The sequence below is a fragment of the Podarcis pityusensis genome (genome assembly GCF_964106645.2).
Source record: "Podarcis pityusensis genome assembly, chromosome: 10".
NCBI lineage: Eukaryota > Metazoa > Chordata > Lepidosauria > Squamata > Lacertidae > Podarcis > Podarcis pityusensis.
Genome location: NC_138035.1, coordinates 12,639,448 through 12,916,217, shown reverse-complemented (window position 1 = coordinate 12,916,217; position 276,770 = coordinate 12,639,448). Strand labels below are relative to the sequence as shown.

Sequence of the window (276,770 nt, the reverse complement as noted above, 5' to 3'; positions counted from 1 at the left end):
TCTTCTTTTTCTTCTTCAGCGATCACTCACAGCTGAGTAAGATTGTCTTCCATAAACACGGTTTTAACAATGAGTCCATAAGTGACTGTGGAGGCCAATTCTGGATCCACATGTCCTTCCACAGTGGGGACATTGGTTCCCCTATCAAAAATGACCTTGTGACGCACCACACATTGGATAAGGGGCATATTTTGAAGCTAGCAGGGACTGAAGGACCCTGTTCTGCCCGCTGACTTGTTCCTGCACAAGCTATCAAAGGGCTCATGGACACATGTATTCTTTTCTTTTTTAAAATTCATTTTCACTTTTAGCATTTATCATCATACACAAATCATAACCATTTTACAAATAGGATTCTCAGAATCTCCAAACTTCCCTCCATGGTTTCCCCAGATATTCTTTTCAAACTGCATCGTGTCATATTCTCCATATTTTCCTAAAACTCAATTTTTATCATCGTTCTCTCTTCATCGCAAGTGTTTTCAAAATCCTGCCAATGTTTTCAATTGTTTACAGTGTTCTTTTAAATAACTTTTTTTAAAATTCGCCATTCTTTGTCAAATTTATTGTCCTCTTAATCTCTGATTTTCCCAGTCATTTTTGCCAATTTGGCGTAGTCCATCATCTTTACCTGCCAGCCTTCTTTTGTAGGTAGATTGTCCTCATTCCATCTTTGGGCAAGTAGCATCCACGCAGCTGTTGTAGCATACATAAATAGTCTCTTCTGATCGTTAGGTATTTCTGGACCTAATATTCCTAGTAAGAAAGCTTCAGGTGTTGTTGTTTTTTACAAAAGTAATTTTAAACATTTTTTCCAATTCATTATAAATCATTTCCCAATATACCTTTGCTTTTTTACATGTCCACCACATGTGGCAAAATGTGCCTTCTTTCTCTTTACACTTCCAACATGTATCTGTAGCAGTTCTGTACATTTTAGCTAGTTTAGTAGGAGTTGGGTACCAGCGATACATCGTTTTCATATACTTCTCTTTCAGCGTACAACATGCTGTGAATTTTAAATCTTCCCTCCATAACTTTTCCGATGATGCCAATTGTATAGTATATCCAATATCCCTTGCCCACATGGACACATATAGTCTTTCCCTTCAGCATCATTAAATAGGACCTGAATGCACCTGCAGGCAGAAGGTCCCAGGATCATTTCCCAGTGTCTCCAGGTAGGGCTTGGAATGGACCCAGCCTGGAATCCCGAGAGCCACTGCCAGTCAATGTAGGTGGTGTTGAGATTTCCATTCCATCTTAAGGAGCAGACGTGTGGAACTGTTGTGTGTCACATGTCTGTTTACATTCCAGCACAGTATGCTGGGAACTTCCATTGTGTGTATGTTGTTGTTGTTTAGTCGTTTAGTCGTGTCTGACTCTTCATGACCCCCTGGACCAGAGCACGCCAGGTACTTCTGTCTTCCACTGCCTCCCACAGTTTGGTCAAACTCATGCTGGTAGCTTTGAGAACACTATCCAACCATCTCATCCTCTGTCGTCCCCTTCTCCTTGTGCCCTCCATCTTTCCCAACATCAGGGTCTTTTCCAGGGAGTCTTCTCTTCTCATCAGGTGGCCAAAGTCTTGGAGCCTCAGCTTCACGATCTGTCCTTCCAGTGAGCACTCAGGGCTGATTTCCTTCAGAATGGATAGGTTCGATCTTCTTGCAGTCCATGGGACTCTCAAGAGTCTCCTCCAGCACCAGAATTCAAAAGCATCAATTCTTCGGCGATCAGCCTTCTTTATGGTCCAGCTCTCACTTCCATACATCACTACTGGGAAAACCATAGCTTTAACATTGTGTGTATAGCTTTTGTTTTTTCTGTCTCTCTGAGAAGATGTAGAGAGAGACGATACGTTTCTTTGTCCTGATTTATGATTAATAAATCTGTAGTTGTAGTATGCTTTCGCAAGCCTCACACCTATTCTGTGTGCGCAGTTCGATCTGCTGATAGTGTGCCCTGGCTTTTACGTCGGAGCAGAGGCCGATGGGTCTTTGCAGCAGGACGGCTGGAAGGAGACAACCCAGCTGGGGCTAGCCAGCTGGCCTTGCGACCCTCTGCATGCCGACAGGTGGTCCTGAACTGAGTGGACTAATGGTCTGGCTCGGTCCAAGGCTGTGTCCTTTGTTCCTAAGGTTTGATCGCAGTTCAGAGTGTTTCTGCAAAAGAGCCTTTCTCACCTGTTTCTCGGTTCATCTTCTTGCAGACGACACCTGCCAGGACACTGTTGAGGAAGTTTTGGTCCAGAATGCACCATTAGCATTTAATTTAAAAAATCCTTTGTATCCATCTCTAGCTTTCCCCGCTCCTGCTCCCTTCCCTGGTTTCTTTGTTTGATGTCCTGCCAGAAGAATTGCCCCAGATATCTCAAAACCTTGCTCACCTTTTTGTGACGTATTCATTGGTGGCAACATTTTGCCCTATTGTGGCTTTTGGACTTCTCTCTCTCTCTCTCTCTCTCTCTCTCTCTCTCTCTCTCTCGAACCAACATGGATGATAATTATTATTATTATTATTATTATTATTATTATTATTATTTATATCCCGCCCTCCCCAGCCGAAGCTGGGCTCAGGGCGGCTAACAACAATAAAATAGTACAACATTCTAAAATCATTTCATTATAAAATTAATTCAACTCAAATTGATGGCAACCATTAGGCTAAAGTTCTGTGAAGATTGCCAAAGGAGGGGGTCAGGCTGTGCCCTGGCCAAAGGCCTGGTGGAACAGCTCTGCCTTGCAGGCCCTGTGGAAAGATGTCAAGTCCCACAGGGCCCTAGTCTCTTGTGACAGAGCGTTCAACCAGATTGGAGCCACAGCTGAAAAAGCCCTGGTTCTAATTGAGGCCAGCCTAACCTCTCTGTGGCCTGGGACCTTGGCTACTGGGATGGCTACTTATGGTTTTTTTGTGCTTTGCGATGAAATTGCTTCCACAGATCTTCTAAAAGGCCTGTTCCTATCAGAGAATTCAATAGGAAAGTCATCACCGATGGCGCTAGATGCACTTAGATGACATAAAAGGAATGCAGCTTGGGAGTGGTGGAAGGGAGAGAATTAGGCTGACATCGAAAGCGGCTTGGCATAAATCTGTAGAAGTCGTTTTTCCGCCAGCCATCCTTCTGCAGCACGTATCACAAGGCTCATAGGTCCATCTACACTGACTGGCAGAAGAAATTCTCCATGATTTTGGCCCTACCTGGAGAGGTCAGGGATTGACTCTGGAAGTTTCTGCATGCAAAGTCGCGGCCCTTTCACTGAGCTACATCTGATCCTTCCCCTATAATTCAGGACTAGAAAGGTTGCAAGACTCCAGTGGTAAGGCAATAGGTTTAAATGGGTGTGTAGTGACCTCTGCTGGTATGCCAAAGCAATGAAAACCCTTGACGTGTTTTCTTGTTTTTATCTCTCTCCCTCCCCCCCATTTTTAAATTTATTAACGTTCTTATGTCACATATGTATACATTATCATATTACATTACAGGGCATATTATAATATAATTTCCAGCATGCATACAAAGTTTATATGCCAAATTTATGTAGCTAAAGAAAGAAAAAAGAAAACAAAGACATAAAGGCATTTCAAAATAATATTTGTACCAACACTACAGTCTTCCTATCAATCTCGCTGTATATTCTTTTTTTACAAATGAATGTACTCTTATTATTGTAGATTTCTTTACATTTTATCTAATACATTCCTATATCAATATGTACCCTTAATCTTGTTTCTTGAGTTGATTTGTTGTGTTTTCTTTTCTTTTTCTTTTTTTTGAATTATTTTTTATTCATTTTACAATACAAAAATATAAAAACATATAACACAATTTTTCACAAATACATTTTTTGGAGTTCCCTCAGCTCTTCTGCAAATCCTCTGTTGATTTGATGTGTTTTCTTATGCATTTTGCACCAAGGGTACCTGTACGACCTCCTTTATAGCGAGGATAGTAATATGGCGCATTGAGCAAGGACAAAATTGCCCCCCCTAGAGTAGGTACCTAAATAAATAAATAAATAAATAAATAAATAAATAAATAAATGTTGCATTATTATTATTATTATTATTATTATTATTATTATTATTTTGTGCCCCCTCAGCCCTGTGCGGGGCGGCTGCTTGCACCACCCTAAAACTGGAGTGGGCTGTCTTGTCTAAGAGGAAGAATAACCCCAAAAAGGGAGGCTGAGGGCATAAATAATAAATAAGATTATTATGATGATGATTATTGATGTCTTCTTGGGCTTTTCCCACCAGTATAACCATCCTTGGGAGGGGGAGAGAGCAAGGTAGCTATACTATACATCTTCCCCCTGCCCCAACCAACATGGATGATAGCATCTTCATGTAGGGAATTTTCTTGATGGAAATGCTATGAGACCCTGTGTAGCCTAGTGGTTAGAGTGTTGGGCTCGGAGTTGGGAGACCAGGGTTTGAATCCCCACTCGGCCATAAAGCTCATGGGGTGGCCTTGGACCCTTCACAGTCTCTCAGCCTAACCTACCAACAGGGTTGTTGTGAGGGAATATTATTATTATTATTATTATTATTATTATTATTATTATTATACCGCCCTATACGCGGAGGTCTCAGGGTGGTTCACAGAAAAGATCAACATAAAAACCACAAAATATATAATCAAAATAAAAACAACAACCCAATAACACCCCTCCCCAAGAGCCACATTTTAAAAGGGTGTAGGATGTCAATCAGGTCAACCAAAGGCCTGGTTAAAAAGGAACGATTTTGCCTGGTGCCTAAAGCTGTATAATGAAGGCACCAGGTGAACTTCCCTGGGGAGAGCATTCCACAGACAGGGAGCCACTGCAGAGAAGGCCCTGTTCTCGTTTTGCCACCCTCTGGACCTCTCGAGGAGGAGGCACATGAAGAAGGGCCTCAGAAGATTATCTCAGGGTCTGGGTAGGTTCATATGGAAAGAGTGGTCCTTGAGGTATTGTGGTCCTGAGTCATTTAAGGCTTTATAGATCAAAACCAACACTTTGAATTGGGCCTGGAAACTAACTGCTAGCCAGTGCAGCCAGACCAGGATCAGTGTAATATGCTCAAACTGTCTTGCTCCGGTGAGCAACCTGACTGCTAAATTCTGCACTATCTGAAGTTTCCAAACTGTCTTCAGAGGAAATGGGAAGGAGGAGATCCATATTTGCTATCTTGAGCTCCTTGGGTAATAAATACATAAAAGAAAATAGAAAGAAAGGTTTAGCCCCACAGACCCAACGTCATTTACCAAATCCAATCCAATCCTCTCCCCCTCACCTCTTCATATGTTTTTATTTATTTATTATTTAGGATCAGGAGATACAGTCATTGATTTCCAGTTTGTGTCCTAAATATATGCACACTTAAAAACAAAACAAAAAACTATACTATGTTGAGAGTCAAAGAAAATATTATTTTACATCCATAGTCCGCTAGAGGGACCCCTCTTCATTTAGCTTGCTAGCCGTGGATGATCTAAGATAGGGTTGCCAAATTTCAAAAAGTGAAAATCTGGACACAAAGGTTTTTGAGCTTTTCGTGCATAATCTCAAAAAAGAGAGAAGTTTTTGAACTATTTTAAAGGAAATTCACCAAACTCGACATCTGGATTTTCCTGGACATTCTAGTGATTCCCACCCGGACACTGCTTCCGACGGCCGGATCCTGGCAATGTATGGCAACCCTAATCTAAGATGGTTTTCGCCACTCTGGTTTCCTCCAGTTGTTGTGGATGACAACTCCTATCAGTCCGAGTAGTAGTTCAAAACATATGGACGGAACCAGGCTGGTGAAGACTTGATTTCAGAGATGGTACTCTTCTACCCGGGTGGCGCTGTGGGTTAAACCACAGAGCCTAGGACTTGCCAATCAGAAGGTTGGCAGTTCGAATCCCCATGCCAGGGTGAGCTCCCGTTGCTCGGTCCCTGCTCCTGCCCACCTAGCAGTTCGAAAGCACATCAAAGTGCAAGTAGATAAATAGGTACCGCTCCAGCGGGAAGGTATACGGCGTTTCCGTGCTCTGCTCTGGTTCGCCAGAAGCGACTTAGTCATGCTGGCCACATGACCTGGAAGCTGTACGCCGGCTCCCTCGGCCAATAAAGCAAGATGAGCGCCGCAACCCCAGAGTCGGCCACAACTGGACCTAATGTTCAGGGGTCCCTTTAGCTTTACCTCTACTCTTCCATTTCAGTTTTATTCCAGCTCTCACTGTCTGCGTCAAACCTTTCTGTGTGTCCTGATCTCCAGAGAACAACGGGACTATTTCCTGTTGCAGTGGTTTCTAAGAAAACACTGTATCTATGATGTTAGCTCTTTTGCACCCTGATAAACATGCTGTAATTCAATGCACACCCTCCAACATTCCTCAGATGAAAATAGGGACATTTCTCACTCATTCCCTACTGATCCTCCTCAGTCCCCTATTTTTTCCCCATCCTTCCACCCTGCAGAGAACATTTCCTATCAGAAAAAGGGCGAGTACCACCATCACGACATCAATGAGATACAGCAAACACGCCCTCCACCGTCCTGAGAAAAATCCCTAAATCCTGATTTTATTTTATTTTATTCTTCAGTAGATTTACAAAAAGAAAAGCACACAAAATTGGCGCCCCCTAAGCACACACCAATAAATACATTTTAGAAAGGGGTAAGCTTAGATGGGGATGTACAAAGCATTAAAAAAAATTGAGACTCCTTGTGTTCCACGTTCCTCTACCTTTCTTCTCACGCAGGGAGGCCCTGTGCCCCAGGGCTGGTGTGTCGCGCGGGGCTGTTCCTCGAGGTCCGCAGCCTCTCCTCCTCACCTGTTCTCCAGTAGCCTTGTCTTTTGCTCCATGCTATGTCTACCATGGGACGCGGGTGGCGCTGTGGTCTAAACCACAGAGCCTAGGGCTTGCCAATCAGAAGGTCGGCGGTTTGAATCCCTGCGACGGGGTGAGCTCCTGTTGCTCGGTCCCAGCTCTTGGCAACCTAGCAGTTCGAAATCACACCAAAGTGCAAGTAGATAAATAGGTACCACTCTGGCGGGAAGGTAAACGGCGTTTCCATGCACTGCTCTGGTTCGCCAGAAGTTGCTTAGTCAAGCTGGCCACATGACCCAGAAGCTGTACTCCGGCTCCCTCAGCCAATAAAGCGAGATGAGCGCCACAACCCCAGAGTCATCCGCGACTGGACCTAAGGGTCAGGGGTCCCTTTACCTTTACCTATGTCTACCATAAGCAGGATAAATCATGCCAAGATGGCAAATATATTTGTATCAGCTTGATTTGCAAAACGCATGCAAATCCTGCTTCCCTCAGCTTGGGATGTAGGTTTACCTTTGATCGCTGAAGTGCAAACGAAAACAAAGAAAGTAATACAATAATTTGGAACTGTGTGTGAAAAAATAGTAGAAATAGTAGAAATGATAATACAACGAGTCTAATCGGAAGTCAAATGTGTTTATTTTGTTTTGTTTCCCCCCCTTTCTTTCTTTTTTCCTTTCCCTCCCCTTTTTCTTCTTCCTTTTCTCTTTTTTTGTGTGTGCCTCCTTTCTTGGTCTTCCTCTTTTTGATTTGTTAAGAAGGAGATAAAGAGATAAAAGTGTAATATGAAAACTTCAGTAAGTCAAAAGTGATGTTGTGTAATTTTTCTATTACTATTTATATATTGTTAAAATCGGTGAATTGTAATGAATTGATGTAACAATTGCTGTGGTTTTTCCCTTTGCTATTGTTGAATTCTAAATAAAGTATTATTCTTCTCTTAAAAAAATAAAAAATAAAAAAAATGATCGCTGAAGTGCAGAACATCCCACACCTCTGGGAAGAGTTTTGATCTGGGATTTCTCCACGTGCCTCTCTGGAAAATTGGGCAGGGCTCCAACTGGGTGGCATTAAAGCAGGCACCTCCCTCCTGCGGGATTGGCTTAAGGCAATTCACAGCCCTTTGGCTTATTCCTGAGTCTGGGGGCTTTCAGGAATGCTGAGCGATGAGTCCGGTGGCAATTCTTTACTACTGATCTGGGGCCCGTTCTTGCCCTCACCGGACAGCTTGGATTCCCCCTCCCCCTTCCAGCCAGCAATAACAGCAGCAGCAGAAGCCTCTTCGGACAAACCTGGGGGATTTTGCTGAGCCAATTTAAAGGCTGGTGGCTCAGGCCGTTTTCTAAAACTCATTAGCCGTCAAGCTCTCTGGGCAAGTTTCGCTTCTTCTTGAAACCTCTTTGGGCTTTGTTTTCAGGCGGTGCTAAACAAGGAGATCCTCCCAGCAGCAGGAGGAAAAATATCATCTTTTTTTTTAAAAGGCACAAAGGCTGTAAGGACTGAGTTGTGCCGTGTAAGCCAAGCAATAGCCCCAGCATCACCAATGCCTCTGGTACGATCGCTCTCCGTCACCTCTCTCAATGGGCTTCCTCAGTGGGAAGACGAAGATCTCCCAGTGGAGGATTTATTACTCTTCGAAGTGGCTTGGGAAGTGACTAATAAAGGTTTGTACTCCTCCTCTTCTTCTTCATCTGCCTGTGAGCTACAGGTAGTATTTTACTTCTGGTTGCCTTAGTGCTGGAATCCGGGGAGGTAGAATTGGGGTTCCAATCTTTATTTGCTTGTCTTTAAAAAGTGTTCCAGACCTCATTGTTACCTATCCAATGATGGACAATATAGTATCACGAAACCATGAAAATTAAACCCAAACTGCCAAATATAATGCATAAATCAACAAGAGCGTTTCAAACACCGTGGTTAAAAACACAGCGCAGCAGAGCAGAAACCTTTCAGATTCCAGCTTGAAGCCTTATCCTCATATGCTTTTAATTAAGGTATTGGAAAAACAAAGTTTATATATTCCGGGCTGAAGCTGCAACCCTACATGTTGGAGAAACACAGTTAAAATATTAATTAACATTTTTATTCATTAAGAACTGGAGAAACCAAAGGTTATTTTAAGAGTAGTCCATCCTTTCGTAAAGATAAGGAGTCAAGGAACAGGTGTGCATTTTTTTGCAGGAAGCGTGGCATGAGATGGGCACATGTAACTAATGGTACATGGTGCCCACTGTGAATCGCTATGTGTTGCAGTTTTTGCAAACAGGTTAGAGCTTTAACCCGCTTGAACATTCTCGCTCAATCCATGGGATTCTCAGCAGAAATATATTTCGTTCATTCCCAGAGTGTAGCTGAGCTGGTGAATTTTGAACAAATTGGAGTGCAAATTTGAAATCACCACCATTTAAAAAGAAAAGAAAAGAAAGAAACTGAGAACATTGCAAGCCCCTTCCCTGAAATTTTACCTTCTAGATGTTTGGGGGACATACCTTGAAACAATTTCCCATTTTGGTGATCTGTTTTCAAGTAGTAAGTATTGAATGCATTACTTTAGTGTTTATTCCCTTCCTTCACTTATATGAAAAGGAACCACATTGCCCATGATTGGGAAGACTAAAAAACATTCAAATCTGGTGAATATTTTACTGAGGCCCCTGCCTTCCTACATTCCCCAATTTTGTGTCAATTCTAGCACAAAGGTAACTTTCTGCTCTACTTGTGTGGGTTGCTAGAATTTGGAAACAGGTTCAGATGCTGGTGGCTTTTGATTCTGTTAAGATCTGCTATTAACATAGAAGTACCGTATTTTTCGCCCTATAAGACGCACCAGACCATAAGATGCACCTAGTTTTTGGAGGAGCAAAACAAGAAAAAAAAAATCTGAATCTCAGAAGCCAGAACAGCAAGAGGGATCGCTGCACAGTGAAAGCAGCAATCCCTCTTGCTGCTCTGGCTTCTGTGATAGCTGTGCAGCCTGCATTTGCTCCATAAGACGCACACACATTTCCCCTTACTTTTTAGGAGGGAAAAAGTGAGTCTTATAGAGCAAAAAATACAGTATATGTCTGTTAGGAGTCTGACTGCACTTATTTTGTCCTCCTAAATTTATTTGGCTAGATTTCCGCTGTTAACACGATTGCTTTCACTGTGTCGCCACATTAAGACACTTACCTATTTGCATCCATTAATCCATGTCTGCATTTCAGAGTTGGAGTGATTGTTGAATTTGAAATGGTGGGGAGAACCAGTTCAGACAACCATTTGTTATGCAGCAAGGTCCGCTTCAGGGTGACTTTTCAGTTAAAACTTTGGCACGGCAAGTAGGGATGGGGGAAGAAATCCAATTTGGGTTGCGTTTAAAGGTGAACCTCCCCGATTTGCACGTTCCAAAACACTACAAAAAAACTGAAGCCTGATGATCCTTGGACATTTGCACTTCTTATTTGTAATATGTAATGTGAACAAAAGGAGCTTGTGCAAAAAAATAATAATGTATATATTCGTGAACACAGTATATAAAAATGCATTATATTAGGGGGAATTGCTTTGCAGAAATGTGTAAATTGCATACAAAAATGTGTCTCTTAGGAGCGAAATCACACTAAAATGACAATGAATTTTCGTGAGGATTTTTTGGGGGGTGAAATGGGATGTGGGAATGTGGAGAACAGAAGAGTGGGGAAATGAGAAACTAAGAGGAACCGAAATTGACAGGTATGCCCATCAATCGTGGCAAGAGGGTCTTTGGAATTGCCATATATAGGAACTCTCTGTGACTCACCATATTTCAAAGGTTTTCAGAGAAGCAATGATCCACAATTCTGACATGTGCTAGAGAATTTGCATAGCAACCTAACCAAAAATTCAGCGTAAGCCTTTACTATGATAAGAAAAAGATGTGCAATTTGTGCCCTTCGAATAGTTGCATGGCGGATGCTAGGCTTAAAAATGATGTTCTCTTGAAGCATTTCCCTTCTTTCTGAAGGATAAAAGTGGCTTCTCCCAATCTTGCCATCATCTACAATTCTGCTTTGCCACTTAATCTCATTTTTCTTGGATGCTTAGAATTAGAAGTGAAACAAATTTATTCCCCCAATTCCCCCCCCCCCCCGATTTCTCCTGTTTCCCAAAATGTTTTGTGGCGCTAATCCTCCAAATTTCCCCTGAATATTTCACATTTTGGGGCATATCATTTGATATCTATAGTATTTGGCATTGTATTTTACTTCAAAAATTGAGAACATTGGAGAACAGTCATATAGCATCTGACAGATGACATGCAACTGTATTTAATATTTCACCACAGATGGCAAGGGAGCTGTATGCAATACAACCACAAGGATTTGAATTTATAAACTCCGAACTCAGAAGTGTTGGCGAGCTTAGAATATTCGCAAATGATAATTTCAGCACTAGTTTGAATGGGTTTAGCCTCCGGGTTGCTAATGGGTGATGAAGGGTAAGTTTGAAGGGCTTGTTTTTGTTTCAGCCTTTGAGTGAATCAAACCTGGTTTTGCATCCTAGAGAGACACCCAAATTATATCACACTCGAGACACGCAAGCTAAATTTTGCATTGACTCAGTACAATTGTGTTGCCTCTGTCTTTTTCCCTGGTGGAGACCTGTGTTCTTTTTAAAAATGTAACGGATGCTACTAGGAGCCATTCTGGTACAGTGCTCTGGGCAGAGACCCTAGTTCAAATCCGTGCTGCGACACAAAAGCGTAATAGGTAAACCCTGGGCTGTGAGAATAAATGATGGGCTCCGTGGGCATTTCCTCCAGCTCCTTAGAAAAGTTATAAAGAAATGTGCTCTTTATGATGTAGCTGCATGTTTCAAAGGCCAGGGCATTGTTTGTATTCCACAAAACATGCAGAGCCCAGCTGGGGAACGACCCCCCCCCCCAATGCCATAGTGTAAATGAGTTACAATGAGTAAATGATTGACCTCCCCTCTCATTCTCTGTGTGTGGCTAAAGGTAAAGATTTCAGCTGAGAGAGTCGTTTGTAAAAACTGAAATCTTAACCCGCAGGAGGACAAATATTAGGCTGGTCTCTGAAAACACATTGTCGAGGGTTGAAATTCTTCTCAGTAGTGCTGGAGACCGAAAAACAACATGAAAACGTATTGGGGACTTACGATGCTCTTTGTGATCATAGAATCATTGAACTGTAGAATTCATCTCATCCAACCCCCTGAAATGCAGGAATATAAGTGTTAATATATAGATAATAAGAGGCAATATATATAGGTTGAGCAGGAAACGATCAAGCACACTTGATAGTAGTGCAGTAAGGCTGAAATTTACACTCATTTAAATTGTGCTCATTCAGCTTTACGTACAGTGGTACCTCGGGTTAAGTACTTAATTCATTCTGGAGGTCTGTTCTTAACCTGAAACTGTTCTTAACCTGAAGCACCACTTTAGCTAATGGGGCCTCCTGCTGCCGCCGCACCGCCAGAGCACGATTTCTGTTCTCATCCTGAAGCAAAGTTCTTAACCTGAGGTAATATTTCTGGGTTAGTGGAGTCTGTAACCTGAAGCGTCTGTAACCTGAGGTACCACTGTACTTAGTGAAACATAAGTTTTAAAAAGTCAAAGGGGGTGGAAAGGGGCAGGCATCTGTGGGGGGAAGACATTAGCAATCTCACCTGCCATTGCACCCAATGTGTTTTGAGTATAGGCAATTTTCGCTTCAGGCGTGATCCCCGCAACGTGACCGCTGAGCAAGTTGCGGGCTTACTGTGCATACTGTATGTTGAGCAAAAGCAACAAGAATTAGCCATGTATATAAGGGAAAAAATGAGAGGTTTGACTTACCCATGTTATACGTAGGAGAAGAGGAACAGAATTTGTTTACTTGGGGCCTGCCAAAGGTGTTCAGGAATTAGTGGGTGTGCCATCACTATGAACTGCGCTATTGGCATAGACATGTTTGCCACGAATGCTTGGGATCAAGCTTCCTTGATGGTGGAATTTGGGGTTTTCCTTTTAAACTTGCCATAAATGAAAAGCCTTTAGTCTGGGTGTCTCCCATTAAATCACAGAGCTGGATGTGGCTTGTGGGTATGTTATAGAAGCTGCAATGAGGCACTATAAAATGCTGGTGAATTTTCATGAGGACTTGCTTTTTTTAAGTGATGCATAATTTAGGAGAACTGAAAGGCGGGGGAAAACAGCTCTCCTAACTTCTGCATCACTTTTTTTTTTTAAGCAAGTCCTCATGAAAATCCATCAGCATTTTATAGTGTGGAGTTCTCCTAAATCGCACATCTTTGTATTCAACTTTTACCCTAGATGCACATCTTTGTGAAGCAATTTTTCCTTACACGATGCATTTTTGCACGCTGTTTTCACCAATGTGCATTTCTTTCTGCACACTTTACCCTAGTATATCCATTTTTGTGCCTGTTACTTCCTCAGCAATTTGACTTCACCCTGGAGGCATACTCCATTGTCTCACATTTAAAGGAGAACGTACCCAATTCACTCTTTCCAGAACAATTCGCAACCGAAATACATCCTTGGAAATTCAGTTTTCTGAATTTTGCTGTGCGGTTCCTCAGCCAAGTAATGTGCACCAAAAAAAGACATAGATTGTGGTAAAGTGTGCATTAACATGTATATAACTAATGAAGATGACATCCAAAAATGTGTTGTGTTGGGGAAAGTCTGCTTTGTATTTTTATCATGGCCTTTTAGCCAAGAAGGCTTTCAGAGTGGCTTGCAAAAATCCCTTCTGCAGGCTCACCTGCAGACACAGCACATGAGGAAAAAAGCAACAGGAGGGAGGAGGACAAAGCAAGCTCACATTCATAACGTTACACTTGCTTAATGCTACGCTGATGTCCTTGGTGCTTCTGACTGCCCTAATCAACAACATCCCCCCTGTCCCAAGGCCAATACAATAATATTTACTTTAAAAGGTGCCTACCCACTGATTTCCAAATGCCGTGAACCACAAATAGAGGGGCAGAAGTGGCTTTGCAGGGATAAGTTTCAAGAAACAGGAACTATTGCTTTGGAAAGAATAAGGGCAGCTGAGGCTCGTGAGATTCCTTCCCAGTCTCATTTCTGGGCATTCCACGTGCTGGGATGACCAAGGCTGGTTTTATCATCTTAGGGATGCTGAGCTCTGGGGCTGCATTTGGATTACTATCTCCGGCTGGGCACATGGGCTATATAAGATGACAGACGCTGATCCACCAGGCACAGCGGGTGTGGAATGCGTCAGCAGAAAAATCATGGCGAGAGGAGCAAGGAGACGTAACTGTTTGCCTGACCTGCTCTGCATTGCCGCGTGCCAGGCTTTGGGAGGGCGGTGGTTTAAATCATCTTGCTTCATGATATCCGTGGATGTTAGCTGTGGTTAAGGGGCACTTGTGTTGTTTAGTCGTTTAGTCATGTCCGACTCTTCGTGACCCCATGGACCAGAGCACGCCAGGCACTCCTGTCTTCCACTGCCTCCCGCAGTTTGGTCAAACTCATGTTCATAGCGTCGAGAACACTGTCCAACCATCTCGTCCTCTGTCGTCCCCTTCTCCTTGTGCCCTCAATCTTTCCCAACATCAGGGTCTTTTCCAGGGAGTCTTCTCTTCTCATGAGGTGGCCAAAGTATTGGAGCCACAGCTTCACGATCTGTCCTTCCAATGAGTGCTCAGGGCTGATTTCCTTCAGAATGGATAGGTGTGATCTTCTTGCAGTCCATGGGACTCTCAAGAGTCTCCTCCAGCACCATAATTCAAAAGCATCAATTCTTCGGCGATCAGCCTTCTTTATGGTCCAGCTCTCACTTCCATACATCACTACTGGGAAAACCATAGCTTTAACTATACGGACCTTTGTTGGCAAGGTGATGTCTCTGCTTTTTAAGATGCTATCTAGGTTTGTCGTTGCTTCATGGAGGTAGACCACTGGAAATGAGCTGCCCTGCTCATTAGGCCTGACACTCAGCCAAGTCTGTGGAGGTTATGTTTAGCTAACTTCATCTTTGAACTGTGTGATTACTGGCTGGTGCAATAGAATGGCTGGGGCAGGTTTCACAGTTGGGAATGTATTGGGACACCCGATCTCAGTGATCACGGGCAGGAGGAGGAGTTACGCTAAGACCAGACCATGTCATTACCGTGGAGGCAGGTTTAGTCATTACTTGAGGACTATCCCTGCCTCCAGGTCTGGTCCTGACTGGAAGGATACTGGAATCAGCAAGGGAAACCCACATGACCTGAAAGTGTTGCTGTGCAATGCCAGGTCAATAATGAATAAAACCACTGCCATCCACGACCTGATTGTGGATGGAGGATTTGACCTGGCATGTGTGACAGAGACCTGGTTGGATGAAGCAGATGGGCCTGTCCTTGCCACTGCTTGCCCACCGGGTTTCTCTTACGCACAGCAACCCAGGTCATGTGGGCGGGGAGGGGGGGTTGCAGTGATTTTTAGGAAGTCATTAGTCTGCACCAGGCGTCCTATTGGGAAGACCCAGTTCTCTGAGTGCATGTTCTGGAAGTTGGGCAATAGGGGCAGTACAGGATTCCTACTGGTGTACCGACCTCCCCGCTGCACCAAGGATTCCCTGCCCGATCTGCTTCAGGTCGTGGCGGAATGCTCCTGGAGACACCTAGCTTGGTTGTCATGGGGGATTTTAACATCCATGCCGACACAACCTTACAAGGGGCCGCTCAGGACTTCGTGGAAAGCATGGCCTCCATGGGGCTGTCCCTGAATAAGTTTGGCCCAACTCATAGCCGCGGACATGCCTTAGACTTGGTGTTTACCTCTACGGATGTTGGTGATCTGATATTAACTAAAAGCGAAACAAAAGAAGTGCCATGGTCAGATCACTTCCTGGTGCAACTGGACTTCTCCGCGACCCTTCCCCTCTGCAGGGAGGTGGGATCGATTCGGATGGTCTGCCCCCGCCACTTAATGGATCCAGTTGGCTTCCAGAGAGTGGTAGGGGATGTTTTATCCCAAGTTGATGGCCTTTCAGCTGATTCCCTGGTGGCTCCCTGGAATGCGGAGTTAACCAGGGCTATTGACTGTCTGGCTCCGAAGCGCCCACTCCGATTGCATGGAGCCCGGACAGCCCCGTGGTTTTCCCCGGAGCTGAGGGCGATGAAACAATCGTTGAGACGGCTAGAGAGCCGGTGGCGGAAAACTCATTCTGAATCAGACTGGACACGGGCTAGTGCTCAACGTCGAGCCTACCAAGTTGCAATGGCGATGGCAAATAGGGCCTTCTTCGCCGCGTCCATTGCATCTGCAGAAAACAGCAGCAGGAGACTTCTTCAGGTGGTTCGCAATCTATCGGAACCACCTGCACCACTGGGGCCTGGTAGGGACCCCAAGTTCTCCTGCAATGCTTTTGCAAAGTTTTTTGCAGATAAAGTCGCTCAGATTCAGAAGGAGGTAGACTCCACCGTGGGAGCAGAGCCAGGGCGGGAGAGTGCTAGAGTTCTGTCTAGTCCTGTTGTTGTTTTAGTCGTTTAGTCGTGTCCGACTCTTCGTGACCCCATGGACTAGAGCACGCCAGGCACTCCTGTCTTCCACTGCCTCCCACAGTTTGGTCAAACTCATGCTGGTAGCTTCGAGAACACTATCCAGCCATCTCGTCCTCTGTCGTCCCCTTCTCCTTGTGCCCTCCATCTTTCCCAACATCAGGGTCTTTTCCAGGGAGTCTTCTCTTCTCATGAGGTGGCCAAAGTATTGCAGCCTCAGCTTCAGGATCTGTCCTTCTAGTGACCACTCAGGGCTGATTTCCTGAAGAATGGATACGTTTGATCTTCTTGCTGTCCATGGGACTCTCAAGAGTCTCCTCCAGCACCATAATTCAAAAGCATCAATTCTTCTGTGATCAGCCTTCCTTATGGTCCAGCTCTCACTTCCATACATCACTACTGGGAAAACCATAGCTTTTACTATACGGACCTTTGTTGGCAAGGTGACGTCTCTGCTTTTTACATGGGATCAATTCCAATCTGTTACCTCCGAGGATGTGGACAGGCTGCTTGGAGAAGTGAAACCGACCACCTGTCTCCTTGATCCTTGCCCATCCTGGCTGATAAAAGCGAGCCGGGAAGGGCTGGGTGATGGGCTCTGCGGGGTGGTGAATGCTTCCCTCTGTGAGGGAGCCTTCCCAGACCAGCTGGCGGTTATTAAACCGCTTCTTAAAAAAACATCTTTAGACCCAGCCAATTTGGCCAACTATCGCCCAGTCTCAAATTTACCATTCTTGGGCAAGGTGATTGAGCGGGTGGTTGCCAAACAACGCCAAGCACGCCTGGAGGATGCGGACCATTTGGATCCCTTCCAATCGGGATTCAGGCCTCACCATGAGACTGAAACTGCCTTGGTCGCGCTGGTTGATGATCTCTGGCGGGCTAGGGACAAAGGTGAGAGCTGTTTCCTAGTTCTGCTGGATCTCGCAGCGGCCTTTGACACCTTGACACCATCGACCATAACATCCTTCTGGACCGTCTAGAGGGGCTGGGAGCTGGGGGCACTGTTATACGGTGGTTCTGCTCCTTTCTCCTGGGCCGTGTCCAGAAAGTGGTGGTGGGGATGAGTGTTCAGACCCCTGGGCTCTCACTTGTGGGGTGCCTCAGGGTTCCGTCCTCTCCCCCATGCTTTTTAATATCTATATGAAGCCGCTGGGAGAGATCATCAGGGGGTTTGGACTGGGTGTTCATCAGTATGCAGATGACACCCAGCTCTGCCTCTCCTTTAAATCAGAACCAGTGAAGGCGGTGAAGGTCCTGTGTGAGTGCCTGGAGGTGGTTGGAGGATGGATGGCAGCTAACAGATTGAGGTTGAATCCTGACAAGACAGAAGTACTGGTTTTGGGGGACAGGGGGCAGGCGGGTGTGGGGGATTCCCTGGTCCTGAATGGGGTAACTGTGCCCCTGAAGGACCAGGTGCGCAGCCTGGGAGTCATTTTGGACTCACAGCTGTCCATGGAGGCACAGGTTAATTCTGTGTCCAGGACAGCTGTCTACCAGCTCCACCTGGTACGCAGGCTAAGACCCTACCTGCCCACAGACTGTCTTGCCAGAGTGGTGCATGCTCTGGTTATCTCCCGCTTGGACTACTGCAACACGCTCTACGTGGGGCTACCTTTGAAGGTGACCCAGAAACTGCAATTAATCCAGAATGCGGCAGCTAGACTGGTGACTGGGAGTGGCCGCCGGGACCACATAACACCGGTTCTGAGAGATCTGCATTGGCTCCCAGTACGTTTCCGAGCACAATTCAAAGTGTTGCCCACTGGTCCTGTATACCTAAAGGAGCGTCTCCACCCCCATCGTTCAGCCCGGACACTGAGATCCAGTGCCGAGGGCCTTCTGGCGGTTCCCTCATTGCGAGAAGTAAGGTTACAGGGAACCAGACAGAGGGCCTTCTCGGTAGTGGCGCCTGCCCTGTGGAACGCCCTCCCAGCAGATGTCAAGGCAATAAACAACTTTTAAAAGACAACTGAAGGCAGCCCTCTTTAGGGAAGTTTTTAATGTCTGATGCTGTACTGTTTTTAATATTCAGTTGGAAGCCGCCCAGAGTGGCTGGGGAAACCCAGCCAGATGGGCGGGGTATAAATAAATTATTATTATTATTATTATTATTATTATTATTATTATTCCTACGACAATTGCTTTGCTTGAGAACTGCATTGCCAAACTCACGAGTAGTGTGAATTTAAAGGATATCCGTCTTTTAGCTGACATATAGTTTTGGAATGTGCGAATTTGGTAGCTTCGACTTTAAATGCAAATTGAATTGAATTTCTCCCCTGTCCCTACATGCTGTGCCCAAGTTTAAACTGGAAAGTCACCCCCCTGGCAGACCTGGGCACATAATACATGGTTGTCTGGACTGGTTCTCCCAACGATGGCAAATGGAATCATCATTCCAACTCTGGAGGAAGGGATTAGTCGGTGCAAATAGGATGCGAAAGCAATAGTGTTAATAAAGGAAATCTGGCCAGATATAATTAGGACAATGTAAGTATAGTCTCACCCATAACAGGCCGCTTAGACCTGCGGGAGGTGAATGTGAGGGCTACTCCTTTCAGAACATAAAACTATAGAATTGGAGGGACCTTGAGGGTCATCTAGTCCAACCCCCTGCAATGCAGGAATCTCAGCTAAAGCATCCATGACAGATGGCCATCCAACCAATATAAGCTTTGCTTCTCCTCTCACAGTTGGTGGCATCTACACCGTGATCCAGACGAAAGCCAAAATCACGTTGGACGAATGGGGGGAAAACTACTTCCTCATCGGCCCTTATTTTGAGCACAATGTGAAGACCCAGGTGGAAGTCTGCGAACCTCCCAACGGAGCCGTGAAAAAGGCAATGGAATCCATGAGGACCAGCGGGTGCCAGGTAAACGGGATTTCTCTCCTTTTGTTTCCTGAGGCAACTAAGCTGACTCACTCGGAGATTAGCTGGTTCCACTAATGCTCTTGTCTTTCTGCCTGACATACTGGTCTCGGTCAAAGTCGATTCATTCCAGGTTATTTTTGAGAAAGGGACCCGTTTATCCAATTACACGTTTTAAGAGTGCATTTATCTGGAAGTCTGCTTAATGGGATTTCGGCCTTTGGCTTTCCAGTCCCCAAATAATGCAGTCAGATTTCTGTAGACACAATATGACCTTATCTATGCCTGGCTGGATAAGCATGTAATTCTATCTGTCTATCATCTATCTATCTATCTATCTATCATCTATCTATCTATCATCTATCTATCTATCTATCATCAGTAGCTTTTTAAATTTAAAAATCTTCATAGTGTAAAATAAATTAGAAAAGTCGAGAAGGTACATGCAATTTCATTTTAATGATCTCTTTCAATGAAATTATAAAATGTGCTTGATTGCAATTATTGCTGAAGTGTTAACGTCTTGCCTTCTAATAATATTTTAAAGAGCTTAATATATTATATGAAGTATAATGTATGTATATTTATGTGCGTGCGTGCAATTTTCTCAGTAAAAAAATTTAAAGGTACGTTTTTAACTATGCAATCTAAGAAAGATATCATTGGAAGTCGTGAGGCAGAAGGAGGTATGCAAACGTAATGGATAAATAAATTGTTAAACCGAGCAGGGAAGGTTGGGCTGGAATTACTTGCAGTTGTTCACCATCCAGTAAACTTCGTGGCTCAGCCTTAGTGTGAACAGTAAGCCATTACAGACAAAGCGAGTTTATTCAATCCACATAAATAAATGTGAGGGCCTCTCACACTGCAGGAGAGTTGCAAAAGCAGTGTGTTAACCCAGGGGAGTTGCCAGGCATTGTACGGCTGCCTTTCGTGATTGTGTAATCGTGGCAAAGGGATCGAAGTATAGACCTGAAATTTGTTCCAGTGTGGTGCTTGTTTTGCTCATATGAGCCAAATTTCTAAGGAGCATAGTTCCCAAAGGCATGTTTTTATGGCTGCGCCAATGGTGTTTTGCAATCCTTTGAGGGCTGAGTTGAGCATTCGTATTGCAGTTGCTGCATCCATGCTGTTCCTAGTATATTTGTGGGCAGCGTTCCACTGATCAGTAATGACGTATTACAAACCAGGGGCTAATTCTAACAGGACAGCATATAGCTCAGCAGTAGAGAGTACATACTTCGGGATGCATTAAAAAAACCTCCAATTCAACCCCCTTTTTCTCCAGGGAAAAGGCATCAAGGAAACAAGCCTAATACAAAGGAGAGCCAGTGTGACTTAGTGGTTAGTGTGCTAGACTGGGGCATGGGAGACCAGGGTTCGAATTCCCAATTCAGCCACGAAGCTCACTGAGCTACCACCATGTTCACTAACTTGAGCTTCTCTCTGTTATCTACACTATCCCCCTGACAACTGCACACTTTCAGTGCCAAGTTAAACCCTGCAGAGGCGCCTAGGCAGTTGAATCTCGGGGGGGGGGTGGCTTGCAAATTATCTCCTAATACATTTTGGATTTTAGGTAAAGGTAAAGGTACCCCTGACCGTCAGGTCCAGTCGTGGCCGACTCTGGGGTTGCGCGCTCATCTCACTTTTCTGGCCGAGGGAGCCGGCGTACAGCTTCCAGGTCATGTGGCCAGCATGGCTAAGCCGCTTCTGGCGAACCAGAGCGGCGCATGGAAACGCTGTTTACCTTCCCGCCAGAGCGGTACCTATTTATCTACTTGCACTTGACGTGCTTTCGAACTGCTAGGTGGGCAGGAGCAGGGACCGAGCAACGGGAGCTCACCCCGCCGCGAGGATTCAAACCGCTGACCTTCCTATCAGCAAGTCCTAGGCTCAGTGGTTTAACCCACAGCGCCACCCGCGTCCCTTAAGAGTTTGGATTTGATATCCCGCTTTATCGCTACCCGAAGAAGTCTCAAAGCGGCTAACATTCTCCTTTCCCTTCCTCCCCCACAACAAACACTCTGTGAGGTGAGTGGGGCTGAGAGAACTGCTGACCTTCCGATCGGCAAGTCCTAGGCTCAGTGGTTTAGACCACAGCGCCACCCACGTCCCTATTTTGGATTTTACCAACCAATAATTTAAATCCACCAATTTTATTGCACAAGATCAAAACAATATTATTTTGATCTGCGTTTGCGGCGCCCCTAAAAGACATGGGGCCCATAGACTTGTGCCTACTCTGCCTATTTAATGGTAATCTGGCACTGCACACTTTCTTTTTATTTTACATTTATGTGCCAACATGGTGGGTTAACCCTGACATTTATTTCTCCCTTTTATCAGGTGTATTTTGGCAGGTGGCTGATAGAAGGGAGTCCGTATGTGGTGCTGTTTGACATAGGATCAGCGGCTTGGAATTTGGACAGGTGGAAAGGGGAGTTCTGGGACGCCAGCCAAATTGGAATTCCTTACCACGACCGAGAAGCGAATGATGTGCTTATCTTTGGGTCGCTAACTGCCTGGTTCTTCAAAGAGGTACTGTACTAAGGTTCGCACATTGCACCATGTACATCATATGCCAATAATAATAATAATAATAATAATAATAATAATAATAATTTATTATTTATACCCTGACCATCTGGCTGGGTTTCCCCAGCCACTCTGGGCGGCTTCTAACAAAATATTAAAATACTGTGGTCTGTTAAACATTAAAAGCTTCCCTAAACAGGGCTGCCTTCAGATGTCTTCTAAAAGTCTGGTAGTTGTTGTTCTCTTTGACATCTGGTGGGAGGGAGTTCCACAGGGTGGGTGCCACTACCAAGAAGGCCCTTGGCTTCTTGCAGTGAGGGAACCGCCAGAAGGCCCTCAGAGCTGGACCTCAATGTCCGGGCAGAATGATGGGAGTGGAGATGCTCCTTCATTCAGATTTGTAGCTGTTGGAAACATACGTCTCCATCAAAATGTCAGGCTTCAGTGTTGCATCCAACTAAGTTATACTCAAATTAGACCCAGTGAAATTCAGGAACCTAAATTAGCCTTGCCCATTCATTTTAATGGGTCTCCTCTAAGTATGTCTAGTATTTGATACAACCCCATTACTTTGAAGTACAGTCGTACCTCGGAAGTCGAACGTCTTGCAAGATGAACATTTTAGCTCCTGAATGCTGCAAACCCGGAAGTGAGAGTTCTGGTTTGCAAACGTTCTTTGGAACCCAAATATCCATCACGGCTTCTGCAGCTTCTGATTGGCTGCAGGAGCTTCCTGCAGCCAATCAGAAGCCGCACTTTGGTTCCTGATCGTTTTGGATGTTGAACGGACTTCCAGAACGGATTCTGTTTGACTTCCAAGGTACGACTGTAATCACATAGCTCTCCTTTGTGACTTTAATAAAACAGGTGTGCTTTTGAATGTCCTTCATTCTTTAAACATGGCTCAAATACCACTTTACTTTCTATCTCTTTCCAGCTCTCCGATCAATTTGAAGACAAGCCCAACATCATTGCCCACTTCCATGAATGGCAAGCAGGGCCTGGGCTGATCCTCTGTAGATCCAGGAAGATCCCAGTCGCAACCATTTTCACAACTCATGCAACCTTGCTGGGAAGGTACCTGTGTGCAGCGAGTATAGATTTCTACAACCACCTGGACCAGGTAAGGAAGATAACATTGTCTTGCATTCCCTTCTGACCACAAGTCACTGTTGGTTTTGCCAGCTGTCTTAGGGTGGAAGTTACCTGATCATGGTACCTAGAACAACACCCTCATAAGCCAAGGTTACATTATATTATTACTATGGCAAAGCAACATCCGAAACCTTAATTAATCGTATTATAAAATCTTCTGTCACTGTACCAAATTAGCATTAGCACTTCACACTGAATATTTTCCAAAGCTATGACTCAGTTCCAGTAACCACTCTATGGAATCTACTGTCTCTGTAATTTCCTTCCCCAAACTCTTTAGATTGTCAACTTGTATGTTAAAGTTCCAATTTTTGCATTTCCATTCCTCTCAAGTTGGTAGATAATTTTTCTACTGCCTGCCTATCATTATTGAACATAGAACTGCATATATCATAGCAAGGCAATGATAGGTAACTGTCCCATATGCCACAATTTATTTGGTAGGCAAAAAAAAAGCAAGCACATTTCTGTTATTTTTGTACTGCATCAGTAAATATTTTAATAGTTCCACAAACTCTTTTGTATCTCCAACACTGGTTGACTTTCTCTGTGAAGACCAAAAAGAAAGTCTCCTTTCTATTTAAAAGAGGGACAGCTTTACCTGTGATGAGGCTGTATTTTAATATTTTAATGTTTCAATATTTTAATGTTGTATTTTAATCTTGTTTTAAAGTTGTATTCATTCAATTTGTTTTTATTATTGCTTGTTAGCTGCCCTGAGCCTGGCCTTGGCTGGGGAGGGCAGGGTATAAATAAAAATTATTATTATTATTATTATTATTATTATTATTATTACCATTATGCAAAGCGAAGCTGTTGCCCAGCCAGCAGAGGGTTTTTTTTTTGGAGGAGTAGCAGAAAGGTTTTGGAGGACAGTGTGCCAAACAGCCTGCCTGGCACCCCCTAAGCTTGCTTTTTCCCATGCCAGATGGTGGAGTCTGCTACTCTGTCACCAGTATTGCAATAAGATTCAATTTTCCTTTGGCACATGAAATTGCAGAGGATGTCATTTTGTGTTTGCCTATCTTGGATAGAAAACTTTGTTAGGATAGAAAAATCAGTTGCATCTCTGCATCAGGAGCTGTAGTGGCAGTAGCACAGCTCTGTGGAAGACAATTCCACGGCTTATTTCAAAGCAGGAGAGAATATGGGATGCCAGAGGGGTTGTCAGATCTCCCCTGCTCTGGGTAGAGCAGAGGTGTCATTCAGGTTTTCTTGCGACAGATTATTTCAGAGGAAGTGAGGGAATGAGGGAAATTAGCAAGGAGAGTCTGGGTCCTTCTTTCCTTTTCTTTGATAGGGTTCCTGCTTCAAACTAGCAGTTTAATGGTAACATTTCTTTGCAAGATTGTTTGCATTTATAATTAAAAGCCAAAGATTGCATTTCAGCTGGATGAAGATCTCTTGTTGAAGTTTTACCAGTTGCATCCATGCAGTCGGAAGAAAGCACCACTAAATTCAGTTACTTCCAGGAAACTATACATAGGATTGCAGCTATGCTTGTCCTTATACATTGCGTGTATATACTGCTGCTCTTTGGTGTGAGGGTTACAGGGTAGATCACAATGAGTTACTGCACTTCAGAAAAATCACTGCCACACCACTGATTGGGAATAACTAATGGTCCAACCACATGCAATGCAGAAACATGGCAGAATTTTGCGTACCCAGGATGCGCTGATTTGAAAGATGTCAGAGGAGTGTTACATCTTAGAGGAACAGGCGTTTCTGATTCACAGGAAGCTATAGTTATTTATGCAGGTCATTTCCCTCTAACTCGTCCTTCACCAACATTGTGCCCTCCAGATGTCTTGGGCCATAGGTGCCAACTCCCTGGGTGCCGAGTGCCCACAAAATTCCCCATGAAGGGGCTGGGCACCCACAAATTTCAGTACCAGGGCCATGCACGCTGCATGGCACCCACAGGCCCGGGCACCCACAGTCACAGGGCCATGCTGGCACTCCTGCCTTGGACTATAGTTCCCATCAGCCCTAGCCAACACAGCGCTGATGGGAGTTGTAGTCCCAAACATCTGGAAAGAATCAGATTGGAGAAGCCTGCACTGACTGTGATCTGATGCCACACAGCTTTGGAATATTCAGTCTGGAGAATTGCAAAGCCTCCAAGAATTCCAAATGTGGCCAAATATTCCAAATATCGTATTTTTCGCTCTATAAGACGCACCAGACCACAAGACGCACCTAGTTTTTGGAGGAGGAAAACAAGAAAAAAAATATTCTGAATCTCAGAAGCCAGAACAGCAAGAGGGATTGCTGCGCAGTGAAAGCAGCAATCCCTCTTGCTGTTCTGGCTTCTGGGATAGCTGCGCAGCCTGCATTCGCTCCATAAGACTCACACACATTTCCTCTTACTTTTTAGGAGGGAAAAAGTGAGTCTTATAGAGCAAAAAATATGGTATTAAATGGCATGTTAGTGATCAAGTCAAAAGTCCTTTAACTGTGGGGGGCTAATGGGATTCTACAGATTATGGATGGCATCTACATGAATGGCTGACATTTAAAGGGTATTAATACAGGAAATGTTGCCAGTTTGATTCTCACCCCCCCTCCTCATAGCTCTTCCACAGATACTTACAGCGCACTAAAGCTCTTTCCGACAAATGCTAACATTTCGTAAGAGATCAGCTGTCTTAATGAGGGCGTCTTTGGCTGTGAAAAGGTCACCGAGGCCCAAAAGCTCAAGGAGAGGGTGGGGGTGGGAGGGTGGAAGCAGAAGGCTTGATCTCCAAAACACTCGTGAAAAAAGACAGTGCAGATGGGCAAGTTCGTAGGAGATTTCCTTACCGCTGCCTCTTGGTAAAAGACCATTAAGGTCAAATGAGTGATTTGTCCATTACTAAAAGACTCCTGGTCCCCAAGGCATGCTAGTTTGCTCTGACCTTTTTGGGGGGGAACAGACATTTCTCGAAAGGCTGCTTCTCGATTTCCCGCTTCTGAACTCCAGACGCGTCGCTATGGGCCTCGCCACTTGTCTTTTTAAAGACGTACTAGAAAGCAGGGTGTTTGATTTACTTAAACAAATGCATGCGTTCCCCATCTGCTCTCAGAAGGGGTCAACGGAGGCAAGCTAGGAAGGTGGTGTAGCAATCGCCAGAGTATTTTGGTGGTGGGGAGGGAGGGAGGGTCACAGGCCAAACACACTGAAAGCCTCACACATAAGAACAGTCTGCTGGATCAGGCCAATTTCCCATCTAGTCCAGCATCCTGTTCTCACAGTTGATCAACCAGATGTCGCAAAATGAAGCTGGATTGGAGCACCAGTAGGGTTGCCATATTCCAAAAACCAGGATACCCTGAGAGGTATTGAGCTTCTTTTTAGGAAGACCCCAGAACAGTTGAGCTTTTTTTATTTTAGGAAAACCCGAAAGCTGTTGAGCTTTCTTTTATGAAAGCGCCAAAAATATATATATGCAACTTTTCAGTTTGCTTGCCTAAGATCCAGGACAAACTGGTATGCCCCGCAGAGGACCTTAAGGTCCACAAATAACAACACTTCGGAGATCCCGAGCCTCAAGGAGGTTAGATTGGTTTCAACTAGGGCCAGGGCCTTTTCAGCACTGGCCCCGACATGGTGGAACACTCTGTCACAAGAGACTAGGGCTCTGTGGGACTTGACATCTTTCCGCAGGGCCTGCAAGACAGAGCTGTTCTGCCTGGCCTTTGGTTTGGACTCGGTCTGACCCTTATGTCTTCCCACCCCTTATGGTCTTGATTTATCGGCTACTTTAAAATGAGGCTGCATTTTAAAATTGCATTTTAACCTGTATTTTAAATTGTGGTTTTTCCCCCCTCTCTTTTTCCTCTATTATCTTTTTACTGTGATTTTATTTTATTGGTGTTAGCCGCCCTGAGCCTGGCTCTGGCCAGGGAGGGCGGGGTATAAATAAAATATATTATTATTATTTATTATTAAACTGCCGCCTTCCAGGAATTCCCCCCTAGATATGACTTCTGCCTTTGAAATCCTGGTAATGTCTGGGAAAATCCAGACATACGGCAACTCTACAGCCCAGCAGCACTCTCCCCTTCCTGTGGCTGGTATTCAGAAGCATTGTTGCCTCCAGCTGTGGAGGCAAAACTGTTAAGTTGTGGGTGAACATATCAGACGACACAGCGATTCTTCAAACAGCTCTTGTTTATTCACAGGCCAGAACAGAACTGAACTGAAGGGTTCAGCCAGCCTGCTTATATAGAGCTCCAGTACAACGTAACTGTAACCATTTTCTAAAACTATCCAATCACTGAACGTCACTTTCAATCCCTTATTTGCATATGTGGACCTGAACTATCTACAGTATCCCCTGCTGGCCCAGGGTGAGAACTTCAGTACATAACAAAAACAGAGGCCCCCATGGCTAATAGCCTTCGATAGCCCTCTTCTCCACGAATTTGTCTAATCATCTTTCAAAGCCATCTAGGTTTGTGTCCATCACTGCCTCTTGTGGGAGAGTTCCATAGTTTAACTATGTGTTGCTTGAAGAAGTATTTCAATTTATCTTGACCTGGAACTCCCACCGCAATTGGCAGAAGACTCTATCAAATCTTCTCCACATGTTCAGTGAATGTGAGGATTCACACTGGAAACACACCTGACCTTTGGGCGAGGTGCATGTTTCTGGGAATGGAGTTGAGAGATGACCTAACCTGGGGAGAAAACAGCAAAGACCTGATGAAGAGAGCACAGCAGAGGTTATATTTTCTGAGAATCCTCCGGAAAAATAATCTCTCAAAGGACCTATTGATGGCATTTTATCATTGTACTGTTGAGAGTGTATTAACTTGTGGTCTGTGTGTGTGGTTTGGGAGCTGCACGGTCAGGGGAAAAAACAATGCTATCCAAGGTTGTAAAGACTGTGGAGAGAATAATTGGGTGCACTCTTCCCACCTTGGATCAAATCTATGCTTCCAGGTGCCATAAGAAAGCTGCAGAGATAGTGCAGGATAGTGCACACCCCAGAAAAGATCTCTTTCAGCTTCTGCCTTCTGGAAGAAGGTACAGGTTTATAAAGACTAGGACTAGCCGCCTGAGAAACAGTTTCTATCCAAATGCGATTTTGGTTCTAAACGCAGTGTAAGGTAGTCTCTATGTGAGTATATTGTATTCAATTATGGGGTATCAGAGTTGTTAGGGGCTAACCAGGCTGGGATAGTTGGGATAGCAAGCTTGTTGGTTTTTGAATGTCTAATGTAGATTTTTTCAATTTCATTGTTCTGTATGGGACAATGACAATAAAGATTGTCGTATCGTACTGTATCGTATAAGGTCTGAACAAGGGGACCTACCCACACATAGCTGCTGGTGCACAGGTGTCCTAAAGCCAGCGTTCTTCCAACTTGATTCCCCAGATGTTGCAGGACTACAACTCCCATCACCCATGACTCTTGGCTAAGATGGCAGAGGATGATGGGATTTGTAGCCCAGCAACATCTGGGAGCCCAAGATTGAAGGACACTGTCTAAGCAATTGGAGCCTTCTGTGCCATTGAGGATCCTGTGACCATATGGAGCAGGCGCACTCCTAGACCTGTGGCAAACATCCCTTTTCAGACATTTGGACTTGACATACGCAGGTGACAGGCAGGCAGGGCCAGTGTGGCACTCGGCATCAAGAGAAAGGAGTCAACACACAAAGTGGTAATTCCCTGTCCTGCACACATTCAATGTACCTGGAAAGGTCTAGAAGGGGCTAGATAGGCTCATGTACAGGAGCTTCTCCTGGACTTCCCCACTTCAGGTTGCAGCTGGGGGTGACAATGTCAATAGAAAAAAGACAGTCACAGAACTGAGAAATTGCACAAAACAAATGAAATACCGCAATATTCACAGTAGAGTCCTCAACCCTTTATTACTGTGCTTTGCTTTCTTCACGTTGGGCTTTGTTTAAAACTTGCCATTTAGGTTTTCAAAACTTTTTTGTAAATTCAGTATTAGAAACTGTACTTTTGAGTCCTCAATCCTTTATTACTGTGTTTTGCTTTACCTAGGTCGAGCTAGGATTATAATACTTCAGAATTTTGGGGGGTTCTACCCCTTTTTTTGAATTTTGAAGTTTATGATTTTTCTATTTCCTTCTGAGGAAACTGAATAGTTCAGTGAAACGAGGTTTGTAGCCGGCATCCCGTTAAGGCTTTGTTCAATTTTAGGTTTTCCTAATTTTTTTCCTTAAGCTTTTTGATTTTTATTATTTAGTTTATTTCCACAAGATAATATTTCTAGTTGATTACTTCTCGTTTCAGAGGTGACAATGTGGCTGAATTCAGACAGCCCCTTTGGTTGAACTTGACAAAGACCTTTCTCTTCCACAAAGCATTTTGAGGAATCTTTTATGATAAATGCATGATTTTTATAGCGTTCATGTGTGGCATTTTTTGCAACTTAGTCAATTAAGCAGCATATAAATATCTGCAATAAAAATAATTATATATATATAGTGTTGGGAGCAACTCTCTAGGCAGGCTGAGGGTCCTGCATTCATTTTATTTTTCTAAAGTGAGGGCTTTTAAAAGCCTCCTTAGAATTATTCCGCAGCGCAGCTCAGGGGGTCTAGTAATTGGATCATAAGCCTTTCACTTCTAGGTCAGCAGTTCAGAGCTGTTAAAGACCTAAAGCCCATTAGAGGTTGAGAGAGCTATTTAGTGGCATATGTTGGATTGCTCCATTTCTTTTTTGCTGCCCTGCCCCCTGCGATCAAGAGTGAAGATTTGTGGCTCTTCCAAATGACAACCGACTAAGGAGGAGCTTGTAGGAGGAATGCGGAAAGTGAGCAGTGAATGATTAGACAGTGTCTGCCCACCTGCGTTGCTGTTAGGCAGTACAGTGGTACCTCTGGTTACGAACTTAATTTATTCCAGAGGTCCATTCTTAAGCTGAAACTGTTCTTATCCTGAGGTGTGCTTTCGCTAATGGGACCTCCCAATGTGTGCACACTTCCAGCGCGCAATTTTCGTTCTCATCCTGGGGCAAAGTTCACAACCAGGAGCAGCTACTTCAGGGTTGGCAGAGCTCGTAACCTGAAGCATTCATAACCAGAAGCGTTCGTAACCAGAGGTACCACTGTACTGTGTAACAGAGCCCTGGAATAAACAATGAGGGGAACAATGTCCTGCTTATCAGCTTCCCAGAGCATTTTGCTGGCTGCTATCGCTCAGTGAATGAAATAATAATAATAATAATAATAATAATAATAATAATAATAATTTATTTATACCCCACCTATCTGGCTGGGTTTCCCCAGCCACTCTGGGTGGCTTCCAACAAAATATTAAAATACAATAGTTTAGTAAACATTAAAAGCTTCCCTAAACAGGGCGGCCTTCAGATGTCTTCTAAAAGTCTGGTACAGTGGTACCTTAATTTGTTCTGGAGGTCCGTTCTTAACCTGAAACTGTTCTTAACCTGAAGCACCACTTTAGCTAATGCGGCCTCCCACTGCTGCCATGCCGCCGCTGCACGATTTCTGTTCTCATCCTGAAGCAAAGTTCTTAACCCGAGGTATTATTTCTGGGTTAGCGGAGTCTGTAACCTGAAGCATATGTAACCCGAGGTACCACTGTAGTTGTTTTTCTCTTTGACATCTGATGGGAGGGTGTTCCACAGGGCGAGTGCCACCACCGAGAAGGCCCTCTGCCTGGCTCCCTGTAACTTGGCTTCTCGCAGCGAGGGAACCGCCAGAAGGCCCTCGGGGTCGGCAAACTTTTCCGCTGGTGTGCTGGATCTCACTGACGCATGCCACTCTTTCCCTGCTGGCTTTCGGAGCCAAAGGAAAGGCACCTGCTTGATTTCAATAGGCAGGGAGTTCCAAAGGCCAGGGTACAGTGGTACCTCGGGTTAAGAACTTAATTCGTTCTGGAGGTCCGTTCTTAACCTGAAACTGTTCTTAACCTGAGGTACCACTTTAGCTATTGGGGCCTCCCTCTGCCACCGCCGCACAATTTCTGTTCTCATCCTGAAGCAAGTTGTTAACCCAAGGTACTATTTCTGGGTTAGCGGAGTCTGTAACCTGAAGTGTCTGTAACCCGAGGTGTTGTTGTTGTTTAGTTGTTTAGTTGTTTAGTTGTTTAGTCGTGTCCGACTCTTTGTGACCCCATGGACCAGAGCACTCCAGGCACTTCTGTCTTCCACTGCCTCCCGCAGTTTGGTCAAACTCATGCTGGTAGCTTCGAGAACACTGTCCAACCATCTCGTCCTCTGTCGTCCCCTTCTCCTTGTGCCCTCCATCTTTCCCAACATCAGGGTCTTTTCCAGGGAGTCTTCTCTTCTCACGAGGTAGCCAAAGTACTGGAGCCTCAGCTTCACGATCTGTCCTTCCAGTGAGCACTCAGGGCTGATTTCCTTCAGAATGGAGAGGTTTGATCTTCTTGCAGTCTATGGGACTCTCAAGAGTCTCCTCCAGCACCATAATTCAAAAGCATCAATTCTTCGGCGATCAGCCTTCTTTATGGTCCAGCTCTCACTTCCATACATCAGAGGTACCCGAGGTACCACTGTATTATGTAGCACCTGATGTTTAAATTCATTGTAAGTTGCCTAGACACTGTCTGGTGTTGGGCGATATAACAACAACAACTCCCAAGAGCATGAAGGACAGGAGGACTCAGTATAGTCACAGGCTGGAATCAAGCGATGGAGTGAGCCATCAGAAAAGTCTACCCCAGGGGTCAGCAAGGTTTATCTTGCCTGGGCCAGATCGGTCCTGTGGAGATCCCTCCGTGGGCCAGATCACACGAGCGCATGAGCACGTGCCACCGCGATTTCCGGCACCGCGGAAGAGAGTCCCCATGCTGCACTGCGCTGGTTTAGCGCAGCGCGTGAGTGGGCAACTCAGTTTGGGGGCAGCTTGTAGGCTGGTCAAATGACCTCTGTGGGCTGTTTCTGGCCCATGGGTCTTAGGCTGGTGACCCCTGGTCTACCCTGTTGTACTGTCTCATCAGATAAATTCCAGTCAACCTGTCCTTCAACTCACCATAAGGCTATTAGAATCCAAGGCTCTTGGACCAGGCTGCCAAGAGGGAGACAATGAGATTTCTCTCACAACCTTGCAGAGCGAGTTCAAAGGCTAGACATCATGTATGGCCTTGGCAAAGGGTCATGGCTGGAATTCATAGGGGAGGCAAATAATGGGAGGAGAAGGAATTGTCTGGTCTATAAATGGAGACCTGTCTTCTACGGATAAATAGGATTATAATGGTGCGCCTTGATGCCTAAGTCTGCTCAGAAGAAGCAACTGGCCCCCAGGATTAGGGGTGATTGATAAATTCAATTTCTGTTAATTCCAGCGTGAACTGACCTGGTCTGCACCTCCTGCGCTAACAGGCAGATCGGAACCTGCCGCCTTCGCACTACTATGGATTTTGTGGTGCCATTGTTGGCTCAAAAGGCAAAGCAAAGTGCATTGGGACACATATCTTAGGATGGAACATGTTTAGAACTGTGTACAGCGGTATCTCGGGTTACATACACTTCAGGTTACATATGCTTCAGGTTACAGACTCAGCTAACCAAGAAATAGTACCTTGGGTTAAGAACTTTGCTTCAGGATGAGAACAGAAATCGTGCTCCGGCGGCGCGGTAGCAGCAGGAGGCCCCGTTAGCTAAAGCGGTGCTTCAGGTTAAGAACAGTTTCAGGTTAAGAACGGACCTCAAGAATGAATTAAGTTCTTAACCCAAGGCACCACTGTATACAGAGATAAGGCTAGAAGATGAAATGTGCATTTTCTGATAAAATACTGATCCATTCCTAACAAAACACGAGCCTTTCTGTGTGGCCTTGGGATGCTCCCCAAGCCACATACCCTCTCTGCAAGCCATGCCCCCTCACTGACCTCCCCCCTCCCCACCTTGAGTAATTTTGCCAAGCTGGAATGTGTCCTGGAATTGTGATAATGTTCTTTGTTTGCCTGGTGGAGAGAGAGAGAGAGAGAGAGAGAGAGAGAGAGAGAGAGAGAGATTTAACACCACAATGGTAAGACTCCTATCCATTGCTCCTTCCACCACCCCCTCACCAGCATGTTGCCTCTAGATGGTTGCCCATGTTGCAATGCGGGAGTCTGAAAAAGGTTCCCCACCCTGACTTTTAATTATTATTAAGATTTTTAAAAATGAGAATATTTCAACTGAACAAAATAAAATAGAAACAGAAAGGGGGGGAGAAAGGGGGAAAGGTATATTATATCACTGTACAGTGGTACCTCTGGTTGCGAACGGGATCCATTCCAGAGGCCCGTTCGCAACATGAAAAGCGCACAACCCGCAGTGGCGTGTCTGTGCATGTGCGGGTTGCGATTCGGCGCTTCTGCACATGTGCGTGACGTCATTTGTGCTTCTGCGCATGTGCGAGCAGCGAAACCTGAAAGTAACCCTTTCCGTTACTTCTGGGTCGCCGTGGGACATAACCTGAAAGAATGTAACATGAAGCAAACGTAACATGAGGTATGACTGTATATGCCAAGAACTACAATTCCACATATGCTTACCTAGTATATAGGTATATAAATTTTATTGTCACCCAAATACATATATGGTTATTTATAACCTACTTATTACTTTTAATAAATGCATTCCAAGTATCACTATGCTTGTCCATACAGCGTCTATGTCTGCAAGCAATCCATTCATAAGTTGCGAGTGTTGCCATATCTGCAATCCATTGACTAAAGGGAGCCATAGGTTTATCTTTCTAGTGCATCAATATCAGTCTTTTGACCATAGCAGGGGCGCACAAAAACCCCATTTACATTGTCCAGTTGTCAGATTCCATATAGTAGGTACGTCATTCAAAAGAATAGTTTGAAAATGTCCACTATTTCCACACAGTCATGTTTATACAAACCGATACTTTCTCCCAAAATGTAGTAAGTGAAGCACGTTATAAAAACAGGAGTTTCAAAAAAGCATTATCCTTATTACCCCACCACCCCTGATTTAATCAACTGTCTGTAATTAAAAAATTGCTTCCCTGGGGGGGCGGGGGGAAAGCTTACATAGATTTTGCATCAGATGTCATATGGCACTGGAGAAACTGAAGATCCTCTCCACTCCCAGTCTTCAAGCTGGCTATTAATGTCCTGGATAGGAGAGTTGTGGTCTGGAACATCTCCCTGACCTTGACTTTGAGGGAACCACCCATGGTTTCCCAGCCATAAAAGATCACTTAAGACTAAGAGGATTGCAATTCAACTGTAATCATTGACACCTTATTAGAGTTAAGAATTGGTTAACATTGTGGAGATTTGGCTTTTGCGGGTGGAAAACGGGTGATGACCATTTGAACTCTTAATCGAGCGCTCCGACATCTCTCTTGGGGTTCCACCACGTCTAATCTCCATGCCCTGTCGCCTTCCTTTCCCCTTTGAACTTTCTGTGTCAATGTGATAGACTTGCCCAGGCACTTGTTGACCTCATTTCTAAGATACCCTCTAGATGTTGGGTGACTTGGTGAATTAGAATTTGTCCAGAAAGCTCACATATTGGAGGTCAGGCATACCATCTCATCTAGAGGCACCGCTTCTGGTTCAGAGATTTTCCTTTAAATGTGCCCCCCCACCAAAAAAAAAAAACACACTCCACCACTCTGGCTGAATAACTTGCCTGTACACTTAGGCCGTTTGTGGAGGTACGCCCACCATCTGACAAGTAATTATTGTTCTCCCTTTTGCTGTCCAACAGTTTGACATAGATAAAGAAGCAGGCGAGAGGCAGATATATCACCGGTACTGTATGGAACGGGCCTCTGTGCATTGCGCCCACGTCTTCACCACAGTCTCTCAGATAACAGCCATAGAAGCAGAGCACATGCTCAAGAGAACAGCTGGTAAGATCAAGATGTCGGAGGGGAACTGGTGCCAAGAGTTGAGAAAGGCTCTAGTTTTGCCACACCCTCTTCCCCACTGAGTCTTAGAAGGGCAACAAAGTTGGCAGCCAGTAACAACTTCCAGAGGTTGGGGGGAAATGCCCTGTTTGCCTTGATGGACCACCTTCCTACTTAGTGGGAAACTGACGATGTTCTCTGTTTAAAGCACAGGTTGAATGAAGTCTTTGCATATGGTTAAGCCCAGGTATATGGTGGTATTTTGTGAAGACGGGGAGGTAAAAAGGTAAAAGGTAAAGGACCCTGGATGGTTAAGTCCAGTCGAAATCGACTATGGGGTGCGGCTCTCATCTCACTTTTCAGGCCAAGGGAGCCGGCGTTTGTCCATAGATAGCTTTCCGGGTCATGTGGCCAGCATGACTAAACCGCTTCTGGTGTAATGGGGCACCAGCAGTACCTATTTATCTACTTGCACTGGCGTGCTTTCAAACTGCTGGGTAATAATAATAATAATAATAATAATAATAATAATAATAATTTATTTTTTGAGGAAGTTCACAGCTCAGAGACAGGCAAACAGAAGAGTTGGGAAGTGTTAGGAGAAGGGCGAGGGGAGATAGAAGCAAGAGAGCCAGATGACACGTTGTCACTGGAGAGTATGTCCCACCCCCCTTCCCCCAGAACTTGACGCTCATTAAGAGTGCAGGAACAAAGGACTCAAAGCCAACTGAATGTGAGTGGCCACTGTAAGGGCAAATGCTGTTGCTAGGGAAGAGGGAAGAGGAGCTCAGTTGGAGCAACTCAATTACCAGGGCATACTGCATTCTTTTGTCTCTTGCTGTTATGAATGAATAAACTCATTAAAAAGGACTCTGCCTTGTTCTCTCTGCTTCTCACTGGCACCGGATAAGGAACAGAATTCCCTGACAACAGAGTTGGCTGGGATGCAGAAAGTGACTTGTTCCGTTTGTAATGCATCTTTCACTGGCCTGTGTCTATTACAATCCGGTGATATGGCTAGAGGATGTGCACTGAGGTATAGCACTGATGCCCACCAATTTTTTTTAAAAAACATAGGATGAGGCTATCAATGGCTTCTATCCGCCATGCATAAGTTCGACCTCCACTGTCAGAGGCAATATGCCTCTGAATGCTGGTTTCTGGGAATCACAAGTGGCGAGAGGCCTCTTGCACTCGTGCTTGCAGACTTCCCAGGGGCTTCTGGATGGCCACTGTGAGAAAAGGATGTTGGACTAGCCGGGCCATTGACCCTGATCCAGCAGGACTCTTCTTATGCTGGGTAAAGACAGAGGCAGAATTAATTTCCAGGCCCAATTCAAAGCGCTGGTGCTGATCTGTAAAGCTTTACATGCCTTAAAGCAGGGCTCAGCAACCTAAGGCCCATAGGCCGGAAGTGGCCCGCGGAGGTCGTTTGAGCGGCCCCCAAGCCGCCCCCAAACTGAGCTGCCCGCTCGCGCGCTGCGTTAAACTGGTGCAGCGCGACGTGGGGACTCACTTCCATAGTGCATGCGCAGACGCCGAAAATCGCATCTGCGCAGCAAAAGTGCATCTCATCCTACAAGCAGTTTTGGCTTAGGGCCCTCGTATCTATGGGACCGCCTCTCCTGGTCTGCCCCGCAGAGGACCTTAAGGTCCATGAATAACCATTGTTTAGAGGTCCCAGGCCCTAAGGAAGTCAGACTATCCTCGGCCAGGGCCAGGGCCTTTTCAGTGATGGCTCCGACCTGGTGGAATGCTCTGTCCCATGAGACTAGGGCCCTTCAGGATTTAACCTCCTTCCTTCGGGCCTGTAAGACAGAGCTATTCCGCCTGGCCTTTAATTTGAATTCAGCCTGATCTTTTATTTCCCTTCTCTTCCTTCCCCCTCCCCTTTTATGAAGATCACCCACTCTGAGACCCCACAGCTAATTCTCCCCTGGCCTCCTTGCTGGTCCAAGTAGGACCAATTCAGCCAGCTAGCCCTGGGGATTATCTAATTGATTTTAGATTTTTATTGTTATTCATGTTTTTATACTGTATTTTATGCTGCTTTTATAATTAAGTGTTTTAAAGTGTTTTACATTTGTTGTTAGCCACCCTGAGCCCGGTTTTTGAACCGGGAAGGGCAGGGTATAAATAAAATTATTATTATTATTATTATTATTATTACTATTACTAAGAATGGACCTCCAGAATGAATTAAGTTCATAACCGGACATACCCCTGTATCTCTAGGTACGATTCTCTCAACTCTGCAAATCGCAAGCTGTTTTGATCGTAATGCCCTTGTGTAGACTTCAGGCTTAATGATCTACTGCGGCAGGGATCATCGACCCCTTCTTTGAGCAACGGCCAAATTTCGCAACTTTGCAGAATGACATGCCAAGTCCGGCATCTCTGACACAGGGGTCCTCTGTAGGTCTGCAAGCTTGAGTCAGCCTCACCTGTAGTTAGATTAATCTAGGAGTGCAGTAGCACTTGGGGCAAGAGAGCACCAGCTCTCACTTGACTTCCTACAGCCCTTACCGACGCTGCTTACCAGTAGGTAGAGGGGGACAGATGGGGAGGTTGGTGTGTTGCAAACTGGTGCTACTCCTGCAGCGTTTGCACTGCGGTCTTGTGGCTCCCCCTCCTGCTAAGCAGCAGTGATGCGGGTGATGGAGGTCAGGTGAGCAGCCCTCTCTCACCAACCACTGCTGCAGAGGTGGGCAATGTCAGGCAAAAACCACCCCAGTTTACAGAATAACCTCATCTTGTTTAAGGTTAGAGGTGGTGCTATGGTCTAAACCACTGAGCCTCTTGGGCTTGCCGATTGTAAGGTCGGTGGTTCAAATCCCCACAACGGGGTGAGCTCCCGTCGCTCTGGCCCAGCTCCTGCCAACCTGCCAATTCAGAGTGTTGGTGCTGACCTTTAAAGCCCTAAGCGGCCTCGGTCCAGTATACCTGAAGGAGCGTCTCCACCCCCATCATTCTGCCTGGATACTGAGGTCCAGTGATGAGGGCCTTCTGGCGGTTCCCTCGCTGCAAGAAGCCAAGTTACAGGGAACCAGGCAGAGGGCCTTCTCGGTAGTGGCACCCGCCCTGTGGAACGCCCTCCCACCAGATGTCAAAGAGAACAACAATACCAGACTTTTAGAAGACATCTGAAGGCAGCCCTGTTTAGGGAAGCTTTTAATGTTTGATGCATTACTGTGTTTTAATATTTTGTTGGAAGCCGCCCAGAGTGGCTGGGGAAGCCCAGCCTGATGGGCACGGTATAACTAAATTATTATTATTATTATTATTATTATTATTATTATTATTATCATCATCATCATCATCATCATCATCATCAATGCTGCCTTCCTCTTCTCCTGCAGCATCAGGAGAAGGGGGTGGCCTCCATCATTCCTCCTCCATCTCTCGTTCTTGAGTCCAATCCCTGACACCTATTGAGAAAAGAGGGAGACTCTGTTCCTTCCACATCTTTCAGATCTACTCAGCTGCTGCTGCTTTCACTTTTCTTTTGCCAGATGTCGTCACTCCGAACGGGCTGAACATTAAGAAATTCTCTGCTATGCACGAGTTCCAGAATCTGCACGCCACCTGCAAAGCTAGGATCCAAGAGTTTGTTCGAGGCCATTTCTATGGGTATGTTCAAAAAAGGGACAATTGGGTTATTCCAAAATGTTAGGGTAGACCCTGCCCCAGACACCCAAAACCCCATTCACAGTTTATCTGTGGGACTGGGAAATAGCCTTGCTGGCAGACAGAGGCGCCAACTTGGAGGAGTGATTGGGGGAGCTGACATCACATGTGTGACATCAGGATGTTGAGGGGGAGCTGGGGGAGGAGCCAAACGGCTCAACGGCAGTGGCTCCTCCTTCATTTCCTCCTGGTGTTGCCGCTGGCGGGAGGCCACTTTGACCCTCCTTCCCCTCCATGGCAGGGAGGAGAAAGAGCTGGCTGCTGGGGGTATGTTTCACTTGGCTCTGTACTTTTGGGTCATCGGGGGTCCCAGCCCCTAACCCAAAAATATAGGGAGGGGGCCAAAAGGGTTTGGCCCCTAGGTACTGGCACCCCTGCTGGCAGGATTGCCAGTGTTTGACTTCAAAGATCCTGGGATCTGAGGAAGGGTGAGGGCGGAACTGTGAGGTGGGCCAAGGGGACTCCACTGGACTTCATTAGGCCTAGTGATTGTGGGGGAAGGGATTCAATCCAGTTAACATTTAAAGGCAAATGCGCCTAATTCACATTTTCCAACACAATTGTTGTCATTTAGTCGTTTAGTATTGGCCGACTCTTCGTGACCCCATGGACCAGAGCACGCCAGGCACTCCTGTCTTCCACTGCCTCCTGCAGTTTGGTAAAACTCATGTTGGTAGCTTCAAGAACACTGTCCAACCATCTCGTCCTCTGTCCTCGCCTTCTCCTTGTGCCCTCCATTTTTCCCAACATCAGGGTCTTTTCCAGGGAGTCTTCTCTTCTCATGAGGTGGCCAAAGTATTGGAGCCTCAGCTTCACGATCTGTCCTTCCAGTGAGTGCTCAGGGCTGATTTCCTTCAGAATGGAGAGGTTTGATCTTCTTGCAGTCTATGGGACTCTCAAGAGTCTCCTCCAGCACCATAATTCAAAAGCATCCACTTTTCGGCGATCAGCCTTCTTTATGGTCCTGCTCTCCCTCCCATACATCACTACTGGGAAAACCATAGCTTTAACTATATGGACCTTTGTCGGCAAGGTGATGTCTCTGGTTTTTAAGATGCTGTCTAGGTTCGTCATTGCTTTTTCCCAAGAAGCAGGTGTCTTTTAATTTCGTGACTGCTGTCACCATCTGCAATGATCATGGAGCCCAAGAAAATCTCTCACTGCCTCCATCTCTTCCCCTTCTATTTGGCAAGACGTCATGGGACCAGTGGCCATGATCTTCGTTTTTGTTATGTTGAGTTTCAGACCATATTTTGCGCTCTCCTCTTTCACCCTCATTAAAAGGTTATTTAATTCCTCCTCACTTTCTGCCATCAAGGTTGTGTCATCTGCATATCTGAGGTTGTTGATATTTCTTCCGGCAATCTTAATTCTGGCTTGGGATTCATCCAGTCCAGCCTTTTGCATGATGAATATAAGTTAAATAAGCAGGGAGACAATATACAGCCTTGCCGTACTCCTTTCCCAATTTTGAACCAATCAGTTGTTCCATATCCAGTTCTAACTGTAGCTTCTTGTCCCACAAAGAGATTTCTCAGGAGACAGATGAGGTGATAAGGCACTACCATTTCTTTAAGAACTTGCCATAGTTTGCTGTGGTCGACACAGTCAAAGGCTTTTGCATAGTCAATGAAGCAGAAGTAGATGTTTTTCTGGAACTCTCTAGCTTTCTCCATAATCCAGAACATATTTGCAATTTGGTCTCTGGTTCCTCTGCCCCTTCGAAATCCAGCTTGCACTTCTGGGAGTTCTCGGTCCACATACTGCTTAAGCCTCCCCTTGTAGAATTTTAAGCATAACCTTGCTAGCGTGTGAAATGAGTGCAATTGTGCGGTAGTTGGAACATTCTTTGGCACTGCCCTTCTTTGGGATTGGGATGTAGACTGATCTTCTCCAATCCTCTGGCCACTGCTGAGTTTTCCAAACTTGCTGGCATATTGAGTGTAGCACCTTAACAGCATCATCTTTTAAAATTTTAAATAGTTGAGCTGGAATATCATCACTTCCACTGGCCTTGTTATTTGCAGTGCTTTCTAAGGCCCATTTGACTTCACTCTCCAGGATGTCTGGCTCAAGGTCAGCAACCACACTACCTGGGGTGTACAAGACATCGACATCGATATCTTTCTGGTATAATTCCTCTGTGTATTCTTGCCACCTCTTCTTGATGTCTTCTGCTTCTGTTAGGTCCTTACCACTTTTGTCCTTTATTATGGTAATCTTTGTACGAAATGTTCCTTTCATATCTCCAATTTTCTTGAACAGATCTCTGGTTTTTCCCATTCTATCGTTTTCCTCTATAGGAACTGAAACACAGGCATCATCCAAAGTTCACACTTCTCCAAATTTTACAATGCAATTGTCCAGCCAAGTGTACAAAAAGGATTCATGAGGGCAACGTGTGCCCTAAAATCCATAGATTAGTGAAAATAACATAAATAACATACTAGGGAAAATTGCTTGCAAAGTTTTGCCAATGACTTTCTTAAGAGAAATTTTCACTAAAATGCTAAGAATTTTTTTTAAAAAATTGTAAACTGCTGTGGAAATGTAGAAAACAGAATTTAAGATGGAAAAAATGAAAAACTGAGTGGACCACAATAGACAGAATCATCTATTGCTCTCATTATTCCAAAGAGCAGAGAATATGCAGCTTTAGTTACTGGGATAGAGGATTTACCAACCTGCATTGAGGTCGCTGACAATCCAGGAGGAACCCGATTTGGCCAGATTTATAAACAGATACAGAAAACTTACTGTTTCATCAGGCTTAGATTTTGCTACATCAAGCGCTACAGAATATAGAACAATAAATAGCAGCAACAGAGTGCTGTGACGGATTGGGTATAGATGGCGTGCGATATGGAGGACCACAGTTTACTCATGAGAGCCAGTGTGGTGTAGTGGTTAAGAGCAGTGGACTCGTAATCTGGTGAGCTGGGTTCGCTTCCCTGCTCCTCCACATGCGGCTGCTGGGTGACCTTGGGCTGGTCACACTTCTCTGAAGTCTCTCAGCCCCACTCACCTCACAGAGTGTTTGTTGTGGAGGGGGGGAGGGAAAGGAGATTGTTAGCCGCTTTGAGACTCCTTAGGGTAGTGATAAAGCGGGATATCAAATCCAAACTCTTCTTCTTCTCTTCTTCATCTGGGCTTTATGTTCTTATTGTTAACAACGGCTATTATTATCTGATTAACAGTCTAGTTTCATGCTTTAATGGCTTCTAAGCAGTGCACAGTTTTAAATAAACAATGAAACAGTTCCATCCAAATGCTAAAAGCACCCATTATTTATAATACACAATGAAGTAGGGGCATTAAAAAGCATTACAATTAATAAGTAAACAAACAATTAAAAAAAAACCATCAAGTTCAGGGGGCTGCTTGCCCAGACAGGTGTGTCTTCAAGAGCTGGCAGAATGCCAATGCAGATGGGGGCGCTCATATTTCAGCCAGGAGGGCATTCCACAACGCTGGTGCCATCGCTGTGTGTGTTGGCTAGTCAAGATTCACACAGATGAGAGGTAGAACAGGAAACCTGCAGTGTTGTTGCTGTGTCAATGACCTTCGGTCGGCAGCACAGTTTACCAGGAGCCCTCTTTGATCGACCACTTGACTCATTTTACGTTTGTTTGCCCTTGCTTTCAGACACCTTGATTTCAACCTTGAAAGGACTTTGTTTTTCTTCATTGCTGGGAGATACGAGTTTTCAAACAAAGGAGCCGACATGTTTTTAGAGGCCTTATCAAGACTGAACTTCCTCTTGAGGGTAAGAAAGAATGCAAATCCACATGAGGCCGCCTTAGTCTGTTTCCCTCGCCTGCTCTGACTGGCAGCTGTCCTCCGGGTCCCAGAGACAGAGCACGATGGATCGAGTTGGCATCTGTCTGTGTCGAGAGGCAGTGGAAGAGTGCAAATACATTGCATGTGAGAAGGACCAAATACTGTTAGAGATGCTGGGGACTGCCAGTGAGATTTTATGCATGTACTTTATGGGTCCTACCTCTTCACAAAGCTCAACAAGGGTATAATACAGACTCCCATATGTATAGTGCAATGGATTTCCACAGTCTTTGCCACCTGGCTGTCTCAGATGCCCCACACACATAGTCAAATCTGATATGGATGGGCTAGGGGAAGACTCATAGTGCAATGGAAGGGCATCTGATTTTTGCATTGGGACTATCCTTAGGCCACACCTCCTATTCCTAGGCCACACCCCTCACCAGCTCTGCTTTACATCCTCCATGAGTGTTTTTGCCTGGCTGGAATGTGTCTTTGAACTCTGATAATGCTTCTTGCTTGCATGGATGAATATTCTTTGCTCCGCCCACTTTTGTCCCTTGCAACAGCAAACAGTGTCATGTGGCCCCTAGGAAGTTGACCAGAACGGAATGCGGCTCTTGGTCCGAAAAAGGTTTCCCAACCCTGGTGTCAGTGGTCTTTCGGATAACGTGGTTCCAAACCATTTAGGTCTTTAAAGGTCAAACAAGATGAACAATAAGGGGAGGTGTCAGAGTTGCTTCCAGATCCTAGCTCACAGAGGATCACGCTAGCCAGCGATCATTAAATAAAAGTCTTTATTGAGTTACAGTTTCCATTCTCAAGCTGCTGCGTGCAACCCTACGTCTAATGGTTAGATCGGCGAAGCTCCATCTGAGTCTCCGCCCCTTGTACACCAACTTAATATCCTAGCCTTGCTCCACCTTTTCCGCCTGACTGTTCTTCTCTGGGTCCCTCTGCCCCCCGGGGTCTCTTCCTTCCGGGATTCCTCTGACGCTGACGCTGACCCCCCTGACTCTTCTCCCTCCTTTCGGCGGGCTTTAGGACCTGGCTCCCTTTCCGGGCTGCCTACTGCGCCACCTTCCTGTGCATTTGAACTTGGCACGCGCGCCCAACCTTCCACCTTCCGTCTGACCGTTTCTTCGCTCCCCGATGGAGGTGTGGCCACTCCTGACTCGTGCCCTCCCCCCTGTTGTGAGCTGCCAGCGCTTGATCCCTGGCGCCCTTCCTCTTCCCTGCTCTCTGGCGGTGACGCTGGTCCTGATTTCCAACTGCTCCCCTCTGAGTCCCCTCTGGCTCTATCTTCCTGGGGTGTCCCCCTAGGCTCCCCCCTTGCCCTGGCCACTGGTGCTCCTTTCTGTGAATCTTCTGATTCACTGGAAAGACTCGGAGATCTCGGGTCGTCGTCATCACTCATCTTTTCTTCTGCCTCCTCTCCCTCGCTCTCTGTTTCCTCCCTTGCCCTTGCCTCTGCTCCTGAACCCCTGACATCCATCCCCCCCTCGAAGCCCCCTCTTCCCCCCTCCCCTCCTTCCGGTGCGGGATCTGGGTGCTGCCGTGTCAGGGGGACGAATGTCGGATACAGTTCGCTTCCCGTGGCGGGCCGCCATCCGAAGTCTTCCGGTTCTTCCTCCCTGCTCTCGTTGACGACGGTCACCTCCGCTTCCATCTCTGTGCCGCCGTGCTCGAAACCCGGGTCGTCCCCGAAAACGTCCATGTCCGTCTCTCCCTCGTTGCCTTCTGGAGACGTTGCTCGTCCTGGACCCTCCAGCCACCTTCTGCGGAACTGCTCCTCTGGTCGATCATCCCACCAATACGAGGGTTCTGAAGCAGATCCCGAGGGTGACCCCTCTGGGGAACGGGCGTCTCGTGTCGGTTCCTCGTCCGAGTCGAACCCCCGGAACGTGCTGGCTGAAAGCGTGGGCGTGAAAAGCCAGTCGTCGAAAAAGTCTGCTGGCATTGGCCTATGTGGGAAGAGGGCATGAAACTCTTCTTTGAGCAGAGGTTCGTCTAAAGCGTAGCCCGGCACCCAGCTGTTGGCACTGGCCGGGGTGCCCTCCTTGGCGAGAAGGTATTCTACCCCCTCTTCCCCCCATCTGGAGTCCAAAATCTCCGTGACTTCGTTGATGCGCTCCTCCTGTGCCACTCCCCCTTGCCCGGTTCTCTCTCGGAGCGGACCCGGTGCCGTTCCTGGTTCCTGAAACCTGTGAGGTGCCTTGTAGGGAGTGAGCACCGATCTGTGGAACACCGGATGCATTCTGGAACCCTCCGGAAGAGCCAGCCTGAAAGCCACCGGGTTGACCTGTTCGTCGACTTGGTAGGGCCCCAGTTGTTTATGCCCTAGTTTCTTCTTCGCCAACGACCTGGCCGGCACTGCGTGGGCTGCTAACCAGACCCAGTCTCCCACATGGATCTCTTCGCCAACCCTTCTGTGTTTGTCCGCTTGTACCTTGTATGCGTGTTTAGCCAGCTCCAGGTGCCGCCGCAGCTGATCGTGGACCTCCTGCAACTCCGACGCGAACGCATCTGCTGTCTGCGGCTCCCCCTCCCCCATTCTTTCCAGTCCCGGGAAGGTTCTAGGGTGCCTCCCGTTGTTGGCGAAGAACGGCGTGACCCCCGTGGACACGTGCTTCGTGTTGTTGTAGGCGAACTCGGCGAGAGGCAGGTAATCCACCCACGTCGCAGGCTGTTGATTCGCATAACATCTCAGGTACTGCTGCATGATGGCATTGACCCGCTCCGCTTGCCCGTTGGTCTGCGGGTGTCTAGCCGACGCCAGGTTGATCTTGACGTTCAGGAAGCCCATCAGCCTCTGCCAGAAGTTCGAGATGAACTGTCGCCCTCGGTCAGACAGAATAGACCGCGGCAGACCGTGAACCTTGAACACGTGGTCTATGAACAGTTTGGCGGTTTGTTCCGCCGTGGCCACCTTCGCACACGGAATGAAATGTGCCATCTTGGAGAACAAATCCACCACCACAAGCACAGCCGTCTTGCCCCTCGAGCTGGGCAGATCCGTGACAAAGTCCAGGGCCACTCTCTCCCATGGCTCGAACGGAGTTTGCAGCGGTTCCAGCAGTCCGGCCGGCGGTCTGTGCACTGGTTTGGACCTCTGGCAGGTGTCACACCTCGCCACGTAGTCCGCGACTTCCCCTCTCATTCCGGGCCACCAGAAGTCTCTGGCTACTAATTCCACCGTCTTCTCCTTGCCAAAGTGCCCGGCAGTGGGCGCGTCGTGCAGCTGCTGCAGTACCTTGGCGCGAAGTTCGTCTCCCGGCACGTAGATGGCCCCTTTACGGATGAGCAAACCATCTCGCAGCTGGAACTCGTCGGTCGCTGCCGTGCCCCTGTGCACCTCTGCCATCTTTGCTTGCGCGAAGGAGTCATCCTGCAACGCTCGTCGCACCGCATCCAGGTCAACTGTCGCCGCCGCGCACGCCCACACTGTCGGTGCGAAGATGTGCATGGCGGCCGCTGGCTTTGCCTCCTCCAGATACTGTGGCTTACGGGAGAGAGCATCCGCCATGATGTTGGTGTCCCCCGGGACATACTCTATTCGGAAGTCGAAATTCGCAAAGAACTCAGCCCAACGTATCTGCCTCTGGTTCAGGAACTGTGCCGTGCGCCAGTGCTCTAGATTCTTGTGGTCCGTGCAGACCTGCACCGTGTGCTTGGCGCCGATCAGGAAGTGCCTCCACGCTTTGAACGCTGCATGAATGGCCAGCAACTCCCTGTCCCAGATGGTGTAGTTCTGTTCGGACTTGCTGAGCTTCCTTGAGTAAAACGCTCCCGGCCTCCAAACCCCCTGCGGGTCTTTCTGCAGCAGGACTGCTCCCACGGCTCTGTCTGAAGCGTCTGTCTCCACCCTCATCGGCCTGCTGGGGTTGACATGAAGCAGCTGCTCTTCCGACGCGAAGAGACGCTTGAGTGCCTGAAAGGACTGCTCCGCCTGCTCTGTCCAGATGAACTTCTTTTTCTTGGAGCTGAGCGTGTCCGTGATGGCCGCTGTCTGCATCGCAAAGCCTTTGATAAACTTGCGATAGAAGTTCGCGAAGCCGACAAACCGTTGGACCTCCTTCCGGTTGCGTGGGCTTTTCCAATCCAACACTGCTCGGACCTTGGCGCTGTCCATGGCGAGCCCTTTATCAGACAACTTGTAGCCCAGGAAATCCACCTCCGTCACGTCGAATTGGCACTTCTCCAGCTTGGCGTAAAGCCTATGTTGCTGTAGCCTGCTCAGCACTTCCTTGACGTGTCTGTCATGCTCCTGCTGCGATTCCGAAAAGATCAGGATGTCATCCAAGAAACAGACGCACGTCTTGTAGAGGAGCCCCGCCAACACGTGATGCATGAAAGCTTGAAAAACGTGGGAGCCATTTTGCAATCCAAAAGGCATAACTCTATATTCGTAGGTGCCCAGGGGCGTGAACATGGCTGTCTTCCACTCATCTCCCTCCCGCATGCGAATGAGGTTGTATGCCCCTCGCAGGTCCAACTTGGTGAATACTCTGCCCTTCCGTACCTTTGCGAGGAGGTCGTCGATTCGGGGCATGGGGAAGTCCGATGGCTTGGTCACACTGTTCAAGATGCGAAAGTCCACTACAAGTCTTTTTTGGGGCGTGTCCCTCTTCTTAACAAAGAATACCGGACTGCCCCCCGCTGCCTTGGACTCTCGGATGAAACCGCGCTCCAAATTATGATCTATGAACTCTTTGAGTTCCTGCAGTTCGTCCTCAGACATGGAATACAGCTTCCCTTTGGGCAGCGCCGCCCCCGGCAGCAGGTCAATTTTGCAGTCATATGGTCTGTGGGGGGGTAGCCTGTCTGCCTCCTTCTCGCAGAAAACCTCCAAAAATTCTGCGTACTTGTGGGGAACCGCTTGCAGCGTGCCTAGCTGCAGCTGTGACTCCTCTTCCTCTCCTTCCTGCCTGGGCACGATGCAGTGTTCAGCGCAAAAGGAAGAGCCGAAGGTCAGCTGCCTCTGGTACCAAGCCAGCGTCGGGCTGTGCTTGTCCAGCCAACTCATGCCCAATACAATGGGCGTGTCCGATAGTTGAGTGACATTGAAGCTGATGATTTCCCTGTGATTCCCAAGTCGCATCACCATTGGTGGCGTCTGCTTCACCACTTGCCCCCCTAGCAGCTCCCTGCCATCCACCGTGACAACCTGCAGGGGCAGCGTGGCAGGCAGCAACTGTATAGCGTGCCGGTCGACAAAGTCCTGCCCTATAAAGTCCGCATTGCTTCCGGAGTCAATGGTGATTGGCACGTCCATGGTGATTCCATTGGGCAGCTGGAGCGACGCGGTGAGCCTCACTACCGGTTTGGGCGGGAGGGGGTCCATGGGCTGTAAAATCTCTGGGGACTGCTTCACTGACACGTCTGGCTGGGCCCCAGTGCCTCTTCCAACCAGACTCCGTCGTTTCCCTGCTGTGGTTGTCCTTGCTGCGTTGCTGCAGTTACCATTGCTGAGGCTGCAGTGTGCTTGTGGAGCCTCTGGGGACACTCTTTCGCCATATGCTGTGGATCATCGCAGATGTAACACTTCCTGTTCCCTCTAGGAGGCTTCGCTTTCACTGCTGCCGGTGCTAGGGCTCTGGCTGCTGACTGAGCCCTTGCACCTCCAACCTCCATAGGTTCCGCTCCTCCTCCTGGCGGAGGCGTGGATTGCGCACGCGCTGCTTCTCTGGGAAGGAAGGAGGAGCCCCTGGCTGGTTCGCGCCCTCCACGCCCTTCGCCACTGCTCCACGGACGTCCTTCCAGCCGCACCCCCACCGCCAGCGCCCTCTGAACGATCTCCTGCGTGGTCCGGGGTCTCTCCCCCCTCGCAATTTCATCTTTAACCGAGCCGTGCAATCCCTCCCAAAACAGGTCTCTTACAGGAGCCGAATCTCTGTCCCATTCCAGAGCACTGACCAAAGCGAAAAAGCGGGCATGGTACTGCCTTACGCTGGCCCTCCCTTGCTTCAGTCCATGTATCTGCTGCCGAGCAAGATCCACGTCAATGCTTGACAAAAAGCACCCATCCATCGCTTTAATAAAGGCATCCGCGTTTTGGAGCGCCGGATCCTTATCTCTCCACAAATTGCGCAGCCATGCTTTAGCATCTCCATGCAAATGGGACATGATGAATCCCACCTTCTCTTGCTCATCTCTAAAGTCTTTGTTCAGCAGTTGCAGTGCACACATTACATCTGCTCTAAAGTTGGGGTACTGTTGCAAATTCCCATCGAAGTGAGAGACCAAACCGCCTGTTCGTCTCCCCAACCCAATCCCCTCCGGTTTGGGTGTCAGTTGCCCTTGCTTCGTAAGCACTTCCAACCTGACCTGGAGATCCCTGTAGGCGGCAGCTGCGTCCTCCTCTCTCTTCCTGGATGCAAGAGCCTCGGCATTCAGGCGCGACACTGCTTCTCTGAGTTCCACTATCTGCTGTTCGGCCGTCATGTTGTCTGCCGTTCGTGAGCTCGCTAGTAGGCACCCGCTTTCTCTCCTCTCCGCGAGGCTGTAGATGCCCACAATTTAGGAGATGGAGCTTACTGTCAGAGTTGCTTCCAGATCCTAGCTCACAGAGGATCACGCTAGCCAGCGATCATTAAATAAAAGTCTTTATTGAGTTACAGTTTCCATTCTCAAGCTGCTGCGTGCAACCCTACGTCTAATGGTTAGATCGGCGAAGCTCCATCTGAGTCTCCGCCCCTTGTACACCAACTTAATATCCTAGCCTTGCTCCACCTTTTCCGCCTGACTGTTCTTCTCTGGGTCCCTCTGCCCCCCGGGGTCTCTTCCTTCCGGGATTCCTCTGACGCTGACGCTGACCCCCCTGACTCTTCTCCCTCCTTTCGGCGGGCTTTAGGACCTGGCTCCCTTTCCGGGCTGCCTACTGCGCCACCTTCCTGTGCATTTGAACTTGGCACGCGCGCCCAACCTTCCACCTTCCGTCTGACCGTTTCTTCGCTCCCCGATGGAGGTGTGGCCACTCCTGACTCGTGCCCTCCCCCCTGTTGTGAGCTGCCAGCGCTTGATCCCTGGCGCCCTTCCTCTTCCCTGCTCTCTGGCGGTGACGCTGGTCCTGATTTCCAACTGCTCCCCTCTGAGTCCCCTCTGGCTCTATCTTCCTGGGGTGTCCCCCTAGGCTCCCCCCTTGCCCTGGCCACTGGTGCTCCTTTCTGTGAATCTTCTGATTCACTGGAAAGACTCGGAGATCTCGGGTCGTCGTCATCACTCATCTTTTCTTCTGCCTCCTCTCCCTCGCTCTCTGTTTCCTCCCTTGCCCTTGCCTCTGCTCCTGAACCCCTGACAGGAGGGCATTGCAAAAAATCTCTCCCTGTTTAGACAGCCATTTTTTCTTCATTCAGGTGCACAGGAGCGATGTCACCGTCGTGGTGTTCTTCATAATGCCAGCAAATACCAACAATTTCAACGTGGAAACCCTGAAAGGCCAGGCAGTCCGGAAGCAGCTATGGTAAACCTCTTTCTTTCTCTTTTGGCGTGGCAAAGCAAAAGAGTTAATGGCAGGAGCGAGCCAGCAGTAAATCACACAGGGCAAGTTGAAGTTAACTCTTTATTAGCAAAAACAGGATCTGCACAGGAGTGTCAGGCCTAATGAGTAGAGCAACTCATCTCTGACAGGTCCTGCCCCCTTGAAGCAGGAGCAGAGACTGAAGGTCCCTGTCTCCCCTCAGTCGCCTAAGCCCCCTCCTCTCCCAGATCCCCTCCAAGCAATCTGAGACTCTGCTGGCGCACATGTTTCATACTCTCCAACATTTCTCCAATGAAAATAGGGACGTCCCATTCCATAATGATAATTTTACTATTTATACCCCAGACATCTTACTGGGTTGCTCCAACCACTCTGGGCAGCTTCCAGCATATTTAAAGACATAATAAAACATTAAACTTTTTTTAAAAACAACAACAACACTTCCCTATACAGGATTGCCTTCAGATGGCTCAGGAGTCGAATAACTCCATACCCCACAACATTTCTCCAATGAAAATGGGGACGTCCTATGGAAAAGTGGGACATTCCGGGATCAAATCAGAAACCAAGATGGCTTCTCTAAATCAGGGACATCCCTAGAAAATAGGGACACCTGGAGAGTCTGCTGTCTCTGCTCCTCCCTCTTCATGCCTCTCCTGGTTCTGGGAGACCAAGGGGGAGTGGAGCTTGTTGCAGCAGGAGGGGGAGGAGGCATCCATGACTTTTACCAGCCGCACTCATATCTGCGTCTTTGCCTCCCTCCTCTCCTGCTTCTGAGTCTGGGCTTCCCTCTGCCACTTACTCCCCCAGCTCACTAAGCCCTGTTACCTCTTCAGCTTCCGACACCTCCGCCTTCCAGTCTTCTCCCTCTTCTCCCTCTGACCGCTCCGCATTGTCCCACCACCAATCCCCTGGCTCTGAGTCTTCTTCCTTTGGGGGTTCCCTGCTAGTTCCTCCCACCATTCCTCTGTGTCCAACCAGCCCGTGACAGTCAGTGACTGACTGGTTGATTCATGACAGTCCATGACAGTCCATGACTGATTGATCGACTGATTCTGGTGTGTGAAACAGCTGGTGGGTTTCATGTTTGCCCAAAGGGTGAACCTGACCAAATTAGGTCCATTAATTTCAGGAGGTCCGCTCTAAGTAAAATATAGTTGCACACCACCCAATTTATTCTATGAAATATCTGGAAGCTGACCCAGGACTTGCTCAGGCTGTGGTTCCCAGCTTACACTTATCGAATTGTGTCAATGCCCACACACCTGGTTCAAGACCCGGATCTGATGCTCAGTTTGCAAAACGAGGGTGAACCCTGCTGTGCCTGCAATCATTAGGCAGGAAGGGGAATTTTGGCAGGAGGAGAATTGAAAGGGAGAAAAAAAGTTAAGAGAAAGAATGAAACAGGAAGGAATTTGGCAAGAGGCCGTTTTGCTTCTGCCTCACAGTAACTCTTGCTGTTTCTGGACCGTGTATCCAACTTGCACTAGGTGTTTTTGAGACTGCCGCCTTGTGGTCTGATAAAGTAACCACATCCTTCTCTTTTAAAGGTGTTCCAAATGAAACACAAAACTGTGTGTCCTATGCCCAATATCTCCTTGGGGACCTGCAGTTGTATGGTGTTTCCTCAGCGGGAGAGATACAGAGATCTCTCCGTAATAGGAAATACATTTTCTTCCCTGCCCCACAGCTAATGTCCTTGTGCAGGGTGAAACTGCAATTCTGGAAGGGCGCGGGCAGGGCCACATATGCATATACGAATTTTATATGCACAGGTACAAGCTTAGAAATAGTTATTCAAATTAAATAGAAAAGCAATACCTGTCAACACAGAGGGACGCGGGTGGCGCTGTGGGTTAAACCACAGAGCCTAGGACTTGCCGATCAGAAGATCGGCAGTTCGAATCCCCGCAACGGGGTGAGCTGCCGTTGCTCGGTCCCTGTTCCTGCCAACCTAGCAGTTCGAAAGCAAATCAAAGTGCAAGTAGATAAATAGGTACCACTCCAGCAGGAAGGTAAACGGTGTTTCCGTGCGCTGCTCTGGTTCGCCAGAAGCGGTTTAGTCATGCTGGCCACATGACCTGGAAGCTGTACGCTGGCTCCCTCAGCCAATAAAGCGAGATGAACGCCGCAACCCCAGAGTCAGCCACGACTGGACCTAATGGTCAGGGGTCCCTTTACCTTTACCTGTCAACACAGCAGGGAAAGCTGCAGCCAGGTGGATCGGTATGCCTTCTTAGTCTGCTGCCCTGGTCTCACTGTCAATGGGGAACTTCAGAGCCTCTCCTGTTTTTCCTTCTTCTGGTCTGTTATCTTTAAACTGGACTTCGAGTAGAGGACTGTCATCTGTAAAGCATGACACAGCCACCTTAGAGAGGTCCAGGGAGTGAGCTGAAGGCTGGCAGGATCTTGAGATACCTTGCAGTAGGTGATTTGGGGGACAGTGGATTTGTGACCTGCTAGGACTGCTCGTGTTTGCTTACCTCCACCTGTGATCTATTGGCATATTTGTAAATAAAGCAAGTATGACAATAGGGATGTGGAGCCTGTGTCCCTTGCTGGACTACAGTTCCTCTCATCCTTGACCACTGGCCATGTTGTCATAGATCTTTAGTGTTCTCTTCCTTGCAAAGGACGCCAAACCCGGGCACTGCTGCCCTTCGAACATTTCTGCGAACAACTTTGTTCACCCAAATGTCGTTAGATTCCTCCTCCCATCAGCCCCAGCCAGCCTGGCTAATGGTCAGGGTTGATGGGAGTTGTCGTCCAGCGTATGAAGAACACCAAGTCAGGGGATGCTGGCAGGAAAAAGAAGAAGCAGAGATCAACATGATTCACATGGGGAAAAGTGGATCGGAAGCCTTTAACGATGATCTGTTTCTTTCTCTCTCTCTTAGGGACACTGCGCATTTGCTCAAGGAAAAATTTGGCAAAAAGCTCTATGATGCACTATTAAGGTGAGCTCTCATTCACAGAATCATAGAATTGGAAGGGACCCAAAGGTCATCTAGTCCAACCCCCTACAATGCAGGAATCTCAGCTAAAGCATCCATGACAGATGGATGCAGGTGTCTCATATTTCACTGTAGAGTTATGTATTTGCGTATGAAGCTCTGGGTTAGTTAAACAATCCCAGTGTTGTTGGCCAGAGAGAGAGCTCCTGCTTCAGAAATTTTAAATGATTATTTTGGAAAATGCTTCCCTTCTTTTCACAAAAAAAGATCTTCCCTATTGCACCCACAGAGGAGAAATCCCTGATATGAGCAAGATCATAGATCGTGATGACCTCACCATCATAAAACGGGCCATCTATTCAACTCAGGTTAGAGGCTCTTTTTTCTGATTATTTAATGGAAAGCATAAAATTTGTCTTATGGTCTAGCTCTCACTAGAGTAGTAAATCTACATACCATCAATATCATTCTTTTTAAAAAGTTGCTTATTTTCTTTAAATGCTATGGGTTGTATCCTGTTCTAGGCCTACTCAGAGAAGACCCATTGATGTTAATGAGCACAACTATTAATTTCTACTCTGTATAACTAAGTATTAATTTCTACTACCCCAAGGCCCATTAAGGCCCGCTGTGTGGCTTACAATAAAGAAAAACACAGCAAAAATAAGATATAAATAGAAACTTTTTTAAAAACAACAACAACCCACCCTTGAAACCTTAAAAGAGCATGAAACGGTCAACTTCCTTCTGAATTCAGAAGGTTCCAAATAAAGTGGGGCCACTTCAAAAAGGCTATGCTGGTGTTTAGACCCCATTGGCTACAAACTTGCCTTTTTTGTCTGCTTATTTGAAACATGTCCCCAAATGCACATTTTGTTCTGTTGCAGCGACAGGGACTTCCACCAGTGACAACCCATAACATGATCGATGATTCCACCGACCCGATCCTCAGCACCATTAGACGCATCGGCCTTTTCAACAACCGGACAGATCGAGTGAAGGTGCAGCTCTCAGGGCTTTAAAAAATGTATATTTCCCTGTCTCCTCTGCCTGAAAAAACATGGAACAGCTGGTACACAGAGTTTTGTTGTTGTTGTTGTTTAGTCGTTTAGTCGTGTCCGACTCTTCATGACCCCATGGACCAGAGCATGCCAGGCACTCCTGTCTTCCACTGCCTCCCACAGTTGGGCCAAACTCATGCTGGTAGCTTCGAGAACACTGTCCAACCATCTCGTCCTCTGTCGTCCCCTTCTCCTTGTACCCTCCATCTTTCCCAACATCAGGGTCTTTTCCAGGGAGTCTTCTCTTCTCATGAGGTGGCCGAAGTATTGGAGCCTCAGCTTCACGATCTGTCCTTCCAGTGAGCACTCAGGGCTGATTTCCTTCAGAATGGCTAGGTTTGATCTTCTTGCAGTTCATGGGACTCTCAAGAGTCTCCTCCAGCACCAGAGTACAAAGATGCATTATTTTCAGAAGGCAGGAGGGAATACATGACACTGTCCTATTCCAAGCCAGGTCATTAGTCTTTCTCTCCTAGTACTATTGCATCTACGCGAGTTCCTTTTAACCAAACCAGCCATTCCCACCCTTGAACCCCCAGATGGCAACCAAGGCAGCCAGTTTTAAAATAGGGGCTATATGAGGTCTAAACTAAACCCCAGCCAGGAATCCTTAAGATGCCAGAAGAGTCTTCAGTTTTTGCTGCAACAGGCTTATTTATTTAGTGTGAGCACCTTGAATTGAGTCCAGGAACAAATGGGTTATATGAGTTCTAAATTAAATGCTAGCCAGTAATCTGAGTGCTGCATTTTGTACCAATTGAAATTTCCAAGTCGTCTTCAATGGGAAAGCCCAATGCAGAGTGCATTGCAGTAATCCAATTTGAAAGTTCCTTATAGATGTCAGCCATCCCACATAGATCAATTATGCTGTCCTCCTGGTTCCTGTGTGTGAAGAGCAGCTGTCACTCATGTTGCAGGGCCGGATTTAGGTTTAATGAGGACCTCAGCTACTAAAGGTAATGGGGCCCTTTATATGTCCAGCTGTCCTTTGTCAACAACAAATTGTCCCTGTTTTTTGTGTTGAATATATGCTATGTGGTAATTTATGGACCTAATAGGTATCTAAAGCCATTTGCACATAACAAAATATGTATTTTATCAAAGTAATAGTTGAACTGAAATACAGTTAAGAAGAAGTATATTAATAGTGAAATACAATTAAGAAGAAGTATATTACATGCAGAATGTAGGCACCCTATATATAGAAATGAGCAAACCAGTGATATTTTAGGGAGCAGGCTAGCAGGCTAGCAGGCGGGGCCCATTACTTACATCATAGGAGCCTACACAACACAAAACACTGTAGTTGTATGTAGGTTTTATTTTATTTGTTTTTTATCTTATATTTTGGAAATGTACATTCAGGTTTTTTCCCCCTTTAATTTTTTTTGGGGGCCCCCAAGAGAGTGAGGCCCTAAGCTATGGCTTGTTTAGCTCATACGTAAATCTGGCTCTGCTTATGTGGGTTTTGTCTCTGCTGGACATAGCAAGGGACTGCTAGATTTGAAAACTCCCCCTTTTTAAATTATACCTCTAAAGGCAATGTTTATGTGGGTTTTCTTCTTCTCATTCAACTCTCCAGGTGATCTTGCACCCTGAATTCCTTTCTTCAACGAGTCCCTTATTGCCGATGGACTACGAAGAGTTTGTCAGAGGCTGCCATCTTGGGGTATTCCCATCATACTATGAACCCTGGGGTTACACTCCCGGTAAGCAAATGACAGACTCACTGGCTTTTATTGTAAGTCGCTCTACGCGGGGCTGCCCTTGAAGCTGACCCAGAAACTCCAGCGGGTGCAGAATGCAGCAGCAAGGCTCCTTACAGGGTCCTTGCCATGGGATCACATTCATCCAGTGCTTTACCAACTGCACTGGCTTCCGGTGGAGTACAGAGTCAGGTTTAAGGTGCTGGTTTTGACCTTTAAAGCCCTATGAGGCCTAGGACCCACGTACCTATGGGACTGCGTCTCCTGGTATGCCCCGCGGAGGACCTTAAGGTCCACAAATGACAACACTTTGGAGGTCCCGAGCCTCAAGGAGGTTAGATTGGTTTCAACTAGGGCCAGGGCCTTTTCAGCACTGGCCCCGACATGGTGGAACGCTCTGTCACAAGAGACTAGGGCCCTGCGGGACTTGACATCTTTCCGCACGGCCTGCAAGACAGAGCTGTTCCGCCTGGCCTTTGCTTTGGACTCGGTCTGACCCTTATGTTTCCTTCCCCTTATGGTCTTGATGTATCGGCTATTTTAAAATGAGGCTGCATTTTAAATTGCATTTTAACCTGTATTTTAAATTGTGTCCCCCCCCTCTCTTTTTCCCCTATTATGTTTTTACTGTGATTTTATTGGTGTTAGCCGCCCTGAGCCCAGCTCTGGCCGGGGAGGGCGGGGTATAAATAAATTTATTATTATTATTATTACAGATGGGGGGCGCACAGTTTCAATGCAGCCTGCTTCTGGTGTGACCCTGCAAAGTTGCACATCACTGTGGGAGTTAAACCTTCTTTGTCTTTTGGCAGCTGAGTGCACCGTCATGGGGATTCCCAGCGTGACCACAAATCTCTCCGGATTTGGCTGTTTCATGCAGGAGCATGTGGCCGACCCAGCTGCCTATGGTAAGGACATTGCAGCCATGGAACAGATTATTAATGTGCTAGGGGTTTTAGCCAGCACAGTACATTTTCCACATGCATTTTCCCAACTTTGAGAGATTGGGTTGATTTGGTTGCAGGCTTTTGCGCTGCATTTTTGGTTAATATTTTGGTTATAGACTAAAAGGAGAATTCTCTGGATGCCTAGATCCAGGTTTGGGGCAATCACTCTTTGGTGAGAGAGCCCTAGCAGAGATCTAAAATCACAAAACATGTAGCAAAGTAAATCACAGAAATATAGGCAGTTAGGCCTTTAAAATATCCCCTTCTAAGTCACAATGGAACCTCAGGTTATGTACCTTCCTCCTTAAGAACGCTTTGGATAATGAGCTCCGCTAACCCAGAAGTAGGTCTCCTGGTAGCGAACTTTGCCCTAGGATGCAAGCAGAAGTCGTGCGCCGGTGGCATGGCAGCAGCGGGAGGCCCCATTAGCAAAAGCGCATCTCATGTTAAGAACGGTTTCGGGTTAAGAACGGACCTCTGGAACGAATTAAGTTTGTCACCAGAGGTACCCCTGTATTTCCTAAGTTTCCCACTTAGCATAGAAAAAGACCACACCTTTGGTGAGTTAAAAATGGTTTACTTACAAACTCTTCAAAGGCCAGATTCACGTGCTTTTCCATATTTCAGCAAGACAAGATAGGCAGGGTGACTTAGTTTCAAAAATGGTAATTTTCTAAATTATTTGCATAGAAACACAAAGATGGCTTGCTGAAGCCACACGGTCTAAGCTTGGAGCCTCTAGCTCAGATATCCTTACTGGAAGGGTTCACATGATGGCAGGATGGAGGAAAGTCAGAGAACAAAGAGTTTGGTAGTCCTTCCTCCCAAGGTTAGGGGATGTGACTTAGCTAAGCCTGGCAGAACGACTTACTCTATGGTCTTAACCCCTCCATGCATTAATTAGAGGTTGGTTCTATGAGGCTGGATATATCCCACATTTTGGACCTTCCAAAGTTCCTCTCCAGTGTAAAAAGAGAGTGGGAGAAGAGGAGAGTTCAGATTGGCTATACAAAGCACAAGCGTCTCCACTTGATGAGGAACAGGATTTTGCAAAGGTCATTATCATGCATAATGACAGATGCAACAGAAGCCTTCAAAGGCCAAAGAGCACCTGCAAACTCTTTTCTTTCCAACCTGGGTTTGTCTCCTGCAGGTATTTACATTGTGGATAGGAGATTCCGCTCCCCAGATGAGTCCTGTAACCAGCTGACGCAGTTCCTGTATGGATTCTGCCAGCAGTCACGTCGGCAAAGGATCGTCCAGAGAAACCGAACGGAGAGGCTCTCGGACTTGCTGGACTGGCGATATCTAGGCAGGGTACGCTGAACGATTGCATGTGTATCTCGCTCCCTGTTGCTTGAGATCAGGGGTTGGCGACTTCGGCCTAGAAGCTGAATGCAGCCTTCCGGGCCTTAGGATTCTCCACAGGCCACACTGCCAACCCTGGCCACACCTTTCATCAGCTCTAACCTCTCCTCAGGTGGATTTTGCCTTGCTGAAATGTATCCTTGAACTGCAATGCCTGACTGGGAGATGGAGGCATGTGTCTGTGTATTAATCTCTGACTTCTGCTTGGCTGAAATGTTTCCTAATGTGCAAGGCGAGAGCAACATCCATTGCTATGCCTGCTTTTAATAATAATAATTTATTATTTATACCCCGCCCATCTGGCTGGGTTTCCCCAGCCACTCTGGGCGACTTCCAACAAAACACCAAAATGTATACAATACAATATAAACATTAAAAGCTTCCCTAAACCGGGCTGTCTTTAGATGTCTTCTAAAAGTTTGGTAGTTATTTTTCTCTTTGACATCTGGTGGGAGGGCGTTCCTCAGGGCGGGCGCCACTATCGAGAAGGCCCTCTGCCTGGTTCCCTGTAACTTGGCTTCTCGCAGTGAGGTAACTGCCAGAAGGCCCTCAGAGCTGGACCTCAGTGTCCGGGCAGAACAATGGAGGTGGAGACGCTCCTTCAGGTATACTGGGCCAAGGCCATTTAGGGCTTTAAAGGTCAGCACCAACACTTTGAATTGTGCTCGGAAACGTACTGGGAACCAGTGTAGGTCTTTCAAGACTGGTGTTATTTTTCATCTGGTCCTGCCCACCACTAGTGCGTGCGCACACCTGCCCTCAGAAGATTGCTTATAAGGGAACACAACCCTCAGGCTGAAAAAGATTCCCAACTCCCACTTGGGATTATTTGCTAAGTAGCTTTTGGATATATCAGTACGTGATGATCAAGAGTCTGGAAACCAAGCCTTATGAGCAACGGTTGAGGGAGTTGGGTGTTTAGCCTGGAAAAGAGGAGACTGAGAGGAGATGTGACAGGCATCTTCAAATATCTAAAGGCCCACCACATGAAAGACAGAGCAAGCCCATTTGTTCCTGCTCTGGAGGGTAGGACTCGAACCAATGGCTTCAGGTTACAAGAGAGGAGATTCCAACTAAACATTAGGAAGAACTTTCTCATGACACAAGCTGTTTGACAGTGGAATGGACACCCCCCCCCGGAAGGTGGTGGACTCTCCTTCCTTGGAGGTTTCTAAGCAGAGGTTGGATGGCCATCTGTCATGGATGGTTTAGTTGAGATTCCTGCATTGCAGGGGGTTCGACTTGATGACCCTTGGGGTCCCTTCCAACTCTACAATTCCACGATTCTGTGATTGACTGCGTGAAGTCATGGTCATAGAAGTCATTGAGTTGTAACAAGGACACCATGGTAAGGCATGGACCTTCTCACACAGTTGTGATCATGAGAGGGTGAATGCCTGGGCAGCTAAGTTACCCCCCCCCCTCTCTCTCTCCTTACAGTTTTATATGCATGCTAGGCACCTGGCCCTTAGTCGGACATTTCCTGAAAAATTCGTGCTGGAACCAAATGCTCCACCAAAGGTAACTCCTCCTACATCCTATCGTAAAACCTTTATTGGCATCACATACAACATCCAAAACAAATCAGTACAGAATTACCACTTCCCCATTGGCACAAAACATTTGCTAAAGGAGGCAGAGCAGTCTATCGTCATATCTCTAGGTCTCCAGGGAGATCAGACGTCTGCAGTGTATTTCGGCGACAAAAAACCAAATAGAGATATTTAGCCACTAACTTGGTGAGCTCCTGATCATTCCCCAGTAATAGAAAATGTATGACCTCTGACTCTGGTTTCCATTTGGGAATACAGAGTTGTTCCAGAAATTACTGGCAGAGATCAGCATATAGTTTACAATTGAAAACCATATGTGTAAGGGCTTCCACCAGGTGGTCTTCACAGGGGCAAGTTCTTTCTCCTTCCACCCTGCCTGAGAACCTTCCCCCAAAGAGGTTTGATGGATTTGAATTAAACCTGGCCAGCAAGAATGCCCTTCTTTCTTGAGGGCTAAGCAGAAATTCAAGGTAATTATGGTTACCGTATTTTCCCCTCCATAAGACGCACTTTTTCCCTCCTAAAAAGTAAGGGGAAATGTGTGGGTGTCTTATGGAGCGAATGCAGGCGGGAGGCTCTGCTCAGCGCTCCCTTTAAAGAGCCGTGTGGAGTGTGTCCCTTCTCTCTCCTCGGGGAAAAGCCCCCAAGAACCGCACACACGCTCCACGTGGCTCTTTAAAGGGAGCGCGGCTCTTGCTGGCTTTTGCGGGAGGTGGGGGAAGGGACAGAGGGCAACCCCTCAGAGCCTGGCATGCGTACAGGCTCTGCTCAGCGTTCCCTTTAAATAATATTTTTTCCCTTGCACTCCCCCTCTAAAAACTAGGTGTGTCTTATGGTCAGGTGCCTCTTATGGAGCGAAAAATACGGTAGTTTCATGTGCCCGAGAAAGTTGAAAATAAAGAGGGGAACATGTTTTCTCTGCTGCTACTGTTAGTTCTTGGCGTTCAATATCCCACAACCTAGTTTTTATTATAGCCTTGGCAGATGGTAGGGACATCGATCGCAAAAGTTCCACTGACAGCCCGAGTTGCTGTATGTTCTTGTTAAACTGTTGTAGCCCTGGGGAAAGAAACTCTTCCTACATGTTATGCTTCAAGGGGAATAAGTCGAACATGACCACTAAACCCGTCACCATCGCTCTGAGAAACAGATGTTTCAATAATAATAATAATAATAATTTTGTTATTTATACCCCGCCCATCTGGCCGGGTTTCCCCAGCCACTCTGGGCGGCTTCCAACAGAATACTAAAATACAATAGTCTACAATAGTCTATTACACATTAAAAGCTTCCCTAAACAGGGCTGCCTTCAGATGTCTTCTAAAAGTCTGGTGGTAGTTTTTCTCTTTGACATCTGGTGGGAGGGCAGGGGCCACCACCGAGAAGGCCCTCTGCCTGGTTCCCTGTAACTTCACTTCTCGCAGTGAGGGAACCGCCAGAAGGCCCTCGGAGCTGGACCTCAGTGTACATTTTTAAATTAATGAAAAATATTTTGGGTGGCATGGGGAGGAAGGACACGTTTTTACATCAAGGGCCCTTCCTGCATCGTATTTATCCCTCACTTCCATTTCTCCTGCAGACTGAAGGATTTCGGTACCCGCGCCCGTCATCGGTGCCCCCCTCGCCCTCCGTCTCTCAGCACAACAGCCCCCACCAAAGCGACGAAGAGCTGGACGAGGAGGATGAAAGATACGACGAGGACGAAGAGGCTGAGAGGGACAGGCAGAACATAAAGGCCCCTTTCTCCCTCAGCGCTGTGCCGGATGGGAAAAAGAAGCAGCACGGAGAATATAGGAACTGATGCAAATGGTGGTGGCAAATGGTTACTGCCAATCCTGCTTGTACACGTTACCTTAAAGTTGGGTATGACCTGATGTAAGGGAAGTGTGGATGATTCCGGTGGGAACTAGATGTCTGAAATACCTCGAATCCCCTGCCCTCTTTCCTCCATTATAAATAGTTCTGATGGTGCATCTCCCCCTTCCCTCGTTCTCTTCCCCCCTTTGGCAGTAGAAGAAATAATTTAGAAGTATGTGTCAAAAACCAGGACTGTATGCTGGCTTTTTTTTAATAATCCCTAACCCTAATATGGATGCGGGTGGTGCTGTGGGTTAAACCACAGAGCCTAGGGCTTGCCAATCAGAAGGTTGGTGGTTCGAATCCCCGCCATGGGGTGAGCTCCCATTGCTCGGTCCCTGCTCCTGCCCACCTAGCAGTTTGAAAGCACATCAAAGTGCAAGTATATAAATAGGTACTGCTCCAGCGGGAAGGTAAACGGCGTTTCTGTGCGCTGCTCTGGTTCGCCAGAAGCGGCTTAGTCATGCTGGCCACATGACCCGGAAGCTGTACGCCAGCTCCCTCGGCCAATAAAGCGAGATGAGCGCCGCAACCCCAGAGTCGGCCACGACTGGACCTAATGGTCAGGGGTCCCTTTACTCTTTACCTTTAACCCTAATATCTTGGCACTAAGAAGGAGGATCAAAGTGCCACCTATTGCCTGCAAATTTGGCAGGGAAAGAACAGCTACTGTTCTTAGAGCTGCTACTCAGCCTGCTGCTATTTTTAAATTTGATGTGATGCAAGTAAATCCAGTTTGTCTCCTTCAGCTGTGGATACAGGGCCGGCCCTTTCATTGGGCAAAGTGAAGCAGCAGTTGCTAGAGAGAAAGGGATTAGGGGCAAAGCTTTGGCTAGAGCTGTGTGTCCCACATGGCCTGGTCTGCTCCTTCCAAATTTATCTTTCTGTCTCATTGATGGGACATTGAAGTAAGATTTGACTGCTAGTCTGGCCAGGTCCTGTACATGGAATTTGGGGGAGCAGAAAACATCTTGTTCTTTGCCTCTGTCAGCCAAATGCCTTGGAAAGGCCATTCACAGATTAAAAACCCCAACCCTCCCCCATTAGTCCAAAGCTGGTTCAAATATCTTCTTGAGAGCTAGTCCCTGTTATCAGAGAAGACTTCAAGCATTCCAGGGGGTTGGACTAGATGGCCATTGGGTACCCCTCTACAATTCTACAGCTCAGAACTGAAGCACCCGATCCCAAGAGATGTTTAAGCAGAAACTTCCTTTCTTCTGCATTTCCTATACATCCTTTACCCACAGCTTCTCCATCTTAGAACCACGATCTAGAAATATTTGAAGAATCTCTTCCACAGCTAGAGATCCGTAAACGGAAATTTATTTAAGCTAAAATGTTTTGGTGGTGGTGGTGGGGAGTCGCTGCTTATAATCGTACTGCTTCTCCTGTATTCCAAAGAACGATCATTTTCCGCCACCTTTAAAACAACCAGTCTAGAATTACTTTGAATAATTTGCTGTCAACCAGCAGACCTCAAAACATCTTATTATTCAGTGCTTGCATACAGTTCCTGGCCATAATATGTTGTCCGTCTGAACTTGTCCAGATTCACAATAAACCACAAACTATTACTACTTTCTGATTTCTGTGAGAATTGAATGAATCGAAAGGGTCAGCGGCGTAGCTGATGCTATTGCAGATTTGTTTATGGGGTCTGTCTATGGAAAGGGCAGTAGATGCCAGTTTTATCCTCCAAACTCATCTATTTATGTTTACAATTCACTGGGAAGATTCAGAGCGGGGGGGGGGATTGGGAAGAGGGTGGAAAGAAAACAAATGCAGATGTTGTAGATCTCATCAGCCCCAGACAGAAAGACATGATGGGAGTTGTAGTCATGCAACATTTCAGGGCACAGGGTTTTGTCAATCTGGGTATAGAGGGTGGGAAAAGGAAAAGGATGGTTAACTCAAAGGGAACATGGAGGAGATGGGAGCAGGGGGGGGAATCCCCTTCTACCTTATCTCCCTGCAATTTGCTGTTTTAGGATACTTGCCTGACCACAGTACAGCGGTACCTCAGGTTAAATACTTAATTCGTTGTGGAGGTCCGTTCTTAACCTGAAACTGTTCTTAACCTGAAGCACCACTTTAGCGAATGGGGCCTCCTGCTGCCGCCGCGGATTTCTGTTCTCATCCTGAAGCAAAGTTCTTAACCTGAAGCACTATTTCTGGGTTAGCGGAGTGTGTAACCTGAAGCGTATGTAACCTGAAGTGTATGTAACCTGAGGTACCACTGTATCAGAAATGGAAAAACATTTTGAAGCATTGAAGGAAGGGGTGGAAAAATCTGTCAATTTTGATTTCCGTTTCTCATTAAGTTCTTTTTTTAATTATTCAGTCCACGTGAAAATTCATACATTTCCTCCCCCACAACATAACACATATTTCTGCAAGCTTTTCCCCTACCAGAATGCATTTTTGTACATTATCTTGATGAGTATAATTATTTCTGTTCTGAGGTTTTTATTAGTATTATTATTATTTTGTGTGGTTATTTTTGGGTTGAAGAACTGCATTGCAAAATTCAAATACGTGTGAATCTCAATGGATCGTTGTATTTCAGCTTTCTGTTTGGTTCGGGAAGCATGAAATGTGTTGTTGTTGTTTAGTCGTTTAGTCATGTCCGACTTTTTGTGACCCCATGGACAAGAGCACGCCAGGCACTCCTGTCTTCCACTGCCTCCCGCAGTTTGGTCAAACTCATGCTGGTAGCTTCGAGAACACTGTCCAACCATCTCGTCCTCTGTCATCCCCTTCTCCTTGTGCCCTCCATCTTTCCCAACATCAGGGACTTTTCCAGGGAGTCTTCTCTTCTCATGAGGTGGCCAAAGTATTGGAGCCTCAGCTTCACGATCTGTCCTTCCAGTGAGCACTCGGGGCTGATTTCCTTCAGAATGGAGAGGTTTGATCTTCTTGCAGTCCGTGGGACTCTCAAGGGTCTCCTCCAGCACCATAATTCAAAAGCATCAATTCTTCGGCGATCAGCCTTCTTTATGGTCCAGCTCTCACTTCCATACATCACTACTGGGAAAACCATAGCTTTAACTATACGGACCTTTGTTGGCAAGGTGATGTCTCTGCTTTTTAAGATGCTGTCTAGAAATGTGTTAGGATGAAATGTGTTAGGTTCGCAATAAAATGTGAAGCAAATGAATTCCCCCCCATCCCTATCAATGGCTACTAGCCATGGTTGGAGGCAGTAATTCAGGCTTCTTCAACCTTGGCCCTCCATATGTTTTTGGCCTACAACTCCCATGATCCCTAGCTAGCAGGACCAGTGGTCAGGGATGATGGGAATTGTAGTCTCAAAACATCTGGAGGGCTGAGGTTGAGGAGGCCTGCAGTAATTCAAAGGCTTCTGGATCCCACTTGCTGGAAGGGAGAGAGTTCTTGTGCTCGGATCTGATTGGTCACTGTGAGAACAGGATGCTGGACATTGACATGATCTAGCAAGCTCTTCATAGGTTCTTAAGATGGCGGAATTGGGGGTGAGCAATTTTCACTCCTGTCTCTGCATTCTCTTTTACCTCTAGAAAGTTACCCCACCTCCATTTTATAGCTGAACTAGTGAGATTGTGGACCCAGCTACATTAGTCAAGAAAGAGCGTTTTGAATGCATTACAAACCTGCAACTCCAGATGGCGCCAGAGAGCAAAGAAAAATTCTATGCGATTTTCCATAGCAATTTTTTTTTGTTATAACAATTTAATTTCTGACTTATTTATAGTGTCCCCCCCCCCGTGTGTAGATCCACCCTCTGTTTATTAAACATGCATTCATCTGGTTTTGCCATTAGAAGTATTATTAAATGATGCTTAATCTGAGCTTCTGCGTTTAGCTTTTTAATTGCTTTGTCTTAGGCTTCCGGTTAGGGCGAAGTTTGAGGCCAAAGGAACAGGTGAAGTTGTTTCCAAATTTTTATTAAATGATTCTTCAGTACAGATGCAATAATAATCATAAATACCGGTAGGCACAATATTGATTCTCCCCCCGCCCCAGTCTGAAGGAGTAGGTTACAGAAATATGGAGGAAGCATGAATCGTGCGGAACAACTACAGGCTAAACACAAGTTTCAATGCATCATATCCACAGCAAGTGGATGAGACTTAAAGTCAGTAAGGAAGGGAGAGAGTGTGCACTGATGTGGACAGGCATCCAAAATATTTAAAAAGTCTCTGAACTCTTTGCCAAACCCATAACCTGCAAGGATGGACAAGAAGGGAAACCGCTTGACCACTTCCTCATTCATCAGAGTTATCTGAATCCACTCAGTGCTTCCCACGTTCTGCTCACATAGATCTGTAGGCGCATAAGATCCCTTCACATTACCACTCGATGTGCAGCTACTGGGCCGGGGGGGACATGTTTAGCAGGTAATATCTTGATACTTCATTGAATTCATGGGGGAGCATCTGCAGGGGGCTCTTGTGGCCATGAGTTCCACAAGCCGATTATGCATTGGTGTGAAAAAGGACTCGTTTTTGCTTACCTACTCAAGAATCCACAGCACAGATATACACCCTGTAAGGTAAATGCTGTGGTGGGGTGTATGTGTCTACACACAGAGACACAAACACACAAATTCATACACTTGAGGGCTTTATTTGGTTTAACAGTCATTCTCTCAGCCCAGAGAACCTTGGGAACTGTAGTTCTGTAAGACGGGCAAGGGATCTCTAACAGAGAACACTCAGCACACGCACCAAACCACATTTCCCACTATTCTTTGGGAGACGCCATGGCAATTGAATTTGTATAAACCAGGCCTACACATGTTGTGTAGACACAAGCCTCCACCATCCAAAACTGGCAACTACTGGAGAGGAAATAAGAGCTAACTGGGCAACTGACCCCTAGGGATGAAATACTATTTAGTTACAAATATCCAGCTTTCATCACTTCCATTTCCATGTCTTACTTACCTAGACACGTGTGACCAAGTCATTTTCAGCTTTTATCCTTCAGATATTTGCAAAACCAAAGGGTGGGGATAGGGGAGGAAATACACGACGCATACAGAAGGCCCATGATATATATAGTATGAGCTGAACATTATAATAACAAATGCATGTAAAAAATAGGTTTCTAAGCTGGAAACTGCCCTTTAATTGTTTAGCATTTATGCCACAGGGCGATTCAGAGGACAGCTGAGGCCAGGCAGGCGGACGAGATGAATGGGCAAAGTTGAGTTTTCTTCTTCATCTATGGAAGATATTTTCTTTTTTCTTTTTTTAAGTACATGCAATAGGACGTTTTCATCTAAGCTCGAACACCTTTCACCAGTTCAGCAGCCCATCAGCAACGTAGCCAGGCTTCTCCTCCGTATCCTCTTCACCTGCTAGAACAAAGAGTGGTAGCGTTCAGAAGAGCTCTGCAGGATGGCCTAGTACTGTCTTTTAGTATTTTTAAAAACGCATGCCTCTGTGCAGGGCCGGATTTAGGTTTGATGAGGCCCTAAGCTACAGAAGGTAATGGGGCCCTTTATATGTCCAGCTGTCCTTTGTCAGCAACAAATTGCCACTGTTTTTTTGTGTTGAATATATGCTATATGGTAATTTATGGACCTAATAGGTATCTAAAGCCGTAATGGGATCAAAATAAATCATGTATTACATGAAATCAATCAGATGCTCTTCTACTGAATTTTGGTCTTTCCCAAATAGAAACATGAGACTCCTTAGATGGAGTCAGCAATGTCAACACTGACTGGCAGCCATTCTACATTGATTTCATTGGCATTTACCAGAAGATAATGGAGTACTTAGGGACACGGGTGGCACTGTGGGTTAAACCACAGAGCCTAGGACTTGCCGATCAGAAGGTCGGCAGTTCGAATCCCCGTGACAGGGTGAGCTCCCGTTGTTCGGTCCCAGCTCCTGCCAACCTAGCAGTTCGAAAGCATGTCAAAGTGCAAGTAGATAAATAGGTACCGCTCCGGCGGGAAGGTGAACCGCATTTCCATGTGCTGCTCTGGTTCGCCAGAAGCGGCTTAGTCATGCTGGCCACATGACCCGGAAGCTGTACGCCGGCTCCCTCAGCCAATAAAGCGAGATGAGCACCATAACCCCAGAGTCAGCCACAACTGGACCTAATGGTCAGGGGTCCCTTTACCTTTACCTTTAATGGAGTACTGAGTTGTGTCCTTAGCATATATGTTTTTAAAAGCTGTCTTGGGACATTATCCGAGAGACAAATGGCTGTTTACATTTTCCGACTCACACATATCACTGGGTGGTTTTTAATCTCATGACAACGGGCACACATGCATGTTATGGCTACAGCAGTAATAAAACCCAATGGATCGCAGTGAAGGAATTGCACAAGAAATGGGCCTTGCAAATGACAAAGGAGCAGCAAGTTGGTTTCGATTAGCAATACAGTGGTGCCTCGCAAGGCGAAAAGAATCCGTTCCGCGAGTCTCTTCGTCTTGCGGGTTTTTTCGTCTTGCGAAGCAAGCCCATTAGAGGTTTAGCGGCTTAGCGCTACAGTATTAGCGGCTTAGCCGACTTAAAGATCAGCTGATAAGCGGCTTAACGATCAGCTGATAAGCGGCTTAGCATCAGCTGTTAAGCGGCTTAAAGATCAGCTGATAAGCGGCTTAGCATCAGCTGTTAAGCGGCTTAAAGATCAGCTGATAAGCGGCTTAGCCATCAGCTGTCAAGCGGCTTAAAGATCAGCTGATAAGCGGCTTAAAGATCAGCTGATAAGCGGCTTAAAGATCAGCTGATAAGCGGTTTAGCGGCTTGGGAAAAGGGGGGGGAGGAAAAAAACCCCGCAGGAACTCGCAAGACATTTTCGTCTTGCGAAGCAAGCACATAGGAAATTCGTTTTGCGAAGCACCTCCAAAACGGAAAACCCTTTCGTCTAGCGGGTTTTCCGTCTTGCGAGGCATTCGTCTTGCGGGGCACCACTGTAATCTGCAAAAGGAACTCCTGGAGCGAAATGAGATGTTACCTTCCTCATGCGCTTTTTGCAAGGAGGACAGAAACAACGCCACAGCTTCGGGAAGGGTCAGAGGGTTTGCGTTTTGGCTCCGTGTTTCTGCAAAGACAAACGTATTTTCAATACACATTAGGATCCATTTTTACTAGGCAGAGGCACTTACATGTTTTCTAAAAGTGGTGGTGGTGTCCAATTTCAATCTGCTTCACACACAGCCTTGCTTACCTAGCTGCAGCCTGTCGTACAGATCCTTCCTCTGGCTCTCCTCTGAGATGAACCGACGTCCTTCTGAAATGCAATGACAATGAGCTGGAATACCAGGTGGTAATTCTTGGGCAACATTTGCAGTCCTGGGGGTCTTCCAAAGCTATCTTCTTTATTGTGCATCCAGGATGGTATTGGGCTGGCTATACACAGGGCTAACAGGGACGTGGGTGGCGCTGTGGTCTAAACCACAAAGCCTAGGGCTTGCCAATCAGAAGGTCGGCGGTTCGAATCCCCGCGACGGGGTGAGCTCCTGTTGTTCGGTCCCAGCTCCTGCCCACCTAGCAGTTTGAAAGCACGTGAAAGTGCAAGTAGATAAACAGGTACCGCTCCAGCGGGAAGGTAAATGGCGTTTCCATGCGCTGCTCTGGTTCGCCAGAAGCGGCTTAGTCATGCTGGCCACATGACCTGGAAGCTGTCTCAGCCTCAGCCTATAGAGCGAGATGAGCGCGCAACCCCAGAGTCGTCCATGACTGGACTTAACGGTCAGGGGTCCCTTTACCTTTACCTTTATACACAGAGCTAATTTTCTAGCAAAAAAAGGTACCAGAACTCACCATGAACGCCTCCCTGGTTCTCTTATAATAGCAATAACGCCCACCTGAATTCCGGCTGAAAAGAAGCCCTGAGCCAGAATTCTGTTGGTGCCTACAAATGTTTTGGGCCAGACATACTGCTTCATTTCCAATCAGCGCATGGCCCATAACCTCCCGATGGAATCCTGTCATTTTTAATACCACAAATATTCTAAGGCTGTTGCTGTTTTGTTCCACTACATTGCAAGGGAACCCCTCCAGAGTGTCATAATGTGGTCACTGTTAGGGAACAATCTCAGGACAATAAGCAGAACAGTGTGTCTGAATCCATCACGAATGCCCTATTGTTGCATCTACATCTCACAGAAGAGACCTGCAAATAAATGCACCAGAACTGAGAGCCCCCAAGAGTCTCCTGCAGTGTCAAAGAGTTTGGGAGGTGGGGAGTAAGAGGTAGGGGAAAGTGGGGGGGGGGGTAATCTTTGGGGAGGTTTGGGAGAAAATCACAGTGTTAAGAGATTCTTTGTTTTAGGAGAGGTGACTGGCACTAAGCAAAGGAGCTCAAAAAAAGTATCATAACTTTATAAAGCAAGGGATTCAAAAGATTTTGGAAGGCTGTGACATCCTGCTAACCTCTGTTATCTGGGAGTAAACCTCATTGAATTCAATACAATTTACTTCCTGGGCTGCTAGACTTCCAACGCCAATGTGGGATACTAGCTTGTCAGGATTCTCCCCCACCCCCACCCTCGGCCATAGATAAGCAGAACAAAGCGAAAGAAGTCTCTTACCAGTTAGAAATTTAAAAGATCTCAGTGAGAGAACAAAGAATCCATTCCCAGGAATGGCGGTGCTCCCAATTAAGGGCTTCACTCACTCCCTCCCTAGTCATCCATGTCACTACCATGTCTTGTAACCTGATCTTGCAACCACTGTACTTTCTGTGCTGCCACCTTATCTGCTCTCCTTGACCTTGGGCTGAGTGGATGGATGCTTTCCAGCGACAGTGAGTCTGTTAACTATCTCTCTCTCCCAGTTCTCCTCCTCCTAGCTGTTCCCCACCCAGTACTTCCTAGCTTCTGCGTTCTGAACTATGTCCCTCTGCAAACCACTATTCCAAATCTATACTACTTCCCTGCTCCTGGGAAGATTCGGGATCCTGATCAGGATCCCACCATTCCTCCTCAGTGCAGCCCTCCTCAGCACAGTCCCTGACAATACTCCAAAGACCCTAGCAAGGATGTCGCAGTGGAGTGCATGAAAACACAACTGCGTGCAGGAATCTTTGCAAATTTTAGAAGAGATGTGTTTGACGTGGTGGAATTCAATGGTATGAAGTAACTCCAGATGAGGTGGAGCAGCTGCCCACAGACTGTCTTGCCAGAGTGGTGCATGCTCTATTTATCTCCCGCTTGGACTGCTACAATGCGCTCTGTGTGGGGCTACCTTTGAAGGTGACTCGGAAACTGCAATTAATCCAGAATGCGGCAGCTAGACTGGTGACTGGGAGTGGCCGCCGAGACCATATAACACCGGTCCTGAAAGATCGTCATTGGCTCCCAGTACATTTCTGAGCACAATTCAAAGTGTTGGTGCTGACCTTTAAAGTCCTAAATGGCCTCGGTCCTGTATACCTGAAGGAGCGTTTCCACCCCCATCATTCAGCCTGGACACTGAGGTCCGGCACCGAGGGCCTTCTGTTGGTTCCCTCGCTGCGAAAAGTGAGGTTACAGGGAACCAGGCAGTGGGCCTTCTTGGTAGTGATGCCTGCCCAGCAGATGTCAAGACAATAAACAACTATTTTACTTTTAAAAGACAACTGTTTGGGGAAGATTTTAATGTCTGATGCTGTATTGTTTTTAATATTTGGTTGGAAGCTGCCCAGAGTGGCTGGGGAAACCCAGCCACAAGGGCGGGGTATGAATAATAAATTATTATTATTATTATTATTATTATTATTATTATTATTATTAGGAACCACTGAGGCCTTAGAGAAAGGCAGAGGAGAGGCCCTTGTGGCAGAAGCAACAAACAGGATTCCTTCAGCTGCAATACCCCAGTCCTGGAGGGTCAAGATGGCCAGTGGGTCAGTGGACCCCTGAGAGCATCTCGGCCCTTAGCCAGCACCCCACCCCAGTCTCTAGAGAGCCAAGCCTATCTGTTGTTCCCAATTGCCTGATCCATCCCATTGAAGTTGGTCCAGTGTGTTGGACCCACAAAAAGAATTATTATTAAAGGTGTATACTGCTCTTCATCCAAAGATCCCAGTTCACAACGTAAGAACGCAGAATGAGAACACAAAGAAACGAAAACAAACTAATAACGCCCCTTCCACAAACACTATTATTATGGAGAAATAGAAACACTCCCTTTCTCCACACACACACACACACACACACACACACACACATTTTTTTAAAAAAATATTTATTACTTTTCCAAAAAATTTAAACACTAAAAGAAAAGAAAAAACACATACAATACAATGCATTAAACTAACAAAACAATGCAACAATAAAATAAATCAAATTTCATTATCCCATCTTTCATTCACTTATTTCCTCGACCTCCTCACACCTCCCTTTTTGTATTCCACTCCTGTTAATTATTTCAGCAATTCCTTTCCATCTACCTCTGTTTTCTATCCTATAATTATCTTAACTCATTCTAACCTTATTTTTTCCTTTAATACTCTATTAATCTATTTATACTTAATTCCTTATAAATACACACTCCCTTTCTCCACACACACACACACACAAAAATACACACAAACACACACAAATAGGATTCCTAGGGAGAAAGGACTCACTCCAAACAAACTCCTTCCCAGGAGGATAAATTGGAATCAAGACTTACGTGCGCCCTTTAAATAGAGCATTGCTTGTGGAGTCCAGTTTCTTCTTTGGAAGTGATTCTTTGGAACAAAACAAGAAAGGGGTGGTAAGGGGAGGGATTATTATTATTATTATTATTATTATTATTATTATTATTACACACATGTTAGGATATAGTTCCGTTCCACCTTAAAAGGGTACAGGCATGACTGTTGTGTGTCATATGCCTGTTTACTGCCAGCGCTTGCTGGGAACATCCGTTTGTATATTGCTTTTGCATTACGGCTGTTTTGCTGGAGACGAAGGGAAGCAGACATGTTTTCCTTTGTTCCTCAACTATGCTGAATAAAACACTGTACATTATGCTTACACATTTCTCTGTCCGCCTCTTCTGCTGTGGGGAGATTTACGCACTCTGCTGATAGAGCGTGCATGGGACTCTAAACGTATCTGAGGCTCGTGTTGCTGATTGATGCTGTTCTGAGGGAGACCGGTGATCGTCCAGCTGCCGGCCGGCGGCTGGAGCCAGCTGGGGGCCTGCCTGATGCCCCCATCTCCCCAGCAGTATCCCAACAGTGTACTGCACCCAGAGTGTTGCCCAGAAGAGAATGTGGGCCTCAGACTGAAAAGGGTTCTTCCCCTTAGATCATGCGCAGTGAACTGTGGACACCTGCCTACGTTTCACTCTGTACAACTGAGCCAATACAAACCTAGAGCTGCCTTTACCTGAGGAGCAGTCCTGGAAAAAGTGATGAAACAAGCAGAGAGCAGCAAGGCCAGGGCAGTGGCCGTCCCCCGGTGGAGTCCCTGGAGCGGGCAAAAGAGGCCAAGAGGACATGGCGGCGTTATTTGTTTGTTATTTTATTGAGTTTGTTTTATTTTTTATTTATTAAATTTGCATACCGCCCGCTATTCAAAGACCGCAGGGCGGTTTGCAACAGAATGATACAAAAGGAAAACACAAAATACATCATAAAGCAAAAGCAAAACAAATCGATAATGCCCCCCCCCCCCAGTCGAGACACATTTAAAAGGCCATGGAATCTTAGTCAGCCTGGTTGAAGAGAAATGTCTTCGCCCTAAAGAGATGTAATGATGGCGCCAGGTGAGCCTCTCTGGGGAGAGCGTCTCGCAAACAAGGAGCCACCACAGAAAAGGCACTTTCTCCCTCCAGACCTCACATGGAGGAGACATACAAAGAAGGGCCTCAGATTATGACTGCAGGGTCTGGGTCAGTTCATTTGGGGATTGGTGGTCCTTAAGTTATTGTGGTCCTGGGCCACTTAAGGCTTTATAGGGATGCAGATGGCGCTATGGTCTAAACCACAGAGCCTAGGGCTTGCCGATCAGAAGGTTGGCAGTTCGAATCCCCGCAACGGGGTGAGCTCCCGTTGCTCAGTCCCTGCTCCTGCCAACCTAGCAGTTCAAAAGCACAAGAAGATAAATAGGTACCGCTCCGGCGGGAAGGTAAACTACGTTTCTGTGTGCTGCTCTGGTTCGCCAGAAGCGGCTTAGTCATGCTGGCCACATGACCCGGAAGCTGTACGCCGGCTCCCTCAGCCAATAAAGCGAGATGAGCGCCGCAACCCCAGAGTCATTCGCAACTGGACCTAATGGTCCGGGATCCCCTTTACCTTTACCTTAGGTCTAAAACAGCACTTTGAATTGAGCCTAGAAATCAACTAGCAGCCAGTACAGTCAAACCAAGATTGGTGTAACATACCATCCAACTTTTTCAGATAAAAAAAATTGGGATGTGCATCAACTTGAATAAAATATTGAGATAAACTCTGCCCCACATAATCGACAACAAGACATGGAGTGCAAACTCCATTTGAATGGCAATGCCCATCAACTTTGGGAGGGAGCACAGCCCCCTCAAATAGTCTACTGGGGGAGGTGAAGGGACCTTGGCCCCTAGGAGTTGGTTCCCATGTTACTAAACAAAATGCTTTTTGCAGGCACCAGAAACATGTAGGTTCCTGCCTATTATCAATAGGCATGGAGTTCCGCAGATTGGGCGCCACCACACTAAAAGATCAATTCCTTGCAAGTGAGGAATGAATGTTAAGCGGCACTTGTAAAATGAGCTAGTATTGAAATGAAATCTAATTGCAAGCATAAGGTATATCAGAGGTTGGAGGGCTGGAGAAATGGCAGCTCGTTCTTCCCTAGAGTATCTCGGAGTGAGTATCGTTGTGCGACTCGTCTCCCTCCCTCTGTGACAGCTCTAATAACATCTGTAAACTTAGGTCAAGCAAGTTGCCCAGATCCAAATTGCATGGCTGAGATCACTCCTTTGGGAAGGCTTGTCTAGATAAAAGGGTTTGCAATAGGTTTAAGTTAATAACAGTGTTAACATTAGTTTATTAGCAATGCAATCCTATCAATGTTTACTTGGAAGTAAGTACCACTGCGTTCAAGGAGGCTTGTTGTTGTTTAGTCGTTTAGTCGTGTCCGACTCTTCGTGACCCCATGGACCAGGCACTCCTGTCTTCCACTGCCTCCTGCAGCTTAGTCAAACTCATGTTCGTAAATGTATATTTCAAACTGGGTTTGGTCAACCTTCCACGGGCTAGTTTGACCAGTCACTGAAGGTGCCTACCTGTCATTCACCTGTTATCACATGACCAACTCATTATGCAGTTATTAATGCAGATTTTCAGGTGATGTCAAGTGGTTTTAAACTTTAGGGGGAAATTCTTCCTTCACAGCCACAGCTTGAATAATAAATAATAATAATAATAATAATAATAGATTTGACAGCAAAGACTCTCAGCCAAAGAAACTTTGACATCTTTCAAAGGTGCCCCTCATTCATAGGACAGTAAAATCACATTGAGAAGAGTGTTCTACAAAAATCATGGATGGCAGAGGCTATCTCAAAATTCTTCCACAGCAGGGAATACCTACCATGAGGTGTGGGTGTACGCATCACCCCCAAAACAAACTCTGGCTTTTAGTTATTTGAAAACATGCATATTAAATTGAGTGAAAATCATGGGATTGATCAACTAAGACTTCAGTAAATGGATTACCAACCTAATATATAGGTATAATTCTACACACGCATCTATATCCAAATCTACATGTGCATGTACATTATACAGTATATCCTTCCTGGACACAATAAAGCCGAATTTTACGTCTAACTAATTTTAGTGGGAGAGACATGCTTCTTATACCTGCCTACTCAGAAGTCAAACCCATTAAGTTAAGTGGTGCTTACTTCCAGGTAAAAGACTGCAGCCTTAAGAACCGGGACTTTGCAATCCTAATCATCTTTACTTCATCGACATTATTTCAGAGGCTGTGCTTTAACCTGAGAGACACAATAATAGACTTCCTAGCGATCTGAAAGAATCTAACCTCCTGTTACATTTCCCCCCTCCTCCCAAAGTCTTCTGAAGTTTATTTTTATAATCAAATCAGACAACATTCAATTGAAAGAATTATTGGAGCCATCCTATTGGCACACAGACACTAAAAGCAATCATAAGGGGGATGGGATGAGAATCTCCACATTTCATTGGGGTTTCTAAACACAGCCCTAAGATCACTTTGTGCTGCTACAGAAGATTTATGAGTTTTCTATACGTGATCAATTGCTCTGACATTTTGAACTGCGAGAATAGGGCATGGCATCCCTTGCCATTCTTAGCAGCTATAAGGAGATCAGCTCAAAACCAAGAAGAAATGACTGCCGTTCCCACATACCTTCATGTTCAGCTCTCCTGATGCGCCAAAGCCTTTGGTAGCTGTGGAATGCCTTCCATGCAACGTACAATGTGCTCGTCATGTAGGAATCCCTATTTAAGTCTTCTGTACAGAGATGCCCTCCCCTTTCGGAGGCAGGGAACAGCTTTCAAAAAGGACCACTTGTCAAGCCCAGACAGGAAGATGTGGAAACGACTGACGTCTTCTGGAGATGGGGGGAGGATGTTTACAAAGCTTGAGGGGAAGTCACCCCAAAATGAACGAATCTGATGGACAAATCTGACATACATACACTTGTCACGCTACGTGAATATATCAGCATCGATACCCAGCAACAAAGACATCACCCTTCTGGCCGAAGGATCAAGACCCTCTCAGGCAAGGCAGGTATAAATGATTGACCTTAACATGGGAATTTTCCTTCTGTGATAAAGGGGGTGACCCTGAGACAAGGTAGCAATTTATCCCCATAGTGACCTTAGTGTAGCAGCAACAGAAGACGAGTGCCTGGTTTTAAACAAGGCAGTTGTTGTTTTGCAAGGAACACTGCAATCCTCTCTTCCAACAATCAAGAATCAGTGAAACATCTCCTTCTAACTATACTGTGGGCCGCCAATGTGGCATCCTCCAGATTTCGCTGGACTACAGATCCCATCATCCCTGAACGTTGGCCTTGATGGCCGAGGGTGATGGGAGTCAGAGTCCCAAAATATCCTGATGGCCACCGGTCCCCTATACCTGAACTATCTGGAAGGTATCACATTCGCTACTGCTGAACAACGCTCAGAGCCCATCCCTGCTAATGATGCTCTCCCAAAGTTTGGTCGTTCACCTGTAGTGGTTAACTGCTGAAATTAAATTAATAATAATAATAATAATAATAATAATAATAATAATAATTTATTATTTCTATGCTGCCCATCTGGCTGGGTTTCCCCAGCCACCCTGGGTGGCTTTCAACAGAACATTAAAAACAGAATAAAACTTCAAACATTAAAAACTTCCCTAAACAGGGCTGCCTTCAGATGTCTTATAAACGTAAGATAGTTGTTCATTTCCTTGACATCTGAAGGGAAGGCGTTCCACAGGACGGGCGCCACCACCGAGAAGGCCCTCTACCTGGTTCCCTGTAACCTCACTTCTTGCAGTGAGGGAACTGCCAAAAGGCCCTCAGAGCTGGACGTCAGTGTCTGGGCAGAACGATGGGGGTAGAGATGCTTCTTCAGGTATACTGGACCGAGGCCGTTTAGGTCTTTAAAGGTCAGCACCAGCAGTTTGAATTGTGCTCGGAAATGTACTGGGAGTCAATGTAGGTCTTTCAGGACCAGTGTTATACGGTCTCGGTGATACCAAGAGGTAGCAGGGCTTATAGATAATACCAATTTCTGGAAACCACAGGAGGGGACAGCAGTCTTGCGTCCGAATTCTTTTTATGGGTTTTCCACAGGCACAGGTCGGCCACTGTGAGAACACGATGCTGGACTAGATATATAATAATAATAATAATAATAATAATAATAATAATAATAATTTATTATTTGTACCCCGCCCATCTGGCTGGGTTTCCCCAGCCACTCTGGGCGGCTTCCAACAAAGATTAAAAATACATTCAAATGTCACACATTAAAAACTTCCCTGAACAGGGCTGCCTTCAGATGTCTTCTAAATGTCAGGTAGTTGTTTATCTCTTTGACATCTGATGGGAGGGCGTTCCACAGGGCGGGTGCCACCACCGAGAAGGCCCTCTGCCTGGTTCCCTGTAGCTTTGCTTCTCGCAGTGAGGGAACCTCCAGAAGGCCCTCAGCGGTGGACCTAGATGGGTCGTTGACATGATCCAGCAGGCTCTTAGCGTTTTTAAGGACTTCTCCTTGTGTGACAGAACTTCCTTTCCCTCTATCCCCCTCACACACACTGTGCTCCCGAATCCATTCTTGGTTTTCGCTCAGCCCTCCAGATGTGGGGGAACAGGGGTGCGCAGGGAGAAGAAAGGAAGCGCCATGCACAAGTTCTTATGCCAATGGGACAACTTAGTTGCATACATCCTTTTGTCTCTTACCAATGCCTTGTTTCCCATCAAGATCTTGAAAAGACCAGATCAAGCTATTATTTGGGCGTACAGTGGTACCTCAGGTTACATACGCTTCAGGTTACAGACTCCGCTAACCCAGAAATATTACCTCAGGTTAAGAACTTTGCTTCAGGATGTGAACAGAAATCATCCTCTGGCGGCGCGGCGGCAGCAGCCCCATTAGCTAAAGTGGTGCTTCAGGTTAAGAACAGTTTCAGGTTAAGAACGGACCTCCGGAACGAATTATGTACTTAACCCGAGGTACCACTGTATATGGGCACATGTCTCGAGTGTGGGTGGGATCTGATCTTTGTTCAGAACGACCTTCCAACGTTTCAAAAGGAAATTAACATGTTCCCTTCCCTTCCGACAGCTCCCGTTGACGAGTTCTGGTCCAAGGGAAGGCATGACCTAAAAGCTGCCATTTCCTGTTCGACTGGACATAGACGAGACATCAGTTTTGCCACATAATCAATATTGTAGAGTCAGCCTTGAGAAGAGAAGATCACCAGAGCAGCAGGACCTCTTGTTAGAGGGAACTCCAAGGGTGCTTCGCTCAGACCAAAAGACCTTTGAAAGGGCAGCGCTCAGTCTGACTTGACATGGCACATCGCAGAGTCCCAACTGCTGTAGCTGAACTTTGGGGTCAATTTCTTCATCGCCAGCTAAGCTTTGGGGCAAGTATCCCGCAAGCCCCATTGAAAGTACGCAGCTTTCAGTTGTGTAACTTTTGTCGTACTCCGAAGACGCACCTCTTTGCCCTGACCTTTGACACCTGATACATAAATACTTTTAGAAGCCACCCTATCCTCTTGACTGTTGCTGTTTTTAACATTTTGTTTTAATTGGTGTAACCCACCCTGGGACCTTATGGCGAAGGGTAGATAAGAACTCTAACAAATTGGAAGAAATGCTTTTCAGCACATGGTTATTGGTTGTTGAATGTCTGCAAGCTGTGTTGACGTGAAAATTGAGTGGATGAAAAGATGTACTGGGTGCGAGGAACACGAGATGATTGAATGATTAGGACTGCATTTTTATAGTTTGCAAATTATTATTATTATTACTATACTAGCAGCTATGGTGGCTCATTTACCAGAACTAATGTATTAAGCATTAACTCTGGAAGTATATACTTGATTCTGACCACACTAAGCCCCCTGGTGTATATTTTGAGGACAGTGTTCCAAGTTACAGGGAACCAAGCAGAGGGCCTTCTTGGTAGTGGCACCCGCCCTGTGGAACGCCCTCCCACCAGATGTCAAAGAGAAAAACAACTACCAGACTTTTAGAAGACATCTGAAGGCAGCCCTGTTTAGGGAAGCTTTTTTATTATTATTATTCTAAATTATAACAAGACATATTATCCAAAAACATATCATCCTTGTCGTCCCCCCATTTTTCCTACCCCCCCCACAAAACCCACCCACCCCCCGACTTCCCTCAGTTCCAGTCTTTGGTTTCTCTAAAAATGCTGTTTTCAGCATGTTACAAAGTTGTATACATCCTCAAACTATTTAGCTGATTGTTATCAATAAAAAGTTTGTGAATGTTTATTCAAAACCTGCCAAGGAGTCCAGTTCGCTTTGTTGCATCTTCAGATACTTTGTAAAGGGTTCCCATTCATCCTTAAAGTCACAGTTATCCTTGTCCCGTAGCTTGTACAGTGGTGCCTCGCAAGACGAAATTAATTCGTTCCGCAAGTCTCTTCGTCTTGCGAGTTTTTCGTCTTGCGATGCACGGTTTCCCATAGGAATGCATTGAAAATCAATTAATGCGTTCCTAGGGAAACCGCCTTCAGACCAGGTCCGGGGACAGTTTGTCCCCGGACCTCTTCTGAAGGCTGGGGGGGGCAAGGGCTTTTCTTCCCACCCCCAGCATTTTAAAAAACCCCGGGACAGCGGAGGACTTCTCCGCTGTCCGGGCGATCTTAAAATGCTGGCGGGCGGCATTTTAAAATCGCCCCGGGACAGCGGAGGACTTCTCCGCTGTCCGGGGCGATTTAAAAGCCCCTGGGAAGGCAGGCAGGGGGGACAAAGACTTTTGCCCCCCACCAGCCTTCAGAAGAGGTCCTGGACCTCTTCTGAAGGCGGGCGGGGGGCGAAAGTCTTTGCTCCCCCCTGCCTTCAAAAGCCCTCCGGGACAGGCAGGCAGGGGGGAGCAAAGACTTTCGCCCCCCGCCCGCCTTCGGAAGGTGTTCCCTCCCCACCGCCCGGCTTCGGAGCACCGTTCCGAAGCCGGGCGGCGGCGGGAGGTGTTCCCTCCCCCCCGCCCGGCTTCGGAGCACCGTTCCGAAGCCGGGCGGCGGCAGGAGGTGTTCCCTCCCCCCCGCCCGGCTTCGGAGCACCGTTCCGAAGCCGGGCGGCGGCGGGAGGTGTTCCCTCCCCCCCGCCCGGCTTCGGAGCACCGTTCCGAAGCCGGGCGGCGGCGAGAGGTCTTCCCTCCCCCCCGCCCGGCTTCGGAGCACCGTTCCGAAGCCGGGCGGCGGCGGGAGGTCTTCCCTCCCCCCCGCCCGGCTTCGGAGCACCGTTCCGAAGCCGGGCGGCGGCGGCAGGTGTTCCCTCCCCCCCGCCCGGCTTCGGAGCACCGTTCCGAAGCCGGGCGGCGGCGGCAGGTGTTCCCTCCCCCCGCCCGGCTTCGGAGCACCGTTCTGAAGCCGGGCGGCGGCGGCAGGTGTTCCCGCCCCACCGCCCGGCTTTGGAGGAGCCTTCCGAAGCCCGGCGGCGGCGGGAGGAGGTGTCCCCGCCCCGCCGCCAGGCTTCGGAGGAGGTCCGAGGACAGTGGGGAAGACGCGCTGCGCTTCCCCGCTGTCCCTGAGATTTCCCTATGGGCTGTCGTCTTGCGAAGCAAGCCCATAGGGAAATTCGTTTTGCGAAGCGCCTCCAAAACGGAAAACCCTTTCGTCTAGCGGGTTTTCCGTCTTGCGAGGCGTTCGTCTTGCGGGGTACCACTGTATGTCAGTTTTGCCAGTTCTGCCAGTTCTGCAGTTCTCCATCAATTTTTCTTGCCATGATTCTTTAGTTGGGGTATTTAGGGAAGCTTTTAATGTTTAATAGACTATTGTATTTTAATATTCTGTTGGAAGCCGCCCAGAGTGGCTGGGGAAACCCAGCCAGATTGGCGGAGTATAAATAAATTATTATTATTATTATTATTATTATTATTATTTTGTGTCCCGGGCTTTTAAGACTCGTCTACTCATGTACTACTGGACACCAAAGGGCTGCATTGTTTGCCAGATGTGAAATATATTGACATTAATTTCAGCTCTCCTCCCCCACTATGAAGGGCATACAGCCTCTGGCCATGAAGGTTGAACATATTAGCCATCATGCCTAGTGCTGGGCACAGTGGCAGAGGAAGCCAATTGGGCACCTGGGGCGGCATGCCCAGGAGAGATGCGTGGATTGGGCGCATTGCAGGCCCCGCAGTGAGTGTCGTCCAGCATTTTGTCACCCCCCTCAGTGGTGACACCCGGGGCGGCCCATACCCCCCTTCTTCCGCCCCGGCTGCGCATTGCAGTGGGGTGAGGAGACCCCAAATCAGGTGTGGAGAACCTTTGACCCTCCAGGAGTTACTGAACTACAACTCCCATCATCCCTGACCATTGGCCATGCTTGCTGGGGCTGATGGGGCTTGTAGTCCAGCAACGTCGGGCAGACCAAAAGTTCCCCACATTTGCCCTAGATGAAGGAGTTTCATGTGTCCCCTGGAACACACAAACAGAGGCTTGTTTCCCTCTCCTTTCCCCCCCTTCTGACTTCATTCCTGCAATGGCAGATTCCCTTGAGGCGAAAGCGTTATCTGACCTTCTCTCCTGCCTCAGTGAACCTGGCAGAACAAAGAGTTGTCCCCACTATCGAGGGCACAGCAGCCTCAAGGGGACATGGATGAGGCCTCAGCGCTGAACCGCTCCGTTAAATGGCACTGGCATCATGTGGCCTCATCTTCCAGTCAAGAAATGAGCCATGCGACAGAGCGAGCTGTCACAGGTCCTTGGAAACAAAATGGTGAACCCAAGCTAAGGTGAGTTCTACAGACCCTTCCATTCCATCAATAGGCAGACCTTTGTTTTCAGAAAGCACCACACAACTTCAACATTACAGAAAGAGCCCATGGCATCCAAAAGACCGCCATATTTTTTGCGCCAGGCGTTTTCACAGGCAGTGCTGCATATCAGTGATGGGGAGTCTGTCTGGAGAGCCACAGCTTCCTCGTCCGTCTTCTACAGTGGTACCTTGGTTCTCAAACTTAATCCGTTCCGGCAGTCCATTCCAAAACCAAAGCGTTCCAAAACCAAGGTGCCCTTTCCCATAGAAAGCAATGCAAAACGGATTAATCTGTTCCAGACTTTTAAAAACAACCCCTAAAACAGCAATTGAACATGAATTTTACTATCTAACGAGACCATTGATCCATAAAAGGAAAGCAATAAACAATGTACTGCAGCCACACAATCAATCAATCAATCAGCAGCTGAACTGGGTTCCACACAGTCACAAAAACAAAACAAAAAAGAGCTGCAAAAACAAAAACACAAAATAAATAGCAAAAACAGACAGACCTTAGCATAACACTCAAACTAGAAGCGTAACACTCAAAATGGAGCATGTTTGGCTTCTGAAGGAAGTTCGCAAACCGGAACACTTACTTCCAGGTTTGCAGTGTTTGCGTTCCAAGTTGTTTGAGTACCAAGGCATTTGAGAACCAAGGTACCACTGTATTTTAATCCAGTGCTTCATTACCTTCAGCACAATCTTCTGGGGGCCGCATGCGAGGGATGAGCAGGGCCAGAAGCAAAAGTGGGAGGGGCAATGAATGTAAATTTTACCTTTGTACAGCAGAGTCGTTTCTCCCCAGACCCCTCTCAATCCTTCCCGATCACATTTATGGCAACCAGACAGACCTTCATGGATGGAACCCGATTCTCAAAGCGTCCCAAGGAAAATGTAATCAGGCGCACTGCTGCCCCTGAAAAATGAATAAAGTTGCCTCCATCCATCTGGCAAGGCCCCTGTTAAGTTGTGGGTGAACATATCAGACGACACAGCGATTCTTCAAACAGCTCTTGTTTATTCACAGGCCCAGAACAGAATTGGGCTGAAGGGTTCAGCCAACCTGCTTATATAGAGCTCAACTACAAAATAACAGTAACAACTTTCTGTAACTATCCAATCACTGAACGTCACTTTCAATTCCTTATTTGCATATGGGACCTGAGTGAAAACTATCTACAGTATCCCCCTGCTGGCCCAGGGTGAGAACTTCAGTACATAACAGCCCCAGTGCTTTTGGCAAACCTCTCTACAGGCACAAAATTCAACAGGTGAATCCTGCCCCCCCTGCAGGAAAGACAAAAGCTTCTCCTGCTGAATTTCAACCTGCCGCACAGCCATTCAAAGTACAGGAAGAAATCTATCAGCATAATCCACCCCAGTTGGCTAGGAGGTAGATAACTGAAACAGCAGGATCCTTTCCAAAAGCTAGTTTCAGTATTAAATATACACATATTTTTGTTAAGGAGCCCCTGCAAGTATATGCTCTCCCTTTGTGATAAGGGCATTGATCCTATCAGAGGACAATAGCAGGGAATAAATATACTGCATCTCCTTTTCCCCTGCCCCAATGCCTTCAACGGTTATTTGAGCTGACAGGCAGAAAGGCAACAGATATAGCTTTTCAACTTACCTGTTGAATTCCGGCCTGCAGATATTCACAGCATAGCACTAAGAAGGGAATTGCTGGCTTATGCACTTGAAGCGTGGCTCGCTGCTGTTTGAGTAAGGCTAAAACAATGCTCTGATGATTCTGGGTTTGCAGACAACTTGGCACAACTTGGTTCTCCAGGGTGATCTAAGACAAGTTTGCAGGCTCTGGGAACTGCCCGGATCTTGCATTAAATGATAATCTCTCTCATTAGTAATGCCACAGAAGGCACTCGGAGGATAACAAACCAATGCAGAGAGGAGGAAGGGAAAAGATTCATGGACAGAGGATAATAATAACTGGCAACGGTTGCTTATTAAAACACCCAATACATTGCAGGTGTTTCTGGTCAGGTGATTTTTCACAGCTGGGGCGGCCGTGACTTTAGTTGAGGCCCCTCTCCCGGAGTTCACTGCCAGAAAAAAAGCAAAAGAGAATAGGTCCTGCCACCTTTTGGCTGAGAGAAACTTAAAAGTGTTTTCTTTCTCTCCTGAACTTTGTTTTATTTGTTTTACTTAATTTAAAGGAGAAAGTTTGACAAGGGGTGGGGAAGTCTCCCTCCTGTGCTATTTTAGGTATGAAGTTAAAGAGAACCAAAGCTCTCTCCCATACGTAATCTTTCCTGTTGTGAACTGAAAGGTTTGTGTTATAATTTCTTTTTCTGGTCTGGATTATGGGATAAGGAAGTTACATTGGTTGGGCCACCAAACTTATTTGAGATTTAGTTTTATTGCTCTTAAAGCATCTTAACATTGTTGCAAGCATGTTCTCTGAATTACCCCCCCCCCCCTTTTTTAAAAAAAAAAATATATATTCTGACTGCCCTAATTTAGCCAAGAGAGACCGTGATTTATTTTGGTCTGATAAATCACCCTCTCTAGTTTGCTTTGTCTTTGGAAGATTCCTTGTTAAAATATTTATTGCTGTGTGTTAGTTGAGAAAGCTGTTCTTATCTCTTGTAGTTACTTATTGAGAATAAATGTAAGACTAGGATGGGAGAGATTTTAGGTTCAGCCATGAAGCTTGTTGATGACCTTGGGGGGCTGACCTACCTCACAGGGTTGTTAGAATTAAAAGAGGGGGTGAAGCTTCTTGCACTATGTTGAGTTCTTTGCAGGGAAAGCAGGGTGTAAATAATTTCGTAAAGGAGAAAGACGCAGAGTAGGTTTTGCTACAAATACTTTGGATGCCTTGATTTTTAAGTAAATAGAGATTTTTGACTATTGGTTTCCAGTGTAAATGAAAGGCCTTTCTAAAACGATTTTCTTTATATAAAAATGATATGTTTTAAAACAAATTAATATATTATTAAAACGTATAGTCCATCTCTGGCAGTAAAATCACTGTATAGTGCAGGGTCTCCCAAACTTGGGTCTTCACCTGTTTTTTTGGACTACAATTTCCATCATCCCTGACCACTGCTAGCTAGGGATGATGGGAGTCGTAGTCCAAAAAACAGCTAGAGACCCAAGTTTGGGAAACCCTGGTCTAGTAGGATGAAGACTGCTTCTTTCTGATGTATGTAGGAAATGTAAATGTAAGGAGACTGAGAGGAACACTGGCTTTGGTCAGAACAGACTCCTTGTCCATTTGCCCCCATATGGGCAACTCTGATTGGCAGTGGCTCTCCAAGGTAGGAAGCAATTAATGGATGAAATAAATAACAATAAATCAGTGTTCTCCCGCTTGGACTACTGCAACACGCTCTACGTGGAGCTACCTTTGAAGATGACTTGGAAACTGCAATTAATCCAGAATGCAGCAGCTAGACTGGTGACTGGGAGTGGCCGCCGGGACCACATAACACCGGTTCTGAGAGATCTGCATTGGCTCCCAGTACGTTTCCGAGCACAATTCAAAGTGCTGGTGTTGACCTTTAAAGCCCTAAACGGCCTCGGCCCAGTATACCTGAAGGAGCGTCTCCACCCCCATCGTTCTGCCCGGACGCTGAGGTCCAGCGCCGAGGGCCTTCTGGCGGTTCCCTCATTGCGAGAAGCAAAGCTACAGGGAACCAGGCAGAGGGCCTTCTCGGTACTGGCGCCCGCCCTGTGGAACGCCCTCCCATCAGATGTCAATGCAATAAACAACTATTTTACTTTTAAAAGACAACTGAAGGCAGCCCTCTTTAGGGAAGTTTTTAATGTCTGATGCTGTACTGTTTTTAATATTCAGTTGGAAGCTGCCCAGAGTGGCTGAGGAAACCCAGCCAGATGGGCGGGGTATAAATAATAAATTATTATTATTATTATTATTATTATTATTATATAATCAATGATATTGATTCCTCTTTCGATGCTGTTTGTACCTAGAAAAAGCTTCCAGGTGTAAGTCCTGTAGTTTCCTGCAGAAATCCTGTAACTTTTTATACCACAAACATTCTGGGGTGGGAGGGAATTATCCTGTTTTTGGTTGTGCTATACAGCCATACCTTGGGTTGAAGTCGCTTCAGGTTAAGCCTTTTTGGGTTGTGCTCCGTGGCACCCCAGAAGTAACGGAGCGTGTTACTTTTGGCTTTCACCGCTCGTGTATGCGCAGATGCTCAAAATGGCGTCACGCGCATGCATGGAAGCGACGAATTGCGACCCGTGCACACGGGTTGCATTCGCTTCAGGATGCGAACGGGGCTCCGGAACGGATCCCGTCCGCATCCAGAGGTACCACTGTAGTGAGAGAGTGCTGCTCCAGACAGCAATAATGTGATAACGTTGGAGAAGAATCACAGAACAATTAGCAAAATGGCGTGTGTTCAGCTCGTTATAAACCCACAGCCAATGAACTCATATTGTGTGAATGACATGTTGCAGAATGTATACACACTCCCCCCCCCAAAAAAAAAATTTGTTTGAAGGGGCCCTCTTTTTTTGAAAGAATTTATGTGGGTCTGCAGTGGTAGCTCGGGTTAAGAACTTAATTCGTTCTGGAGGTCCGTTCTTAACCTGAAACTGTTCTTAACCTGAGGTACCACTTTAGCTAATGGGGCCTCCTGCTGCCACTGCCCCGCCGGAGCACGATTTCTGTTCTCATCCTGAAGCAAAGTTCTTAACCTGAAGCACTATTTCTGGGTTAGCGGAGTCTGTAACCTGATGCGTCTGTAACCTGAAGCATCTGTAACCCAAGGTACCACTGTACTTGACTCCAATATCAGAGCAATAAATTGCATTGAAAGATGAAACCAATTGTTTTGCAGTTCCCTTTTGTTAAAGAAACAGCTGAAAAGAAGGGGAGAAATGTCCTCCAGAAGCAGTCGCGACAAGCGCCACCATCACCCGGTAGACAGCCTTTGCCGGAAGCTCCAGAACATCAACATGAAGGACCAGACCTCCAATCCTGCCCTGCAGATCCCAAAATTCCAGTCCAAGAACTTTGACAGCCCACAGGGCAATGTGAAGAAGAACTTGGAGGAGATCTTGAAGAAAAGGACCCTGAAAGCGAGTGACAGCAATGCGCAGAGCTACGACAACCTGCTGAGCCCCTTCCGCGATAATGTCTTCTCCCCAAGTCGGCAAGCGGCGTCACCGAGTCACCGGCGCCTCTCGGACATCCGCTCAGAGTCTGTTTCAGGTAGTAGAAACAGAGAGAGAGCCAACAAGTCATGGCTCTTTCTAAGCCAAGGAGGAGGTTCTCCATGCTTTTCCAAACACAGGGAATCTTCTGCCAGTCAGCTGCCTGGTTCCCCCAGTGCAGAGGAGAAGGCTGCACCTTCTCAGGAATGTGGCTACATCACCTCAAGCCCGAATTTGTCTAACCGGGAATTTAACTCTCCTGTCAGCAAGAGACTCTCTTTGGGTAAGGAAAGGGCAAAAGGCCTGGTTCTTTCTAAATAAGTTGAGGGATGCTTCCTTGCAAACTTGCAGAAAGAATGGCAAAAATGTAAATGCTTCTGAATCTTAGTTGCTAGGGGTCGTGAGTTAGGTGCACAGCCTGGGAGCCATTTTGGACTCGCAGCTGTCCATGGGGGCTCAGGTTAATTCTGTGTCCAGGGCAGCTGTTTACCAGCTCCAACTGGTAAGCCGGATGAGTCCCTATCTGCCTGTGCGTTGTCTTGCAAGAAGGGATGCGGGTGGCACTGTGGTCTAAACCACTGAGCCTCTTGGACTTGCTGATCAGAAGATTGGCGGTTCAAATCCCCACGATGGGGTGAGCTCCCATTGCTCTGTCCCAGCTCCTGCCAACCTAGCAGTTCGAAAGCATGCCAGTGCAAGTAGATAAATAGGTACCACTGCAGCAGGAAGGTAAACGGTGTTTCCATGCGCTCTGGTTTCCGTCATGGTGGTCCATTGCAGCAGAAGCGGTTTAGTCATGCTGGCCACATGACCCAGAAAACTGTCTGTGGAGAAATGCTGGCTCCCTCAACCTGAAAGTGAGATGAGCACCGCATCTCATAGTTGCCTTTCACTGGGCTTAACTGCCCAGGGGTCCTTTAGCTGTTTCTCCAGAGTGGTACATGTTCTGGTTACTGCAGTGCGCTCTACATGAGGCTACCTTAGAAGGTGACTCAGAAACTACAACTAATCCAGAATGTGGCAGCTAAACTAATGACTGAGAGTGGCCACTGGGACCATAGAACACTGGTCCTAAAAGACCTACATTGGTTCCAGTACGTTTCCAGGCATAATTCAAAGTGTTGGTGCTAGCCTTTAAAGCCCTAAAAGGCCTCAGCCCTGTATAATCAGTTCTGGCACCTCTCAGGTGTGTGCCATTGCCATTATAAGAGAACAAGGGAGGTGTTTATGGTGAGTTCTGGCACCTCCTTTTCTAGAAAAATAGCACTGAGTGTCTCCATCCCCAACGTTCAGCCCGGACACTGAGGTCCAGCTCCAAGAGCCTTCTGGCAGTTCCCTCATTGAGAGAAGTGAGCTTACAGGGGACCAGGCAGAGGGCCTTCTCGGTAGTGGCACCCGCCCTGTGGAACGCCCTCCCATCAGATGTCAAGGAAATAAACAACTATCTGAATTTTAGAAGACATCTGAAGGCAGCCCTATATAGGGAAGTTTTGTAATGTTTGGTGTTTTATTGTGTTTTTAATATTCTGTTGGGAGCCACACCGGGTGGCTGGCACAGTTAGTCAGATGAGTGACATATAAATAATAAAATTATTGTTTATTGATCCAGCAGAGTTCATCTTATGGTCTTATGTAAGAGAGTAGCTAGTATTTAAACATCTAGTGCTTTTTTAAAGTATCCCTCAGAGCTGAACTTAAAAAAAGCAACATCGCCTTCAAATGCAATTCAAGGAATCTAAAACTCTTGTTGGATTTTTGACGCAGCTTTTATTTCGGGTCTAGAACAAACCGTGTACAGAACTTGTAGCCCTGCTGCAGGCTCCCTGGTAAGCGAGACTTCTAATACTGCATGGAAAACAAATCTCCTGTCAGTGCCCTTTCCCTTTGTAGGATGGAGACTGTCAGCAGAGAACAAAGATGACGAAAGCGCTGAAGTAAGCCTGATCTGTGAGGAAGACCTTTTGACTACTATGTTCTCTGCTTGCGACATAGAAAGGAGAGGTAAAAAAAACACCAGCACCGAAAACCTTCTCTTGCAACTGTTGGAAGCTTACAGGTGTATTTGTTTATTTGTTAATTTGCTCCATAAAATAGTGTTGAGCATGCCCACATTATCTGAGCCTCAAGTGCTCCAGGGGTCCAGTGTGCTTGGAATGCGGTCACTGGGGACCTGCGTGGCATTTTTTGGATAATGCTATTATATACAAATCCATATTAGGGCAGTGCCATTTTTTCATGGGGCCAGCCAGGAACCTCAGCCCCCACTAGTAACTGACCATGTCTCCTGAGGAGGCCCACTTCTTCCCTGGTAGATGTCGACCTAGCTCAAGGTATGTTGACCTGGAAATATTTCTGCTTATGAAACAAGAACTGCGGACCCCTGGTGCTTTGACTATGGGCTCATCCGTGTTGCAGGTATTAATATTGCACAGTTTGAAGAGACTGGAAGTAAAAGAATTGACTCCTTTTGGAAACGAAGCATTGTCTAGGCTCTTAAAAACATTATTCGAACATTTGCTGGCAGAACTTTCAAAACAAAATTAAAACATCAAATGTACACCCAAAACATCCATGCAATGTCTTGTGCTGTCTGGCACAAGCTCGGTAAAATATGAAATAATTTTAACAGATCTAGAACCGGTGGTCTGTCCCTTCCCACAGCATCCATTTTAGCTTGGAACTGTTTTCTCTCTCTATCAGGGAGTCTTTTACATGTTCTTACTTCACAGTGCCTTGAGACAAAAGACACAAAGGCAACTCCCTTCAGAATGGAGATTTGCAACTCAGTGCCTTCGTCACATGATCTAAGGTTACAACAGTAGGGGAGCAGAAAGGTAATCATTAACCCATTTAGGAGCTTAGAGTCCCTTAGAAAAACTACTGTGGAAAAACTCCAATGTTAGCAATACGCATTTAGCCATTTTCTATTTTAAATTTTCATTAATGCACATACTTTGTTCATTTCTGTATGAATTTTTTTTTTAAAGCAATTTATTAAGTTTTACAATAAAAATAAACATAATAAACAATGTAACATTGATCTTAACATATTTTCACATTTTCTTTAGACTTCCTCACATCTCCCGCTCCCATTTTCATCGTTATAACGTTTTGTCAGCAATTTATCATCTTATTTAAAGTTCTTATATCCCTTATATTTCATAATCTTATAATTCTCAAAAGGAGCTAAGTTTCACAATCTTACTTATTTTCTTAAAAACTTCTAAATTTAGTGGTGCTCAGTTATTTTGATCTAGCGTCTTGTTTAGCATTCACTCAAATTACAATACTTTTGTAAATAGTTCTTAAATTTCTTCCAGTCCTCCTCAATCCTCTCTTCTCCCAGGTCACGGATTCTGCCGGTCATTTCAGCCAGTTCCATGTAGTCTATCAGTTGTATCTGCCATTCTTCCAGTGTGGGTAGATCTTGAGTTTTCCAATGTTTTGCGAGAAGTATCCTTGCTGCTGTTGTTGCATACATAAAAAATGTCTGGTCCTTCTTTGCCACCCCTTGGCCGACAATACCCAAAAGGAAGGCCTCTGGTTTCTTAGTGAAGGTATATTTAAATACCTTTTTCAGTTCATTATAAATCATTTCCCAGAACGCCTTCACTTTAGGGCAAGTCCACCAGAGGTGGATGTATGAATTAAATCAATTATACTTAACAGCCCACACTTCTGCTTGTCCCGTACCTAGAAAGCATGAGTCTCAGAACATTCCCACTTGCTTTTTACCCCTAATCGGAACAAACAGCAATCCATGGGAAACCCGGTTGCCATTTGTTCTGAGTCAGTGGTAAAGAGCGAGTTTTTCCAGGGGGGAGCAGCTGAGAAAAGGGAGGTGTGGCCAAGCTCTCAGTGTTCGTTGTTACTGTTATCTTTAGGCAAAGTGGCTGTTTCCAAATTAGTTGACTTTGTGAGATACACAACTAGCCGGAGTTCTGAGGACAGCAGTCTCGAGGAGCTGTGCAACATGCTTGATCCTGATCAAAGGGACATCTCCATGGACTTGGAAACGTATCATGCCATCATGAAGGAATGGATTGACGACTGCAGGAGAAGCTGGTAACTGACGGGTCTTGCAAGGCTTCTTGGGTTGCATGCATTTAATGCACATGCCTTTGCCCAAAGTACCCATGGTCTACGACTCAGAGCTACAATTCCCAGAACCATTAGTAATATACAGGACTCTTTGGGGGAAGTAAATGCACTTTTTCATTATTTGGTTCAATATTTGGTTTGATATGGGTAAGTGTTTTTCAAAATGAGAGCAAAAGCATCAAGCGATACTGAAGTCGTCCTAACTGTGACCCTAAATCGCTGTTCAAACAGGGTGCTGGAGAAGGCACTTTCATTATTATATTTGGGAATGATTCCTGTTGTTATGTGGCTGCATTGCATTATACTTTCTGGATGTCCCATGATCATATTATAAAGAAGTTTTGTTCTGTGTTATAAATCAAGCACTGCTATAAGTTGGTGCCTCCCCCCCGCCCATGTATTTCTTATCAATAACAAAAAAATTGGTGGGGCACCAGCAAATTTTCACTCTGAAAGTGTAGCTCAGAGGAAAAAGCTTGAGAACCACTGTGCTAAATTTTGCTAGGCTTGCTTCATGGGCTGGACCCCCTCAAAGATTCTCCCCTTTATGTGATATGTGTGTGAGAGAGAGCACAATTACGAGAACAGAAAATGTACGACTAGGGGAAGGAAGCTGTTTGCTAGCTGAAGTGTTCAGTACAGTGGTACCTTGGTTCTCAAACGCCTTGGTACTCAAACAACTTGGAACCCAAACACTGCAAACCCGGAAGTAAGTGTTCCGGTTTGCAAACCATTTCGGAACCATTTCGGTGCCACACTTCCATTTTGAGTGTTACGCTGGGGCCTGCCTATTTTTGCTATTTATTTTGCGTTTTTTGTTGTTGCAGCTCATTTTGTTTTCTTTTTGTGACTGTGTGGAACCCAGTTCAGCTACTGATTGACTGATTGTGTGACTGCAGTACATTGTTTATTGCTTTCACTTTATGGATCAATGGTCTCATTAGATAGTTGAATTCATGTTAAATTGCTGTTTTAGGAGTTGTTTTTAAAAGTCTGGAACGGATTAATCCATTTTGCATTACTTTCTATGGGAAGGCGCGCCTTGGTTTTGGAACGCTTTGGTTTTGGAACAGACTTCTGGAACAGATTAAGTTTGAGAACCAAGGTACCACTGTACTAAGTTGCTGTCCGCAATTTTGGATTACTGGAGTGGGAGGCTGCTACATCATCACAATTATCCCATGTGGCTCTTATTTTATCAAGGATGTGACAGGCAAAATGTAACACTGAGTTGGTTTTGTGCTTATGCGAGAATTTATCCAGAGCTGCTGTCGCAGTAAACTAGTGACCTCTTCTGTGTAGTGAAATGCAGAGCTGCTCGTAAGTATCATCTGCTTCCAGCTTTTATAATTAAACTAATGGTTTAAGGAGGAATGAAGCCTCCCGCCCCCTCAAAAAAGAACCACTTTGTGATTATTTTGTTCCTTTTTTGAAACCCGTTTGTCATTAATGTTCTCATGTGATGCTACGGAATTAAGACTGTTTTTTGCAAGCAGTTTTTTTTTGGGGGGGGGGACAAACAGAAGGGGAAATGTTTTCCAACACTGAAATAATTCTGCCAAAAAAAAAAGTTCATAGTTCTGATGAAAACTGTTTTTGCTTAAAACTCTAAATTCATGTTAAAACAGGAAATAAATATGTGGGGTTTTTTTCTCATTCCAGGAAAGAACCATCTGCTAGAGAGACAACCAGAGAAAGCATGCTGGCAGGTATCAGATGTTCTCTGTATTATGGAAGACTTAATTTACTGAAAAGTATACTAGATGCAGCATATAGCTTAAGACTCGTGTCCTGCAGCTGAAAGGGGTTTGCAAGTAGCCAGTGAACATGAACATGAAATTTATTACGGTCAGAGATCAGCTTAAGAAACAGAAATGGAACTACAATCCCAATAGCAAAACCAACATTTAAAACAATATACAACAATAGATTTTAAAGTTTAAAAATGTGATAGGCATATAAACACATAAAAACTTTAAAATAGACCACCTTAGAGAAATGACCCAAAGTCGCCCGTGGATCTGGGTTTGGGAATATTCTTAACAAACTAGATTGAATTGGGGGGTGGTCTGCGCCTACAGATCTGTGCGCAGAATCTGGCGACAATCCGGGTCGTCTTGTGGTCTTTGCCTAACAGGAGAAGATCGAATTTTTGCTTTACCGAGAGGTCAGTAAGCCTCACCAGCAGAGGGTCAATGGTTTCTCTACGTGCCTCATCGTAAAAGGGACATCTAAAAAATATGTGTTCAGGGCTTCCTATATCCCCCAATGGACAGGCACAAATTCTCCGGTCATATGGGACTTTTTTAAAGGATCCTTCCAAGACCAGTGAGGGCAGACCTGAGCTTCTGGCAAGTATAATAGCCAGTGCATGCAGAGGATTAGTGAAGGGAATGCAAAGACAAATGTGCTTGAGGGGGATGGATGAAGGAATCTTCTCCAACCATGGGAGGGGAAGTGAGGGGAAGAGAATGTTCACTGTGGGTTTAAAGTGCTTGGAAAGTATAACCTGGGATATTATTGGAGGAACTGCAAGAGGTGTGGGGAAGGTCAGAAAGGGTGGAGGGAGGGTGATGTGTTGTGTGGAGATGTCAACAGAAAGTGAAAAAAACCCAAAATGCTCTGTACCAATGTTTGTCTCTTGAGCTGTAACCAGAAACCTCTTTTTTCAGCCAAAAGTCCTCTAGTGAGGCTGAATGTAACTTCCGGAAGCCTAGAGGCACTTGGTGGCGATGTGTCCAGAGGAGACTTGTGAGTCGCTTTTAAAATATTTTACAAGCTATTTCAGATATCAATATTGCACTATTTGAAGGAATTGGATTCATAAAAAACTGAACCCTTTTGGAATAAAAAAAATGTCCAGACCCATAAATATGAATCAATGCTTTGCTAACCAGAACTTCTTCAAAACAGGTACAAAACAGACAATGATACATCCAGAAAGTTGTATAAAGCATATGCATATTCAAGCATAGGTTCTACTTCTTAAATACATAACATACTTACCATCAGAGCAAAAATCAAAGCTATGTCTCTCCCATAGCCTATATTAGCCTGCGTCCAGGCTAAGCTTATGCGCTCCTCAAGAGGCATCATTATCACATTCTTTTGTTCTCTGTGGCTCCAAGAGAGAAGACTAAACAGACAACTCCCTTCAAGATGGAGATTTGCAATTGAATACCTTGATCATGTGATCTAAGGTTAAACACTCACGTGTAGGAGCAGAGAACATCAACAGTTAATCAGAGAGCTTCAGTATGCTGCAATGGAATTTTCCAACGTTAAACCCTTCAGCGATATGCATACAGAGATTAAACAATTATACTTGCTAAATTGTCACTTTAAAACACATTTCCCAAAAGAGTTCTATGCTAGGCCACTTTCTAATCTGAGAGTGCGATGCTAAATCCCTTTGTGGTCACAGAGTCCCCCTCTCTTTTCAAATATGACTATCGGACAAAATCCTCTTAAGTTTTATCAGCCTTTTGGAGCGGTCTCTGGTGTAGCCCATGAGACCTTTGTCATACACCACACGAATAATTTGGTCGTCTTCTGGGCTAGGAAGTGATGCCATGATAGGGTATTGGTGATGAACTATTCATGCCTCCCCCTTTTTAAAAACATTTATTTGCATTAGTAGGGCAGGTACCCAATCTGCAGTTTGCTGGCATTTGCAGCTGAGGGACAAGCATGGGTTGGTGGAAAGTGAAGCTTTAATGATGGAGGATTTCAAAGATATGAGAGGATTTTGGAGGAACATATGTTAACAGAGTGGAAAACAGCCTCCTAACAGCGCTGTCCCTGCTACTGACTGGGAAGGATGAGGAAACGAGGACGTCAGCATGGTGCAAAGCCACTTCTGATTGGGTGCTCAGGCTGAGAGGGCAGCTGGCTACCCACAGCTGGTGCTGGAGATGGCAGTTCAGCTGGAAAGATGCAAAAGAAATGGGAGATGTTGGGTTTTGATCTTTGAGGGTGGCCCCTCCCATCAAAACGTGGAGAATGCAGACATGGCAGCTGATCAGAGCCTTTTGTTCCTTGTGCATCCAGGGAAACCTCTGACTTGATCACTTGCGTAGCAGATCTTCAGTTCAGCAATCAGAAACTTCAAGAGGAGAACAATCAGTTGAAGGCAGCTCTGGACGCCATGGAGGAGACCAACAACAGATTAGTGGAGGACAATGTGGAGCTGAATAATCAGATAAAAAGGTGGGACACTTTGGGTTGAGTCCAACTAAACCAATGCACGAGCAGAACTGCTTCTGCAGGTGCAGCAGAACTTTCCCCACCCCTAAATCTTCTCCATTGGTTGGGGAAAACTTGGAGCAGTTGGGTGGAGAGGAGCGGTACTGGTCATCTTCTCCAATGGCCATCTGGTTGGCCATCGCAGATAAGAGGTGAGCAGGAGACGAGCTGATCTGGCCTAAGCACGTCTCCTCCTGCTCGCTTGCCACCGGCACGGATGGGCAGCTGCCGGACGATGCCTGCACAGGAGATGGGCAGACAGGCAGGCAGGGCAGCAGCAGGAGGAGGGAGTTTCTGCTAACGCTTACTCCTGAGTAAGCCTGTAGGGGATCACAGTGCAAGGAGGGAGGGAGGAAGCACGGCTAGCACTCCAAGAAAGGCTGGGACCCAGAGGAAGGCCGCACAACAGAGGAGACCACAGAAGAGAAGATATTACTACTACTTTTTTAAAAATAACTTTTCCCCTCTTTTTTTTTAAAAAAAAAATATTGATTGATTGATTGATTGATTGATTGATTGATACTGTCCCCAGATTCATTGAAAAAAATCTGGTAACCTTATTCCAAACCCTGGAGCCAGCACTGGTTTAGCAACAGGAGAAGCTACGTTATACAGCGTCAGACCATTGGTCCACCTAGTTCCATATGGGCTGTGCTGATTGGAAGACGTTCTCCAGGGTTTGGGGCAGGAGTCTCTCCCAGTTCTACCCGGAGATACCAGGGACAGAACCAGAGACCTTCTGTGTGGAAAACGGGTGCCCATGCACTGAGCTGCAACCCTTTCTGCTAATGGCTGCTGTACATATTTTTATTTTGATGCCATGTCGTTGAAGCAGCAGGGACAGGGCAATCCAAATGTCTTCATTTCCTCTTGCCAGATTGGAGGCGGTCACTCAGAGTAGGAAAATCCTGCCAGTCTTTTATTATTATTATTATTTCTAAAATGCCCTATAACAACTGCATGTTGCTTATAACAGGCTTGGTGATTTTGGTTTTTTCAGTTTCCAGCAGTCTGTGGCTCGAGTGAAAACCTTAAAAGAGGAGCTGGAGGAAGCAAAGAATAACCTGAATACTGCAGAGGAAAAAAGGCTGAGAACAGCAGCCCAGAATAAGCAGCTAGTAGGTGGACTTGAACCATTTCAGAGAGTGTTTATTGACTGAGGCTTAACAGTGCATTAAGGTAAAGGTAAAGGGACCCCTGACCATTAGGTCCAGTCGTGGCCGACTCCGGGGTTGCGGCACTCATCTCGCTTTATTGGCCAAGGGAGCCGGCGTACAGCTTCCGGGTTGTGTGGCCGGCATGACTAAGCTGCTTCTGGCAAACCAGAGCAGTGCACGGAAACGCTGTTTACCTTCCCGCTGGAGAGGTACCTATTTATCTACTTGCACTTTGACGTGCTTTTGAACTGCTAGGTTGGCAGGAGCAGGGACCGAGCAATGGGAGCTCACTCCGTCATGGGGATTTGAACCGCTGACCTTCTGATCAGCAAGTCCTGGGCTCTGTGGTTTAACCCACAGCGCCACCCGTGTCCCTAACAGTGCATTCAGTCCTTTGAAATTTGCACTTCTCCAAATTTTGCTGTGCGGTTCCCCAATCAAGTAATACATACTAAAATATAATAGCTATATAGTAATGTAAACGACATACAAATGCACATGTTAGTGAAACGACATACAAAAATGCATTATGTTAAGGGAAATGTGTATGTCTGACAAAATGCGTATGCAGTATTACAAATTGCACTAAAATGCTGATGAGCTTTCATAAGGACTTTATAAAAAAGAGAGCAAACTGATATGCAAATGTGGAAACTGAAATTGACAGTTGTCAGTCAACCCTATATATAGATCACTGTGTGACTTAAAGCTTTGTGGTGATGTATGTTGATTATAACCCAAATAAAAAAAATCCTTCCAGTAGCACCTTTAAGACCAACTAAGTTAGTTCTTGGTATGAGCTTTCGTGTGCAAGTATCTGAAGAAGTGTGCTTGCACACGAAAGCTCATACCAAGAACTAACTTAGTTGGTCTTAAAGGTGCTACTGGAAGGATTTTTTTTATTTTGATTATGGCAGACCAACACGGCTACCTATCTGTAACTGGGATTATAACCCAAGACATCCCCAATTTTCCATAAATTGAGGGCAGAGTTTTCCACAGGTGGGACGGGGAAAACATTCAATATTTGCATGGTAGTTGTGTCTAGTGGCCCTGAGTAACTGTGTGGGTGTGTGTATGTGTGTTGGCAGTTTCTCAAACCATCCCCCCTTTCCTTTTTACACCAGGAAAAGGAGAATCAGTCCCTCATTCTCAAGATCTCATCTCTACAAGAGGAGGCAAGTGTGAATTGCGTGCGACTTGTCTGCAGACAGTTTCATACGCTGGGAAAAGTCTTGCTGGCTAGTTTTGCTGTGCATAATAAATAGTATCTGCTTTAATCCAGAATATTAGGCACGCTCTGGATTCGGATGGTCTCCGGAAGAAGATCTCAGAGCTGTCAAGAAATATGGCTGAACTCCAAGTAGGTGCTTGCAAGACTTATTTTCAGCGTGGGGAAGCAACGGTTCAGTGCAGGGCTTCAAATGCCAAATATTTCTCCAGGACATCTATTTTTTTTTTTTTAATCATATTTATTAAAATTTCCAATAATAACAGAATAAAGAAGATAGAAAAGATAAAGAAAAAGAAAAGAGACCAATTTTAAACCCTTATGTTCATAACCTTCTTTCTGGGACTCCCTCCTTCCCCTCCCGACTGTATTCCCCTTTCCCTACGTTGGTTCCACAAGTTCTCATTCCCAATTTAACCTAATATGTTATGCCTAATAGCCAATTTAAATCACAATCTTAACATCACTCCTCACCTTCAACAAAGTAAAACAAAGATTTTTTTCCCCAAAATCTACCCCGTTTCCTTCCACGAATTCCCCCTTTTCTTTTTTTTTCCAAAACTTGTTAAATCAAAATACCAAAGTTATATATAAAAAAAAAAAAAAAAAAAATTTAAAAGATAGAAAATAGAAGAAAATTCCAAAAGTTGATTACTTAGCCTTTGGATTCTAGAATTCCCCCTCCCTTCCCCGGTTTAGATTCCCTATGTCCATCAGTCTGTATGTTGTCGGCCTGGAGGTCTCAAGTCCACAGCCAAACTTTCTCAATTCATCTTGCCGGTTTTCTTTAAATTTACTTATTTTGATAATATTTAATTTCAAAAGTCCAGTCTAATCGAGGCCTTTAATTTCCCTTGATCATTGTTACTCCTCCCATTGTTCTTGCCGTGGCGTAGTTGGTCCTTTACTCTTTTGTTTCTTACTTTCTCAGGTTTCTGTCTTGTTCAGCTGCAAAACCATTCTTATTCTGAAATCTAGTATCTCTACAGAGGTTTGTTATTCAGGAGCTTACTTAAATAGAAAGATTCTATTGTGTTGTCACCTCTGTAGACAAAACAAATATTTCAGTTTTGCTACTTTCCCAGGAGCTAAGACCAGTAGTACACATCCCAGAGTAGTTTTCCATATATACCGCTTGTAATGTCCCAAAGCCCCTCTAGAGGGATTGCAATAACTTTGTGTCCTCTCATCCAAAAGTCAAATTGTTGTTTCTTTTTCCATCCGACATTTTGTATCCATATTTATATCCAATTGTATCAAAATCAACCAGCAAAATACTTGTAGCAAAGTCCTCTTTATATTCTCAAGATTTGACAGCTACTTTGACAGCTGTCAAACTCTCCATCTCTCTCCGCCAGGTTCTCTGAATCGCCCCGGTTCCCGGGGGGGGGGTTGCCTTTTCCCTCTCACCCTCGACTCTCCTCCAGCACAATTCTTGTAATGATTCCATCGTGGAATTTGGTATTTTTAGTCAGCAATAAACTTCAGAATTGATCTTGGTTTCTCAGTCCTTGTTTTAGCATGTTTACAATCAGGGAGGGGACTGACTTCCTTTTTAGATCCCCCCCGCTCGTGCCGAATCCGAAAAAAAAAATTCCTTTTTTTTCCCTCCTTTTGTACCCGGTTACCCAATTACTCACGGGTTTTTGTTAAATGTCCGAATTTCAAATGGAAGAAGCCAGCGCTCTCCGACGAATGGCATGCGGCTGCACTCGGCAGGGGAAGCGATAGACTCAAAGTACCACGCCACTCCCAGGCACCCGATCCGTAGCCTTTAAAAAGGCTCCTTCACGAGTCGGGAGGGCGCTGACGGTACCAGCCGAGTCCCCATGTCCACGGGCCCCGTGCCCGTGGTTTTTAAGGGTCCCCGCGTCGCCGGCGCGGTAGGACCCAGCCCCTGCCGAGCCGGCTCCCTCCGGAGCTCGGAGGGAGTCCGCCATTCGGCGATGGCGCCAACCCGGAAGTCTATTTCTCCAGGACATCTATAAGCAAGATGGCAGGAGGTTTAGGGACTCTTTCTTCCTCAGGGATTAAGCATGTGTGTGCATGTGTGCTATAGGGTGCTGTACAGTTTTTATTTTAAGATTTGTTTTTTAAGAGATGCTTCCGCTTAAATCGTCAATCAACTTACCTGTAAGCAAATGAACACTGTTTTTAAATCTGAGTTGCCAAACTGAAATAGGTCAGATTCCTAAATGTAAACCTTAAGTTTTTGCAATTTTGCACTCAAATTCCAAGGTAGAATGTCATGTGAAAACCGTAATGAATTCACTGGCTTCTCTGACAACTAGAGCTGAAATCAACTTGCCCTTTAAAACTCTCCTGATGTCAGATATTCTGAGTACATGAATATTAGATTTTCCATTTTATTTTTAAATTATCTGGGAGATTTCTATCCTGACATTCTATGTAGAGTTTAAAGGACTGGCTGGAGCCTTCTAACTCCTGCTCTAACAGCTCCTCCTTATGACCTGGGGGGTTATATTTTATTTGTGGCATTTATGGCCCACCCAAAAAGGCTTGCAAAGCAGCGCACAAAAATCAGTACTTAAGTCCCCTCAGGCTCCCAATTTAAAAAGACATGGAAGATGAGACATCACATGCAAGAAAAAAGAAACAGGAGGGAGGAGGAGAAAGCAAGATCAAGCTCCAGTTCTTAAAGTTAACAGTTCTTATAACAGTGCTGTATAGTTCTCTTCTGTGTATATTCTGTGCAGTATGCAGCTAACTCCTTCTGTCAGTGCAAGGACTACCATGTGCGTAGTTGAATTTTCTCCCCCTCTTCTCTTCCTCTGCATGTCCAACCCCCAAATCTGCTCTGGAGCATTGGGATAACCCCTAGAACAGATTTAGGTGGTGCACAGGGGAAACAAGAGCAGGGACAGATCCATTGCTCAAGTGCTGATGGAACAAGTTACAGTGGTACCTTGGTTCTCAAATTTAATCAGTTCCGGAAGCCCGTTCCAAAACCAAAGCGTTCCAAAACCAGGGCACGCTTTCCTATAGAAGGTAATGCAAAACGGATTAATCCGTTCCAGATTTTTAAAAACAACCCTTAAAACAGCAATTTAACATGAATTTTACTATCGAACGAGACCATTGATCCATAAAATAAAATCAATAATCAAGGTAAAGGTAAAGGTACCCCTGCCCGTACGGGCCAGTCTTGACAGACTCTTGGGTTGTGCGCTCATCTCACTCTATAGGCCGGGAGCCAGCGCTGTCCGCAGACACTTCCGGGTCACGTGACCAGCGTGACAAGCTGCAACTGGCGAGCCAGCGCAGCACACGGAACGCCATTTACCTTCCCGCTGGTAAGCGGTCCCTATTTATCTACTTGCACCTGGGGGTGCTTTCGAACTGCTAGGTTGGCAGGTGCTGGGACCGGAAGACGGGAGCGCACCCCGCCGCGGGGATTCGAACCGCCGACCATGCGATCGGCAAGTCCTAGGCGCTGAGGTTTTACCCACAGCGCCACCCGCGTCCCAATAATCAATGTACTGTACCATAAAATAAATAAGACAGATGATGAAAATTAAAATTATTTTTTTTTCTTACCTGCACTGATGATAGTTATTGTTTGGATGGGGGACTTTTATCCATTTCCGCAGTCCCACAATCAGTCAATCAATCAGTAGCTAAATTGGGTTCCACACAGTCACAAAAACAAATTAACAGAAATGCATCAGAAACAAAAACGCAAAATAAATAGCAGAAACAAAAGCACCAAACTTAATCTGTTTGACTTCTGAAATGTTCGAAAACCAAGGCATGGCTTCTGATTGGGGCAGGCGCCCCAGAAACAATAGCCGACAGCCGCATCGGATGTCCGGCTTCCGAAAAACGTTCGAAAACTGGAACACTTACTTCCGGGTTTGCGGCGTTTGGGAACCAAGGCATTTGAGAACCAAGGTACCACTGTAGTTGGGTGTCTCCCTCCACTGTTTGGAAGAGCAGCAACCTCTTGTTGACATCAGTGGCGGTTCTCTCTCTCTTGCCCTTGATGAAGAGATAATTCGTCCCCTGAAGACCTTCCCCAGCCCTGAGATCAGGAGGAGGAGCAGAGCTAGTGACAAAATCCAGGGCAGGAAGACAGCACAGTTCTCCCTTCAGAGAAGTGGCTTGATGCAGAAACCCTCCTCCTTCATCAGTATCAATGGCAGTTTGTACCTTGTTGATGCTAACCTGGCTTAGGTCACTTTCAGCCACTCATTGGTGGCTCTCCTTCAGAGTGGCTGGTGCCTGGTTGAGGAAGGAAATAAGACACTTCCGCCCTTCGGAGGAGGTGGAGTTGCAGGCTTCACGCCCCCCCCCCGCGTGATTGGGGGGATTCCCGACTGCGTCACCTCCTGGCCAGCCAATCAGCTGGCTCTGGGGGTGTGGCCTGTCTTATTTAAAGCAGAATGCAGCCGGGGATCTCCCTCTTTGCCGCTTACCAGCTGTTCCTGCTTTTCCCACCCTCCCGCCCTTTAAGGTTTTCGTTTGTTGACCTTGCTATGGACCTTGGTTGGTTGCCGTTGAGGGGCCTGGTAGGAAATTTTCCACTTGGCAAATTGGCACCAGGCACTTGGTTTTCGCCTACCTCGTAGCAAATCGTCATGACTTTCTGGGTATTGGCGGTTAGGCATTGGAAAGTTCTGTAGATGGAAAAAAGGGGAGGTAGCGCCATCACCTGCCCTGCATATTGAAGGGTAGTCCGTTAAAGGATTCTGGGGGGTGGGGTGGCCCTGTCTGAAGCCTAGGAAATTTAGGGCCTAAGGCACGCCCCCTAGCGGTGACCCCGGGGGAGTTCCTAGTTGATGTGCATCAGCAGGACTCCCCCTACTGGTGTTAACCCTTCCCGGACTTCTAGCAGACGGGCTGAAGTCGGATATAGTTGGTTAGGACCAATGCCTAAACCAATACTGCTCATCACCTGTAACCAATAAAGTTGTGGCCTTTTAATCTTAATAATTGGTGACTGGAGTGGCCGCCGGGACCACATAACACCGGTCCTGAGAGATCCGCATTGGCTCCCAGTACATTTCTGAGCACAATTCAAAGTGTTGGTGCTGACCTTTAAAGCCCTAAATGGCCTCAGTCCTGTATACCTGAAGGAGCGTCTCCACCCCCATCGTTCAGCCCGGACACTGAGATCCAGCGCCGAGGGCCTTCTGGCAGTTCCCTCATTGCGAGAAGTGAGGTTACAGGGAACCAGGCAGAGGGCCTTCTCAGTAGTGGCGCCCGCCCTGTGGAACGCCCTCCCACCAGATGTGAAGGAAATAAGCAGCTATCCTATCTTTAAAAGACATCTGAAGGCAGCCCTGTTTAGGGAAGTTTTTAATATTTAATGCTGTATTGTTTTTAACACTCGATTGGGAGCCGCCCAGAGTGGCTGGGGAAACTCAGCCAGATGGGTGGGGTATAAATAAATTATTATTATTATTATTATTATTATTATTATTATTATTTATTATCCATGCTGCCTTCCTCTTCTCCTGCAGCGTTATTAAATAATTGTGTCATTATTTCTGCCGGGGGGGGGGTCGGGAACTCCCCACACAACCTGGCTTCGCCATTTTCAACCACTTGTTGGTGGCTCTCCTTCAGAGTGGTTGGCACCTGGTCAAGGAAGGAAATAATGGAATCATAGAATTGTAGTGTTGGAAGGGATCCCATAGGTCATAGGGATCCCCACTGCAGTGCAGGAATTGCAGCATCTGAATCTGAAGCAAGGGCCCTGAGCAGGGTTGGGGAGCGCCAAACCGGCCAAGAAAGACATCTCTGGAAAGACCTGGAGTTTGAGCACTCAAAACCCTTTGCATCCCACAACCTGCAGAGTGGATTTAAAGCATCTTCTGCACTCTGAAGCAACTTCGGAAATACTTTTCTTTTTTTTTTAAGGCATAAGGCAAAACAGTAATTTCAATTCCTCTCCTCCAGATACAAGTACACCTGTATGAAAAGACGGTGGAGAATAAAGAGGCCTCCATCCTCAAGGTGAGTAGCTTTTGCGGGGCTGCAGAGACAGACTTGCTAGCCAGTGTTTTGCTGGGCCGGATGCGAAAGCCATGGGAAGATTGCTTTGGCAATGAAGGTTTAAGGGTAGTGGGATTGCAGGACTGAATTTGCACATCGCACTGTAACACTGACAGCCATTTCTCCAACGGTTTGACTTTACCCCCAAAGGTGCACTCCTCCATGGTCTCTTGAGACAGACAGATGCCAACCAATACCAACTTGAATAAAAGATTGGGGGAGGCAGATAAGCCCCACCCTGCCTAATCGATCACATGATGTGATAAACACACACCATTTGAATGGCAATGGCCATTAACTTTGGGGGCGCCGAGGTCCTTCAAATATTATATTGGGGGCTTGAAGAGCCCTCAGCTGCTAGGAGCTGGCTCCTATGTACACATACATGCATATTAAGCAGTTGGGTCCCTACCTTTCTCTCCCTGATCTGGCCACAGTGATTCATGCAATGGTCACCCTCAGGCTTGATTCTTGTAACTCGCTCTACGCGGGGCTGCCCTTGAAGCTGACCCAGAAACTCCAGCGGGTGCAGAATGCCGCAGCAAGGCTCCTTACGGGGTCCTTGCCACGGGATCACATTCATCCAGTGCTTTACCAACTGCACTGGCTCCCGGTGGAGTACAGGGTCAGGTTTAAGGTGCTGGTTTTGACCTTTAAAGCCCTATGCTGCCTAGGACCCATGTACCTACGGGACCGCCTCTCCTGGTATGCCCCGCAGAGGACCTTAAGGTTCACAAATGACAACACTTTGGAGGTCCCAAGCCGCAAGGTGGTTAGACTGGTCTCAATTAGGGCCAGGGCCTTTTCAGTACTGGCCCCAAGTTGGTGGAATGCTCTGTCACAAGAGACTAGGGTCCTGTGGGACTTGACATCTTTCCGCAGGGCCTGCAAGACAGAGCTGTTCTGCCTGGCCTTTAGTTTGGACTCAGTCTGACCCTTATGTTTTCCCTCCCCCTTATGATTTTGATCCATGGGCTACTTTTAAAATGAGGCTGCATTTTAAATTGCATTTTAACCTATATTTTAAATTGTTTTTTTCCCTATTAAGTTTTTATTGTAATTTTACTGGTGATAGCCACCCTGAGCCCGGCTCTGACCAGGGAGGGTGGAGTATAAATAAAAAATTATTATTATTATTATCATAGCAAACTCATTTTTTGAATGCCACCTTTTTCTATTTGGCCAAAACGTCATCACCCCTGTGCAAGGAAGGTGTATCCTTTGGCTTTGCAAGCTACAGTAGTACAAAAAAACCCAAATCACACAATGTGGTCAGAGTATGCTTAGTGGGTACAGAATGCTGATAGTGGGAGCTGGGGGAGGAAAACGGGAGGGGGGGGAGGTGGAATGGCATATCTTGAAAGTGGGTGTGACTGGTTGGAGCACGCTGCAGCATTCTTATAATAATATAATAATAATAATTTATTATTTATACCCCGCCCATCTGGCTGGGCTTCCCCGGCCACTCTGGGCGGCTTCCAAAAGAATATTAAAATACTATAATACATCAAACATTAAAAGCTTCCCGAAACAGGGCTGCCTTCAGATGTCTTCTAAAAGCCTGGTAGTTGTTGTTCTCTTTGACATCTGGTGGGAGGGTGTTCCACAGGGAAGGCGCCACTACCGAGAAGGCCCTCTGCCTGGTTCCCTGTAACTTGGCTTCTCGCAGTGAGGGAACCGCCAGAAGGCCCTCGGTGCTGGACCTCAGTGTCTGGGCTGAACGATGGGGGTAGAGACGCTCCTTCAGATATACTGGACCAAGGCCGTTTAGGGCTTTCAAGGTCAGCACCAACACTTTGAATTGTGCTCGGAAACGTACTGGGAGCCAATGTAGGTCTTTCAAGACCGGTGTTATGTGGTCTCTGCGGCCGCTCCCAGTCACCAGTCTAGCTGCCGCGTTCTGGATTAGTTGTAGTTTCCGGGTCACCTTCAAAGGTAGCCCCACGTAGAGCGCATTGCAGTAATCCAAGCGGGAGATAACCAGAGCATGCACCACTCTGGCAAGACAGTCTGTGGGCAGGTAGGGTCTCAGCCTGCGTACCAGAATTGACCTGTGCCTCCATGGACAGCTGTGAGTCCAAAATGACTCCCAGGCTGCGTACCTGGTCCTTCAGGGGCACAGTTACCCCATTCAGGACCAGGGAATCCTCCACACCTGTCCGCCTCCTGTCCCCCAAAAACAGTACTTCTGTCTTGTCAGGATTCAACCTCAATCTGTTAGCCGCCATCCAACCTCCAACCGCCTCCAGGCACTCACACAGGACCTTCACTGCCTTCACTGGTTCTGATTTGAAAGAGAGGTAGAGCTGGGTATCATCCGCATTCTTGTTGCAGGTCTCCCTTGTCCTTTTTCCCTAAGACCCAGTTGGCATCTTTACTTGGGCAAGCTGCGAATTAGACTGACTGTGCCCAGCACTGAGCTTTCAGAGTGGCGGAAGGGGATCTGGTTGCTGCAGGAGATTGCAAGCTCTATGTACAATCTTCCGCAGAAAGCGACGAGCCTGAAAATGCCAGGAGCGTACCATGCAAACGTCTTCTTCCCTTCCTCTCCAGAACGCTTGTTTTGCATAGCTTTGACTTGTTCCTTCTCCAGGCACCTGTAGCTGATTTGAATTATGTAAAAACACACCATTTGGGCACATGTCCCTGCATGCCAGGGGTGTTTTAAATAATGCTGGGCATGAATTGGCCCACGTGGAGCATCTTCCAGGATTATGGAAGCGCAGGGTGAGTGTTGGCAAGCCTTTCTGCAGGTGGAAACAACTTGTTTCCTGCGTCTGAGCTTGGCTTCCTTGAGATGGAGAGCAGGGATGGAGGGATTGTGGGTGACAAGGATAAGGAAAGGGTTAAGCTCATCCCTCTCTGAAAATGCCACCCTCACCTAACCTTACATTAAGGAGCCACCACAGGTGGGCCACATGTCTGTCAAGCAAAGTGAAATATACTCAGAGTTCTGTAGTGATTTCATGCTCTTTCTTGCAGCTTGTAAAACAGTGATTGAATTGCCCCCCAAACCTCAGGCTTTTATATACATTATTTACACAATGAGTCCCGTCTGATTGGCTGATTCTGCTTCCCTCCTGATTGGTCTTTTCCTGCAGGCCAATCAATTGTTGCATTCTACGATCCTACCAGCCTAACGGGCTGATTAACTTCCTCCTGGAACCTGATTGGTCTTTTCCTGCAAGCCAATCAGTTGTTGCATTCTAGGATCCTACTTGTCTATTGTTCTCGGATCCAAGCTTAGTACATAACACAAAGTGTCATTTTTAACCTAAATATTAGTAAACTGCAAGAGGCTTTGTTTCAGATATTGCAGTACAATCTGTCCTGCACTTTTCCTTTGCTTTCCTCTGAAAAACAAAGAGAGACACAAGGGTTTGAGGGTCAGGTTGGTATTCTGCAAATGAAGCCCTAAACTTGCCTGAAAAGTCTCATTCTGCAAGCACATTGGATGTATTGAGGTACAGCCTCTTTACCTGGCCCTTTGAAAAATAGGCGTGTAGTTCAAACTAGGGATTGAACTCCAAATGTAGAACTAAGTTCAGAGCGTGCTCACAAACCTGCAGATAGGAATCTCCCTTCTCCTGTCAACATATTCTGCATTTTTCTCTTCCTTCCTGCACCACCTAAAACTTTAAACTGGGTGCAAGCATCCAATTGCTGTCTGGACAGAATGCAGAACATGTCCTTGTAGGCCTCATTTGGATCTCTCTCTATGTTCATTGGCAATGTCATAGAACAAGCAGGATCCCAAATGAGTGCATTCAAGGCAAAGGCACATCATGTTCTTGGCCAACCAGAATGGGCAACGCTGTGTCATCTGGACTAATCTCCTGGAAGTACTTTATGTGGAAGCTCATCTTCAATGCAGAGGACTGAATAGCCATTTTCTGGACTTCTCTGAGCAGCAGAAAGTTTGAGCAAAAAAAGTTTCTGCAAAAAAAGACCTGGAGACTTACAGAGTCTTTATTTGGGATAGTCAGATCTCTCAATTTTAGTTTCTCATTTTTCCAGATTTGAATTCGATTTGCCAATTTCTGCATTAGTTTCTGGGGTTTTTTAAAATTTTTAAGCCTTCATGAAAATTAATCTGCAACTTCAACTTTTTCATAAACATTTCTCTTAATACACACATTTTTCTACACCATTTTACCTAAGGTGCACATTTTTGCAAGCCATTTCCATCAGTTCAATGCATTTTTATGTTACTTTCACTAACACCGGCATCCCTTCACCTAACATGTAGAATTCACTGCACATTTTTTGGTTGCAAAACTGGATCGCAAAAATTGAAGACGTGTGAATTTGTTGGCAGATAGCTATGTTTTGATCCATGTATTGTTTGAGGAAGTGCAGATTAGGCCAGCTTGCATTAAAATGTGAACCAAATCTCTCTCCTCCTGCAATCCCGTATCTGTTTCCAATGTACAAACTGACCATGGGAGATCGTTGGATGCATTGCTGGCTTGTAAAGCAGCAGTTTTCCAAAGCGCTTCTTTCCTAGCCAGATGGAAAAGCCAGACTTCTAATCCAGGTCCCAGATGCATCCAAATGGCTAAATATCCTTACAGAGACAATGTGTGTGCAAAAGCTAGTACCCATCAGCCATCAAAAGCTGTTGATGCTCCTTTAAGCAAGCATTTTCCGGCTATCACTGCCTTATTAAAAAGATCAGTCCCTCATTTTTCATGGCCATGACAATTTTCTTTTAACTAGGTCAATCTGTTTGGAATGCTTTTTTTTGGATGGAGTCGGCTTCAGAAATTGTCTCAATGCCTTTAGCCTCTCTTTCTCTTTCTCTTTCTCTTTCTCTTTCTCTTTCTCTTTCTCTTTCTCTCTCTCTGGTCCTATACTTCTAATTCAAACACTTCCACCTGTGCAGAAGGACCTGGATATTCAGGAGCTGAAGTCTACCCTCAAGGAATACACCTCCGTAATAGAGGTACAGTTGCCATAATTTGTCTGGGAGCTGGAGACAGAAGAGGAGTCCTTTATTGGGGGGGGGTGTTGCTTGAAGGTTGTGTCTTGAGAGAGCTTTGTGTTTCTCTGTAGACCCTGCGGGTGGAGAAGAACAAACTGGTGAACAACATCCAGCAAATGCAGCAGGAGTTGATTTCGTGAGTATTTTTGCACTCCAAGGGGGCGAGATTCAGCACCCTTATAATGAGAGACGCTCTTAGAGCTTCGCAGATTTAATTCTTTGACTATCCTTCTGCTAGGAATGGCTTCAACTTCCCCTTGATATACAAATTCAACAGCAGCATCCTTGAAGGGACCAACTCTTTGCACTGCGAACTGGAGCTTGCCCAAGAGCAAGCGGAGGTGGGCGTTTTTAATTGTATTTTATCTGCTTCTCCCCCTTGGTTCCCCAGAGCCAGTTCCTCTAATGCAGGGGTGTCCAACTGGTGGACCGCGATCGACAGGTCAACCCCCAGTTGATATAAGTCGATCGCGGGCTCATTTTCCTCCGCTGGGCCTGCCCCTTGCTCCTTCCTGTATTCGTGCACAATTTCAAGAACGGAAGACGGAGTTACCGTTGGTGGGATTACTTCTTGTTTTTCAATCAATGTTGCGCAACCCACCCACCCCCACCCCCCAAAAATGGCAGAAGAATTTGCAGTCTCCCCCCAAAAAAGGTAAACAACTGTGGCTTGCCCCCCCCCGAAAAAAGCTTAATAACTTTGGCTTGCCCCCCCAAAAAAGCTCAACAATTTAGGTTCCCCCCTCCCCAAAAAAATGTGTAGATTGCTGCTAATTTTTTAATCTGGGAGTAGATTGCAGTCTCTTGGGAGCTGGATGTCCCTGATGTGACTGGGAAGCGAGACAAAGACCACTACCTTGCTGTTTTCCAGACTGTCACACTTTTGCACATATCTCTGGCACATTTCTGTGCCTTTGGATAATGAGTGCACCTTTCTAAATAAGCATTTAGTTGCACATGCAGCTAATACAACTGCATCTAGCTCCCCTGCTCCCTCTCCCTTCACTGCCCCCCCCCCCCGGTGCTGGGTTTTAGATTGGAAGCTTCTTGGGGCAGGGACCTGCCTTCACATACTCTGCAAAGTGCCAGGGACACTGGTGGTGCAGTATAAATAAATGACATCCAGCCAAACAGATGCACTTTCCCAGAACAACTTGGATCAAAGTTTTATGCCCAGGGTAGCCTCTGGCCAGTGTTGAGACTCAGGTAAGATGTGCCAAATTAAATATCCGAATCCCCTTTGCAGTTGACCGCTATTTTGTCTAGTTCCTTCTTCCTGATCTTAGCTGCCAGTGTTGAGACTTGGCAGATGGTTGAGCTTGTATCATATGGCCCCTTTCTGATTGCTTTGCTATGCAGGTCTCTGGAATCGAATGGACTGCACTGGATGAATCGCTGGACGCGGAGGTTTTGCTGCTCCTGCAAGGGCCGGAGAGAGTGGGAGAAAAATTCAAGGCCACCATTCAGAAACTGGTATGGAAAAAGACTGCGGGTGGAATAGCAAATGGAAGACTGCAAAACCATTCCAAAGCTTTTGCTCATCTCAGAACCTGAGCAAGATGCTTCTTCTCATCCTCCCTTCTGCAAATCCTTTTCTTCTTATGCCGATTCATAGCTATCCACAGTATGTTAGTGCTGAAAGAAGCATTTAGAGTGGTGCAGGAAATCTAGATTCTTCGCCACATATGTTTGCTTATAGGCTTTTGATAGGTAGGGAAATAATAGCTGCCGATATGTATGCTTATCTGTTAGCGCACTGTTTCTCAGCCTGTGGGTCCCCAGGTGTTGTTGGACTACAACTCCCATCATTCCTAGCCAGCATGATCAGCGGTCAGGGAAGATGGGAGTTGTAGTCCAACAACATCTGGGGATCCACAGGTTGAGAAACACTGGTTTAGCGGCTTAGTCCTTTTGAAACAGTCCTATTCCTTCACGGGCACTGCACAGAACTCTTTTAAAGAAGCAAATAGCCTCTCGTTGCTAAGGTTCCACATCAAAATATTCAGCTCATAGTGCTGAGGAGGAATGGAAGTTCCCCCAGAATGTCTGCTTTATATGCATTATTTACACAATGGGCCCCACGTGATTGGCTAATTCTGGGATTCACCTGTAGGCCAATCAGTCACTTCCACCTGGAGTTGGATTGGGTGGCTCCTGTGGACCAATCGGACTGCTGCATTCTGGATCCTATTCAACTCAGTACATAACAGCATGTTACCGTTTACATGTAAAAGTTCATGGGACGTGACCTTTTTCTTTACAGAAGCAAGAACTTTCTCGAGTGGAGGAAATAGCCGTCCTGCAGGCAGAGGGCTTTGAGGCAAATATGCAAGAAGCCCATAAGAAGAAGCTCATGGTAAATGTTACTGAATGGCTAGAAAGGGTGCTTTAGGACACCTCCCTACTGTCTGAATTACAAGGGCTTGGGCAGAGCTTGCAGGGATGTGTACTGGCACAAAAATATCCCTCTTTGGGGTTTCGTAACTGCTTTCACAGGGACGCGGGTGGCGCTGTGGGTTAAACCACAGAGCCTAGGACTTGCCGATCAGAAGGTTGGTGGTTCGAATCCCCGCGACTGGGCGAGCTCCTGTTGCTCGGTCCCTGCTCCTGCCCACCTAGCAGCTCGAAAGCACGTCAAAGTGGAAGTAGATAAATAGGTACCGTTACGGCGGGAAGGTAAACGGCATTTCCGTGCGCTGCTCTGGTTCGCCAGAAGCGGCTTAGTCATGCGGGCCACACGACCCCTTAACATAATGCATTTTTGTATGTCGTTTCACTAACATGTGCATTTGTATGTCGTTTACATTACTATATAGCTATTATATTTTAGTATGTATTACTTGATTGGGGAACCGCACAGCAAAATTTGGAGAAGTGCAAATTTCAAAGGACTGAATGCACTGTTAGGGACACGGGTGGCGCTGTGGGTTAAACCACAGAGCCCAGGACTTGCTGATCAGAAGGTCAGCGGTTCAAATCCCCATGACGGAGTGAGCTCCCGTTGCTCGGTCCCTGCTCCTGCCAACCTAGCAGTTCGAAAGCACGTCAAAGTGCAAGTAGATAAATAGGTACCGCTCCAGCGGGAAGGTAAACGGTGTTTCCGTGCGCTGCTCTGGTTTGCCAGAAGCAGCTTAGTCATGCCGGCCACACGACCCGGAAGCTGTACGCCAGCTCCCTCGGCCAATAAAGCGAGATGAGCGCCGCAACCCCAGAGTTGGCCACGACTGGACCTAATGGTCAGGGGTCCCTTTACCTTTACCTTTTAACTGCTTTCACAAGGCAGTCCTTCACATTTTTAACATTCACACTCAGTTTGTTCGTATTCTTGATCTTGATTTGCGTTTCCGGAAAGGGCCTACTGTTCCGAATTCAACTGGGAGCCTGTTGCCCCCCCCCCCCGGGTGCTTGGCAGAAGGTGTGAATTTCTCTCCCCCACCTGCACATTTCAGGTTATGGCTGGGGTTTTTGGGGGGTGTTACCCCTCCATTTAAGTGAATGGAGAGCCTTGGCACTTCCGACAGTGGCAGACTTGGGTACAGTCATACCTCATGTTACGCTTGCTTCAAGTTGCGCATTTTCAGGTTGTGTCCCGTGGCGACCCAGGAGTACCGGAAAGGGTTACTTCCGGGTTTCACTGCTTGTGCATGCGCAGAATGACGTCACACGCATGTGCAGAAGTGGCAAATAGCAACCCGTGCATGCGCAGACGCAGGTTGCGTTCTTTTCAGGTTGCGAACGGGCCTCCGGAATGGATCCCATTTGCAACCAGAGGTACCACTGTACTGTGGCACTCGTGCAAGGCCAAAAATTACCTCCCCCCCTGCCCCCGCTTCAGCTGCTATCCCGAAGCTGCGTAAGTGAGGCGCTGGGTTTTGGAAAGGAGGCATGAGTCTCTGACAGGGTCTAGAGCCCTCCCACCTTCACCCCAAAGCAGGGAAAGCTCTAACATGGCTTTGGGAAGGAGGTGGGAGGACTCTAGGACCCTGCCAGAGCTGAAGCGGGATGTGCCCTGATTGGCTGTGTAGTTCTGAGAGAGTTTTTCCTCTGTACATTTGGTTGAATGCTTCCTTGCCATGTATGAGGCCTCAAGTAAGAAAGACGAGACTTCTATTCCTTTCTCCTCAAACTATGTGCCATTTTTCATCCACTTGAGCATTGGAAAGTCCTAACAAGATTTTGTCCTCTCTCTGGACCCTGCATTATTGAAATATATCCGAGCCGAGAGTGGATTTCATGCTCTTTATTCAGCTCATAGTGGTGAGCAGGAATGGAATTTCCCCCAGAATGACTGCTTTATGTACAGTGGTACCTCGGGATGTGAACAGGATCCGTTCTGGACGTCATTTTGAGCGTCTGCGCATGTGCGAGCAGCGAAACCTGGAAGTAAAGCGCTCTGTTACTTCTGGGTTGCCGCGGAGCGCAACCCGAAGCACATTCAACCCAAGGTATGGCTGTACCTTATTTACACAATGGGCCCCATGTGATTGGCTAAGTCCGGGATTCTCCTGTAGGCCAATCAGGTTGCGGATTCACTTCCACCTGGAGCTGGATTGGGTGGCTCCTGTGGACCAATCAGACTGCTGCATTCTGGATCCTATTGTTCTAGGACCAATCAGACTGCTGTACAGTGGTACCTCGCAAGACGAATGCCTCGCAAGACATAAAACTCGCTAGACGAAAGGGTTTTTTGTTTTTTGAGCTGCTTCGCAAGACGATTTTCCCTATGGGCTTGCTTCGCAAGATGGAAACGTCTTGCAAGTTTGTTTCCTTTTTCTTAACACCGTTAATACAGTTGCGACTTGACTTCGAGGAGCAACTCATAGAACGCGGTGTGGTAGCTTTTTTTGAGGTTTTTAAAGACTTTGGTGATTTTTGAAGCTTTTCCAAAACTTTCCCGACACCATGCTTCGCAAGACAAAAAAAATCGCAAGACGACAAAACTCGCGGAACGAATTAATTTCGTCTTGCGAGGCACCACTGTATTCTGAATCCTATTGTTCTAGGACCAATCAGACTGTTGCATTTTGGATCCTATTCAACTCAGTACATAACAATTATTTAAGTGGCTTCGCTAACAGGAGGCAAGCCAGCCTCTTCTTAAGGACCTTTGCAGCAATGCTGTACTTTTTAGGGGGGGGGTGAGAGAGGTGACTTCATTTCCCCATCCCCCAACATAGGGACCGCAGTCTGTCTCTCCCCACCCACCATTCCAGCAAAATAATTCCCAGTGAGCAAGTACAAAAGAGAAAGCAGAACAAAGGCATTACTTTGCAGTTATTACTACATTCAGGTTAATTTTCGTTTCTATTTATTTGATCCAAATTTAAATGGGAATGGGCCTTTTTCAGGTTAAACCAGCACACATTCATAGCTAATAGCTTGCTAAGTACTTCTTCTGAACACTCCGTATTGGGTTCTTTTTCTTGTTAAAATGTCAATGCAGGAACTCAAGCAAAATCTGGTGAAGCAAAGAACTCTCTGGCTTCAGAGACTTGATCTCTTGGAAGCTCAGAAGGTCTCATTGGACAAGGAGCTGATAAAGATGGCGGGAAACCTGAGGAGGATGAGAACTGAACAGCTGCACTTGAAGAAAGCGCTTTCATCCAGGTTATTTCCCCCCTCCTTTCTCCTTCTTTTAGGTTTTTTTTTAAAGTATGTGCGTGTTGGGGATGGGGCAGAAATTTGATTCAGATTGCAACTTTCACTTCCTGAAGCAACAGGCAAACCGAAACACACAGACGTCCTTTGAGATTTGCAATGCAGTTCTTAAACCAAAATATATGTACATCAGTGGAAAGCCGTGTGTACTGGCAAAAAGAACATAGAAAAGTGCATTATACTGGGGGAAATGGTTTGCAAGAAGAGGTGTATATAAGGCAAAATTGCATAGGAAAGTGTGTGTGTTAGAAGAAACAGAATGCTGAGAAACTTGCACATGAGTGTTTCTGGTTTTTAATTGCAAGCCTGCAAAAATGTGGCAAACTAAACTTACTACTGGAAAAATGAGAAATTGAGAGAAAACAGATTTGTTCACAGTAGTGTGTGTGTGTGTGTGTGTGTGTGTGTGTGTGTTTTGCTGTGAGTCCCGGGGGGGGGGGGTCAGTCTGAATGATACCCCTGGGTCCCTACCCAAGCAGTGATCCTGTATTTGTCAGGTTAGGATCTGCAGGAGGAGGCTTGCTAAATAGGTCAAGGTAAGGACCATGGCAGAGACGCGGGTGGCACTGTGGTCTAAACCACAGAGCCTAGAATTTGCTGATTGGAAGGTCAGCAGTTCGAATCCCCGTGACGGGGTGAGCTCCCGTTGTTCTGTCCTAGCTCCTGCCCACCTAGCAGTTCAAAAGCACGTCAAGTGCAAGTAGATAAATAGGTACCACTCTGGCGGGAAGGTAAATGGCGTTTCTGTGTGCTGCTCTGGTTCACCAGAAATGGCTTGGTCATGCTGGCCACATGACCAGGAAGCTGTCTGCAGACAAACGCTGGCTCCCTCGGCCTATAAAGCGAGATGAGCGCGCAACCCCAGAGTCGTCCGCGACTGGACCTAAGAGTCAGGGGTATCTTTACCTTTACCTAATGACCATGGCAGCTCAGTTAAGTATCCAACACCTTCAAGGCACCAGGTTGCCTCTATGATTGAAGTGGCCCAGTGTACGTTGCTCATGTGTGACATCATGCATCACATGTGTGTGCCATCACATCCTCTGGAGGAGGATGAGTGCTCTGGCAGAGCCGGGAGCTAAAGCTGTGATGCGCTGGGCCCCCTCAACATGGAGGGAGCTGGGCTCCCTTCAAACAAACATGGAGGGAACCAAAGACATCTCAGCCCCCTAGCTTGAGGCATCTGGTTGCCACAGAGACAATTTTTTCTCACTTCACCTGGCTGGATGCCACATCATGGAGCAATGGGTCAGCATGTCTGGCTGTTAACCAGAAAGTTGGTGGTTGGAGCCCACCCAAGAATGGCTGTAGGCAGGATTCCTGCATTGCTGGGGATTGGAATAGATGACTCTCAGGGCCCCTTCCTACTCTATGATTTTATTATCCTAGAATGGAGAACAATAGGCCAAGCAGGGCTGGGTATGTGAGAGTTGTGTGAGAGAGAATTTCAGCTGAAGCTGGAGGAACAGAGACATGTCTTGCGTTGTGCTAGATTTAGGGCTCCCCGGAAACCTAATGGAGAAGCAAGATCTGTTGGGACGTTAATGCTTGATCCCCCCCCCCCCCCGCTTTGGAAATTGCTTGAATTCTGAAACTCTTTGCTAATCTGGCGTTTGTGCCTAAGGGATTCAACTCTGTTGAATGGGACAAATGAGTCCCTGTGTGTCATGGGCCCAATTACTTCTAAGTGGTGACAGAGAAAAGATGCCTGGTAGGAGTAAGGGAGCTAGAAGAACGTGGACCTGCACAGGTGTAGGAGATGGGCAGGTGTACCCAACAATGCTTCTAGGTTTGGACTGGCCATATACCATCAAGCAGAATTTGAAGAGGAAGCAATTACATTTCTGAGCAGTGCTGCTCTAAAATCCTCTGCGTGCCCTCAAGCTCTTCTTGCCTTATATCCCTTAGGCAGCATGAACTGGAGCTGGCCAGACGGCTGAAAGAGGACACTGTGTCAGAAGGAGGCATCTTGAGATCAGCACTGCAAGAGCTAACCCAACAACTTGAGGATGCCAGCAAGCGGGTAAGTGCAGCATGTTGTGCTGCTCTTGCTTTTAAGACTTTGCATACAGGAAGATGGAAGAAGGACAACTTTGGAGGACAAGAGCAGGATGTGGAAGGCATTGTCTTGTTTGGAGCCTCAGAGAAGGAAGGCCTAAAACTAAGGCAGAGACAAAAGAGACCAAGCCTGTTACAGAGTAGCAATTGGATTTCCATACCCTACTTTGCATGTGTGTGCAATGATTCAGCATCCCCTGTTTTGAGGTACTTATTGTGGTGTTGGTGGGACTAGAGCTACTTCCTCCTTCTCCTTTTTCTTTAAAGGCAGCTGACTCTAGTGCCCCCTGAGTGCCTCTGGGAGCATAGGAAGCTGCCTTATACAGAGTCAGGCCAATGGTCTATCTAGCTCACTATTGTCTCCACTGTCTGGCATGGTCTTATGTGAGGTTCCAGGTAGGAGTCTTATTCCCCATCCCTACCAGGAATAGACCTGGGACCTTCTGCATGCAAAGCAGGTGGTCTACAACTGAGCTATGGCCCTATTCTTAAAGGCAGCAGAAGCCAGAGTTCTGCTCCTTGTGCTGAGTTTAAACTTTAAAAGGTAAAAAGGTGAAGGTAAAGGATTTCCGTACGCCCATGTACAGCCCACGTCTTCAGCACCTGCATGGGCTGGGTGTCAGGAGCACCTTCTCTGACCTTCCGATCACAGGAACGTGTGAACAGGCAAGGTGATGTTTTCCTATCACTGAACTACAATCCTTCCAATGAATCTGAATCCCATTGAAGATCGCCAACGTCTTGCCAAGTTTGGGCCCAGGGGTTAGGCGGGGGAGTTAATAATAATAATAATAATAATAATAATAATAATAATAATAATTTATTTATTTATTTATTTATTTATTATTTATACCCCGCCCATCTGGCTGAGTTTCCCCAGCCACTCTGGGCGGCTCCCAATCAAGCTTTAAAAACAAGACAGCATTAAATGTTAAAAACTTCCCCAAACAGGGCTGCCTTCAGATGTCTTTTAAAAATAGGATAGCTGCTTATTTCCTTGACATCTGATGGGAGGGCGTTCCACAGGGCAGGTGCCACTACCGAGAAGGCCCTCTGTCTGGTTCCCAGTAACCTCACTTCTCACAATGAGGGAACCGCTAGAAGGCCCTTGGCGCTGGACCTCAGCGTCCAGACTGAACGATGGGGGTAGAGACGCTCCTTCAGGTATACAGGACCGAGACCGTTTAGGGTTTTAAAGGTCAGCACCATGCATCGCACATCACAACTTCAGTGCACATACATGTGAACTTGGAGAGCATGGGTAGGACACAACCTGCTGTTCTTTTCCCTGCTTCACACAGAATGCAGCTGCTGAGATAGTTTTGATCTGTTGATAACGGTAACGCTTCAACATGCAGTGTTGGGGAAGAGGTCTCTTGGTGATGGAATAAGAACAAGGGTTTTATCTTCATCTATGGAGTGCTAGAGGGCCTGACCTTTGCGGTTGCTGGCAAGGTAGCCCTTGTAGAGTGCATCCTGTGTGTTTGGGGAAAAGCAGAACCTGTGCGTTCGCTGGAACTTGCAAAATTCTGAATGCAGAGGAAGTCTAAGCTGAGAGGAAGGGTTGGTGGCTTTTAAGCGCCTTACGCAGGAAAGAAGCGACTTGACACATACGTCTGCTCAGAGAAAACCAACAGAACCTGCGAGTGTTAAAACTATATATATATGAAGCGGCAGATCAGGAGTTCATTGCTTCCGGGGAGAGCGAGCAAAGGCATTTTGGCTTTTTTTTGTGTGAGGTCTGCTGAGCCGTCTAGAAGGAAGTCCCTCCAAACTTTGCTGACTTGCTGTTGCTCCCGCAGGCTAAGGATCAGGAGAACGACCTTCACGCTGCCAGCCTGGAAGCAAGGTCTTTGCAAAGGGAGCTGGAAGAGAGCATCGCTGAGCAAACAAACCTCCGGAGTGTAAATATAAACTTAACACGCACTTGCCAGGTGCTGGAACTGAAAGCTAAAGAGCAGAGCAGTAAGTATCGCTTGAAGTTACTCTTTCCGTGACTTAAGGGCAGCTGGCATGTGTTCTTTTGCCTGCATGAAAATGGGAGTGTTCGCTTCACTCTGGGTTTTCTCCTAAAATAACCAATCTTACCGTCAAATTTTGGTGTTTTGTTTTTCATTTTGAGCCGAGAACCATATTGCAAAATTCGGAGCAGTACAAAATCTCAGAGCATCTACTTGTGCAAAGAGATGTGCTTATTAATGGGTAGAAATTATCCAGTGTCCATGCACTGGGAGCGATTTGAAGGATCCAATTGGAGCCCAATGTAGTAACAAGGCCGAACAACCTGACACTCCTTACCCAGCTGTGACCTGGAACACATCTGAGAATTTGTGCCTCAAATGCCGCTGCTTGGAGGATGCAATGTTTTTTTGATCTATCACTTTAGATACTGTCCAAGTGTATTTTTGTGCTTCAAACAACTTTTCCTCCTGCCTCCTAGGAGAACGTGGTGCAGACTTCCTCTATTAATAATGTTAATAGAGGCATATCATTGGTGTCTATTCTGAATCTCGCTCAGAAATCAACATTTGCCTGTCTTTATGTTTTTACGTGAAAGTGGTCCCCAGGTCTGTTGTGGCTTTGCCACAGTTTCTTTAGGACTTGCAGTTATTGTTGGTGCTATATATGTATATGAATTTCTGAATACCAAGGTCCAACTTTGGGGCAAGTACTCTTTGATGAGTGAATCCCGACAGAGATTTAAAGTCACAAAATATGTAGCAAAGTAAAGTGTGGAGATATAGACTGTTAGACCTTTAAAACATGCCTCTCCAAGGGAGTTCCAAAATTTCCCTCTCCGCACAACATAGGAAAAGACTACATGTTTGGTAAGTTAAAAATTGGTTTACTTACAAACTCTTCGAAGGTCGGATTCATATGCTTTTGCATACATCAGTCAGATAAGTTGCACAGGCAGTAAAACATAACTTACTTACAAAGTTCCTAGTTTATTGGTATAGGAAGTCAAGATTGACTGGTGAGAGCTAAGCTGGAGCAACCAGCTCAGACCTCTTCACATGCTGAGCTTCTAAGGTAGTCTGCACAGGGAACAATAGGCTTGATTACCTATTTCAGGCATCCCCAACCTTCAGCCCTCCAGATGTTTTGGACTACAATTCCCATCATCCCTGACCACTGGTCATGTTTGCTAGGGATCATGGGAGTTGTAGGCCAAAATATCTGGAGGGCCACAGGTTGGGGATGCCTGACCTATTTCCCCCCAAGGTAAGGGAAGTGACATGACTAAGCCTGACAGCACAGCTTACTCTGTGGTATTAACCCCTTCATGCATTAATTAGACTTAAGAATGTTGGTTATATGTGGCTGGTTATCCCACCATTTTTGTACGCATATTGGTGGACTGCTTTTATTTTGGTTAAAGAAGACAAACTCTTGTATAATTTGGATAGCTTCTGATCAATCCTTACAACGTCTTGCTTCTTAGCTGCCCTTGACTCGCTCAGGCAGAAGCATTTTGAAGGACTGTTGTGTGGAGTTCTTTGTCAGGTATTATTATTATTGTTGTTATTATTATTATTATTATTATTATTATTATTATTGCAAAATTAGTGAACCCAAGCAGAATTGTGACAACATCTGGGGTTTGCTGGCTACCTTAAAGGTAAAGATAAAGGGACCCTTGACCATTAGGTCCAGTCATGGCCAACTCTGGGGTTGCGGCGCTCATCTCGCTTTATTGGCTGAGGGAGCTGGCATACAGCTTCCGGGTCATGTGGCCAGCATGACTAAGCCACTTCTGGCGAACCAGAGCAGCACACGGAAATGCCATTTACCTTCCTGCTGGAGTGGTACCTATTTATCTACTTGCACTTTGAAGTGCTTTTGAACTCCTAGGTTGGCAGGAGCAGGGACCGAGGAAGGGGAGCTCACCCCGTCGTGGGGATTCGAACCGCTGACCTTCTGATCAGCAAGTCCTAGGCTCTGTGGTTTAACCCACAGCACCACCCGCATCCCTCGCTGGCTAACTTACCCATCCTAGTTTTACAGTGTTCTGCACTGCAAGCTTCCTTCCAAGACATTCTGTTTGCTTGCTGTAGTGTAGGAAGTTGCCCTGCACTTAATCGGATGGTTTGTCCCTCTAGTCTTTCCCAGAAGTCTCCTCCAGCCTTACCTGGAGATGCCAGGGTTTGAACCCAGGACCTTCTGCATACAAAACAGATTCTCTGCCATTGAGCTAGGGCAGCTCCCCAGTAGGATTTGGCATTCCCCCTTCCTCTCTTGCTCCAAGCATTGACGTGTCACCTCTAGTAGTGTATTGTCGGATAGAACATAAGCCACACCTCCAAAATGATCTCGCGTGTGATGTCAGGACCACCTGACCCAGGATACTAACACCCAGCTGAAAATTCTTTGAATTAAAACAGAGCTGTGCTTGTGATGATGAGAGTCCTTCGTCCAGCCCAAATGTAAACAAAGAGATAAGAACAGGGCAGAAGGTAAGACCTGGAAGCTCCTGGCTCTTTAACGGAGAGCGTGCATGGTGTACGAGAAGTGGAACAGGAAAAAGTAGCTTCCTCTTATTTGAAGTGCAACTTTTCACCCATAGAAAACCCCACAGCAGAGATGATGCAATTCATGAACGTTTAGGTACATGAGCTGGGCGATATATCAATACAGTGGTACCTCAGTTTTCGAGCATCTCAGAAGCCGAACGTTTTGGAACCTGAACGGCAAAAACTCAAAAGTAATTGCCTCCATTTTTGAACGCGCCTTGGAAGTCAAACGGCTTCCGCTGCCTGTTTTTCTTTCTTTTCCATTGGCTTTCCTGACCGCCCTTTGCGCCTCGATTGTTGAATGTTTCGGATGTCGAATGGTCTTCCGGAACAGATTATGTTCGACAACCGAGGTACCACTCTATATCGTCCAAAACCGGTTTCAAGTTCACATTGTGATAATTGTTTCATAATAGTTGAGCTGGCAATATATCGCGAATCACAATGTGTGTAAGGGCTAGGCGATACCTGGTTTTCAACATTGCAATAACTCACCAGCTAAACATCATGATAACTCACCAGATAAGCATCGCAATAACTCACCAGCTAAACACTGCAATGTGATCAGCTGCTAAGCTTCACAATATCACCTGCTAAACATTCACTACTGGTGAATCCAGGGCTAGTTCCACACTAGTGCCTTTTAGTGAGTTATTTTCCCCACAATTAGCTGAGAAGGAATTTAGAATAAAGTTCTATACAGCACTTAATGTAGTGATATACCGTATTTTTTGCTCTATAAGACTCACTTTTTCCCTCCTAAAAAGTAAGGGGAAATGTGTGTGCGTCTTATGGAGCAAATGCAGGCTACGCAGCTATCCAAGAAGCCAGAACAGCAAGAGGCATCGCTGCTTTCGCTGCGCGGCGATCCCTCTTGTTGTTCTGGCTTCTGGGATTCAGAATAATTTTTTTCTTGTTTTCCTCCTCCAAAAATTAGGTGCGTCTTATGGTCTGGTGCATCTTATAGAGCGAAAAATACGGTACTCTGCAAAATGCCTCCCCCCCCCCCCATTGAGAAGATCCAAACTGGTGCTCTACTTTTAAACTGAGCTCTTAAAACAGAGAGTTTTGGCTGGCACCTTCATTATACGCCTTTCAGCACCAGGCGAAAACATTCCTCTTCAACCAGGTCTTTGGCTAATTGACATCTGGTGCCTTTTGAAATGTGTTGTGGGGTGTATTGGTTTGTGTTTGTCCTAATCCTTATTATGTATTTTGTGTTTTTTTTATGTTGTATATTTATGTTATGAACTGCCCTAAGATCAACAGATGAAGGGGTGGTATATCAATTATTAACAACAACAACAACTGAACCTAAACTAAGGACTCATTTACACATACCTTTCCCCACACACTTTCTGGGTCCACACTTTCCTGGTCTGTGTCTGAGTGGTGTTTCCCCCCCCCCCCCTTTTGCCTTATCACTTTCACCAGGAAAACCAGCTCTTTCGTGCTAATCAGAACAAATGGAAATTTGGGTTTTCTTGCATTAGAGAGTGGGCTTTCATAGGGGAAGCAGCAGGGCAAAAAAGCAAATAATAATAATAATAATAAATAAATAAATAAATAAATAAATAAACCTGCTTGGCTACAGATCGGAAAAACGTGAACCTGAGTCTAGAAAGAATGAAGGATAATGAATGTGGGTGAGCCAAAAATCTTAGAACTCAATGCTTCAAGATTTCTAGGGCTTCCTTAACAAAACCATCCCCATTCTCGTGAAGGAAACGGCAAAGTTATCTTATCCTCCTCTAACAATGGGGATGTCTTTGAGCTAATGCTCTGTTTTTTAAAAGGTGGGTGGAGATGACTACAAAATTGTTCTTCTAACCCATGTGCCAAGTGCTAGATTGCTCTCTATTGACAAAAGCTCCATCAGCTAATCGCATGGCAAGTTCCGGGTTTTGGGGCGGGGCAGTGGGAGAAAGAAGGCTTATGCCTTAACTTTTTCTTCTTCACTTAGAAAAACTGCTGCTACAAAGGATTCGGGTACCAAGAGAATCTGCTGTTTGACTTGTCCTGGTCACACGCTTCAAGGCGCCGGTGCTTGCAATATTCTTCACTACTAGGTAAGATTGAAAATATCTCCCCTTTTTTCTTTGAATGATGCAGTTCAGGAGGGGAAAGTGCAGGCTTTTCATACCAAACACAACCTAAAGCCCTTTATTAGCCATGAGTACCTAAAGTCCTTTCTTTTGAGAGCATCCTTTCAGGTGACAAGGAAGACTGGAAACTGGTTGCACTGTGCTCAGCAGTGAGGACTGAACTAATTTTTGCATGGCGAGTTCCCGCCTTCTCTCTCAGAAATAAAGACACAAGACACAAGAATTCGAGTTAATGGGTCAAATTAGGCCACAACTTTATTGATTACAGGAATTGAGCGATATTGGCTTAGGCATTGGTCCTAACAACTAACCGGCTTCAGCCCGCTTGCTTGAAGACTGGTAAGGGTTAACCACCAGTAGGGGGAGTCCTGCTGAGGCACGTCAACTAGGAGCTCCCCCCGAAGTTACCGCTTGGGGGCGTGCCGTGGGCCCACACCTCCATAGGCTTAGGACAAGGCCACGCCCCCCAGAATCGTTTACCGGACTACCCTTATGATTGGGGGAAGGTGATGGCGCTTCCTTCCCCCCCCTTCTTCTGCATAACAATAAAACAATACCCCTACCAATGCCTAACCGCCAATACCAAGGAGTTGTGACGGTTTGCTACGAGCTGGCGAAAACCAAGTGGCTGGAGCCAATCTGCCAAATGGAAAAATTCCTACCAGGCCCCTTGACGGCGACCAACCGAAGTCCATAGCAACGTCAGAGAGCCTAACCTAACTGGTGGGAGGAAAGGGAAGAAACCTGGCTGGCTGCGGCATGGCAAAGAGGGAGACCCTCGGCTGCGCCAGACCTAAATGCAGCGAGGCCATGCTCCCCGGCCCAGCTGATTGGCTGGCCCGAGAATGACGCGTCCGAGGATTCCCTGGTATCGCAGGGGCTGCAGCCAGCCCCGCAAGCGTGGGGAGGGGCGTGAGCCCGCAACCCCACCTCCTCCCTAGCTCGGATGTGGCTTTAGGATAAACATGTCCCACTCCCCCTTCAAAACAAAATGAAACAATGCATGCACCACCCAGACCTATGTTGATGAAAATAGGGTACATTTAGGGTACATGTGTCTCCAGTCCAGATTGGGGGGCCCACACAGTTTTCTGAAAATCCCCACCCACCCACACCCCAATATGTAGTCTAGCCTTCAGTGAAATTCTCATGGCCAGCTCGCTAGTTCAGCCCCACATGTTTTGAGAGACCTCTGAAAATTGCCAGTTAGTTAGCCTTGTTCTGTGGGATTCTGGGAAAGCAAGGTTACGACTTGTGGCTCACCCCATACATTTCAGGCACAATTGACACCCATGTTGACGCATATGGCCTCACCCATGGAACCTTAGAAACTGTAGGTTGTTAAGGGTGCTATGATTCGTAGCTCTGTGGGGGGGGGGGAAGGATACACTACAGTTCCCAGGATTCCTTTGCGGAAAGCCATGTCCTTTAAATCTACTCAGGAGGTGGTGAGCTCTTCGTTGGTGGAGGTTTTTAATCAGAGGCTGGGATGGTCATCTTGTTAGAGAAGCTGTTGCAAGTTTCCTGCACGAAGCAACAAATTGGATTATACAACCTCGAAACCCTTTTATGTTTCTATGTATGCTTTTGACAGATGCGTTGGCCCTTGACCCTCTCCAGCTGATCCAGAGGAGCTCTGTGTCCAGGGCCTTTGAAAATACGAGAACCCTGTCTACTTCTGGACAGAAACATCTGAGAAATGGCTCCATCTTCGATGTGAATCTGGAGGGGCACAAGTAAGACCAGTGGTCAAGTTTTAAAAATATAGGCTCCATGGGCACTTCTTCTCTGAATGAAGCTGCCATCTTGGATGGAAGTGCCTCCAATGTCTCACTCTTGCCATTGGCCAGGGAATAACCAGGGCAAGGATTGAAAAGCCCAAAGGTTCACCAAGACTCGGCACCAGACACACTGACCAGATGTTTGGAAGCTGTGGCTGGATGGTTACGTGGAAGCCGGTTGAAGTTAAATCCTTCGAAGACAGAGGTCCTCTGGCTGGGACGGGACGATATGGGATTGGGGGGGCAACTCCCATCTCTTGCGGGGGTGCAATTAGTGCCAGCACCATCCGCTAAGAGTTTGGGTGTAATCTTCGATACCTCCCTCTCTATGGAGGCGCAGATTACAGCTATAACAAAGGTGGCATTTTTTCATCTCCGCCAAGCTAAGCAGTTGGCCCCTTATCTCTCTCGCCCTGACCTAGCCACTGTGATCCACGCGACGGTCACCTCCAGACTGGATTATTGTAACTCACTCTACGTGGGGCTGCCCTTGAGACTGACCCAGAAACTCCAGCGGGTGCAGAATGCCGCAGCGAGACTCCTTACGGGGTCTTCACTGCGAGATCACATTCATCCGGTGCTATACCAGCTGCACTGGCTCCCGGTGGAGTACAGGATCAGGTTTAAGGTGCTGGTTTTAACCTTTAAAGCCCTATACGGCCTAGGACCCTCGTACCTACGGGACCGCCTCTCCTGGTATGCCCCACAGAGGAACCTACGGTCTGCAAATAAAAACATCCTGAAGGTCCCAGGCCTCAGAGAGGTTAGGCTGGCCTCAACTAGAGCCAGGGCTTTCTCGGCTGCGGCTCCAATCTGGTGGAACGCTCTGTCACAAGAGACTAGGGCCCTGCGGGACCTGACATCTTTCCACAAGGCCTGCAAGACAGAGCTGTTCCACCAGGCCTTTGGTCAGGGCCCAGCCTGACTCCCTCCTCTGGCAACCTGCACAGAACTTTGCTTAACGGTTGCCATTAATTTGATTTTAATTAATTTTTATAATGAAATGTTTTAGAATGTTGGATTATTTGATTGTTTGATTATTTGTTTGTTGTTAGCCGCCCTGAGCCTGGCTTTGGCTGGGGAGGGCGGGATATAAATAAAATTTATTATTATTATTATTATTATTTATTATTATTATTATTATTAAGTATAATGAGCAGAGCAGGCATGGGGGGGGGGTCCAAAAACTTCAGTCTGCCATCAGCCTATCCCAACCTGCCCGCTTTTGGGGGGACCAGTCCAGGGGTTGGCATGGCCTCTCATCTTCCTCCTCCCTAAGTCTCAGTGTTGCAATTGCAGAACTCAGCAAGAGGAGAAGGATGGAGACAAACCTAGATTTAGTTGACCCTACCTCTCATTTATGGGATGCGGGTGGCGCTGTGGGTTAAACCACAGAACTTAGGATTTGCTGATCAGAAGGTTGGCGGTTTGAATCCCTTGATGGGGTGAGCTCCTGTTGCTCGGTCCCAGCTCCTGCCCACCTAGCAGTTCGAAAGCACGTCAATGTGCAAGTAGATAAATAGGTACCGCTCCGGCGGGAAGGTAAACGGCATTTCCGTGCGCTGCTCTGGTTCGCCAGAAGCGGCTTAGTCATGCTGGCCACATGACCCGGAAGCTGTACGCCGGCTCCCTCGGCCAATAAAGCGAGATGAGCGCCGCAACCCCGGAGTCGGCCACAACTGGACCTAATGGTCAGGGGTCCATTTACATTTACCTACCTCTCATTTGCTCTGGATCCATCCAGTTGTTGTTCTCCCTGCCTCCCCCCCCCCCAATCCCAATGGGCACCAGCTACCCCTGAGAGTTGGCATACCACATTTGTAAGCTAGTGAAATAATAATTCACATTGCCATATAAAGATGTGGGGGTGGAAGGCCCTTAAGGCCATTAAATCCAGAGTCTTAAATTTCCGAGAGCTCAGTTGGTAGAGCATTCAATTCTTAATCTCAGGGTTGTGGGTTCAAGCCCCACGTTGGGCAAAAGATTCCTGCATTGCAGGGGGCTGGACTAGATCACCCTTGTGGTCCCTTCCAACTCTACAATTCTGTTGATTCTGCCTGAACTATACCACTGACTATGACACCCAGAACAAGTAGATGTCTGCCTGAGTCTGGCTTGTTTTCCGCTCTGGCCTACAGCCACTTCCTCAACACTCTTTCTGCTTCACAGCCAGTGGGCCTGTTCACCTATGTAAATGCTGTAGATAAAAATATCCCCTGTGCAGCTTGCTTGAGGGGTAACGATGGTGAAGCGCAATGCTTTGGCGTCCTCATGCAAATGAAGCTTTCTGCCATCAGGTGCGATGCCCAGTCTGTTGGTAACCAGACCGATGCAGAGCTTGCCTTAGCCAGAAGGATGGATGCAGACTCTACCAAGGTTAGTCTTCCATCAAGTTTTCCATCAGTTTTGATGACAGCACAGTTTCTCTGGGAGAAAACTGGATAGTTTAAATCCAGTGGGTGGGGGCTATAGTTTGTCATGTGGGAAGAGAGCTTAGAATCATAGAATCATAGAGTTGGAAGAGACCACAAGGGCCATCGAGTCCAACCCCCTGCCAAGCAGGAAACACCATCAGAGCACTCCTGACATATGGTTGTCAAGCCTCTGCTTAAAGACCTCCAAAGAAGGAGACTCCACCACACTCCTTGGCAGCAAATTCCACTGTCGAACAGCTCTTACTGTCAGGAAGTTCTTCCTAATGTTTAGGAAGGGGGGATGCTGTGGCAGAATTTAGCTTGGGGGGGTGCTGTGACAGAATGGCTCCACAACAGGTTTATTCCCCACCCCCCATGGTGGAGAAGCTTTGTGGGTTCGTATTAAACTCTCTGAAATACCTGTATCCTGGTTCTTCTGGGAACAGTTCTGCAAGACAATGCACTGTTGAAAGATGTGCTTAACTTTCATTCAGGTCATGAGCTAAGGAAATACCAGATCTACACTAAGTGTAATGCGATGGGCTTTTTTTCAAAGGGGTGAGGATTAAAAATCCTAACCCCTTTAAGGTTGTGTATGCACAATGCATTTAAAGCGCATCCACCCTCCAAAGAGTCCTGGGAACTGTAGTTTGGTCAGGGTGCTAGGAATCGTAGCTCCGCAGGGGTTAAACTTGCAAACCGGACCTGTGATCCTCCGATGAAGGGCTATGAGCAACATCTGAGCTATGAGCAGCAGAAGTAATTCCATTATAATGTTGTGGTTATGGTGTAATAGAGAGAAGGTAAGGTGCGGCAGGAGAGGAGAAACAATTGCAATGAAATGATAAAAATGAGAGAAAAGACGAAATTGGGTTTTGATTGCATGTGTTAAAAATGTTAAACTTAATAAAACATAATGGGAAGAAAGAGTGGGTTTTCCCGAGGAAAACAGTGGGCAAGCAGGAGTCTGGATGAGCCCAAAGTTATACAAACACTATCAAACTAAATAATAAGTTGCCTCTTGAATTCTCTTGGCCCAAACCTCGTATCAATTTACAACTCAATCTAGCTGGGGCCAGTGGGGGAACTGCCCCCTATAGGGAAGGGGAGGAGCCCATAAACACATCCAAAATAAATAGTGAAGGTCTGGGATTGGATTTTTAAAATGCCAAACACAACCCATCAGGTTCAGAAGGGAAAAGCTGAGGGTCTTCATGTTTGTTTGCCTTTAATGGCTTTCCTGGGGCTCTCATGGTTACTCAAGGTAACTGGATGGTGAGCTGAAGAGGTCTGCGGTTTATTTTTGTAGGCTTTTCTTGCAGCTGTAGGAAACAGCTGCTGCTGCAATGGCTGGGAACAAACCGATTGTCAATGTTAGGCCGAATTGCAGCTATTAAGATGAATGTATTGCCTAGAATGTTATTTTTGTTCCAAACATTACAAATTCTGGACAAGATAGATTGTTTCAAGAGGTGGCAGAAGGATATCTCGAAATTTGTCTGGCAGGGCAAAAAGCCCAGAATAAAATTTAAAATACTGACGGATGCAAAAGAAAGAGGGGGGTTTGCCCTGCCGGACTTAAAACTGTATTATGAAGCAGCTGCATTTTGCTGGCTGAAAGAATGGATGCTCCTCGAGAATACAGATATCTTGGACTTAGAAGGTTTTAATAATACATTTGGTTGGCATGCATATCTATGGTATGATAAAATTAAGGTGCATAGGGCCTTTAAAAACCATATTGTCAGGAAAGCATTATATAACGTTTGGATAAGATATAAAGATTTGTTGGAAAGTAAAACCCCTAGATGGTTGTCACCTTTAGAGGCTACAGCGCTGAAAAAGCTTAATATGGAAGCTGAATGGCTAAAGTATTGGGAAATTTTGGAACAAGATGGAGATAAATTGAAGTTACAGAGCTATGAGAAATTGAAACTCAAGGTTCGAGATTGGCTCCATTATTATCAAATAATGGAGGTACATAAACAAGACAGGAAAATTGGATTCCAGGTGGAGAAATCAAAATTAGAAATTGAACTGTTAGAATCCAATACTAAGAATTTGTCAAAAATGTATAATCTGCTGCTGAAATGGAATACACAAGATGAAATAGTTAAATCGGCTATGATTAAGTGGGCACAGGACATTGGTCATAACATTATGTTTGCTGACTGGGAATGGTTGTGGAACACTGGTATAAAATTTACGGCATGTAATGCCTTAAAGGAAAATATTATGAAAATGATCTATAGGTGGTACATGACCCCAGTCAAGCTAGCAAAAATTTATCATTTGCCTGATAATAAGTGTTGGAAGTGTAAAGAAACGGAAGGTACTTTTTATCATCTTTGGTGGACGTGCCCGAAGATTAAGGCTTTCTGGGAAATGATATATAATGAAATGAAAAAGGTACTTAAATGTACTTTTCCTAAGAAACCGGAGGCCTTTCTCTTGGGCATTGTCGGCCAATTGGTGTCAAAGAAAGATAGAAATTTCTTTATGTATGCTACGACAGCAGCAAGAATACTCATCGCAAAGTATTGGAAGACAGAAGAATTACCCACCTTGGAAGAGTGGCAGATGAAGGTAATAGACTATATGACACTGGCTGAGATGACCGGCAGAATCCGTGAGCAGGGGAAAGAGACGGCGGAAGAAGATTGGAAGAAATTTAAAATTTACCTTAAGAACTATTATAAAATTGAGGAATGTTAAAATGTCGAGGTTTGGAGAAAGAAAAGGAGATTACAGTGACATAAGATTAAGTTGAAGAAAAGAATAAGAAAAAATATATTTGATAAAATTAATTAGAATTTGCTGAAATAAATTTTGGAAATTGGGATGTAGGAAGGGGAGGTTTGGGGGAGTCCGAGAAGAGAGGGACATGAAAAAAAGGTTATGAAATTTTACATGTTTGTATGTCTTTTTTTATTTGTTTGTATTGTTTAAAATTATTTTGTAAAACCAATAAAAATTCTTATAAAAAAAAAAAAAAATGGCTGGGAACAAACCAGCATGCTTTCCACCAAAGCAAAGAGAATGCAAATCCAGATCGTGTAATAGCTAAAGATTTGCATGTCCATACGCTTATCCAGCTAGACATCTCTCTCTAATACTCAACCAGCCTGCCTTCTTGTTTGAAATGCTTCTGGGATTTGATCCAGGCAGCGTGGTGTTAATGGCTGGGGAGTGTCCTCTTCCTGCTTTGAGTATACCGTGTTTTTCGCTCTATAGGATGCACCCGACCATAGGACGCACCTTGTTTTAGAGGGGGAGAACAAGGGGGGGAAAATCTCTCCCTCTCTGCGCAGCGCCCCTTCAGCGAAGCGGCAGGAGAAATGGAGCCCCTTCCATTTCTCCTCCCAGTTCACTGAAGGGGCGCTGCGCAGAGAGGGAAAGCTGCGCTGCGCCTCTCCAGTGAAGCAAAGCCAGGAGATCAACCAGTGCGAACCCTCCGGAGCACAGAGGGAGTTCCCGCAGAGAACAGAGGAACCCGAAGCCCTCCTGCTGCACTCCAGAGGCTTCAGCAAAAGCAAGTGCTCCCACTGTGCTTCAGAGGCTTTGCGTTGCTATTGCTGAAGCCATGGAGCCTGCATTCGCTCCATAAGACGCACACACATTTCCCCTTAATTTTTGGAGGGGAAACAGTGCGTCTTATAGAGCAAAAAATACAGTATATGCTAAACATATATGTTAGAATTCCTGCTCCATGATTGCAGTCATGGGATTTTTGTCTATCACATGATGGTATATGTTTTGACTCCACAGAGTGCGAAGTGACAGAGATAGGATGTTTGTGTTTCCTGTGTTCCGTGAAGTGGGAATATTGTCCTTTGTTTTTTCTCTTTGCTGTCTGATGCTAGAGAGAAAGGCAGCCATGTTGCAGTACTCCGTGTGTGTTTATATGTAAATAAAATAGATTAGCCAAAATGCTGAGTTGCTGAGGTCTGTTATGCAAGCTGCGCAAACTCTGCAGATCCCTAAGTGTGCCGATGTCTGTTGGCATCGGTCACTGTGATGTTTGGGCTGAAGAAAGCTTTTGAAGCTCCTGAATGAAAGACCAGGAGGGAGAGAACATGTCAGTCGGGCATGAGTCTCTGCCAGGGTCCTACTTGAGTGTAGGATGAGCTTCTAACAGTTTTCATCTCTTTATCTCTCCCCACCCATCCCAGGAGAGCGATACTGGACCATTGACAGACGTCCCATCTAGGTGAGAATGTGTGCATGCATTTCATAGTCCACTTCCATTCTGATGTTGAACCATGCACTCAAATTAGGCCCTTGTTCTTTTAGCAGTGAACAAAGTCCACCCCAGGCGATTTCTTCCTCCACTTCAGAATGCACTAATGGAACACATGGTAAGCAACAACCAGGATCTTGCTATTGCCAAATGCATGAATTACTTTTGTGGGTGGTTGAGGTTTTCACATCTGCCAGGAAGGAAATATGATGGAGGAGATGAGGAACCTGTGGGTCCACCCAAACATTGCTGGGCTCCAATGCCCAACATCCCTGGCTATGCTGACTGGAGCCAGTGGGAGTCAAAAGTCCAACAACCTCTGAATGACTGCAGGCTCCCTGTTCCTATAGCTGTGGTCTAAACCACTGAGCCTCATGGGCTTGCCGATTGGAAGGTTGGCGGTTCGAATCCCTGCAAAGGAGTGAGCTCCCATTGCTCTGTCCCAGCTCCTGCCAATCTACCAGTTCGAAAGCATGCCAGTGCGAGTAGATAAATAGGTACCACTGTGACGGGAAGGTAAACGGCGTTTCCTTGCGTTCTGGCTTCCATCATGGTGTTCGATTGCACCAGTAGCAGTTTAGTTATGCTGGCCACATGACCAGGAAAGCTGCCTGTGGACAAACGCTGGCTCCCTCGGCCTGAAAGCAAAATAAGCACCGCAACCCCATAATCGCCTTTGACTGGGCTTAACCATCCAGGGGGTCCTTTATAGCCTGGAGAGCTCAGTTGGCAGCCTCTCGAGCCTTCTAATCTGTGGGCAAATCCAGACAGCCTGTCTTAGTTGGAAATCTTGTGCCCGACGGCACCACTGTTAGGAGGTCTGCTGTAACACAGCTTGGAGGCAAGGGCACATGCCTTGCATGCACAAATTCCTGGGTGTGTTGAGTTTTTGTAAGGTCCTGGGTAGCAGGGCTGGAAATGACCTTTGCCTGACATCTTGGAGAACCACATCCAGATGCAGACTGGACACCATAACTAGAAGGAAATGATTCTCCAGAATTGCATTCCCTTAACAGCAGGTTGCGTGGCAAGGCCCCCAGACCAGCCCTTTGTTAAAATAAATTCACACGGACACAGAATATTTAGTTTAAGGTTATTGGCAAAATTTTAGGCCACAACTTTATTGAATTACAGAAATATGAGTGGTATTGGCTTAGGCATTGGCATAGACACCTGCCTGGTTTGCAGGAAGTCAATAAGGGTAAACCATCCCAATAGGAAGCCACATCGGGGGAACCCGCCTGTAGCTTTCCTCGGTGTTCCCAGAGGCCTGGCATGGCCCTAGCCCCTCAAGTGGACTTCGGACAGGAACCAGGCCCTGGATTCATTTAACTGAATACCTTTGGTCAATGGAGGAGCAGGCGATGGCTGACCTCCCCTCCCCCACAATTCAATGAGCCAATGCCTAACCGCTAAACCTTACAAAGTTGTGACGATTGCTAAGAGGTAGGCGAAAACCAAGTGGCCCATGCCAATTTGCCAAATGGGAGAATTCCTACCTGGCCCCTTTCCCAAGACAGGCAACCAACCAACGTCCAAAGCAAGGCCAGAGAACACATAAATTACAGAGCGGGTGGGCAGGTGTTCGGCAGCGCAAAGCAGGTGCATAGCCACATCGCGCTCAAAAATGATTGGCCAATAGGTCTGGGGTGATTGTGATGCCACCCTGGCATGAAACTGTTACTCCGCCCATGCCAGGGGGCAGGGAGGAACCGGGCTGGGGGCCTGCCCACAACCAGGACCATTCTAATGATGATCCCACTTGTGTTTTCCTCTGCTGTGAAACTGATGCAGACCTTTAGAATTCTGAGAGATGTGAGACATTATTGTTCGTTGCGCTTCTCTGTACCCATTGCAGACTTGGACCCTACACTACTACACGCCGTAGAGGAGACAGTCTGTGAAGTTACTTTGCTGCCAGGTGAAGAAACTGCTGCAAAGGAAGGAGCTAACGGGGAGACTTCCACCAAGAGCACTGGTATGGTACCTTTGGATTATTGGACTCCATCCCTTCTGCTCCAGCAAGTCCCTTGGTTTCTGTGGTAGGCATAGAAGATTGTCCGGACCCTTCTCCACCAGCCTGCTCATTTGCCTGCACGACATTCCACTTTTCTTGTGGCTACCAGGCCAGCACTTGAATACAAGGCTGTCTTAATCCTAAAATGTTTTGTGTTTGTGACGCTAGTCAAATTTGCAGAGTAAACTCAGCATCTTAAAGAGCCTTTAAATGCACCCGTTCACACCTGTACATGCCTGCCTTTGCCTCAAAGCTTCCCTTTTTGCAGAAGTCAGTTGTGCATAGACAAAGGATTTGCTACATTTCACACTTCAAGTAAAATTTTGATGAACTCATCTTGACCCATGCCAGTGCAAAGCTGGTATCTACGCAACACTGTTGTCCCACCCGAAAAATATACCAGTGGACCAATAAACGCCCACTCCTGCTTTGAGCTTCCCAGTTGAATGAGATGATTTGCTCTGATTGCATGTTTCATTTTTGCTTTTAATTATTTTTTCTTCCATCCACACAATTCAGCAGGAGATCCTTCTTCATCTGAGGACGTGGCTAGTGTTGCTGTGTGTAAAACCAGGCAGAATAACAAGTGAGTTTCAGGTCCTATGGACGTCATCCCACCCCTTTGGTCCCTACATGGTCATCTTCTCTCTCAAGCCTTTTGTCAGGAATCTTAGCTGGCGAAGGGGAGTAAAGAAGCACAGGAGGCCTTTGCAGTTCCAGTCGACAAGCATGTGCAGTTTTCCCATCTGGTTGGCCACTGTGAGAAGAGGATGCTGGACTGAATGGGCCATGGGCCTGATCCACCAGGCTCCCATTAGATGTCAAGGGGAAAAGCAACTGTTTGACTTTCAGAAGATCTCTGAAGGCAACCCTGTATAGGGAAGTTTTGTAATGTTGGATGTTTTATTGTTTTAAATATTTTGTTGGGAGTTGCCCAGAGTGGCTGGGGCAATGCAGTCAGGTGGGCAGATTATGATTATTATTAGTAGTAGTAGTACTACTATAGTAAAGGTAAAGGGACCCCTGACCATTAGGTCCAGTTGCGAATGACTCTGGGGTTGCGGCGCTCATCTCACTTTATTGGCCGAGGGAGCCGGCATACAGCTTCCGGGTCATGTGACCAGCACGACTAAGCCGCTTCTGGCAAACCAGAGCAGCACACGGAAACGCCGTTTACCTTCCTGCTGGAGCGGTACCTATTTATCTACTTGCACTTTGATGTGCTTTCAAACTGCTAGGTTGGCAGGAGCTGGGACCAAGAAATGGGAGCTCACCCCATCGTGGGGATTCGAACCGCCGACCTTCTGATCGGCAAGCCCTAGGCTCTGTGGTTTAACCCACAGTGCCACCCGCGTCCCACTACTACTATATTTTATTTTAATGTTCTGATGGTCTGTCCTAAGCTAATTTAGTGGTGGCAAAATCAGTGGCAGCAAAACTGGCATTTTTGGGGAGACTCTTCTGTTTCCTTGAAGCACTTCTTGTTTCTGGTGCCAAAGGCACCTTATTTAGAGCTGGTTTCACCATCTCTGAGGAGTTCGGGGAGGGCAGCACTGGACTGGAGGAGGATTCCCCCTCCCCCCCTGAACAGATCTGAGAAAAAATATTCAAAGTGCGCTCCTTCAAACCCCATCACCTCTCCTATAACCTGGGAACTTGCCAGAACTCAGCTCTGGCGCCTATAAGCTGGGCGCCATTGCCATTCTTAAGAGAACGATGGAGGTGTTTGTGGTGAGTTCTGGCACCTTTTATTCTAGAAAAATAGCACTGCCTATAACCACATGGTCTGGTGGTGTAATCATTTGTCTCTTCTGGTTTCAGTGTGTCTCCCAGTGAGAAGGAAGTGGAGGTAAGCCTTTCAAAATGTTTGCTGTTCTTCTGCCTTCTCTCCCATGCCCAGAATCAGCCTCCCCTAACCTAGTGCATTCTATATATTTTGGACTACAGTTCCCATCATCCTTAATCATTGCGCTTGCTGGTTGGTCCTGCTGGGAATTGCAATCCAACATCAGGAGGGCCACCAGTTCTCTCCATCCCTGGTTAAAAGCTGTTTGGATATCTGGCATTTGTTGAGAATTGCAAGTGAATTGTTTTTGTTATCCTGCTATGTTGTGTCCATTGGATCTTTTTGTTGCTGGTTTATTATATTATCTCAATGTCAGCATAAAATGTGTGTCCACTGCATAGGCTCTTCCAATTCCACACAGTTGTTTCTGATCTTGTGAATAGCACGCCTCTACTTTTAGGTTTATCCTTCATTACTGGTCAGTTTCACCTCTTTTTAAAGAGAAGCCGTTATCTGCTTGCTTTCCATCTGCAAGGACTGGTCCTCATCTTCTTCTTTGGCGATCACTCATAGCCAAGTAAGATTGTCTTCCATAAACACAGTTTTAACAATGAGTCCGTAAGTGACTGTGGAGGCCAGTTCTGGATCCACACATCCTTCCACAGTGGGGACAGTGGTTTCCAGGCAGGAGTTGATCATGGTGTGGATTTGCCAAGCATGCCTTCCTCTTAGCGCGTTTCTCCATTTTGCCCTGTGTTGGAGCATCTTCAAAAGCCATGACAACTTTGGTAAAGGCTGTTCTCCAACTAGAACACTCGCAGGCCAGTGTTTCCCAGTTGTCAGTGTTTATACTACATTTTTTTAGATTTGCCTTGAGAGAGTCTTTGAATCTCTTTTGTTGACCACCAGCATTACGCTTTCCATTTCCCCTTGCTGGTGGCTATTAATGGGCAATCCCTTTTGATCAGGAAACTTGATTTATGTCATTGCCTGCATTGGGGTTGCGTGTATCTTTTTTTCGCTTCGCCAGGGAGAATTTCTTCGACTGTCTCTGGGATTCAAATGTGACCTCTTCACTTTGGAGAAGAGAGTCAGGCTGGAAGAAAGGTCCCGGGATTTAGCAGAGGGAAACCTGAGGAAGGAGATTGCCAGCGCCTTGAAACTACTTGATGTAAGGATGAGCTATGTGCATCTGTTGCTCATTGTTTCCCTTGGCTTTGCTTTAAAAGGGCGAGGATGGACATAACATCTTTAGAGTGGGGTGGGTAAATTGAGAGTGTCCACATTGCAGCTTTATCACCTCCTAGAGCAAGCTTTAAACACCAGTGAAAGGTACTGATTGGCTAGTACCTACGAAGTCACCAACACACTTCCCTCCATTGTTTCTCTGCTCCAAGGCCATTTGCAAAAGTGTGTGAGGAGCCTGCCTGAATCGGGGACGTTCTGCATGCCCTGAGCTATGACCATTCTACCCTGCTGCTTAATCTTCATTTATACAATGGCTGCAATTTTTACATGCCCTCTTTTTCCTTTTGAACACTGTTCCTGTTCAGTCCCTGTCCTCTCTAAGTGAAGATAACCAGGCACAGGAGATCGTCAAAAAGCTTCAGAAGAGCTTGGAGCTGCTGAACCAGTACGCCACCAGGCTTGCCAGCAAGGCAGAAATGCTGGGGGCCATTCATCAAGTAAGTGGTCCATTCCAGAAAATGTAAACGTTGCCTCTTTCTTTTAAAAGCTGGGTTGGGGAACTTGGGTCCCTCCGGAGATTGCTGGACTCCCACTCCTGTCATCCCTCTCCATTGGCCAAGCTAGCTGAGGCTGATGGGATCTGGAGTCCAGCAATGTCTGGGGAGGGGCACAGGTCCCTCAACCCTGTTGTTAGAAGGCGCAAGCTTAAAATTGGGCCATTCCTTTATTGGGTAGATGGTGTGATCTTGCTATATCTGCAGACGTTTGAAGACCTGAGGAGGAACGGTTAGACAGGACAGGGCGGTTGTTACAGAAGAAGTGGAAGGTCCATTTGGGAGATCAGTTTTGGAGTTGCGGCGTTTGGGGCAAGGAAGCAGGAGAGAAACTTGAGGGGCACCGCAGCAGAGGCTCTCGTGCCAGGAAGACTGCTGTGGTTCTCATGAGAAGGAAAAGCTACGCATTGATCCTGAACAGCTTTGTTGAATGCCTGATTTCTAAGTAAAATCCACAAACGGATTTGAAGTAGAACCTCGACTTGGCTGAAACTTACCCTGGAGATTTATTTTGCATTGTGCTATTTCATACAACTTGTGTGGACTTGAGCAGAGAGCAAAGGTCCCATCCTCTGTCGGTTTACTCATTTGCTGTCGCCAGTGCTTTTCCCCCCAAGAAAAATAGGTTCTGGAATGTTCTAAGGAAAAGCGGGACATTCTGGAATCAAATCAGAAGCTGGGACAGCTTCAGTAAATCCAGGGCTTTCCCTAAAAAATAGGGACACTTGCAGGGTCTGGTCTCTGATAATGATTAAAGGCACTAAGGGCCAGATTAAACTAACCTGAAGCTAGCATAAGGACTCCTGTTTGTGCAAGGGGGTTCTCCTTAACCCCTCACCCACCCATCCACTCTGGCCCAGTGAGGCTTCAGTCCCATCCCGTGGGCAAGACCAATATTGCTCAGGAATTGTCCATCTGATCATGTTTACTATATGGTTATGTTTACATTACTGCATGCTCCGCGGCCAGCGAGCTCCCACTGCTAATTTTTGAAGCAGCATTCACATATTAGCCACAATCCATACCAACCCTGTGCTTTCTTGACAAATACTGCTGCTTGGATGCATTTATTTTTTCTCAAACCAGCTTCAATCTGACGAGGAAAGTTAAGCTGCATTCGCTTTGCACTTCAGAAGACAGTCTGCTTTAGAGACAGGTGTCACGCCTGTGCAGATGACAACTTCACGAAGAGGAGTTCTTGGTGTGGGTAGGGGAAAGTAAAAAAGATTGTGTGCTTCGTTCGGGTGTAGACATCCTCTGATGTGAAAAACACCATGCATACGCAGCTTGGAATAATTGGAGAGAATAATTGGGTGCATGCTTCCCACCTCGGAACAAATCTATGCTTCCAGGTGCCATAAGAAAGCTGCAGAGATAGCGCAGGATAGTGCGCACCCCGGAAATGATCTCTTTCAGCTTCTGCCTTCTGGAAGAAGTCACAGGGTTATAAAGACTAGGACTAGCCGCCTGAGAAACAGTTTCTACCCAAATGCAATTTTGGTTTTAAACGCAGGGTAAGGAGTATATTGTATTTAAAAATGGGGTATCAGAGTTTTTAGGGCGCTAACCAGGTTGGGACAGCAGGCTTGTTGGGTTTTGAATGTTTTATGTAGATTTTTCAATTTTGTTGTTCTGTATGGGACAATGACAATAAAGATTATCGTAATTGTAATTAATCGTAATTAATCGTAATTGGAACAAAGCTGTTTGAGCCTAGTCGACAGTTGCAGCAGGATCAAGTAAGAGAATGGACTGAACCTCTGTAGACTGCAGTTGGAAGGGGGAATTGCATTTTTAATACTCTCCTATGTAAAGCACACCCACCTGCTCAAGTAGAAAGCTAGCACAGCAGAAAGCAGGCTGAACTAGAAGCTCTAATCTGCAAGTATATTCTTTTTAGGAAATCTTCGCTACAGACAGAGGATACTAGTTTTGACTCCCCCCATGGCATCTTAGGCTGAAGAATCAACTCTCTATCTTAATAGAAGCCGGGGGTGCTTGGGGGGGGAGAATTCTCGCTCTGCTGGAACTCTTGGGTTCCCACACTCCTGTGGGGGGCGGGTTTGGGGGTGTGCTGAGCTCTAGCGCTGCCCTCCAAACCTCTCTGCCGGCTCCGTGTCACAGACGACACTCAGCACACCGCCATTATCCTCTGCAGCAGCCGGAAGTCCTCAACTCCCTATCTTAATAGAAGCAAATCACTGCCTTCCACTGTGTGTGCAGATCAGATTGTACAGTCCAGTGTTTACTGGAGCCATTCTGCGGCTCGCCAGGTTGTCCTCTTCCTTTTCCCCTCAACGCTTTAGGCGAGTTCAGCTCTGGAACAAATTAGCCCGGCGTCCTTCCAGATGTGTTTTTGGGGCTACACTTCCCATCAGCCTCAGTGGCTCGTTCTGTGTTTGCACGCAAGGACCGCTCTGGAAATTCTCCAGCTGGTCTCCGCGTGCCCGCCTAACTTTCTGTTTCTCAGGAGAGCCGGGCCAGTAAAGCTGTAGAAGTGATGATTCAGCACGTGGAGAACTTGAAGCGTACGTACGCCAGGGAGCACGTGGAGCTGGAGGAGCTGAAGCAGGTGCTGCTCCAGAATGAAAAGTCCTTCGGCTCTCTTGGGGACCGAGGTAACAGTGGGCGAGGTGCTGACTTGGCCTTGCATTAGCTGCCACCATTTGCTCCCTTGCTTCCCCGCAACATGCAGGTGACTGCTGAGCATCTGATGCACGCTGAGCGTCTTGGACTCTCTTACTGGGCAGGCTAGTGGAGCTAGTGGAGGCTGGCCCATTAGGATGAATGGACCTTCAATCTGCCTGCCTGTCTCCTTACTGACAAGCAGTCCACTGCCTTTCACCTCCCTCCTCATCTGTCTCAGTGTTGTCCCTTGTAGGACTCAGCAGGGAGGAAGACAGAGACACAATTGCCATGCCTGGCATTTGCTCTGGCACCACCTGCCCAGCCTTCTGGCCTACTGGTTGCAGTGGGTACCAACCACCCCTGGCCTGTATGGTGCAGTGGTTAAGAGCGGTGGACTCGTAATCTGGTGAACCGGGTTCGCTTCCCTGCTCCTCCACATGCAGCTGCTGGGTGACCTTGGCCCAGTCACACTTCTCTGAAGTCTCTCAGCCCCACTCACCTCACAGAGTGTTTGTTGTGGGGGAGGAAGGGAAATGAGATTGTTAGCCGCTTTGAGACTCCGTCAGGTAGTGATAAAGCGGGATATCAAATCCAAACTCCTCTTCTCCTTCTCTGCTGTGTGTGGGCTTAAAAAGACCATAAGAGCTTGCCAGGTCAGGTCAATGGCCCATCTAGTCCAGCATCCTGTTCTCTCAGAGGCCAACAAAATGTGAAGGCAGAGCATAGTTATTATGGCTAGTAGCCCTTGATATCCCTGCAGACCTTTAGCTGTGCTATAGATTCATTTTCTGCCCCTACTCTTATTGCTGTTGCAGATGAATCTTCGATTAAAAAGCTCTCTGGTTCCTTAAAGGTACAAATGTTGCTGCAGTTCTAAGCTTCTAGTTCTCTGCACACTTTGCCCCGATACAGTGGTACCTCGGGTTACATACGCTTCAGGTTACAGACTCCGCTAACCCAGAAATAGTGCTTCAGGTTAAGAACTTTGCTTCAGGATGAGAACAGAAATCAGGCTCTGGCGGCGCAGCGGCAGCAGGAGGCTCCATTAGCTAAAGTGGTCTTCAGGTTAAGAACAGTTTCAGGTTAACAACGGACCTCCAGAACGAATTAAGTACTTAACCCGAGGTACCACTGTAACCTGCTCTTTCCTATGCTGTGCCCTGCTGCAATCTTGGACTCTATTGATCTCCACTCCAATGATGTGATTTTTAAAAAAACAAACCCTGACATGTTTTCCTTAAAGAAGGCTCTGAAGTCAAATTTGGGTGTGTGACGTCTCTTGAACTAGGTTTCATTTTTTAATTATTCTACACAAACAACCAAATTGCCATCCTTTGCAGAATTTGGCATTTTGACAATCCGCTTGCTTTTTATAAAGAAAATTTGAAGTTCTAGCTCATAGGGCTGTGATATTTTGAAAGTGTGAGCAATGTCTGGTTAAGCCTCAAGCGGGAGGGAGAATCAATACTCTGCATGGTATCTTTACTCCATTACCACCACTGGCCGAAGCAAAATAATTGGAGTTGGTTTGTATGTGAAGCTGATGCTCTGATATATACAGAGTAGAATGTGTTCAGCATCAGTCATTGAAGAAACAAACTGTAGGCTATACGTTCTGATGAGATTAGCTTCTGTAGAATAATACAACATGCTGGTCTGGAGCAAAATGCAATCTACTGATAGGAGTTTGTTTTTCTAGCGCTGATGGTTCAAGTGGAACTCAAGAGTTGTGCAAACAGTGGCCGCAACCCTGAAAATACAGTTTTTCAAGTTTATTGGTGGTGCATCCTGTGTTGAAAGTTTAATGAGTACCTTTAAGTACTTTCAAGGGGGGATGAGGGAGAAATTCGTCTAGCTCACATTTTGATGCGGACTCGCCAAATTTGCACTTCCTCCTTCGAAAAGCACTTCCTCCTTTAAAATTTTGTGTCGTTCTCCAACCAAAGAGTGCAGATAGCAGAATGTGTAACGTTAGTGAAAACTGCACAAAGAAAGCCTTCTGTTAAGGGAAAACTGCTTGCAAAAATGCATGTGTTAAACAAAGTTGGATACAAAAAGAGGTGTGTCAGAGACAGGCATGAAAATGCACATGGATATTCACATGATTTTTTAAAAATTTATTTACTCCACAAATGTATGCAAAAACAGTGTGAACTGAACTTAGCCTGGGAAAATAAGAAACCAACATTAACACTTTCAAGTAAACCTAGCAGGGACATTAGACATAAATGCTCAAATTGGAGCTGATTCTGAGCATGACCTGCTGCTGCGCTTTGCTCGCTCTTTGCCTTTCCCTCTGTTCTGCTTCTCCATATTCTGCCACCCAATTCCCTAGTTGAAGTAACTCACAAGGAGGAAGATGCCCTTAAATAAATAAAAAAACTCTGAATGAAATTTTGGGAACTTGGAAAATCCCTGCGAGTAAAAATCTCAAAAAAACAGTTGGCTGCCTGAACTGCAGAATTTCAGGCTTGGTTTTTCTCATGGTATGCTTATGCCTCTAAATGACCTGAAATGTAATACAGCAAAGAATCTTGAAAAGATTCAGAAAGACAATTGAAGTGGAATTTACAATCGGGCAACATTTTTGAGTAGCCTTTTTAAGGAATTGGATGGAGGAGATGCTTCTTCAACTGGCAATAGTTTGCAAAGCCTTGCTCTTCCTTTTGAAGTTTTGTTCACATGACCTGTTACACCTTGCCACTTGGTTTTTATTCTTCTTGCACTCTCAAAGGTAAGTCCCAAGTAGCTGCGCATCTGGTGCTGCTTCAAAAGGCAACCTGGTAATATTTTATCTGTGTCATAACACCATGGCACTCTGAATGTCCCTATCTCCAACCCACATCAATGGCTTCTGTAGGGGAGAGGCAGGGAACGTGAAATTATGTGTCTGTGGTCAAGCGCTACTCATTTCAGAAAAGGGAGCTGACATGCGATTAACATCTAGGGACAGGGAAGAAATTTGGTTTGGTTTGCATCTACAGATGCGGCTGGCGCTCGGTTTGGTTTGCATGAAAATGCCCGATTTGCATTTTTCTGAAAAAATATGAGAACTGAAACACAGCAGTGCTTTGACACGCTCACACCTCCAAATTTCGCAATGACGTTCTCCAACCACACGCGTACAAAAAATGTGTTTTCTTAGGGGCGCTTGCTCTCAAAAATGTGTATGTTTAGGAGAAAAATCTATGAGGAGGGCGGATTGTGCACTAAAAGGTTGGTGGGTTTTTGCAAAGGCTGTAAAACAAAATTGCAAGCTGACATGGAAAATGTGGAGAGAACTGAAGATTTGAAAAAATAAATAAATGAGAACTAACATCAGTGGAATCATCCATTCCTTGTAGCACCATATCGGCTTGGGGCCCAAGTGGACTTCCACAGAGAGATATTTGCTCAGTGAAAAGTAATAATAATAATTTATGATTTATACCCCGCCCATCTGGCTGGGCCTCCCCAGCCACTCTGGGCGGCTTCCAACAAAAGATTAAAAGCATCTACTAACTTAGGGCGCCCCAATTTTTCATAGCAAGTGGGCTGCAATAATGTTTCAGCATGGAAGCTGTGGGCCGCACACTGCCATGTTGCGGGGGGAAGGGGGAGCAGGGCCAAAATTGGACACACACACATACCCTGCAACTCTTGCACTACCTTCCCAAAGCCAACTAACTGAGGTGCTGGGCTTTGAGAAGGAAGCTTGGAAAGCATTAACTAGGTTTGGGGAAGAAGGTGGGATTACTCTAGGACAGGCATAGACAAATTCGGCCCTCCAGATGTTTTGGGACTACAATTCCCACCATCCCTGACCACTGGTCCTGTTAGCTAGGGATCATGGGAGTTGTAGTCCCAAAACATCTGGAGGGCCGAGTTTGCCTATGCCTGCTCTAGGACCCTGTCAAGATACCTCCTTTCCAAAGCCCAGCACCTCGTTTAACCAGCTTTGGGAAGCCAGTGGGAGGGCGAGGCGAGGGGCTGTCAAATGTTGCCGAGGGCCGCACAAAAAGGACTCGGGGGTCCGTGCATTGGACCAGCCTGTACTAACGTGTACACATTTGTGAGACCAGGTACTCTTAGACAGCTGAAGAGTTGCAGAAGGACATCTTGAAATAAGAATAATAACAATGGCATCTATTCTTATATATTGCTAAGTTGTACTTGGTTCATGTGAGCGTTACTTTTGCATAGAAAACCACAGGGCTTGTAAGATCTCGAAGGCATAACCCAACTAGCAGTGTCTCTTATTTTATGTAGCCTTCATCCCTACGCCGAGTTAGCATTGCAACCTTGCCTAGGAATACTGGAAATGCTGTTTTGCCGCTGGTATGTAGGCATTTTCCAGTACCGATAGTTTATTACCATTGATGTATCAGATAAATACATGCTGAACTCTCTTCTCCTTTTTTCTCCAAAGGCCCAGTTAAATGAAACAGATGGAAGTGACAAAAGTGACAAATTCAACAGGCGCCCTAGTTGGTAAGAAAGGAGTTTGTGTGGTTGAAAGAGATGGATATGCACTGTGTGTGTTCACTAATACCTTAAAAATGTTTGGAATTCAAGTACCGTATTTTCCGGCATATAAGACGACTGGGTGTATAAGACGACCCCCAACTTTTCCAGTTAAAATACAGAGTTTGGGATATACTCGCCATATAAGACTACCCCTCTTCCAACACACACCAAATAATTTTTTAAAAAAACCAGTCTCCAGTCCGGCTTGGAAATCAGCTCCACTTCCCAGTGTCCCAGGGGGCGGGCCTGGCCTGGCCAGGTCTGTTTAAATGGAGGAGCGAGCCAGAGGGCTTCCTCTTTGGCTGGCTCCCTCAATCGCTAAGGACATCGCTGAACTTCGCTCGGGTATTGCTTTTGTCGGACCTGCTGAAGCATTTTGGGGGGATTTTTTACTGCTTTTGTTGAGCCGCTCTCGTGGAATTTGCTAGTGGTCTACTGCCGGGAACGGTTAGGGTTGTTCTGTTGCTGGTGATTGGGGGGGCTTCTGGGGCCAATTTTCAAGTGTATTTCTGCTTCATTTAGAGAGCTTGGTGTCCTCTGATTTAATTTGCTATAGTTTTGTCCTTTGGTGGGAAGTTGCTGCAGGAGCTGCTGCTATAGCCGGCGTATAAGGCGACCCCTGACTTTTGAGAAGATTTTCCTGGGTTAAAAAGTAGTCTTATACGCCAGAAAATACAGTATTTCAGTTCCCAGTACAGGCAGGAGCTATATTGTGAAATATGCTTCTGGGACACTAGCCTAGTGAATTGTATCTGAACTTGGACACCACCTATTGAGATGTCTTCTTACTGACTTTTTGAGCAGGTTCGAATACAATGATTTGGAACGTCAGGAAGAAGCACAATTTGCTCCTCTCTCTTCTGTGCTAAGAAAACGATTATTATTATTTAGCATTATTTGTTCAATATACATACCGCCCTTTATCAAAAGATCCCAGGGCAGTGTGCGGCATTAAAAGCACATTACGGAACACCAGTGATAAAAGCATAGTAAAAAGTATACTGACAGAGTATACTAAAATAATCATAATAGCTACATTCTTGCAGGCCATAGATTATTTAATAGTCATAGGCCTGGGTAAAAAGGGGCATGTTTTTGCCTGGCATCTAAAGATATATAATAACGGTGCCAGGCGAACTTCTTTGGAAGAACAGTTTGAGGGAAATGTGCGTACAAACCCATACATTTGTAAAAAAATAACATACCGAAATGCATTGTGCTGGGGGGAAATGGCTGGTGCATATTAGTCAAACCCAGATACAAAATTGTATGTTGTAGGAGAAAATAATGCTAAAATGCTTGTGAATTTTTGTCGATTTTTTTAAAATAAAAAAACACACAAATTGTTGCAGAAAGATGAGAGAAGAGAGAGAGAAGCTTGATTGATTTGTCCAACCTTACCTGTGACTAACTGCCCCACAACAAGTAGTTTAGCTTTTGTGTGATAAATCCATAATGTTCTGCATTGGGGAGGTGTCTGGACTTTCTTACGCCGAAGGTATTCTGCATATATGGCAATGATCTGCTCCCAGGGCCGGATTTAGGTTTGATGAGGCCCTCAGCTACTGAAGGCAATGGGGCCCTTTCTATGTCCAGCTGTCCTTTGTCAACAACAAATTGCTCCTGTTTTTTGTGTTGAATATATGCTATATGGTCATTTATGGACCTAGTAGGTATCTATTTGCACATAACAAAATATGTATTTTATCAAAGTAATTGTTTGAAATACAGTTAAGAAGTATATTAATAGTGAAATACAATAAAGAAGAGGTATAGTAATAGTGAAATAATTATTAAGCTCTAACTTAAAATGATTTTTTTATATGATGATTGCTTTCATTTTATGGATCAATGTTCTTGTTAGATAGTAAAATTCATGTTAAATTGCTGTTTTAGGGGTTGTTTTTAAAAGTCTGGAACGGATTGATCCATTTTGTATTGCTTTCTATGGGAAAGCCTGCCTTGGTTTTGGAACGGACTTCCGGAACGGATTAAGTTTGAGAACTAAGGTACCACTGTATATAGAAATGAGCAAACCAGTGATATTTTAGGGAGCAGGCTAGCAGGCGGGGCCCATTACTTACATCATAGGAGCCTACCCAACACAAAACAAAACACGGTTGCTGTATGTGGGTTTTATTTTATTTGTTTTTTATCTTATATTTTTGAAATCTACAACCAGGTTTGTTTTTCCTTTACATTTTTTGGGGGCCTCCCAAGAGAGTGGGGCCCTAACCTATAGCTTGTTTAGCTTATACGTAAATCCGGCAGCGTCTGCTCTGCAAGGGCAAAGCAATTAGGTCTAATCTCTTCTTCCAACAGGGGCTTAATGGGAGCAAAGCAAGGCGAGAAGCGTCCTTTGTTGCAGAGGTACGTAAGTTCGCCTTCCTGGGCTGAGTCGGAGGAAGAGCACAGTGAGCCCAAGTAAGTCTCTATGCTTCTTGCACATTGTCTGGCCCCAGAAGCCAATGTCAAAGTTGCACCTTATATGTCCCGTCCCCCCTGCCAGGGTATTGCTTTCTGATGAATGGTGGTAAATTGTTTTCCTCCTAACTCCTACCTGGAAAGCACCTGTGAATCTGGGAGTTGTAGTCCAGAACATCTGGAAGTCACTGTTAGGTCTAGGGGAGGAGACATTTGATTCAGTTCACATTTAAAGGCAAACCTGCCTAATTCGAAATTTGCACTTCTCCAAATTGTGCAATGCAGTTTCCCGGCCGTGTAATGGGCGCGAAAATCTATATGGGAAAAGCGTGCATAGAAATGCATATGTTAGTGAAGATAACATACAAAATGCACTGCGTTAGGGGGGAATTGGTTTGCAGCATCTAATAAGCGAAATTAAATGCAAAGTTGTGTCTATTAGAAGAAATTCACTGATGAGTTTTAGTGAGGACTTTGAAAAAAAATTGTTGCAAACTGATGTGGAGTTCTGAAACTTAAAAAAGAGAAATGAAAATGGACAGATTGGTCCATTCAGAGTTGGATAACCTTGGTTTAAGCTATAGTTATACAGCACATTTGTGTGAGAGAGATGAAAGTTTCTGTGAGTTCCTTATATCAAGAGAACATCCAATGGAAATATCTCCCCATAAACCTTTCCAAAAGTTACACATGTCCAGAGAAGGTGATTGCAAGTACCTGAGATCCAGGTCCCTCTCTATAGTGGCCCCTTTTTTATCTTGCTCCCTTCCAAGCCAGCATATTTTAGTCCATTGCTTTATATTCACTTTAAAACAAAAAACAAGTTTTTAATGTTTGAAGTTTTTAATGTTTGAAGTTTTATTCTGTTTTTAGTCCTCTGTTGGGAGCCGCCCAGAGTGGCTGGGGAAACCCAGCCAGATGGGCGGGGTATAAATAATGAAAGTTATTGTTTTTATTATTATTCAAAGCTTTTGTGGTCTAGGATACTGTCTAGACCAGGGGTAGCCAACATAGTACTCTTTGGGCTCTAATTCCGAAGTTGGAAAATGCTGTTGGGCTTGAGTCTTGCTTACAGGCTTCCCAGAGGCCTCTGTGAGAACAGGATGCGGCAATTGACCCTATTGAGTGGAGTGGTTCTTAACTCTTAAGTCAATGGTCACAAACGGTAGGAACTCTAGTCCAACAGTATTTGGTGGTCACCAAGGTGGCGACCCCTGATCCGGACCATGATATCAAAGCTGTAGGTTTTCTCTTGTTGGCATTTGTAGTTGGCTGTACAATTTCAATTAAAGCTTAACTGAATGTTGAACTGGGTTGTGTTTAATATCATGAGCTGCCTTGGGGGCCAGTTTGGCTGGGGAGATGGATTAAAGCTGTAAGGATGATAATATTCTGGAGGAAAAGCATTGGGAAGGAAATGTTGCAGAGGTCTAGAAACTTTGCATTTGGCAAATCCCTCTTATGCTCTCCGGGAGTCTTGTGTAGCAACCTGAAGCACATAAGTTAGTTAATAATAATAATTAAAAAAATATTATTTATATCCCGCCCTCCCCAGCCGAAGCCGGGCTCAGAGCGGCTAACTACAGTAAAATAATACAGCATTCTAAAATCAATTCATTATAAAATCAGTTCAAATCAAATTGATGGCAACCATTGGGCTAGAGTTCTGTGAAGAATGACCAAAGACAGGGGTCAGGCTGCGCCCTGACCAAAGGCCTGGTGGAACAGCTCTGTCTTGCAGGCCCTACAGAAAGATGTCAAGTCCCGCAGGGCCCTAGTCTCTTGTGACAGAGCATTCCACCAGATCGGAGCCACAGCCAAAAAAGCCCTTGCTCTGGTTGAGGCCAGCCTAAGCTCCCTGTGGCCCGGGACCTCCAAGGTGTTTTTGTTTGAGGACCATAAGGTCCTCTGTGGGACATACCAGGAGAGGCGGTCCCGTAGATACGAGGGTCCTGGGCCGTATAGTTCCCCCTCATACGGTTGAAATGAAAAGGGGAGGAGCATTTGAGGGGCTAATCCTTTTGTCAAAGCAGTGCATAAGCTCGCCAGCCGACGGCACCCTTGCATGAAATTCTCCCTTACAGAAACACTCCCTTGGAACCGCCGGCTTCAGAGACGCGAGGAAGCAAAGCTTGGAAGCTGAGCGAAAAGGAAAGCAACTCATCGAAATGGGGGCTGCACTCACTGTAAGTGGCAGAGGGAAAGGGCATGCTTGGAATTTGGGGGTTTTCAAGCGACTGAATCGGAGTCGGTGGCAGCAAATAAAGGCAGCTCCTGAGCAGGGAGAGGGAGGAATTCAGCTCACATTGAAAGGTGAACATACACATGGTGTGGCCGGCGTTTGTTTCTGATGTCCATCGACATGGAAGAGATTTCCCATTGCCCACACAGATCCTTGGAGAGGTTAATAATGTTACGTTGTTAAATTGTGGGGCTGTAATGTTAAGACACAGATCCTGACCCCCCCCTTCTTTTTTCTCCTGTTCCTTGCCTACCTACCCATTTTGGTCCTCCTTGTGGCCCAACGCATTTCTGATGGTGGCTCAACCGTCCTAAAACTAAAATTCCAAAAAGGGAAATTGGAGCACATTTCAGCAGGTCCTCGCTCCATGAATCCAATGAAGATCTTCAGATTTACTTTAGCACGTGTTGGAACACAACAAGTCTTGATTGCCTATGCTGTTGCCAATTGAGTCCTAGCATAAAGCACCAAAAGTCTCCTCCCCACATGCTTTTGTTGAATGGTCTCTTTAAATTTGAAGGTTCATTATTGTTCCACAAGATGTGTATTTCTTTAAGGGCCAGAGCAAATAACGTGACCTAGTTTTACAGCTGTGAAGCAGTATAGCAGGTGCTGTTAAGTTATGTTAATTAAGCTGTTGGGTATAGTATATAAAGAGCAGCACCTAGCTCTCTCTGTTCCCTGGTGGTTGGGTTGGTGGGTGGGTCATGCTTATTGATATATTATAACTAATGTAAAAGGAGTTTTTGTTATTAAAACCTAGCTACAGTTATTTTAGGGACACGGGTGGCGCTGTGGGTTAAACCACAGAGCCTAGGACTTCCCGATCAGAAGGTCGGTGGTTCGAATCCCTGCGACGGGGTGAGCTCCCGTTGCTCGGTCCCTGCTCCTGCCCACCTAGCAGTTCGAAAGCACGTCAAAGTGCAAGTAGATAAATAGGTACCGCTCCGGCGGTAAGGTAAACGGCGTTTCCGTGCGCTGCTCTGGTTCGCCAGAAGCGGCTTAGTCATGCTGCACACATGACCCGGAAGCTGTACGCCGGCTCCCTCGGCCAATAAAGCGAGATGAGTGCCGCAACCCCAGAGTCGGTCACGCCTGGACCTAATGGTCAGGGGTCACCTTTTACCTTACAGTTATTTTGTGTTCCTTGTAATGTGTGGTCTCCCCAGCACGCCTTCTGCAGTGCAACTAGTTTGCAAATAGCCAACATCTTTTTCTTCCCTACAGGTATAGCAGGTTCTTCTCTTGGGCCTCCTCTCTCCAGACTGCCATCTGCAAGACCAGCAAGACTCTCTTCATCTCCATCTTTGCGGTGGTGCTGCTTGCTGTTCTTTCCACCTTCCTCCTGGGCTTCTCCTTCCAGAAGCCAGCAGAAGGAGCCCCTGTTGGGACAGGAGATGCTTGGACATCCGTGCAGCAGCTGCTGTGGCCATATACCCGCCTCCAGCACCAAGCTCCACCTCCCGTATAATTCACTGCTGGGAGTTCAAGATGAGGTGCCTTTCGGACATCAAGATGGGGAGCCGTCCTGCCATGTGGTTTTCAGTGGGCAGGTGCAAAGGGGTAGATAATATTTCAAGCTCTCTGAACTTTCAACATCATCCAAGGTCCCCATGCAGCTTACAGATACAGCATTTCGATGTTTCTGGCGGCCCCGCCCTTGCAAGTTATTTCCTGATAATTCAGTTCAAAACGAAACACAGTTTGATACTTCTGAATTTTTAAAAATCTCTCTTCCCTCCCTCCCCCCAAATTGTACCGAAGCTGCAAGATCTTAGGAAACATGTTTTAGGAAACACTTGGGAGTGAATATAGTTTGTCCACAGCTTACAAAGTAAGGTATTTATTTTTTTTCTGGAGGAAAAAATGCATCTGAAATCTTGAACCTATCGCAAACGTCAAGCTCTTATTTTATTGACAGGAGTGTCTTCGACTCAATAAAGTTCTTAAGCGGTGTGTGGCTTCTCAAGAGTACGTTAGTAGCTTGGTAGAAAGCAGCAGCTGGTACACGACGTCAATGAATAGGTGGTGGGCCTGCCTAATTCTCTCCATTGCTTCTTCGCTGCCAAAGTCTTTGATCAGGTGGTAAAGGGTGGAGTGGAATTCCGTGTCCTCTGCTATGTTCTTTGAGAAGTTGTCGCTGTCCTCGGTGAGCTGGAGCCTCTGAGCTCTCTGCCCATTGAACATCAGGAGGGCCCAGTCTTTATCCCATACTGGCTCTTTTGAAAGGTGTTCACAGATCTACCAACAGGACAGCCAGGAGTTGTTATAGCCAATAACCTGATGGGCTTGGAAGTAGTAATGTTTGTTTGTTTAGAAAAATGGGGGGCTGGAGGGTAGCACCAAAATCTTCCTTTTTCAGAAGGGCTAACCTGTGGGACAGGATGCGGGTGGCGCTGTGGGTTAAACCACAGAGCCTAGGACTTGCCGATCAGAAGGTCGGCGGTTCGAATCCCCGCGACGGGGTGAGCTCCCGTTGCTCGGTCCCTGCTCCTGTCCATCTAGCAGTTCGAAAGCACATCAAAGTGCAAGTAGATAAATAGGTACCGCTCCGGCAGGAAGGTAAACGGTGTTTCCATGCGCTGCTCTGGTTCGCCAGAAGCGGCTTAGTCATGCTCGCCACATGACCTGGAAGCTGTATGCCGGCTCCCTCGGCCAAAAAAGCGAAATGCGCGCTGCAACCCCAGAGTCAGCCCTGACTGGACCTAATGGTCAGGGGTCCCTTTATCTTTAACCTGTGGGACTCCAGCTCCCATTGGCCCCAGCCAGCATGGCCGACGGCTGGGGATGAGGGGGACTGCAGTCATCTGGAGGGGTTAGTCCTTGAGCTGGTGGTGTGTACAAGTCTGGTTTCAGTTGCTGAAGGCTGAAACAAGCTTTGCACACTCACTCTCTCTGCTAGGTTTCTGCACTGCCGTCCCCTCATCCCCACATTCTAGGCCAGGCATAGGCAAACTCAGCCTTCCAGATGTTTTGGGACTACAACTCCCATCATCCCCAGCTAACAGGACCAGTGGTCAGGGATGATAGGAACTGTAGTCCCAAAACATCTGGAGGGCCGAGTTTGCCTATGCCTGTTCTAGGCAATGTCTCTTTTGAACACTTTCTATGGACTGATAAGCTTCCTCCTCGTGTGAACCCCTTAACCATCATTTCCCTGCAAAGCATTTTATATAGCCTGGCATCTTCCTCATTAGTGCTAACCAGGTTTGCTCTTGTAACCAACCTGAAAGTGCCTGGTTAATGTGAATTACAGCACTGATGCAGATATGTAATGCTATATAAAGGTAAAGGTACCCCTGACCATTAGGTCCAGTCATGGACGACTCTGGGGTTGCGCGCTCATCTCGCTCTATAGGCCGAGGGAGCCGGCATTTGTCTGCAGACAGCTTCCAGGTCATGTGGCCAGCATGACTAAGCCGCTTCTGGCAAACCAGAGCAGTGCACGGAAATGCCGTTTACCTTCCCGCCGGAGCGGTACCTATTTATCTACTTGCACTTTGACATGCTTTCGAACTGCTAGGTTGGCAGGAGCTGGGACAAAGCAACGGGAGCTCACCCCATCGCGGGGATTTGAACTGCCGACCTTCTGATCGGCAAGTCCTAGGCTCTGTGGTTTAGACCATAGCGCCACCCGCATCCCTCACATAATGCTATATAACCATGGTTTAAACCAGTGTTTCCCAGACTTTGGGTTTCCAGATGTTCTTAGACTCCCATCACCCCTAGCAAGCAAGACCAGTAGTCAGGGATGATGGGAATTGTAGTCCAAAAGCAGCTGGAGACCCAAGTTTGGTTTGCTTAACCCTGTGTTTCCCAGAGTGCAAAGGGGAAGCCAGGCACCATTCTGATCCCTGGTGCAGGAATAGCACACTCACCATCAGCTCTGGGTGTCTTATGTCCAGATTCTGAGAGGGCAAAATGCCTCTGCCAGGTGGTCTTCCCTGCCTGCCTTGCCCCCCCCCCCCCGACCACCATCAATGGCTACCTAATTGCACAGGAGATGAGGGCAAAGCACATGAAAGCTGCCTGCTCCTGTTTGTAGAATGCAGGGAAGGAGCTTGAAAACAAAACTAAAGTAGCACAGCCCATACGTACCTTGAAGACCACATTTTCCTCTCCGCTCAGCAAGTTCCACTTGCTCCAGCTGAAGGCAAAGGAAGATGCGATGAGTGCCATTTGCTGGTAACTGGTGATTTCTGCTAAAAGTGTCTAAAAACAAGAAGATAGAAACAAGACTGAAACACCTCTCCACCTGAAAGCATTCAACATCGTCTCTCTTTAATGGAAGGTGGGATCTTGTGTTCTCGATGCCCCCAGATCAATAAAATAAATGCATGCCTCATGTTGAGAGCGATGCCCAACAAACACAAACCACCACTCTATGTTTACTTGTTATAACAGGGAACCAGGCAGAGGGCCTTCTCGGTAGTGGCACCCACCCTGTGGAACACACTCCCACCAGATGTCAAAGAGAACAACAACTACCAGTCTTTTAGAAGACATCTGAAGGCAAACCTGTTTAGGGAAGCTTTTAACGTTTGATGCATTACTGTATTTTAATATTTTGTTGGAAGCCGCCCAGAGTGGCTGGGAAAGCCCAGCCAGATGGGCGGGGTATAAATAATAAATTATTATTATAACATGCAAAGACAGGCTCCAATGGATTGAGCAGACAAGACCAATAGTGGGTCCAGCGGTCAAGAAGGCAGTTTCTGCACACGCTGTAGAAGGAAGTCAAGGGCTGATGGGGCTCTTCAACCTGGGAAGGTAGCCCATCTAGGAGAAGGAAAACTCTGACCCTAAACCTCCACTGCCTTTTGGGATATCTTTGGGAGAAGAAAAGGCTTGGGAGAAAACCTTATACAAATCCTGAGTGGAGTCCCAACTGCCCTTGACAGTTGGAGACAGTTGGATGGTACACCAGCTTCCAACAATTCCTGCAGCCAGGCTGCTACTAAATATCTTGCTCTGCTTTCCTTTGGGTCACATCAGCGAGGCTGAGATGGGGGTCTTCTCATCTGGGCACCCAGGACTTCCATATACACTGCCTAGCCTTGCACCCCTGGGGAGGTCACTTCAGTTTGACTTCTCCCGTGGAGGTACACTCCATTGTCCCTTGAGACAGACAGATGCCAACAACATATAAAGTCAAGGAGGATGGGGCAGAGCTGCAGGAAGCTCTGGCCTTCCAGGTTTGGCTGGGCAACAATTCTCACCACCCTTGGATAATGGAGCCATGCTGGCTCAGGCTGATGGGGCTACAGAAATTCATATCTGTCAGGGGTTCAGGAGCAGAGGCAAGGGCAAGGGAGGAAACAGAGAGCGAGGGGGAGGAGGCAGAAGAAAAGATGAGTGATGACGACGACCCGAGATCTCCGAGTCTTTCCAGTGAATCAGAAGATTCACAGAAAGGAGCACCAGTGGCCAGGGCAAGGGGGGAGCCTAGGGGGACACCCCAGGAAGATAGAGCCAGAGGGGACTCAGAGGGGAGCAGTTGGAAATCGGGACCAGCGTCACCGCCAGAGAGCAGGGAAGAGGAAGGGCGCCAGGGATCAAGCGCTGGCAGCTCACAACAGGGGGGAGGGCACGAGTCAGGAGTGGCCACACCTCCATCGGGGAGCGAAGAAACGGTCAGACGGAAGGTGGAAGGTTGGGCGCGCGCGCCAAGTTCAAATGCACAGGAAGGTGGCGCAGTAGGCAGCCCGGAAAGGGAGCCAGGTCCTAAAGCCCGCCGAAAGGAGGGAGAAGAGTCAGGGGGGTCAGCGTCAGCGTCAGAGGAATCCCGGAAGGAAGAGACCCCGGGGGGCAGAGGGACCCAGAGAAGAACAGTCAGGCGGAAAAGGTGGAGCAAGGCTAGGATATTAAGTTGGTGTACAAGGGGCGGAGACTCAGATGGAGCTTCGCCGATCTAACCATTAGACGTAGGGTTGCACGCAGCAGCTTGAGAATGGAAACTGTAACTCAATAAAGACTTTTATTTAATGATCGCTGGCTAGCGTGATCCTCTGTGAGCTAGGATCTGGAAGCAACTCTGACAGTAAGCTCCATCTCTTAAATTGTGGGCATCTACAGCCTCGCGGAGAGGAGAGAAAGCGGGTGCCTACTAGCGAGCTCACGAACGGCAGACAACATGACGGCCGAACAGCAGATAGTGGAACTCAGAGAAGCAGTGTCGCGCCTGAATGCCGAGGCTCTTGCATCCAGGAAGAGAGAGGAGGACGCAGCTGCCGCCTACAGGGATCTCCAGGTCAGGTTGGAAGTGCTTACGAAGCAAGGGCAACTGACACCCAAACCGGAGGGGATTGGGTTGGGGAGACGAACAGGCGGTTTGGTCTCTCACTTCGATGGGAATTTGCAACAGTACCCCAACTTTAGAGCAGATGTAATGTGTGCACTGCAACTGCTGAACAAAGACTTTAGAGATGAGCAAGAGAAGGTGGGATTCATCATGTCCCATTTGCATGGAGATGCTAAAGCATGGCTGCGCAATTTGTGGAGAGATAAGGATCCGGCGCTCCAAAATGCGGATGCCTTTATTAAAGCGATGGATGGGTGCTTTTTGTCAAGCATTGACGTGGATCTTGCTCGGCAGCAGATACATGGACTGAAGCAAGGGAGGGCCAGCGTAAGGCAGTACCATGCCCGCTTTTTCGCTTTGGTCAGTGCTCTGGAATGGGACAGAGATTTGGCTCCTGTAAGAGACCTGTTTTGGGAGGGATTGCACGGCTCGGTTAAAGATGAAATTGCGAGGGGGGAGAGACCCCGGACCACGCAGGAGATCGTTCAGAGGGCGCTGGCGGTGGGGGTGCGGCTGGAAGGACGTCCGTGGAGCAGTGGCGAAGGGCGTGGAGGGCGCAAACCAGCCAGGGGCTCCTCCTTCCTTCCCAGAGAAGCAGCGCGTGCGCAATCCACGCCTCCGCCAGGAGGAGGAGCGGAACCTATGGAGGTTGGAGGTGCAAGGGCTCAGTCAGCAGCCAGAGCCCTAGCACCGGCAGCAGTGAAAGCGAAGCCTCCTAGAGGGAACAGGAAGTGTTACATCTGCGATGATCCACAGCATATGGCGAAAGAGTGTCCCCAGAGGCTCCACAAGCACACTGCAGCCTCAGCAATGGTAACTGCAGCAACGCAGCAAGGACAACCACAGCAGGGAAACGACGGAGTCTGGTTGGAGGAAGAGGCACTGGGGCCCAGCCAGACGTGTCAGTGAAGCAGTCCCCAGAGATTTTACAGCCCATGGACCCCCTCCCGCCCAAACCGGTAGTGAGGCTCACCGCGTCGCTCCAGCTGCCCAATGGAATCACCATGGACGTGCCAATCACCATTGACTCCGGAAGCAATGCGGACTTTATAGGGCAGGACTTTGTCAACCGGCACGCTATACAGTTGCTGCCTGCCACGCTGCCCCTGCAGGTTGTCACGGTGGATGGCAGGGAGCTGCTAGGGGGGCAAGTGGTGAAGCAGACGCCACCAATGGTGATGCGACTTGGGAATCACAGGGAAATCATCAGCTTCAATGTCACTCAACTATCGGACACGCCCATTGTATTGGGCATGAGTTGGCTGGACAAGCACAGCCCGACGCTGGCTTGGTACCAGAGGCAGCTGACCTTCGGCTCTTCCTTTTGCGCTGAACACTGCATCGTGCCCAGGCAGGAAGGAGGGGAAGAGGAGTCTCAGCTGCAGCTAGGCACGCTGCAAGCGGTTCCCCACAAGTACGCGGAATTTTTGGAGGTTTTCTGCGAGAAGGAGGCAGACAGGCTACCCCCCCACAGACCATATGACTGCAAAATTGACCTGCTGCCGGGGGCGGCGCTGCCCAAAGGGAAGCTGTATTCCATGTCTGAGGACGAACTGCAGGAACTCAAAGAGTTCATAGATCATAATTTGGAGCGCGGTTTCATCCGAGAGTCCAAGGCAGCGGGGGGCAGTCCGGTATTCTTTGTTAAGAAGCGGGACACGCCCCAAAAAAGACTTGTAGTGGACTTTCGCATCTTGAACAGTGTGACCAAGCCATCGGACTTCCCCATGCCCCGAATCGACGACCTCCTCGCAAAGGTACGGAAGGGCAGAGTGTTCACCAAGTTGGACCTGCGAGGGGCATACAACCTCATTCGCATGCGGGAAGGAGATGAGTGGAAGACAGCCATGTTCACGCCCCTGGGCACCTACGAATATAGAGTTATGCCTTTTGGATTGCAAAATGGCTCCCACGTTTTTCAAGCTTTCATGCATCACGTGTTGGCGGGGCTCCTCTACAAGACGTGCGTCTGTTTCTTGGATGACATCCTGATCTTTTCGGAATCGCAGCAGGAGCATGACAGACACGTCAAGGAAGTGCTGAGCAGGCTACAGCAACATAGGCTTTACGCCAAGCTGGAGAAGTGCCAATTCGACGTGACGGAGGTGGATTTCCTGGGCTACAAGTTGTCTGATAAAGGGCTCGCCATGGACAGCGCCAAGGTCCGAGCAGTGTTGGATTGGAAAAGCCCACGCAACCGGAAGGAGGTCCAACGGTTTGTCAGCTTCGCGAACTTCTATCGCAAGTTTATCAAAGGCTTTGCGATGCAGACAGCGGCCATCACGGACACGCTCAGCTCCAAGAAAAAGAAGTTCATCTGGACAGAGCAGGCGGAGCAGTCCTTTCAGGCACTCAAGCGTCTCTTCGCATCGGAAGAGCAGCTGCTTCATGTCAACCCCAGCAGGCCGATGAGGGTGGAGACAGACGCTTCGGACAGAGCCGTGGGAGCAGTCCTGCTGCAGAAAGACCCGCAGGGGGTTTGGAGGCCGGGAGCGTTTTATTCAAGGAAGCTCAGCAAGTCCGAACAGAACTACACCATCTGGGACAGGGAGTTGCTGGCCATTCATGCAGCGTTCAAAGCGTGGAGGCACTTCCTGATCGGCGCCAAGCACACGGTGCAGGTCTGCACGGACCACAAGAATCTAGAGCACTGGCGCACGGCACAGTTCCTGAACCAGAGGCAGATACGTTGGGCTGAGTTCTTTGCGAATTTCGACTTCCGAATAGAATATGTCCCGGGGGACACCAACATCATGGCGGATGCTCTCTCCCGTAAGCCACAGTATCTGGAGGAGGCAACGCCAGCGGCCGCCATGCACATCTTCGCACCGACAGTGTGGGCGTGCGCGGCGGCAACAGTTGACCTGGATGCGGTGCGACGAGCGTTGCAGGATGACTCCTTCGCGCAAGCAAAGATGGCAGAGGTGCACAGGGGCACGGCAGCGACCGACGAGTTCCAGCTGCGAGATGGTTTGCTCATCCGTAAAGGGGCCATCTACGTGCCGGGAGACGAACTTCGCGCCAAGGTACTGCAGCAGCTGCACGACGCGCCCACTGCCGGGCACTTTGGCAAGGAGAAGACGGTGGAATTAGTAGCCAGAAACTTCTGGTGGCCCGGAATGAGAGGGGAAGTCGCGGACTACGTGGCGAGGTGTGACACCTGCCAGAGGGCCAAACCAGTGCACAGACCGCCGGCCGGACTGCTGGAACCGCTGCAAACTCCGTTCGAACCATGGGAGAGAGTGGCCCTGGACTTTGTCACGGATCTGCCCAGCTCGAGGGGCAAGACGGCTGTGCTGGTGGTGGTGGACTTGTTCTCCAAGATGGCACATTTCATTCCGTGTGCGAAGGTGGCCACGGCGGAACAAACCGCCAAACTGTTCATAGACCACGTGTTCAAGGTTCACGGTCTGCCGCGGTCTATTCTGTCCGACCGAGGGCGACAGTTCATCTCGAACTTCTGGCAGAGGCTGATGGGCTTCCTGAACGTCAAGATCAACCTGGCGTCGGCTAGACACCCGCAGACCAACGGGCAAGCGGAGCGGGTCAATGCCATCATGCAGCAGTACCTGAGATGTTATGCGAATCAACAGCCTGCGACGTGGGTGAATTACCTGCCTCTCGCCGAGTTCGCCTACAACAACACGAAGCACGTGTCCACGGGGGTCACGCCGTTCTTCGCCAACAACGGGAGGCACCCCAGAACCTTCCCGGGACTGGAAAGAATGGGGGAGGGGGAGCCGCAGACAGCAGATGCGTTCGCGTCGGAGTTGCAGGAGGTCCACGATCAGCTGCGGCGGCACCTGGAGCTGGCTAAACACGCATACAAGGTACAAGCGGACAAACACAGAAGGGTTGGCGAAGAGATCCATGTGGGAGACTGGGTCTGGTTAGCAGCCCACGCAGTGCCGGCCAGGTCGTTGGCGAAGAAGAAACTAGGCCATAAACAACTGGGGCCCTACCAAGTCGAAGAACAGGTCAACCCGGTGGCTTTCAGGCTGGCTCTTCCGGAGGGTTCCAGAATGCATCCGGTGTTCCACAGATCGGTGCTCACTCCCTACAAGGCACCTCACAGGTTTCAGGAACCAGGAACGGCACCGGGTCCGCTCCGAGAGAGAACCGGGCAAGGGGGAGTGGCACAGGAGGAGCGCATCAACGAAGTCACGGAGATTTTGGACTCCAGATGGGGGGAAGAGGGGGTAGAATACCTTCTCGCCAAGGAGGGCACCCCGGCCAGTGCCAACAGCTGGGTGCCGGGCTACGCTTTAGACGAACCTCTGCTCAAAGAAGAGTTTCATGCCCTCTTCCCACATAGGCCAATGCCAGCAGACTTTTTCGACGACTGGCTTTTCACGCCCACGCTTTCAGCCAGCACGTTCCGGGGGTTCGACTCGGACGAGGAACCGACACGAGACGCCCGTTCCCCGGAGGGGTCACCCTCGGGATCTGCTTCAGAACCCTCGTATTGGTGGGATGATCGACCAGAGGAGCAGTTCCGCAGAAGGTGGCTGGAGGGTCCAGGACGAGCAACGTCTCCAGAAGGCAACGAGGGAGAGACGGACATGGACGTTTTCGGGGACGACCCGGGTTTCGAGCACGGCGGCACAGAGATGGAAGCGGAGGTGACCGTCGTCAACCAGAGCAGGGAGGAAGAACCGGAAGACTTCAGATGGCGGCCCGCCACGGGAAGCGAACTGTATCCGACATTCGTCCCCCTGACACGGCAGCACCCAGATCCCGCACCGGAAGGAGGGGAGGGGGGAAGAGGGGGCTTCGAGGGGGGGATGGATGTCAGGGGTTCAGGAGCAGAGGCAAGGGCAAGGGAGGAAACAGAGAGCGAGGGGGAGGAGGCAGAAGAAAAGATGAGTGATGACGACGACCCGAGATCTCCGAGTCTTTCCAGTGAATCAGAAGATTCACAGAAAGGAGCACCAGTGGCCAGGGCAAGGGGGGAGCCTAGGGGGACACCCCAGGAAGATAGAGCCAGAGGGGACTCAGAGGGGAGCAGTTGGAAATCGGGACCAGCGTCACCGCCAGAGAGCAGGGAAGAGGAAGGGCGCCAGGGATCAAGCGCTGGCAGCTCACAACAGGGGGGAGGGCACGAGTCAGGAGTGGCCACACCTCCATCGGGGAGCGAAGAAACGGTCAGACGGAAGGTGGAAGGTTGGGCGCGCGCGCCAAGTTCAAATGCACAGGAAGGTGGCGCAGTAGGCAGCCCGGAAAGGGAGCCAGGTCCTAAAGCCCGCCGAAAGGAGGGAGAAGAGTCAGGGGGGTCAGCGTCAGAGGAATCCCGGAAGGAAGAGACCCCGGGGGGCAGAGGGACCCAGAGAAGAACAGTCAGGCGGAAAAGGTGGAGCAAGGCTAGGATATTAAGTTGGTGTACAAGGGGCGGAGACTCAGATGGAGCTTCGCCGATCTAACCATTAGACGTAGGGTTGCACGCAGCAGCTTGAGAATGGAAACTGTAACTCAATAAAGACTTTTATTTAATGATCGCTGGCTAGCGTGATCCTCTGTGAGCTAGGATCTGGAAGCAACTCTGACAATATCTATCGTATTTTTTGCTCTATAAGACTCACTTTTTCCCTCCTAAGCAGTAAGGGGAAATGTGTGTGCGTCTTATGGAGCGAATGCAGGCTGCGCAGCTATCCCAGAAGCCAGAAAACCAAGAGGGATCGCTGCTTTCGCTGCGCAGAGATCCCTCTTGCGGTTCTGGCTTCTGGGATTCAGAATATTTTTTTTCTTGTTTTCCTCCTCCAAAAACTAGGTACGTCTTATGGTCTGGTGCGTCTTATAGAGCGAAAAATACAGCAAGTTCTGTATTCTAGCACAGAATATATTTAAATAGTGGGGGGGGGGGGTTCAATGCACACATTTCTCAATGTATTTTATCCTAAAATACACCCTTCAAAATGCATTTGGTTCATTTTTTGTAAAATCCATTTCAAAATCCATTCTGAACACGAATCAGCTCAGATTGCTTAAGAATGCTGAATGGGTGCAATTCTCCATCTGTAGTTGAGAGTTTACCTTTTATCATTGGAAATTATGCAAAGGCAAAGGGACCCCTGACCATTAGGTCCAGTCGTGGCCGACTCTTGGGTTGCGGCACTCATCTCGTTTTATTGGCCAAGGGAGCTGGCGTACAGCTTCCGGGTCATATGGCCAGCATGACTAAGCCGCTTCTGGTGAATCAGAGCAGCACACAGAAACACCCTTTACCTTCCCGCCGGAGCGGTACCTATTTATCTACTTGTACATTGACGTGCTTTCGAACTGCTAGGTTGGCAGGAGCAGGGATCGAGCAATGGGAGCTCACCCTGTCGTGGGGATTCAAACCGCTGACCTTCCGATCGGCAAGCCCTAGGCTCTGTGGTTTAACCCACAGCGATACTTTAGGCTAAAGTGCCTTCTCCACTCAAGTTTCGTTTTGACCTCCCTGGTCATCTATTTGGTAGCTCAGCTTTTTGTTTCCATTCACGCTTTTTGTACGCTGCCCTGGACTCTTCTGAAAAATGAGGCATTGCAACCAAAAGTAAAATATGAATGGATGTAGACATTTAGCCCTGGTCTCTTACCTTTTTGTTGACGGAGACGTACTTAGGAGAGTATTCCTCCGGGAAGATGTTCATTCCAGCCCTCTTCAGAGCAATGGTGAGAGCTAGGGGGCTCATCCACACCCCTCTCAGGTCAGAAAGAAGAGTGGTGTCTTCCATGGTGGTGATTCCAGCTAACATACACTGATTGAGCTGCCTCCGGGAGCAAAGCAAAGGTTATCATCAGTTTGCTGCCATCATGCCGTAAACATCTGGCAGCCAATGCACACTTCTTCCTCTACCCTCCCAAATAGAAGATGGAAGGGCACTTTCCACCTTACAGCAGAGAAGGGTTACTTCTGGAGTATAGGAGAATATCGCACTGCCAGCCGGCAAATCTGCGGCATGCCCAGTGCTGTTAGACTCCAGCTCCCATCAGCCTGGCCACAGGTCACAGATGATAGGAGTTGCAGACAGGCAACATCTTGAAAGCCACCGATTCCACATTCCTGGCTATTTTCAGAGAGGAGCCGGTGTGCCACATCCTTCTCTCCCAGTCTCTCTGATATGGGCATGGATGTAAACAAGCCCACGACAGCAAGTCAAATGGAGCAGATAGTTCTGTTGTGGCACAGCGGCAAAAGCAGCTGAAAAATGCAATGCCAGCCAATTCAGGACCCCTGACCTTAAAAAGATATAGGTGGCCACCCTGTACCTAACTTTACATTGCAGATGTAAATAATAAATTTAAGAACCACTACGCAGGTGGCGCTGTGGGTTAAACCACAGAGCCTAGGAACTGCCGATCAGAAGGTCGGCGGTTCGAATCCCCGCGACGGGGTGAGCTCCCGTTGCTCAGTCCCTGCTCCTGCCAACCTAGCAGTTCAAAAGCATGTCAAAGTGCAAGTAGATAAATAGGTACCGCTCTGGCAGGAAGGTAAATGGCATTTCCGTGCCCCAGATTTGTCCGCAACTGGACCTAATGGTTTACCTTTTACCAATCAGTATGCAGGGCAGATAGGATGTACATGTTGACATCTATCTGCCAGGGAACCACAGGCCACTGGGAAGCTAAACTCTTGCAATCCCTCCCCTGATCACACACCTATTGGAGATTGTGCATATTGGTTGGGAAATGTGCACAATTCCCCCTTTATTTTATTTTATTCATTTGTTGAATTTGTTTGACACCCTTCGTCCATAGATCTCAGGGCGGTTCACAACCTTATTGACAGATTATGGGCATGTTCTACATGAGGCCTGGTGAATGTGCACAATGGCCAGCTGTTATGCACATTAACCACTCAATGTACTGGGTAAGAAGTTGGGTAGAATTGTCCCTACACCTATTTTTCCTTGTATGGCCACAAGTAAAAGGGCTAGAGGAATACTTTTTCTTTAAAAAAAGAAAAGAAGGAAAGTTTCTAAAAAGACCCCTGAAATATCCTGCAAACTCTACGGCCCTAAGTCCCATTGCATTGTGCAGGACTTCCTTCCTAGTTAACATTCAGACGGAACTGGGCTACAGGATGTCGCTGCGTACCTTGATTTGAATCTGCACCTCAGCAAAGGTGGTGAGGATGGTGAGGAAGGCTTCGTCGGTCCCATTGGGCCGGAGTTCCCACGACTGGTAGGGCATGTTGAGGTGAGCATCCTGCATCAGCGTTACGGTAAAGAAGCCGTTCATTTTGAAAGCGATCTCTTTCTCTTGCATGTTGTACACCACATCCCCGATGTCGTCCGTTCTCCAATATTTCGCTTTCAAAGGAACAAAGGAAGAGGGTTTTGTTTGAGGAAGAGTGGTGCATGCTCTAGTTATCTCCCACTTGGACTACTGCAATGCGCTCTATGTGGGGCTACCTTTGAAGGTGACCCGGAAACTACAACTAATCCAGAACGCAGCAGCCAGACTGGTGACTAGGAGCGGATGCCAAGACCACATAACACCGGTCTTGAAAGACCTACATTGGCTCCCAGTATGTTTCCAAGCACAATTCAAACTGTTGGTGTTGACCTTTAAAGCCCTAAACAGCTTGGTCCAGTATACCTGAAGGAGCGTCTCCACCCCCATTGTTCTGCCCGGACGCTGAGGTCCAATGCTGAGGGCCTTCTGGCGGTTCCCTCATTCCGAGAAGCAAAGCTACAGGGAACCAGGCAGAGGGCCTTCTCGGTAGTGGCGCCCGCCCTGTGGAACGCCCTCCCATCAGATGTCAAAGCGATAAACAACTACCTGACATTCAGAAGACATCTTAAGGCAGCCCTGTTCAGGGAAGTTTTTGATGTGTGACATTTTAGTGTGTTTTTGGTCTCTGTGGAAGCCGACCAGAGTGGCTGGGGAAACCCAGTCAGATGGGCGGGGTATAAATAATAAATTATTATTATTATTATTATTATTATGAACCAGGTCCTTTCAGCTTAGCAGTGGGCAAATGCCAGCCTGGAAGCAAAACTGGACCGGGCACAGGTCCCAGCTTGACCCACGAGGCCAATCCCCCACCCCCCAGCCCATCTGCCCCACATGTGACAACAGGTGTGGGGCAGATAGAGTTATGGCTGCAAAGGATCGACCAAGAACTGTGCATTCTCAATTGCTCCTTTTGCAAGTGGGGCTTGCTGTCAATGCTGATTAGCAAGCCCTGCTTGGATCAACGCTTATGGGAAGGCCGAAAGCACAAATACAACTTTGCACTGCTGGTCTGAATTCAAACTGGTGATGCAGAAGATATTATTCAGAAGGCAAAACATTACTCTGGGTCATCTGACATCGTTCTAATCTCGGCAGCTGATGGGTGGGCAACCTTTAAAATGACCTGCAGGGGGTGGTGTGGTCACTATCCAGCTCACTGGCCAGAATTTGTTCCTCACCCCCATTTTAGTTGGCGATCCCCCGGGACAGAAACTAGCAAAGCACATTCTCTGCCATCCTTCCCTTCCCTCAAGATGTTCAGGACAAATGTTCCCCGATGTTGCATGTCTGACGCCTGCCTGTGGCAGATGCGAAGCTGTTTCCCCTCCGCTCTTTGCTCATTCTGAAACGGTATACAGTGGTACCTTGGGTTAAGAACTTAATTCGTTCTGGAGATGAAGGGAAGTTTTCTTTCTGCAGTTCTCTTACTGCACATAACTGTGGCATTGTGGGAAGTCTTGCTATGAAATCTTGCTATGCTTACTATGAGAACTCTTGCTTCTTTCCTCTTGCATTCTGGGAAGTCTCGCTTCTGCTTCTGCACAAGAGTCTGAGAATGTTCTGAACAGTTCCCATTGAGTTCATGAAACAGTGTATCCTGACCTGTTCTTAATGCATTGCTGACCACATCTACGGAACGTGATTGTTGTATTCCTTCATGTTATGTTCTCTCAATATTAATCTTTAGTTATAATTTAATTAGGAGGATTCATGCCTGTCTAGTTCCAGCTCCGTTCCCAGTCTTTAATCTATCAGTGATTGATGTTATATGTAATTCCCGCCTTGTACCTATGTTAACCAATCAGCAACAGTTTGCTTTGTGTTTGTATCAACCAATCAGCCACAAGCACACCTGTGGCAATGTTTGTAATATTCAATAAAAGAGAGTTCCCGGGGCTTGCCCCGAAGAGACGCCTCTCCTTTGACACCCACCACTCGTCTGTCGTGATTTCAACCCAACATCTGGTGACCCCGACGTGCCAGATCCCTTACGCAGCCAAACCTCATACTTCACCCGACTGGAAAAGTCTCAGCGCGCTACTTCGTGAGTATGGGAGGGGAATTGACTAAATTCCAGAAAGAGCATGCTAAAGAATTGCTTTATTTAGTTAGACAGCGGGAGGTGGGTGTTAATATTTCCTTAAAAGAAATTGAACAATTGCTATGTGAGATTTCTTGCCAATATCCCTCCTATCCAGAGAAAGGTTCATTGGAAGTAGAGACTTGGCAAAAGATCGGAAAGACCCTTTTTGCAGAACCTAGGGCTCCGATTCATTGTCTGCTCACTTGGCAGAAATGTGCAGATGCCGTTGCTAAATTAGGGCCCCAATTCTTGGGACCCAAGGTGTCTCCCTCGGCACCTGCACTTCTAGCCATCGCAGACAATCCCCCACCTTACCCGCAACTTTTGCCTCCTTCTCCTTTGCAGCCCAGCCAATCCCTCCCTGCGTCTCCACCTCCTCAGCCTGCATCCTCCCCCCCCATCCCTCCACCTCAGCCTGATTCCTCCCCCCCCATCCCTTCTCCGTCTGCCACAGCCCCTGTTTGCTCTATAGGAGCTGTGCGCACTGCGCTCTCTTTGGCCAGGCAGAAAGGGCTCCTGTCCTTAGAGGAGGAGTCTGAGTGGCCAGGTGAAATGCCGTCTGCTTTCCCTATCACCTATTCAAACCCTGGAACTGCTCAACAGCAGGTTTTTTATGAATCGCTTCCTTATTCTGTAATGAGAGAATTAAGGAAAGCCATTGCTGATTCTGGTCTAAAATCCTCTTATGTGACAGGAATGCTAGAAGGCATAGCAACTGGTTACATTATGCTACCTCAGAACTGGAAAGACCTGATGCGCATGCTTTTGTCCCCTGCTCAGTATGTGGTGTTTGAGAGTGAATTTAAACATAGCGCTTCAGCCCTGTCTGATCCGCAACATACTGCCAATGAACTTTATGGCGCTGGTCCGTTTGCTGATATTACTGCCCAAGCAACGCTGACACCTGTACATTTTGTTCGCACCGCGACCTGTGTACAACGCGCCTTTCGGAAAGTCCCTGTCTCTGGGCAACCGCTGAGCTCCTTTGTAAATATTAAGCAACAGCATTCGGAGCCATACCATCAGTTTATAGATAGATTGAAAGAATCAGTCACTAGGCAGATTGATAACACCACAGCTCAAAATGAATTGATGAAAAAATTGGCCTTTGAAAACGCAAACACCGATTGCAAGAAGGCATTGCAGTCAATCATACATCGCCCTAAATATGACCTGGCAGATATGATTCAAGCTTGTGTGGATGTCGGTAGCCAGAGCCATGTGATGTCTTTGCTTGCCGGCGCAATCCAAGCAACCACCAGGTCTACGGGTAACTGCTTTAATTGCAAGCGCCCAGGCCATTTTGCCAAGCAATGCAGAGCCCCTGGCGGGGGGGCACACAAGGATGGTGCTGCCTCTAAGGCTAAACCCTCTAAAAAGTGCCCGAAATGTGGCAAAGGCTATCATTCGGCTAATCAATGCAGGAGTCCGGGAAACTCCATTGCGGCCCCACTCTCGGGCCAGGGCAATTAGAGAGTTTTCCACCTTTAATTTCTGCTGCTGCAAACTTTTCAAAAAAGACACCCTCTGAATTTGCCATTGATTTGATCAATCAAGAGACGCCTCTCCTTTGACACCCACCACTCGTCTGTCGTGATTTCAACCCAACACTTTTCTTAACCTGAAACTGTTCTTAACCCGAAGCACCACTTTAGCTAATGGGGCCTCCCACTGCCGCTGCTGCATGATTTCTATTCTCATCCTGAAGCAAAGTTCTTAACCCGAGGTACTACTTCCGGGTTAGCGGAGTCTGTAACCTGAAGCGTCTGTAACCCGAGGTACCACTGTATTTGTTTCTATCCTTTTAGCAAGGCATTCAAACGCACTGCAAAGTGTAGACAGAGGTTCTAGCTGTCTATCATCTTCACTTTACCAGGAATGCCTCTGGTGGGGAGGTGGGCAGGAGGTGCTTAACCCTTTTCTTGGAGGTGTGCAACTCATGCTGATTTCTACACACACACACGCCTATTTGTAACCTGCAAGGCAGCAGCTGGAGGTAAAAAATAATTGTATGGAGAAAGAGTGGCAGAGGAGAACTGATGGAGCGAGAAAGGATTAAGCAATCCCAATCCGCCAGTTCTCCCCCTGCAAACGCTCTACCCCTCCATTGGCGTCACCAGGTAGAGCAAGTGGTTGCATCATTCGCTTATGGACGTATCAGACCTTTGGCATCCCATCTTGCAATCAGAGGCTCTTCAAAATAGATCACGCTGTCAAGCAGTCGGACCGTGAGCCCTACAGTCACGGAAGAAGGATCCTCGTTTTCATCACATGTTGCCTCGTAGGGATAGATCTCCAAGCCTGTGTCCAGCACCTTTGGCAAGTAGCAGAGAAGACGCAACAGTCGTGTTTGTTAAGAATCACTCAGTCGTCTACAGTTGTCTTTGATTTTGCAGCGTGAAACATCATTGCGGTCTGAAAAATGGACCTGTTTCACCCAGCGAGTCGGGCTCACTTCTGATTCGCATTCCCAAGCAACCAAATATATTTCTCGGCTTGGAAGTATGAATTTCAGTAGCCTGAAGAGTCACGAACAGTTCCTGAAGTACAACATAACAATCTATTGATTCGATACTTAATAATGATTTTGGGAAATGTGCTATAACTGGACTGTTGCCAAAAAGACATAAAATCTGCCCCTTGAGAATTAAATCTCCAGTAAAGATTGTGAGTTAACTTTGAAATCCATTTGAGTTTAAGTAGGGTCCAATGCTTGATGTGAGGATCTATAGCTCAAAACATTTTTTTTCTCCAGATCAAAACTTGATGTGTAACTTCAACAGTTGGCTGCTGTCTACACAAAAATTGTAACAGCGCAATCTCAAAACCTTAATCCCCAAACTGCACCTTTATAATTTTCTGATTCTCTGCCATTTGACGCCCAGCCCTCAGCCGTCTGTTGATGTGAGCCACTAAGAATTCTCAGTCTTTGGGCTGCATCTTATATTACAATTTGTACGTTAGTGCACATGCCAAAGTACAATATGTGATCATTCAGATTTCTTCTTTTTGAAGTTACACATCAAGCATCAAGATCAAAACTTAAGCTGGAGAAGAACCTGAATCTCCCTCCTCTGCCAAATTTCATTTATGAATCGCTTCCCGTGAAGCCGCTTCATGATAACAGAACTGTGAAATCCACAATAAAAGGTATATATATAAACAAATCCTTCATATATAAACACGTTTTTAAAAAGAAAAATCTCATTTAAAACAATGAATTTCAAATCCAATGCAGATACCAAATGAGATTTTAAAAATCTCCACTTAAAAGGCTGCTCAAAAAGGAAGGTTTCCCACAGGCCTTGAAATGGCAACAACAAAGATGGAGCCTGTCTGATACATAGTGGGAGGGAGTTTCAAAGGCTAAGGGGTCACCAAGTTAAAGGCCAAGTTCCTACATTAGGCACAACAGACCTTCTGATAAGGTGGCATCTGGAAGATTTCTGCTCCTGCAGAGCACAGGAGACCATCTTTTCGGTATCCTGGTCCCAAGCTGTATAGGAAGTTGAACACCAGTACCTTGAACTCATTACTCCACCTGCCCACCTGGCTTGCTGCTCAGAGAGCAGTGTACTGGCTAGCAGGAGCATGGCAGATGCCAGAGAAGAGGACTGAGGAAGAATATTAAGGGGAAATCCCTTTTTCTAGATTCCAAGTGTGCCAATAAAACATGAGAAGGATGTCTAGAGCAGCATTTCCCAACCTTGGGCCTCCAGCTGTTTTTGGACTACAACTCCCATAATCCTCAGCTAGCAAGACCAGTGGTCAGGGATGATGGGAATTGTAGTTCGAAAACAGCTGGAGGCCCAAGGTTGGGAAACACTGGTCTAGAGACCTGCGGAGCAATGTTTGATCCATTAGCAAAATTGGAAGTTACTGGTCCTCATGGAGGGACGCGGGTGGTGCTGTGGGTTAAACCACAGAGCCGATCAGAAGGTCGGCGGTTCAAATCCCTGCGACGGGGTGAGTTCCCGTTGCTCGGTCCCTGCTCCTGCCAACCTAGCAGTTCAAAAGCACGTCAAAGTGCAAGTAGATAAATAGGTACCGCTCTGGCGGGAAGGTAAACGGCATTTCCGTGCGCTGCTCTGGTTCACCAGAAGCGGCTTAGTCACGCTGGCCACATGAACCGGAAGCTGTATGCCGGCTCCCTCGGCCAGTAAAGCAAGATGAGCACCGCAACCCCAGAGTCGGCCACGACTAGACCTAGTGGTCAGGGGTCCCTTTACCTTTACCTAGTCCTCATGGATCTTCTCCCTTGCCTTCCACCCCCAACAACCCGGTGTCCAGGTGAGAAGGGCTCTTTTTGCAAGCAAAGCACAATTCTACTCATTTCCTCTTAAGATGAAACTCACTTCCACCATGGTCCAGCCTTTGACGAGTTTGGCTTGAGGCGGGAGCTTCAGGGCATCGAAATGGTAAACGCCGCCCACTGGCATGAACTGGTTCAAATCCACAACGTGCTCTTCCAAAGGTTCGGATTCGCTGATGCCGATGATCCGCAGGGATGAGATGTGAACTGGGGGAGGAAAACCCCACCCACTTTTAGTGTATGCAAGTTTATGCATGCAGAGAAAAAGGACAAGGGAGGGTTGATTTGGGTGTGCTTGCCCCTGCAGCTGGTCAAGCGTGAGTCAGCAAACTTGTGGGAGCGGGTCAGCACAAAATAAAGTACACTGTAAATACCCTTCTATTTGTGGCAAGGTAGCCTTTGGCTATAATCTGTGTTGGATAGCTACAGGGAGGACATGTTAATGGAAAGACCTTTTATTACTGACCTTACTCAAACTGTCTGGGGCATGGGTAGGCAAACTAAGGCCCGGGGGCCGGATATGGCCCAATTGCCTTCTAAATCCGGCCCACGGACGGTCTGGGAATCAGCGTGTTTTTACATGAGTAGAATGTGTCCGTTTATTTAAAATGCATCTCTGGGTTATTTGTGGGGCATAGGAATTCGTTCATTCCTCCCCAATATATATATATATATATATATATATATATATATATATATATAGTCTAGCCCCCCACAAGGTCTGAGGGACAGTGGACCGGCCCCCTGCTGAAAAAGTTTGCTGACCACTAATTTATTTATTTTTTGAGTCCCAAATTGATTCAGGCTTTATATACAAATAGAATCCTAGAATTGTAGAATCAGAAGGGATCCCAAAGGGTCATCGAGTCAAGCCCCCTGCAATGCAGAAATCACAGAGCGGAGAACAAACATTGGCCATGTTTGGCACGATACATTGACAAAAACACTGACTGCAAAGTATCAGTAAATATATTCCAGATACAGTCGTACCTCGGAAGTCGAACGGAATCTGTTCCGGAAGTCCGTTCGACTTCCGAAACGTTCGACTTCCAAAGTGTGGCTTCTGATTGGCTGCTGGAAGCTCCTGTAGCCAATCAGAAGCCACGGAAGCCCCGTCGGACGTTGGGCTTCCAAAAGAATGTTTGAAAACCGGAACACCCACTTCTGGTTTTCGATCGTTTGAGAACCGAGGTACAATTGTATCAGAAATTATCAGCTGCAATGACTGAGTTAAAAAGGCAAACATTATTATTATTATTATTATTATTATTATTATTATTATTATTACCCTGTCCATCTGGTAGGGTTTCTCCAGCCACTTTGGGCAGCATATATAAAAACATAGTAAAACATCAAGCATGAAAAACTTCCCGATACACGGATGCCTTTAGATGTCTTCTAAAAGTTGTGTAGTTCATTATCTGCTTGACATGTGAAGTGGGGGGGGGGTGTTCCACAGGGACACCATCTCCTGGGGTCAAAGTATATTTAATTGATACGTTAAATATCATCTGGTACGCAGGCTGAGACCCTATCTGCCTGCAGACTGTCTTGCCAGAGTGGTGAATGCTCTAGTTATCTCCCGCTTGGACTACTGCAATGCGCTCTACGTGGGGCTACCTTTGAAGGTGACCCAGAAACTACAACTAATCCAGAATGTGACAGCTAGACTGGTGACTGGGAGCGGCCGCCGAGACCACATAACACTGGTCCTGAAAGAGCTACGTTGGCTCCCAGTACGTTTCCAAGCACAATTCAAAGTGTTGGTGCTGAACAGCCTCGGCTCAGTATACCTGAAGGAGCGTCTCCACCCCCATCATTCAGCCTGAACACTGGGGTCCAGCTCTGAGGGCCTTCTGGCGGTTCCCTCACTACGAGAAGCCAAGTTACAGGGAACCAGTAGTGGCGCCCACCCTGTGGAACGCCCTCCCTTCAGATGTGAAGGAAATAAGCAGCTATCTTATCTTTAAAAGACATCTGAAGGCAGCCCTGTTTAGGGAAGTTTTTAATTTTTTGCAAGCAAAGCTTTAACAGACTTTAAATATTTAACAGACTTTAAGTTTTTAATATTTAACAGATTTTAATACTTTGTTGGAAGCTGCCCAGAGTGGCTGGGGAAGACAAACCACCACTCTGTTTACTTGTTATAACAGGGAACCAGGCAGAGGGCCTTCTCGGTTGTGGCACCCGCCCTGTGGAACGCCCTCCCACCAGATGTCAAAGAGAAGAGCAACTACCAGACTTTTAGAAGACATCTGAAGGCAGCCCTCTTTAGGGAAGCTTTTAATGTTTAACAGACTACTGTATTTTAATACTTTGTTAGAAGCCGCCCAGAGTGGCTGGGAAAACCCAGCCAGAGGGGCAGGGTATAAATAATAAATTATTATTATTATATTATCATGTCTACAGATGCCAGGGACGATGGGGAGCTGGAGTCCAGCAACACATGGGCCAGTCCTGGGACAGCTCAGTTGGTAGAGCATGAGACTTTTAATCTCAGGGTTGTGGGTTTGAGCCCCACATGGGGCAAAAGATTCCTGCTTCGCAGGGGGTTGGACTAGATGACCCTCTGATTCTATAGTTTTGCGATTCCTTGACTACATCCTCATCCCTGCTTTAAACCGACGCCATTATTCAACAGTCAGCGCACAGAAAGCTTGACTGAGTACCTCTGGAAACAGATTTCAAGATGCTGGAGCTCTTGTCAAAAACTTTGTCCACACTCCCCTCCTCTTCGCTGGTGCTCTTCGTTTCGGAGATGGAGGAATTATGCAAGGCACTCTGAAAACAATAAACAAACACCTTGCTGCAGATGCTGGCCTGCTAGATCCTTGTTAGGGGAACTGTGGATGGGAAACTTCTCAGGGCACAATGAGGACTAGGGTCTTGACTTCATCTCTGCAGTCGTTTTCAAATAAACTTTACTAGTGCAGATTATCAATACACAATCTACATGTCCAAAATATTAAGAACATCCATATTTAAAGAACTATTTTTAAAAATCTTTTATATAAAAAATAAACCATTTTACCACTACAGGGCAAAAAAATAAATATTATAGATAGATGTCAATGAAACGAAAAGGCTGCAGGTACTTCAGCTGGTATCTGACGTGTTCTTCATTTTGCTTAAAGCTTTTGAATTTTCCTTGAATACCTTGATTTCATGTCCACGTAGGTGCACATGATCAGTTCCCTGCCCTGAAATTCCCAACTCTCCTTTGATGCAAGATACCAGGTTCCACTCACAAATACTTCTGCTAAACCTCTCTCCCTCCTTAAAGAGAGCCTCTAGTTTAACAATATTTAACTTCCTCATTAAATTGAATTTATTCATCTGATTTCTCTCTCTCTCACACACACACACCTTGGCATAAGCCAGGTATTCCATCTAGACTCATGAAATATAGAGCCTGATCTCGTTGGTTTACTCTTGTGTGCTCTTTTACATAGTTACAACAGAAGATCTAAGGGTACAGAATATCTCTTGGAGAACTGTGGAAACCAGTTGGCAAAATGTTCCCCCTTTATTACACATCCCCAAAAGTGTGGGGGGGTGCAAAATCTCCTAGTGCCAGTACCTACTCCACTGTGTAATATTACCACGCAGGGTTATCCAATGAAATTTAATGGCAGGAAGTTCAGGGCATACAAAATAAAGGATTTCTTTACGCAATGCAAAAGCAAAGACGTGATGCCGCAAAGACGTGATGATAACTGTTAGCTTAAATGGCTTTAAAAGTGGGGGGCAAGGCTAATTCACATAGGACAGGTCTATCCATGGCTATTAGCCATAGCAAAATTGTTATGTACTGAGCTGAATCCTAGAACAATAGGATCCAGAATGCAGCAGTCTGATTGGTCCGCAGGAGCCACCCAATCCAGCTCCAGGTAGAAGTGAATCAGCAACCTGATTGGCCTGCTAGAGCAGCCAATCAGGCTTCTGGATGAAGTGAATCAGTAACCTGATTGGCCTGCAGGAGCAGCTTTGTGGGAGAGCTTCCCACAAATGGGGAGCCACTGCAGAAAAGGCCCTGTTCTCATGTTGCCACCCTCCGGACCTCTCACAGAGGAGGCACACAAAGGAGGGCCTCAGAAGATGATCTCAGGATATGGGTAGGTTCATGTGGAGAGAGGCGAAACTTGAGGTAAAATCTGCCACAGAGGCTTGGGACAACCTCAGGGATAGATTTTTGGGATGCACAGAAGCAGAGAGGAAGGGGAAGTCCCTGCTGTGTGAGTGAAATGCCACGATGGAAATAACCGTACATTCCTACTACAGAGGCAATTTGCTTTGTAAATCTTGTCTCTTATCAATCTACTACACTATGCCTTATCAATCTACTACACTATGATGCCTTCTTCCCCCTCAGCCAGCCCTTACCTTTAGATGTTCTGTCTTGCTTTCCTGACTAACTTCTACAAGCTTACGGCCCTTTTTCCCTTTCTTGACCACGCTACTCACGGATTTCACCGTTTTGATCGGTGGCATCTCCAGCTTTGGGGGCTCGCTAGGGAAAGTCCGGAAAGGGGACAAATGGTCGTAATGGGTGTGCAAGATGCGCACCGCCACATCGCAAATGGCCAGCGCCTTCGGGAGCTCAAACCCGTTCCACGGCTCCCTCTGGTCGTCGTAAAAGATCTGGCTGCGAAACCTGGTTGCGAAGAATGCAGACACAATTATGCACCACAAGAACGCTCTTACACACTCTGACCCATCTCAATATCTTTCCCCCATCTGTTTTGTAAATCTCCTATGAATACAAACATCGCATAGTTACAATTTGTTATTTTATATATGATACATTTATTTATATGCCAATTTATTTTCCGTTTTTTATACTTTTCATGAATATGTAAAGAAAAACTGAATTGTGTTTATTTAAACAAGACAAACATAACAGAAAAGAGAGCGTGGAATCTGAACACCATGGATCTCATTAGAGGGAGGGGGAAAAGAAGAATAAAAACTTTCACATCTAAACAGTAACATGCTCTCTTTCTTTCGTTCATATATAATAATAATAATAATAATAATAATAATAATAATAATTTATTATTTATACCCCGCCCATGTGGCTGGGTTTCCCCAACAAAATATTAAAATACAGTAATTCATCAAATATTAAAAGCTTCCCTAAACAGGGCTGCCTTCAGACGTCTTCTAAAAGTCAGGTAGTTGTTAATTTCCTTGACATCTGATGGGAGGGCGTTCCACAGGACGGGCGCCACTACCAAGAAGGCCCTCTGCCTGCTTCCCTGTAACTTGGCTTCTCGCAGTGAGGGAACTGCCAGAAGGCCCTCAGAGCCTGGACCTCAGTGTCCGGGGGGTGGAGACGCTCCTTCAGGGATACTGGGCCAAGGCCGTTTAGGGGTTTAAAGGTCAGCACCAACACTTTGAATTGTGCCTGGAAACGTACTGGGAGCCAATGTAGGTCTTTCAAGACTGGTGTTATGTGGTCTCGGTGGCCACTCCCAGTTCCCAGTCTAGCTGCCACATTCTGGATTAATTTAGTTTCCAGGTCACCTTCAAAGGTAGCCCCACGTGTTGGGTTGAAATCACGACAGACGAGTGGCAGGTGTCATATGAGAGGCGTCTGCCAGGGCAAGCCCCGGGAACTCTCTTTTATTGAATATTACAAACATTGCCACAGGTGTGCTTGTGGCTGATTGGTTGATACAAACACAAAGCATCTTGTTGCTGATTGGTTAACATAGGTACAAGGCGGGAATTACATATAACTATTTATCACTGATAGATCAAAGGCTGAGAAATGGAGCTAGAACTAGACAGGCATGAATCCTCCTAATTAAATTATAACTAGAGATTAATATAACATGACTAAAACAATTACTAATGATTGATCATAACATGAAAGAATATAATAATCAAGTTCAGAACAGACCATATTGTTTTGTTCATGAACTTGGAATGAACTAAAGAATGAGAGAATGTCTTGGTGTGTTAGGCTTGGTGTGTTTGGAACAGTATGTGCAGAAGCAGAAGCGAGACTTCCCAGAATGAAAGAAAAGAAGCAATAGTTCTAATAGCAAGACTTCCCACAATGGCACAGTTATGTGCAGTAAGAGAACTGCAGAAAGAGAACTTCCCTTTACCCACATAGAGCGCATTGCAGTAGTCCAAGCGGGAGATAACTAGAGCATGCACCACTCTGGCGCGACAGTCCGTGGGCAGGGAGGGTCTCAGCCTGTGTACCAGATGGAGCTTGTAGACAGCTGCCCTGGGCACAGAAATATGCTGAAATATGGCATTCAAATGAACACCCCAATGACTGGCACCCACCAGATTTATGGGGAAATTTGATGTATTAGTCTTCTGTACTGGGGGAGGCGGGGGGAACCAATTGTTTTGATAGTGTTATGTTCATGCGTATATCCTGTTTCTTGAAAATTAATAAAATTTTAAACAGAAAAAAAGAAACCTCTGCCGTTCCAATTCTCAGTGTAGCACTAATTCTCAGTGTAGCCCTTTGTGGCTTAGGGCCCTCGTATTTACGGGACCTCCTCTCCTGGTATGCCACGCAGAGGACTTTAAGGTCCATAAATAACCATAGTTTAGAGGTCTCAGGCCCTAAGGAAGCCAGATTATCCTCCACCAGGGCCTTCTCAGTGATGGCTCCAACCTGGTGGAATGCTCTGTCCCATGAGACCAGGGCCCTGCAGGATTTAACTTCCTTCCGTAGGGCCTGTAAGACAGAGCTATTCCGCCTGGCTTTCAATTTGAATTTAGCCTGATCTTTTATTCCCCTTCCTTCCCTCCCCCTCCCCTTTTTATGAAGATACCCACTCTGGGATCCCACAGCTAATTCTCCCCTGGTCTCCTCGCTGGCCCAAATAGGACTAATTTAGCCAGCTAGCCATGGTGATCATCTAATGTTTATTGGATGGATTTTCCCCTAAATTGATTTTTGAATCCTGAATTTATTGTTATTCACGTTTTATACTGTATTTTATGCTGTTTTTTGTTGCATCAATTAAGTGTTTAAAATTTGTTGTTAGCTGCCCTGAGCCCGGTTATCTGAATCAGGAAGGGTGGGGTATAAATAAATATTTATGATGATGATGATGATGATGATTAAAGGAAGGGATGAATGAATGAATGATTAGTTAACAAGGGATGGATGAACGAATAGATAAATGCAAAAAGGTTGATGTCGTTTAAAAAAATGTTTTTAAAAGGTTAACAGCACACCTGAGGCATGAGAGATCGGCAAGAATGACAAAACAGCTGATCTAGAATTCCAACAGGCAGGCATGCACCCCTGTCATTGCAGATAAGGGACTCACCTAAGGAGAGTTCAGCAACAGGATTTTGTGCTTAGGAATCTTGCAGAATCTTTTCCTTGGAAAGCTTTCAAAGAAAGGCTGGGCCATTGAGAGATGCTTGAAACATAGAGCATCCGGCCTTAACGAAAGAAGTGCTAATTCATGGTGCTAATTCCTAGGTAACCATCATCTAGCGACTCCACTTGATCAATATGTCAAATGTTACCTGACCAGGACATGGGACCAGACTGTGTTATCATGGCTCCCAGGTGAAAAGGAAAGCTCTTCAACAAGCCCCCTCTCCTCTTCAAACGCTTACTTTGGAACTTTCTTGAGATTTGCCCAAATGCACAGTGTAACATTCTGCTCCTTAATGACAACTTCCATGTTCCCGCTTTCAGATTCTGCATAGCTGCTGGCTTCCTGCACGGAACATTGAAAAGGAGAGAATTAGGACTTGCTGCACAAATCTAGGTCAGGATATTATTAGGCAAGATGTCAAACTGTTGTTATATGCAACAACAGTAGCAAGAGTATTGCTAGCCCAGAAATGGAAGCAAGAAGAAATTCCGACGAAAGAAGAATGGCAGACGAAATTAATGGACCATGCAGAACTGGATAAAATGACAGGAAGGATTTGAAACCTGCGGGACCAGAGATTTACAGAAGATTGGAAGAAGTATATGAACTATCTGAAGAGCAATTGTAATCAACAAATTACGTTAGTAGAACTACAAGAAGTTTTGTAAGGAGAAATATATGAAACGTTACAAAGTAGAAAAAGAATAGAGATATTAGTTACGAGATTTAAGTGTAATAGAGAAAGTAAGAAATGTATATTAAGTGATTAGACTGGAAAATTTTCAGATGTGATTGATGGAAGTAAAAAAAAATTGTATAAGATGTAAAAGTATGTTTAATTACTGTTGAAAATGATATATAGATAGATAGATAGATAGATAGATAGATAGATAGATAGATAGATAGATACACACCGTATTTTTTGCTCTATAAGACTCACTTTTTCCCTCCTAAAAAGTAAGGGGAAATGTGTGGGCGTCTTATGGAGCGAATGCAGGCTGCGCAGCTATCCCAGAAGCCAGAACAGCAAGAGGAATTGCTGCTTTCACTGCACAGCGATCCCTCTTGCTGTTCTGGCTTCTGAGATTCAGAATATTTTTTTTGCTGTTTTCCTCCTCCAAAAACTAGGTGCGTCTTATGGCCTCGTGCGTCTTATAGAGCGAAAAATACGGTATGTGTGTATATATATATATATATATATATATATATGTATGACTTGCTGCACAAATCAGTGATGCACACAGACCCTTCTCGAGAGCAAGTCGTATCGGAATGACCAATGGAAGCTGCCTCCAAGGAAAGAGAATCAGGAGTGAAAATATCTCAGTGCATTTTTACAGGAAGAAAAGCCATAAACTCTCCCACAATTCTAACTGGCATATTCTCAGGATCCTTGCAAACAATCCCACCCATTTTTCTTCCTGTCATTGTGGTGCAATGGGTCAGTGCGTGCGGCTGTTAGCCAGAAAGTTGGTGGTTCGAGCCCTCCCAGGAACGGCTGTGGGCGCACAATTCCTACATTGCAGAAACTCTACAGTCCTATGATTCTATAACACCAATTACTTTGGGGTACTTTCAACACATTAGGTGGAGCAAAACCAAGTTTGCAAACCAAGGTATAACTGGCAAGTAGCTGCAGCCAATCCGGTCTTCAATATGTATTGCCGACATGATAATACCGGTTTCTAAACCCTTGTGCCCATACACACATTACATTTTAGGTCCAATTCAAACCAAACAAGCCATAATGTGTGCATCAGCCCTCAAGACTCTAGCGCAGCAGTTCTCAACCTGTGGGTCCCCAGATGTTGTTGGACTGCAACTCCCATCATCCCTGAGCTCTGGCCTTGCTAGCTAGGGTGATGGGAGTTGTAGTTCAACAACATCTGTGGATCCACAGGTTGAGAAAGGCTGCTCTAGCAGAAGGTGGGCTGGAGGCAGCTTACCTGACCTCCCAGGAAGTGAAAACATGCAGCTTCCTAGGAGCAGGGAGGTGTCAGGGATTCGAACCGCCAACCTTCTGATCGGCAAGCCCAAGAGGCTCAGAGGTTTAGACCACAGCGCCGCTGCATTCACAACCCCCCGGCTGTCACACCGGTGGTAAGAAGCAACAGGCAACCTCAAGGCAACGCCTCAAGGATCTGAAATAATACCAGCATCTGTTTACCCTCAGCATTTGTTCTGTGGCTGCGTTGTATTTGTCATGAAGAAGAGACTGCAGTTGCTGGATGGTTTCCGTGTACTGCGCGACATGCTTCGCAGAGAGCTCGTGGAAAGGAGTGTCCATGATGAAGAATTCCAACTTCTCGATTAGCTAGGAGACATTTAAACTTTCTCAGTTATTTGATAATAAATAATAATAATAATAATAATAATAATAAAATAATACTCTGCATGCTAGAGATCAAGGGAGAAGGAGAGGGGGTGGTTTTGCTCTCCTGTAGATTTGGCAAGGAGCAATAAAAACACAGTGTTGTGAGCATCTTACACATTCATTTATTGCAGCAATTCTTCTGAATGCCAGCTGCTAGAAAGCACAGGGGAAGGGAGGACACTCTTGTGTTCGAATCCTGCTTGCTGGTTTCCCACAGGCAACTGTTCAGCCGCTGTGAGAACAGGGTGCTGGACTAGATGGGCTGTGGGCCTGATCCAGGAGCAACTTCTTAAGGTATTATTCGGAAGCCGTTTCTCCCAAATGACAGAGACTTACTTCCAGCACCTGGTTGCCCTTTGCAATAACAAGCTGGATGTCATTATTTGGGTCTTCTTTCCACAAGCTCATGAAAGTATTGATATCCTGGGGGATAGTTGGGTCTGGGCTCCCATCGCAGCCTGTGTAGTGGTTCCACTAGGAGGAAATAAGACACGAAATACTCACTGTGGCGTAAAGAAAAATTCAATTAACAGGGAGTGAAATATACTTAGAGTCGAGGGTGGATTTCATGCTCTTTATTCAGCTCACAGTGGTGAGGAGGAATGGAAGTTCCCCCAGAATGTCTGCTTTATATACATTATTTACACAATGGGCCCCATGTGATTGGCTAATTCTGGGGTTCTCCTAGGCCAATCAGGTTGAGGATTCACTTCCACCTGGAGCTGGATTGGGTGGCTGCTGTGGACCAATCAGACTGATGCATTCTGGATCCTATTGTTCTAGGACCAATCAGACTGCTGCATTTTGGATCCTAGTCTCAGTACATAACAGGGAGTTATCAAGGCAACTGGATAAATGTGTTTTATGCTTTATGGTCTCCCAGATTTGAGGTGACTGCCCATTTCCACTGCTGTTATAAACTTATATTTTTAACAGGAGGCTGCATGACATCTCCAGCATTTAAAATTTCGCTTTTGATTTCATTTTTTCCCCTTAAAGAAACCAGAGCTGAAGTATTCTATGGCTATTAACACTGTGTGATTCGAGACCCACGTATACCTGAGCGAGAGCTCTGTATTTCGACTTCCACTGGGCCGCGGTCAGAAAGTTTTCCTCCAGAACATGAATTTCGGAAAGTTCAATCCCTCTGCGCTCTTGATCCTGCATGGAACATAACCAGGTTGGTTTTATTTTGACCTGCATGATAAGGAACACCTGTCTGAAGAGCTATTTACGCCGCAATCCACTGCCTCAAGGATGGGGAACGGATGGTCCTGTGACTGTTGCTGGACTACAACTCCCATCACTCCTGGCTCTTGGCCTTGGCGGTGCCTGCAGTGCTCCCTCAACCCATTACATTAGGCCTGAAACAAGCGCTAGGCTGCTTTATGTGCTTGGTTGCCCATGACAGCTTCTCCAGTTTCCAAATGTGGTCCCAGGTCCAGAAAGGTTGGCAATCCCTGGTGTGATGCAGAGCTGTTCTAAAGCTGTCATTGGAAGTGTATTGCCAGGGACTGGCTGGAGGTGGGGTGCTGATCACCAAGAGAAAAGGTTGGAGACTGACTTGGAAGGAAGGATCCGTAAACTGGGGGAGCCTGCAACAGCCAGCAGACGAGAGCCAGAGGCAGGAGAAGCTTCAGGATTGGAGAATGAGGAACAGGTGCAGGAGGAGGGAGAGAGAAGTCAGGCTGGTGTGGAGTCAGGTGCTTCCACATCTCCTCCTGCTGCTCCGCTATCTCCCAGGACCAGGAGAGGGCTGAAGAGGGAGGAGCAGAGGCAGGTTACACGCAGGCATAGTCTTCACCTGCTTGTGCGCAGCTCTGGTGGGGAAGATACATAAGCCAAGGTCTGGGGTGGGGTCTCTCTATTGCTGCACCTGCCTCATCGGGGGCACATCTAGGAGTAGCTGAGAGACATAAGAAGGATGGACATGACTGTCCCTAACTTGTACTTCTGGCAATGAGGAGATAGATGATAGATAGATAGATAGATAGATAGATAGATAGATAATTTATTACGGTCGGAGACCAGCTTATAAAACACACTTGGGGGTACAATCCAGAAGGAAAACAAACATTTAAAGCAATGTACAATAAATTTAAAATTTATAAATGCGATAAGTGTATAGACACTTAAAACTTTAAGATAAGCTACCGTAGCGAGATGACCCAGAGTCACCCATGGAACCGCGTTTGGGGATTTTCTTGACAAACTAGTTTGAGTCAGGAGATGGTCTGCACCTACAGATCTGTACACAGAATCTGGCGACCATCCGGGTCGTCTTATGATCTTTGCCTAACAGGAAAAGGTCGAATTTTTGCTTTTCCGGGAGGTCAGCAAGCCTCACCAGCAGGGGATCAATGGTCTCACTATGTGCCTCTTCATAAAAGGGACGTCTAAAGAACAAGTGCTCTGGGCTTCCTATATCCCCCAATGAACAGGCGCAAAGTCTCTGAGCATATGGGACTTTTTAAAAGGCTCCTTCCAGGACTGGTGAGGGCAGAGCTGAGCTTCTGGCGAGTATAAAAGCCCTTCTTTCATTTTTGGATACGAGAAAGAAGAGATATGCTGCTGGTGCGGCTATATATCTCTCAATTTCTCCAGTTTTATAGTTGGGGCACTTTGAGCAGTCCTGTTGTCTCTCGGTGTCTATGATTCTTTGCCTGACTGTAGCTTTTGCCTGGCCTAACCCCAGACTTAGAAGGGCTTGAGGGGCAAAACCCAGTTTCTGAAGGGTGTTCAGGACAATGAAGAGTTAATTCCTTCCTCTGGACATCCCTTGCCTGACAGTGCCATGACATGTACCTACTCCTTAGAGCCACACAACAGGAGAGGGGGAGTCTGCGAGCCTGATACTTGTGCAGCCTTATTCGCATATCATGAAAACCATCATCCTGTTATCCTGGTACCGACCACAGCCACTCGGAAGCAAAGCCTGGGGAAAGCTGCAGCTCACCAGTCTCTCATGAACAATATCCAAGGTTCAATATCTCAGGCAGAGCTAGGAATGTCCCTCCGCTGTCACCACCAGACAGTGCAGACAACAGATGGACAAATGGTCAGACTCAACCGAAGGCGATTTCTTTCTCTGCGTGTGAACTAACCTTGGCCTCCAGTCGTTCCGTCTTCTCTCGTTCAATCCTTTCCTTTTCGAGTCGCGCAGCTTCCTCTAGCTCGGCACGGACTCGGGCCTGCTCTGAAGAAAAGGGGGGAAAACAGAGATTGTCAACAGTGAGACAGAAAGGAGTTTAATAATGCGAGCAAACTGTTGCAAACACCGACTGTGTCAGCACATGAAGAGTTAGCACAAGGCACCGGCTGCAGGATGAGAAAGGCAATGAAGCCAAATATCCAGAAGCAAGAGGAGAAGAAGAAGAAGAAGAAGAAGAAGAAGAAGAAGAAGAAGAAGAGTTTGGACTTGATATCCCGCCTTTCACTACCCTAAGGAGTCTCAAAGCGGCTAACAATCTCCTTTCCCTTCCTCCCCCACAACAAGCACTCTGTGAGGTGAGTGAGGCTGAGAGACTTCAGAGAAGTGTGACCAGCCCAAGGTCACCCAGCAGCTGCATGTGGGGGAGCGGAGACGCGAACCCGGTTCCCCAGATTACGAGACTACCGCTCTTAACCACTACACCACACTGGCTCTCAGAAGGATAATGGAGCTTCCTGCCTTCTTACTCCACCAATTTAACAAGGGAACATGGTGCGAAATACGCCCTACCTACCTTCCTCCAGAAGTCTTCTCTCCTCTTCTTCTCTTAGCAGTCTCATCTTTTCAGCTTTGCTAAGCTTCTTTTTACCACCAGCTGACTGTATTTAAAAAAGGGGGGGAACCATATATTACTATTTCTCAGTGCTTTTTTTCTGGGGGGATGAAGGGGGATGCATACCCCTAAACATTTTGTGAATCTTTGTACTTTTGTCCATTTACTGTATTTATTTTCCCTGATTTGAACTATAAAATGGTGATTTTCTAGAGTCAAAAGGACAGCACCCCTAAACATTTTTTTAGGAATAAAAGGACAGAGAGAGAGACAGAGAGAGTGTGTGTGTCAGTAGCACAATTGGGGCTCAACTACTTTATTCCCAATGTTGGGGTAAGGATATTTATTTGTGGAATACAGTTTATCTATATTGCAATATTGCAAACAGTTTTGCCTAACAATTTAACTTGAAAGGTACTTCTACGGTTACCAGGAGCACTGTTTGAAAACCATCCATTTAGCAAACTTCACTGAACAAAACAGGAGGAATTTAGAAGGAAAAGGAGGCAGTGGTTTTCCCTGTCCATTACTGAAACACACATCTCTAGATACAGAGTTGGTTTGTATGTGGCACAGAGCCAAAATAAGGCTTTAGTGCGGACAAACGAGGCTGTGGACAAAGGGAGAAAACTGCTGCTTTGCTGCTGCTCTAGTTCCTAGTGCTGCTGTTCTGCTGTTTAGGAAGCTACGGTTTGCCAATAGTATACCATCCAAACCAAGGCTTGTGGTTTATCGCATTCCAGACAAGCCATGAGCTGTATCCAAGGTTTATTCTATGGTTTACAGCAGGGGTCAGCAAACTTTTTCAGCAGGGGGCCAGTCCACAGTCCCTCAGCTGGACTATTTTTTTTTTATGTGGGGGGGGGGGGGATGAATGAATTCCTATGCCCCACAAATAACCCAGAGATGCATTTTAAATAAAAGGACACATTCTACTCATGTAAAAACATGCTGATTCCTGGACCGTCCGCGGGCTGGATTTAGAAGGCATTTGGGCTGGATCCAGCCCCCGGTCCTTATGCCTTTGCCTAACCATGGTTTACAGGTTTGCCTGGTTTACAGGTTTGCCTACCATATGTCAGGAGTGCTCTGATGGTGTTTCCTGCTTGGCAGGGGGTTGGACTCGATGGCCCTTGTGGTCTCTTCCAACTCTATGATTCTATGATTCTATACCCATGGTTTACAGGTTTGCCTGGAGGAGTGAAGCCAAACCAGGGCTTAGCTCACAGCAGTGCAGGAGGAAGAAGACTGGAAGCAAGACAATGGAACAATCTCCATTACAAACATAGCAGTTGACACATATAGATATAGATATAGATATAGATATAGATATAGATATAGAATGTCAGGATGAATTCCAGTGAAACAATGTGGAGTGTCTAAGACCCAGAGCTTCTGCATATCTCTCCTAGCTAGGAGCGGCGGGTGGTTTGGATGGAGGACCTAACATTAGCAGTTTGGATGAAAAGCAAAGACTGTATTGCATTGGGAGCTATAGCTCAGTCAGTAGAGCATGAGACTCTTAATCTCAGGGTCATGGGTCCGAGCCCCACATTGGGCAAAAGATTGCAGGGGTTTGGACAAGATGACTCTTGTGGTCCCATCCAACTGTACAAGTCTGTGCTTCTGTGATTCTAGGCCAAGTATTTAGGGACAGGGTGACCAGTTAAGGTAGTTGGCAATGAACCTTTAAAAAAAATGCTAATTATAACCAAGGGAGGGAGAACATCCCATAAGTCCCAGCCAGCATGGCCAACTATCATGTAAAGCCAGCCTCCCTCAACCTGATACCTTCCAGATGTTTTGGACTCTAATTCCCATCAGCCCCAGCCAGTGCAGCCACTCTTCAGGGATGATGGGAATTGTAGTTCAACAACACTTGGAGGGCACCAGCTTGGGAAAAGCTGATATAAATAATTGCCACCTTATAAATAATAACCACAACCTTTAACCAAACAGTTCTTGAACTGAAATATATTATTCACTAACAATATATATCTTATTGATTCTGCCAAGTGACCGTACAAGCAGCGTTTAATATAATTTCTTGCAGAAAAGCAGGATACAAACTTGAAATAATATTAAGCATACAATATCAATACTTGGCATCTGGGCTGTTGTAACTATATGCAGTTGTGTCAATAATACGCAGCTGATCTACTAGACTACCTACCTAACTAGCAACCTACCTACCTTTTTCTTTTTTGGACCCTAAACGTTGCAAGGCAAAAGAAGAGAGAAAGTCAGAAGAAAGCAGGTATCATAAACAAATAGTCAAAAACGGAAATATATATACATATATACTGTGGGGGGTGGCAGCTAGGGTTGCCCTATGTCTGGAATTTCCTGGACATAGCCGGGATTTGGCTGCTGGAAACAGTGTCTGGTTGGAAATCGCTGAAATGTCTGGGGAAATGGACATTTGTCAGCCCATGTCGGAAGGCGAATTTCCTTAAAAATTGCTCAAAAAGCTCAACAACTTTTGTGTCCAGATTTTCACAACCCTAGCAGTAGCAGCAGGGGTGCCCCAGGTTTAAACGAATTACATTTTTGCTATTTCTGAAGAATTTAAAGCATGCATAATTATGTGCTTTGCAGAAAATAAAACATACTGAAGCCAATTGTCAAAAGGAATCTTTAAAGCATTTTGCAAAGGGCAGATGAGGAGGAGATGGAAATTGCACTAAGGTTTCCACATATTTATTTGACTCGCACCTAATTTGGGTATGCAGATTTATGCTAATGACACAACCCACTCCTCCCCCCCCCCAATTTTGATGTGGGTGCAAGCGGGGTGGAAATGGGTCCTTGCAAACCAATGGGGCTGCCTCTGCCCCCCTTCCCCCTCTCACCATCTCGCCTCCTCCCTCTGCTGGCCCAGAACGGGTGGCTGGAAAGTTGTTTACAGCCCCGCCCCTCTGTTTCCAAAGCAACGAGCCCCGCCCACGAGCCCTTGGCTCCGCCCTCCGCTTGCAGCCTATTGAAATCTCTCCAGGGAGGAAATTCTTCCAAAGGGCTAAGGCGCAAAACTGTCACACACTTCCGGTTCGAAAGTGCGGCACGTGCATAAAGAAACCCGCTCCCCAAAAAAGGGCAACCAATCCTCATAAATACCATAGAATGGTTGGACTACAACTCCCATCACCCACAGCTAGCAAGGCCAGAGCTCAGGGACGATGGGAGTTGTAGTCCAACAACATCTGGGGACAATAGAGGGCGTCCTCTAAATGGAATCCGGAAGTTTGGCTCCCACTCTACCTCTTGAACTTTTCTTGCTATCGCTATGATTTAAGCCGCTTGCTCTGAGTCTAAGCAGCAAAAGCTCTTTTGTCTACAGTTCAGATTTCGGGGTTGTTTTTGAAGGCTTTACTAACTCTCTCCTGAGAGGGACAGTTGCCAATAAAGACACAATGCAGAAGATCAGAACTCGCCCTCGCAGCCCCGTTGCAATAGTTTTGCAGCACCCAAAGCGTGCATATTGGGAAGTAAGTCCCGCTGAAATCAGCGGGGCTTACTTCTGAGTAAACATGCACTCTGCCACAAAGCACTCAGAAGGCTGAGTAGATGCTGTCTGCAAGTCTTTTTTTAAAAAAGAAAACCCCATACATGTTTATTTATTGCAGTTTTAGCTCACCTTTCCTCCAAGGAGCTCAAGGTGGTGAGCATACTTCTTCAACCCATTTTATTATAATTGTTGTATAGTCGTTTAGTCGTGTCCGACTCTTTGTGACCCCATGGACCAGAGCACGCCAGGCACTCCTGTCTTCCACTGCCTCCCGCAGTTTGGTCAAACTCATGCTGGTAGCTTCGAGAACACTGTCCAACCACCTCGTCCTCTGTCGTCCCCTTCTCCTTGTGCCCTCCATCTTTCCCAACATCAAATAATAATTTATTATTTATACCCCACCCATCTTGCTGGGTTTCCCCAGCCACTCTGGGCGGCTTCCAACAGAATATTAAAATACAATAATCTATTAAACATTAAAAGCTTCCCTAAACAGGGCTGCCTTCAGATGTCTTCTAAAAGTCCGGTAGTTGTTTTTCTCTTTGACATCTGGTGGGAGGACGTTCCACAGGGCAGGTGCCACTACATATCTGTCAACCTTCCCTTTTTTTGTGGGACATTCCCTTATTCCAGCGCCGTTTCCCACTGCTTCCCGCTGCTATCCCAGATTGTTAAATATCCCGAAGACTGTCCTCGGGACAGATGAGGCTGCTGATCCCTTATTTTCAAATCTGAAAGTTGACAGCTATGTGCCACTACCGAGAAGGCCCTCTGCCTGGTTCCCTGTAACTTGGCTTCTCGCAGTGAGGGAACTGCCAGAAGACCCTCAGAGCTGGACCTCAGTGTCCGGGCTGAACGATGGGGGGTGGAGACACTCCTTCAGGTATACTGGACCGAGGCTGTTTTATTCTCATAACAACCATGTTAAATAGGTTAGGCTGAGAGTCAGGTGAGTATGGCAAGCTGTTCCCAGTGTGGTCCGGCTGGTGCCACCAAGAACAGCCATTATTATTATTATTATTTTATTTGTACTCCACTTATCTGACTGGGTTCCCACATTGGAGGGGGTTGGACTAGATGGCCCCTGGAGGTCCCTCCCAATAATTCTATTATTCTATTTTACGTTTTTAAATCTTTGTAAGTTGCGTACGACTTTTTTCTTTTTTAACATATCAGGCAAATGGTTGAATGGTTTCTTTAAATTAAGATTCATTGTTTCACAAGATGTGTATCTCTTTAAAGGCCAGAGTAAATATCATGACCTAGTTTTACAACAGTGAAGCAGCAACAGGTCCTGTTGAGTTGTGTTAATTCAAGCTGTGTCAGCAATTGGGTATAGTATATAAACAGTAGCATGTACCTCTCTCAGTACCCTGGTGAATGGGTCATACTTATAGAGACAATGTAATTTAATGTAAGAGGAGTTTTTGTTTTTGTAATTAAAGCCAAGCAAAAGTTATTTTTGCGTTTCTTCATTGTTTCGTGAATGTGTGGTCTCCCCAGCACGCTTTCCGCAGCGCAATTAATCTGCTAAATACGCATCACCTCCCAAGAATTCTATTATTCTATTTTATGTTTTTAAATCTTTGTAAATTGCGTAGGACTTTTTTTTTTTTTTTTACATATCAGGCGACTAATGATAATATTCATATATGATATTAAGAAATACTACCCACTGCGGGGGGGCAAACATTTGGATATTTGATACACATTTGTTTTGTAATTCATTTTTTCCCCATTATAAAACAGCAAAGTTGAAAATGCTGGTTAAGGAATTTAATAATTCTCAAAGCTGGAGTGCCCCCCCCCCTCAGTGTATGAGAAAGGAGGCATGGCTATAAGAAGTTGGAGTCCCATGTTAGAACATTTAAACACACTGAACTGAGTGGAACCTGCTTCCGTGGGGAGAATAGAAGTGACACTGCAGAAATCAGCCTGTGCTACTCTACACCTTTCATATCTCTACGCTGCCCAGCACCTTGCCGGCAATCCCGCGCAGCCGCACTAGGAGGCTCCGAGCCAACAACCGACTCCGTCGCCTCTTGAAACTCCCGCGCAGGCGCAGTAGTCGTTTGCTACGCCCCGCCTCTCCAGCAGCTGGGCAGGCTAGCAAGCCATGGGCTGCGAAGGTAAATACAGTATGTACATAATTATCTCCCCACCCAAAGCTTCTGTATTGGGAGGGAGTCGGGATTTGGGCTGCCTGCTTTGTAAAAGTTGTGAGGAGAGAAGAAAGTGGGGAAGTTTCTACCTTGACCAAGTGCAAAAAAAGAGGTTCCTGTACCTTTAAGAGTTTTTAAGACTGAAATGAGGCTGTATTTTAATGTTTCAATGTTATATTTTACTCTTGTTTTTTAAGCTGTATTTCAATCAATTTTATATTTGGTGTTAGTCGCCCTGAGCCCGGTCTTGGCTGGGAAGGGCAGGGTATAAATAAAATTTTATTATTATTATTATTATTATTATTATTATTATTAGGGTGGGAGGTGGACTGCTTGTCTTGCAAGAATGAGAAAAGCTTCGCTTGCAAAAATTCTCCCCCTTTAACTCTATTTTGTACCTTTAAGATATATATTTGGGGGCGGGGAGTAGCTTGCCTTGCAACAATGAGGAAAGCTGGCCTTGCAAAAATTATCCCCTTTTAACCCTCTTTTTGACTGTTCCTGCCCCATAGGGTTGCAAACTTGAGGGACTGCTCTCCATGAAACTGCTCCTTTCACAGAAACCACAAGCAGGTGGCTGTTTGCTTTCTTTCCCCCCAGGCCAAGTTATCTCGAAGCAGTATAGGATTTTATTTTTATTTTCATCCAGGCCCATTTGATCCTCCTAACAACCCTTCGAGGTAGGTGGGTGGAACTGGCAGCTGGCCCAAGGTCACCCAGAGTGCTTCACGGCAGAGCAGAGAAGCGAAGCTGGTTCTTCCGGGACTTAGTTCAACACCCTGAACATTGCACAATAGTTATTAGTTCCCATGCCAGGAAAAAACCTTCAGGCATTGACTTCTGCAGATCAAAACTCTTGGAGAAAGGCAGATCTGCGGATTTATACTGTGTTGTCCCCACCCAGAACCAACCAGTTGGAAACTCTGTGTATTCATATTGCATGACAATTTGGTGTTTTTGCTTCAGATGTGCTACAGGCAGTGCTTTTTTTCTTCTTCTAAAAACGTGTTTAGGGGTACTCTCATTTTCCTACTCATATTGAAATACTGCCCCTCAGTGAGGTCAAACTTAGATTCACAAAATGTTTAGGGGTGTGCGTACCCCTGCGTCCTCCCAGGAAAAAAAGCACTGGCTACAGGTGTTCCTTAATATATCACGTTGTTGATAATAATATATCCCGCAATACAGAACACTCTGCTCTACTACTTAAAAGAAAAGAAAAAGTGGTCCAATTAAACAAAATAAATCCTAACGTTACCAAAATAAAAAATGCAGTTTTAATCATTTAAATTGCAGGTTTACATACCCTTTTCTTACTGATTTAACTGCTCCAGAATAACTTCCACTCTATTGTTCTCTAGTACTAAAATAGACAAGAACTATTTGCTCTGGAAAGGTTCTGGGGTGGGGTGGAAGGTGACCTTCATCTTTAGATAGTTTATTTCAAGCTCTGTTCTAGTTAGGAGCTCAGGAGAAAGAACCATTCAACCAACATTTGACAATTCTGTAAATATAACACCAGTTAAAACAGCAAAATGCAGTATAAAGCTACTCAGAGAGTGCCTCACCTTAGTCGTAAAAAGCAAGAACGGGTTTGTTCCTTAAGTTGTTTTGCAATGCTTCAGTGAAATGATCCATTTTAGGGCTTGGCTGCGTCTCTGGGTATGGGGACTGAGCTAGGCTGCCACCAGCTGTTTTAGGTTAAGTGGGAGCAGATTGTTAACTCCATGGAGCCCAATGGGAATTATGACGAAATAGACATTTATAGGATTGTAAGTGAGTGGACTGTGAAGCCCCTGCTTTTCAATTAGTGCATTAGGTGTCATCAGATAATAAATATGCAGGTAGAAAAATGGGGTGTATAAGGTGTTAGGGGAGAGGGTAGTACCTCGGTTGGAGGGGCACATCATGCTCCTTCTGGGTTAGTTTATCCACCTTTGGTCCCCACCCTGCACTCAGCTCTCACCTGTGGCTCCGAGAAGTTGTGATCATTTGACAGCGGCCACAGCCTGGGAACAGCTTCGACTGGCCTGCTAAACCAGACGAGAGGAGCTGAGGGGTCTCAAACCCTCTGTGAATTAGGAACTTCCCCTGCATGCGAAGACAGGCTCTGGCGGATTGAGTGAACGAGACCAATAGTGGGTCCAATGGTCCAGAAAGCAGTTCTGCCAGTGCTGGAGAGGGGAGTAAGGGGCAGATGGGGCTCGTGTACCTGGGAAGGTAGCCCATCTAGTTGAAGGGAAACTGATCCTAGACCTCCACTGCCTTGTGGGATATCTTCAGGACAGAAGAAGACTAAGGAGTAAACCCTACACAAATCCGGAGCAGGGTCCCTAAGACAGTTGGGTGGCGCTTTGTATGCCTCCTTCCGGCAACTCCTGCAGCCAAGCTGGTGCCAAATAATAATAATAATAATAATAATAATAATTTATTTGTACCCCGCCCATCTGGCTGGGTTTCTCCAGCCACTCTGGGAAGCTTCCAACAAAGATTAAAAATACATTAAAATGTCACACATTAAAAACTTCCCTGAACAGGGCTGCTTTCAGATGTCTTCTAAATGTCAGATAGTTGTTTATCTCTTTGACATCTGATGGGAGGGCGTTCCACAGGGCGGGTGCCACTACCAGGAATGCCCTCTGCCTGGTTCCCTGTAGCTTTGCTTCTTGCAGTGAGGGAACCGCCAGAAGGCCCTCGTCGCTGGACCTCAGCGTCTGGGCAGAATGATGGGGGTGGAGACGCTCCTTCAGGTATACTGGGCCGAGGCTGTTTAGGGATTTAAAAGTCAACACCAACACTTTGAATTGTGCTCGGAAACGTACTGGGAGCCAATGTAGGTCTTTCAGGACCGGTGTTATGTGGTCTCGGCGGCCGCCTCCAGTCACCAGTCTAGCTGCCGCATTCTGGATTAGTTGTAGTTTCCGGGTCACCTTCAAAGGTAGCCCCACGTAGAGCGCATTGCAGTAGTCTAAGCGGGAGATAACCAGAGCATTCACCACTCTTGAGAGACAGTCTGTGGGCAGGTAGGGTCTCAGCCTGCATACCAGGTGGAGCTGGTAAACAGCTGCCCTGCACACAGAATTGACCTGCGCCTCCATGGACAGCTGTGAGTCCAAAGTGACTCCCAGGCTGCGCACCTTGTCCTTCAGGGGCACAGTTGCCCCATTCAGCTCTGCTTTCCTCTAGACCACATCAGGGAGTCCGAGAAGGGGGTCTTGTTGTCTGGGCATTCCAGGACCTCCACACACACTGCCCAGGCTTGCCCCCCAAAAAGGTCACTTAGGTGCTGTTAATGCAGCGTTTGACTTCACCCCCAGAGGCAACACTTCATTGTCTCTCCAGACAGACGGATGCCAACCAACCGCAAAGCAGGGCCCATCCTTCAAAACAGGGATGGAGATTCTCTGCAGCTGCCCAAATGTTTGTTGTTTAGTTGTTTAGTCGTGTCCGACTCTTCGTGACCCCATGGACCAGAGCATGCCAGGCACTCCTGTCTTCCACTGCCTCCCGCAGTTTGGTCAAACTCATGCTGGTAGCTTCGAAAACACTGTCCAACCATCTCGTCCTCTGTCGTCCCCTTCTCCTTGTGCCCTCCATCTTTCCCAACATCAGGGTCTTTTCCAGGGAGTCTTCTCTTGAGGTGGCCAAAGTAAATCCCATCAGTACCACCCAGCACAACCAATGGTCAGGGATGTTGGCAGTTGTAATCCACAGCTGCAGGATCCACATACCTGCTTCAAAACGTGAGAACAGGATGCCCGACTAGACTGGCCTTTGGTCCGATCCATCTTACATCAATATGTTAACTGTTTCAGAGTATTTAGATATTTCCATATATCTAAATTAATAGTTCTTATTAGCCTGAGTTGTTGTTGTTGTTTAGTCGTGTCCGACTCTTCGTGACCCCATGGACCAGAGCACACCAGGCACTCCTGTCTTCCACTGCCTCCCGCAGTTTGGTCAAACTCATGCTGGTAGCTTCGAGAACACTGTCCAGCCATCTCATCCTCTGTCATCCCCTTCTCTTTGTGCCCTCCATCTTTCCCAACATCAGGGTCTTTTCCAGGGAATCTTCTCTTCTCGTGAGGTGGCCAAAGTATTGGAGCCTCCAATACTGTTTCAGAGTATTAATGGTGGTTGCATTAGGTTGCACAATATATTTTGCAAGCGCAAGGAAGACACCCATTGCATCTGGCTGCTGCGCTGTTACTAGGGGCTTGCGGAAGTGGAAGGGCCGTGGAGTGAGTGGGTTTCTGCAGTTGGCTAGGTAAAGGGACCCCTGACCGTTAGGTCCAGTCGTGGCCGACTCTGGGGTTGCAGCGCTCATCTTGCTTTATTGGCCGAGGGAGCCAGTGTACAGCTTCCGGGTCATGTGGTCAGCATGACTAAGCTGCTCCTGGCGAACCAGAGCAGTGCACGGAAACGCCGTTTACCTTCCCGCCAGAGCGGTACCTATTTATCTACTTGCACTTGGACGTGCTTTCAAACTGCTAGGTGGGCAGGAGCAGGGACCGAGCAACGGGAGCTCCCCCCTTCACGGGGATTCGAACCGCCGACCTTCTGATTGGCAAGTCCTAGGCTCTGTGGTTTAACCCACAGCGCCACCCGCATCCCTCTGCAGTTGGCTAGATGGCCCTTAAAACTGAAGGAAATCAATCAAATCCTCAAGGAGTCGTGTCAAGCAGTTTGCCAGCATCCAAAGCACCAGTAACTGTTCCTAAGTCAGACTTCATTATTGCAGCTAATCTCCGAATGATTGTTCTTCAGGTAGATACCAGCGCGCATGAGTTAAGTGCGTGAACTGAACATGACCAATCCGCTAAGATACGAAGTGCTGAACCTTTACAAAAATGTAAGTCCTGAGGGAGTGGAAGCCAGATGCAAACAAAACGCTTTGCCCGTGTTCTGCGCCCCAAGTGACTCTCAACTTTTTTGTTTTCTTGCATTGTGTGCTTTGAAGCTGCTGTACCTCGGAAAGGAATACCCTAAAGGGGCAGACTACTTTCGGACCCGGCTGAAGGCGGCGTTCTTGAAAAACAAGGACGTGAAGGAGCCCGAGAAAATCAAAGAACTCCTTGCCCGAGGGGAGTTTGTCATGAAAGAGCTGGAGGCGTTATACTTCCTCAGGAAATACCGAGCCCTGAAACAGCGTTACTACGAAGAGGATGGCAAATGATGCGCATTGCGGTTCGAAACGCATGCCCAGGCCATAGGTTAAAGGGGGGGGGGGAGCGATCTACAATTAAAAAAGAGTATAGATTGCCTATTGAACTAAGGTAATGTGTTTTTTTTGTTTTAAGTTGAAGTTCAGCAATGCTTGCTGTGGTTCTTTTTTCGCAGCCGGCTGTGGGGGAGGAACGCAAATCCACATTTGCGGCCGCCGAGACCACATAACACCGGTCTTGAAAGACCTACATTGGCTCCCAGTATGTTTCCGAGCACAATTCAAAGTGTTGGTGTTGACCTTTAAAGCCCTAAACGGCCTCGGCCCGGTATACGTGAAGGAACATCTCCACCCCATCGTTCAGCCCGGACCCTGAGGTCCAATGCCGAGGGCCTTCTGGCAGTTCTCTTGCTGCGAGAAGCCAAGTTACAGGGAACCAGGCAGAGGGCCTTCTCGGTAGTGGCACCTGCCCTGTGGAACTCCCTCCCACCAGATGTCAAAAAGAAAAATAACTACCAGACTTTTAGAAGACATCTGAAGGCAGCCCTGTTTAGGGAAGCTTTTAATGTTTAATATGTTATTGTATTTTAGTGTTTTATTGGAAGCCGCCCAGAGTGGCTGGGGAAACCCAGCCAGATGGGCGGGGTATAAATAATAAATTATTATTTTCGGGGAAGTCTTCGCAAATGCAACCCCCAGCTCCACACAGATGTTTCTGCTGTGTGTTCAGATGTCAGGGGGCAAGCAAGGGGCACCAGAGGCATGTCATGGTTTAAGCCTTTTTCCTTTATGCATTTAAAAAGGGAGGTGGGGAGACTATTCCCCTGTGCTAGTGACATTCATTTCACCTGGAATAGCAGAGTTAGTAGAGCACGAGACTCTTAATCTCAGGGCCGTGGGCTCGAACCCAACATTGGGCAAAAGATTCCTGAATTTCAGGGGGTTGGACTAGATGACCCTCAAGGTCCCTTCCAACGCTACAGTTCTACGATTCTAATTTCTACAACCACTGCTCTTGCAGTTGGATGTTCAGGTGGACATACAGCTATAATGAGGGACCCTTCCGCCTTTCCTCTCCCCCCAAAGAACTGAAAAGGTCTGCTACCATCTTGGGAAGGTGGGCAAGAATGAGAGATTAACCTGTTCAGTGGGGAGAGCAGGAGTGGCTGGGATTTAGTTACCCAACACAGTCTATTGCACGCCTACTCAGAAGCCGGTACAGTTGAAATCAGGTATGCATAAGGAGCTTGGGAAGAGGGTGGGAACAGGTACGGCTGGCTGTGTGTTATGTTAAAAAGAATCCCGTATCCTGGGCGAAGCAAAGCTGGGTTTTACACCTAGTCTTATTTGCCTGTGTTTTCAACTTTTAAGCTCACAAAGAGGAAGTACGGCCTTTTAAATGCCAAAGGTGCAGAACCTACACCCTTCTAGGTGAACCACAATTCCCATCATCCCTGAACACAGCCCAAGTTGGCTGGGCTGATGGAGGCTGGAGTCAGGCAACAGGTTGTCCACCACTTCTGTAAACAGCTACTATAGGGTATGATTTAAAGGGCCGCCTCTTTCCATATGAACCTACCCAGACCCTGAGATCATCTTCTGAGACCCTTTTTCGTGTGCCTCCTCAAAGAGGTCCAGAGGGTGGCAACACGAGAACGGGGCCTTCTCTGCAGTGGCTCCCCGTCTGTGGAAGGCTCTCCCCAAGGAGGCTCGCCTGGCGCCTTCAATATTCACCTTTAGGTGCCAGGCAAAAATGTTTCTTTTTAACCAGGCCATGAGCAGATTAACAGTCTTACGTCCTTTTAAATGTTTGCAGGAGTGGGGGGTTCTTGTGTTGTTTTGCTTTTGGTCTTGTTTTTCACTTTGTGGTTTTACTGTGAACCGCCCTGAGGACTATGGACAGAAGGTGATACACAAATTTAATAAATAATATTGGCACATGAGGTCACCCCCTGCTGAAGCGAAGCAAGTCTGGGTTTGGGAAGTGTCTGGGTGTGTAACCCACATGCCTTCCGTTCTATGATGGAAGAGGATCAGGACATAAATTCTGCTTTTGAGAGGAAAAAACAAACTGTAGAAACACAGACTTTTTGATTTATTAATTACAACAGGAGCAGTGTTGTTTTGTGACAAACTTGACAGATTTCATATCGCTTCACAGCACATGCTGCTGATAAAAACATCTGTAAGGGTTTAAATGAACAGTGGTCATTCTTCAGGTGTGACTTAATGTTTCAAGGTCACAGGATTGAAATAAAGAAGGGGGGTTCTCCCCCCCAAAAAAAAATGTCCATCACCTGGGTCACATTGCATATATTTTGCCTCAAATGAAAACAAAAAGCACAATGTACAAAACATGTATTTTTCTTAATTTTTTTTAGTTTATACTATACAAAAATAGTTAAAATACATTCTAGGTAAACACATTGCATTTTAAGAAATAGTCCTAGTAGGAGATTTGGCACTCGAGAGAGAGAGAGAGAGAGAGAAAGATGAAGGATGGGAAGGAGGCTTATTTTCAACATAAAACACAACAATGGAATTAAATTAAATTGTTAGGCAGGTTTGGGAAAACTGTACAGCCTAAAGGGCACAGCCCACCAAGTTACTGCTGACATCATCTTCCAAAAGACAAAACAAAATGCTACTCTTGGCACCTCAACGCTTTTGTGAAATTCCCCCCTGTGTATATTCTATATGCACACACTTGATCATAGCCAAAAGGCAGAGATGGCTCATTTCAACAAATCAATCCAATTTGAAATTTTTCTCTCTCTTTTTTTTTTTTTTTTACATTTTCACTTTTAATAGAAAAAATAGTTAGATTTTTAAGCGTGACCCACGGCAAACAGCCTTAGGGAAGTGAGGTTGGGAGGGGTGGGGAAAAGAAACTTGCTTCCGTGAAAAGCCCGCAATCCTTACATTCATTCAAGTTGATTGGAAACGCTACAATAAACGGTGGCCCAAAGCAGAAATTATACATAAGGAAGGCTAAGGAGGTGTTTATCAATATTGCAGTCAGCAGAACCAAAACCGTTTTGCAAAAAAAGTGCGCTGGAAAACCAGGATCACTTGCGCCGATCAGTCCTTTTATCACAAACACAGCAGAAAGTAAGTTGGGAGATCTCCCCGCCCTATGTAAAAGGCAACAGGAGGTTGATGGGCATTTGAGTCCAGCAACACCTGGGAGGCTGCAGGTTAAACCACTTCTGTTTTCTAACAAAGACCCAGGACCAGCTTCAGGCAAGGGGCTCCCATCACCTACACCTACACCCCAGCAACCGCAAGAGTCAGATGATGCTGGACTACAACTCCCATCATGCTGGCTGGAACTGGTCAGGGATGATGGGTTTCGGAGTCCAACAACATCCGAAGGGTACAATGTTGGCTACTCCTGGGTCCGTTGCCAACTCAGCCGGCTCTGGCATCCCACATCTGAAAGGGGCTTCTTCTCCTACCCCTTTCCTACAAGAACCATCTCTTACCTAAATGTTGGGTCCCGAGGAGCTCTTGATCCTTGCACCCCTAACACGGTACATTGGTCCACGCATAGGTGTAAGGTTTCCCAGCTCCCCTCTCGTGACAACTTGAGGTCCATTTTCCTTGCCTGCAACAGGCCTCCCGTGGTCATAAAAACCAACTTGCTTCTGCTCAACTCTCTGTATAGTGCAGAGCCCCTGATCCCACCATGTCATGGTCCTCGCCTGCTCAGGAACGCCCTGTTCCTGTAAATCACCTGGGTCTAAAGTGCTGCGCTTCAACAGGAACTCAAAACGTTACACAGGGCTTCTGTGGCTCAACCGCTGCTGCCGGCCCTCTCAGCCCTCACCATGCTCTAGATACCATATTTTTTGCTCTATAAGACTTACTTTTCCCCTCCTAAAAAGTAAGGGGAAATGTGTGCGCGTCTTATGGGGTGAATGCAGGCTGCGCAGCTATCCCAGAAGCCAGAACAGCAAGAGGGATTGCTGCTTTCACTGCGCAGCGATCCCTCTTGCTGTTCTGGCTTCTGAGATTCAGAATATTTTTTTTCTTGTTTTCCTCCTCCAAAAACTAGGTGCGTCTTGTGGTCTGGTGCGTCTTATAGAGCGAAAAATACGGCAATTCAAATGAGATACCTGTTCCTCCTTCTCCTCCAACCTATGTCGAAGGAGGAGATCCATGGGATGTAACAGGGAAGAGAGTGCCACCATAAGTATCACATCTTCTCGTTCACCCCTCCTGCTCTTGGATGAAGGGACTCCCACCCCAACCCCGGGAAACAATTGCCCCAAGGAGAGGCAGTTCTACCAGTAAGGCAGTTCCTGCAAAAACAACAGCAGCAGCAGCCAGTCACAACTTCCTAAGAAAAGAAAGGAGGAGTAGGTGGGGGAATCAGAAGACATTAGCAAGTTTCGCATGCACCCAAATGCCACCAAATAAAATGTTCTCTGTTGTTCTTGATTGATCACAGGCATTGCTAGGTTCAAGAACCGAAACTCCAGGAATACTGGCACTTTAGGAATGCTTTCCACTGTCACGTAAAAGCAAGCATCCAGAAAAGGCATCCGATGGGTCCACAAAGCAGGGAGAGAGGGAAGGTGTGTGTTTTAAAGTAATGCTAGAAACATGTGTGCTAATAATTTAGTGTAATGGTACAAAAATGAATCACGTTTACCGACGTACACCTTAAGGACGAAGGGTTAAGTTGCATTTACATAATTATACACTTTGTCTTTGACTTCTTTTTCTTCTTTTTGCCGTCTTTGCTCATCTTCTCTTTGTGTTTTCGGATTTCCCGGACTAATGTGTAGAAGGCATCGTCAACGCCCTGCAAAGAAATGTCAGACCTTTTAATACCAAATGACGCCTTTTCACTTGAATTGCACGGGGTTTCGTTTAGCTAATGAAAATGCTATGAGCAATTTCAATAAGGCAGTCATCTTTTTAATAGTCATGAGAAATTGAACAATCGTTGGTAGTTGTGCACTTTTTTCATGTTTTCTGAAGAGCTATTACAGATAGTGGCCTAGGTGTGGTTCTTGCTCAAAGGACTTGCTCCTCTTTGAGGATTCAATTAGCCAATATATCCCTTCTCACTCAGGACTAAGAAGTTTGAAGCATGTTTTCCAATTTTTGCAACTTTTAAGGATCTGTGTCTCTTGCTGTCCATATTTTCTACCTAATTTGGGACAAAATAATTAAAAGAGTTCTATGATGTATCTAGGGATGCGGGTGGTGCTGTGGGTTAAACCACAGAGCCTAGGACTTGCCGATCAGAAGGTCGGCGGTTCGAATCCCCGCGACGGGGTGAGCTCCTGTTGCTCCGTCCCAGCTCCTGTCAACCTGGCAGTTCAAAAGCACGTCAAAGTGCAAGTAGATAAATAGGTACCGCTCCAGTGGGAAGGTAAATGGCGTTTCCGTGCGCTGCTCTGGTTCGCCAGAAGCAGCTTAGTCATGCTGGCCACATGACCCGGAAGCTGTACGCCGGCTCCCTCGGCCAATAAAGCGAGATGAGCGCCGCAACCCCAGAGTCGGTCATGACTGGACCTAATGGTCAGGGGCCCCTTTACCTTTACCTTATGATGTATCTAAATAATAAGTGAGAACATCACTCACACAAACTGCTACGTAGCTGGGACAAAATGTGCGTAATATGCATTTAAGAGTATTGTTTTCCCAGTTCTGTCTAACAAAATCATTATTTTGTATTTTTCTTATAGTATTTTATGTGCCCTGCTATTTGTATATATTGTTGTACACCACATAGATAGTTGGTATGAATTGACAGCCTAAAACTATTTTTGTAAATAAAATAAATAGAAAGAAAACAAAACAGTTTCATCTCAAGAGTTTTGTCTTGTCTGTGTATTTTACATCAGGTTTCCCCTCTCTTATCCTAGGTACCTGATGCTCTCAACTGAAGTAATATTTGAGGCAAAACATTACCACTGGGTGTATATTATCGTACTATCAAAGATGGGTGCCACTGTACTGGATTGTTTAATCCAAGATGGCGGGAGACCATTGCGTCCGTAAATGTAGTCTACTGGTGTGTGCAGAGATCATACTGCAGGCAGTTCAAATATCCACAAGGCAAAATCACTGGCGAAACACTGGTCTCAGGTCTTTTATAGGCAAAAATCACTTTTTAAAAAAAATACTGAAACAAATACTGTAATCAAAGCAGCAATTCACTGCTGTTGGAAACATTACGGGAGGTCTGTATTTGAACTAAAAAGAAAGTTGTACAGCTGGAAATGACCCGAAGTACTAATTTTTGACAGTGAAATTGGGTCTTTTTTCCCAGAGAAATCCTACTAGTCCCATTGCACCCACATTATTATTATTATTCTATTCATCCAAAAGTCATAAGTACAAAGCAAGCAAGACCAAGAACACGTCTGAGAGACAGAGAGCATGTTAAAAATAACACCAATGGAAGAAGCAAGCACACAAAGGAAGACTAAAGTTTTTCTTTTAAAAGGGAAACATACCTCAATTTAAGTCTCATCAGTCCATTCATTCTGCTGACATGTCAAACTGATTATGCCAGCAAGACCTCTCTATCATTCCCATGACATCATCTCATGTAAGGAAGCTCATCCTGTTCCTCACATGTTACATTTCTGATGCTTCAACAGGGCATCATTGAAGGGCAGGAAACACTTTTTCACCGTCACATCAAATCTGCTCTCAGGCTAGCCAACCAGAAACCACCACCCAATGAAGTATCCCGCTCTGTTTGCATCAGAGAACGGGAACATGCTTACATCAAGTTTGGTTTCGTATACGTCTTCTTCCTCATAAACAGCTCTATATTAACCATCTCATCTCAGGAGAGTGGCTAACTTGAGCCAACCTAGTTATACCATCTGATGGCAACTCTATTATATCGGACCGTCCCCAAAGTCCTCGTTTGTCACAGTCTTCAGTTTCAGTGTCATAGCTGTCAACGTTTCCTTTTTTAAAGGGAAATTCCCTTATTCCGAATAGGATTCCTTGCAAGAAAAGGGAAAACTTGACAGCTATGTTCATGGTTGACCAGCGGTCCAGAACGCAAAGCGGTGTCCCATTGCCTTCTTGAGTGAGGTTGGCAGTGCTCTCCTTTCCAATGTCGCCAGCTGTGGAAGAACGTGTGGATCCAGAATTGGCCTCCACAGTCACTTCAGGACTCATTGTTAAAACCGTGTTTATGGAAGACAATCTTACTCGGCTACGAGTGATCGCCAAAGAAAAAGAAGAGCTCACCTTTCCAGGTAATAATGCCCCATTCAACATATCACAAAGACCACGCCTGTCTTCCTTGCATCTTATTAGCAGTTCATGGAACGCAACCCTATGAAAGTTTACCTTCTGGGCAACATTTGGGGGCGAGGGGCACACACCCGTGGTGGGAGAGACCATAGGCACAAGTGGGCACGGCAAGAAATGTCAATTTCCCCTTTGTACACTAGTTTCTTAGGACGCGGGTGGTGCTGTGGGTTAAACCACAGACCCTAGAACTTGCCGATCAGAAGGTCGGCGGTTCGAATCCCCGCCAAGGGGTGAGCTCCCGTTGCTCGGTCCCTGGTCCTGCCAACCTAGCTGTTCGAAAGCACGTCAAAGTGCAAGTAGATAAATAGGTACCACTCTGGTGGGAAGGTAAACGGCGTTTCCATGCGCTGCTCTGGTTCGCCAGAAGCGGCTTAGTCATGCTGGCCACATGACCCGGAAGCTGTACGCTGGCTCCCTCGGCCAATAACGCAAGATGAGCGCCGCAACTCCAGAGTCGGCCACGACTGGACCTAATGGTCAGGGGTCCCTTTACCTTTACCTTACACTAGTTTCTACACACACACCTCCTAGCAAACAAGAGCTCATCATCGGAGATTAAGGATACATCCCACCAGGCAAAACCACTCAAGGTGTGAAGCAAGGCTAGTTGAAATCCCCTTCTACTGTGTTCAGGAGAGGGGCACAACCTCCCGGGAGAACACTGCATACGTAAGTGCGCTGGATTCGTTAGCAGAACTAATCAGCGAATATTCCGAAGTCTGAGCGGGTAAGCATGTGTTATCTGTTTTCGAGGGACAGACATCAAAAGTTGAGCGGCTTGTTCTTTGAACCCTGGATCGTATATGTTGACCTTTGCCAGAATCACGGCAGGCGCGTGGGCTTCGGCCCACAATTCTAAAGAAAGCAGCCGTTAACCGAGGCAACTGCGCACGGCTCGGCTTGTTCCGTTCTGCTAAGGGAAGAGAACGAGAGAAGGGCCTTTGGGGCCACGCAGAAATAGAAGGCATGGAGGCTGCTCACCCCGATATGGCTGAGAGCAAAATCAAGTGTTGAAAATTCAAGGGGCAAGGAGTTTGAAGCCTTCTGTGAACTGGCTCCAAACAAAGTCTGTTTCTAAATTTCCTGGCCCACCAGAAAGGGGTTTCCAAAAGAGAAAGGCGCATTCTCAATGCACCGTACAAGTTCATCCACAGCTGAAACCACAGAGAAAAACCTTTATATTCTTAAAGGAGGGTGGCGACAGTAAAACAGATTGGCTGATACTTACAATCATTTTGAAATTACTGGAATCACCAAAGAGAAGTTTGCAAGTTAGATTTGATTTGTATTGGTGATCAGATTTTTTCCCCCCGCCGAACTTTTTTTCTTTTCTTCTTAAACAAGAACAAAACTTACCCTGTCACATTAAAAGGCATTTTTTAATTTTCACGCACCCAGGAGTCTTTTCTTCTGTGCTGATTTTTCTCAATCTGTACTGGCGGATCTCTCGCACCAATGTATAAAATGCATCCTCCACTCTCTGCATTGTAAAACACAACTCCTTTAAAGCCAGCTTTGGTTAACCGGGATGAAGAGGGTGGGGGCCCAGTCGTCAGAGGAAAACTGGAAATTAGCAGTTAAACTCCTAAGAAAAGCAGCCTGGGAGCTGGGGGCAAGATACCTAGCTGCATGTGGGGGAAATGCTTTAGGTACAATTCCATATTCATTACTGTTGATATAAAAATATACCAGTCCTTAAGGGTCTAGATCAGGGTTTCCCAAACTTGGGTCTCCAGCTGTTTTGGGACTACAACTCCCATCATCCCTGACTTGCTAGGGATGATGGGAGTTGTAGTCCAAAACCAGCTGGAGACCCAAGTTTGGGAAACCCTGATCTAGACTAAGGGTGGCTACCCTGTGGCCTTCCAGATGTTGATGGTCTTCAACTCCCAGCAACCTCAGCAAATCTGGCCAATGGTCAAGGATGATGGGAGTCCCAACAATATCAGAGGTTAGTCAGACCATTTATTCGTCACGTTCACACCTGTTTAGATGTTAACACACTTGATTTCCTAAGATTTAGAGCTTCGCTTGTGTCCAGCATTCAGGGCAAATGGCAACAGAGCCTCCATTCTCAAAAACATTTTAGGAGCTGGATTTTAAAAATTTATTCCCTTCAGGAAATCCTTTCAATGTGACGTCATCTGCCAAGGAACCTGAGTCCTTTGCCAAAGATTCTGGGCAGGGATTTGAAGAACCACTTTGAGCCCGACGGCTAGATTCAAACTTCACCAGCCTTCTGGAGACAAAAATCCTGGTGATAGGCGAGGCCGAAAGGGGGGAAAGAAACACTACATATTTTCCACATACATTTTACACTGTTTGTAATGCTTTCGATTCGATTCCCTTGTAGGGAGATTGAGGTGCATAAAATGTTAGGGAAATACATACTGCCTTTAAAGATGAACCTATGACAAATGACATCGCATGACTGGAAGTTTGCTTAAGCTGCACTCGCGAGTCGTTTGGATGGAAGGGGTTGGTGGGCCAAATTAAGTCAAATAAGGGCAATCACAAAAAGTTAATCCAAGACACTGGCCAGGCTTGTTAGGCCTCACCCTGGCAATGTTTTGAATGCAGTGTGTGCACCCAGGAATGAATTCAGCACTGCCCTATGGCTGCGCATTGCAGAGGGAAAGATCAGTATCAAGAATGTTTGTCTGCTGCACCAAACAGCGAGGAACATCTGAGGCTCCCCAGAAAACCATCTGCGAGGTTCTGAGCTAAACAGTCACATCCCCATCTTGCAATAAGAGAAAGAAGAAGAAAAGCACAGGAAATTTTCCATAAGTACAAGCGCACCCATCCGATCCAACTGTTTTGATTGCCACAATTATTCGAGATGCTATTTCATTTACTTCCCGAAAGGGCCCAATACCTGGGAAGGTCTCCTCCCCAAAACCCCTGGGGCGGGAGAATGCAGGGAGGGTGGACAACAACTTCCATTGACTGTGTATCCACCCCCCGCCCAGCTCATTTCAATGGAGGTCCCTCAGGAACCATTTCAAGGCAATTGGGCCCACCGCCTCCATCCCAATCACCGAGAGCAGGAGTTGTGATTTTGTTTCAGCAATGCAGACAAGATGGAGAAAGAGATCAACACCAAAGAAGGCAAAAGATTGACTAGAGAGGAGCCCATTCTGGGCAAAGCATTTCACCACAAAAAGAAGAAGCAGGGCTTGGGGAAAAGGGTTTTTAAAGAGCCAGCCACACAGGGGAAGCATTTGACTAAGTTGTTGAAACTTTGCCTGTCTCCCACAGGAAACACGGAAGTGGCAGTTTTGCTACAGGCGAGCATTGCAACATAGGAGAGGTTTTTCACACGGCAACACATACACAAAGGCATGCATGTGCTTCCCGACAACTTTATGGAGACTAGAAAGGGAGTACCACAAGAGGAAGGGGCTTCCTCTAGAACAGCTGGGTTTGCTCATCGGTGGCCCTCAGGATGCTGCTGCTGCTGCTGCTCTGCAACTCCCGTCACCATTGACAGGACTAGCTGTGCTGGTAGGAGTTGATCAGAGCTTGAGTCCAAAGAAAAAGGCTGCAGCATTTGCCACTGGAACACAGGAAAACGCTTCATGCTGAATCAGGTCTATCGAGCTCTCAGTGTTGTCTGCACTGACTGGCAGCTGCTCTCCAGGGTTTCAGACAGAGGTCTCTCCCAGTCCTACCTGGAGATGCTGGGGATTGAACCTGGGACCAGTGATCAAAATTAGCCAGGTGCCAGGCGCATTTTGCACCTGGCTACCGGCCACTTGCGACCAAGTGAAGATGCCAGGGCACCAAGATGGCACCTGACATCTCCTCCACCTGGAGGTTCACGCCTGGGGATCCTTGGATCTGGGCTCTTTTCACACACTAATACCCCATCGTGTAGAATTCTATCGGTTATATTTTATCTGCACAATCGGGATGGATTTCAGGAACCCAAACGCTTTGCTGTAGCTTGTCTTCACTTACCCCACCCCACTGCCCTGCTCACAGTTGTGAAGAATATTTTTACATTATGAACGGTCCATGTGTCACCATTAAGAAAAATAGTAAGTGCTCAGGGTTCTTAACCGAGCTGAAGGTGGTCATCTGAACTAGCCAGATCTTTAACTGAGAATCAATCACAGTCAGCCCATCATATGAAAAATAAGATTTTAGAGCCGTCTTGTCCAAAAATGGCGACTAGACATTCCATTTTGGCAACTGCAACCTTGATTTAAAGAGCCATTTGGTGCCTAGCTTATACAGTGGTACCTCCGGTTAAGTACTTAATTCGTTCCGGAGGTCCATTCTTAACCTGAAACTGTTCTTAACCTGAAGCACCACCTTAGCTAATGGGGCCTCCTGCTGCTGCCGCGCCGCCGGAGCACAATTTCTGTTCTTATCCTGAAGCAAAGTTCTTAACCTGAAGCACTATGTAACCTGTCTGTAACCTGAAGCGTATGTAACCTGAAGCGTATGCAACCCGAGCTACCACTGTATATCTAACACTGCCTGGGACTGTCTGCATGTTCTAACAGATTCTCTGAGCTATATTGCTCCTCCATCTTTCCTACAGCCATGCCCCTGCAGTCCCAGATCCAGCACAAACTCCTCTTCGCAGCTTCCTGTGGCCTCATTCTGCAGCCATGTTTTTCCCTTCTCGATCTGCTCCCACATCCAGATATTTTGTGTTTGTGGCTTTTTACTCCTCCAGCTCCATCACCCTCAGCCACCCAAAAGTGTCCTGATCCCTTGAGTGACCACCTTTCTCTCTTGCCACCCCCCAAAAAACACCTTTCCCATGCCTTTCTCTCTTACATCAAATCCCTCCTCAGCCCACACAAAGAGCAGTAAGCCACAATTTTTTAAAAAAGCAACCATGCTACTGAAGAAAGGGTAAATAAGGAGCCATAGCTCAGGGTGATGTTACCCATCTCTGCTCTACTGGAAAACTATATTCCCACCCACCCCACAAACAAAAAATCTACCAGATCCCTCAAACGAAGACTAGTTTTCAAAGGAAGAAAAAAAGAAATTGTCACCGTAATTTCCCATTCTCTCCACACGAGGGGGAACCGCACAGTGAAGCTCATCCCAGCTGCATACATAACCATACATTTAAAGCAAACTGTTTCACCCAAAGAATTCTGGGAACTGCCTGTCACAGAGCCACAACTCCCAGAACTCACAATGAATTACTGTTTCTAATGGAACCCCCAGATGCAGTTAAAAGTTAGGGGATTTATGCCCCAAAAGTATGGGGCTAGAGGGGGTGCAGAACCTCACGGCCTGCACTTTATTGCTTAGCTACAGAAAAGCTGGCAGGGGGAGCCTGTTATGTGTGTCAGAGCACATTAGACGTTTGTTATAGTTACAGTCATTTGACTAGTCATGTGCGGATGCCCGATTATCATCTTTCAAAGCAACTACTCTATTCCGAACTTAAAAATGGAAAGCGTAATGCTGGTGGTCAACAAGAGAGGTTTAAAGACTCTCTCAAGGCAAACCTAAAAAATTGTGGTATAAACACTGACAACTGGGAAACACTGGCCTGCAAGCGCTCCAATTGGAGAACAGCCGTTACCAAAGGTGTCATGGACTTTGAAGACGCTTGAACTCAGGACGAAAGGAGAAACGTGCTAAGAGGAAGGCACACTTGGCAGACCCTCAGCATGATCAACTCCTGCCCGGAAAACTATGTCCCCACTGTGGAAGGACGTGTGGATCCAGAACTGGCCTCCACCGTCACCTATGGACACATTGTTAAAACCATGTTTATGGAAGACAATCTTACTCGGCTACGAGTGATCGCCAAAGAAGAAGAGACGTTTGTTATAGCCAGCCATGTAACTGAAATGGCTAGTTTGTTTTTTTAGAACAGATTGGAAAAATTCAGGAATAGTGTTATCAGTGTGCTTATGGCAGCATTCTCAGCATGTGATACGTCCTCTTAAGAGTATTTCTAAATGCTAGAAAGTGGGAGAGATGATGGGTAAATGGCTAGATTTTTTGGAAAGCACCACTGGAGATGGGGATACTAGGTTCCTTGGGTTTTTACTCCAACCCAGTTATTAGCCTGCCCCTTACCACTAAGTGTACCACACATTCGGGATGGGATAAAATACCTTTCAATGGGTACAGAAACTAGTTTATAGCATAGGTCCTGAGCCATATGTGTTGGAACTCCTATTTGGGGACTTCCCTGTCTTTTTCTGGCCCACGTAGGACCAGTCTGGATAGTTAGCCTTGGTGAAGATTTGACATTTTTATCCCCCAAAAAGTTTTTGATTGAGTTTCCATTGAAATGAGGCTGCATTTTAATTTTAATGATTTAATGTTGTATTTTAATCTTGATTTTAAGCTGTATTTCAATCAATTGTTTTATATTTGGCGTTAGCCGCCCTGAGCCCGGTCTTGGCTGGGGAGGGCGGGGTATAAATAAAAGTTGTTGTTGTTATTATTGTTGTTGTTATCATCAGAGCAGAATAATTCACGCCACACATTTAAAGAAATTTTATACCATTCTAGCAGTCATGGCTTGCTCCAAAGCATCTGGCGAACTGTAGTCTACCCCTCACAGGGTTACAATCCCCTGCACACATAACAAACCACAGTTCCCAGGATTCTTTGTGGAACACAGTGTGCTTGAAATGGACGCTGGGGATGTGATCTTAGGACCACTGCGGAAAACTTTGTGGTGGCTCGTAGTTGCCCCCTGCCGACCACAGAAGGAGAGGGTGGGCACAAGGCAGGCTTCAGTGTTGGCGAGTGCCCATCAGGGCCATGGAAGGTGTCTAAGGATGCCAGGTAAATATGTTTAGTCCCAAACAGCAAAAGCAACTTCACCTATTTAGAACTGGGTCAACCAACTATGATTTGGGGTATAATACATTGATGCAGCTCTTTAAAAAGGCCTGAAGGAAATGAATCAAGGGTGAAGTGGAAATCACAGGCTCTTAGAAGAGCAAAGCAAGTGGATTGTAATGCTGAGCAAAATCAACTGAACTTTTTTTTTTTTTTTTTTAAAGCAAGCAGAGATTTAAGCCCAGCAACTTCGCAACGATTAGAAAAAATAAAAAAAAACAGATGATGCACACAGGCTAGGTAACCATAGCCATACGAAATATATCCAGGGCTGTATTCTGCACTGCCAACAGGACTCAAAAGCTATGCGCGCAAAGGAAGGAAGTGCACAGGTCAAATTTTAGATTGTAAGCTCCTTGAGGCAGTGACCTGTGCTCTCGTTTTTCTGCAGGGAGTCATGTGCACACCCATAGCACTATAATTTGCTTTCAAAAGTATACTCAGGTATGAGTTTTATTTACCAAAGCCCAGGGGAAAGAAGGCAACCCAAAGATGTCGCTTTGGGTCTCTTCCGATTCTGCAATTATTTGATGCTAAGAGGAGAAGGCAAGAAGTATAGAAGGGGCTTCCTGAGCTGGAGCCTCATGCGTTCTCCTGTGCAAGTGGGGCTCCTGGGCAAAGGGAAGATGCCCTCAACCATCCCACGGCAACATCCTTCATCTTTCCCCACTAAAGGAAGGAGGATAACACTTGGGAGGCAGGAGAATTGTCTGCACACGTCTGGCAGAAGTCAGAGCAGATACTGCTATCCTTCTCTCCTCCCTCCCCTGCTTTTTACAGGTGTTTTCTCTCGCAAGCAGCAGCATCTAAAGTGACACACTGCATGCCAAGCTGGAACCAAGTGGATGCAGAGGGAAGGAGGGACTTGCTATGTGAAGAAATCCAGCCAGGTTCTTCTCTGGATCACGAGCATGCAGCTGCGTGAGTCATAGAAGCCCCTGTTCCATTCAGTAAAAACACAGCCCGTGGGTTTCCTTTTCAAGCCGTTTCCTAAAAAACCATGAGGCCTAGATGCTGCCTGTTCTCGCGCTTCCAGTTCTGTACTTGCAGGGCGAATTTTGCATTTTGTGCAGTGTGTACACACAGCCTTGGACACATTCCAAACATACAGCGGATTTCTGAACATTTATTTTCGGTGAAAAGGAATACAGGGAGAAAGGGGTTTCTGCATTAAGGACAGGCAATTACTGAGTTGAGAGGATGTGAAAACCATTTAAAAATGGACGCAAAGCAGCGTTTGCTACTATTCTCTAGTCCTTATTTCGATTTTTACCTTCGATACCTTATGAACATTAAGAGATCCCACACAGGCAGTTTGCAATTCCAGTATTACTCAGCATGTTCTTATGCGTGTTCAGGGAAACTGTTAATCGGGGCACTTACTGTCCCCCGACAATCCACTGTCTGCGCAGCTGGAGAGAAACGTTCAGATAACTCTTGCCGTTATGAAAATGACTAAAAATAACTCAGACAAGGCTTCAGCTGCAACATCCTGCCACTTAGAATGCACCAGATGTTCCTACGAATTCACGCCAGACAAATTAATTCAGCATCTTAAAGGGATCGCAAGGGTTGCAGAGTCAGACCTCTGAACCCAATGCCTTTCCGAATTTGAAGACAAGGCTACCAGGCAAGTGCTGCTCTGGGGCTTATTTAGTGCAGTAAAAGAAGGATTTATGCTTCGAGAAGTCGAACTGCATGCTTGTATATGGATTCTTGCCCTGGATTCTGTTCTTGGCCTCGGGATTCAGGTGATGTGTGTCTGAGGTGGTAAAATCCAGACACACGTCTATCTCCCATAAGGAATCTGTGCAAGGTTCACCACTACCATCCTGGGTAACATCCAGGATGGTTTTTTCTTTCTTTATTTTTTTAAAGTGGAAGCCACATACAACACACACAAGAGATTTTGAAATTTTAATTTTGAAGCAGCAGCATACCACTTTAGCCAGTCATGGATTCCCCCAGAGACTCTTGGGAACTGTAGTTTTCACGTCACAGAGCTACAGTTCCTTGCACCAGAAAAAAACTACAGTTTCCCAGGATTCTCTGGGGGAATCTGGCTAAAGTGGTGCGATACTGCTTTAAGCGTAGGCTGCAGGTGGGACCTCAGATATACAAACTGCCTCTCGAGAGTCAAATAAAATGGAACGTGACTCTGCCTGCTTTCTTGAATCTCAGCTATCTTGGGGAGAGACCATATTGAGAGAGAGATGCAGGATCTCTCAAGAACATGGATTCACAGGTACTAGGAATCCTACTCTTTATTCGAACAGAAAACTCTGTTCTAAACCTCAACAAGAGACGGTTGTTCTTACACACAAGACAACACACACACACAATGTTACCTGTCTCGTTTTCGCAGAGGTTTCGATGAAAGGAATTCCATAACTTCTAGCTAAGTCCTGAGCTTGTTTTGTGTCTACGGTTCTCGAAGGCAAGTCGCATTTGTTTCCTACTAGCACCATGGGGACATCTTCAGAATCTTTGACTCTTTTTATTTGTTCCCTGTGGAGGGGCGGGGTGGGGGAATAAGAGAAGAGCGAGAGACCACTTTAGAGCAAAGTAATATTTGTGGAATTGCCACGGTTACTTCTTTGAAGGAAGAGGTTTTAAAAAGAAAAAGAAGCAAGTTATTTAAATCATCTGTTTTGTTTACTACCAAGGTTTTCATCTGCATTCAGCCCATCTCCAGGGCTCACTGATTTATTTTATTTTATTTTTACACTGCTAACTCACATACAAAATCATCCACAAAGGGTTACACACAGCAAATATAAAATGTCAAGTTTACACGAGAAAATATTTAAGTGCAGAAAATGCCAGAAGTAACTCCCTGGTCATAACATTCATCCAAGTACAAAGGCCTGTCGTCTGAAGGCAGGCTTCAAAAGATACCCAAAAATATAGAAGGATGCTTGGTGGGTTTCCATCGGCAGGACGTTCCACGTTGCTGGACTGTCCACACTAAACGCTATATTTCTCATAGCTACCAAGCAGCCTTATTTACACAGGGGGCAGTAAACAGCATTCGCCCAACAGAACTTGGTGATCGAGCAGAGATTGTAGTATCGTAGAGTTGGAAGGGACCCCAAGGGTCGTTTAGTGTAATTATTATTTATTTATTGAATTTCTATACTTCAAATAAAGATAAAATAAAAATATAAAACCACAATGTACATAATAAAAATAAGAACAACAACCACCCAATAAACACCCCCCCACACACACACCCCAAACCCCCACATTTTAAAAGGGCTTAAGATGTTAAGGGCTCAGGAAGCAAGAAGAGAAGGCACGCAGTGGTGCGACGCGCCTCAGCGGCGGAGAACATGTTTTGCGCATGCCGAAAACGTCCGGCATGTGCAATTCAAAGCTCAGGGAGCAATGCCAGTCTTACAACATGTGTGGAGAGCAAAGCACACAAATTGGGAAGGGCTCTCTCTTGTTCCTGTGGGGAAGCCACGTCACAAGCCCGACGCATGTGGACTTGTGGCCCAAACTTTCATTTCGCAACGCTTGATCGTAATAAAATCTCTAGGCGGTTGTTGACAATGTATTTGTTCATCTATCGTCACGTTTACAGGCCGCCCTTCTTGCAAAGCGTCCAAGGCAAGAGCGCATGGCTCTCCCCCACCCCCCACCCCGCGCGGGCTCCGCCGAGAGACTGCGACTGACCCAGGGGAGAACTGAGCACCTGGATGGCGACCTGGGGGAGGGGGCGAGTTACACAACCACAGCTGCCTTCTCACGATCGCTCCGTGTGGCTTCTCACAGCGCCACACAGATCCTGAAATCAGTGGGTTCTGCAGCCAGGATTAAAAATAACTCCAAAAAAGGCTGCTTTCAAACTGAGCAGTTTTAAAGAGGGCGTTTGCTGCAATCACATGGCAAGTCTTTATGGGCTTTCGTTTGACGCAAATCGCAACAGAGTCCCATTTCTAGTCAACACCCTCCTAATTAGCATGCGGCTGAAGGGGGGGGGTGGACCAGAGAGCATTTGCTTAGAGCCAATGTACATATTATGCAGAACAAGGAAGAAATAAATCAAAAGAAACACACACACACACACACACACACACACACACACACTTCCTTACACAGAGCCAGACCTCTGGGTCCATACAGCTCAGTACTGTTTGCACTGACTGGCAGTCTCTCTCCAGGTTTTTCCTGCATGTACGAAGCTAATGCACCAGTATGCATCACTCTGTCGCTGGTGCGCTTCTTTACTACTTGCGGGGAGATCCTTCCTTATGTGGGAGACCCTGCAGAGATTCTGCACTGGAACATTTCAGGTAGAGGGCATCGTGCTCTCACACGCTCACCTCGTTCTGCGTAATGAGCAAGAAAGGCTTGGGAAGTTGAGGGACTCCGGAGCGTAAAACAAGCAGAACGAGCACCACTTCTACGTATTTTAAATCGGAACAGACGTCAAATCCACGTTTGTTTATTTCATTTATATCCCCCACCTCCAACATCTTGGAGGTCCCAGGTCGCAAGGTGGTTAGATTGGTCTCAACTAGGACCGGGGCCTTTTCAGTACTGGCCCCAATCTGGTGGAACGCTCTGTCACAAGAGACTAGGGCCCTGCGGGACTTGACATCTTTCCGCAGGGCCTGCAAGACAGAGCTGTTCCACCAGGCTTTTGGCCAGGGCACAGCCTGACTCCCTCCTTTGGCAATCTTCACAGAACTCTAGCCCAATGGTTGCCACCAATTTGATTTGAATAAATTTTATAATGAAATGATTTTAGAATGTTGTATTATTTTATTGTTGTTAGCCGCCCTGAGCCCGGCTTCGGCTGGGGAGGGCGGGATATAAATAAAAATTTATTAATTATTATTATTATTTTCTCCCAAGATGCTCAAGGTGGTGGACATGCTTGCCCCGTCCATCACAAGCTCTCCATTTTATACTCGCTACAACCCTGTGAGGTAGGCTAGGCTGAGAGGCAGCGACTGGCCCAAGGTCACCCACCGAGCTTCAAGGCTGAGGGAGGATTTGAACCCAGGTCTCCCAAGCTCCTGGTCCAGCACTCTAGATTTTACTTGCAGGGAGGTTTCAGTTTGTTTGTTTTAAAGTGGGGTGGGGGGCATTTCTCTGCAGCCCGAAGCAAGATAATCTGCCCTACCTACTCAGGGTGATACCTTCTGCAACATGAACAGGCCCCAGAGGATGTGCGGGTCCCCACAACCGAGGAGAGAGTCCTGCATTCAGATCTAGGGCATGGGTAGGCAAACTAAGGCCCAGGGGCTGGATCTGGCCCAATCACCTTCTAAATCCAGCCCGCAGACGGTCTGGGAATCAGCGTGTTTTTACATGAGTAGAATGTGTCCTTCTATTTAAAATGCATCTCTGGGTTATTTGTGGGGCATAGGAATTCATTCATTTATTTTTTCAAAATATAGTCCGGCCCCCACAAGGTCTGAGGGACGGTGGACCGGCCCACGGCTGAAACAGTTTGCTGACCCCTGGCAAGGAACAATGAAAACACGGTGTTGTCAGCGTCTTACACATTCATTTATTGCAGCAACGTATAGAGGGCTTAACACCGCAGCTCTAAGCAGTGCACAATAAGGCAGGGGGAAGATACGACAGAGATGAAAACCAGCTCAACCATGAAATGAAAGAGAAAATAACTAAAAATGCTTGCTGGAATTTTGCTTCCATATTGCTTCTGGGCACAATTCAACCGTTGAAGCCCTAAAAGCAGATTTGACCTAAACCAAGATTACAAGTCCTAGTATTTAAAATGCATCTCTGGGTTATTTGTGGGGCATAGGAATTCGCTCATTATTATTTTTTCAAAATACAGTCCGCCCCACCCCACAAGGTCTGAGGGACAGTGGACCAGCCCCCTGTTGAAAAAGTTTGCTGACCCCTGATCTAGGGAAACCGTGCAAGCAGCCATCTGTAAAGCCCAACCAAGCGGATGCTGGGAACCTCAACCCGAGCGAAGCTTACCTATAATGATGAATATCTTCGAAAGATTTTGTGTTATTTATAGCAAATACGCATAAAAAGCCTTCGCCCGTCCTCATGTACTGGTCCCTCATCGCACTGTACTCCTCTTGGCCGGCTGTGTCTAGAATATCCAAGAGGCAGGTCTCGCCATCTATGACTACTTGCTTCCTGTACGAATCCTGAGAGAGGCGGGAAGAAAAGAGGGGAGGCAGAAAACGCTTTTTGATTATTCACGTACACCTAACTTAGCTGCACCAATACTACAAAGCTGGAAGCATCCTTCGCACCCGAGACATCGAGCCTGGAGGGCAAGCCGAAAACGAGCAGCGCTTAGTGTGGTTGGGGGTGGTACTGCAGCTTCCGGTCTGGCCAGAATCAGGTGATGTGATGAGCCTAAAGGTTTTCCCCCGCCGTGTCCCGCTGCACATTAGCCTGGTTTGCACATCACCATAAGCCAAAATGTGGCTTATGGAGCCACATTTGGAGGAGCCAGCAATGGAGGAAGGTGGGGGAAGGAAGTCAAGTTTTGAAATGTTAAAATGGCTGCAAAATTATTGAAATGTATAAACCTGAAAATTATAAATTAAATTAAATAGTGAGTAGAGCAATAAACTTGAGTTTTAGCTTTGTATAGTAGGCTGGCTTCTACAGACACTTATATTTTTATGTATACTGCCCTTCCTTCGTAGATCTCAGGGCGGCTCACAGCATAGTATTGCAACACAAAAAACAACAAAATGCGTTATAAAAATAAGAACAAAGACAAAACCATCATTATTTATCATTTGTTAAATTTGAATACCATGCTATACTCGCAGATCTCCCACAACACATTAAAAAGGGCATTGGATGTCAATCAACCTAAAGCCTGGTTGAAGAGGAAAGTGTTTGCCTGCCACCTAAATGACATACAGTGAAGGTGCCAGGTGAGTCTCCCTGGGGAGAGCACTCCACAAACGGGGGGCCACCACAGAAAAGGCCTGTTCTCATGTTGCCAACCTCTGGACCTCACATGAAGGAGGCACACAAAGAAGGGCCTCAGAGGTTGATCTCAGGTCCAGGTAGGTTCATATGGGGAGAGGCAGTCCTGGAGGTATTGCACTCGTGGGGTGTTTAAGGCTTTATGGGCCAAAACCAGAACTCTGAATTGGGCCCAGAAACTAATTGACAGCCAATGCAGTCAGTCCAAGATCGGTGTAATTATGCTCAAACCATCTTGCACTTATGCAAACCATTCTGCACTTATACACACCCCTCTCTGTGATCGGTCCGGGCAAGAAAAAGCTGCAGTTGGAGTTCAAGGGCAGATTCCAGCTAGGCAAAGGCATTTTTTGAATTTTTGAATTCCGAATTTATTGTTATTCACGTTTTATACTGTATTTTATGCTTTTTTTTTTGTTGCATCAATTAAGTGTTTTAAATTTGTTGTTAGCTGCCCCGAGCCCGGTTTTCTGAACTGGGAAGGGTGGGGTATAAATAAAAAATTATTATTATTTATTAAAGGAGGGCATGAAAGAGGACTAGTGTGAGATGGGGCTATGGGAAGGATGAGTCCCGCATTCAGCTCCGGAGCCTCGAGGGACCTGATCCTTGGGCTTAACAGGATCATGCAAACACATATAGCTTCTGGAGAGGATATCACAAGCTGCTTGCTCCTAACCAATACTTTTTGACTGCCACACTTTGTGGAGATAAACCAAGGTTTAGCATGCTGTGCAAACTTGGGCACAGCTCATGACTGGTGAGGAGATAGCTGAACCACAAGCCCAAGTTCAGACCGCATGCCAAGGGCAGCGTGGGAGTGAAAAAAGAGAAGCAAAACAACAACTAATTCTCTTCCAGGAGCCTGCAAGTCCTGGTAAACCATGGTTTGGTTTACTGGGGCGTGCAAACCAGACCAATGCTTTTCTCACAATTGGGGCAGGGGGAATCATTGCTGCACAAATAGCTAATTTGGCCTCAGTTACGGATCCGTATTTTAAGCGACCCTAACCCCTTGCTAGGGACGCGGGCGGCGCTGTAGGTTAAACCACAGAGCCTAGGACTTGCCGATCAGAAGGTCAGCGGTTTGAATCCCCGTTGCTCGGTCCCTGCTCCTGCCAACCTAGTAGTTCTAAAGCATGTCAAAGTGCAAGTAGATAAATGGCGGGAAGGTAAACGGCGTTTCCGTGCGCTGCTCTGGTTCGCCAGAAGCGGCTTAGTCATGCTGGCCACATGACCCGGAAGCTGTACGCCGGCTCCCTTGGCCAATAAAGCGAGATGAGCGCCGCAACCCCAGAGTCGGTCACGACTGGACCTAATGGTCAGGGGTCCCTTTACCTTTTAACCCCTTACTACTTTTAGATATTCCAGATTACGTTTCCCACCATTCCGTTCTGCATTTGCCTGCACCTTATCTAACCTCTCCTAGTACTTTTGCAGAGCTGGCTAGCCAGCAAACTCACTCTCAGCTATGCCGTGTTATTTCTTTTGCGAATCTGTATCTTTAAAAAATAATAATAAACACACACACAAAAAGTGCTTGTCCCTCTGCAGCAGCGCTGATCCCATCAGCAAGGCACACGACCTTCCTCCGCACGCTTTTAGTTTTCCAGAAAAAAATGTGTTTGGACGAAGTAGCGTCCTGACATTCCAGCCACCTCTCTTCCCACGGTTGCAACAAGAGCTTGGGTGAGAAGCAGATTTTATTTTTATTTTATCTTGCTTGCTCCGTGCTGAATGCAATCTTGATTACGTAACCAGAACAGAGGGGCAATTATATAAAAGTTACGGAGCAAAATGGATCAGAGTGGCGGGTGCCAAGATCTCAGAGTCCTTTCACCCATGGCACACCTACAAGAATTCCTTGCGCATTTCACGGGTATGACGTGACCGGTCTCGTTTTTTTCAGAGCGTTTCCACTGCAGGCAGAAGGAGCGGAGAAAGGGAAACAGTGCCGGGGCGAGAGCTCCTGGGAGGACGTCTCAAGGAAATAAAAACACACAGCAGGCCTCGTTCTGAGCTGAAGGAGCATAAACACCAAGAAAGAGCATGGCTGGATCAGACCAAAGACCCATCTAGTTTTAGCATTCCGTTTCCAGCAGCTGCAAGGCAGGTACAATTTAATAATAATAAATAATAATAATAATAATAATAATAATAATTTATTTATAACCCGCCCATCTGGCTGAGTTTCCCCAGACACTCTGGGCAGCTCCCAATCGAGTGTTAAAAACAATACAGCACTAAATATTAAAAACTTCCCTAAACAGGCTGCCTTCAGATGTCTTTGAAAGATAAGATAGCTGCGTATTTCCTTCACATCTGAAGGGAGGGTGTTCCACAGGGCGGGTGCCATTACTGAGAAGGCCCTCTGTCTGGTTCCCTGTAGCTTCACTTCTCGCAATGAGGGAACCGCCAGAAGGCCCTCAGCGCTGGATCTCAGTGTCCGGGCTGAACAATGGGGGTGGAGACGCTCCTTCAGATATACCGGACTGAGGCCGTTTAGGGCTTTAAAGGTCAGCACCAACACTTTGAATTGTGCTCGGAAACGTACTGGGAGCCAATGCAGATCTCTCAGGACCGGTGTTATATGGTCTCTGCAGCCATTCCCAGTCACCAGTCTAGCTGCCGCATTCTGGATTAGTTGTAGTTTCCTGGTCATCTTCAAAGGTAGCCCCACACAGAGCACATTGTAGTAGTCGAAGCGGGAGATAACTAGAGCATGCACCACTCTGGCGAGACAGTCTGCGGGCAGGGAGGGTCTCAGCCTGCGTACCAGGTGGATCTGGTAGACTCAGGGTACAAGCAGGGAACGACAACAACATTGCTTTCTGCTGTTTGGCCCCGGTTATCCAGCATTCACAGGCCTCTGAGCATGGATGTTCCATGGTAAGCAGCCACAGACAGAAGCAGCATAGCTCAGGGCAGGCCATTCTGCTTTGCATGTAGAAGGTCCCATGTTCATTCTGAAATTTCCACCTAGGGCTGGGAGAGGCTCCCTGCCCAAAATCCAGGAAGGTCACTGCTAGCACTGAGTTGGATGGACCAACAAGGCCGATCCCTGTGGTTCTTGAATTTGCCCAGTTCACCCTTCCCCAATACGGTTGTTGCAGGAATTTATGTATAGGTGGGGGGGGGGGTTGCCCTCCAGCAGATATCATGCACATGCAGCCACTACCAAAATCAGAACAATCGCTTTTGTGATTTGTCCCCACAAAACACTTCATCACAATTTCTTCCTATCTATTCAAAGGGCCTCTGCTGCACGATACCAAATGTAACAATTCGCTGATAAATGTATTTATGTACTGGCTCACTGGGAAAACTTCAGAAATTCATATAGACACGTGAGCTTAGCTACTCAGCAGCCCCTCTGCCTAAGTGATAAGCCCTGGCATCCTGATACCTGAGTACCAGACAGGTAGCCATTTCAGAAATAACAAACCCAGATGAAGACAACAGGGTGTGATTAACTTGGCTGGGAAAGAGGGAAATGTAAATATCTCTTTGGTTACACTTGATAGGTGTTTGGTGGAGGGCAAGGAGAACCATGGGGCAGGGTCCAGGATGCTCAGATTACTGCCACCAGACCTCCCCCTTCATGATGTAACCATGATGTATTAGTGATGTAGTTTGGGGGGGTGTAGCATGGGGATTAGCAGCTAATAAAAGTTTTGGGGCCCTTTTGTTCGGGGCTTCCATCTTGTTCCACCTTGTGGCAGGTGGGAGTCCTGTTGGTCTCAATAAAGACCAAGCCTACTGGCTGCTGTTTTGCTCTGGTATTCCTGGCTGGTGTCCTTGTTTTTTTTGTCCAAGGGAGCCCTCAGATTTCTCCGTTAACAGGTAATAATAATAATAATAATAATCTTATTATTTGTACCCCACCCATCTGACTGGGTTGCCTCAACCACTCTGGGCGGATTCCAGAATATACAAAAACATAACAAAACAAAACATCAAACATTAAAAACTTGGGCTGCCTTTGGATGTCTTCCAAAGGTTGTATAGCTGCTTCTCGACATCTGACAGGAGGGCATTCCACAGAGAAGTCCCTCTGCCTGGTTCCCCATAGCTTCACTTATCGCAGAGAGGGGACCACCAGAAGTCCCTCGGAACTGGACCTATGTGTCCAGGCTGAATGATGGGGGAGGCGTGGAGACTCTCCTCCAGGTATAATAATAATTTATAATAATTTATTATTTATACCCCGCCCATCCGGCTGGGCTTCCCCAGCCACTCTGGGCCGCTTCCAACAAAATATTAAAACACAATAGTCTATTAAACATTAAAAGCTTCCCTTTAGGGCTTTAAAAGTCAGCACCAACACTTTGAATTGTACTTGGAGCCAATCTAGATCCTTTCGGACGGGTATTATATGGTCCTGGTGACTGATCCCAGTCACCAATCTAGCTGCCACATTCTGGATTAGTTTCCAAGTCACCTTCATAGAGCGCCATTGCAGTAGTCCAAGCGGGAGATAACCATAGCATGGCAATATGTTGCCTTCCAGGTATTTTAGATTACGACTCCTATCAGCCCCAGGCGGAATGGCACTGTGTTCAGTACTCAGAGTAGACCCACTGAAATTAATGGCCCTGAGTAAGTAGCGCCCATTGACATCAGCGGGTCGGAGTAGGACTAGCACACACTACAACCTCACGGATTTCTACATACACCTCTCTCCGTCCAGGAAAACCAAAGGCCTTATTTATGAGATTTCTTACCATAAAGGTCCCAGGGCCGATTGCACAATACAAGAAACAACGTGCAAACAACACAGACAGAATGGTTGCAACGATAAAAACAGGTAAAGCCAGTCAGCCAGAGGCAGGCCCTACGAAACAAAATACTTTCGCTGTGGAACACCATGGTAAAGCGGTACATTTTTCCAGCATATGGCAAATGCCATACAGCGAAAATCATAGAATCACGGAGCTGGGACCATGAGGGGCATCTAGTCCAACCCCCTGCAATGCAGGACTACGCAGCCGTCCCATATGAGGATTGAACCTGCAACCTTGGCATTCTCAGCACCATGCTCTAACCAACTGAGCCACCCTAGATGTATCTCTTTAGGGAGGGAGTTGCGCAGTTCAGGGGCTGCCACTGAGAAAACCCTCTGCTGCACTATGGTTCCCCACACTTCTGGGAGTGGGAGAACTACCAAGAAGCCCCCTCAGCTGATCCTAAAAACCTGAGATCAGTAAGAATGATCCCAGTTCAAGGACACATGCCCCTCCCCGACCCCCACGTCTCTCCAGCCTGGCATAGCCCCACATAAGAACTCAATGTGGGGCTATGCCAGGCCAGAGAGACGTGGGGGTCAGGGAGGGGCATTGCCTGAAGGTCACAATTGGCCCCAAGTTGCCCACCCCGAGCGAGATGTCTCAAGTCTGCCTCCGACAGATGCTGGTTTTACATTTTACAGCTACGGCTTTAGCTATTAAAGGTAAAGGGAGCCCTGACCATTAGGTCCAGTTGTAGCCGACTCTGGGGTTGCGGCGCTCATCTCGCTTTACTGGCCAAGGGAGCCGGCGTACGGCTTCCAGGTCATGTGGCCAGCATGACTAAGCCGCTTAGCCCAAAAATGGAAAATGAGAAAGGTCCCAACCAAAGAAGAATGGCTACACTAGCTGACAGAATATGCACAACTCGCAGACTTAACATATAGAATAAGAGAACAAGACCCTACGTTTGAAGAAGATTGGAAAACGTTTGTTGAATATATGGGAAATAATTGCACACAGCTGAAAACGCTGGCAGCATTAAGATAAATTCAACAGTGTAAACAAGTTTTGATGGATGCAATAATGGAATACTGAATGGTATAGTTTTTGTATGGATTTAGGATATGAAAAATGAACCATGGAAAGAGAAGAAGGGAAGTCACTGATACCTTAAGGATGTAAAATGAGTATTTTAAATTGTAAAACAGAAAATTTAATAAAAAGTATATATATATATATTAAAAAGATGGCTTTTACATCTCAAGGCGTTTGATTTATTTAAAAAAGTACAGTGGTACCTCAGGTTAAGTACTTAATTCGTTCTGGAGGTCCGTACTTAACCTGAAACTGTTCTTAACCTGAAGCACCACTTTAGCTAATGGGGCCTCCTGCTGCTGCCGCGCCACCGGAGCCCGATTTCTGTTCTTATCCTGAAGCAAAGTTCTTAACCTGAAGCACTATTTCTGGGTTAGCAAAGTCTGTAACCTGAAGCGTCTGTAACCTGAGGTACCACTGTAATGCAAGTTCAAAAAAAGCACAAAGATAAATGGGTCCACCTCAGCCCTTCCCAACGTCTCCCCCACTCCTTCACTCCTTCGCTTCCTTTAGCCCCGCAAGTCCACCTCAGTTCCAGCCAGGATGGTGGGAAACCCAACACCTCCCCCAGGCCACCCAGGTGAGACGCCAGGTAAGGGGCCTAGCATCAGCAACACTGGGGAGGCTCCCAAAAGCTGGGCGTGGGGAGGCAACACACACACACAAACACACACTGGTCACACAAACAAAGGAAGTGGCACCCCCACACAGCACTTTCGGTCACACTCTTGCGTGAGCCGTTATCGCTCAATTCCACGATACTTGCGTAGCATAAATTCCTACTATTCTGTGCCCTCGTTGGGGTTGGTCTGTTTGATAAGAAAGGCGGAACCTGCAGATAACCAAGAAAAAAACTTCTGTTGGGTTCACCAGCTGAGGGGGTGAGTCACATCCAGAGGATTGAGAAAAACCACAGACTTCTCTTTGGGTCAAGCAAGATAGCCATTTGACCAGCAGAGGGCACTCTGTGAACTTTGGCTGCTGGTTTTCTCATTTCAGCTAAGGGATGCTGTCGTGCTAGGATGCAGATTTCACGTCCTGCCAGTTTTGGTGCTTGCTGCTATTGTTTCTGTATAGCTGTCGTTATAAATATATGTATTTGTAAAAATTACTAGGCCCCTGCCACACTCACATCTTATGTGACTGGGTCAGTGGTACATAAAGAGACGTCCGTCTCCAAGAGCTTTCACTTTTTTTCTTTCTTTTTTTACGCCCGTCAGCTCACTGAAGAAAGAATTCGGCATTCGCTTCTTCTATCCTCTCTCACCCTGTTATGAATCTACACTAAAAGGGAGTTGACTGCATGTGAAAAATCACAGCAGAACATCTCACGCAGGTCAGGAGGCTTTTGTCATATAGTTGGAAGGGATCCCTAGGGTCAAAGTATTTTAATACGGTACTTAGTTGGAAGCCGCCCAGGGTGGCTGGGGAGACCCAGACAGATGGGCGGGGTATAAATAATAAATTTATTATTATTATTATTATTATTATTATTATCATCATCATCATCATCATCATCATCTAGTCCAACCCTCTGCAATGCGCGAATCTTTTGCCCCACATGGGGCTTGAACCCAATCTTCTGTAAGAAAGCAACTCTCTGACTCATTATCCCTATCAGTGTATCACCAGTAATAATCCTGTTCCAGTGGTACCTTGGGTTAAGTTCTTAATTCGTTCCGGAGGTCCGTTCTTAACCTGAAACTGTTCTTAACCTGAAGCACCACTTTAGCTAATGGGGCCTCCTGCTGCTGCTGCGCTGCCGGAGCACAATTTCTGTCCTGAAGCAAAGTTCTTAACCCGAGGTACTATTTCTGGGTTAGCGGAGTCTGTAACCTGAAGCGTATGTAACCTGAAGCGTATGTAACTCGAGGTACCACTGTATTGGGCCTCAGATTGACTTGTAACTCCTTTAATTTTTCCTCTAGATGCCCTTTCCGGAAGAGGAAACACCATTCCAGGGATATGTTTATTTAACCGCTTGTGGTTATCTATTTAAGCATGCATATAAGATCACTCAGGAACTGATTTTCAAGAGGGAGTGCAACAAAGCGTTAGACGGGGCCCAGGGTTAAGTGGGTGACTCGGGGGCCAGAAAGAGTCTGCCTCTCACGGTTGTCATGGCAATGAAATGGGACCAATTCTACACAAGTCACCTTGAGCTTCTCAGGCGGGATAATAATGTAAGAAACGGGAGGATAATTGGCATCATCGCCTTTGTGAGAAAGTCAGGTGTCAATCTGAATTCAAACCTCAGGTCCTTAATCCACTTACTTTGCTGAAGGAACGCAGACCAGCCCTCCCCTAAGAGAGTCTTGAAGGGACAAAGATGAATGAGGTAGGAGGATGACTTAAAAGTCATCGACTCATTCAACTATCAAGAGCCCATTGTGTGGAGTCCTCCAGCTCAAGGCTGCTTGGAAGGTGATAAAAACCTCCAGTTATCCGATGGCGTTTGTTCCCATCTTTGTCCTTCGTTTATCTCGACGCAAATTTGCTTGCATTTGATTAGGAGGCCTTGTAACAGCACAGGATCAGGGCCTCAGTGGGGGCTACACTGTGAAGGCAAGTAGCGGACGTGGCTTAAAGAAATCATAGCGTTGGTGCTGACCTTTAAAGCCCTAAATGACCTGAAGGAGCGTCTCCACCCCTGCTGTTCAGCCCGGACACTGAGGTCCAGCTCTGGGGGCCTTCTGGAGGTTCCCTCACAGCAAGATGTGAAGCTACAGGGCAGAGGCCAGTTGGGCAGAGGGCCTTCTCGTTAGTGGCACCCTCTCTGTGGAACGAACGCCCTTCCATCAGATGTCCAACAGATAAACATGACTTGTAGGAGACATCTCTAGGCAGCCCTATATAGGGAACTCTCTAATGTTTGATATCTTATTATGCTTTTATATTTGTTGGAAGCCACCCAGAGTGGCTGGGGCAACCCAGCCAGGTGGGTGGGGTACAAATAATAAAATTATTATTATTATTATATTACTGGGCTATGTAGCCCAATGGTCCGAATCGGTATAAGGCAACTTTCTGCGTTCGTCCATTTGGCTACTGTGGGATAGCAGGTGGCTCGTCTGGCCTAGCAACACAGGTCCAGTATACCTGAAGGAGCATCTCCACCTCCATCGTTCTGCCTGGACACTGAGGTCCAGCGCCGAGGGCCTTCTGGCAGTTCCCTCGCTGCAAGAAGCCAAGTTACAGGGAACCAGGCAGAGGGCCTTCTTGGTAGTGGCACCCGCCCTGTGGAACGCCCTCCCACCAGATGTCAAAGAGAAAAACTATTACCAGACTTTTAGAAGACATCTGAAGGCAGCCCTCTTTAGGGAAGCTTTTAATGTTTAACAGACTACTGTATTTTAATACTTTGTTGGAAGCTGCCCAGAGTGGCTGGGGAAACCCAGCCAGATGGGCGGGGTATAAATAAATTATTATTATTATTATTATTATTATTATTATTATTATTATTATCTGCATTCTCTATCTAGATGGCTGCTTATAAAGCAATGTTGGATTTCTATACAAGGAGCAAAATGGCTTGCCTGCTCAGTCTTCACCTGCCAAGAAGGTAAGCTCTACAGCTCATCTGCCAGCTCTACAAACACTCATTGCAAAATGGTCCACAACAAGAAATAACTACCATTATTTCTACTAGTTATTTGTACCATTTCATCATTTCATCCTCCTGCATTTCTAGGACAAGCCTAGAAGAGACTGTCCTGTCAAGGGCCGTCAAGAAAGTTTTGATCAGCAGCAGAACTTGAACTCGGGACTTCCTGGTTCATCGCTTGATCCCTTGGTTACCACATTACAATGCCATAGCCTTTCCCAGATGGGTGCCCTGCATATCTTTTGGGCAGTGCTGGCAGGAGCTGATGGGAATTGTAGCCCAGAAGATCTGGAAGGACTTTGGAACCCGAAAACTTAGTCGACTTCCCTGGACAGTTTGAAGGCTACAGGAGGACCAGAAAGCAGCAGCACTTCACAGATAAGGACAGATGACCTTGCAAAACCCCAGCGCTCATAATCAAGGATCACCTCTTTTACATCTTTACTTGAAGGTTCTTGCCATATTCACTTATTCTTCCACCGTCTGCCCTCTGCTAATTTAAAAGCGCAGACAATGCCTGTTCTTTCAGTTAATAACATGTTAAAATACATAATCGCCTGACAATGTATTTTCACAATTCAAAAGATACCTCTCATGCCGTCTTCAGACATGCTATTAAAACCGTTTTTTTTTGTTCTGCCAGACTTTTTTTAAAGAAACAATTAAGTCTTATTTGCCTCTCTGCCAGCTGCTGTTTTGAAATTCTTTCATGCCAAGTCTTTTGAATTTGTTTTTATTGCCTGCGTTGTAGGATGCCTTGGAAATAATCTTATTCTGAAAGGAGGCTGGATGGGAATTAAACAAAGGCGAACAACTCTGCCAGCAGCGTGGCTGCAAGAGGCAAAATGACAGGGCATTGTTAGCATTGGCCCCTGGGGTCCCTTCCAACTCTACAATTCTCTGATTATATGAGGTTCTCGCCCTACAGTGCCTTAATACTCCTGTGCAATACAGGCAAGATGCCTCCATTCCCTGCTCAAAGATTGAACTACTGACATTGCTAGCAACTCCCATTAACTAGGTTGTGGGTTTTTAAAGTTTAATTTAAGTTTTTAGGCTTTGGGGGGATTTTTTAAGCATTTATTTTTTAAAAAAAATCACCCTACTTGCCGTATGTTTGGGTTTCCCCAGACCTTTTGCCAATTCAGGGAGAAAAACAACAACAACGCCCGGACGCCATTTTGAAGCCCGATGCCCAGAGGAAGGAGGAAGCCCAGACGTATGACAGCCCTGCATTAAGAAAACTTTGGGCAAGGCCAGAGATGCAACAGCAGAACATCTGCTTTGCATGCAGAAGGAGGTCCCAGTTTCAGTTCTACGCATCTCCAGGTGGCGATGAGAATGTCCCTTGCCCAACGCCCCATCCCCTGACTTACGGGATTCCTGCCGATTCCCACATGCGCCCCTTTTTCTGGGGTTTCAGCAGGTGTTGATAACACATTTTCAACCCTGTTAATGGGGCCTTAAGAATTGGAGGTCAAGATCACCCCTTGCTGGATCAGAACTAAGGTCTTCCTAGTCCAGCAAGCTGTCATCGACCTTGGCCGGCCAGGAGCTTCCAAGAAGGTCACAAGCAGGGTGCGAGACCTCAGCCAACCACCCTCTTACTTTGCCGAAGGGCATCTATGCATATAAATTAGCAGGCGCAAATCTGCGACACGGATCAGTGGCCGGGTGTTCCCCTGGTGTAGCAATTACGTAAACAGGCCACATTTCATGGCACGGCAGCACCTAGCCACAATAGTGCTATATCTTCTAAATCCATAGTATTCAACCGTTTCAAACCTGGGACCCACCTCTAACTCAATCCTGCATTTGGAGATACCTTTCTTAACGTTTTTTAACCATATTTGCCTATGGCGGTAGTGCTGCTGTTGCAACCCACCACAGGCCAGGCCACTTCAATTACAGTATATACTCGCGTATAAGCCGATCCAAATATAAGCCGAGGCACCTAATTTTAGCGCAAAGAACTGGGGAAACTTATTGACTCGAGTATAAGCCGGTTCACCACACCACAAACCAGGTGGTGGTGGCAGCGGCGGAGGAAGGAGCAGCCCGAAAGGGCTCCTTTCGGGCCGCTTGTCCCTCCACCGCTACCTCTGCCACTCGCAAGAGCAGGCATAGGAGCCACGGTTGGGAGAGGAACAGCGCAGCGCAGTGCCCGTGGGAGAGGAACAGCGCAGCGCCTCTCCCAGCCGCAGCTCCTGTGCCTGCCCTTGCAAGAGGCGGCCAGCAGCAGGACCACCGGCAAGAAAGGGCTCCTTTCGGGCCGCTCATCCCGCTGCCTCTCTCGAGTATAAGCCGAGGGGGGCTTTTTTCAGCATAAAAAATGTGCTGAAAACATCGGCTTATACTCGAGTATATACAGTTTGTTATTTGTTTATTAAATTTGTCAGTCGTTCTTTGTCGCCCGGGGCAGCCCAACGCAACTTACAAACCAACCAACAAGCAATACTCATAGAATTATAGAGTTGGAAGGGACCCCAGATGAAATCTGGTCCAACCCCTCTCAATGCAGGAATCCTGCACACAGCCGTCTCTGGGGGTTGGGCTAAAACTGCCAACCTTCTGGTTAACAACCAGACGCGCTGACCCATTGCACCACACTAGAACCCCACATCTCCTGCCCACCTAGCAGTTCGAAAGCTCGTCAAAGTGTGAGTAGATAAATAGGTACAGCTCCGGCGGAAAGGTAAACAGCGTTTCCGTGCGCTGCTCTGGTTCGCCAGAAGTGGCTTAGTCATGCAGGAAGCTGTACGCTGGCTCCCTCGGCCAATAAAGTGAGATGAGCGCCGCAACCCCAGAGCCGGCCACGACTAGACCTAATGGTCAGGAATCCCTTTACCTTTACCTTAGACCCCACATGCCCCAGTACTGGGTCCCCACCCACCTGCTGAAGACCAGTGCTCTACATCAGGCATGCATTCCAGATCCAGGAACATGCTTTTAACATGCATTTGGGGACCCGTCCCTTAATCTTCCACCCTATATTTGCTGGGAGCACTCCCATTGCTCACGGAAGCTGTTTTGGGAAATTCCACAACTCAAGGAAGAAGGCTGCTGGGTTAAACCATTTTTGTCCCCTGCAAGTCAGCCAGTGAGAAAATCCACCTCCTCCAGTGGCTTTTGCCAGATGACTCCCACAGTCCATGGGTGGTTAGGGAACTAAGTTATACCAAGAGCAGAGTCATTGAAATGAATGGGCCCAAGTCTGTGAATAGCATGAACACAGCACAGCTCCGTGCCTAGAGGAACATCGACAATCCACCTTTGACAGAGAGTCGTGAAGAATTAATAGACGATTAAAGGTTAAAAAAGGGGTTAATCCTTTATCTCTGTTATCGTTATGAACATATGCAAAACCCAAGAGCTAAATGCATCCTAGGAGAGCCCAGTCAAGATGGAAAAGGAGAAAACAAGATTCCTGCATTGCCTTGCGGTCTCTTATTCACTTATTAGGAAATCATTTACCTCTATTGTAGGGTCGTATTCATCTACGAAATGGTTCTGAATCAGCTGTATCGTCAGCGCACTCTTGCCCACGCCACCAGCTCCAACAACAACCAGCTTGTATTCCGTCATCTTCTGCAGGCCTGTTGAAGATGAAGCAGAAATATCAGCTTTATTCAATGGAACACTGGAGGCCCTTTGGCTACAGGTAACTCTTCTCGTTGCCTTTATTCGCAGGTCCAAAGACACAGAAACCACAAGGAAAGGACGCTGCCATCAAATAAGCAAAGCTTTTCATGGCTTCGTTTTCCAAATCCAACGTCGGAAATGGCAATATTCCAGAAACCAGGAGGGCATCTCGGTATACCAAGACACTCTCCAACCAACCTTGCATTTAACCACCCTAGAACAAAATAACTTCAAAAGGAAACACCAGGGGGCTGAACTGCAATTCATCAGGCAGTCATGAATTATGTCAGCTGGGTCTTGAATCGAGATTGTGGATTTTTGATTGCACTCCTTACACCACCAATGCTGGGATGTTTCTCTCGTCACCTTGTTTAATCGGCCATTGCAATTATTTTGCTTTTAGGGTTGTACAGTAGGGATGGGCAATATCTGGTTTTCAACATCACAATATATCACCAGCTAAACATTGTGATATACTGATATATCACCAAGTCTGAAATAAGCCATTGGCCAGCTTCACGGTTTTTCCTGCATCGTGATTTTTGCAAAGCACACAAACACACACACCATGATTCATGATATATTGCCAGGTCAAAAATTATGAAACTGATATTACAATATGGACTTGAAACCAGTTTTGGACGATTTATCAACATATCGTCCAGCCGTAATGTACAGCTAAGCTGGTCTCTGACTGGACTTTTTGCATTTCAGTTATTTCTGATACCCACATACACACCATGCTGCTCCCAGTCTCATGTATCTGAACATAAGAGTGGTTCATCTAGTGGGGTGAAGCCACAGCAATGGCCTCCTTCACCTGCCAGAAGGGTCGAAGCGGCAGCAAGGTCCGGGTTGCGCCAGCACACCATGAAAACGTGTCTGGCACTCACACCAATGCAGCTGCAAAGGCCTGACTCTGCTGCTCCCTCAGTCCTGCCAAACCGCAGACATGGCTCAGCAGAAGGCGATTGGTGGTCTCCACCACATGGGACAACCTGCTCCTCCCACAATCCAAGAAAGATTGGGTTGCATTTAATAGAATCATAGAATGACAGAGTTTGAAGGGACCCTGAGGATCCTCTAGTGTCTAGTCCAACCCCCAGCAATGCAGGAATATGCAGCTGTCCCATATCTGTTAGTCTTCAGGGAGCCACGAGGCTCTTTGCTGTTCTTTTTACTATATACGGCTAAGCTATTTCTCACGTAATTAGAGTAAATAAATACGGAACAGAATTCCAGACCAAAGGGCTCACTAAACTCAACTACCATTCCTTTAGCTCAGCCAGTAAAGCATGAGATTCACAATGCAAAATTAGAATATTCAGAGCACGCACATACATGGCACATTCTGTACATACAGTGGTACCTCAGGTTACATACACTTCAGGTTACAGACTCCTCTAACCCAGAAATAGTACCTTGGGTTAAGAACTTTGCTTCAGGATGAGAACAGAAATCGTGCTCTGGCGGCGTGGCAGTAGCGGGAGGCCCCATTAGCTAAAGTGGTGCTTCAGGTTAAGAACAGTTTCAGGTTAAGAATGGACCTCCAGAAGAAATTAAGTACTTAGCTCGAGGTACCACTGTATGACCAGCTGCGTTCAAAAGAGTGTTTGCCATCCTGCCACACTCAATCTCATTGAAAATGGCATGTACAACTGAAAATTCAACCGTCTCAGTAGTGGAGATCAAAGTAACTGGCAGGTGGCACTGTATAGCTTTGGCCAAATTGCCGCCATCCAAAGGCAACAGCCAAGTGACACAAATACTCAAGTTTTGGTCATCTCACTACGCCAATGAGCATGTTGGGGCAACAATGCCACAGCAGATCAGACAATGCAAGAGTTGTGCTTCAAACACATCCAAAAAGAAGGGCTACCAGGAATTACTTTAAGATTCCAAGTATATAACTGACCACCTTCAAGTATTTTTCCAGATCTATTCAGAAGAAGTTAAATCACCATCCCTAAAATTCCATAAAGGACACGGGTGGTGCTGTGGTCTAAACTGCTGAGCCTCCTGGGCTTGCCGATCAGAAGGTCAGCGGTTCGAATCCCCGCGACGGGGTGAGCTCCCGTTGTTTGGTCCCTGCTCCTGCCAATCTAGCAGTTCGAAAGCACACCAAAAATGCAAATAAATTAATAGGTACCGCTCCAGCGGGAAGGTAAACAGCATTTCCATGCAATGCTCTGGTGTCAGTGTTCTGTTGCGCAAGAAGCGGCTTAGTCATGCCTGCCACATGACCCGGAAAAACTGCGGAGCGGACAAATGTCGGCTCCCTTGGCCTGTAAAGCGAGATGAGCGCCGCAACCCCAGAGTCGTTCGCGACTGGACTGTCAGGGGTCCCTTTACCTTTAAAATTCCATAAGTACATTTAGTGTCCAAAAATTACTGGGCCAACAAGTGCCAAGGGAAGGAGAGAGCAGCAACCCTCTCTCTCCCCCCCCCCCAATCCTGCTGGTATTCATGGCATCAGTCAAATGGCATCAGTTTGGTTGCAAGTCGCTTTTAATTGACCTGGGTAAGATACAGCAACTAACTACATAATAATAATAATAATAATAATAATAATAATAATAATAATAATAGGTACGCACTGCTTGGAGGGCTGTTCAGCCTAGGACGTCCACTAAGGAGTGAGAAATGGGGCACAGCCCACCAACTGTGGACATCTAAACAGCAGACACAGCCTTCCACACTATGGCAAGATGTATTGCATGGCATTTAAATGATGCCTAAATCCAAACCTGTACATATAAATTGGCACATTCAAATATTACGTGATTATGTGCTCTCGCATCCCTTTTTTGGGGGGAGGTGCCAAGCGGCTGCCATGAATGTACCCTGGTGTCAGATTCCCCTTCCTCAGGAAATAAAGTCAAGGACTTTTTGAATCAGAAGAACCTTCTCTCTCCTCAACCCCAAATCCCATTGACATTTTTTTTTTTTTTTTTGAATGGCTTAAAGCAGGAAAATGCATGGGCAAACTCGGCCCTCCAGATGTTTTGGGACTACAACCCCCATCATCCCTGACCACTGGTCCTGTTAACTAGGGATGGGAGTTATAGTCCCAAAACATCTGGAGGGCCGAATTTGCCTATGCTTGGCTTAAAGTTACAAGAAAGGAGATTCCTAATAAACATCAGGAAGAACTTTCTGACAGTAAGAGCTGTTTGACAGTGGAACGGACTCCCTCAGAAAGTGGTGGTCTCTCCTTCCTTGGAGGTTTTTAAGCAGAGGTTGGGTGGCCATCTGTCAGGGATGCTTTTGTTGAGATTCCTGCATTGCAGGGGGTTAAACTAGATGACCCTTGGAGTCTCTTCCAACTCTACAATTCTATTATTCTATGTAATCAGGCGCCAGAAGAAGAGGCATTTATTGTACAGTAAGCCTGCAGCTCACGCAGGGGCTATGTTCCAGGGATCAAACCTTGAGCCAAAATCGCTTATTATCAAAACACATTGGGTTCAATGGCAGGTGGGGTTGCCAAAGTCAATTTTCCTGGATCCCTGCCCAGTTTTCCAATACCCTTTTTTTAAAAAAAAAAATGCTATGCGCGTAAAGCTGAATGTACACAAGTTAAATGTTCATAAGTTGTGGGCTTGCCGTATTGAGAGCATTGGGCCAGAAGCACAGCCCCTGGCAACATGCCTCAAAAGCGACAGAAATTAACTAAAGACAGCTCCACCATGGCCTATGTGAGTAAGAGGGATCTGAACCATGGTTTCCTGATTCCAAGGCCAGTGTACTCACTGAATCAGGTTCAGGAATCACTTTAGAGCTATTTACATACCTAATAATGCTGTGAGGAGGAATTAAAAAACCTTTTAATAAGGGTGAAATAGGAGCGCAAAATATGGTTTGAAGCTCAACATCAAAAAAACAAAAATCATGGCTACTGGGCCCATCACCTCCTGGCAAATAGAAGGGGAAGAAATGGAGGCAGTGAAAGATTCTACTTTCTTGGGCTCCATGATCACTGCAGATGGTGACAGCAGTCACGAAATTAAAAGACGCCTGCTTCTTGGGAGAAAAGCAATGACAAACCTAGTAAAAGGTAAAGGTACCCCTGCCTGTACGGGCCAGTCGTGTCCGACTCTAGGGTTGCGCGCTCATCTCGCTCAAGAGGCCGGGAGCCAGCGCTGTCTGGAGACACTTCCGGGTCACGTGGCCAGCGTGACTAAGCAGCATCTGGCGAGCCAGCACCAGCGCCGCACACGGAAACGCCGTTTACCTTCCCGCTATAAAGCGGTACCTATTTATCTACTTGCACTTAGGGGTGCTTTCGAACTGCTAGGTGGGCAGGAGCTGGGACCGAACGACGGGAGCTCACCCCGCTGTGGGGATTCGAACCGCCAACCTTGCGATCAGCAAGTCCTAGGCACTGAGGTTTTACCCACAGCGTCACCCGCATCCCTAGACCTAGACAGCATCTTAAAAAGCAGAGACATCACCTTGCCAACAAAGGTCCGTATAGTTAAAGCTATGGTTTTCCCAGTAGTGATGTATGGAAGTGAGAGCTGGACCATAAAGAAGGCTGATCGCTGAAGAATTTATGCTTTTGAATTATGGTGCTAGAGGAGACTCTTGAGAGTCTCATGAACTGCAAGAAGATCAAACCTCTCCATTCTGAAGGAAATCAGCCCTGAGTGCTCACTGGAAGGACAGATCCTGAAGCTGAGACTCCAATACTTTGGCCACCTCATGAGAAGAGAAGACTCCCTGGAAAAGACCCTGATGTTGGGAAAGATGGAGGGCACAAGGAGAAGGGGACGACAGAGGACGAGATGGTTGGACAGTGTTCTTGAAGCTCCCAGTATGAGTTTGACCAAACTGCGGGAGGCAGTGGAAGACAGGAGTGCTTGGCCTGCTCTGATCCAGGGGTCACGAAGAGTCGGACACGACTAAACGACTAAACAACAACAAAATAATGCTGTATATCACTTTACACTCGAAAAGATTCCACAGCAATTTATAGTAAATCAGACCACCACCACAATTAAAACACAATTTTCAAAAAGTATCACCGACACACGCACAACTGCTATCAAGTTACTTGACCTTTTTTTTTATCATGAACACTTGAATGTCGAATGTCTTATCTATAAAAAAAATGCATTTACTCTGATGGCACCAGCAAAACCTATTTTTAAATTTACGACTTCAAACAATATTATTGTAGGGCTGCTGTTGGCTGTCATGTTCTCTCCTATTAAAGTCCATTTTTATCTAGTTAGGTAATTTATGAGCCAATATATTCCAAAGAGGGACTTTTCTTGTACTTTGAACTTGAGAAACACATCATTATTATGATGCAGCGCCTGCTGAAATTAAATGAAAGTCAGAAGTTCCATATTACTTGGTTCAGATGCTAATCTAACAGAGAAAAACATCCTATTTTCTTTCTTCATCAAACTGATAAAACTTACTCAGCAGAGCTTTTAATAAATTCATAACAGATTACGTGACGTAGGTTAGGCGGAAACACATTGCGGCTGCCGCTTCCCCAAAGCCAATACGGGATAAACTGGGATTAGAGTCGATGTTTCTCACTTCCAAACTTGAAGATACCAGCCAAGTGCTTTTCAGTTTTTCAGCCTTCAAGAAACCGTTTCTGCTTTGGACTTGCCTGCCAGATAAAACTCTTGATGGAACCTCTGCAAGTTGCAGAGAATTCTGGCGCATGTTGCAAGGTGTGCAGCCAGCTCACCTGTGCACTATAAGCAGACCTGCTGAGCCTCAGCTTGAGCTCTGGGCATGGACAACATGGCCCCAATACACCATGTACAAAGAAAGAGAAGATAGATACCAGCGGGCAAAGCATTTTTCAGGGGAAGTTGCCCATCATAACTGATCTCTTCGTGACCATTCCACATTCATCTGCATCCATATAAAAATCCACATCCAAAAACATTTCAACATGTGTGATTACGGCTGACTATTGGGCATGGCAGCTGGGGCTGATGGGAGTTGTGGTCCAAAACCTCAAGAAGACACCGTAAGAATTGGTAGAAAATGTTAGTAGCGCTGAAAAACACCTTTATGATGCCTGGAACAATAGAACAAGGGTAGCTTAATACGACACTCTCCACTTGGCTAAAGTTCATCTTGGTCACCAGGGATGATGGGAGCTAGAGTCCAACGGGCATCTAAAAGGGTCATAAGTTCCCTCCATCCCTGCAACTCTAGAATGCGTTGGCTGAGGTTCCTGCATTGCAAGGGGTTGGGATAGATGACCGTCAGGGTCCCTTCCAACTCTACAATTCTCAAAGGTTCCACAACCACATCCAGCAGCCTTTGGAAGGTGCAAGGACTGGAGCTGTCACAACAAACACATCCAAACCCGGTTCACACGATGTCTATGCAATGAGACAGTGTCTTTTCTTGCGCGAGCCAGACTTTTAAAATACCACAGGTGAGCTTTAGAGCTACACAGACATTTTTCACCAGGCTTGGAGAAAGAACAAACAAAGCCTTTGCCGGATTATACTTTATCCTAGCCGAGCTTGCCACATTTAAAAAATAGGAAATAATCGTTACAGAACGTTAATAAACATTACAGAAGCCATCTACGGACAGGGTGGTGGGAAGCTTTAAACTCTCAGGAATTCCCCCACTGGCAATATGGCCATTTCTGCATATCCAGCACTCAGGACCTCTCCAATTTGAACCACAGGGACTCCGCAAAAACCTTTACCACCCTGCATACTCTGGTTACAGCAAGCGGCAGGCAGGCCACTCGCCACAAGAACAGGGAAATGGCACATCCACAAGGTCTTCAGTACTACTCGGCATCTAGATTTGCCCAATACAGTGGTACCTTGGTTCTCAAACTTAAACTGTTCCGGAAGTCCGTTCCAAAACCAAAGCGTTCCAAAACCAAGGTGCGCTTTCCCATAGAAAGTAATGCAAAATGGATTAATCTGTTCCAGACTTTTAAAAACAACCCCTAAAACAACAACGTAACACGAATTTTACTATCTAACGAGACCATTGATCCATAAAATGGAAGTAATAAACAATGTGCTGCAGTCACACAATCAATCAGTAGTTGAACTGGGTTCCACACAGTCAGCAAAACAAAACGAAAAAGAGCCGCAAAAACGCAAAATAAAGAGCAAAAACAGACAGACCTCAGCGTAACACTCAAATCGGAACCATAACACTCAAGGCGGACGCGTAACACAGAAAAAGTTCGCAAACTGGAACACTTACTTCCGGGTTTGCAGTGTTTGGGTTCCAAGTTGTCTGAGTACCAAGGCGTTTGAGAACCAAGGTACCACTATATAGAAAACAGAATTTCATTTGGTTTAAAGTTTAAACTCCTCATCCCCAATATTTGTTCATATTCATCTCTCAGTGGTTTTGCAGGTACAAGATCTCAGGCTCAATCCCAGGCATCTCCAGGTAGGGGCTAATAGAGACCCCTGCCTGATGCGCTGGGGAACAGCTGCCAGTCAGTGCAGAGGACACTCAGCCAAATGGGCTTGTGGAGTATAAGGCAGCCCCGCCCCCTTTTGCCTCTGGCCCCACCCACTTTTTGTCTGTTACTCCACCCACAATGGAAAGGACAGTTGGAAAGGACCCCGGGATCATCCGGTCCAACCCCCTGCAATGCAGGAACCTTTTGCCTAACCTGAGGCTCAAATAATAGTAACAACAACAAGAAGAACAACAACAACTTTATTATTTATATCCCACTCATCAACAACAACTTTATTATTTATACCCCACTCATCAACAACAACTTTATTATTTATACCCCGCTCATCAACAACAACTTTATTATTTATACCCCGCTCATCAACAACAACTTTATTATTTATACCCCGCTCATCAACAACAACTTTATTATTTATATCCCGCTCATCAACAACAACTTTATTATTTATATCCCGCTCATCAACAACAACTTTATTATTTATACCCCACTCATCTGGCTGGGTTCCGCAGCCACTCGAACCCATGGCCCTGAGATTAAGAGTCTCATGCCTTAAGATCAAAAAGACCCCCAATCCCTGGGGTATCAGGAGGGTCTCTCTCCTTTCCCGATGGACCTAAGAGACTACATAAAATCTCATTGGATGTACATAGCAAGCATGAAGGTTCCGACAGATTAGAGCAGACAGAAGCACAAAAGGAATATTTGCAAAATACTGCCCCCCAAGGGGGGAAATGGAAGGCAGATTTTCCAGGAAGGGGCACCCCACGCAGGAGAGGAACAATGTCCGGGAGGGATGAGGAGGAAGTGGGGCGCATCCAGGATGGAAGGGGCAGGAAGGTCCCCTTCCTTACTTCCTTCAAGGGGTGGTGGGAAAGGAAGGCAGACACCCCACCAAAAACACACTCAAAAAGTATCCCCGCCGCCCTACATGGGAGCCGGAATGACTCTCCGGAAAGTTGAACCACCAGGAAAGACTTTGCAGTGGAGAGGGGGAGGAGGAAGGAGGAGAGAAGGAAAAGATGTCTAACTTTCTGAATGTTTCCATTTTTGCCATTTTGAAACAAGGAAGAGTCACCATCGCGCGCGCGTGTGTGTGTGTCCCCCCCCCCCATTTTCATTCATTTTCTTCCCCCCCCCCCCCCGCGTTTATTTCCTTCGAAGACGGACGAGGGGAGGGGGTGGAGAAGCCCCGCAATGAAGGACAAGCAGAGCAGGGAGGGGAAAGACCCAAGTGAAAGGGCGCTGGCGGCAGCAGCATGCCACTAGGTCCGGGGGCAGAAGCGGCTGGCTTCGGGGGCTTCTTCGCACGGGGAGCCCACCGAGTCCCAACGCCGGGAGAGGGCGCGGCTGTTTCTCGCGGGGGCTACTAAGTCCCGGAGCAGAGGCGAATGGGGGTGGGGGGCTTCTTCATACCACTAGGTCCCGGGGCAGAGCCAGCTGGGCGGGAGGCGGCTAAACCCCCGAATCAGTGCCAGTAGACCTGGGGCAGGGGCTCATCCCGGGATGCCACTAGGTCCCGGGACAGGGAAAGGCGAAGCTTTTGAAGGCGCGGCTGCCCACTAAGTCCCGGGGCAGAGGCGGCCGAAGGGGGAGGGCTTCCACTAAGTCCCGGGCAGGGGCTCCCCACTAAGTTGCGGGCAGGGGCTGCCCACTAAGTCCCGGGGCAGGGGCGGGCAGGGGCTGCCTACTAAGTCCCGGGGCAGGCAGGGGCTCCCACTAAGTCCCGGGGCAGGCAGGGGCTGCCCACTAAGTCCCGGGGCAGGCAGGGGCTCCCACTAAGTCCCGGGGCAGGGACGGGAAGGGGCTGCCCACTAAGTCCCGGGGCAGGGGCGGGCAGGGGCTGCCCACTAAGTCCCGGGGCAGGCAGGGGCTCCCACTAAGTCCCGGGGCAGGGAGGGGCTCCCACTAAGTCCCGGGGCAGGGACGGGAAGGGGCTGCCCACTAAGTCCCGGGGCAGGGGCGGGCAGGGGCTGCCCACTAAGTCCCGGGGCAGGCAGGGGCTCCCACTAAGTCCCGGGGCAGGGAGGGGCTCCCACTAAGTCCCGGGGCAGGGACGGGAAGGGGCTGCCCACTAAGTCCCGGGGCAGGGGCGGGCAGGGGCTGCCCACTAAGTCCCGGGGCAGGCAGGGGCTCCCACTAAGTCCCGGGGCAGGGAGGGGCTCCCACTAAGTCCCGGGGCAGGGACGGGAAGGGGCTGCCCACTAAGTCCCGGGGCAGGGGCGGGCAGGGGCTGCCCACTAAGTCCCGGGGCAGGCAGGGGCTCCTACTAAGTCCCGGGGCAGGCAGGGGCTGCCCACTAAGTCCCGGGGCAGAGCCAGCTGGGCGGGAGGCGGCTAAACCCCCGAATCAGTGCCAGTAGACCTGGGGCAGGGGCTCATCCCGGGATGCCACTAGGTCCCGGGGCAGGGAAAGGCGAGGCTTCTCAAGGCGCGGCTGCCACTAAGTCCCAGGGCAGAAGCGGCTGGGGGGGGGGGAGAAGTGGGAGGCGCCCCTGAACCCCGGGTCACTTTCCCGCGGGGTGCAAATAGGTCCCGGGGCTTCCTCTGGAGAAGGCACCTCCACCCAGCCCCTTGGGGAGCACCTACCTCCTCTTCCTCCTCCTCCCGGGTCTCTCCGGAGGCGCCGCCGCCGCTGCGCGAAATGGCCGGAGCCGGGGCTGGCGCTGCCGAGCGCCGAGAAGAGGATGAAGGGGTGCGCTTTAAAAGAGAGAGTGTGAGAGAGAGGGAGCCATCGATACCCTCGGCAGCTCGATTCGGCGGCCTGAGCAGGCAGAGCAGGGGTGGGCGGGGCGAGGAGGAGGAGTGGGCGGGGCTGGAGAGGAGCCGCAGCCCGGGATTCTTGCTGCAAGATTCGCTTCTCCCTCGCGCAGCTGCAGCTGCCGCGCGCCGTGTAGATGCACAAGACCCGGTTATATAAAACGGCGGAGCTCTGCCAATCGTTTGCACGCTTCCTTGGGAGCAAAGCAAGCCTCCATTGCACGCACGGGGGTTTTGCATCCGAGTAAGCGTGCGTTGCAAACCGGGCTTGCAGCAAGGAGGGATTGATATATATGTATATTAAATATTTTTATTTTTTTACAGTAATTGATAGGCATGCTGCAGCAGGTTCCGCGCTGCCCTCCCAGTACCCGCTGAGCGCAGGGGCGGGGCGGAGGGGGTGGCTTGCTTCCAAGTAAACACGCACAGACGGTCGAGTTGGCACTTCTAAAATGCGTTTTTTTAAAAAATAAAAATAAAAATACAGCTGCTTTGAACTGGGCAGGTGATGGTTGTGGGGTTTTTGTTTTGCTTTTTTAGCGGTGGGTTATCAAAATGAAAAGAATCCCGACCTGTCATTAGTAATAAAAGACGGTGGCAAAATAAATCACGGCGGATGAACGACGGCCTGAAGGCACCAAAAATCACCCGGGAAGCAGGTTATTGGGATTTTTAAAAAGACTGTAAAGTACGTTTGTCTATGGGAGGAGCATGCCGTGTTGGTGAATAAAGTGGCGATCTGTCAAGATGATGTAAATAACAAACAGTTACATTTAAATGCTGTGGAAACTATAAATGACGCGAAAACGTACCAGGAACAAGTCACACGAGGTAAGGATGGTGCGTGTGTGGTTTTCCCCTCTTCCCTTTTGCCGAGAAATGTGACAGCCATGCAGAATTGAAACTGATCGTATGCGAGATCCATTTACATCACCCTGTAAAGCATTTCGGACCGCTGCACAGAACTCCGATAATTATCCTACAAAATCCGATGAACTAAAGGGATGCTGATCAAACAGAATATATACCATAAAACCAATAAGGCGATCCGGAACTGGATTTACAGATAGACGAATGAATTACAACGTCAGTGTTTTATGCGTTACATAAACGATGAAGCATAATGCCACTTCTTAAAAAAAATACTCTGAATTAATACTTCTGGAATAACTACCACCACCCCTTGGTTTTAACAGCCAGTAGTCATTAATGTAGCATTAGGCCTTTCAAAAAACATTGGGGGGGCAGGATAATTATACAGTGGGGACCCCGTCCACTGCCCCCAAATATCCTCCCCCCTTTGTACACGGTCCCCCCTCCCCATACACACACAAACACAACCCTCTTACCCCTCTCTCTGTCTCCAGCCCTTCCTGCTTTTGCTGTTTCCAGGACGTACATACAATTCAACTTCTCTGCCCAAGGCAGGTTCCAAAATAACAGGCACCTACTCTGTTATTGGCTGGTGAGGAGGAAGAAGGGCGTGTTACAAAATTTTTATCTGTGTGTACCTATGTACGCGGTGCAGTCAGCTGTGTTTTGTGTGTGTGTGTGTGTGTGAGTGTGTGTTTGTGTATTAGGCTGTAATGGGTTGCAAAGGTGTTTCGTAAGTGCAGCTACCCATTTAGCTAGCTGGCTGCCTGCAGCAAAGTCGCTTGGCACGCCTTGGAAAATTGCACCAAATCCCAGGGCTTTACCTGCCAAGCCTTACTGATTTGTCTTGGTGTTCATAACAAATGGTGCATCCTAATGCTCTCTTTATTTTCTTTTTGAAAGCAGCAAATGGGTTTGGGGTGGAGAGCCCCGATTGGAACGGCAGCCCCTCGCTCTAATCAAAATGTCTTGGAAGTAAGCCCCCTTGGGTTTGGTACACTTCAAAGTAGGGATGTGTAAGATTGCCTGAAGGGTACAGAGAGAGGGATTTCCAGCATTGCAATCTAGCAATTGTGCCTCTCAAGATCTGTTTGTTGTTTTTCCCCCCTCCTGTTTCAGCAATTGGGGTTTGTGGGGGGAGGAGATGGAATTTAGCCAGTGGTGATTTCTTGAGAATTCTCCCATAATTTTCAGAGTTACACCCGCAATCCCGGCTCTTCAATGTCATTCCCAGAGTAACTTGCAAAATGTAAAAAGCACAACGAAATGACGTTTGTAAATTAAAGATGAATCACCGTTTTTATTGTATATAGATCACCCACCTGAACCCAAAATGGCTAATGAATTTAATAAATAAGTTGCAAATATTAGCAGTGATTCCTGCATTGCAGCGGGTTAGTCTAGATGGTCCTTGGGGTCCCCCTTCCACCTCTACAATTCTATGTCCTGAATACAATGTGCGTTCTCTCCCTCCCTTCAATTTCCTCCATCCCTCTGCCCTCCCTCTTGGGATTGCGGGATTGCAAGTGCCTTGGGGCAGGGACCTGTCTTTTTGATGCTGCTCTGTGGAGCAGCGTTTAATTTAAATGCGTAATTCCTTCTAATAGCAAACGCAGACTGCGAGTGCTGGCAGAGTTGCAGCCAAAATGGGGTCACTGAGAATCAAGAGGGAGGTATTTACATGGTTGGAGGAGGAGAGGTAGCAGAAACAGCTGTGGGGGGGACTTTTCCCATCCTAACCCCCTGGGAAACTCCGTAAACCTGCTGTACCTAGAACTGGGTGAGAAAAGGGCAGCTGAATGGGTAGCAGCTGTGAGCAGCCCGAGGAAGTACCATATACCAGGCTTCCTCAAACTCAGCCCTCCAGATGTTTTTGGCCTACAACTCCCATGATCCCTAGATAGCAGGACCAGTGGTCAGGGATGATGGGAATTGGAGTCTCAAAACATCTGGAGGGCCGAATTTGAGGAAGCTTGCCGTATACCTTGGGCCCTGCCCATAAAAAAATAAAGTCTAGAATGAGAGACTAGTGTGATGTCTGCCATTTCCAGGAGTTCTTCTCATTGTGGGACTCCTGTGGGTTAGCTGAGAGGGTTTGGGGACCCTAGGTGAAAACTTGGAAGCTGAGAGAAAGGATGTTTCAGGAGGAAAATGAACTGATATTGAGATATATATATATATATATATATATATATATATATATATATACACATACACACACACACACACACCGTGTTTTTTGCTCTATAAGACTCACTTTTTTCCTTCTAAAAAGTAAGGGGAAATGTGTGTGCGTCTTATGGAGCGAATGCAGGCTGCGCAGCTATCCCAGAAGCCAGAACAGCAAGAGGGATTGCTGCTTTCACTGCATAGCGATCCCTCTTGTTGTTCTGGCTTCTGAGATTCAGAATATTTTTTTTCTTGTTTTCCTCCTCCAAAAACTAGGTGCGTCTTGTGATCTGGTTCCAGTTACAGATAGGTAGCCGTGTTGGTCTGCCATAGTCAAAATAAAAAAAATCCTTCCAGTAGCACCTTTAAGACCAACTAAGTTAGTTCTTGGTATGAGCTTTCGTGTGCAAGCACACTTCTTCAGATACACTTCTTCAGATACACTATCTGAAGAAGTGTGCTTGCACACGAAAGCTCATACCAAGAACTAACTTAGTTGGTCTTAAAGGTGCTACTGGAAGGATTTTTTTTATTGTGATCTGGTGCGTCTTATAGAGCGGAAAATACGATGTGTGTATATATATCTATATATCTATATATATATATAGATATATATAGATATATATATATACCTGTAACTTTGTATTAATGCAACATTTTTATATGTAATGGTGTGTTTTTGTAATGTTTTGTTTAAACTGCCGTTGCTTTCGGGTTTTTTATACGCTGCTTACAGATATTGTTAATATATTAAGTGGTACAGAAATTAAATAACCAACCAACCAACCAACCAACCTGGACAACTTTAAAAATGGGGAAAAAAATGTGGGCCTCTTTCTCCTCCAGAAAAGGAGAGAGAGAAAAACCAGCCTAAAATCGCATCCACACCAACCATTTAAAGCACTCTTATACCACTTTGAACCGGCAAAGAATCCTGGGAACTGTAGTTTAAGCGTGCCAAATGTTCTTAGGAGACCCCTCGCAGAGCTACAATTCCCAAACAAAGGTTGAAGCGTGGGATGTTAAGTGTCAACGGGAAAAATAAAGTGGAAAACTTAGGAAAGGGTGCAGGGAGTAAACTGGACAGCTACAGCCCCTTACAGCCTTTTATCGCAGCCTTTTTGCCAGGCTGGTGCTTTACAGATGTTTTGAACTACAACTCCCACCAGCCCCTTTTTGCCAGTGTGGCAAAAGGTCTGGCCTGTTGTGTCCTGGAAGAAGGCGCAGCTGGCACACTGGAAAGGAGCACTCTTGTTAGGAGGTGAATCATAGACTTGTAGCATTGGAAGGGTCCCTGTGGCCATCTAGTCCAACCCCTGCAAATGCAGGAAAGAGCCCACTTGTATACCCTCCCTATTTTCCAGATTACCAGTAACGTCCTCCATGCTCTTCTTTGGCAACGAGATGCTTGTAACTTCCCAAAGCTCAATTCTTCAGGGAGTGTTTACAGGGCGGCAGGCCTTGCGGTGGCAATTTGTCCGTATGTCACAAATGCTCAGTGGAACTATTGTGAAGGTCAGTGCGCACGCAAGTCTTCTTTTTCCATGGATGGCTAGCAAACCAGCATGCCACAGCACAATGTCAAAAACTCCCTGACGTCAAAGAAGCCAGGAGAATCGGGGCAGACTGTTTTGATTTTGTCTTTTCCCCCCATAGTAAATTACCTCTGTAAGGTAGTCCTGAATTGGGAAGAGCAGAAAGCCTTTTCTTTTTTTCATAATTTTTTATTTTCAATGCAAAATTAAAACAAAAATTACAAACATTGAATCCAAAATAAAACTATACAAACAAGAAAAAAACACAAAAGAAAAGAAACAAAAAAACCCACACATCTACAAATAAAAACCATATCTTCATTCTAATCTAGTCATTACATACATATGTACATATTGACTTCCTTCCTTTGTTCTAAGACCTCGAAATTTTTACTCTTACTAAGTTGTTGTGTCTAATGTAGATTACTTCTATCTTTATACTTTCAGATAGCCTTTTCTTTAGGGATTCCCGGTCTGATCCTGGCATCCTCACCTTAAGTTGGTCATTAAAGTCAGGGGAAAAAAATTCTCATACTGAGCACTTAACTCTGCAACTTTCCCAATCGAGTTCAATGGCAAATATAAACACATAACAGGGCATTTTGGAGCTTTAGCTCATGTTGTATCCATGCCTCCTGAACTCGTGTTGGATCTTGAGCAAGCTTTGAAGTTATAAACCAGGGCAGTGAACCAGCGACCCGCAGGCTATTTGGACCAGCCTACCAGCATCTCCTGGGCTCAGCCCAATATTACACCATACTACTGGCATACAGTCTGTGGGTGCGTGAGAGAGAGATTGTGTGTGCGATTATATGTGTCTGTTAAGGGTATGCAACTGAACTGGCCCTGGCCACTTTTGGAATGCGGCCCCTGACAGCTTTCCACAAGGGTAATGTGGCCCCTCTGCCCCCAAAAATATCCCCTTCACCCAGGGCTTTGCTTGAGATTTGGGAACCTGGGGGTTCCTAGGGTATAAAAACGAATCGAGGGAACACTCACTCTATGATTTCGCACACTTAAATGTTGAAACTTTGGACTGGCAAGATTTCCTTTGATCTGCAGCTGTTCTTACCCTGTGAATATTGATGAAAAATCCTCATCTTTAAGATCCCGGTTTTTACTGCAACAGACTAACAGAACTACTCCTGTAGACTACAAATTACATACAGTTTCATTTTGCTTTGTATTCTGAAATTTTCCCTCACCTTATCCCTTTCTTTCTTTCTTTCTTTCTTTCTTTCTTTCTTTCTCTCTCTCTCTCTCTCTCTCTCTCTTTCTTTCTTTCTTTCTTTCTCTCTCTCTTTCTCTCTCTTTCTTTCTTTCTTTCCTTCCTTCCTTCCTTATTACCACCCCCCAAACATGAGTATGTGCACAGGTACTTAAAGACTGTGTCTGATTAATGTTTGTAGGCATGTAAATAAAATGTCTCAGTAAACAACAAAATCCTAAATATGGATGCTCCTTGGTTTAGGATATAAAACAGGAAGAGGGAACCTAGGAACATAGAAAGCTGCCTTATACTGAAAGCTGTATCTAGAGAAAGCTGCATAATCAGAAAATGTCGATGCTATTTAGGGCAAAGCAGAACTCACATAAGCCTGGTCTTAATAAGCGATGGAAAGACGCTCAGGCCTTTGCAGAATGCTTTACAGAATCCCCACCTCACTGGAAGAAATGATGAGGGAGAAAGGCACAGGATTCCACATGATGACGCCTTTGGCCTTTGGCCTGTTTCCCATAGTTGCAGGAGCAAGATAAGGCTCCGCTTGCTACACACCTGGAGCCAAACTAAAGGTGACACTCTAGCAGAGGCAAGACAGTCACCTCTTGGGAATGCATTAGCTGTGAGATTCCTGCATCCAAATGTGTTTGGATCCTACTCTCTGATTAGCAGATATAGGAATGTAGGAAGCTCATACCCTCCAACATTTCTCTGATGAAAATAAGGACGTCTATTATTATTATTATTATTATTATTATTATTATTATTATTATTATTCCCTGCCCATCTGACTCTGGATGGCGTCCAACATATATAAAAATCTAATAAAACATTAAACATCAAAAAACTTCCCTATACAGGCTGCATTCAGATGGCTCGGGAGGTCAGATAACTCCATACCCTCCAACATTTCTCGGTTGAAGATAGGAACATCCTGAGGAAAAGCAGGCCAGTCAGGGATCAAACCAGAAACTAGGACGGCTTCTGTAAATCCAAAACTGTCCCTGGAAAACAGGGGCACTTGGAGGGTCTGGAAGCAACCTTACACTGAGATAGACTATTGGTCTATCTAGGTCAGTACAGTGGTACCTCAGGTTACAGACGCTTCAGGTTACAGACTCCGCTAACCAAGAAATACAGTGGTACCTCGGGTTAAGTACTTAATTCGTTCCGGAGGTCCGTTCTTAACTTGAAACTGTTCTTAACCTGAAGACCACTTTAGCTAATAGGGCCTCCTGTTGCTGCCATGCCGCTGCTGCACGATTTCTGTTCTCATCCTGAAACAAAGTTCTTAACCCGAGGTACTATTTCTGGGTTAGCGGAGTCTGTAACCTGAAGCGTCTGTAACTTGAAGCGTCAGTAACCAAAGGTACCACTGTAGTACATCAGGTTAAGAACTTTGCTTCAGGATGAGAACAGAAATCGCACGGCGGTGGCACGGCAGCAGCAGGAGGCCCCATTAGCTAAAGTGGTACCTCAGATTAAGAACAGTTTCAGGTTAAGAACAGACCTCCGGAACGAATTAAGATCTTAACGCAAGGTACCACTGTATTGTCTACAGCAACCAGCAGTAGCGGGACAGAGTTTCAGACTGAGGTCTGCCCTGGTCCTTCCTGGAGACTCCAGCCCCAAGATCTGCAGAAGAACAAAATATTTCTAGGCAGGGTATAAATAATAAAAAAAATTATACAGTGGTACCTCAGGTTAAGTACTTAATTCGTTTTGGAGGTCTGTTCTTAACCTGAAACTGTTCTTAACCTAAAGCACCACTTTAGCTAATGGGGCCTCCTGCTGCCACCATGCTGCCGGAGCACAATTTCTGTTCTCATCCTGAAGCAAAGTTCTTAACCCGCGATACTATTTCTGGGTTAGCGGAGTCTGTAACCTGAAGCATATGTAACCCGAGGTACCACTGTATTATTATTATTATTATTATTATTATTATTATTATATATTTCTTACCAATAAATCTTTTTGAAAGTTTGAGAACCGCTGTCTTGATGGATCCTGCTGCTACTTTTGCCCAATAGGGAGAGAAGGCTAGTTTCTGATGTATGTAGATTAAGAACTGTACTTAGAGGCGAGGTTTAAAGGTGTGCATCAAGTTCCACTAACATGTCAGGACTTCCACCGATACCTATAGCCTCTCCGTTAGTGGAACATGAAGATAGGATTGCACCCTTAGGCTGGGGGGAAATGATCAGGAGAATCAGGGAAATGATGCAGCAGGAAGGGTTAATCTCGCCCCCAACCCCAGCGCACCACCACCAATCCCGTTCAACAATTGCCCCCCTCCACTGGCTATTTTTAACTTTTAAGGAAGTGCAGGTACATAGATCTCTTGTGAATCATCTGCTTATACTATTAAGTGCAGGGGGTCCCCCTCCACTCTAGAGTTCCCACCCACTGTCTATATTTGGAGGTGGTACAGTCCCTAAAGAGCTGTGCCACATGATTTTTCAAAATGCGTAGATCACCCCTTGCTCCCGACCACATGAGTGCAAGGATTAGCTTAGGAAAGCAGAGTTTTTGTTGTGTCCGGCTGGGAAAGAACGGTTTTTCCTTTGAGCAGAGATCAAGGGCTTGTTCTCATGAATGGCTTGTATTATTTTGCATGACATTTCAGGAATGCCTTTTTCCCCTCCTTTTTTTGTTCCACAAACACGCAATCTTTTCACACGTCCTTGTCTTGCTTACTGCAATATTTCATCCCAAAGCAAAGCTGCAGCAGAAAACCCAAAACTAATTTGGAGGGTTGACTAGTTGTCAGTTTTATTATTTTGATTAAAAACAAAATGTACTTTATGCTGTGCAGAAATATTGCTTTGTGTTTCCACGTTGCTCTTCCATAGATGGGACTGTTTAAAAAAGGTCAGGGTATTTCAGTTGATCCAAAATATGGTGGCCAGATTGTTATCTGCAGCCCAAAGAATAAAAAACATATTACTCTGATCCTTCAACATCTGCATTGGTTGCCTATCTGTTTCTGGGATCAGTGTAAGCTGCTGATTTTAGGGCTTAACATGATTTACAGTGCTTCCAGATGGGGACTTAATATGACAAACAGATCACTAAGATATAACAAGCAGCTCATTGGGAATAAGTATTTTTAACGGGAAAGCATAAATCCATAATTTAATGGCGGTGGGAATATAGGCCGACACTTTGGTGCCAGCAATATTGTGTGGATGCTGCAAAGGAAAACCTGCATACACAAGGAACATTGATCCCATGGTGAATTCTTACCTGGAAGCACCTCGGGACTTGTGTTGTTGTTGTTTAGTCGTGTCTGACTCTTTGTGACCCCATGGACCAGAGCATGCCAGGCACTCCTGTATTCCACTGCCTCCCACCACAGCTGTCAACTTTTCCCTTTTCTTGCAAGGAATCCTATTCGGAATAAGGGAATTTCCCTTTAAAAAAGGGAAACGTTGACAGCTATGGCCTCCCACAGTTTGGTCAAATTCATGTTGGTAGCTTCAAGAACACTGTCCAACCATCTCGTCCTCTGTCGTCCCCTTCTCCTTGTGCCCTCAATCTTTCCCAACATCAGGGTCTTTTCCAGGGAGTCTTCTCTTCTCATGAGGTGGCCAAAGTATTGGAGCCTCAGCTTCACAATCTGTCCTTCCAGTGAGCACTCAGGGCTGATTTCCTTCAGAATGGAGAGGTCTGATCTTCTAGCAGTCCATGGGACTCTCAAGAGTCTCCTCCAGCACTATAATTCAAAAGCATCCATTCTTCGGCGATCAGCCTTCTTTATGGTCCAGCTCTCACTTCCATACATCACTACTGGGAAAACCATGGTTTAACTATAGGGACCTTTGTTGGCAAGGTGTTATCTCTGCTAGGCTACCATATGAGACTGCCTGCTCTTGCAGTTAAGATCACAGGGTTGTGGGAGATCCTCTAGGCTGATCCTTGCCAATACAGTGGTACCTCAGATTGCATACGCTTCAGGTTACAGACTGTGCTAACCCAGAAATATTACCTCGGGTTAAGAACTTTGCTTCAGGATAAGAACAGAAATTGTGCAGCGGCAGTGCAGCGGCAGCAGGAGACCCCATTAGCTAAAGTGGTGCTTCAGGTTAAGAACAGTTTCAGGTTAAGAACGGACCTCTGGAACGAATTAAGTACTTAACCCAAGGTACCACTGTACAGGAAAACTTCCGCTACAGCATCCGTCATATGTGCCCATCTAGTCTTTGCCTAAAATCCTTGAATGAAGGAGAGTCCAGCACTTTCGGAGGCAGCCCGTTTCACTTTCAAAGAGCTCTTATCATCTGATGCTGGCCTATCCGCTTCAGCTAGACCAAGAAAAAATTATCTGAAAATAATACAAAAATGGCACAGTTCGCGGTTCCTTCACACATATGTGGCGACTCTGCGCCAAAGTTGTCCAGTTCTGGGATGAGATATTTTCAGAAGTAACATAAACACTGGGAAAACCTCTGAAAGGAAAAAGGGAAAAAACCCACCTGAAATAGCATTCTTAGCTCTATTCAGCAGAGACAACAAAGGGTTGTTATATAAACATTTACCTGATTACTTACTAATGGCAGCAAGAATATTGAAAGCCAGAAAATGGAAAGAAGCAAAGGGTTGAAATGTACAAGACTGGTTTAATGAAAAAAGAGAAATTTGCAACCTTGGATTTGAATTGTTCTTTTTTCTTTTTTCTATGGAATTGTTTTTAATCGTTTTTCGTGTTGGTGTTTTTACTGCGGAATTGCTTTGAGATATGTTATGGAAAGCTCTTTGTAAATGAAATCAAGTTTTTAAAAAAATGAATACACACACACACATACATATTTATCCAGAGATGTTATGGCGGTTTTCTTTACTCTCCTACACCTCCTTTAATAAATACCAAATGGAAGGTTTTCCTCTCTGTGAAATGATTCATTTCCTCTTCCCTTCCTTTGAAAAGCACTTTAGCTGAGAACTGTCAATAAATCTCTCCTCAGTTAAGGGCAAATCCTCCACATCGCTCATCTCCGCCGCTAAGCCTGCCGTGAGTAAGCTGCTTGCTTACGTCTTTGTACCCCATAAACTGGATCTGCCCGCTTCCTCCAGAGCAACACTTTTGAACCTTGGGCAGTTGTGTGTATTTTTCACTTTCCACCTGCAAAACACAGCCTCCTCTCCTCTCTTTATTGGAAAAAAATGGATAAAGAAAAGTCCCCCACACTCTCCTCCACGCTCTCATATAATGCTAGAACTTGTTGGAAAACTCAGATCAAATTCACACTGTTGTTGTTGTTGTTGTTGTTGTTGTTGTTGTTGTTATATCCTGACCATCTGGCTGGCTTGCCCCTGCCACTCTGGGCAGCTCCCAACACATATAAAAACATAATAAAACATCAAACATTTAAAACTTCCCGATACAGTGGTACCTCGGGTTACATACACTTTAGGTTACAGACGCTTCAGGTTACAGACTCCGCTAACCCAGAAATAGTACCTTGGGTTAAGAACTTTGCTTCAGGATGAGAACAGAAATCGTGCGAGGGCAGCACAGCGGCAGCAGGAGGCCCCATTAGCTAAAGTGGTGCTTCAGGTTAAGAACAGTTTCAGGTTAAGAACAGACCTCCAGAACAAATAAAGTTCTAAACCCGAGGTACCACTGTACAGGGCTGCCTTCAGTTGTGTAGTTCTTTATCTCCTTGACATCCGAAGGGAGGGCGTTCCACAGGGCGGGTGCCACTACCGAGAAGGCCCTCTGCCTGGTTCCCTGTAGCTTCACTTCTCGCAGGGAGGGAAATGCCAGAAGGCTCTCGGAGCTGGACCTCAGTGTCTGGACTAAATAATGGGGCTGAAGTATACTGGGCTGAGGCCGTTTAGGGCTTTAGCACCAACACTTTGAATTCTGCTTGGAAACTCACTGGGATCCTTTAGGACTGGTATTATATGGTCCCGGTGGCCACTCCCAGCCACCAGCCTGGCTGCCGCATTCTGGATTGGTTGTAGTTTCCGGGTCACCTTCAAAGGTAGCCCCACGTAGAGCACATTGTAGTAGTCCAAGCGGGAGATAACCAGAGCATGCACCACACTGGCGAGACAGTCCGCGGGCAGGGAGGGTTTCAGCCTGTGTATCAGGTGGAGCTGGTAGACAGCTGCCCTGGACACAGCACTAGGCTATGTTCTACCTCCACTTTCAGAAGTGTTACGTCTCTGGTCACCAGTTGCCGGGTGGTGGGGAAAGTCACATGCAATAAAAGCAAGACTTTACCTACCTGTGAACTTACAATCTGGAGCAGCAGAAAACAAGCTTACTCCATCTTCCATGTGACAGCCCTTGAGATATTTGTAGGCAGCTGCCCTACCTCCTCTCAGGGTCCTCTTTTCCAGGGGATTCATTCTTCCTAAACATTAGGAAGAACTTCCTGACAGTAAGAGCTGTTCGACAGTGGAATTTGCTGCCAAGGAGTGTGGTGGAGTCTCCTTCTTTGGAGGTCTTTAAGCAGAGGCTTGACAACCATATGTCAGGAGTGCTCTGATTGTGTTTCCTGCTTGGCAGGGGGTTGGACTCGATGGCCCTTGTGGTCTCTTCCAACTCTATGATTCTATGATTCTAAGTTACAAGAAAGGAGGTTCCAACTAAGTATCAGGAGGAACTTTCTGCCAGCAAGAGCTGTTCAATAGTGGAACGGACTCCCTTGGGAGGTGATGGACTCTCCTTCCATGGAGGTCTTTAAGCAGAGGTTGGATGGCCATCTGTCATGGATGCTTTAGTTGAGATTCCTGCATTGCAGGGGGTTGGACCAGATGACCCTCAGTATCCCTTCCAACCCTACAATACTGTGATTCTATGATGATGAAATATACTCGGAGTTGAGTGTTGATTCCATGCTCTTTATTTCAGCTCATGGTAAACAGTGCATGACTGCTTTCCCCAAAAACCTCTGGCTATACAGTGGTACCTCAGGTTAAGAACTTAATTCATTCTGGAGGTCCATTCTTAACCTGAAACTGTTCTTAACCTGAAGTACCACTTTGGCTAATGGGGCCTCCCACTGCCACTGCCACCGCACGATTTCTGTTCTCATCCTGAAGCAAAGTTCTTAACCCGAGGTACTACTTCTGGGTTAGCGGAGTCTGTAACCTGAAGCACCTGTAACCTGAAGCGTCTTTAACCTGAGGTACCACTGTATATACATTATTTACACAATGGGTCCAGTGTGATTGGCTGATTCAACTCCCCTCCTGGAGCTGGACTAGGCGGCTCCTGCAGACCAACCAGGTTGCTGCCTTTTAGGATCCTCCCTGCCTATTGTTCTAGGATCCAAGCTCAGTACATAACAGATGATCCCCTATGAAGCCCCCACACACCTGCAAATGTGCTGCATACAGCGGGTTAGAGGTGGGGGTGGAAGAACTAATTAATTCTCTTCCGATCTTGTAATCAGCACCACATTTCTCCCATATGTCGTTCTTTCTGATGGTGGGAATCCTGTGGGCTTCTAACAATTAAAATTAAGTTGTAAATGGGAAGATGATCAAAGGGTTCTTCTGGAGGGAAACCCCCGCCATCAATTTATCTGATCAAATGCTACTCTGCCTACACACTTCCCCAGCGTATTGGAAGTCTCACTTCCCACTCAAAAGTCGGAAGACTTTTTTTAAAAAAAGTTTAACTTTTCAAATTTATTTTCAGAAAAACCATTTCATCGATCCCGGCATCCATCTGTCTCCGGGAGACAATGGAAGAATGCGCCTTTGGGGGTGAAGTCAACCTGTTGGAAGGTTACAGAGTCTTTACGAACATTTGATTAAAATGGACAAAAAATGTCAGAAGCTTGTTGACTGGAAATGTCTGGGCCAATCTTTTATTTATTTGCTGCACTTCTATGCTGTTTCTCTCTCCCCCGATGCAATCTAGGCCGTTCTTTTTATTTTAATAAAAGGACAACATTGCTGTGTCTCGACCCAGTGACACCACAGGGAAGGCACAGCAAGGCTGGCCAGAAGCTATATTATAATTGCATCTTGTGCACACTTAACTTGTGAGATTTCAACCTTGCACGGTTGAAGGCCGGACGGTTGAACTCACAAGCATTAAATGCACACATTTTCTGGGCGCAAAAGCATTAAAAACAAAACATTTATTCAAAGTTACAATACAATACAGTTACAACACAATACGTTTTCAATCAATGTATCCCTTCCACAGACACCTCTGTGATGATGGTGGCATTAAAATACCTGGGAGCCAGCGTGGTGTAGTGGTTAAGAGCGGTGGACTTGTAATCTGGGGAACCGGGTTCGCATCCCCGCTCCTCCACATGCAGCTGCTGGGTGACCTTGGGCTAGTCACACTTCTCTGAAGTCTCTCAGCCTCACTCACCTCACAGAGTGTTTGTTGTGGGGGAGGAACGGAAAGGAGAATGTTAGCCGCTTTGAGACTCCTTAGGGTGGTGATAAAGGTAAAGGGAGTCCTGACCATTAGGTCCAGTCGTGGCTGACTCTGGGGTTGCAGCGCTCATCTCGCTTTATTGGCCGAGGGAGCCGGCGTACAGCTTCCGGGTCATGTGGCCAGCATGACTAAGCCGCTTCTGGCAAAGCAGAGCAATGCACGGAAATGCCGTTTACCTTCCCGCCAGAGCGGTACCTATTTATCTACTTGCACTTTGACATGCTTTCGAACTGCTAGGTTGGCAGGAGCAGGGACTGAGCAACGGGAGCTCACCCCGTCGTGGGGATTCGAACCGCCGACCTTCTGATTGGCAAGTCCTAGGCTCTGTGGTTTAACTCACAGCGCCACCCGCGTCCCTTAGCGAATAAAGCAGGATATCAAATCCAAACTCTTTTTCTTCTTCTGTTCTTCTTCAATAAAGAAAAGGGGAAACCAGATCATGTCAAAGGTATCTTTTTTGAGATGACCTTGATTAGTCGCCAGTGGTAAATAAGGCATTCTGACAGAGCAATGCTCCAGATGTTATTAACCCAAGCATACTTTTCAGCCCTCTGCCTTGCTTACTGGGCAAGGCCTGCTCAGTGCACCGGCTCCAGAAGAATAAGGATGCTACTAGCACAGGGGCAGTTCCAATTAGGCGGTTTGAGTATACATGTCTTTGCATAAGCACGAAACCCTTAGAACCAAACCCCACATAACAGACACCTGGTTCCTCAGGGGAAGGGGGACTGTGAAGCACCTGGGCTCTGGCCCTACAGGCCTTGGGGTCCAGTGAGTTCTTTTCAGGGTTCCCGTCCAACAGCATCAGTTGTGGTGGTCCTATGATCTCCAGCAGCTTCCCCAGAGCCCTGGACCTGATCTGCCTTTCTGGCTGGTGCCTCTGCAGCCTCTGACTGTGTCTGCATTTCTGTTGGAGTCGGAATATATAACAAGGGCAGAGAAGCTCAGGACCGAGGGCTGAATGAGGCCCTCTGAGGCTCTGTCTGGGCTTAACCTGGGTTCAAATATGGGATCACAGTTAAACTCTCTACTTGACCATAATATGTAACCAAGTCCCCCAACTCCTTGCGACCTGAGAACCAGGCCAGTGTTTATATACTGCTTTCATTTTACCTTACCTAGTATTTTATATTCATGTTGCATTTCAGCTGCTGTTCAGCTGCTATGTGTTTCGGAAAGTTGTTTGTTCCCCGTGCATTTGTGCGCCTCGAGATGTGAGCCAATTTTGCCCGATGGTTCCTGAGATCGAGTGCTAAATTTGGATGCCGTTCTCACTCAAGGTGACGGACTCAGCCTTTTGGAATCACACCAGTTTCAAAACTGCACTGATTTGCTTGGCTTCTTAGACTTCCCAAGCAACCTTGGGCGTGAGGCTGCTAGTATACGTACACACACATAAATAGAAACTGCTTATATTGCTGTTGAAGTCCAAGGCCTCCTCTTTAGGGTTCACCCACCACACTGGAGTAAGAGGGCAAATATGTTGACTCAGCTTCAACTGTTGCAAACATGGGAAGAGGAAGGAAAACCCATTTGCCCTTCCTCTTCCCTCCCCAAATATCTGAGGACTCTCTCCGTGATGACTGAGTCATTACTGCATTGATCTAATTCTTTCCCTCTGCTGGATGCTGAAATGCAAATGTAGCATTACTTTTGTGGGTCTGTCGAGAGAGCCTAATATTGACGAGGATTTCATGTCTGTAGTGACATTTCTGTTCCTGCTTGTACAACACTTTCAAATTGATGGCGTCTCCCTGCTCCTACCCACACAGACATGTTACACCTGAACTGCAGACACCGTGGCAAATCCTACAGACTGAAAGCAAACCAGGCAGAGTGACCCTGCCTAAGTACATCTTTTTTAAAAAAAGGTATAGGACCCCTGACAGTTAAGTCCAGTCACAGATGACTCTGGGGTTGTGGCGCTCATCATCAACTGTCCGCAGACAGTTTTTCCGGGTCATGTGGCCAGCATGACTAAGCCTCTTTCTGCCGAACCAGAGCAGCGCACGGAAACGCCGTTTACCTTCCTGCCGGAGCAGTACCTATTTATCTACTTGCACTTTCGAACTGCTAGGTTGGCAGGAGCTGGGACCGAGCAACGGGAGCTCACCCTGTTGCGGGGATTCGAACCGCCGACCTTCTGATCTGCAAGCCCAAGAGGCTCAGTGGTTTAGACCACAGCGCCACCCATTTCCTAGACTTCAACTTTTCTTCCTTCAAGGAAACCTTTCCATCTCAGAAGAAGAAGAAGAGTTTGGATTTGATATCCTGCTTTATCACTACCCAAAGGAGTCTCAAAGCGGCTAACATTCTCCTTTCCCTTCCTCCCCCACAACAAACACTCTGTGAGGTGAGTGGGGCTGAGAGACTTCAAAGAAGTGCGACTAGCCCAAGGTCACCCAGCAGCTGCATGTGGAGGAGCGGAGACGCGAACCCGGTTCCCCAGATTACAAGACTACCGCTCTCAACCACTACACCACACTGGCTCATTTCCTGCTGAGGAACCACCACATCAAAGAACACAAGCAACATGAAGACCAGTATACTAGATAGCACTGTAGTTCTTATTGCATAATATACATGATTTAGTACAACACAAACAAAATGTGTACACTTGTAAATTCTCTAATATATTTGAAAACAAATGAACACACGTCTGTCAATCTTTGAAAGTCCATAAAAGTATAATAAGTCTATGGTTGAAACAAAGTAATAGATGCTATCCTGTGGGCTGAGCAGTAAAACTTTTCAGGTGTTCATGGTGCCGAAGTAGTAAGTGAATAACAACGTAGGACAGTGATCCCGGATAATCTGACTGTTTCGCTGGAATCTTCTTCAGCACAACCCATGTTACCCATGTTGCTTGTGTTGTTTGTTATGTTAAGTTTGCAACACAGGGGTTTGTTGTTCTGTATTGAGGAACACCACACTGCAGATTCATTCCTTTTTAATCAGGCCTTTGAATAGGCACCATCTCTGGGGAGTTCGGGGGGCCAAGGCACCCACAAAATTCCCACTGTGGGTGCCTGGCTGGGCGACAAAATGCGTCACACGTGCGACGTCACACAGTGCGCTGAGGCCTGGCGGGGCTCATCATAGCCGCAGGAGGGTCCAATGGGGCCCATTGCACATTGTGATGTCATATGCATGGGCTGTGTCATGTCACGTGACATCATGCATGCAACGTGCATGACATCTCACAGACACTGCTGGGCACCCGCAATGTGCGGCAGAAGCTGGCACACCTGGGTCTTTGGCTTTTAACCAGCTCTGGTCTTTTGCATGGGAAGTTTTAATGTAGGTTTCTTTTTTATTTCTTTTTAAAAAAAGAATTGAATTTTAGATTTTTTTTAATGCTGATTTTAATGATAATGATTATTATCATTATTTATTACTTGTACCCCCACCCATCTGAATGGACCAACACTCTAGGCAGCTTCCAACAGAGTATAAAGGAACACATGATACATTAGACATTAAAAGCTTCCCGATTTTAATGCATGCATGTTTTATTTTTGTTTTTTGCTTAAAACATTGTTAAGTCGCTTTGAACAGCCATGGCAAAAAACCCCGCAATGAATACATTTAATAAATAATAATAATATTCCCGCCCCAGCCAGCATGGAATGATGGGATGGGAGTTGTAATTCAGAAACATCTGGAAAACCACTGGCCCCCCACAGCTGTGTATCCTCCCTATCTTTGGGGCTGTAATGACTCCCCACACACATACACCCTTTGCAATTGGTTCCTTGTGGTTTGGCTGGCTGGTTTACTGGCTGCCAATATGTAATTTGCGTGAGGATTCCCAGAACGAAGGATGATGGGGGTAAGGAATAGAAATTATCTCCAGCCACAAGCGTCGTTTGGGCTGCATTCCCAAAACAGCCAATCCCTGCAAGGTCGTAAGGCTGCCGTAGAAACCGGTGGATGTGTACTTCTGGGGTGAGGTTGGTTTGGGAGGAGGGAGAGAGGTAAATAAGTTTATTTACCTTTCGGTTTCTAAGGGCGGGGTTTTTTTGGTTTGTTTGTTTGTTTAATGCAAGAGGAATAAATCACCATTGCTGCAAGTGCTGGTCTAGATGTTTGGTGGTGCTGGACACTCCACTCACCTCACAGCCGTAAATTGCAAAAGGGAAAGAAAGATTTGCAGCAGAGAAGTGACGGAAAGGGAGATGGAACAATAACATCTAGGAAGCTGCCTTTTTCCGAGTCGGACCTTTGGTCCGTCTAGCTCAGGACTGCCTCCACTGACTGGAAGCAACTCTCCAGGGTTTTCTCCCAGCCCTACTTAGAAATATGCTCTACCACGCAGTTACGGCCTGTGGCAGCAACTGTGGTTACCTGAGCTGTGCCTGCTGCCCAACAGCTAGTTCTGCACCACCTCTGGAAAACCCCTTCTGGTGGTTCCCTTCCTGGGAGAAGTGAGGTTACAGGGAACCAGGCAGAGGGCCTTCTTGGTAGTGGCACCCGCCCTGTGGAACACCCTCCCATCAGATGTCAAGGAAATAAACAACTATCTGACTTTTCAAAGACATCTGAAGGCAGCTCTGTATAGGGAAGTTTTCAATGTGTGGTGTTCTGTTGTGTCTTTTTATATTTTGTTGGAAGCCGCCCAGTGGCTGGGGCAGGCTTCCTCAACCTCGGCCCTCCAGATGTTTTGAGACTACAATTCCCATCATCCCTGACCACTGGTCCTGCTAGCTAGGGATCATGGGAGTTGTAGGCCAAAAAACATCTGGAGGGCTGAGGTTGACGAAGCCTGGGCTGGGGTACCCCAGTCAAATGGACTTGATGATGATAATAATAATAATAATAATAATAATAATAATAATAATATTCCGGGCACAGGTCCACACTTTAAAAGCGTCTGAGTGCCTTTACTGTCCCGCTCTGGAGCTGAAAAAATGCACTCTTTAAAGCTAAATCGGAGCAAACAGCTATTCCGGTTTCCTGCAGATTGCTGTTTGTTCCCATTCAGCTTTAAAGGGGTATTTTGTGGGGAAAGCTCGGGGGGGCACTTGGATATGGAGTTTTAAAGCACATGCTTTGCCTCGAAAGCACAGAGGAAAGGTAAGTGCAGATCATTCCTGACTCCGTGCCAGAGCATCTGGTTTGCATGGAGAAAATCCCAGGTCCAAAACAAAGGGTTTCCACAAAGGGCTGGGAGATACCCTGGCATGGAGCCCCGAGGAGCCACTTCCAGGCAGAGTCAGTAATCCTGATCTGACTTGGGCTAGGTGCACACTGCACAGTGCACTTTTGAATCCATGTACGCAAGTGGCGCTGTGGTGTAAACTACTGAGCCTTGGGCTTGCCAATCGGAAGGTCAGCGGTTCGAATCCCCGCGACGGGGTGAGCTCCCGTTGCTCGGTCCCAGCTCCTGCCCACCTAGCAGCTCGAAAGAACGTCAAAGTGCAAGTAGATAAATAGGTACCGCTCCGGCGGGAAGGTAAACGGCGTTTCCGTGCGCTGCTCTGGTTCGCCAGAAGCGGCTTAGTCATGCTGGCCACATGACCCGGAAGCTGTACACCGGCTCCTTCGGCCAATAAAGCGAGATGAGCGCCGCAACCCCAGAGTCGGCCACGACTGGACCTAATGGTCAGGGGTTCCTTTACATTTACCTTTTACACACCACATTGTACCCATGATGCTGAGCCTACGCTACATTTCCCCCTCAAACCAGCTTCCGTCTGATCTGAAAATTTAACATTCGTTGAGCATGCGCAGAGGATAGCCCATGCGCAGATTGTAGGCTATGGGGAAACAAATCAGGTAATGTTGTGTGCGGCAACATACAGTACAACTCGAAGTGCAGCTGGGAGTCGGCGGGTTAACCTCGCTGCGTTTTCATAGAATCGTGGCGTTAGAAGGGACCATGAAGATCATCTAGTCGAAGCCTCTGCAATGCAGGAAACTTCCCAGCAGGAGTCTTTAACCCACACCACCCTGAGATTAAGATCTCATGCTCTACCGACTTGGCCATTCCAGCTGGCAACCTGGTAATGGGTACATGCCCTCGGCTTAGGACAGCGACCTGTGACGTACCTCAAGTGAGAAGATGCCTTTTGGTCTTTAGGAAACGTTAACTGTCAACCCTTTATTTGCAACCATAAGGCAAGGTGAAATATACTCGGAGTCGAGAGTGGATTTCATGCTCTTTATTCAGCTCATAGTGGTGAGGAGGAATGGAAGTTCCCCCAGAATGTCTGCTTTATATACATTATTTACACAATGGGCCCCACGTGATTGGCTAATTCCGGGATTCTCCTGTAGGCCAATCAGGTTGCGGATTCACTTCCACCTGGAGCTGGATTGGGTGGCTCCTGTGGACCAATCAGACTGCTGCATTCTGGGTCCTATTGTTCTAGGACCAATCGGACTGCTGCATTTTGGATCCTATTCAACTCAGTACAGTGGCACCTCAAGTTAAGTACTTAATTCGTTCCGGAGGTCCGTTCTTAACTTGAAACTGTTCTTAACCTGAAGCATCACTTTAGCTAATGGGGCCTCCTGCTGCTGCCATGCCGCCGGAGCATGATTTCTGTTCTCTTTTTTTTTATATATAAATATTTATTAGGGTTTAAAATACAAATAGATATAATAAACAATATAACATGTGTCGTAACATAATTTCACATCTTTTTTGGACTCCCTCACATCTCCCGCTCCCACTTTCATCGTTATGAATTTTTACCAGCAATTTATCATCTTATTTGCATTCTTATGTCCCATCTATTTATTTATAGTCTAATAATTCTCAAAAAAGTTTATATTTTCTCAGTCTCACTTATCATCCTGAATCATCTAATTTAGTGGTGCTCAATTATTTATGATCTAGCATCCTGCTTAACATTCAATCAAATTACAATATTTTTGTAAATAAATCTTGAATTTCTTCCAATCCTCTTCCATCCTCTCCTCTCCCAGGTCACGGATTCTGCCGGTCATCTCCGCCAATTCCATATAGTCTATCAGTTGCATCTGCCATTCTTCCAGTGTGGGTAGATCTTGAGTTTTCCAGTGCTTCGCGAGAAGTATCCTTGCTGCTGTTGTTGCGTACATAAAAAATGTCCGGTCCTTCTTTGCCACCCCTTGGCCGACAATACCCAAAAGAAAGGCCTCTGGTTTCTTTGTGAAGGTATACTTAAATACCTTTTTCAGTTCATTATAAATCTTTTCCCAGAACGCCTTCACTTTAGGGCATGTCCACCAGAGGTGGAAGAATGTTCCTTCACTCTCTTTACATTTCCAGCACTTATTATCAGACAGGTGGTATATTTTTGCAAGTTTGACTGGGGTCATATACCATCTATATATCATTTTCATTACATTTTCTTTCAAAGCATTGCATGCAGTAAAGTTCAACCCAGTACTCCACAACCTTTCCCAGTCCTCAAACATGATATTGTACCCAATGTCCTGCGCCCACCTTATCATAGCCGATTTAACCATTTCGTCTTGTGTGTTCCATTTTAGCAGCAAGTTATACATTCTTGAAAGTACCTTAATCTTTGGTTCTAACAGTTCTGTTTCTAGTTTCGATTTCTCCACCTGGAACCCTAATTTCTTGTCATTTTTGAAAACTTCTTTAATCTGAGCGTAGTGTAACCAGTCTCGCACTTTATCCTTCATTTTCTCCAAACTCTGCAATTTCCAATTGTCTTCATCTTTTTCTAATATTTCCCAGTATTTTGGCCATTTGGCCTCCATATTGGGTCTTTTTCGGGCCTTAGCTTCCAAAGGTGAAAGCCACCTTGGAGTTTTATTTTCCAGCAAGTCTTTATATTTTGTCCAGACATTAAACAATGATTTTCTGACAATATGGTTCTTAAAGGCCTTATTGATTTTAACCTTGTCATACCATAAGTATGCATGCCATCCAAAAGTATTGTTAAACCCTTCCAAGTCCAACATGTCGGTGTCTTCGAGAAGTAGCCAGTCTTTTAGCCAGCAGAAGGCTGTGGCCTCATAGTACAACTTTAAGTCTGGCAAGGCAAAGCCCCCTCTTTCTTTCGCATCAGTTAATATCTTAAACTTAATTCTGGGCTTTTTGCCCTGCCAGACAAATTTAGAGATATCTCTCTGCCACTTCTGAAAACACTCCGTCTTGTCCACAACCTGGAGTGTTTGAAACAAAAACAACATCTTTGGCAATACATTCATCTTGATAGCAGCAATTCGGCCTAACAAAGAAAGTTTCAATTTTGTCCAGCTGTCTAAATCTCTCTTAATTTCTGACCAACATTTTTCATAGTTATCCTTAAATAAACTCAGATTTTTTACTGTTATGTTTACCCCTAGGTACTTTACTTTTTTAACCACATTTAGTTCCGTCTCTCTCTGAAACCGTTCTGACTCTGTATCTGTCAAGTTTTTTCCCAAAACCTTAGTTTTCTGTTTATTTAATTTGAATCCCGCCACCCGACCAAAGTCATAAATCAATTGTAATACTCTTTTCGTACTAGACTCTGGCTCCTGCAGGGTCAGAACCAAGTCATCTGCAAAAGCTTTAAGCTTATATTGTTTCTCTCCGACCTGAATTCCTTCCACCAACCGGTCCCCTCTGATCATATTCAGGAGCACTTCCAGAACCGAAATAAATAACAAAGGGAAAATAGGGCAGCCTTGTCGTGTTCCTTTTTCAATTTTAAACTCTTCTGTAACCACATTATTAACTATCAGTTTAGCTTTCTGCTCTGAATATATCGCCTCAATCCCATTCTCAAAGCCCCGTCCCACTCCCATTTCTTTTAAATTTCCCTTCATAAATTTCCAGGAAATGTTGTCAAAGGCCTTCTCCGCATCTATAAAAATTAAAACTGCTTTTGTGTTTATATCTGTTTGCAAAAGTTCCAAAATGTCAATAATGTTCCTTGTATTAGCAAACAAATGTCTGCCTGGGAGAAAGCCTGCCTGGTCCTTGTGGATTTCTGTTCTCATCCTGAAGCAAAGTTCTTAACCTGAAGCACTATTTCTGGGTTAGCGGAGTCTGTAACCTGAAGCGTATGTAACCCGAGGTACCACTGTACATAACACAAGGAATCTTTGCTTGTTTAAAAGGAAGACTAGGAATTCAAAAACACCCAGATTCCATAGGCATTGCACACACAGAGAGAGGTTAGAAGTGAGAGGCTCTGGGGATCATTTGTAAACCATACGTTGCCTATCTCTCTGGCAGAGTACAAATTCCTGGGAAATTATAAGTTGTGCACATTTACAGGTAACACAGCCCTAAGCAAGTTTACTCACACTGCATACATTTAAAGCACATCCTCCATCCCAAGAAGGCTGGGAACTGTAGTATACCTTTCACAGAACTGCAGTTCCCAGCACCTACAGTGCTCAAACAGAGCTTATTTCCTGGTCAGTGTTGTCGCAGGACTGCAACCTTAATTACTGCATCGAGGGGCGTGGCCAAAATATTAAGGGTTACGCTTTCGTCGCTCGGTGGGCAGCGAGGCAGAATATTTGTGGCAATCCATAATTAAGAAATAATGCTTGTTATTAGGTGGGCCTAAGAACAGGCAGCTGCCCATATTCTTCTCATTATCCACAACGAGCTTCTGTGTGTGGGGTCTTTCTTTCCAGGAGCTCAAAATATTTTGCAGAGACTGCTTAATTAAGCTGAACAACATCTTGGCACATTAAGCAGATACCATCTGCAGCCTACAACTTGGGAAGAGGAGAGCGGATATGCAGAAATTTATTAATTTTGCTCCCACCTCCCAGGTTAACTCATTCCTGGCCAGATCTTCAGGATGTTCATTCTGTTACCAGTGCCATAAAAAGGCCACAGGGAACATTTTTTCAGCCGAAGAAGAGGAGTTTGGATTTGATATCCCGCTTTATCACTACCCGAAGGAGTCTCAAAGCGGCTAACATTCTCCTTTCCCTTCCTCCCCCACGACAAACACTCTCTGAGGTGAGTGGGGCTGAGAGACTTCAGAGAAGTGTGACTAGCCCAAGGTCACCCAGCAGCTGCATGTGGAGGAGCGGAGACGCGAACCTGGTTCACCAGATTACGAGTCCACCGCTCTTAACTGCTACACCACACTGGCTCTCATTCCCTTCTGTGCAACCTTCTGGGGGCCAGAAGTCAATGGTGGGTGGGACCCGGGGTAGAGCACTGAGTGTAAACACAGGGCAGAGCTAAATGTTTGCTTCTGCCAACATCGCTCAAGAACACCCAGTATCGTCGAAGGAATCGCAAAACGATTGGCGGCCTTTTGACCATCCACAAAGATCTGAGCTTTGAAAAGAAAATTGCCAATAACTATAATGTTAATTCCCTGAATGGAAGCATTTCCTAAGACCCGCCCAACAGGTTTTCTTTAACTGTATGTCTTTAGATAAAATAAACAGTGCCCTGTTTGATAACTGTTTGCTTTCATTGACAGAAACAGTGAAAGGTGTTTGCAGTGTTTATTTCGAACAGGTCACAAAGGGGTTGGTTTACACAGAGCAGGAACTGCCCATATACTTGGGGAAATTGCTCCAATGAAGTGTTTCTCAGCCTGCCTTCTGAGCAACGGTTACGAACGATAATCTTTATTGTCATTGTCCCATACAGGACAATGAAATTGAAAAAATCTACATCAGACATTCAAAAACCAACAAGCCTGCTATCCCAGCTATCCCAGCCTGGCTAGCCCCCTAGAAACTCTGATACCCCATAATTAAATACAATATATCCCCATAGAGACTACCTTACACTGTGTTTATTTTATTTTATTTTTTAAAATGATATTTATTGAGAATTTTTTTAAAATTACACACAAAAAAGAGACAAGACAAAAAAAAGAAAAAGAAAAGTAAAACCATCATTCTTCAATTCTCCACTTTCAATACCTTCTTTCCTTGACCTCCTCCTCCTCCCTTTTCCTGTATCCTGATTTATAATAGTCACAGCAAATCCTTTCCATAATTCATAATATTCTGTCCTTACATTACCTTAGTCTATTTTCATCTTATCTTATATATAAAAAAAGTTTAAAACTTAAATCTTAATTTTTACCAACTTCTCCTAACCATAACATTCTTACCTAATTCTTTAAACATTTTTATAAGAGCCAAATAATTTCATTTCAACATTTTCCTAACATTCATCAATTTTGTAAAACAGTCCTAATGATAGAAATAGAAACTTGAGCAATCCAAACTTCCTCCAGCGTCCCTTCCTCCTGGTCCCGGGTTTTGTCAGTCCTTTTTGTCCTATTAATCTAGCACATTAACCTGGCAATCTTATATCCGAGGCCCTCAAGTCTCTTCCATGTCCCTTCCACCGCTCTTCTTCATATTTTCCTTTTATTCGTGGGAACTCCAGCTTGGTAATGTTTTTGACCCTTTTCAACAAAACAGTCCCTTTTCCATAGTCCAGACTAGACTCGATGTAGTATTTAAAAACATGTTCCAGATTTCCTTCAAAGTTGAAAGCCCCCACTGCTCCAGACATCTGACGGCCCCTTTCCAGACTCGAAAAGTCCAAATCTCCCTGTATAGGGGGGTCTATCCACCCCCACCCCCCCATTTCCAAACCAAACCAATTTTTTTCTTTCCAAGTCTGGTCTTTTCCAAGTTCATTTATCAAATCCAAAAATTTATATTCCTGCTGGGCCGCAGCTCCTTCCATCTCTGGCGCCCAAGATTCAGCAGAATCCTCATCTCTCAGCTGTTCTGTCATGGCACGCTCCTGTTTTAGTTCCTGGGTGGGCTCCATATAGTTTCCCACTACCTGTTCAAAGGTTCTGGCCGCATTCGTCATCAAATCCGTCTTCTGGCTTAGCTGATCCAATAGGGCATTTATTTTGCAGAAAGCACCCAACAGTGCTTCTGCAGACATTGTCCTCCAAGGTCACAAACCCTTTCCCACGGTTGTAATCAGTGACAGCTGCAAGCTCCCAGGGATTAGTTACAATTTCACAGTTCCCCTCTAGGGGGAAAAACTTCTGATTGTTCTTTCTCTTAAAAACAATAGCAACAAAGTTTCTTTTTTAATATATTTTGTCCATATTTGTTCTTTTAAGATGCAAAAGGGAGCAATGGAGTCACTATGTTTCTCTTCTTTTAACTATCTGTCAAAGACATTTGTTTCTGGTCAGTGAGTTTCAAACGTCAATTCTGACACCCCGCTCCAGGATCAGGACGGTGGAAAATTACTTTGCTTTAGATTCACTTCTGCAGGTTTAAACAGCTCGAAAAAAGCTCCCCCTTCTTCTCCTGCTACCGAAGGGGGATTCAGCGATTTTAAATGATGAAAGTCAATCCTTTAAGAGTGATTTTTAAAGCTCTAGTTTGCGTTGTCTTTGCTTTGTTCTGGCTACAGGGAAACGGAAGGCTGACTTCCTGTTTAAACCTTTCCGTTTCAGTACCAAATTAGGGTAAATTTTTAAGTCCAAATTCCTTTCTATTTCTCCAGTTCTTATTTAAAGTCCAGATATTCAATGTTCCAGTACTCACGGTTGGTTATTTTAGATGCCAAATTGTTCCAGGAAAAAGGCAGCGCTCTCTGGCAACGGCTATGCGGCTTCGCTCCGCAGGAAAAGCGATTGACTCACAGCACCGCACCACTTCCCCCTCTTCGCTTCGGAGCCCGTTTGTGGGTTCCTTTGCGGGTTGGGGGGGGGGCGCTAAGGGTGCCCGCCGAGTCCCACGGTCACAGGCTTCATCCGCCTGTGATTTCCAGAAGGGTCCCCGCTTCGCCGCAGCGGAAAGACCCGTTTCATGCGGAGCTGGTCCCTCCGGTTCGGAGGGAGTCCGCCATTGCCGATGGCGCCACCCCGGAAGTCTACCTTACACTGTGTTTAAAACCAAAATCGCATTTGGATAGAAACTATTTCTCAGGCGGCTAGTCTAGTATTTATAACCCTGTACCTTCTTCCAGAAGGCAGAAGCTGAAAGAGATCATTTCCGGGGTGCGCACTATCCTGCACTATCTCTGCAGCTTTCTTATGACACCTGGAAGCATAGATTTGATCCAAGGTGGGAAGAGTGCACCCAATTATTCTCTCCACAGTCTTGACAACCCTGGACAGCATTGTTTTTTCCCTGACTGTGCAGCTCCCAAACCACACACACAGGCCATAAGTTAATACACTCTCAACAGTACCATGGTAAAATGCCATCAACAGGTCCTTTGAGAGATTATTTTTCCGGAGGATTCTCAGAAAATATAACCTCTGCTGTGCTCTCTTCATCAGGTCTTTACTGTTTTCTCCCCAGGTTAGGTCATCTCTCAACTCCATTCCCATAAATCGAAACACCGAGACCTGTTCCACACACTTCCCTCAATAATGAGTGGCTGAATATTCAGTTTACATTTCCTAAAGTCCACAATAATATCTTTTGTTTTCTTTAAGGTTCAACTTTGAGAGTCCCATGGACTGGAAGAAGATCAAACCTATCCATTCTGAAGGAAATCAGCCCTGAGTGCTCACTGGAAGGACAGACCCTGAAGCTGAGGCTCCAATACTTTGGCCACCTCATGAGAAGAGAAGACTCCCTGGAAAAGACCCTGATGTTGGGAAAGATGGAGGGCACAAGGAGAAGGCGATGACAGAGGACGAGATGGTTGGACAGTGTTCTCGAAGCTACCAGCATGAGTTTGACCAAACTGTGGAGCCAGTGGAAGACAGGAGTGCCTGGCGTGCTTTGGTTCATGGGGTCACAAAGAGTCGGACATGACTAAATGACTAAACAACAACAAAACAAGGTTCAACATGTTCAAGGAGGTGGAGCAACTCCCCGATGTGGAAAGGCTGCGAGGTTTGGGACTTTTTAGTCTGGAGAAAAGTTGGCATGGAAGGTGACTGGAGAGATGTCCCCATCCCGTCTCTCACAAAACTAGGACTCGGGGGACATCCCACGATGCTGAATGTTGTCGGATTCAGGTCGGATAAAAGACATATCACAAACTTCACGCAATGCAGAATTAAACTCGCTCCCACGAGAGGCAGTTGATGGCTACCGACTTGGCTATGCTTTGGAAGACCCTCCTGTCAGATGTTGAGGAAATAAACGATTGGATTTTTAGAAGGCATCTGAAGGTAGCCCTGTAATAGGGAAGTTTTTAATGTCTGATGTTTTACTGTGCTTTTATAATCTGCTGGAAGCCGCCCGGAATGGCTGGGGCAACCCAATCAGATGGGCAGCATGGAAATAAATTATTTTTATTCTTAGGCTATCAATGGCTATGCTCTGCCTCCATGGTCAGAGGTAGGTGTGCTTCTAGATAACCATTGCTGGAAATAACAGGAAGGGAGAGGGGTCTTATATTCAGGTCCTGCTTGCCAGTTTCCCGCAGGTGAGCCACTGTGAGAATGGGATGCCAGACTAGACGGGTCGTTGGTCTGATCCAGCAGCCTCTTCTTACCTTCTCTCATTTAGTCGTGTCTGACTCTTCATGACCCCCTGGACCAGAGCATGCCAGGCACTCCTGTCTTCCACTGCCTCCTGCAGTTTGGTCAAACTCATGCTGGTAGCTTCGAGAACACTGTCCAACCATCTCGCCCTCTGTCGTCCCCTTCTCCTTGTGCCCTCCATCTTTCCCAACATCAGGGTCTTTTCCAGGGAGTCTTCTTTTCTCATGAGGTGGCCAAAGTCTTGGAGCCTCAGCTTCAGGGTCTGTCCTTCCAGTGAGCACTCAGGGCTGATTTCCTTCAGAATGGAGAGGTTTGATCTTCTTCCAGTCCATGGGATTTTTTTTTTTTTACCAACCACCAAAACACAAACAGTGAAACCCCCCAGGCAGCTGATACATTGGGTATACAATAGTCAATAATATACATATTCAATAATATACATATTCAATAATATTCAATAATAACATATTCAAATTAACAATATGTACACTTCTATATACCTTAACACTCCTCCTTCCACAAGGTTTATTTAACTTTTAACATTTTAATTTGCCCCAAATTGTTCAAACCTACTCAAATAATTCAATATCTTCTGAAACAAATCCTCCTCTTTCTCACTGACCTCAAACCCTTTCATTCTATGTATCTTCACAATTAGGTATTCTAAAAGTATAACATTATTCAGTTTTTTCCTCCATTGGTTCACCCCTAGCTCTTCTGCATTTTTCCAATTACTCGCTATAACCTGTCTGGCTGCAATTACCATCAATTTTACCCATTTGCTTTCCTCTTTTGTTTTTAACTCAGTACTACTCAGGGTAATAAGAACCATTAATTTAGTTATTTCCACGTTCCTTCCCACAATGCCCAATATTTCTATACCAATCGGTTTCCAAAATTCATTAACTAACGGACAATCCCACCACATATGACTGTACGTTCCCATCACTCCACATTTTTCTTACCTTCTTATGATCTCAGCTTCACAGTGACCAGTGCCTCCTTGATGCCATGGCCCACTGCCAACTTTGCCAGCTTTAGCAGCTCCCCACATCTGCAGTGTTACGGGTACATCTGGGAGCGGGAGATGGTTACAGAGTAAAGCTGTGGTGCTCAAAGCTAGAGGGGAGAAGAGAAAGACAACGAAAGAGGAAACGGAGACCTGGAAGACATGGGCAGCACATCTGTGTCACGTGCAGAAAGCCCCCAAGTCTCCCTGCCTGAAACCCTGGAGAACTGCTGCCAGTCAGAGTATACAGCACTGAGGTAGATGAACTCACTGTTTTGAGTAAAGCAGTCCAGGTAAAGCAGAGTCCCATGTTTCTAGCACTCTTCCGGAGTCAGTGCCTGTTGCTTGCTGAACTTTGGAACTCCCTGCCACAAGATAAGCACTGTAGGAATCTAGCCATCTCCAGCAAGGGATTCGGTACCATTAGAATTTTCAGCGCAGTGTATGGCATTCATCGGGGCTTAGCCATCTCTTCCTCAAGTTATGCCTGCGCCTTCCCAAGTCGAATAATAGGAAAATAAAACAACTATCTGACCTTTAGAAGACATCTGAAGGCAGCCCTGTGTCGGGAAGTTTTTAATGTGTGTTTTACTGTGCTTAACGTGTTTAATTTGATGGAAGCCGCCCACAGTGGCTAGAATAAAAGAGATGGGTGGCATATAAAATAGTAATAATCATCCCTGGCACTTGAAAACAGGCACGAGCCTGTCGATCTAAGCCTTCAATTGACACGTGTCTGCATGTGTGTGTGTGTGTATTGGGGGGCGGGTACTGTGTTGAGAAACGGAACAGCTGCATTACCTCCCCGCTCCCTACACAATAGATTCCTTTTGCTTGTTTTAGAGGCGGCGTCGGGCTATTGTTTCTCAGACTTTCCACCCCGGGACGTGCGACAAGGAAGCCGCTATAATCTGAAGCGTTTGGAGCGGGGAGGGGAGGGGGTGGAATATCTCCGCCTTCCCTACACGCGTGTTAAAACATTGTGCCATCAAAAGCCACCCGCATGCAGACTGCAAGACATCGTATTAAATGAACGCCCTAAATTTGCAAATCTCAGGCGTCTCTTTACAAGTAGAGGCGCAAGAGAAGCTCCCTCGGAGAGCCCCGCGCCCGGGGCGCACGTGCGCGCGTGTGTTTTGCAAGCGCGAGGAAACGCACCACCCAGAAAAGCAATGCGAGAAAGAGAGAGAGAGAGAGAGGAAAAGCTCCCAAGGGCTCTTTAAATAGGATCTATAAATACGACGGGCAAGGCTGGCTCCCAATTGGCCGCTACTCCGCAGCTCATTTGCATACGGACGTCAGCCAATGGGGCGGGGAGAGAGCGCCTGCCCTCCCTCGCGCCTGGAGGCTCCAGGCGGCGCCGCCAGCTCTCCAAAGCGCAATTGCGCACAGTCGCCGTTGCTAAGGGGGACTAGCTCCGCTTAGCTTCCAGTGCGTAAATCGCCCGAGCCCAAATCACAGAATTGTAGACTTGGAAGGGACCACGAGGGTCATCTAGTCCAACCCCCTACCATGGAGGGATCTTTTGCCCTAGATGTCTCTCGAACCCACGAGCCTGAGATTAAGAGTTTCGTGCTCTACCGACTGAGGTGGAAACAGGGTGTCCGCCGTTTCTGATCCCGGAAACACTTCTTTCCAGACCCGTTTGGGCAATCGGGAGCCGAGGTTACGACTGTATATCAAAACATAATAATATATTAAAAATTAAAGAACTTCCCTATACAGGACTGCCTTCAGATGTCTTCTAAAGGTTGTAGAGGGGGGGGGGGTTTATCTCCTTGGCTGGGGGGGGTGTCACATAACTCCATACCCTCCAACATTTCTCCAATGAAAAGAGGGACATCCTAAGGAAAAGTGAGGGACGTGGGTGGCGCTGTGGGTTAAACCACAGAGCCTAGGACTTGCCGATCAGAAGGTCCCCGGTTCGAATCCCTGTGATAGGGTGAGCTCCCGTTGCTCGGTCCCTGCTCCTGCCAACCTAGCAGTTCGAAAGCACGTCAAAGTGCAAGTAGATAAATAGGTACCGCTCTGGCAGGAAAGTAAACGGCGTTTCCGTGCGCTGCTCTGGTTCGCCAGAAGCGGCTTAGTCATGCTGGCCACATGACCCGGAAGCTATACGCCGGCTCCCTCGGCCAGTAAAGTGAGATGAGTGCCGCAACCCCAGAGTCAGTCATGACTGGACCTAAGGGTCAGGGGTCCCTTTACCTTTATTTACCTTGCAAGGACATATGAGTGGGGGAACAACTTAACATTCCACGTTTATACCCTCTCAGGATTCCATGTTGGCATTTAATAAAGGACACTTGGGTTCAAATTCTTACTTGGTCACAAAACTCACTGGGTAACCTTTGGGGCTAACATACCTCGCAAGGTTGTTGTTCAGGTCAAAGTAACAAAAAGGTAAAGGAAAGGACCCCTGGACAGTTAAGTCCAGTCAAAGGCAACTATGGGGTGGGCCCTCATGTCGCTTTCTGGTTTGCCAGAAGCGGCTTAGTTATGCTGGCCACATGACCCGGAAGCTGTACGCCGGCTCCCTCGGCCAGTAAAGCGAGATGAGCGCCACAACCCCAGAGTCGGTCACGACTGGACCTAATGGTCAGGGGTCCCTTTACCTTTACTTTAAGGAAAAGTGGGACATTCCAGGATCAAATCAGAAACCAGGACAGCTTCTGTAAATCCAGGACTGTCCTTGGAAAACGGACGCTTGGAGGGTCTGAACTTCTGGAAGGTACTAGCTTGGACAAGGCTGCTTAAAAGTTAATATTCAGAGGTCAAATGTTTCACAAACCCTTTGCTCCCTTAAATGGCACCAGCTGTGCCCTCAGAATTTCTCCCGCCTTTGTTTGCTGGATGGCTACCAGCTGTGAGTTCAGAGATCAAAACAGCCACAATCATTGCCCTGTGACTGGGTGTGTCCCGGGCGGGCATAAGGCGTCCAGATTCAGATCTGTAGAGGGAGTTCCCTGGGTTTAAAAGTCTGCCGAAAGGTCCCCTCCCCTCAGCTCTTCTCAGGCCACAGTCATACTATATATTTAAAATGCTATGATACCACCTTATGCAGCCATGGCTTTCCCCCAAATAATTATGGGAGCTGTATTTTGCAATGAGTGCTGGGAGTTGTTAAGGAGACCCCTATTCCCCTTCCAGAGCTACAATTCCCAGAGTATTATAACAATCAATACCTCTTTGTAGGGAACTCTGGGAATTATAGCGTCCTATCAACTCTCAGCACCCGTTTCCTGTCCTGCCTTGGATGGGACCCACAAGCCACCAGCTGCAAATACTTTGCAATATCATTATCAAAACAACTTTTTAAAAAATAAATAAATAAATCTATAGTTCTGGATGGGTTTAACCCTTGGAACTGGATATTAAAAAACATAACCTGTAAGTAGATGATTTAGTAAAATGAACTTTCTTAATACAGTATCTAGAGACCGTGTTTTGGATTTTTGTAAGAGAGCACCCCCTCCTGGGGAAACTTCTACGAGTACCTATACTGGTTCAAATTTAAAACATCAGCTAAAACAAACAGGGACAGCCAACATGAATTTCAGAGTGATCTGTTTTGAAAGGGAGGGGGGATAAAATAAATTGGTGCCGGTTTTTATCTTCCTTATAATAGGTGCTATATTTTATTCCAAGTACATAAACTGATTTTTGTCAGTATTTTCCCACTTTGCCCTGAAGAGATTCTGTTTAGCATCCTGATGGTTTTCTGTTTGATTTTCTGCTCTCATATTCTGCCCACTTTGCAGTTTCCTTCCCTCGCCCCCCCAGTCTGTGCATTTGCTTTGCTCTTTCTTAGTTCTTGGAATGGCTATTCTTATTTTTTGTATTTTTTAAAAAATAAATACAGCAAATTCCCTTGAGCGTTTCCAATTCCTGTAAAACCAGCAAGCAGACCAGCAAATAAAACCTTGAGCCTAAAAACACGTCACCATTGGCACTCACAGTCAAAAGAGTTTGCCTCTCACCTCCTTGGAGTTCTTCACCCTATTTTTTGCTGGCTGAAAATGACTTTTGAAGTGTTCTGCTAGGCATGCATTTAACTCTGGACCAGATGTGCCATAAAGTTCCAAAAGTTTCCCTCCAAAATTTTCCAGCCTCCTCACCCTGAATATCCAGCTTTCACTTTAAAAAAAGAAGGCATTAATCCTCTTATTTGTGGTGACACAGGTATTACAGGAGATTATATATATATCGATTTTCACTCTTTCCATTGCCACTCACATTTTTTTAAACCTCCACCCTTTCATCTTATTTTTTTCCTAAATTATAAAGTCCCAAATGCCACCTTTCCCTTTATCTACGAAACCCCGCGAAAGAACAAGTATGCACAATACTCAGAAATGATATTTCATTGAGTTCACTTACTTCCAGGTACAAATTTAAGAACTTCACTAGCCAAATGGCTATGGAAAGCCGTAAACAGGACCTGACTGCAAAAGCTCCATTGCGCACCCCCTCCCAATTTAGAGGGGGATATCATCATTACTCTGGGACGCGGGTGGCGCTGTGGGTTAAACCACAGAGCCTAGGACTTGCCGATCAGAAGGTCGGTGGTTCGAATCCCTGTGACGGGATGAGCTCCCGTTGCTCGGTCCCTGCTCCTGCCAACCTAGCATTTCGAAAGCACGTCAAAAATGCAAGTAGATAAATAGGTGCCACTCTGGCGGGAAGGTAAACGGCGTTTCCGTGCGCTGCTCTGGTTCGCCAGAAGCGGCTTAGTCCTGCTGGCCACATGACCCGGAAGCTGTACGCCGGCTCCCTTGGCCAATAAAGTGAGATGAGTGCCGCAACCCCAGAGTCGGTCACGACTGGACCTAATGGTCAGGGGTCCCTTTACTTTTACCTTATTATCATTACATTTATATTCCACCTTTTCTCCAAGGACTTCAAATTGGCGTAAATGGTTCTCTCACTCCTCATGCCATCCGCCCAACAACCCTACGAGGTAGAGCAGGCTGAGATACTGTGACTAGTACAAGGTCACCCACAGAGCTTCATGGCTGAGTAGGGATTTGAACCCTGATCCTCCAGGCTTTTGCCGCTGCAACATTCTGCCGTTCTGATTGGGAACGCAAGACCTGAATTGAGACAATAGGAACACATGTTTGCCCATTGCACTTTTTCAATGGTGAATCTGGAACATGCCTAGTAAGAGCTTGCAGGAAAAAAGGTAAAGGACCCCTGGACGGCTAAGTCCAGTCAAAGGCGACTATGGGATGTGGCGCTCATCTCGCTTTCAGGCCGAGGGAGGCGGCGTTTGTCCACAGACAGTTTTCCAGGTCATGTGGCCAGCATGACTAAACCGCTTCTGGCGCAGGACGACACTGTAACTGTTATGTACTAACCTTCGATCCTAGAACAATAGGCAAGTAGGATCCTAGAATGCAACAACTGATTGGCTTGCAGGAAAAGACCAATAAGGCTCCAGGTAGAAGTTAATCAGCCTATTAGGCTGGTGGGATCGTAGAATGCAACAACTGATTGGCCTGCAGGAAAAGATCAATCAGGCTCCAGGAGGGAAGCAGAATCAGCCAATCAGACGGGACTAATTGTGTAAATAATGTATAAATAGCCTGAGGTTTGGGTGGCAATTCAATCACTGTTTTACAAGCTGCAAGAAAGAGCATGAAATCACTACAGGACTCTGAGTATATTTCAGTGATGTAAACCAGAGCGCACGGAAACGCTGTTTATCTTCCCGCCGGAACGGTACCTATTTATCTACTTGCACTTTGACGTGCTTTTGAACTACTAGGTTGGCAGGAGCAGGGACAGAGGAACGGGAGCTCACTCCGTCGCGGGGATTCGAACCGCCAACCTTCTGATCGGCAAGCCCAAGAGGCTCAGTCATTTAGACCACAGCACCACCCAGGTCCCCTTTACCTTTACCTAAGTGCTTGCACTCTGTATTCCAAAAGGTGGTAGACCTTGCTGTGTGTTTAAGAGATGAGATCACTCCCGTTAATCATTAGCAGGAGGCGATTCTGCAAGGGTCGCTTGGACTCATTCATTTCATTGCAACCACTGAGCAGAACCTTATGAAACTCATGTGAAAGGTGCAAAATTCCCTGCTCAAATTGTAAACCTGGATTCAACCAGCTGCCAAGAAGTTACAGTATCCCATCTTTTGTTTATGTAACCACCGGGCAGATATCTCAGAAAAGAGAAGGTGAGACCAAGGCATTGTTCTTAAAACCTAATTTAATCTTCAAGGATCTAGATTACAGGCTTTCGACTTGAAACCGGTGTTGGAAGCCATTTTTATTTCACTATTTATTTCATCAAATTGTTACAATGCTAGATTGAAAAAAGAAGAAAGAAAAGAAAGCGGTTTACGGAAATAATGCAACAATAAAATTATCAGTAAAAGGCCGCAGCCACAGTGAAATATTTGCGTTTTCAGATATGCAAAGTGGGATCTTAATATTAGGACTATACTGTATCTGAATAACTGTGCATGGACATGAAAGCTTCTACCAAGAACAGACTTAGTTGGTCTCTAAGGTGCTACTGGACAATTTTCTAAAAAAAATTATACATTAGGACTATACAGCAAGACTGCGCTGGGCTGCTGAAGCTCTCCTGAGTAGTAGTGCAGGTAGTTAAATTTATAGCCAGGAGAAAATGCATTGCAGGGCAGCGGGAGTGACACCTGCTGCACCTGTGCAGTTGACAGCTTCATGGATTAGGAGTTCTGCAAGGGGGGGGGTGATTGGAGGCACAGGTATGCAAATAAAGAAATGGGCTTGGGGGGGAAGACCTCCCCTCCCCTCTGGTTTGTGCAGCACCATAACAATAGGACTTGAAACACAACATGGGGAAACAGCCTGACTGCATTGTCAATCACACTTTAGGACCCAGCCTAAAGTGGTGATCAGAGCGCTGCGTTCAAATCCTCACTGGGCCACAAAGCTCACTGGGTGCCCTTGTGGCCCAGTCAAAGGCTCTCAGCTGACTTACCTCGCAGGGGTGTGGTGCTGATTAAATAATTATTGTTGTTGCTGTTGTTTAGTCGTGTCCAACTCTTCGTGACCCCATGGACCAGAGCACGCCAGGCACTCCTGTCTTCCACTGCCTCCCGCAGTTTGGTCAAACTCATGCTGGTAGCTCCGAGAACACTGTCCAGCCATCTCGTCCTCTGTCGTCCCCTTCTCCTTGTGCCCTCCATCTTTCCCAACACCAGGGTCTTTTCCAGGGAGTCTTCTCTTCTCATGAGGTGGCCAAAGTCTTGGAGCCTCAGCTTCAGGATCTGTCCTTCCAGTGAGCACTCAGGGCTGATTTCCTTCAGAATGGAGAGGTTTGATCTTCTTGCAGTCCATGGGACTCTCAAGAGTCTCCTCCAGCACCAGTATTCAAAAGCATTAATTCTTCGGATTTCAGCCTTCTTTATGGTCCAGCTCTCACTTCCATACATCACTACTGGGAAAACCATAGCTTTAACTATACAGACCTTTGTTGGCAAGGTGATGTCTCTGCTTTTTAAGATGCTGTCTAATAATATTAATTTATTATTTATACCCCACCCATCTGGCTGGGTTTCCCCAGCCACTCTGGGCGGCTACCAGTGAATATTAAAAACAATACAGCGTCAGACATTAAAAACTTCCCTAAACAGGGCCGTCTTCAGTTGTCTTTTAAAACTAAAATAGTTGTTTATTGCCTTGACATCTGCTGGGAGGGTGTTCCACAGGGCAAGCACCACCACCGAGAAGGAGGGAAGGAACCACCAGAAGGCCCTTGGCACTGGACCTCAGTGTCCAGGATGGATGCTGGGGGTGGAGACGTTCCTTCAGGTATACTGAACCGAGGCCGTTTAGGGCTTTAAAGGTCAGCACCAACACCAATGAGGAGGGAGAGAACCATTTGTGCCAACTTGAGCACCTCGGAGGAGAGGTGAGATAAAAATGCCATAAATAAACAAATTTAAGATTAAATTAAGGAAACACCTGGTGGTTATTATGCTAATCTGATGGTCAATCATAGCCAAGAGTTTAAAAGCCCACCAGGTGGCGCTGTTGTGCTCTATGTTGGATACAGAAATCTGCAACGGGATCTGTCTGGAGTTTGCCAGTTTCACCCCAATTGTTCCCACACTTTCCTCTATTAAATTTCTTGTGCCTGGAAAGCCACGCTTTTGATATCTTTGCTCTGCTGTGCCACCTTTTGTCCTTGTTTCTGGATTAATTTTGCCCAGGCATTGTCGGTTTCAGGATGCCTTTCTGTGTGGGAAATCACAGTAGCGCCAGATATCAAATACTTCTAAAGGTGCGTGTTCCCTCACCCCTTTCTCCCAGAGGCCTTGTTTGCACAGTACCTCATGTTTTAAGACAAGATGAGGTAAGGGTGGGCAGCCAAGGGCAAGGAAAGCCTGCACAAGTTCACGCAACTGTGCAGTGGAGGGAATTTTAATATCCTCTGCTTCTCCCTCCTCCATTGCACTGGGAGGCACAAGACGAGTTCGTTGAAACCCTTGCAGTTTGCTGCACCGGCATATACCCCTCGTAACCTCAAGCACTCCGAGACAAAAAGGGTGGTCTGTTGCTTCGTTTCTGCATAATCATGAGGATCAACAGCCACACAGATGGATTCTGGGAAACGTTCATTTCAGGTGCTATTCCCAACATGTGCCATTTTCTTTAAGTCCAACTCAGACAAGCCCCAAATCATCCTCTGGAGAAGCAATAAAAGTGAGGAGCCTGGAAATTTAGGGCAGAGGGTGTTCAGTAGAACTCCAACCCACATAAACAAACAAACAATTGTTGTTGTTGTTGTTGTTGTTGTTGTTATGTTTCTACCCCACCTTTCCTTCAAGGAGCCTCAAGCTGACCCTGTTATGTACTGAAGTTCTCACCCTGGGCCAGCAGGGGGATACCGTAGATAGTTTTCACTCAGGTCCACATATGCAAATAAGGGATTGAAAGTAACGTTCAGTGATTGGATAGTTACAGAAAGTTGTTACAGTTGCGTTGTACTGGAGTTCTATATAAGCAGGCTGGCTGAACCCTTCAGTTCAGTTCTGTTCTGGTCTGTAAATAAACAAGA

At 46.4% G+C, this 276,770-nt stretch overlaps 5 protein-coding genes and 4 long non-coding RNA genes across 22 annotated transcripts; 7 read left to right on the top strand and 2 right to left on the bottom strand.

The window, feature by feature from the left end:
• Positions 1-7,879: 7,879 nt before the first annotated feature.
• Positions 7,880-62,675, top strand: GYS2 (glycogen synthase 2). Its single transcript, XM_081022837.1, has 17 exons — positions 7,880-8,134; positions 8,227-8,473; positions 19,007-19,188; positions 21,535-21,726; positions 22,661-22,846; positions 34,564-34,708; positions 38,218-38,335; positions 42,038-42,158; positions 49,528-49,634; positions 52,550-52,609; positions 52,896-52,974; positions 53,494-53,607; positions 55,250-55,376; positions 56,186-56,281; positions 57,474-57,637; positions 59,129-59,209; positions 60,821-62,675. The coding sequence occupies exons 2-17, from the start codon at positions 8,353-8,355 to the stop codon at positions 61,040-61,042; spliced, it is 2,115 nt and encodes a 704-aa protein (XP_080878963.1). The 5' UTR covers positions 7,880-8,134; positions 8,227-8,352; the 3' UTR covers positions 61,043-62,675.
• A 2,448-nt stretch (positions 62,676-65,123) lies between these two features.
• Positions 65,124-83,389, bottom strand: SPX (spexin hormone). Its single transcript, XM_081023346.1, has 7 exons — positions 83,154-83,389; positions 75,398-75,602; positions 72,407-72,487; positions 71,703-71,760; positions 68,269-68,331; positions 68,056-68,142; positions 65,124-66,439 (listed from the first exon to the last, which is right to left on the bottom strand). Exons 2-7 carry the CDS (start codon positions 75,401-75,403, stop codon positions 66,378-66,380), a joined length of 357 nt encoding a protein of 118 aa, XP_080879472.1. The 5' UTR covers positions 75,404-75,602; positions 83,154-83,389; the 3' UTR covers positions 65,124-66,377.
• A 3,009-nt stretch (positions 83,390-86,398) lies between these two features.
• IRAG2 (inositol 1,4,5-triphosphate receptor associated 2) lies at positions 86,399-150,481 on the top strand (the record flags this gene model as incomplete). Its single annotated transcript, XM_080971983.1, has 38 exons — positions 86,399-86,732; positions 86,856-86,957; positions 88,565-88,675; positions 90,559-90,739; positions 92,438-92,484; positions 93,448-93,526; positions 94,826-94,984; positions 96,021-96,138; positions 97,305-97,355; positions 97,463-97,540; positions 103,331-103,387; positions 108,312-108,371; positions 108,482-108,546; positions 108,649-108,751; positions 109,770-109,883; positions 110,674-110,766; positions 113,854-114,017; positions 115,977-116,091; positions 117,884-118,091; positions 119,572-119,633; positions 120,512-120,583; positions 122,604-122,709; positions 124,340-124,481; positions 126,824-126,902; positions 131,113-131,150; positions 131,234-131,298; positions 133,039-133,158; positions 133,717-133,783; positions 135,019-135,046; positions 136,014-136,154; positions 136,537-136,668; positions 139,196-139,343; positions 140,169-140,206; positions 143,602-143,670; positions 143,762-143,823; positions 146,182-146,283; positions 148,368-148,469; positions 149,753-150,481. The coding sequence occupies 38 exons, from the start codon at positions 86,399-86,401 to the stop codon at positions 149,994-149,996; spliced, it is 4,056 nt and encodes a 1,351-aa protein (XP_080828109.1). The 3' UTR covers positions 149,997-150,481.
• Positions 150,353-239,613, bottom strand: DNAI7 (dynein axonemal intermediate chain 7). 9 transcript variants are annotated; one of them, XM_081022819.1, is made up of 17 exons: positions 227,765-227,886; positions 213,884-214,062; positions 210,265-210,424; positions 182,911-182,995; positions 182,290-182,381; positions 180,245-180,346; positions 179,522-179,659; positions 178,979-179,125; positions 177,050-177,153; positions 173,828-174,098; positions 172,114-172,225; positions 169,488-169,651; positions 167,296-167,446; positions 162,906-163,120; positions 161,405-161,575; positions 152,624-152,737; positions 150,353-150,766 (listed from the first exon to the last, which is right to left on the bottom strand). In XM_081022819.1, exons 1-17 carry the CDS (start codon positions 227,873-227,875, stop codon positions 150,491-150,493), a joined length of 2,592 nt encoding a protein of 863 aa, XP_080878945.1. In that variant the 5' UTR covers positions 227,876-227,886; the 3' UTR covers positions 150,353-150,490. The 9 variants fall into 9 exon arrangements, with proteins under 9 accessions (XP_080878945.1, XP_080878937.1, XP_080878940.1 ...); XM_081022811.1 differs by lacking the exons at positions 210,265-210,424; positions 213,884-214,062; positions 227,765-227,886 and adding exons at positions 185,143-185,160; positions 185,802-185,913; XM_081022814.1 differs by lacking the exons at positions 210,265-210,424; positions 213,884-214,062; positions 227,765-227,886 and adding exons at positions 185,143-185,160; positions 185,802-185,913 and having other exon boundaries at positions 173,909-174,098.
• On the top strand, positions 167,316-182,262 carry LOC308486506. The gene is made up of 3 exons (XR_013991107.1): positions 167,316-167,451; positions 180,185-180,365; positions 181,576-182,262. It is a non-coding gene; the product is annotated as an uncharacterized lncRNA (long non-coding RNA).
• ETFRF1 (electron transfer flavoprotein regulatory factor 1) lies at positions 188,442-193,887 on the top strand. 2 transcript variants are annotated; one of them, XM_081023360.1, is made up of 3 exons: positions 188,442-188,583; positions 193,384-193,468; positions 193,577-193,887. In XM_081023360.1, the coding sequence occupies exons 2-3, from the start codon at positions 193,424-193,426 to the stop codon at positions 193,790-193,792; spliced, it is 261 nt and encodes an 86-aa protein (XP_080879486.1). In that variant the 5' UTR covers positions 188,442-188,583; positions 193,384-193,423; the 3' UTR covers positions 193,793-193,887. The 2 variants fall into 2 exon arrangements, with proteins under 2 accessions (XP_080879486.1, XP_080879487.1); XM_081023361.1 differs by having other exon boundaries at positions 188,522-188,592.
• On the top strand, positions 215,967-225,389 carry LOC308486488. 5 transcript variants are annotated; one of them, XR_013991079.1, is made up of 5 exons: positions 215,967-216,973; positions 221,907-222,022; positions 222,615-223,024; positions 224,169-224,248; positions 224,378-225,389. It is a non-coding gene; the product is annotated as an uncharacterized lncRNA (long non-coding RNA). The 5 variants fall into 5 exon arrangements; XR_013991080.1 differs by having other exon boundaries at positions 215,967-216,977; positions 222,615-222,869; XR_013991081.1 differs by having other exon boundaries at positions 215,967-216,977.
• LOC308486537 lies at positions 218,972-220,700 on the top strand. Its single transcript, XR_013991138.1, has 2 exons — positions 218,972-219,821; positions 219,853-220,700. It is a non-coding gene; the product is annotated as an uncharacterized lncRNA (long non-coding RNA).
• Positions 238,209-251,741, top strand: LOC308486533. Its single transcript, XR_013991134.1, has 2 exons — positions 238,209-238,963; positions 251,586-251,741. It is a non-coding gene; the product is annotated as an uncharacterized lncRNA (long non-coding RNA).
• Positions 251,742-276,770: the final 25,029 nt, after the last annotated feature.

Excerpts from the sequence above, each read along its gene's own strand:
- GYS2 (XM_081022837.1), top strand. The coding sequence starts at position 8,353 with ATGCCTCTGGTACGATCGCTCTCCGTCACCTCTCTCAATGGGCTTCCT. Across the intron at positions 55,377-56,185 it reads ACCCTGGGGTTACACTCCCG|CTGAGTGCACCGTCATGGGG; the intron begins GTAAGCAAATGA and ends GTCTTTTGGCAG. Across the intron at positions 57,638-59,128 it reads ACTGGCGATATCTAGGCAGG|TTTTATATGCATGCTAGGCA; the intron begins GTACGCTGAACG and ends CTCTCCTTACAG.
- SPX (XM_081023346.1), bottom strand. Across the intron at positions 68,332-71,702 it reads GCTCTATTTAAAGGGCGCAC|AAGGACGTCGGTTCATCTCA; the intron begins GTAAGTCTTGAT and ends ATTGCATTTCAG. Across the intron at positions 66,440-68,055 it reads GCAAAAAGCGCATGAGGAAG|CAGGTGAAGAGGATACGGAG; the intron begins GTAACATCTCAT and ends TCTTTGTTCTAG.
- ETFRF1 (XM_081023360.1), top strand. The coding sequence starts at position 193,424 with ATGACCAATCCGCTAAGATACGAAGTGCTGAACCTTTACAAAAAT. Across the intron at positions 193,469-193,576 it reads TGCTGAACCTTTACAAAAAT|CTGCTGTACCTCGGAAAGGA; the intron begins GTAAGTCCTGAG and ends TGTGCTTTGAAG.
- DNAI7 (XM_081022819.1), bottom strand. The coding sequence starts at position 227,875 with ATGACGGAATACAAGCTGGTTGTTGTTGGAGCTGGTGGCGTGGGCAAG. Across the intron at positions 167,447-169,487 it reads AAGGCTGGACCATGGTGGAA|GTGCTGGACACAGGCTTGGA; the intron begins GTGAGTTTCATC and ends TACTTGCCAAAG. Across the intron at positions 163,121-167,295 it reads TGCAAGATGGGATGCCAAAG|CGAAATATTGGAGAACGGAC; the intron begins GTCTGATACGTC and ends TTCCTTTGAAAG.